The 243793-nt window shown below is 40.0% G+C and overlaps 5 protein-coding genes across 9 annotated transcripts; 2 read left to right on the top strand and 3 right to left on the bottom strand.

Moving 5' to 3' along the window:
- The first annotated feature begins 755 nt into the window (after positions 1 to 755).
- KLF13 (KLF transcription factor 13) lies at positions 756 to 34418 on the top strand. Its single transcript, XM_083871065.1, has 2 exons — positions 756 to 1857; positions 28911 to 34418. Exons 1-2 carry the CDS (start codon positions 1317 to 1319, stop codon positions 29201 to 29203), a joined length of 834 nt encoding a protein of 277 aa, XP_083727191.1. The 5' UTR covers positions 756 to 1316; the 3' UTR covers positions 29204 to 34418.
- Positions 34419 to 51023: 16605 nt separating this feature from the next.
- OTUD7A (OTU deubiquitinase 7A) lies at positions 51024 to 149857 on the bottom strand. 3 transcript variants are annotated; one of them, XM_083871188.1, is made up of 17 exons: positions 149809 to 149857; positions 114360 to 114435; positions 109189 to 109306; positions 108517 to 108621; positions 94419 to 94551; positions 87149 to 87305; positions 85927 to 86078; positions 76668 to 76850; positions 74582 to 74800; positions 69409 to 69510; positions 67866 to 67993; positions 67026 to 67138; positions 61076 to 61203; positions 59391 to 59540; positions 54753 to 54867; positions 54423 to 54507; positions 51024 to 52679 (listed from the first exon to the last, which is right to left on the bottom strand). In XM_083871188.1, the coding sequence occupies exons 7-17, from the start codon at positions 86009 to 86011 to the stop codon at positions 51246 to 51248; spliced, it is 2742 nt and encodes a 913-aa protein (XP_083727314.1). In that variant the 5' UTR covers positions 86012 to 86078; positions 87149 to 87305; positions 94419 to 94551; positions 108517 to 108621; positions 109189 to 109306; positions 114360 to 114435; positions 149809 to 149857; the 3' UTR covers positions 51024 to 51245. The 3 variants fall into 3 exon arrangements, with proteins under 3 accessions (XP_083727314.1, XP_083727313.1, XP_083727315.1); XM_083871187.1 differs by lacking the exon at positions 149809 to 149857 and adding an exon at positions 149607 to 149744; XM_083871189.1 differs by lacking the exon at positions 149809 to 149857 and adding an exon at positions 149607 to 149744 and having other exon boundaries at positions 51024 to 52676.
- A 38664-nt stretch (positions 149858 to 188521) lies between these two features.
- GCNT3 (glucosaminyl (N-acetyl) transferase 3, mucin type) lies at positions 188522 to 189501 on the top strand (the record flags this gene model as incomplete). Its single annotated transcript, XM_083871186.1, has 1 exon — positions 188522 to 189501. The coding sequence occupies exon 1, from the start codon at positions 188548 to 188550 to the stop codon at positions 189499 to 189501; it is 954 nt and encodes a 317-aa protein (XP_083727312.1). The 5' UTR covers positions 188522 to 188547.
- A 5803-nt stretch (positions 189502 to 195304) lies between these two features.
- On the bottom strand, positions 195305 to 199827 carry GTF2A2 (general transcription factor IIA subunit 2). Its single transcript, XM_083870857.1, has 5 exons — positions 199785 to 199827; positions 199305 to 199440; positions 198705 to 198809; positions 197279 to 197405; positions 195305 to 195617 (listed from the first exon to the last, which is right to left on the bottom strand). The coding sequence occupies exons 2-5, from the start codon at positions 199374 to 199376 to the stop codon at positions 195592 to 195594; spliced, it is 330 nt and encodes a 109-aa protein (XP_083726983.1). The 5' UTR covers positions 199377 to 199440; positions 199785 to 199827; the 3' UTR covers positions 195305 to 195591.
- Positions 199828 to 201498: 1671 nt separating this feature from the next.
- Positions 201499 to 214882, bottom strand: BNIP2 (BCL2 interacting protein 2). 3 transcript variants are annotated; one of them, XM_083871297.1, is made up of 11 exons: positions 214718 to 214882; positions 214060 to 214190; positions 213285 to 213352; positions 212296 to 212469; positions 210306 to 210482; positions 209544 to 209646; positions 209295 to 209426; positions 208596 to 208682; positions 208366 to 208464; positions 206905 to 206940; positions 201500 to 204980 (listed from the first exon to the last, which is right to left on the bottom strand). In XM_083871297.1, exons 2-11 carry the CDS (start codon positions 214107 to 214109, stop codon positions 204932 to 204934), a joined length of 975 nt encoding a protein of 324 aa, XP_083727423.1. In that variant the 5' UTR covers positions 214110 to 214190; positions 214718 to 214882; the 3' UTR covers positions 201500 to 204931. The 3 variants fall into 3 exon arrangements, with proteins under 3 accessions (XP_083727425.1, XP_083727423.1, XP_083727424.1); XM_083871298.1 differs by lacking the exon at positions 206905 to 206940 and having other exon boundaries at positions 214718 to 214881; XM_083871299.1 differs by lacking the exons at positions 206905 to 206940; positions 208366 to 208464 and having other exon boundaries at positions 201499 to 204980; positions 214718 to 214881.
- Positions 214883 to 243793: the final 28911 nt, after the last annotated feature.

Here is a 243793-nt window from a genome sequence, read left to right as displayed (position 1 = left end):
TCACGCCCCCTCAAGCTCCACAAAACTTTTCCTCCAGAAAGAAGCGCTTCCAAAGCAACCCTCCTCTGATCATCTCTGTCTCAGAGAAAAAAACTCTTTGCTCCTTAGCATGAATTTCATAGGAATTAATCTGGAGAAACGAGTTCCAGCAAAAGGTAATAGGTATCACAAGTGCTTTCAGACCTCCATTCAGATGCATTGCTTTACTCCTGCTCGGTAAGTTATGCCTACAACTCTCTCGTTGATTCAGGCATTAATCTCTATAAAACTGGCTGAGCTGTATCTTTTACAAGCCGAGAATATTAATGAAACCCAAGTTATTTGCATTTGTACTTTTCAATAATTCAGAGGCCGTGGAGTGCTATAGTTTTGACAGGAAGGTGATTTCAACTGTGTTCCCTGGCAGTCGGTTAAACCTGTCACAACCCATTAAAATCCACACCCCGAGCTCCATCTGCCCAGCTGCGGACCAAACCGTGCAGCCTCCTATCGCTTATATCAGTTCCAAATTCGCGACGCTTGAATCTCGTAAAGCTGAGCGCCTGTTAAATGGTTCCTCGCCGCGCAGCTCCGGCAGGGCCGCTCTGGCCCGGCTCCCGCCCGTCAGAGGGTGCGGGGGAGGGAGCCAAAGGCGCGGGAGCTCCGCGGCCGTGCCCGGGCCCGGCGGAGGGGTCCGCGCGCGCCGCCCTGCGCGCTGCGGCCGCGGCGGGGGCGGAGGGTGCCGGCCGCACGCGCGCCGCCAGCCAATCGCGCGCCTCCTCCGGGCCGGGCCGGGCCGGGCGGGCGCTGCCCCCCGCGCGCGCCGCCCACCTGCTGGCGCGGGCCGCGGCCCCGCGCTGACGTCACGCCCAGATGTTCCCCCAGGCCACGCCCCGCGGGGTCCGGGCGGCTCCGGGCAGCGATAACGGGGAGCGCCGGGTCCGCTGTCACTGCGCGATGGGAGGGCTGCGACACCGCATCGCCAGCCCGCTGCCTTCTTGAGAAAACGGCGTTAATCCCTACTGCGAGCAACAAGCTGCCGGTGCCAGGATCTATCTGCTGTTCTTTTTCTCTTCCATTGGACCGCCAACGCTTTTTCGATTTAGTGACAAGCTGGGTGTGATCGTCACGAACAAAGTGTGGGTTTGATGGCTGCTAAATCAGCCTTTACTCCTACAAACCGATCCTAAGAAATAAGGGAGGGAAAAGTCTGCTTGTGTAATCTTTTTAAAAAGGGAAAGAGCGCTGTCGTGTTGGGTTTGTTTTTTTCTTTTTTTTTTTTTCTTTTTTTTTTTTTTGTCTTCGTCTGTTTGGATTTCTTTTTAAACTTATGAAAAATGGCAACAGCAGCATATGTGGATCATTTTGCAGCAGAGTGCCTTGTTTCTATGTCAAGTCGTGCTGTTATCCATAGTCCCAAAGGGGAGCCTGATCCCCAACCTGATGCAGCAATACTTCCTTCATCCAATGGAGAAGATAGACGGGAAGTCAGAGAAACCGGGAAAGACAATGGATCATCATTACTTGTGGTAGCTAGCATTTTAGCAGATCTGAACCAGCATGTCCCAAACTCACCTGCTCTAAGGACGGAAAAAACAGAGACGCTTGATTTAACAGAACAAATACACATTTCTATTGCTCCTAAGGAGTTTGGGGAAGAAAGTCTGTCTTCAGCTGGTAAGCGTGGAGGAGAAAGAGCAGCCACACCTAGTAGCCTGGCTGCAGTAACTGAGCCAAGCCCCAGACAAAAGAACAAACGCATAAGAAGCTGGACTGACCCTGGATCACCCCAGAAAAAGCACAAATGCCACTATGTGGGGTGTGAAAAAGTTTATGGCAAATCTTCCCATCTTAAAGCTCATCTAAGGACCCATACAGGTTAGTTACAATCCAGCCAGAGATTTATTTGTTACAGCTTGGTAATTAAAATGAAAAACAAAACCAAACAAACTTCTATTTGGCCACTGTTATGGTTTCACCTCTCGGAACTCAAGCTCGGGAAAACCAAACAACAACAAAAAAACCCCCTCTGGGAATAAACCATTACTGGGCATAGATTCAAAGTAATGTTGCCCTTTTTTATTATTGTCACAGGGAATGGCATGCGGGTCATCTGTGTGGATTGTACCAAGCTGTAATTTTTAGCTGCTGGCCTTTTTGTTCTGTGTGTCTTCTACTTCCCTTTCCAGTACTTCTTACCTCCCCGTTTTTCCTACTCCGTGCTCCAGTCCCTCTCTTTATACCAGCTTATCACTTCCCATGCAAGTATCAATATTCTTGATAATTTAAAATTAAATGTTCTAGAGGCACCTACGTGGCTGTGTGTCTGTTTCTTTCTTTAGCAGACACTTTGTGAAAGCTAGAGTAAGCAGAAGGTAGATGAGAGGCTGAACACGAGTCACAAGGAGACACCATGAGTGAGGAGAGAGGGGGATATGGGCAGTGGCTAAAACGCTTTTGGCAGCTGGGTAAAACCGAATTCAAAAGAAAAAGATATTTGAATGCAACCAGTAACTTGTACTCATCAGTGTTGAGTGCTTATTTCTCGGTGAAGGCTGAGCACTTTCTTGTTGCTGCTGTAATTTATGAGACACACCCACAGAAAAAGTGGAAGTCTGCAAGCGTTGAGAAAGTTGCACTCAAAGTATAGGAGGGCCATCTTGAAATGGGCCCCATGACTTGCCACACCTCACGCCTCTGCCTGGTGCTGGGAAACAGGATGGCTTCCAGTCAGACGGGGGACACCAAAATTTGAGGAGACCGATCTCTGCCAAAGGCACCAGTCATAGCACATGTGTCGAAGCACCACACCGACTAGAGCAGGATATTCCATGGAGTAATTTCAGATGGCAAATTAGTTTACTAAGATGTATGGTCAGTCCTCTTAAAAAGCAGTAAGAAAGAAATCCTCAGAACTAAGCATGACATAACTCCTGAGCAGTTTTAGCTCTGAGGTGTCAGCCTCACCCATGCTGGCCCTACTTTCAGTGTGCCTTCAGCTTTTCCTGTTGCCTTCCTGAGATAAATAAGAGCCATTCTAATTTGACGGTATGCTTTGCTCTCTCTAAGAGAGAAGAAAGCCCCATCAAATTTGAACATATGGATGGACAATTCCCTGTGGCACAGAGCCAAAGGAACAGCGTGTTCCTGGCACCCCAGGCAGCCTGTCCTGCTTTGCACCGTGTAACTGCTTTTTGCCGCCTTGGGAGTTATACAGAAAAGGTGTTTCCACTTGGCTTGCGGGGAATTGTCTCCGTTAATTTTCAGTTCTTTTGCATTCTTATTGCTGGCATTTGCCATTGTCCTGAAAGCGAAAGATAAATTTAGCAACATTTCTAGGTTCCCAAACCAACCAGAGACCAAGAAGGGGAACTCCAGCCCCCGATAAAGAGAGGAGGGCTCGGCATGCCCGCCCTGCGGGGAGAGGAGGGCGGGCAGGGCCGGCGGGGAGTGTCGCTCCAGGCTGCCGGCGGAGCGGAGTCATTCGGGGACGCTGGCTCGCCTCCAAGTTCTCTTTTTTTCTCTTTTCCCTTTTCTATATTTTTTTTTAACTCTTCGTTTCCTGTATTTTTTCCAGGACTGTAGGGCTCAATTGGTAAGTGCTGTAGCTCATGGCACTGAGAGAGCACGTGTGTGTGTGTCTGAGAGCTAAAGGAAAAGCAGGGAAGGGACTGTTTTTGCCCAGGGAGTGGCAGGACCCTCGGGGACTACAGCTTCTTTGTTTTCTTTCGTCTCCAGTGTCTGTGTGGGAAGCTTTAAGCAAAGCTGCCAAGTTTCCCTCCTCACTGGCAACAGGTCTGTCTCTGTTTGGATTGAGTTTTGAACAGGCCTAAATGCCTCTTACTCTCCTTGCAGAATGTTTTCTAAGGTGTTTGATTTTTTTTTTTTTCTAGCTTCAAAAAAAATTGTGACAGCCTTGAAAAAAGTTTGTAAGGCAATAAGAGTTAAGCTAACAGAAAAAGTGGTCACTTCCAGGACTGGGTTTTTTTTGTTTGTTTGTTTTTGTTTTTGTTTTTTTTTTTTTTTTTTTTTTTTTTTTACAAAACACATAATGATGTTTTACTGCTTTGGAAAGAGAACTTTGGGTCTCCTCTGCTTTCTAGTCTTCCTAAACTAGTTAAGTAACACATCAGTCTGCCCAGCTGTCAGATAGGTAGGGTGATGGCTATCCACCTCACAGAGCAGTAGTGGAAGTACCCCAGGTACACATGGAAGCTGCTTTAAACAGCTGTCCAAATAAATCCCAAACCTATTTGCTAACAACAGTCAAAACTTCTGCTGTGGAGCAAAACTTCTTCCGTGTGCTGTATGACCAGATGAGCTGGTATTTAGGGGTGACCTGAAGGCTGAGAACAGCACTGCAGGCTACAAGATAACTGATGATCACGCAAGAGATACTTGAAAAGAACAGTTTATTGTCTGCTTTAGAAACTTGCTTGCCCTTGTCTGCTACTGTGCTGAGAAAGTAAAGGCATGGTTCGAGGAAGGATAGACCAGATCCTTGAGCTTATGTCCAAGAGATACAGAGCCTTCCAAGTTCTATTGCATCAATTCCAGCCCACATTGATAGGGACTGAGAGCTGGTACTATTTTCCAGCTGTTTGGTGCTCTGTGTGAAATCCTTCTGATAGTTATAGCCAGGTATCAGAGCTTAAATACATAAAGTAAAAACCATAGTGCAGAGGATGCTAATTCTCCTATTTAAAGCAGAAAAACCAGGATGGAAATGCCAAGAGCATCTGCTTTTTGTCCTTTACTTCAGTGTACAGTGGTTTTTAGTACTCCTATTAGGACAAAATGTGCTGGGACAATCCACAGTTTCTTGTGTGCTTTTTTGGTACACTACTGGTTAACCTGTCTCAGCCTTATGAATACCTCACCTTTATTACACTGAAAACCCTTGAACCCGGCAAAAGAAAATTTTTTTCACCAAAATCTACTCTGTTCTCTCCACCAGCTTTCAAAGTTCCCATCCCCCTATGTTTCTTTTCATGTTTATGTTTTCCACTCTAGTCTCTCACTGAATGTCCTGGAGTTCAACATGATCATCAGCCACAAAGCTCTTGAAGTTTTAATGTTTACCAGAAGGTTATATTTAGTAGTCAGTGGGTAGTTGTCAAGTCCAAATACTTTTCCACCAAGGCTCCTGTGGATCTCTAAAGCTCTGTTGTGGTCTACAGAGGCAGCACCCCCATTTGTTCTCAGCTATACTGACCCCACTGATACAAAAGTTTTCACTGATGCATGGATTTTAAAAATCCTCTCCATTGAGAAAATTCCTAAACACAAAGGACTTGCAAAAATTAATAAAGAATATAAATAAATTAATTAACATAAACAAATAATATAAAATATATAAACAATACATACATACACAATAAATATATAAATAAATAATTTGCATTACGGAGTTCCCCTTCATCTAAGCAGGTTTTCAGCACAAAGGTTTGGACATCTTCTGGAGTAACTGGAAACCAGTTAGTCTCTTGATGCACCAGTGATAGAAGGGAGACAGTACAGACCCTAACAGCAATCTGCAGGCTACAATCTTATAGAGCCTTGTCCAGGACCACTGTGTTCTGAGAGGCTGTAGAGAGTCCCAGCTCATTGCATTTTATTAAATAGTTATATGTAGAGAAAAACTGATGGGATTTTGGTCAGGGATCACAAGAATCCTGTGTATTGCAGCTCTCCACCAAATCATTGTGACCTCTCAAGATTTTAGCCATGTCCATTAGCACACCATCACCATCATGAATGCAGAAAAAGCACAAAATGAACCTTTATTTAACTCCATTGAACTGTCCTTCTAAACTTATTAGTTCTAAGCACTAAGCAGCACATGATAAATAGAAACAGCTTTTCAGTCAGTCATCAGAATTAAATGAGTCTGCACAAATTAGCAGCAGCTAAGGAGAAGTGGGCACCAGTCTCAGCCTGGAGTCTCAGTCTTGCAGCAAAACCAACTTAGGGGCCGTGTGGCTTAGCAGTAGCCCCTCTGCACTGTTGCTAAACCATTTCTATGGTGGCTGTTGAAGCACAGGAAGAAGAAAAGGCCTAATTATATAATCCTTGCTCATACATGTCAGGTTAGGAATCATCCAGGAGAAAGTGGTCAAGACCTTTGTCGATCTCTAGCTGGCAGAGTGAGCTTGGGCAGCTATCTGTTCTGCCTGCTTAGCCTTGCAGTTGTGGAAGATATATTTTGACATCTGTTGTTTTTTCAGTCTAACCTTTGTTCATTAGCTGAATTGAAATAGGTAGAAAAGACCAACTCATTTCCATTTCTTTACGTTAAATCTCTATAGTCATATATTTGAGGAAACACTAATGAACCTGTATGAAAAAAGGGTTTTTTTAGTTTATGTACCCTTTTTTTACCCATCAATTGTTATATATTGTTTCCCTAAGCAAAATTTCTCTGATGAACTTGTAGCTGGTATATGTAAAGATGGAGAATTTAATAATGTAATTGGTATTTGAAAACAATCTGATAATAAAGCAATCAAAACTCACTGTGACAGGTATGACAAGAGCATAACAATTAAGCTGGACAAATAAGAGTAGTATATGGCCTGTGTTCAGGCTGGTAAGGAGGCCTTATATCCGTTTTAAATAGGGATTTGGATTTCACTTTCAGTCCTAGTAAGTATGATTTGCTCACACTATGTTGATTCAAAACACAACAGTAAAGCACAGCTTCCCTTAAGTTCTAAATCAAGATATTATCCATGTGTGTAGAAATCAATTAACCAATGTAAGAAGCATGTTTTTCTATCGTAGAAATAAACTTTGTCTTCCATTTTAGCGCCTGGCAATTACCGGAAACATAGTTAGTTAAAGAAAACCCCATGGACTAGACCTGGCTGAGGTTCCTTTTAGCTTCCTAGCTGTCTCTAGGCACACAGTGACTCTTGAAGGCATGTATGTGTGTGGGTAGCAGGTGGGCAGGGTTGGTGAAGACCCTTGACTTTGCAGGAAAAGATTACAAGGAAAGAAACCCAGTGTTGGGCCTTCTGTGCCACTCAAGAGCAGTGCAAAGCAGGACTGCAGACAGCTGCAGAAATTGAAAAGGCCTTTCCCCAGCGTAGAATTCCCAAAGGTGAAAGGACAGACTAAATGAATTTGTCTCTCTGCATGTTGGGCCTCCGGGTTTGATTTCTTGTGTTAAAAGTTAAGAACAACTCTCAGGCCCTGGACGCTTCCTTCAGTCTCATTATCATACACCCAGATTATCCAAAAGCTGAAGGTGCCTCTAGGCTGCTGTGTCCCTTAAGTGCCTTCAATTTCCTTACTTTGCTGAGTGCATCAAAACATTTTCTCTAAGGTTTTTTTTCTGAGATGGGCCCAAATGGTGCCTTCTGGACAGATTCAAATACCAGCCTCACAAAAGAAGTCGTCTTTCGAGCTTTAATCCTTCTCTCTCAGTGTTGAGAACTTCAGAAGCCTTCTACTTCGGAAAACTGATAATCTTAACTCTTTTAATAAGCGTATATTTTTAAAGACAATACAGATTTTCAAAGCATTGTTTGTGTTTCCTCTGAAACAGCTCTTCAACTCCCTTCTTACTTCCACTAAGAAAATTTCAACACGTTAACAAAAGTCAGTAGAAAACATAGAACAACTTCCCTCAAAGCCCTGCCTGAGTCCTCACTCTACAATGCAATTCTCAAAGCTTAAGTTCTTATTTAAAAGTATTGATTTTAAATCTGGATCAAACAATCTGTGTTCATTGAAGATAACAAAAAATATATGTGCTCTAAGTTTGTTAATGTTAAAGTCTTTGAAATAAACACAGGACATAAACCTTAAAGAGTAAGCAAATTTTAAAGCATGTTTCAAAAGGAGCTGAAGTCAGGAAGAAAAATAGAACTACTCCTACTCACTCCTTTTACGTGACTGCTTCAAGACTGAATAATAAGATTCAGTTAATTCACCTGCAAAAGAGTTAGGGCTAAATTAGTTGCATGGAAAAATCTATGGATGACATCTGTATTTAGCACAGACTTGATTAATATTAGCTATTAGGGGGAACTACCTCTCCTCAGGGTTGTACAGGTTTCTCTGTGAAAGGCTTCCCTTTATTTCCTTTTCCCCTTCTTTTTCCCCAGTCTTTGTGGAGATATCAATCGTGCAGAAGACCAGAAATTAAATTTCTGGTAACAACAGAATTTAGGTATTGTAGCTAAAAAGCTCTTAATGTAAAACTGTACTTGTCATTGTTACAACTATTTGTCTATTTTCTGAAAAATCAGAAACATCACAGACTTCTCTTTCCACAAACCATTTTTCTTTTAGCATGGAAGTGGGACTTAGGTCCAGTGTAATAAAACCTATTACTATTGGAAGTAGTGAGGATGGATGACCCTCCAGTTGTTTTCCTCATCCTAGACACTGGTAGTAGCACTTTTCTTCTCAGTGACATGACCTAGGCTTACAAATAGTCGGGAGTTAACTGGCAAGCAATGTTTTTAATGAATGGACAGTTGCAATTGATTGCTGTGTTTGTCTTAGAAATTAATCACAGCCCTATGGACAAGAGTGCTCAGAATGATCTGCAGAAGACTTTTCTGCAGTAGCATTTCTCTGCAAGACACTGGGAAGTGTATATGACCGAAGTTTTGCATAAACAAACCTTTTGCTAAATTCCTAAATTCCTTATGAAACAAACTCACAATTGGATTCCATCTGAAAAGAAGGCACCTTTAACCATTTAAAACACAACTGTTCCATTGTGTTATTGTCTGGCTGAACATGGTTGTGGCACGTCCAAGAGCAGAAACCTGGAACTTGTTTATATTGGACATGTGGTTTCTAGTTCTGTTTTTTAAGTTAAGCACGTTCCAACTTCCCCCCACCCCCTTCCAATCTTGGATCAGCTGTCTGGAAGTCGGTGCTGACAGAGCCAAAAAAATACTCTGCTGTTCAAATGCAGGACAACTTTTGAAGGGTCCTTTCTCTAGAATTTCTATAGGTATACTTTTTTCCCTTTGTTACCCACTTGGCTTTTATGAGGTAGATTTGCATGGGCAGTGAGATCATTATCTTGCTGTGTTCAGTTTAACAATAGCTAGACAATGTGGGTTATTTAAGTGCAGGCACTGAAGTCAGACACACATATCCTGTATTTTTCAGGTCTTGCAGATTCAGCAGATCTTACAGGGCCTCCACTTAATATAAAAGAAAATTTTTTAAAAGTTCAGAGTGACACCGTTGTGGTTACTTGTAGAAAAACGACCTCAGAAGCTTTTTTGCAGCCTTAACATAAAAAGCATTTACTAACCAGGAACTTGGCACAAGTCAAATGGTATTAAAGTAAGCATATCCTGAAATGACCTCTAGTGCAAGGAAAAGATTTGCTGTAATCACTTACAGTCTTTTTGGAGTGCTTTCAGGAAATACAGGCAAAATACTGGTGACTGGGTAGCTGCTGATGTTGCAGTCAATGGATCAATAAGCTATCTTAGATTTATTGCACACTATATTTCTACCAGACCATTCTCTATTATTTTGTTATAAATTATATGAGTTTTTGGAATAGAGTACCTTGAAAAAACCATATGAAAGAACAGTGTTGCTGCTGCAGGTTTCACATCTTTCCATCTTCATCTGGCAGCCAGCTAGAATATCCCTTGACAACAAATCCCCAGGCAGAATGGGCATGCTGGTTACGTCCTCCCTGCCTTCAACAGCAGCTTTTAAAGCTGGTAAAGGGGAGCAACAGAAATGCTAACTGGTCCAGAGTAAGATCAGGTGAGGTACAGCAGCCAGAGGGGATGTATTGAGCTTTATAAAGTAAACAGCTGTCAGTATTTCCACTAGAGGAACTCAGAATGGAGCCAGCTGAGAAGGATTAGTACATTTTCAGATGTTTCCTGCAAATTTTTTTGTGAAAAGATGAGCTGTTTCTTAATAGATCAGGAAAATATTTATTTCGCAGTTTTGGGGTAAATAAATTAAATTACGTTGGTACAAATTTACATACTAGACTGGAGCTTTAGAGATTATTTTACATTCTTGCAATCATCCCAGTTAAATATAGTGCTTTCCTATGTTCTTAATCTAGTAGTTTAGGCCTTATTCTGCTATAACAAATAGAACAGAGATGCTGCTAACACCTCACAGAACCATGGACTAATTTTTGTTATTTATGTGTAGAGACTTACTGAATTTTAATTTGCAATCTCTTTTAAATGCCAGCAGAAGGACTGCAGACGAGCATTAATACATGAGGGCCGTGGCAGTTTTTGATTGCTCTGGTGATTGATGTATTTTCCAAGCCCTATGTGAATTGTATGCAGCTTTTTTATGCATGTGAAACTCTACATAGAGTGCTGAAAGCCCCTCAAAGTCAGTGGAAACTTCCATTTGCTGTATGTATGTCTATACAAGCAGTGCAGCAGTGCCAATAGAATGTTTAGTCTTACTGTGTAATAAATCCAGAATGTATTTGTAAATATGTCTTCTAAATTCTCCTAACATGGCCAAAACAAAACTGAGTTTCATAGATATCCCAAAGGATTACTTTCAGACAGGATTCTCATTGATACATTTTTCTCCTTTGTGCAAAGATGTACCGTATTTACACCTTCTATTTCCCCCAGCTTTCATCACTGAAAACTACTGAATTCTACTCATTAGCATTTAAGAATTTCTCAGACTGGCAAAATTTGGAACCAAATTCTAGCTTAAATAGAAATGTATTAGCAAATATATGAGCAACCAGAAAAGCAAATGCTTTGGAATTTATAGGTATTCCCACATAATATTACTAGCCTAAACAGACCTACAAGAAATATATGAAAAAGCGCCCCCCCCCCCTTTTTTTTTTTTTTTAATGACAGAGAAGATGTAGAATTTGGTCAAAGAAATTGTAATTACTGATTACTAATTTTAGTAGATGCTAGGTGTGAATTTAATAGAATCAGTTTTACTTCAGGTTGTATGATATGAGGTAAGACCATCTCTAGCTAATCACCTACCCCTTGTCTTAAAAAAACAACTCTCAGTGTCCCTAATAAACTAACATACATGGGGTTTTTTAAGCACAAAATCTTGTATTTCATTTGGAAAGAAGCCTCTTCCTAACTCACCACCTGCAAATATAATATGCATATCTATAGCATTTCATTGATAATACACATGAAAGTGAGTTTGCACAGTTAAATATAACTTTTAGTGAACCCCAACTCTGATTTTGCTGCTCCTCCATGCGCTGCTGAGGCTTTGAAAGGGGAATGGGGCTGTTGCAACTTGGTAGATTAACTCAGCATTGCTCAAAGAGTGGAACATGGAGGGAGAATTCTCTCTCTGCCCAAAACCTCCAGCTCTTACCTGGGCTGCAGAATCCCTTAGGCTGTCGCTAAGGTAAGTTTTCAAATGACTGCCAGAGTTTGTGGGGGGTCTGAAACAGTAACCTTATGAGGAGAGCAGCCCAGAGTTGTGGGAACACGGTGTTACTCATGCTTCATTCCGGTCCTCCACAGCTTTCTTAACATGTCATCAGCAAATGAGTTCAGGTATCACACGAGATCGAGGTAATTACCATGCTGAAAGATTTACACCATTTTTCCACATTTTCCTTCAGCTTGAGTGAGTTTTGTTGTGTTGGCATCTCCTTTCAGTCGGCAGGATATCATTAAGGGCACCACCTCGCTGACAAAATCACACTTGATTTAAGCCAGCATCTGTTGGAGCTTGGAGTGAGAATTTAGCCTTCTAGCTTCTGGGGAGCCATTTTAATTAATAAGTGTCATTGGTAGCTTTCAGAGGATGAAGTGGTCGGGCAGATTACAATGTTATCTTTGCTGTGCTCACTGATGTAAGCAAATATTGTACAACAGCTGGCACAAATGTTTTACCATGAACCTTGTCCCAGACTTCTATAACTGGGACATGTGCAGATGAAATGTGTTTAGAAACATGACTGTCAGATACCTTATACTAAAGTGATAATTTAAAAAGCTCCAACTATATACTGCAGAGACAAAACTGTAATGAGAAACAGCTTTTAAACACTGCTTGTCAAAGTACAGATGTTCAGCACCAGGATCTTCTAAGAAAAGTTTCTGTCAGTCCCCAAAGGGGTGTTCCTTTAAAAAAAAAATTAACAAAAACAAAAAGAACAGAACATTTTGTGATTCTGATTCTTACCCTACTGCAGTATTTGGAATTGGCTGATGTTTCCAGTAAGCAAATACAGCTTTCCTCTCCAACCATAAACTCTCACCCCACTCATACCGAAAGGGCCTACATGGTGAAGGGCTACATGTTTTAGATACTTTTTGCTAACACTGCTTACTGGTGAAAAGTCATGTAGAACTTGTCTGTTTTCTCTGCATTTTTGAGTGTGATTTTTATGAGCAGTATAGCCTTTGGAGAAAACAATATCACTGACCTTAGAAAAATAAAACCACCTCTGTGATAATATACTATTTTAAACCTATGTCTTTTGCTTTTCTCTTCCCTATAATTTCAAATGAGATTGTTTAATAGGCTGCTGTTAATTCTTTGAGGTTTTAGGACTCTGTAACATGAAAAAAATTCAAGTTCTTCCCTTTCACTATGTTTGTGTTCATAAGGATTTGAGTACTTCCCTCCTCTCAGTCTAACACCAAACCTCTCAGTGAAAAAAGGAATCCCGTTCTTACAGATTGTTTACAGGAACATAATTTAATTTCTACATGCAATAGACTACTCCCCCTTGATTGTACAAATCACTAGATTAATTTTTGTCTTTAGGGAAAAAACCCTAAAATTTATTTTTTATCATAAAGAATATAAGTTACAAAAACATTCTGAGAGAATGTTATCTGGCTGGTGCTTTGCTTTTGTAATGAATTCTTGAAAAAGGTTGAGGTTATGTCATCAGTTTGTGCTCCTAAGGTTAGCATTTGCAGGTGAATTACAGACTAATTCATTTGGAAAAACATTCCATACCTCTGTTGAACTTCTGTGCAAATGTTTGCTTAAAGCTTCTTTCCAAGAGCCAACTCTGGTTCAGTGTGTAGAGTATCCTTGGAAAACTTATACATATTCACTGTCAATTAGATATGGCCACTGTTGTTTGCAAGAGACTCAAACTCATTCGGTATAAGCTACACCTTTCTGGTGTTGGCATGCAAATTGCTTTCTTAGATATTTAGATGAGCTTCTTACAGAAAGATGAGGAGCTGATGTGATTGGTGTGCTTGATAGTTTTTCTTCTCTGAATGCTGCAGAGGAACTGAGTTCCAGTCTCATTTGCAAAGAAATCCAAATTATCACATAACTGTTTCCTCAATCAAATAGTTCTAAGGAGGCTGCACCATTCTCATCTGTGCAATATAAGGTCTGTGGTACCCCCTTCATGAACAAGTGACTGTGCTGGCACATTTTGCATTTGAATACATTTGTTGTGGTTTCACAGACAAACACAGTAAGAACAACAGTAACTTTCACTGCACAACTGTTTCTCACTTGGAAATCAGACCACCTTTTGATTTGATTTTTAAAAATCTAATTTTTTTAAAATATAAAGACAGTCCTTAGTTCCCAGGTCAGTCTTGTGCATGACTCTTCTGATTGTAAAACACACCTCAGTGAGCATGCAGACAGCATGGTGTACACAATTTTAGAGTGCTGAGGTATTTCTATTCTGAAAATAATGCTAAACACATACCTGGGTTTGTGCAGTGTAATGATGAATCATTTTTCTAAGACTTAAGTTTTTCTCTTATTTGTCTATTCACAAATTTTAAAACTGAGCTGTAAAAACTGATTTTAAAAAGAAAGTAGAACCAAGTTCCAACCAACTGGCTGAAAATCAAATTCAAAGTACTTTGTGGATCACGTCTTTTGGGAGGAATAATAAGCTGTCCCATTTGGCACTGTCAAGATGCAACAGCAATAATTGGATCATCTCAATCCCTCAAAGCTAAGTCAGGATACAACACCACAACTCATGAAGCTGCAATTCCTGTTTTCTTTGGGTTTATTCACAGTCTGTCTGTTGTAACAGAACCTCCCTATTACTCAAGTTTATGAACCTTGCAGTTCTGCATATTGCGATTCCTGAATCTCAGCCCAAGACCCATGGTTGCCAGAGCTGTGCTCAGGAGCTAGGAATATGGACAGGAAATCAGGTTCAAATCATTTTGTGGTTCTCAGATTAAGGACTGGATTGAGCAAGAGTCCAAATAGAAGTAAGAACAGCAGGGAACTTTTGTGATCTTTTTCAAAGTAAAAATTATATCTTGTGCATAGGGGTTTGGAGCTAGCCTGCAGACTTACGTGACACTGATATCTTTTAGAATTTCATAGTAATGGTGCAATTCCTATTATATTTCACAGAACTTCCCTATCCCAGGAATGTTCTGAAAAAATTTGGCCACAAGAAGATCCTGTACTCTGTAGAGTACTTTATTAGCCCCAGTGTGTCAGGCATATTAAGTGTGGTCAGCTAACTTCCTGCAAACACAGGGAACAAGTGCTCAACCTCAAAAATCCAGAAAGGCCAGCGGGTTTCCTCTCCTCACCCAGAAGAGCAGGTCTGTTAGAGAATAGACCTGCACACTTAATCATACAAGTGTAAAAGAGCAGAAATAAATGTGCTGGAGGCACTAGGAATTTATGTTTGGGGAAGTAATTTGGATCTTTCAACTACAACTTGTCTACATTTACAGCTACTGAATTTTTACCTGACATGTATGGAACCATAGAATTAAGAATATCTGCTAAAGAATCATTGATCTCTGACAAGGTGAAATGGTTTACATGTCAATAAGGTTTTTAAATACTTACAGAGGAAATGGTGGCTGCTGGGCAGCCCTTCTGGCATGATTTGTATGTATAAACCATACTCTGCAGTGAGGTTTAACTAGGTTTAACAGAGTTCTAACACTTTACAGAGTGATCTGTAAAGGCAAGCAGTGAGAACAGGGGTGCAGCAGGCAAGGGAAGACAGAGCTGCTAAAGGGGCCATGATGTATATATCTTTATTTCAGTAATTTAAAGTAGCATAGATATTCCTTTCAGTACTGCTTTGAGATAGAAAAGTAGTGAAAGTAGTATTTGTCATGAAAAAGGGAATCCACTTGATTTCTCTCTGTGAGTCCATAGAAAACACCTATTTTTGAGTTGTGTATGTTATATATCTCAAGATACCCTTGACAAAGCTATCTTTGAAATATATCTGTGCTCTACATAAGATCTCAGCTTTTCAGTTGTGTTTCACATCCAGAGTCATACTCAGATCATTGGCTCGTGACTGGGATCCTCCACCATCCAGCAAATGCCCCATTCATTCAATTCCAGCACTGGCCATGGCCTCTCTCCTACGCTGTGACCCCACGTCAGGCACAGCTGGTGGGGCCGACTCCCTCAGACCCTGCACCAGCTGCCCTCAAAACCAACAGCAAACAGGGGGGTTATGGCAGCTGAGCTGCACTCAGGCTCTGTCACACCCCGGGTGCTAATGAGAGAAGTGTTGCAAACTTCTCCTACTTATTTTCTGATTTGATATGAGAATGAGGCTTGGATGTGCTTAAAACACTTGTAGTTTAAAGTATTAACACATAGAAAAGACTGAAAAAAGCCGAAACTGGAAAGGAGCAGGTAACTGGTGATCTTTTTTCCTTTTTCATATCAGTAAGGAGAGGGTAAGGGGATGCAAAATAAACCGAGAAGATATTGACAAAATAGGACATATAATAGAGACTTGCAAGTGTTGAATGATGAATTAAAAATTGTCTTTTCTAAAATGTTGACCTCTTTTAAAAATTGGGCAGTTTAGAACATACAACTGTTACAATAGAATCTAATTCCCCTATTGTGTACAAAAAGCCTGAAGCCTGGTTTAAACAGAGAAGGTGGTTTAACAATCTGGGGAGAAGATTTTGGTGTGTATGCAATAGTTTTATGCATACCTTGAATGGTAGCTGCCTTGTGTCAAGCAACAGATTTAGTGTTTGATTATCAGCCCATAAAACTACTTTCCAGAGCTGCCTGTTCCCTGAAGCTGGATGCTCAATATGGCCATTGGCAGATGCTGCTCATAAACTACTTCAACACCACCTTGCTCTTTGGCAAACAATCTACCCAGAATGAGAATAAAATAACAGGAAATCCCACTCCCTCTCTCTTCTATACAGTTGCAATAAACTCTCAGTATCAGATTTTTCACTTAGCTTTACAGCTTTAGCCGTGCTTATAAATGCTGAAGCCCCATGTTCCAGGCATGCTGTGTTTCTCTGATGTTGTTGATTGAACAGTTCAAAAGTTCACAAGGAGACATTTCACAATTACAGCCAAAGACAACTTCACTAACTTCTGTTTGCTTGGCTTCTAGCAAAATGAAATCTCATCCTGTCCCCAAATCCTGGGAGCTGCTGTGCACACGAAATGTCAGAACTTACCCGCAAGGTCTGTTCATGCCAAAGTATGTGCACTTCAGTTGGAGGCAAATGACATTCAACGTCTTCCAGAACTCAGATAAATAAAGTGGAGGTCTCAGATTAGATGAATAATCCTTTAGTCTGTTATTTTGCATAGCAGGACAACCTTTTGTTAATTTGATAAGCTTTGCTTTTACAAGCATTATCCTGTTTTTAGTAGAATAGAATAATAAAAAAAGTCATTGATATGTCAACAGAGAAAAGACTGATTCATGAGGTCATATGATTCCTTCTTTGCAGCTATTCATGCAACTGCTGGGCAGAGCTCATGGAGCCAGAGTTTCCCAATTTCAGCATGAATTCACCCATAGTTCACACCAGATTAATATAATTGGTCATTGCCTATTTAATTGCTCTCCCACTTAAAACATTTCCATTGTCTAACCAGAAATCATGAACATTACCGTGCAAATTGTTTTGAAAGCCACCACAACTGAAAATTTGTGAGGTAGATTTTCATTGAAAGCAGTCTAAACCACTGCAGAGGTTGTTCCTGTGGTCATTGTACAGACAGGAATGGTTTATGAACTTTCAGTTTGATTTCAAGCATTCTTGCAATAACTGCATCTTCAGGCTCAAGTTTTATCCATGGAGACACATATGCAAAAGAATCTTGTGAAAAAAGTTGTGACATTAAGAAGTCACTGTGTGCCATTTTTGGTTCCTGCCATTGACCTATGAATACCTAGTGGTTAATTCTGCTACATATATAATTTCTCTATGCAATGACCAAACCACTGAGAATGAATGGCTTGAGAGCTTGTGAGCTCTGTTAGCACCTAATTCTGGGTTCACAAAGAGAAATTCCCAGATTGAAAGGAGAAGCACAAGTGTCCTGTAGCGAGAATGAAATATTTTTGTCCACTGTAAAGAGTGAGCTGAAGAAGGCTGGGATGCCAAGCAGTGTCCCTGGAGCTGCTAACAGTCAGATGTCTGATCTGGAGCTGTTCTGGGTTTGAAGAGTGGGCTGGATAACAGGCTGAGCAATTCTGAGGTAGCACAGGAAGATTCCAGAAAGAAGTCTGTAATAGAAACCTCGTGCTTCTGTTGGTACCTTAACTACACCTTCCCTGTAGACACATTTGGATCTGTTGTTTCTGCTATCAGAAGAACATTTTTCACTCCTGAAGGAGAAAGAACCAAGTCTGGGGAGTTTGTTTTCTTGGCTTCAGTTGCTGTCTGCATAACGCTGTCATTAATCACCTTGTTTGCTCTAACAGAGGGTGAGTGGTGCAGCTGAGATCAGCTCGTAGCAGACAACAAATCAGCACTGCTAGTGTGCTGCAACAGGAGTAACACGAGACCTCAGGTGACTGAACAAGGCCTCATCCAGCATATGGATTCATCAAGGGCCACATTAATACTTTCAACTTTTAACTGGACTCATTCAATAAAACCAGTGCTTATTGTTGCCTTCATTTGGAGAGCCCTCCTCTGGTCCCTTGTCACTTTAAAAGGTTTGAACTGGCTCATCAACAAGACAGAAAAATAACTAAACCCCACATACCTTCATCAATGTTAGTCTGTTTTAAGAGGCCAGACTTTTCTGACCGATGCTGAAGCCACAATCTTTGTATGAAAGGAATGAAGAAAGTTCTTTAAACAACAAATTTTTGGCTCAAGGCAAGAATACTAGGCTGAAATTCCTTTGCTGGGGTGATGCAATAGGTCAGATGTGCTAATTAGCACATAGATTTTTTGGATTTTCAACCCCAGGATTCTTTTCAAGCATATTTATTTAAAAGTGTAATTGACCAATGGAAAAGGAAAAAAAAATCACCATCATTTAGTTTTGTCATTCAGTAGTACCTAGATGTGTTCAGAGGCTCATTCAGTGGCTTTTTACTTTCTAATCACTATAGATGTCTAAATAATCATCCTTCTTTGTTACATTCATAGAGTTTAGTAGAAAAATTTAGAGAAATACAATAATTAAAGGGCTACTATACTAAACTTCAGAGTTCCCTTCTTTGCTGAGTGTCATACTTCAGTGTGGTTTGCAAATGACATATAGCTAAAATACATCTTCCTCTCCCCAGAATTCATCACTTCATCATTTCAGCATAACACAATTTAATTATCTGGCATTTAAGTGCAAAGTCAAAGGGTCAGCTATTGATCTCCATTCTTGGAACAAGTGACAGGAGAGAGAAAATCAAGTAGAAGTTTCTGCTCTTTTAAATTAGTGGATTTCAGCTGTTTTACTGAGCACTTGTCTAGGATTTAATGCCTCAGAGATAAGGACACCCAGTAAGAGTTTTAGGCTTAGTGAACAGAAATTATATGCAGTGATTGCTGGTACTTCACTTTGATAAAAGGCCCAACATTTAGTTTGCATTATTTTAGAAGATAAACTCAATGTCACTGTGGCTGTTGCCTTTCATTTTTTAAATTAGGCTTGTCATTGATATTCAGTATAAGAGCTTTATTTACCCATATATTCCAGCAAGAAGGCAAAAAAATGCTCCTTTTATAATTGGATGTGGCCAAAATCCATGTAAACAAACACATTGCACTTAATGGAAACCCAATCAATAGGAGTTATTCCTGTGGGGCAGACAGTGTCCATCCCAGTCTGCACTCACCTAGATATGGAAATTGTCTCTGCTAGTTGGGTACATTTCCAGCCTCATGGGTATCCTAATGGCTCAGATGTCTCCCTTTTCTTAGATGAGATGTCTCCATTTTGGTCATGTGTCAAAACTTTTGAGAAAGAGTGAAATAGTGAACTTCAGGCTTCAGAGTTAAAACAGCATCCACAAAAAGTATTAGGTGAGAATGATAAATCCATATAGGACTTTAAGGAGATTAATGCCTTGTTTTTGAAATTGTATGTGTTATAAACCCCATCTCATACAATTGTATAAATTACCATTTTTCTGGATGATGGATTCCTACCTTTGTATGAAATGGCTAGAGTTTTGATTGCTCACAGCTATACAGACTAACATGTATTTCTCTACTGGTAGTGCATTAAAATGCATTAAAGCCCATGCTATCAGTACCGTCACATAGCAAAACTACAGCAAACATGACAGAAAAGGGTCAAGAGAATAACTCCTTACATAGACTTTGACAAGGCCTCCTGGAAGATACAGCAGCAATGCAGTTGCTGCTGCAGTTTTTTCTAGCCATCAAAAGAAAACTACTTGCCCTGTGAGATGTGGGGAGCATCCTTTATACTCATTATACTTCTCTGAGGAGACAACATGTGTGCATCTCCTCCTTACCTAACATGTCTAACCTGAACACCCAGAGTATCAGTGGGCAAGTTTACATCCAAGAGGATCTGCTGTTACCATGTTTGTATGTAATCAACCCTAAGTCCCCCAGAAACACCCTACTAAGGATTTGGGGCTGTTTTGCTAAATTTCAGTGCTTTAGATACAAACAAGAACATTGATTCTTCCCTTCTTCGTTGTGGCTCTTAGAAATTTTGCGACAGGAAGCTGGGGAGAGGAGCAAAACCAAAGATGTCCACATCACCTTTTACTAAATGAACTCCCATCATTTTGCTAGTAATTGCAGATGATTTGTGACCCTTGCTTTGAAAGAGTGATGAGGAATCCCTAAGCCATAGGAGTGGTTTAGACATTACATGTCTCTGTTCCCTCAGCCCCCGCTTTCTCAGCCTTCGCTGTCAGAGTTGCCTTTTTGCTGGCTTTTCTATTCCACTGGATTCTTCTGATGCATCAAATCAAGTCATCGGATGCACACATTCATACTTAAGTGATGAGTGGATGGTTAATTGATTATTCAGAAAGTTATGGAAGTGTTGTTGGTTCAATGTGTTACTCAGCTAATTCAGCTTCTTTGCTGGAGTAGCTTTAAATACTCCAGTTACTTCTAGAGAGGATGATTTCAAAGATTTGTGTCCATATATCTAGGCCCCATAGTAACACGAAGGAATCTTGAATGCTAAACTCACCTTAGTGATTTTGTCTCTGGTTGTATTTCACGAAAAAACTCCTCAACATATTTAACACAACCCCACCCAGCCCAGCTGTGTTTTGATGTAGTCGTGTATAATTGACTTCAGAGCTTCACACAGCCCTGGCCTAGTGCAGCTGATTTTTTGTCGTTTCAAAAGAGAAAGGAACACACAAGACAGGGAGGAGTTGTGTAAGGAGGAGATAAAGCATGAACTCTTCTGAAACCAGGAAGTGACAAATGGCACAGGAGAAAGCTGAATATTGGCTTTGACAAGCATTATGTATCTTAGTACAAGGGTTCAGTAAAACAAGTAGCACCTCAGTGCTCAGGTCTACAGATGTGATTTCAAACTGGAAATCCTAAAGGGATTTTAATGATCTTCAGTTGATGGGAAAGAATTTAATTTCTCGATTGTCCTGCAGGATTACCTGTGTTTTGGAGTACTGTCTAGCACAACAGTGTGAACATAGCTAGAGAGAAGAAAACCAAACAAAATTAACTATATATCTATGGAATTATATTATATCAGTGCAGAGAAGATCATAAAAATACATGTTTGGAAAATATACTTGGTTTTTCTAGCATGAGCTTGGCTTGGTTGTTTCTTTGCCATGGCAGTGTGGGGCACGTTAGTGCATCTTTGTGCTCTTTGAAGGGACAACTCAAAACAGACACCTCAAAAAGGTTTTTAGGGCTACATCACTTTACCACCAGTTTGCAAAATGGCTCCAGAGGACAAAAGTACAAGGAAGTGAAAGCAGCTCAGCATAACCCTGGAAAATGTTTCTTGTACTTAACGTGCTGTAGGGAATCACCCAAGACTTTTTGGGTCATAGTGCAATGTCACAGGGCATATTCTCAGTCACATTTTCAGCATAGATCTAAAATCTATTCCAGGATTTCTCTGGGGAGGATAGACTTTCATGGTCCTTACCCTTGGCTGTCTTTAGAATTCCCTTGTGGTTATAAACACAGGGAGTTTAGTGGAAGTTGAAAGCAGAAATGAAATTGTTCCCTTCTAAGATCAGATCTCCAGTTAATTGCTTAATAAAAATGTCAAGCGTTTAATCTTCATGGATAGAAAGCTGCCAAGAAATGTTAATGAAGAATTTGAAAAAAATTGTATTTCTTTGCTAGAAAGAACTACAGGAACTACAATTTTTGGTGAACAGTTTTTCACTGACAAGTAATCAGCAAATTGTTTAGATTTTTTTATTTCAGAAATATTGTGCTAGTGTGTTTCATTAATTGATTTCAGATTAACGTCATCATTATCTTGAAAACTGTCACCCAAGATAAAGGAATTTAAGTAGTGGTACAAAATCCATACCAAAAGTAAAACATTTTGGTCAACTAAAAATGAAATTACTGTGGATTTTTTTGTTTACAAAATTCTTCCACGGTTCAATGGGTTTTTTAAATTTTTCAAAGGAGGAGGAAAAAAGTTATTCACATAGTTCTAGCTTTTATTTCCCTTTTCCATTCAAAACCTTAGCAAAGGATATAGCAATATTCCTTTTTATTAGATTTGTGGCCATTTCATTTTAAAGCCAATTTGCTATAAGATTTATTTTCCAGATCCTGAAACATAACTTCTAGCTACTTTCTGGTTGTTTGTGTGAAATGATCTGGAACTAGGTTTCAGCTGGAAGTGGAACACAGAGCCTAATTTACTGTACACACAGTGGTGTGCAACAGAGATGAAGCAAGAACTAAACATGAGTCAATCAGGAGTTAAAATGGCAGGCAGAAAATGACTTGGTAAAGCTAGCAGGTTCAAATTTCAGACTCTTAATTCACTGTGCAAAAATGCAGGATAAAAAACATGGATATTTTAAAATGCTAAGCTACAGATATTTGGAGCAGTTCAGCTTGGGCACCCTTGTTTGAAAACAGTTTGGTAAAGCCATGGAATACATATTTTAGACAATAGAAAGATTATGTGATGGAGGATCCTGGGGGAAAAAAGATGGAATGGGCTTGAATTATTCTGCTTTAATGAAAGAGAAGCAAATGTGGCTGATAAATATACAATTAAGTAGTTTAAATTATTATAAATGGTGTTTTTAAGACATTATTGAACAAGTCGGAAATAAAAGCCGAGAATAAAACTGATAGAATGCAATCTGCTTTAAAAAAAATGGTTTCCATTTCAGTGAAAGTGAGTGTTAATTTTTTTAAGAGGACCAGATATCTGCATGGGACATACCAAATGAGCTATTTTGGTTCTCAGACAGACCTATCTGTGGTTAAGGCTGGGGTAGGAATTTTTCACTACTTATATTTCTCTGGCATTGTAGCTGTTATCATTATAGTATCTGACCGTGTGTGCTCGTCATTTGCTATTTGAGTTGTTCTCGTTACTGTGGTTGTAACAGACAAATCACAGGGTGTAATCTGTGCTCCCAGATGGAGTAATACAAACACTTCCACAGCAAACAGTAACACACATTGACTTCAAATATAAACTTGGCACTTGGAAATTCCCCTTTCAAGAAACATTCATACATGTCTAAATAATTCAATGAAAATGTTGAGGTACAGAAAATAAACCAAGGATTTTAATCATGGATGTTATGGTAGCTGTTGCACTCCTGCTCAGTAGTAGTTTCCTATGCACACAGGAAACATAAGATGCAGTAATTTATAAATGTAGTGAGTGGATTTGTTAAGGTCATAATAAAGACGTGCACACTTTAAAGTGAATGAACTTTGTAGATGCCTGGGTTTGTGCCTGCTGGAATTCTGAGAACTCCAGTTCCTAAGAAAGGGTCACATGACAGATAATGGAATTAGCAGGACTTTGCAGGCTTCAGGCTGCGGGTCCTAATGCAACCTGGCTGCAGTTGCTGTGTGTCCTGGGGGCATGGGACTGTTAGTGCCAGTGTCCAGTAACATGGGAACTTCAGCTGGAGCTTTTCTTGGATTTGGACATTCACATTCCCACACTGGGTTTACGGTGTCTAGTGACAGTCTAATTCACTCTATAACTTTTCTTTTCACTGGGAACATTATTACTAAAATATCCTAATTTCCCTGGGACTGCTGAAGCTTAATATTGCTGAATTTGCTACCTCTGTTAGATGTGTGAAGGTGGCCGAGACACTCCAAAGCTGCTGGACAGACACAGATGCAAAAAACCCAGTTGCATTTGGCTTACTTAGTTATGAATATCACCCCCAAAATCATTAGTTTAAAATGGAATGGTTTCATTTTATAGGAATTTAACTTAGTGAGGCTTTGGAAATTTTTGATTCCTCTTTAAATACTTGATAAAGAAACCACCCTTTGCCTAACATCAATGCCTTTTTCTCTCTTGCACTGAGATTAGGGATTTTTTATTTGACCATGCAAAAGGGCTTTTTTATAAACAAGACAATATCAGAAATTAAAATAAGGCGTACATACATATCAGTACTATTGAAGGATGACCTTTCCTTTTTTTTTTTTTTTTTAAAGTAACAGCCCAGTCTCAAGGAACACAGTCTGCTTGGCTGAATGTTTTTCCCAGGATAGCATTTCCTCTCCTGGAGGAAGGCCTCTTCAGTCACATCTCTATTTAACTGTCTGCCCCTCATCCTCCCCACCCAGCCTGCTGATCTGTGTTTCCAAATATACTCTTAATTATGTATATGAAAATGTAGAAATATAAGAATAGTGCACAGCAGCATGTTCAGGCTTCTAGTCTGTTTTTGTAACAACATTCAACCCTGTTCTGGGAAGCAGCAGAACAGATTAAAGATCACAGAAAATTGGTTCTGGTTTACTGTCTCTGGTTTTGCAGACACTCGTGGAATTCCCAGGATACAAATTTCTTTGTTACTGCATGGCCTTGACATGTACTTGAAGATGCCAACATAATGTGCAGAGCTATTACATGAGTTAAATTGAAAAAAATACATATAAACCAGTATGTGGTTTGACTTGATACTACTCTAATCTGAAGGGCAGTGGATATGACACTTAAAATTCTTCACATAAAATTGCCTAATCTTGGCATTTTAAGTTGGAAAATGGTTAGGTTCACAATTGTCTCAAACTGTTTGGGCATTTCAGTCATTTTTTCAGTCAGTAGGTTATTTTTGAAGTATGCTTATGCCTATACAGTACTTGCTATCTTTTATTTAATTGCTATTCAGATGCTGGATATCAGACAGATGAATTGGTGAAGGAGGAAGCAGATTACTCCAGGGTCTGTACAGGAGGCTCACCATATATGAAAAGAGTCCTTAAAACTATATGTGCGCTAAAAGGATTGTACAAATCAAGCTCAGTAGACATCAGATCTGGTGCCACCATCTCTGTAGATTTTGTTTCCCATAACTACCTACAGTTCTCTCACTATATAATGATTGAAAAATACAGAATAATACAAAGGACCTTTATGTAATATCATAAGAACAGGCTGGCTCTAGTTGCCTCTGAATCCTTTCCAGCAAGAGAGGGTAGAGGTGCATTTTTTTAATGCTGTTTCTATAGCCCAGGCAACTCTGGGTTTCCTTTGGCAGGCTGCTCTGCCAGACAATGTGAGCAGCAAGGCCTGTGCCCCTGAGAGGAATTCAGAACTCAGTGCACCTGCAGAGCTCACGTACTTTCACTTGGTGAGCTGCAAGTTTCCTAATGCAGCTTTACACTACCTGGTTTTTTATGGACTGGATGGAGTCCAGGAAAAAGCCAAAAATGTTCTCGCTTGTGTAATTTTCAGTTGAGATCAGCTGAATCTAATTCTCAAATGTGATGTTTTTCCTTCAGTTTGTGTAACTTAAACACGCCTTAGATGTCACGTGCCCTGGCAAAGGATCTAGAAAGGTTACCATTTAGTAGGATTTAGAACATGGACAGCCAAACCTATTTAAAACTGTGAAAAAATTATTTACAGGATTCCTTGTCTTTTAAAGGCATCTCTTGCCTGCCTCTCCAAAGATAAAGAAGACAGAGTTGTATTTTGAGTAATTTATTTTCAAGCACCTTGATCTTTTGGAAACTTAGGACTGACTCTTAGGGACCTCTTAGTAAAGCTTATAATGCACAAAGATACTACTGCTGCCAAGACACAGCATTAAGGTTTTCAGTATGCATTTTCACATGTGTTTCCTGCCATATCTAATATACTTGAAAACACTTCTGCAATTATCTATAAGATCAAATTCTTCACTCAGTGTATAAAGGTAAAATTCTGACTTCAACATTGCCTGAAATGGAGCTGAAAGGATCCTTATTGTGCCATGTAACAGCCATGTCAATGGTGAAAGCTCTCTGTTGAGTACAGCATGTCCAGGGGTTACTGCTTATGCAGGAACTTTGTACTGTGGCTGCATGTTCCCTAATGAGATTAGGCAATCATTTCATATAATCTCTCATTTTGTTGATTGCTTTACTGCTGGTAAAAGGACATTTATATAACTTACCTGCACAGAAAACCACATCCCTTCTGTTTGAGAGATGAGAATCATGACAGACTGTGAATTTCCATGTGTGGTTTTGGAGCAGCAGCTGGGTCTTGCCTTAATTAATACCCCCCAGCAACTTTGTTCCAGACTGTGTACTAATTTTTTATGAACAATAATGACTCTTATATCTTCACACAAGGCATCCAGCATTTCCTCACAATACAGTTTTTCTTTGAAGAGGAATTGCTAAACCTCAACAAAGCTGAGAAGTACTCTAGGGAACTGAACCACTACTAGAGTGATGCCAGCTGCCAGTGGAAAATCACTTGGCCAAGAAACTTAAAGACAAGTACCAAGAAGCTATAAAATCAAGACTAGAGAGGACTGAGGGGGGAAATAGTCCCTAGGAAGGAGAAGGACAGAGATGGTAGAAATATAGTGGAAGAAATACTACATATTTTGGCTCAGCACCCAAATCCTCACCACCATCAACATCAAATCAGACAGATGAATGGGAACGTGAATGTTCTCATCCAGATCTGATGTGCAGTGGGGAGAAGGGGAGCTAAGCTGTGCAATACCTTCATCACCTGCTAGTGCTGGATAACATTGAGCTTACACAATCTTGCTTCAGAACCACCTCTCTCTTTAGGAAGTGGAATGTTATGCCTACTGCTGGTTCCCAAATGGTAGATTCACGGACAGGAGCAGCTGGTGCCATTAAACTGATCAGAACGGAAGGTACCATTTTGCCTGTGCTTCATGGTGGTGTCAACAGCAGATGCAAAACATTGCATGAAAACTTTTGCCTTCCTTGTCTGAAAGCATTCATTTCATGGGACAGTTCTTCAAGTGGAGAACATTTGCTGATACCACGTGAAATGGAAATAAACAGAGATGTTAACTCAGGCAGTAGTAACCTCCAAAGGCCATTGTCTTAGCAAAAACTGATGCCATAGCTCAGGGATGAGGAACTCAGATTCTGCAGGCCAGATCTACTCCTCAGACCATGCCTCACTGTCATTTTTTCCCGAGGGTTCCAAAGTCCCCTTAGATGTATATCTGTAGTATATAGACCAAAACATAGGGACAAGAGCAATGAATGTGGTCACACAACAGGGCTGTCACACCACAGGCATGTCCCACCACATGCGGGAACACATCTAAGAACACGACAGGATATATAACAAACATACAAAATACATTTGTTTCCTGTTTCTAGCAGCAGATGGGGAGTTCAGTCCCTGACAGTTTGCAGGCAGGATAAGGCTAAGGAGGACATTGAATGGATTTGCATGGGTTATTTTAAGCAACAAGACTATATCCTTTAAATCCAGTTGGTTGTGGTTTTATTCTGCAATTCATTTGTGGAACCCTGTATTTTTTAGGCTTTATGTCAGGGGAAGCCACAGTTCTGTTCATCTTTGCTGCCTTATGCCAGTCCCTGGGCGAGGTGGTCACGGTTCTCCATATGACAATATCTCTGTGTACTGCATAGATGCAATCACTGCATTATGCATTGTGGTTGTAGGTGTAATGAAATCCAGCAAATGTGCTTAAGAACAATTGGTTTTAATGAGCCTTGGTCTGTCTCATAAATAATCAAGGAAATATCAGGGACTCCTGGTTTCTCCAGACTCTTGAACAAAATTCTATTTTAAAAAGACTTAATTGTCTGTTCATTGAGACACTGTTTGAGATTTGGCTGAAGGATCTTGGAGACCTCATGAACAGAGAGAAAAGGAACCTATAAAATGATTTTTCTGAGCAGGAGCCTCCTAAGCAGATTCTGGAGATAAATGTCGTTGCCAAATCTGTGAATTTAAAGCAGATTATTGGCTGCTTAGATTGAAGATTTGCTGGGGTCAATTTTTATCTCAGACAGTTTTAATTAAGGTGTATTGAATTTCTCCAAGGGGCTAATTTCTTTCTTTATTTCCTATTTAGTGTACTATGGAGAGAACTTTTATTTCTTATTTTGGCCCAGAATTTATATAGCTCTCTGGGCCTCTTGAACAGGCCATTCAGAAGTAGAAACATTAGGATTAGTGCAAGTAGGACGCTTTTAAAATTACAAGTACAAAAATGCAAAGTCTATGTATTTATGTATTCACAAAATAATAAGATATTCTCAGTTAAAAATAATTAAAGAATGTGTGACATTCAGACTCAGTGACAGTAAGAATCAAACCAATAAGCAGAAGTAGCAGGCAGCAAATTTCATGATTTAATGTTTTCATTTTTATGAAATGGAGAAACTAAGGATGGAAACAGATAAAATGAGGTGACCAAGCTATGCAGCACATCAGTGACAAAGCTGGAAACAGATTCCAGATATCCAACAACAATGCTACTTGTGTCTGCAGGCTGTGCAGAGCTCCTAGGCTGCACATCTACCATAGTGCACAGCCCTAAAACATCAGCAGGTGTCCATCCCACATCTGAGATCTGTTCAGAACTGCACCAGCTCACTAGATCACTCTTTCTGTGAGCTCACTGCTCATTGCTCCAAGCTCAAGTGCCACAGCTCATGGGGTTTATGTTAGCTGGTCAAAATAGGCTGGTACCTTCAAGGTGACACCTGTCCCCCGCTGGAATACAGCGCTCCCTTGCCTCACTTCTGAGTGAGACCTAAGGCAGTGAACAAGGGAAACTGTGGTACTTTGTAGCAAATACAGAAAACACAGGCACAGCTGTGGAGAATACAAGGTGAGAGCCTCCCATCCAGTGCCTCAAAATTGCCATTCTGCACTTTTACCATAACTTTTAATACCTGAAGAAGATGACCTCATCATGGTTTCTGAACTTCAGCACTTAGTTAGACATATAGGGACAACTTGGAGGAATAACTGAATATACTACAAAGCTCAGTACAGATATTATTAAGTTCAACAGACCACAAGAGATATGAGATATCTATTAAAGGATCAGGAGTCCAGCATCCCTGAAGGCCCAGTTATCAAATAAGGTATATGACTAGTTTGGCTGACAGCATTTTTTAATGGGTTGGAATACCACAGCAGCCTCCTCTGGCAGAGGGTAACACCTCCATCCACTTAGTGCCAAGTGGCATCCACCCTGCTTCCAACCTTTTTATTTTATATTCTGCATACAAACAATAGCCCATGGGAGACACTGCTGTCCCTTCTAACCGCACCGTGTTTGCTCCCTGCAGGTGAGCGGCCGTTCGAATGCAACTGGCAGGGCTGTAACAAGAAGTTCGCCCGCTCGGATGAGCTGGCCCGGCACTACCGCACTCACACCGGAGAGAAGAAGTTCAGCTGCCCGCTGTGCGAGAAGCGCTTCATGCGCAGCGACCACCTGACCAAGCACGCCCGGCGCCACGCCAACTTCCACCCCAGCATGCTGAAGAGGAGGAGCGGCAGCGGCTCCAGGACAGGCTCTGTCAGTGACTACAGCCGCTCGGACGCCTCCAGCCCCACCATCAGCCCCGCCAGCTCCCCATAGACTACCTGCACTGGATGTCAGCACTTTGCCTCTAATGCCTAACGTGGAGTTTTGTTTGTGTTGCACACATTTAAAAAACTCTGTTGCTTCCCCTTCCTCAGTTCCCACCCTCTCTTTTTAAAAAATCAGTAAATAGCTGCCTCCCACTGCAATTTTTAGTCAGATTTTCTTTACCCAACCACACAGGTGGCTATTCTAACCTCATGGACAGACAAACTTACATGTTACACTTAGTGACTCCTGCTGTCTCAATATTTCATATATTTTGCAACCATTTATGGATCCTCTTCATTATTCTTTATAAGAAAATGAAAAAAATCTAAAAAAGAAAAGGAAAAAAATCTGCTTAATTCACCTCAGGTGTCGAAGTAGTTTGTAAAACCAGATTGCACAATATAAGCATACATACACTTAAAAATCAACTGTGTTGGATTTGTGTCCCCCTTCTCCTTTCTCAGGGATGGATATTTATGTTACACAATAATTACAATGAAGACACACCCTAACCACGGCCTTATTCTGTAAATATAATTGCACTCAGAAGCTTTTTGTTAGGTTCTTTCACACACTGGGGAAAAAATAAAAAACAAGCAAACAATACAGAAACCAACCCAATACTGGAATGTAGTACCGGACTCTTCCACTGCTTGCTTTCCTCATTATACACCTGTGTTGGGGAGTATCCAAACAGGAGTCTTGTCTCTCTTCAAGCTACCCTCTGCTTACCATGGGAAGCTGTCTTCTCACTTCATGATGAAGATGTTCCAAAACCAACTTCCAATTGCAAAAATCTCTGTGAGGTTGATAAACTGGTTTGTTGGTTTGTTCCATGCTAGATAAAATTCTGAGAAAAAAATTTCAACAAGATGCCTTAAATGAGTCACCTAAATCACAAAGAAACAAATTTACACTGGGTAACATTTTATGGCAAGGTGACCTGGAATCTTGGAGGCATTCTCTTGCCACTCTCTCCAAGTTGTTAAGCTGTCTGCACTGCCTGTTCAGTATGGGACCAATAGAATATTCAAATCAAACCACACTGACTTGAACAATTTCCTTTATTTCTTCTTCTTTTCTTTTGTTTGTTTTGTTGGTTTTTTAAATGAACTACAGAAATAGCATTACTGAACCAATACCCACCAAAACTGTTGTCAAGGTACTTACCTACTGTACAGCTGTATCTTAGTTAGAAAAATCAGCTAAGACAGTTTCTGTATTCTGTTGCATCAAAATCATGGTTGTTGATAAAAGGAAGTGAAAATCATAAGGTATCTTTTGACTGGAATAATAAAATATGCATTTTTAAGTTTAAAATAAGATGACATTATAGCTCAGCACTACTTCAAGTTTCTCAAAATACACATACCAGCATAAAACAAGGTGCTCTTATTTCTGAATAACTGCTTAATAACAGAAAGGGAATATTGGCTAGTTTTCAATAACTTTCAAATATTTAACACTAGATAGAGCACAAGGTGGTAGATTTTTATGTTTTGTATGGTAGAAAATATAGTAAAAGACCAGGAGCATAGTGATGTACTGAAAACCTCACTGGCAGCAAACACATTTTCCTTTGTTTGTCTAGGTCTGATGGTGCATATTATCAATTCAGGTCCTTTTGATTCTGGAATTTTGGGATGTTTGATGTTTGTAGGGTATAAATGCAGTTAAGTGTAGCACAGTGAAAAGAAACTCTCTGCGCCAAACCTGTCATTTGATATTAAGTGAATGCCTCCAGATTCCCCATGAACCTGTATCTTACTTGCTGCTTTGCATTGATCCAGTTTTTCAAGGTTTTATTGTACTGTATGTTAACTGTGAGAAGCTAATGTAGATTTCCAAGTAGTTTCATAGGTACTTCCATAATATACATTATTCCTAATACTACACGTTGTATTAGTTGTATAGATAAATACTCTAATTATTTATCGATACAACTATAAATCTAAACAAGAGCAGATGTTTCAGTATTTTTTATCATGTTCATTCGCTTGAGATTTCACCTCTGTTAATTTCCGTCTTTGAATGGAAGTTGTGAGAGGCACAATTCTACTGTTTCATTTCACAGAAGATGAAAGAACAGAGTAAGGGTTTTCTGCAAGATGACAAATAGAGTTAATGTGATGAGTTGCCCAACCTCTGGGGTTAGGGGAAAACCAGATCTGTTGGCCTCAACAGATTTCCTCTTTTTTTTTTTTTTTTTTTTTTTTTTTTTTAATCTCGTGTACTGAGATGCACAATTTTAACAACTTGATAGAATTCAGGTAACAGGAATTCACATTCCAGTAATTTCTGTGACTCCTAGAAGTGCTCTTGTGCTGTAGTTAGTAGAGAGGCATTTCAGATATCTAGCTCAAGGAATTCTACAGGTCAGCTGTGTCTTGTGCACATACTTCAGAACAAGTCAAACACATTTCTCATTAACATTATACCTTAAGAGGGGTATATGGAGGAGAGGAGTAACAACCAAAATCAAAAGGAGCACTAAGTATTGGCAAACATGACAGGCTTCATGTTCCAAATTAATTTTGTTGTAAAATTGCCTTTTCCAACAAGAGGATCATTTAATCTTAAGGAAAGGAGGAACCACTCCAGTTCATTTATTTAGGATCTAGTAAATCAGCATGAATCAGTTTATGTATTACAAACAAGTTGTTTTACTAGCCTGGAGAAGGAATATTTGCACCAGGTTTTATTAGTACTGAGATTATGGGATATAAAGGTTATGGGACAACCTATTCTGAGGGTTACAGAACTATGTAATCTTTAAACTCAAACAGAACTAACATTTTACTTGTGTTCTTCATAGACATTACTAATGATTCTTCAAGCTTAAGCAGGAAAAAATAAACTGGTTCAAAGTCAAATTTTCAGTTCAGTCAGTTCGTTTAATGAGAACACCATGGGACTGAATATGGCTGACACTTTCAGAAATACTCTGAAATTGGTTGTTAAAACTTTTTTTGTTTTTACATCTTAGCTGTAAATACCTCAGTATGTATCAGGCTGACAGTTAAGTTACTGTGTTTTAAAATCCCAGATAGATTTCAAATATCTCCATTAAAAGTTTAATACATTATAGTTTTAGGATAAAATGATAATTTCCAAACCACTAGTATTTTCCAAAATGTGAACAAAAATATTCTCTCAATATTTTCATATAAAAAAAGTGTTTGCAGTTTTCTAGCATCTGCTAGAAATGTCTGATGATCAGCAAGGTCATTAGACTCATTCTCATGATGATTCCTCCTGAGTTTTGCAGATATGAGAAGTCAGAACAGCTTAAATTATGTTTTGAAATCTGTGTGCTTGTCCAAACTAACCTCAGATTTTTTACCCTTCTGTTGTTTCACCCAGCAGTGTAATCTAAAACAGTCTCCTGGCACAGCAACAAACATGTCACACTCAGGAAATACTGCTCTGGCAAGGTGCAGGTTTCTCCATCTGGAGGAGTGTGCATCTCTCCTGCCTCCTCCTTTCCCCATGCAATCTGTTGAGGTGTTCTCACAAAATACAACATTGCCATGATTTTTTTTTTTTTCATTTCAGACGATAGCAACAGCTTTATTATTATTAAGAAGGCCCTGAAAGTTTGTTTTTCTCCAGCCATGATTCTAACTTCTCTAAGTGTTGAGCTGAACTGCCTTGCTATAGGAAATAGGTGCAAGTGAAAATCCTCACCCTGCTACCAGGTGAAACTAAAGATGCTCTTAGAAACCCATTCACCCCTTCCATTAACCTTTCCTTTTACAAAGGCCTAATGGTAACATGAATTCAGTTTTCATCCTGCTTCTTAGAAAGCAGTCCTGGTAAATTCCTGGCAGCTAGATTTTATGAGAATTTTTTGTATCTGCAAATTAATTGTTCCTTGCTTTTATAATCATGCCTAGTATCTGTTTACATAACTGCAAAGGTATATATTTATGGCAAGTCATCGGAAGTCTGTGTTCGATGGTAACGCCTAATTCCTGTCTATATCCCACTCTCTTTACTGCATTAATCCTTGCAAGAAATTGTAGCTAAGAGAGCCTCTGTACACCTTTAAACCTCATTACCCTCTACCCAGACCTTCATCAGTCTCCTTGGCTCACACAGCCAGGCATTAAAGACTGTGTGAGGAGCGTACCTGTTCACAACTGCTCATCTCCAGTGCTTTGTCATGAGTTACAGAATTTGTGCTTTGTGAAGTGCAGTGTTGTTTTGACCTTTTCATTGCTGTTAGATTTACTAATTTCATCAGGTCATGCCTACAAACTAACTTTCAGGTGCTCTTTTACTCCATTACACCATCTGTTTGTGCATTGGGTGCTAGCATCTAGTCTATGTCAGTGAATGGTATGATGAACATCTGTATTTGTAACTCTCGGGGATAAGAGCTATAGCCTTAGGCAGAAGAAAATATCCAAATTATACTTGTTTATCCCACAAGCCAAAATATAGAATGCAAAAGCCCATCCACTGGTATAGGTTTTTATAAATATATATATTTATATATATGGATTTATATAAGCATATGCACACATATATATAAAAATAGATATATATGTGTATATTGTATAGTGTATGTGTGTATACATAAATACACAGCAGTGTGTCCATACTACACACTGACTAATGAAGGGATGTCTACAGAGCAAAAATAGGTATCCATTTCATTATAACTAGTGATGGGCCTGAACCAAATTCCTAAATCCAAATGCCATTGCATTTGGAATTTTTGAACCTGTTGGAGATCTGCGGTTGAGTTTCATCTCTGGTTCCAGGTGCATTTACTTGTGTATTGTACATTTGGAGGACATGTGTGTGTGTGCACGTGTGCTTTTCCAGCAGCACATGCCTGAGTGGGGGACAGGGGACACGTGTGCCAGGGAGTGTGCACGTGTTCACAGCTAAACTTCCAGCTGCCAGTGTCATCCTCACTTGTACAGGTCTGTCAGCATCACATGAAAGCTTCCATGGCTCACTTTTCAACTGTTTAAATCACTACATTGAAGTATTACAGTTGTACAGTTATATGTTCATCTATTCTTGCTCTGCTGTAACTTTTTATGTATTTTGTATTGCATAGATTATATATTGTGATAATGTCCTATGCAACTATAAAAGGAAAAAAATGAAAAAAGGAAGAAAATTAAGAGCTGTAAAATATTGTCTTAACTTGTATGCATGGTTAGTGAGGTTTACATTTTCCAAAATAAAACTTATAACTATGAAATGCTGGTTTTCTCTTAATTTCATTCTCTATTTATCACCTAAAAAGCATCAATTGTTAATATTTCTGCTGTTCATTTGAGACGTGATATCTTGTTTGGTGTCTTTATTTAAATTTCCTCCAGTCCTATTGTTTAAAATGGGATTTCTTTTAACATTTGAGAGAAAGTTTTTGTGATGTTTGTTTTCTATTCTGTGCTTTGACTGGTGTTTTGTAGTTGCATAATGAAATTCCTTTCTCAAGGGTGGTGTATACTGCATTTTTTAAAAAAGATGGTTATGGGATTAATATGTGTGAGCTAAGCTCAGAGAGTCAGCTGTCCTTTCTTTCAAAGCCCAGTTCTTTGCAAATGTCTGATATCTCTGCAAGTGGCAATACCATGTCAAAACAGTAGCAATGTAATCTCACAGTATGAAATGTTCCTTCCTAATTTTAAAGATGAGAAAATTGAAGCACGAATTTGAGCCACTTTCTCAAAAACATAAGGTATTAGCAGATGTGAAGGAATGAATCTCAAGTTTTTTGAGAATACAGGTTACACAACACTTCTAGGCACTGTTTGTTACAAAAGGCATTCCCAAAGTCTTCCTATCATGAAAGATCCATCTTGCATTTGACAACAGAAGAGCAGTCAGAGATTGTTTCCTGAACTTGCTAGAAGGATGAAAAGGGAAACAATTCCCTCCAAAGGACTATGCCTTTTCAGTTGAAGTCTAGAGTTGCTCGAAACTCTAATGTAATGTGCCTCCCCACCCAGGCACCCACACTCTGAAATAGGTATGTTAACACATCCTGTCCTGCTTCTCCTGCTTCTCCTCTCCAGTTCCTAAATGCGAGGAGTGTGCATCTCTCCTGCCTGCTTTTTCTGTCTTGCAAGGGTTTCTGTCTTGCCAGTGACTCAGCATTTGCCATGAAATGTTCATAGACTTGGCAGTAGTCCAGCATTTCAGAAGAGAAGCAAGAATAATGCTAGAATTAGGGTGGGATTTTCTTATTTCCATTTACCTGTGTATAATTTCTGGCTTCAATGTAATCCACCTTAAGATTCATTGCGCTGGCCTTTCAAGGAACAACATTCATGGCGTGCTTTGCTAGTTGACTGCAAGAGATTAAAATGACATAAATATAAATATGCAGTCAATAGAAAGAGATAGAAAAGTGTGAGAAGACGAAGACTGAAATAAAAATGAGGTGAGGACAATGAGACAAGTGTTTGTAGCAGCTGACAAGAAAGGCTTGTGCAGCACCAGCATATGTGTGGGTCTTCTCACAGAATTTCAGAGCAAGCAAGCAAGGCAGCACCTCTCGAGATGAGCAGAAAGGGCAGAATGTTTTCCAAGAGCAGCAGAGAAGCTAAGTCAAGCAATAGTTGAGGCAGGCAAGCACTTGTATTTAGCCAGCTACACTGCATTGCTGGCACAGCCAAGAGGATAAAGAGAAAGGGAGGAAGTATCTGAATAGATTTCTCAATGCATGCAGCAGAAAAAGGATGGAGTCTGCATGCCCAGATACGTGAGCAGCGAGGGGGGAAGAGAGAAGCATGACTGACCACAGGCTTTGGGGCAGATTTGTGCTTTGGGGAACTCAGAGAACAAGATTGTGTTAAATAAGTCATAAAAAAAAAAAAAGAAAAAAAAACAAGATAAGAAAAGTGACACGAGAAAACCTGAGGAGTGTTATAGGCAAGAACAGGCCTCAAAGGTCTGCTAACAAAACCAAACCACTGAGCTTAGTCATAGCTCTACCTCACCAAGAGAAAACAGCCTGAGAGTATAATTGCTACCTCATCATAATTGTAAATAAAGGATCAACCTGTCCCACCTGGTTGGCACTGGCAGGAGTTAGATTTAATCTTTGGCTCCTGCTGGCTGAAACAAATATTCAATCAAAAAGGAGGGGTTGGCACCAGGGGCTGGACTAAGGGAGGCTCCAGGATGCTGTTGCTGCCAGGTTTCTGCTGAGCTGATGTTTCTTCTCTGCATCACTGGATGATCGTGCCTGGCTGAGCACAGCACAGCAGGTCTGGGCCTGCAGCACTAGGACCCACAGGGGATACTCCAAAGGATCCCAAAGGTTCCTAGAGCCCAGGCTGGCTTGTTCAGAGCCAGCCTCCACAAGGCATACCAGAGGAAAGGTGTGGTATTGCCAAGCTGGTGGATATGAGGACACCATTGAGAAAAAAAGGCCCAGCTGAAGGACACAAGAGATGGTGCTGGTTAGAGACTTTGATGTGTGTGGCAGCCCAGAAAGAGGGATGAGATGAGCCAGTGTGAGATACAGATGAGAGGTCCAATAAATAGGGAAGGTAAGTTAAAGAGGGGGAAGATAAGTATAGAAAAATGAGAAAGGAGTAGAGGCTAGGGAAGTTTGATGTAATTTTCTAGAGACAAAAGGTCTAAGGTGTGAAATCCTAAGAGGGTTCTAAAGAAAGAAGTAAAGTAGCTCATGTGGTAGCAATTCCAGCAGAGAGAAGGTGAGGCATGTCAGTGTGTGATAAACAGAGCTGTGTGTCTTTAAGAGGCTAATGTTTGTGTTTTCCCATGCTCTTCTATTGTGGAATTAACTTTCTGAGTCACTTCTCTGATCCTGGAGACAAACTGAACAGACACAAAACATAACAAAACACAATAGCAACGGGAAGAGAGAAATTCCTCCCTCCCCCTTCCACCACACACACATTTTATGTCAGTGATCTGAATGCACTCAAAGCCTCAGAGTGGAAGAGAAGGAAGGTAAAGACTGGCAGTGGTTTTTGGTACACAGTCTTTGAAACAAACTCACCTTCTCCACCACTGCATAAACAGTTAAAACACAAAAGCCACACTTCCCCAGTCTGTTACTTTTAAAAGTTATCCAGCCTCTTTGGTCAAAGTCTTAGCTTCCAGATTTTGCACAGACTGCAACAGGAATTTGCTAGCTTTTTTTAAACTTCAAAGCCTTGCACTTCAAAGACCCTGCATTTTTCTTCTCAAGCCTCATGCCCCACCCTTTGCAAAAAAGATGTCAGTTTGGGACTCTCAAAATGCCACACTTGGAAGCTCAGATACGTTTAAGAATCAACATCAGAACTACCATCTGCCCAGAGGGGAGTAATGAGATGGGCACACCCACAAGTGGCTGGCCCCAAACCCAGGCTGTATCACGACTTCCTACACCAAAACACAGAATCATCACTCCTCTGAGCCGAGTCTGGGAACCAACTCAAAGCCTTTGAAATTATCCGTGAAGTTGCAAGGCCTTGCAGGTTCGGTTTAACTTCCAAGCCTTTTGTTGACTTTGGAAGTCATAAAACAAATCCCAAGATTTCCCTCTCTGGGGTTGCTGTACAGACTGTGTTTGCAGCCTGCTGGGAGGAACAGGATGACTTGACAGGAAGAAGAAAGAAGAAAGTTGCGTTCAGGAATGCCGTCCCTCCTCTGCTGCCAGCTCCCAGGGCCAGCCAAGGGAGACACCCGTGCTCCAGGCACAGCAGCTTGGCAGATCCCTCAAAAGAAATGACCCACACACACCTTCCTCCCTGCATGAGAGGAGCCGCTCTCGGGGCGGAGAGTTTGAAGGCAGCCACACACTCCCCAGCTTTTGTAACCTCCCCAGAAGACTGGGTAGGGGATGGCTTCCCCTTAACCTGCCCTTGCAGGCAGCTGTACTGATTAACTGGGTGAGCAAATAAGAGGCAAGCCTGGAAACTGGAACCTGGTGCAGGGTGGGTCTGCACAAACAACAAGACTGGATGAATAAATCAGGTCTGGCTGTTGGCTTCCCTGCAAGAAACCTTTCATTAAGGCTCCACTGGATATTTTTGGACCCCAGCTGTCTATTTTTAGGAGGGATAATTAATGCTGAAGGAAATAAGGAAAAAAATAAAGTTTAAAGTCCAGGAATGGAAAATTTGTTATTCTCCACAAAATCACTATGATTAAGGAGATCTAAAACGGAAGGGTTGTATTTCAGGAGTAAAAATATGCTACAAGTTGCTGAAAAAATTGCATGTTATATGGTGTTTGCTAAGAGAGGGGAAGTTTTTCAAGGAGACAGCACTTCACCACTTAACTGCTATTAAATAGGAGTAAAGGCACAGCTGAATGGCCAGCTTCAAATCACAGCTGTGCTGTGGCTGTGTTTTTGGCTGGCTCTGTGCTGTGCTTAGGCTCCCTCTTCTCTGGGTGTTGTGATCTGGCTTTGGGAGGCCCAACTGGGACCTGTGAACATGCCCAGGCCTGTACATGAAGTAACACAGTGAAAGAAAAATCACAACCAAGCTATGCAGCACCCTCACCAGGTCCTTCAAATAATCTGCCTGAAGTACAGAGTGACTGCAAGGCCAGAAAAGTGGCTTTATGAACTGAGATAGGAGATTCTTGGGGAAAAAACCCCACCCTATTGGTTACAGGAGCTGAAATATGATGGACAATGTGTGCGATGCTTTCAAGATTCTGCTGTTTTACTGATGCCAATGATTTTTACAGCTGACATAGGCTTCTACCAGTGTTTGTGTACCATAGAAGAAAAAAGCTTTTTTCCTGGGTCATCTTCTGTATGCTCACATCCCACTGCACTCCAAGCAGCAGCTGCTTTCCAGCAGGGCCTCTGTCTGTCTGCTCAGCCTCTTCTGCACAGCACCTTGCAACCAACACACTCAGGGATGGCATCCTTGCTCTCTTCCAAGGGAAAAATCTGGCTCCCTACTATCCTATTGCAATCTACATGCACTGTTACATACACTAATCTTTATACTATAGGAGTCACCTCAATCTGGGCTGAGCCCAGCTTGTAAATTCCTGACAGCATGGGGAACATTTGTGTGAGACACAAGGGAACAGGTGAAGGGGCAGCAGTCAGGATCTAAAGCTGTGCCTTCCTTTGCGGTGCCTCTAAAAAGATTTGGGGAGTATCAGGCAAAAATGATCTGCCATTTCCTGTGAGCATGACTGTGATCTAGGAAGGGCTGTTGCTAGGAAAATCCCTGGGAATTATTCAGTATTATTCGTAATCATACCTTTCCTGCCTGATGAAAACTTGCCCTCATGTCTCCAGTTACACAAAATCTCTTTGCAAACATGCTGGATGAGGATCTGTTTATTTTTGAGCTCAGGGAGGTAAATGTCATTTCCCACAAATGAGACAGAACAATTGAAAGAATGAGGACATACTACAGTGTATCTTTTCTAATGAACAATATTTCAAATTTTAAAAAGGTTTGCACATGTGACAGGGTAATGAGCATTTCAGCTACTTGGGTGTTACCCACATTTTAATCAGAAGCACTATACATAAATGTGATGCTGCTGCATTTATATTTTGTATTTGGCTTCAATTATTTTTGATAATAAAGTATGACAGCCATATTGTCCACAAAGCTTAGAAGCCCAGATTTATGAGATGTTTATGCCATAGCTAATGAGCTCCTGGCTTCTCTGATAATTTCCTCAAAAAGCAAGAGTCACTGTGAAGAACAGAAGCCAAAGGCAAAGCAGACTGGCTGCAGTACAGGTTTTATCAGTTATGGAGATACACAGCCTGCCATGACTGTGCAGATCTAAGGCAGAGGCACTTCAAACACCTCACAGGCCATCAGACAGCCACAGACTGAACTGGGAAATGAGCTTGGTGTGTTCATCCAGCCCTCGGGTGACAATGACCAAACAGCAGCCACTACCATCCCACATCTGTGGATTCCACACAGGGACACTGACAGCTGACATGAACATGGGTGTTTTCCTCCATGGCTACATTCTGCTCCACAGAAAAGATCCAGATGCTGTAGCAGAAACAGTGCTGTCTATGAACACAGCCCTGCTTAAAAACCATCTTCCTTCTTGGATGTGTCCCGCTCTCTCAACCCCACAAATTCTTTAGTTCTAAAGGCAAATTTATAGCACGCTTGGTAACACATTAGCCAGCCTTCTGGAAACTGTTTGTTACTGTATTCAAACCCAGCTAGCACCTAGAAATTCTGGAAAATTATCAGAATAAGTAATGGGTCAGCTTGTTTTTTTACTTACTAATTAAAATGTATTAATTACTGGGTCCTTCACTAGACATTGCCACTTGCTCCACCACCTTCCTCCTCAAAAAAATCCAAGTTTTTTGTCATAATTGCAGATGAGGTCTAGGGTCTAATGTCACATTTCAAAGAAACTTGACTATACCATGACTTACAGGCTGTTGAATGTTGTGAAGAGGAGTGGATGCTTGCATCTGCCATCCTTCCATTCCAGTCTCTCCAACAGTTTTCAGCCTTTGCAGGCATCCTGAAGATGAGTTCCTGTAGAATGAAGAAAGTCAATTCAGTGTCATTCTGCACAGCACTGAGACATCTGGCTTTTCTGTTCAGATGGTTCTGTGACCTTCTTGAGTGAACACAGTGAATTAACACTTTTCTGTGCAGAAAGACAGTATCTTGCAAGCATGAGATGGGGCACAGCAGAGGGAGGGCAGAAATCCTTTAGGAATTTCTCCAGCTCAAGGAACTCAAGTAACTGCTTTGTGCCTTTACTCCATCGAACAGATTTCTCTTATGTTGCAAATAGCTAAACATTTGGGTCAATAGTATGGTTACAGGAATAATAATAATTTTTTTTTTTTTTCCCCTTGGTCTTATATTCACAGAGCTGTGTGAGTTTTGATTAGCTGTTTAGCAGTCCATTATGTGCCAGAGTAGCCCTCTAAGTCCTTCTCCTTGAAGAGGCCTTCATCATCGCTCCTAGGAGGCACGAGGCTGGCATGTCAGCCACAGCTCCTACTTCCATTTCAGGATCCTTTTGCTCCTTTAAGTTCTTTACTCAAGCTACCCTTGGCCTTTTTCCTTCCATGATTGCCCTCAAGGGGCAGCCCCTGCAATGCCCTCTCCATTTCCAGTGTGTCCCTGACCTGGGTAACTGTGACACAGACACTTTTCAATGGTGCAATTCCATTGTCACCATTTCTGATGTGCACTGGAATTAGGCAGGAGAGAACCAGCCCCTACAACAGGCAAGAGAAACAAAATCTTTCCCACAGGACTTGTACTTGCTCTTGATCTGAGGTTTATAGCAAGTATATTGCTTGAACTACTTGGGCTTTGTTTCCCCTGAAGTAACAGTATTAACAGCTTGATTTCAGCAAGGTATCCAAGCTAGGTGGAGTTTTGGGAAAAGGGCCTCAATTTGTTATTTAAATGCACTTTATGGCAGCAGCACACGAGGTTGTGCTGAGCCAACTCTCCCTCCAGGTTTGCAGCAGCCCCTTGTCCTTTTCCCTGCTTTGGGGTCTGCCCAGCATCACCCTGAGAGAGCACACAGAAAACACAAACAAGAATTCAAGCAAACAGGTACTTTAGAAATAAGTTAATTTTATTGAATAGGCATTGTAGCTTCTCTCAGATTCAAATAATGGAGAAGCCAATTCACACAGATTACAGAGCTATCAGTTACTTTGAGTAATCTTTCATAAAAGAAAGAAATTAAATACAGTTCTGCTATAAAAAGTGCGACAGTTATAACTGGAAGTTTTTCAAAACAAAAGCAAGTTTTACTACCTATTGCAAAAATTGGTTTAGTGCTTTAATACTTTACAAAGTAACAATCCAACTGCTAAAAACAGCTCTTACACATCATCTTTGTCAAAGTATGGATCAGATTAAAAATGACATTTAATTTGAATGAAAACTGCATGTAGAAAAGGTTCTCAAGAACTCACATTTTTCACAACAAGAAATATTCTTTATTCTTTAATGTTAATTAATGTTCCTGTTTCTTTTGAACAGTGGATTTAAACAATATGGCAGTAAGCTAAAAAATGATCAACTGTTTTCTTTTGCAGACAAAGGTGACTGCAACCAATTGTGTAAATTATAAATAGGGAGGGGAAATGGCAAAAGATAAATTCATTGCTTTTTGCATGAAAATGATCAAACAAGAAACCTGAAAAGTAATTTCAGCTTTAAATAAATTTCTGTAATTTCTATGACACAGTTTATTGAAAGCCTAAATCAATATTTGCTAAAAGAGTATGAACTTATAGAAGGCAACAAGAAACTCAGACTCTGAAAAATGAGAAGAGTGGTAAGACTATGAAGAAGTTGAATTCTCAGCCAACCAAAATCAATAAGACTTTATTCCTTATTAACATTTTTTAAGCCCCAGCTAGAGCCAACTTTCTTTGAAATAGACTTCAAGTACAAATACATTTATTGTACATTTCTATGGGTTACAAATGCTGAGTTTGCCAGTTTATTAGATAGAGTCACATTACCAGTCCTCACATTTTAAACTTTATATAATTAGCTTTGGTTAGAATTGAACAGAGATTCTCAGTTAATGAGTAAAAAAACTTCTCTAAGCCAAGGGTCTGACATCTGTTACTTTAATTCTTGTTTGGTAAACAAGCCACTCTATATGCAACCTGAACTGAGAAAGCCAAATCTTCTTTATTGGAAAATCTACCACAGCCTTTAAGGACATAGAGCTTTAGAATTTGTCTAAGAAAGTAGAAGATAAAAAAACCCAGTTAGCAATAAGAAAAAAAAGATGTACAAAAAATTGGGGGGTGTGGGGGGGAGCATATTATACAATAGCAACAGCAGAGTTATGATGAATTAACTACATACACCTTTTGTATCTAATTCTTCAGACTGTCCTTCAAGCTTTGCCCATGTCTGAGAGGCATTGGGGTTTAACACCACAAAGTGTACCAAATGGCAGAAGTGCATGTAAACAGCAGTGATACTTTCAATGGTTCATTCAACTTTTTCCATACAAAAACATTAGTCACAAGAATCAATTAGGAAGAACAAGGCCTCCCAAGGAGAACAAAATCTTTCAGCCCCACAAGAGACAACTTCAAGACATTATGAAAAGTTCAATAACAATAATAACATAACAACATTTTATGTCTTAAAATTGAATGCAAAGTAAAACCCGAGATGGATTCCAAAAACAAAACAAGAGCTTTATGGAGATTTTAAAAACTGCTCCCTAGCTGAATCATGCTAAACATTACAAATACAGGAGTTAGAGTCTAAGAGCAATGGGTTTGGAAAAGACACAGAAGTAATTGCTCCTCCCCAGGAAAGAGCACAAACCTAATCTCAGTCATTGGGATGAAGTTTTGTACAAAGCTGTCAAAGCTGGCCTAGAACATCGTGGTTGGGAACTCACAGCTGTGTAGGCCTATGTGGCTAATTTCATCCATTATTTAGTCTAGGCCTAAATCCTGTTTGTTCTCCTTGGTTATGGTGAGTGGGCAGAGTTGGGCACCATGTGCATGCAAAGCTCTCTGATGGCTCAGAGAGAAAAGCATTTCTGTACCGTACACACACTGGGCATTATACAAAGACTGTATTTACAGTACTTGGAATCTGGAGCAAATAAACAATAAAACCATTGCTTCATTTCTGTTAGTATTAAAAGTGCACACAATTTGCAAAGTTGAGAGATGAGAGCGCTTCTGTCACGCCCACATGGCTGTGTTTCAATTGATACCTGATAGCAAAGCCCATTGGAAGGAGATGAGGGGCATTCTCTGAGCCCGAAATGCCACATTATGCTGCTGCATCTCCTGCATATTTTAACCAAAAAAATGGGGAAGAGGCTTTTTGTTAGTCAAACCTGGAAGCAAATGGCAGCAAGGCAGTGCTCCACTTCATCTTTACTACAGAGACATTGTTCAGACACCACGGGCCACAGAATGAACTACATCTGTGTTAAAGGCAAGAACCATCCATGCTGTTTTGGCTCTCCTGACATGCTGTCAGGATTCATCAGCAAAGGTTCTGTCCCAAGGGGTTCTAATTTTCCTCTGTGGCAAAGCAATTACATGGAATTTACCTATAAAGGTGGCTTTTACCTCTCAGCAGGGGAAGTGTAACTCTCTACACATTTATATAGATTCCACACAGAAATGAAGGAAGAACTGGATCATTAACATACAAGTTTAGTCTGTAAACTTCTCCCTCCTTCTTTTACTAAAGAAATGATGCTTGAAAAGGGCAAAATGGAAATGAAATACACAATGCACATGGGAGTTAGGCTTATTTAGTTCCAACATTGAATCATATTTTTGCAATCTCAGACGATTCTGCCACTAGAATTTGCCTTAAGAAGGGAAGAGAACTTCCTTTCCTCGTTTCTCCCCCAATAGCAAACCTCTGCAACAAAGTAAGAGGCTCCATTAGATGCAGAGATGAATGGCAAAAACATTTCTCTGTTTTCCCAGAATACAGGAAGATCTATAAAACATACAGTCTTGACAGGAAATAGGTTTTGATACATCTTAACTATTTTCCCCTGTTTTAGTATTTTGGTGCCCTGGTTATTTCACTAGCTATGATAATTTCTCTGTTTTTACTCCATCTCCTCTTTTGACAAAGGTTTCCTGACACGAACACTCATCAACCAATCACAATCTTTTAAAGAAAATTTTCTGTTCAGATGACAGGGTATTCAGATGAATATGTCCAGAGACACACAGACTACAGCAGGCTTGAGTGTTTTACAGTCATGGTTAAATGAGGAAGTAGGACAGAGGCTGCATCCAGTTAAGTGACTCTCAGTCCCTGGAGAGTCGTAATTTTAAGGCTGTTTGGAACATGGTGGCTTTTACCCACATGGCCTGTTCCACAGTGCAAATGTGCATCAGCCATTTCAATTCTCTTGGTACAGTACAGGCATTCAGGTAATGGGAGATAAACCATCAGAAAACAGCAATCAGAACAGAGTATTCACTTGAGAAGAATAACCCAACCAGACAAATAACAGGATCACGATACCCAAGGAAAAAATAAGGTCTTATTTCCCCACCCCAACAAGAGCCCCATTAAGAATGCAACAGTTAAACCATTGTATGGTGTTTTGGTACAAGGCAAGTCTCTCCATAGTCAAACAATCACTTAATGAATAAGCCCAACTATTGCTCACACATGGAAGATCACTGAAGCTAAAATGTAAATTCCATTGACTGAAAATACGTGTAGAGTGTTAATAAGGAAAAGACCTGAATATGTGCTGGAGTAACACTCAATTGATTTTCTGGAACCAAGAGGGAGCTTTTCTTCCCACACAAACTGATGCTCAGTACACCTTAAAACCAGCCTATTGATCAGGAGAAACCCAGATGCATGATCATCAGGCATCCAGATTTGAAAATTTTGGTTGCAGTAAATAACTTAATAGCAATTCTTAAACAAACAAACTAAACCACAAAGTTAGGGAATTTTTTTAAACTACACAGACTTCTAATTTAACATATGCATTAGTTTGTGATTTTTGTTTTTGCACAGTTCATCAGTAATTGACATGTACAGTACAAAGAACTATAAAGAAATAAACTCTGAACACTTCAATCTGCAAGAAGCTAATGCATATTTGATACATATTAAGAGGATGTATCTGCCAATTGGGGATGACATTTCTATGATCTGGAGTGATTTTTTTCCTCCAGATGCTAAATGATTGCATGGGTCATTCAGTCTTGATTTTCATTCTGAAGGAATAATAAATAGCTGATTCTCTTAAAAAAATAAAATAAAAGCAAAGGAATCCTGCTCCAATGGGTTCAGGGTGTATTATGAAAGTCCCAAGTCAATCAATATCTGTGCAGAAATGTTTCATTTGGTAAGGAAATTTTCCAGATGCATGTTTATTCAGAAGCTGCTTATAAAAGTGGCTATTGGAAAGGACTGGAAGAGAAGAATTAAATAGAGAGGAACAGTGTTGTACCAAAATATATAAAGAAAAATTTAAAGCTTTTCAATTAAAAAAAATCTGTATAATCAACTCACATTAGATACAGATGTGCACAACAGACAGAGCAGTTAGAAACAAGTACATTTACAAGGCTTTCTTTTCATGGTTAATTTCTACCAGCATTTCTGAAAGTAACCTACTAAAATGATGACCCTGTTTATAATAAAGGCGCAAAATATTGCTCTGTAGCATATTTTGAAAATAATATAAAAATAATTTCTATATTACAATTTAAACTTGGCTTGTAAAATTCCAACATAATACAGCCTTAAGTCTACAAATAGAACATACTTACAAACACATTTGTGTTGCTTTCCTCTCATTTTTAACAATATAATATTTTAGTCATATACACTGGAAATCCATGTGCAAATTAAAATAGGTATTAGTGTCTGTTATTGAAATAATTTCATTTCTATGCTATAGTTTGGTGATCCTCTGCATAAGCTGCCATTCCCTAAAACAAATACTCTTCAAATACACTGACAGAGACTTAAGATACACTAAGCTGAAAAGCCATCTACAATCAGCATCAGTTATTTTGCTTCTCTGGACTTAGGTTTATCTGAGATCATTGTGGTTTCTATCAACATATGGGTTTTCACCTGTGCAGAACACTCACAGTGTTACAAAGACCTTACTCCCTCACTAGCTTGTACTTTACTTTCATGCCCAGTGTGCAATATTTTACATGTCAATGAAGCACTTGTTTTAAGGCCCCCACTACCAATGGAATTCTGTCCACACACTGCAGAAGAAGCAAATGTAGACCAAAGAGGCCTAAGGCTTCTCTTTACTCCTCAGGCAGAATTCTCATCCATTGTCTCCTTGGCAGAGTAACAGCAACAGCCTGTGGGGAGCAGACACTGCCAAAGGCTCAGGCCTCGATCAAAACCACTTGTTCTTTAACACTTGCTGAAGTTTCTGAAGATAAGCTGCCTCCTTGCTGTCAGGAGACCGTTCACATTGGTGAAGGTGAGCACCAATGCAGCTGTTTGAGAACCGGGGAGGTGGAGGGCAGTGTTGTGTCAGCTCTGTGCTGTGCAGGGTTTGAGATCCACACGTCCATCACCCCAGCCCCGTGTGAGGAGGGGCCGGGCAGGCACCGCAGGGGGGTGTGACAGACCCTGGGCAGTGTCCTCAGAGCCCCCTGGGCCACTGCTCACACCTCAGCTCCACAAACACCACTGGAGGCTCCACTCCGCCTCCTCACACTTCCCAGGATACAAGCAACACTAAACTTTTCAAGTACTACATCTTTCTTTTACTGATGCTCCTTATGTTACCTTTGATTTAGGAAGAAGCAACTAATTGCTAAAGAAAGCTGGGACAATATTGTCATTGCATTTATAGAACAAAAGGTTCACCAACTGTTTCAAAATCCAAAATCTGAAGTTACTTTTGATAATCTACAAAACCTTCTTCTGAATGAGCTGCTTGTTAGCCACATGCTACAACTGACACCCACCTCTGAAAATATATTTGTAAACTCTAACAGTGGTTTATTAACTCTGTATAAATCATTTTAAATAAAACTTTAATATAAAGCATGACTGAAACCCATTATGTATCACAGATATCCTCTGTTACAAAAAGACTTTTGCATCAGAGTTTAGAACAAAGTTTAAAAAAATTGCATAATAGGTTTAAGCCTTTTTTAAATTAGAAAAGTTGCACATTCACACTTTAAAAGAATTCCAGCTTCCCCCAACCTAAATATCTCCTGGTGGTTTTGGATCCACTCTGGGAAGGTGTAGCCTACCCAGTATTTACTCTGTACTTCTGAAATCTGGACTACAGTGACAAATGTTGAATCACTATCAAGAAGAGAGGGGGGAAAAAGCACATACAAATTCAAAAATAGGTGTGTGCATTGCACACTTGGGCTAACAGAAGGAATGAGCAGGGTCCCTCCAAAGCAAAGCTGATTTCTCCACATCTGGGACACTCTGGGGGAACTCTGCAGCTCAGGAGGGTGTAGAGAACGTATCAGGCACAGGGCTGGGTGGCCTCTGGGCTGCAAACACCTCCAATTGTCAAGAAAAAAAACCCAAAAGAGCACTCAGAGATTAGCACACAGTACAACAGAAAAATACATAGGAAGATAATCACCTCTAGCATGTAGCTAAGGAATGACACAATGTCTTTCAGAGCTGGTGAATGCAACTCATGAGCAGTTGGGAAGTCTCTCTAAAAAAATAGGTAAATTTTTTTCTTCTATAGCTACAGTCTTCTTTTAATGGAACAACAGTTCTTCAGGAGAGGGCACAGCTTCTGCATGTTTGGTCTGTTTAATGACAGCTATGGCACAGCTGCCACAAATAGCTCAGAAATAAAATGTTTGAAGATAATTCTAAAAGAAAACAGTAATTAGAAAATTATTGAAAGATCCCAACAAAACGATTCTAAGGAAATGGGCGCAACTAAAAAGGGTTCTGTCAGTATTTCATACAACAGATATTTTAAAGTGAGCAATCCTGTAGAGGTAAATATTTATGGAAATATCTCAGTGTCCTGAGGATGATAATGAGCACTTGGTTTGGTATCCTAGCCAGACAAAACCGAATAGTTCTACAAAATAATCTAATGCACAAGTACAATGTATTCAATAATTCAGGACAGGGTAATTTACCTAAAGGCTGACCAATTGTAAATCTCTTTTATAAGATCTTAAAACATACTATAGAAACAAATCCTGTGAAAATGGGAAACAGCAAGATCTCATGGTAATTGCTTATTTTAACATATGTACTGCTTTTTTCCTCATTCAGAAAGGCTGTAACTCTTAAATACATGGGCTGGTGTGGTTTGCTGCTAATGTAATAGTTCTGAAACACAACTTTACACAGAAACAGAGTATCACACACTACTGCTACCCTAATGCCCTAAGAATTCTTAATATTTCTGTTTTATCCTGCCAGTTTTCTCAGTCTCAGCAGCACATACAATCAAGTATAATATTTAATTTCTTGTAACGTGGTCTGGCTTGTTTTAGCACAATTTGCAATCCCAGTTTTCTTTGACAATTAGAACTTAAATGTAATAATCACAACAGCAAAGCAAAACAGGACACTGCTTTCCAGTGTATGCAACAGGAGACACGGGATTCGGAAGGTGCTTACCTGAAGGACAGAAGTCACACGGATCTTTAAAAAATACCAACATTTCCCTTTCATGAAGGAATTCAAATTCAGTAAGGTTCAGTGTATGCTCAGTATACAGCAAGGAATATGAAGTACAGGTCTGGATTCATGGAACAGCTAACATGGCAAAGACCCTAACTTTTTATAGAAGTGACCAAGGGACTTATTTTGAAACCTCTCATTCAGCAGAAAAACCTAAAAATATGGTCAATTTTAAGTATGTGCTCAGTTCTACCAATTTGGGACACTGGAAAAAGCTCACGTGCTTTTTCTGAAAGCCAGGACAGAGCAGCAGAAGTTTGTGCCTTTTGTTTCAAAGGGGACTTCAGGCTTGGTTTCAGGGTTAATTAGGATTCACTGTATGCAACAATGCCACCCATGGCAAAAACTGAAATTGGGCTGCAGCAGGAAAATAATCAGAGACAAAGACTCTTTGGCAAAGAATCCTTCCTGTGTGGGCCTGTTATTCCCTAATGAGGAAGGCAGAACTCCCTTTCTGCACCTTGAGGTGGCAGAGTCAGCAGCTCTGAAGGCAGTACTTCACCTGTTATGCAAAATTAGCTCTCAAAATGAGCCACTGCTGACAAGGGTAAAAACACCAAAGAGCTCCTGTTACTGCATCCCGCCAGCTGATGGTGGAGGGGAGTAAACCCAGTCCTGTATCCCAGAAAACTTCCTCCTGTCATCCATCTCCTTCAACAGTATCTGCAGTGTCTGCTTTGCAGAAGGGTTTCTGTGAGCAAAGTTTTATTTTCCAAAGTATTGCAAACACTTACGTAAATATTTGGATCTCAGACTTGTGCAAATCTGTGCTGGGAGCTGCCATTCCTGCTGGAGGCATTTTACAGCCATCTGGGAGCCTCCCGGGGAGGAGATGACTCACTCCAGAAGACTTGAAAAGAGGTGGAGCCAACAGCCTTCAAGAAAGGCTCAAGTAGTTACATTTGCAATAATTATCACTCAATAATGTTCAGAAGGAATAAGTAAATAATGATTATGTTTGTGCACTAGCTAAGGGAACACATTGATGCAGTACATTGGTTTTGGCAAGCAGTTTGAGTCTAAAATGATCCTTAATTTCCTAGCTGGTCATCAATTTTTCCATTATCTAGTATTTTTTATATATATATTAATTTTATTGTAATATTACTTTGCATTTTAACATCAACGAAAATACTTCTGAAATTCAGGTGTGTAAAACTATACTGTGTGGGGGGCTTGGGGACATGAAGTCATATTGAATTTTCTTATAAAACCTGTTTAAAAACTCAGTGCAAGTAAAGGTGGCTCAAATCTACATTTTCTTTTTAAATGAAAATTTAGAAATAATTGGTGAGAACTTAAAATTAGGACAAGCTACAGCCCTCATGAATTCAGACCTTTCACTCCCATTTTTCCAGAATCATTCTATTCCAGACTGAAATATACAAATGTTAGTAGCAATGCAATATGCTGCCATGTCAAAAATGTGCATTATGCAAAATCACTACTCTCCTGAAAAAAAAAAGCTATGAAAAATTTAGGTTTTACTGAGGAAAAAAATACTCTCAATAATAGCCATATCATTTCAAATGTCTGCAAGGCAGATACTACCCTACTACAACACCACATCTTCACTAGTATGACTTTCCCCTATCATCCTACTACCTGAGTGATGTCAGTGTAAATTCAGGCACCATTAGTAAATTTTTGACCAAACATATACACAGCACTGACAAAGGAGTAAACAACCCTTCAGCTTACCAGTATATGTAAAAAAGACACTGACAAAATGGAAAATAATACTTTTTTTTTTATGATAACTTATTCCTATTATTTCCTCATTGCCCTGGAAAAGCGAAGAGCTAGACACTATTTACTCATCAATCCTTTATTCTTTTTTTAGGGATTCCTTTTACCGCAATCCAACACTGTTTACTTTGTAAGTAAGAAAATGGTAAAACTAAGTAGTCATGGAAGAATCCTCAATGCCTGTGTCCCTTGCTGTCCCTCTCCCTGCGCTTTAACTCCTCTTTGTAGCAGTAGGAACAGTAATTTTCAGTCTCAGGACGACCATAAAAGGAACAGTTCTCCTTCTTACAGCGGTTCTGCTGGATGGAATATATTGGGCAAACTGTGCTTCTGCCTTGGTTTTTGTCATTGTTCAGCCAGCTCTGAGGGGCGTCCTCGTCGGCGTACTCCAAGCAGTCTCTGATGTCCCCCGTGTTGAAGCCATTTGTGTAGGTCTGGGACTTGTGTTCGGCCGGCCGGGCGAAGCTCAGCGACTCCACCGTGTTCACCGTGCGCATCCCGGGCAGGCGCGCGGGGCTGTAGCTCTGCGAGGACAGCGACCTGTTCTGCTGGGGGTACGTGGCACAGGTCTTGAGGGTGCCCACCACTGGCTTGTAGGTATCGTCCTGGAAGCTCGATGGCTTGGAGTTGACGTCATGCAAATGGATGACACTCTGCCTTTGGACGGGGGGGGTATGGCTATAGTGGGCGGACACCGGGATGGGGCCGCTTTTCTTGGCACCGTTGCTGGGCGAAGAAAAGGCCCCGGGAGTGGGACTAGTGCGGTCTTTAAACTTTAAAACCAGTTGAGTTGTATGGCTTTGAGGCAAGACGGGTGATGCCCTATCCTGAGGAGATGGTTCTAATTTTTCTTTCGAAAATGTTTCTGGCTCCAGTTTCCTACTAGAGGAGCCATTCAGCGCAGCCTTTTTCTCAGCTTCCTTCCTTTTCTGTTCCTGCTCTGCATTGAAGCGCTCCTGGGCGCTGGTCAGGTAATAGCCGATCATCTCCTCGTGGAACTGATGCCTGTGACTGGTCAAGAGAAGGCCAGCAAAAATAAACTTTCGTTCACCCTGCATGGCAGCTCTCAAAATATTTAGGCTGAGTTTCACGTCTGTGCTGTACTTCCATGGGTCAGACTGCTTGTCAGAGAAAGGTTTAGTGTTCACCTTTTCAGTGGGGGAGCTGCTGGCTCTGTCAGTCGGAGATGGAGTGGTCTTTTCAGAGGGAGACGTGCTCGCAGACTGTCCAGATTCCTCTTTGCTCCCTTTGCGAGACTTGGACTTCTTCTCTTTGACTTTCTCTACAGTATCACCGTTTTTTCCATTCCCTGAATTGGCTTTGCTCATCTTCCCGTGCACCAGACCTCCAAGACCACCCATGTTCTTTTTCAGTTTAATTCCCAGGGTTTTACTGAGGCTTCCTATTTTATTGGCAACTGAATCCGTCCTGGTTTTGTCTTTATCTTTCCTTTGTTTGTCCTTTTCTTTTTCTTTCCCGTTTTTGCCATTATTGCCATTGGAATTACTACAGATGGAATCTCGGTCTGAGTCCATTGAGTCAGCCAGAGACTGCACGTCTTCTCCAGCAGAAGCTGTAGGGGATTCTGGTTGAGCCAAAGGGGCCTGCTATGGAAAAGGAATTATAATTAGATACAGCAAAATCCATTTTATACAGGAACTGGTGCAAAAATACCCACCCCAAATTCAATACAGATTTTGACACCAATTTTAAATATATTTTTTAATTTATGCACTGACATTTTCGACTGGTTTCATCACTAAATAAAGCTTTTCTGGCTGCGCTTACTATATATTTTGCTTGTTCCTACAGTAGCTTCTGGCTCATTTCAGGCACATTTGTAGAATAGAGGTCAGTCACTCAGAGGCTCTGTGAAAGTCAGTGCCTGAATCATGGGGGGAAGCGAGTCCCCTCCTGCCCCAGTGAGCCTGGACAGGGAGGATCAGCAGTGCAGGCTGTCCCTCAGCCCAGGGGAAAGGAGCTGGGGAGGATGTGATGGAAAGGGGAATGAGCTGCTGCTGAAAGCTCTGAGAGGGATACAACACACAAACCTGTGTGCAGCAGCATTTCAAAATTGATTATGTTCAAAACCCAGCTTATTTAAATTGACTTTTTATTTATTTAGGTCTCTGGTGCATGAAAATCAAAGGTACAATGCACTAGAGATAAACATCTCATCTGAAATATCAGACATTAAACTCAAGCTAGTAGGCTGAGGAATACAACCAGTCACAAGTCTGAGGTCCACTTTATATTTTAGATAACATGATAAAACACCTTCCTTAAAAATGCAATAACATGGATCCTAGGGTACTTAAAACAGGACTCTGTTCATGTTCTCCTGCAGAACAGCCTTGCTTTCAGGCACCATGAAGCTAAAATCTGCTAGAGATAAATCTGAACCACTCCACTGACTAAAAGGACATGGGGAGGGGTAAGCTCTGTACACCTGTATACTTCTGATATAGAAATACCTGTCCCTGAGTACTTACCTGTCCTCTCTCCCAGGAAGCCCTGAGCACCCCAATGCCCAGCTGGGAGCAGAAATGTTATTCCCATGGAGCACAGGGGAAAGTGCCACAGTGACCTTACTGTGCTCATGCAGCAAATGTGAGCAGGGAGAGGTTAACCCAGGCTTCACAAGGGCTCACCACTAAAAACTGCAGAACCATTTTGACTCTCCTTTTTCTGATGTGGGAGCTACTATTTTAGAAACTGTAGAAAAACGGATTTTTCCCCTCTTCCAGCTTGTTAAAATACCTTCTCCTTTTGTGTTCTGTTTCTCTGTTCAGACCCCATCTGTGTAGGCTGTCTAAATCACCTCCATCCTCTCCTAGCAACCTTTTGCCTCCAGCCCAACCCCTCCATCTATTCAATGCAATTTGCAGAGAAATTTGTAGCTGACTCAGTGCCAGCTGGGCATGGCTCTAAAACAGCTCTCTGGAAGTGGCAGGCTACAGTTCAGTGCCAGTCTGTGGCCTTTTATCAGCCACTCTAAACTGGGAGCTGTTCACAGGTGCAAATGCATTCTCAGAAAGAAATTGGTGACATAACAGTGGCATTGGGAGAGCAAGACAAAGTTCTGAGAAAATAATGGTGAGAAAAGGTCTCTTTAAATTACACAAATTACTGAAATATATGACATAAAAATTAAGCTAAAAGACACGTTCCAGCCAAAAATATAAAAGCAACAGTGTTATTAAAACAAATAACCAGAGAAATCTGTAAGCCTGATTGGTGTCAGGGAGCCCTGAGTGCCTGTCCCTGCTGCCAGGACACTGAGGTGTCTGCAGGCAGCCCATCCTACTGTATCTCCCAGGCTGTGGGACCGAGGGGGAAGTTTACCTTACCCGTGTCTCAGATGGGATGCGGATCCAGGTTACATTCATGTAGCTGTGCAGAAGATTAAGTTTTGCCTCAAGAGACAGAATCAAACTAAAGATAAAAAAGAAGGGGAAAAAACAGTCAAAAAGCCTGAAAGAAAAAGCAATACTTCCTAACAGGGAGAGATGTAACAGCAGGCTGATTGTGACTGTCAGCTGAAGACCCCCCCATGTCTTCTGCTGTGTAAGCAGAGCACATAAACCAAGGCCTTGCTGTTAGCAGGTCTCCCAATAATCCAACCAGGTACAGCTCAAGACATTTTACTGCTTAACACCAAAGTTACAGAAAGGTCTTACTTGGCCAGTCTGGTGTTATCATTGTCATCTTTTCCCCACTCCCAGTCTTTCCCAGGATCGACCGCAAAGTGCAAAGGCAGTAACTTGTGTTCAGAGTCAGTCAGGGGGATCACCGCTGAAGCAGAGAAGAAACAAGGATTGGGGTGGGGGGAACAAAAATGACAAAAAGAAGAAAAGACTCAGCTGTGAAAAGCAGAATCACTGCTTCAAGAAGGGCAGAATTTGTGCTGCAGAATTGCCTCATCCAGAGCACCACAAATGATTTATACTGGGCTCCATTTGCCTGTTTTCATGTTTGTGCAATGAAAGAGAGGAGGGAGAGGTTAATACACTGATTGCTCTGGAGTGAACGATAGTCACCTGTGGAGGAGGGGAGACCTCTGGAGAGAACCACATGGCCATTTGTACTGTACAATCAACATTTCCTGGAGACAGAGCCATTAGAATAGCAGAAAGCAATAAAATGTTGCAATATTCCTGCTTATCTCTCAGATTCAGAGATTCACATGTTTGTTAATTATTTTGTCTTTTCAGTTTATTACCTTTGTACTGTCAAAGAAAAATATATTGATATTAGCATTAAGAAACAAAGCAAGAGGCAGCTACAGTGATTTTGGATTCAAACTGAATTAACATAATTGAAGAGCAGAGATCAACATACATATGGGTTAAGAGGTCAGTTTGAGGCCTCTGAGTGAGTGCAGGGCAAAGGCCATTAATGTTCTTACAGCCCAGCAGTGCTGCCCAGCAGTTTTGCTCTTCTGCTCTTTCCCCTCTCTGCTCAGGCTCTGCCCTAATGACTCTGCCTCTTAATGACTGCTTCACACTCAGCATGCAGGGACCACACTCAGATGTCACAGAGTGTCTATCATTCATCACCAGCAAGAGACTAAGAAATATAGCAATGTCAGTTTTAATTAAAGCCGCTGATTTGCTTCCATTTGATTAGGAAAATAGAAAAAACTGTTGAGGGGTTGGGTAGGATCCTCAGCATGGCGGTCACTGCTGCTCCTCGGACAGCCCATCAAGGCATTTACCTTTCTGCACCAGAACCCTTCAGGACTCGCCCTGGGTATTCATTCCAGACAATCCAAGGGCAAAGAAACCTGGAGCAGCCGCCCAAACATCGCGGCACTCAGTTACTGGAACACTAGGGATTCTATGCTGTTTGTAGCCTTTTCTGCGGTCCGGTCAGAGCGGAGGCGCAGCATTTCGGTCACACAGTGTCCGCTCACCCCGGCAGCCGCAGCGGCTCGGGGGCCCCGTGGCTGCGGCCGGGGCCGATCCCGGTTCAGCCGCTCCCACTCCCGGGGCCGATCCCCGTTCTGACGATCCCGGTTCAGCCGGGGCCGCTCCCGGGGCTGCCCAGAAAGGCCCCGAGACCCAAATCCCGCGGGGCGCCGCCCCCTGGCGGCCGCGCCGGGAACTGCCGCGCTGTGCGGGAGCCGCAGCCCCGGCCCTGCCCGCGCCTCTCCCCGAACACAGCGGGCACAGACCCCGGCCCTGCCCGCGCCGCTCCCCAAACACAGCGGGCACAGACCCCGGCCCTGCCCGCGCCTCTCCCCGAACACAGCGGGCACAGACACCCGCCCTGCCCGCGCCTCTCCCCGAACACAGCGGGCACAGACCCCGGCCCTGCCCGCGCCTCTCCCCGAACACAGCGGGCACAGACACCCGCCCTGCCCGCGCCTCTCCCCGAACACAGCGGGCACAGACACCCGCCCTGCCCGCGCCTCTCCCCGAACACAGCGGGCACAGACACCCGCCCTGCGCGGGACTGCAGCTCCTCGGGAAACTCGGGGGGCACGGAGCCCACGGCTGCAGTTCAGAATACGCTGCACCGCAACGTCCTGGGGCACCGGAACATCACAAATGTGCAGCAGATGTGACAAATGAATACACTTCCAACGCTCCCTGGTGTCGTATGAGGGCTTACCCTAATGCAGTCAATGAAATTATTGCAACAAAGAGGCTGGAATAACTGAGAAAACAACTGAACGTGTTTCACAAGGGAAACACGTATGCTGCCAATTAACTGAGTTACCAGCAGGCACTGACTGGGCTGACATCTGACCTGGCTGTGCAACACCACAACCATTTAAAGGAAGGAGACAACTTAGGAAAAGTAATGTAAGTTTACAACACAGCAGTTCCCTTCTGGCAGCACCTGGTTTTACAGGTACAGCCTGGTAAAGAACTGGGAATGTAATCCTGGGACAGGTGATGATGGAAAGCTGGGAGCAAAGAACTGCCAGAGAGTTGAAGCAGTCTCTTTTTGGGATAGAAACTTCGAAAAGTAAATGTGACTTTCTTCTCCATGGGCAGCTTTAAACTAACTAATTTTCACATAGTTAAATAAATATTAAAAAAAATTAAAATGATACTTTTAAAGCTTGCTATTTCTACTGATACTGAAAATACCTATTAAAATTGCTTAGTGATACTCCATTTTCCTAAAATACAAAGTTAAGTATAAAACAAAGTTTAGAGTTGATTGCCCATAGCATGTGACTGTTGTCTTAACTCCTGTACACATTCTGAGTGTCAGAAATGTGTTCACTGAGTTGAGTGCTGAGTATATCCCCATTTTAAGATATAGTCTGAGGCTGATGTGAAGCACTGCTATTTTCATGGAAAACAAATCTGCTAAAGTGAGGGGCTTCAAAAATTCTGTCTTCAGGGCAAGAGATTTCTTCTCTCAGGGAACTTTATTTGATAGCTGGGGTTTAATGTAAGATTTCCCCAAGTTTCTGACAAAAGTATTTTTATGTTACAACTGCAGCAGGGTCCATCCCATTTATTTCTAAACCAAACCCCACAGCCTGCAGCACCTCCCTGACACCCAGCAGGGTCTGCAGCTTTGGTCAGGCTGGTCCCACTGGGCTGTGGCTCTCTAGATGGAACTACACTACCCCAAGCACAGTCTACCAGCCCTAATTCCAGCAGATGGGATAAGTGACAAGCAACAGCTGTTGGTTGGTCCATGGTAGTCTGAGACACACAGTGAGGACATTCCCTAGCTGGGTGTGCTGCCTTCTGTGCTGTGAAGGAAGTCACAGCACTTCTCAGCTCTCATCCTCATGCCTCAAGTGCCGCTATTCATCTGAGAAGAACAACACTTTAACTCTTTCTGAACATGCCAGGACAATGAAATGCTGACACACAGACTGACATGGTGCTGTTCCAGACCACTGCCACACCTCTCACTGTGTTACTCGGACTGAGCATGGCAGGATGGAAAGCTCCAATGCCAAGGAAGCAACCTCAGGGACAGCTGAGACCTAAACTGTGTTTGCCATAAACAAAGGCACAAAACATCTGCATCAGCAGAGCCTGCATTAATGTAAATGTATTTACCCATTTTTAATCAGACAGTGGATTTCAAAACAAGGGGGCCCCTGGTGACCATCAGAATGCCAGGGGCTGTGTGCTGTGTGTAAAAACAAGTGTCAAAATGTGTTTTATATCCTCTCCAGACAAGGAGAGGATATATATTAGCATGTTTTCTCTTTATATCTATTTATAGTAGTGTTTTAAATGATCTGATACAGGACTCCATGCCAAAGCAGAACTTCAGGCATTCACATCAGTATTTATTTGACCACACATATTTCTCAAATAGAGACATACTGTCTCCTCCACTAGAGAGCTCAGCAGCTGCTTAAACGTGTGTGTATGTACCTGCAGTAGTTCAGACACCTTCAGATGGTGCTCCTGACACTTAGTTAGAGCATAAATACTACAAGTTATGAATGGCGCGGCTCTCCAGGATGCTGCTTCTAAGAAGGTGCAGCTCTAAGCTGCATTCTGATAGCTCAACATCTGCCCATGTGCTGAGGCCCCTGTGCCATTGTTGCTAACACCTGGCAACTGTGGCTCTCCCTTGCCATGTGCCAAAGCTGCTCTGCTGACAAGGTGCAGACCCCAGGCACTGCTGGAGCATCCCTGAGCCCATTCCCTCCTGTCACAGCATGGAGGACAACAGCAGTGCTGTGGTTGCTGCTGGATTGCTGCAGTCTCCAACAGCAGCTGGCTTGGCAGCTACAGCACTCCCTCCATCCCAGAATAAGTGCCAAATGCTCTCTGCTGCTCCACACAACTGAAGCCTCTGCATTCACAGCCCTGAAGTAAGCGAGGTGCAATCAGGTCACACAAAACAAACACCACTTTGATTCACCGACCCTTGTGATTAACCTGGATGAACTTGAACATGAAAGTCAGTATTTAAGGTTTCTGATGCTGTGCTGGATATCTGATTGGGGTTTCTCTCACAGCACCTTTCCTGTGGGAATACAGGTGGAGGAAGATCCTACAGAAAGGCAGTTGCTCACATCAAGGATATTTAACATGATTGTAACATGATTGCTCTTGTGAGACCTGGAGTACTGAAGGCAGATAGATGTGCCTGAGATAAATGAAGTTCCTGTCAGTCTGTTGCTATTATTCCAGTAGTTAGAAAGGAAGAAATGGACCGTGCCATTGTCTTGTGATTAGGCCACTCAAACTCCTAAACATGCAGCAATAAAATTTACTGAGTATTGTTTCCTTTCTGATAGATAAATACATCTAGAGGTAAAAGAAAGTACTTTGTCCACTATATTCAATATATATGTCAGCATTGCTGTGTTTAAAGCATACCTTGTTCTCTCTGTTGGTCTTTTTGTTCCATGGAGACAAGAGCAGAGAAATGGGCCTGATCATAGGCCAGCACAAGAGGTGAGCAATGGCATCTGTTTGGCAGAACTTCAAGTGGCAAATAAATTCCTCCAAATGGTATCGGTGCAAACGCTGGAGAGAAAAAGGAGATTTTTGCAACTATGTGAAAGAACAGACAGGAGTTGTATAAACAATTGTGCTGCAATATCTTCAGAGCTCCAGGAGAGCAGCTTAAAGTAATCAATGCAGAAAACAGTCACAACAACAGGTAAAATTTCATTATAAAAATGCCAGGAAGTAAATGAAGAACCATAAGGAAAACCTTCTGCTCTTACATAATTTTCCTTGCTCTAATTGTTTCTTAGTAAAACTATTATGGTCTTATAACAAAATCTAGATGACTCTCACAGGTGAGCAGAGTTGTACCTTCCTTCAGTGCTTCTAGGCAGAATTATTTTCTAACAATCATCAGTAAATACACTATCAGGCCTTTGGGTAACATGCTCTGTGCCTTCCATTAACAGATTTCTATAAGAAACATTACAAATATGTTTATAGCCCACACATTTCATCACACACATTGTATTTATCTGAATGTACATATACATGAATATATGATAAAATTAAGGAAAGACTCAAAAACCCCCTACAAGTAGGATTTGAATGGGATGCTCCATCTGGAGGGGCAAAATTTTCCTTTGCAAGATTCTACACTTGTTTATATACGTAATTATGGGAAACAGCAAATTTGGGCACAAAAACTCGCACAATGCTTTTGTTTCCAACCAATAATTTTTCCTTTTGCTACAAAAATGTGAGACTTTATTGCTGAAATACTTGCAAGATGAGTTCCCCTCATAAACCCCTCATTCTGGCTGTGACCAATGACTGCACTGTCTTTCAGGTGTGTTTTTCAATAACCTACAGAATAATCTACAACCATTACTTGTAGTTCATAATTTGCAATGGAAACTTAAATTATGCAGTATTTTCCTGTGGAAGTAAATTTCTGTTAATTCCATCACCTGCTTAACATCCTCCTTTAATCAGCCAAACATCCCCCTTCAATTAACACCCCATCATGAATTAGAATTCTGTTAGTTCATGGTAGAAAGTGAGATGAATTTAATGTTGAGTCATGCTCAGACATTGTCCATCTGGCACCGCATACAGATCTAACATTTGTGTGCTCACATGTGCAAACTGAATAAAACATTCGGGAAACTTTTGAATGAAAAGCTGCAAAGGAGTAATTAAAAACAAAATCCAAGATACACACATTTAAAATTTAATGTTTCAAAGTCAGATTAGATTGATTTCTGCAGAGTTTAAAGGGGCATCTAAATAATATGGCAAAATTAGAGCTTTGTACATTTAGACCAGTCAGAAATGTATTGTGTTCTGTAATGTGGTGGTTATTTAAGTTAATAGTGAATATCTAGGATAAAGAGGTTTTCAGCAAGGCTTATATAATTATCCTGTATTTTTTTTATCTAATACAAATAGATTGAGAATCGTTCTGTGTTTTCCTTTTATAAATTTTCTTTCAGAAAAAGGCAGCAGCTCTGCCATAAACACTGATATGTTACAGCTGGATCTTTTGCTGGTGTCAGTTTACAGCTGATTCAATTGACAGAGGAGCATGGATCTCTAATAAAAGCTCTTACCTTCTCCCCCTGAGTCTCGTAACATCGTGTCTGCTACTACAACAATTGGCCTTCTCAAGATATGGGCTAAGACAAAAACATGGAATTCTTCCAAACTCTCATACACTGGATCTTCTGCATTGTCCACTCTGGAAGACACAGCATTAAGACTATGAACCAGCTTGAACCAACCATGAGACTTTGGTGGATCAACACATCCCTGTAGCTGTTTCTTCTTCACTGTCCCTTATATCCCCACTCTTCTGAAACCCTTATTTCAATCACGGAAGTAGGTAAAAAGAAATTGAAAGGAAAATGCAGTTTTGTAAATAAAATAATAGCAGCATTTTAAAAAAAAAGTTGTCCAACTAGTATCACTATGCTTTAGATCAGCCTCACAACCTTCCAGGAGATGGAAATGCCCAGCATGTTTAGAAGCCAACCTAGAAAGTCAATTTTCTACCAAACAGGTAATTCTTTTATCTAGACTGCAAGAATAAACCTGTTCAAGTCCCCACTTATCTAGGTGACAACTTCCAAGCCATTCTGTGACTGCATAAACAATTTAAGGAACATTTGGTTTCAGTTATCCCCTTTCTGTTTTCCCAGCTTAATGTCAATAATGTCAGCACCACATCTCAAAGCTTTGCCTCTGCCTGGAAAACAAACTAGATGGAAGAAGACTGAAGAATGGTAGGACTGTGGGAAACAGACAAAAGTGAAGATGATAATTCACTGCTGAGTGCCACTTAAGAATATAATATACCCAGAACCAAATAAAGGTGACACAGGCACACTCTTAAATGGAGGCAGCACCTATCCCTCTTCCTGCCAGCTGTGCAGGAACCTCCAGAACTGACTGTGGTTCATTTTCTGAGTATGTGAAGAACAGTAACAGAGCAGAAGTGCCTGGACACTGCTCCAGAGTGTGTGGGACAAACACAGCAACCTCTCAGAGGTCTGACAGCATCCAGCCCATCCCTGGAACTTCTCTTTAGAATCTTTCATCCCAGCCTAGGAGCACAGCAGGGTGGGAATGATCACCAGCAGGCTGGCACAGGACATGCACTGGAATAGCAGAGGAACACCTCTCCTTCCCTGGATCCTCCTCCCACTACCCAAACTCACAGGAAATTTTTCCTGATGTTCAAACCAAATTCCTCATTTTGCAATTTCTTCCCCTGTTCCTTACTGAACTCTTCTCCACAGCTGGCTGTGACAGCTTTTCAGCATTTGCAGTCCATTCTGTCACCTCAGAGTAATCTGTCAGCCAAAAGCAACTCAGGGGAATCATGTTATTGGCAAGACAATATGTCAGAAAGATTTCCAGTTATCTTCTCACATTAATATTTCCAGCCTATCAGTCCTAATTTTTTCCTTCAAATCCTCTAATTATTCCTCATCTCCTAGTTAATGAGGTTTCTAGAACTGAAAGGCATATTCTAGACACAGCTGTATCAGAGGGATCTCTATCCCTTTCATCAGTTGATGCCATGCCTGACTGCACAAACTCCAAAATTCCACTGGGCTTTTTTCCTCTTCAATATCACATCCCCACGTTGCTTGATTCACTATCTCTGATCATATTCACACATTTCAAACCCTTCTCTGCTGTTACACGTTCCACTGCTCACTGCCACAGGATCAGAGTGGCTGAGGCCATAGGGGAGCTCTGGGGAACCCCTTGTTCAGCCCCTGCTCCATCAGGGCCACCCAAAGCCCTGGGTTGTGTCCAGAGAGCCCTTGGGTACCACCAAGGAGAGAGAGTTCACAGCCTCTCTGGGAAACCTTTTCAATGCTCAATTTTCTACCATCACTAGCAGTAATTCATGTGGCCTGTTATATATTATTCTAGTGCCACTTGCTGAGGATTCAGTATGAATTTTCCTAAAGATTAATGAGAATGAAAAATTATTATTAACAAGTATCCATAGCAACCTGCCACATCCTTTGATCCACTGATCGTTCCACTTTTTTTCAGGGGTCTTTTATGCATGCTGGCTACATGACCATGAAAATTGTGGACAAAATAATTTCGTCAATAAAACAGGGGAAGCAAAGAAAATGTAAGAAATTGCAATTAATTCTTCTGTTCATGTAAAGTTAACTTTAAATAATGAAATCCACTTATATAAGAGCATGTAAATCTGCATTGCAGAATCTTGCTCAACCACAGCACTCTGACTAAATAATCTCAATTCTAAGAGCAAATTACTAATAAAAAGAAAAACAAATAAAAATAAAAATCTCAGTCTGACCTACAGGACTACTGATACCTCCAGTCCAAACACAGCAGACACCGTCTCATCACTCCAAAGAGACTCCCTCTCTTATGGAAAATCCAATTTGTACTGCAGCCAGAAATGAAAGAAATACGCTTTCAAAAAGCTGGAAGGGGAAAGTCACCTACCCTGCTGTTCCACCTGGCTGGCTGCTGCTCTCTTGCCTGTAAACTGAGCAAGATCTGTTCTCATGTCTTTGGACTTCCTTCTAACAGCTCCCTATGGCAACCTGCCTTTCCTTTCCCACACACAGCTCCAGATTTTCTGTCCAACAGGCTCTAACAGCTATTCTGAGCTTAGGGCTGGTTTTGGGATTCACACAGAGCAAGAGACCAATGCCCTCAGAGAGCTGAGATGCACTGAAATGGCATCACAGGGATAAAGTTCTTCAACCTGGTGATTTGCCAGAAGCAGGAGATCAGAATGATTTCTGAGTTCAGGGCTCAGTGTGCCTCCATTCCATTTCTGACACCTTTCTTTTCCAGCTTAACAACCCCCAAATGAAAACCAGCACAAACCACAGCTGCAGCTGTAGGTGTAGGAACCTCTCCTTTGATTTCCTTACACTGTTTGTCAGCAATTCAAACACAGGAAATTGCACAGGAGTGGAACATTCTATTTCATTCTTCAAGGAAAGAAAGGTATATTGAATTGACTAAAGGAAAGGAAACACAGAATGTGAAAGCATTGGGTTCCATATTTGAATCACTACAGCAATTTGGCTGTGCTTGGCTTCAGTACTTTATGTGAACTGAAAACAGGCCAGATAAAAAGAGGTAGTAGCCTTTAGAAACTACAGCTAATAATCAATAAATATGTTATAATGAACCATTTCTATCTGCACCCTTTAATTGCTGCATACACTGAACAGTTTAAAAGAAATAGCACTCCTGTAACAGACACCAGATCAAATAAAAATAATTTTAGGGTAATGTCTTGTTAAATGGTCTAAACTAAATTCTGTACAAGGGGAGGGTCTGGCATGGCTGCAGGAGTTGTGTATGAAGAGCTGTTTGCTGAAGCACTCTGAATACCAAACCAAGCCCAAAGCCTCACAGGACACTTGCACTTGAGAGGCACTTCCTGTTTAAATGTTCTGGGTTTCTGCCTCAAACTCAATTCCAATGACACACAGGAAGATTACAGCAGTATTTTCTCCCTTCTTCCCCATTTAAAGTCCCTTGAATTTATTAATAAGATAATGCCAAGAGCACAGACACAGCTAGGAGGTGACAGTAAGTACAAATACCATCCACTGCCAGGGTCTGTATGAGCTCAAACCATGACAGCACCTGGGTGTTCAACGGTGAATAACAACAGTGATATTCACTCTCACATGAGAACAGGCTCTGACTGACAATTGCACAGTGAAGAAAGAGACTGGAATTTTCTTTTGAGCAGGATGGCAATAGTTAGGTTCTTAACAAAAAACAGGGTACAGATATCTTCCTTTTTTCAATGCAGTTCCTTCAATTCAGTGCCCCTGCTTTTGCTTGTAAATGGAGATAAATGAAGCAATTATGTTAATCTAGAATTCATTTTTTACATTTACAGGAGGATGTGCAAATCTGTTTCAAAACAAGAATCTGCTTCATAAGTTTGCTCTGCTTTACATGCTGGAAACAAGAACTTAAGAACCACATTTTTCTCTTCCTTTTTCTCTTTTTCCCCACTTCCCAGCCTCAGCATGAGAGTGCTCTCAAAGGAGAAATCTTGGGAAATTTAGTGTCAATTGCTGATCTCCTTTGCACGCAGATCACTCTGAAAAATAACTAAAAGAAGTTTGCAGGTGAATGAGGCAGCAGAATTCCAGCCTTAGGTTTGTCACTGAATTCTTTTGAAGCAGATACAACTTCTGATGCTTTAGCTAATTCTGACAGCAAAGGAATATATGTCATCTACAGTTCAAAGACTGATGTGCAAGCTTGCTTAATATAGCACCTAACCAGAGGACATAATATACCCCATCTCCAAAATACTATTTTGATATTCCTTTTCCTTGTCAAGGACCCTACTTTGAACATGGGCTCATTAAATGAAAAAATAATTCACTCTGCCACATTCATTCTGTCTTTGGAATGAATGTAAAGAGAAGTATACATTCACATCTCGAATAGGGTAAGTTTCTTGCCTGATTAATTTTTGACTATTTCAAAGGAAAAATCAACTGTTTGCTATCTGTATTTACTTTATTTTGACTGGAAAAAGAGATAAATGCAAACCATGATGAGAAGGTTATTTAGGTACTAGTACTACTCCCCCTGTAGGTACCTGGGAACTGAGGGTTGCCTGCCTGGCAAAGATAACATTTGAGGGCACCTCTGACTAGAAGCTACTGAAAATATGTGGTACATGGAACATACAGAATGAAATAGAACAAGTCAGAGAAAACTGGGGCTGAATGACCAAATTTAATAGAAATATGAACTGAACTGCATTAGAAAACTGAAACACATCAACAGAAAAATATCTACAAACATAGGAAACAAACTAGAGATTAAAGTGGAATTTTTTTTTAACTTCAAAATAGAAAAAATAGACACACTGTGGCAATTTTCTAAGCAAAGTCCTCTTGAACTCCTAGAATTATCTGTCCTTAAAATCACAAGGTTAAAGGCAAAATAAAATATTCTTTCAGAACCAAAGGAATATTTTCTACAAACTTTTTTATTCTCATTGTGCTGTATACTTTATTTTGTCAGTTTACACACATGATTGTCTTCAGGGGAAACTGTAGGTAGAGAAAATCATGCACTGAGCAAACACTAAATATTTTTAGTGATAAACACTAGACACAAAAACTAAAGCTTCCGCATTCTGAAGGCTGGTCAATAATCCTGTCCTTTGGGGATAACTGAAAGCAAGGGCTTTATCACACTGGCTATTTAAAGCAGATTCTATATGTGGGTCAGTGGTATTTAAATGTTGTAGATACTGTTTCATCCCAAACCTTTTCCCAAATATATTCCTGAAAAAGAAGCCAAGTGATACTGCCAACATGCTTGTTCCAGGAGCAAATCGATTAGGATTTATTAAACTGAAACTCTTTTGAACACAAAGTAAACTCAAGTTAGTGTGGTAACTGTACAAGAAAACATCACTAAAATGCTAAAATCATAATGGGATATTTAGATAATTCCGCCATGCCAAAAGAGTACAGCAGTTGCAAAGGCAGTTTTGTGATGCTATGAACACCTTCACTCAGTTGTGCTGTGTTGTTTTCCTGCTGAGAACAAAGCCTGAGAGATTGTGCCACACTCTGAACTGTAGCAATGTATCTGAATAACTTGGAATACAAAGTGCTCCAGCCAAACTACCACCTGTAGGTATTCGTTATTATTATCAGTTCTTTTGGAATTCATCAAGGTTACCGAGACAACAACAGGGCTAAAAATAAGAAGAGCCTGAAAAACAAGAATACCAAGACAACAAGAATGAGATAAAGGAGGCCATGAAAGCTCAGAACTGTAGCCAGTCAAATTCCCTAAGGGACACGTGCCGGCCTCGTGAACAAAGCGGCACAACCCAGCCAAAACTGTGTGAACGTGTGAACAGCAGTCCTAGAATCCATAACTGTAGTGTAATGTAACAATCAATGGCTTCTGCTGGAATGTAAACAATGAATGGCTTCTGCTGAAGTCATTCTGGCTGTGTGGTGCAGAAGCCCTGAGCTCCCACACTGAACTCACCCGCCGCCGGTGCCGCCGTTCTTGCTGAAGTGCGTGCGCGGCTCGCTGGACGCCAGCTTGAGCAGCTCGTTCCACTCGCGCTCCCACTCCTCCTCCGTGTACACCAAACCTGACTGTGGGGCACAGGAAATGCTGTCACTTCTCTGCTCGCACATGGTGTAAGCAGAGCTCTGTAGCAGGGTTTACAACTAACTTGAGTTTCACATGTGACTCAGTTCAATATCCTGAAACATTAACAGTTCAACATTTCTACTCAGGTTAAAGAATATTAGCTTATTAAAAAGACCTAAAATACCAACTGTAGAGTTAGTGCATTAACTTTTTTCCCTTCAGGATTACTCTTGAAAAAGGAATGGCTCTTCTAGCCACTGCTTAGGCACACACATCTTCAGGAAATAGTAACATGCTGAACGTAAAGCTTTTAATCAAAAGTCAACCCAAACTTACAGATGATTTTAGCTAGAACACTTCCACTCAATATTTGGTCACAGCTTTAAAAATCCTAATTTGCAATTCTGGGAAATCCTTCCTAAATGGGGTTCTCTCTCTTTCATGGATTTCATTCCCTCATTTTTAAATGCTTTTGATAGCTAAAATTACACATTTAATTTTCTACAGGTTCCAAATGCATCTTAGACCTTTTAGGCACAAAACCCTGCATAGTTATACCCACAAAGCAAAAAACACATTTGCATTCTGGTATGAAAATTTCAAATACAAGTACCTCTTTCCCCATACAAAATGGCAGCTCAAGGAATTTGACAGCTTTCACAGCAAATTTCAGAAGAATGCTTTTAACACTAAATGATATTAACAAGCCTATCTTTGGGCCATACAGACCTCCTTATTCTGCTGAGTCTGTTGCCATCTCCATCTTCTTTTCAGTGCTTCCCTTTCAGCTCCACTTCTCATCATAGTATAGAGGGCTTTCCGTAACACAAGGTCCCGGTCGTGAAATCCCCACATCCCTAAGGCAGCACAAGATGACACCCAGCTTTAGAGAAGCTACAGTGAAATAGAAATAGCTAATACATAATTGAACAGTCTCCCTGGCAAATAACTCACTCACTGTTTTTAAGGTTTCCAGAAGGAGGAGTCATTGCAAATAAGCTAATGAACAACAAGAGGGAGTTCCAACACATTTTAAACTTTGATTAAGGAACGACCAAGGATTTGAGCTGGTTCAGTGTTTGCTTGCAGGCAACTCCAGCTTTGCTGCAAGCCATGGAATATTCAGTGCACAGGTTGGTTTTAGCTGCAGTTGCCAGCAGGCACAAGGATGTTAATGAGCACTGCAGGCATCTCTCACAATCATGGATGGTGCTGGCCCTCAAAGGCTCCAGCTCTTACACAGCAGGAAATTTCCTTTGGTTTCAACACCAAATTAAGAGACAAGCATTCAAGATGATAGTAAGTCTAAAAATACAACCAGCCACAGACTTTCAAGTTCATTTTAAGATAATGAAACATTTTTATATGGTTGGAAATAGTAACCTACACCAAAAGAAAGCAGAGCTGTCCCAGTCCTGTGCCTACAGACAGCCATGTTTCAGTCACCACATTGTCAGCTGCTGGGTTCAGGGCACAATACTCCAAACATTTGCAGTAATTAACATACAAAATAAAGTAGAAAAAGATAAAAGGATCCTTGGGAACAGCAAAACCTCCTTTCTTACTACTTCTTTCAACAAGAGGGGTCTCTTCAAAATATTAAAAATCCCTGTGTTTTTAAAAAGCCACTCTTTGGAGTATTTTGGTGGAAGATTTTAGCAACTGCAAAAAATCTAACTTCCCTCATAATAGGATAGTAACACAAAAGCACATCAAAGACCTTCAGCTTCACAGGTTTCTACTGGTTTGCAGAAAGGCTTAAAAAATCTTGTATAAACAATTAATTTACCAATTGGAAATTAGTTTAATTCATTCCAAATGCTATATCATATATGCTTAAGCTCTACAAGGAACTAACAGAGATAGCTTGACACTGCATTCTTGAAACAGCAGAGAAGAAAATCAAGAGAATGAATGAAATTCCTTGCACATAATGAGGACAATCCTGCAGAAGCACCTGGAATTTGCCTGTTCCAGACCTCTTGGGTTGTGAACACAAAAAATATAAGGAAAATACAGATCACTGTGTCGTGGTACATGGGTTTGGATACTGTTTCAGTTATACTTTCGTATCCTGAGAAACCTTTTCCTTTCCTGCTTTAGGCATGCTTGAGGGAAACAACACTACAGTGAGATGTGAAGGACATGCTGCTCCAGAATCAGACTTTTAATGCTGATCTTTGTATCTCCTGTGTTTCTGAGCTTTGGCTGGGGCTAGAGCAGAGCAGTGAACAGTCCTGACAGAAGGTTTCCTGCCCAGGCTGTCCCTTACCCAGAGAGGCAGCATGCAGGAGGCAGTTCCCATCACCCGTGGTCGCCAGGGGCAGCAGGCGCTTGCAGCTTGTGCACACCGTGGACCACCAATTGAGGCGTCCTGCAAGGGAAACAAACACTTACTGCAGGGGAGAGGAACCTGCAGCAGAGCAGTGCTCTGTGCAGGTAAACACACAGCAGCAGGGGTAACCATGAGCACCCTCTTGAGCAAGTAAGCTTAAATGTAATGGCAGAAGTCAAAACTGAAAAGATTAGAAATGAGGCAGATAAACTATTCTCTACATGGATCTAGAAAAGAAAAGAGCACCTTTAATTGATTTGCATCTTCCAGTCTCATATGCTGCATCCAGGGATGGATTTCCAAGGAGATTATTGCCTTAATACTATTATGAGCCTTGCTGTCAGTTCCTAAACATAATCAACATTGGCCTCCCACACATGCATGACAGATTATATTAAGGTAATAAAGGATTTTTTCTTATGTCAAAAGACAAAAGTAATCTATACGTGGTAATCAAGATATGTTACTATAAAGGTAAGTTTATTAAGTGAATTATTTCAATCAGATGGATTGTTTCAACAGCTGATTCTCCTCTCATTTCCCATAGTGCAAATCATTATTAGATCTACTAAAACCAGCAGCTGCACTATCAAAGAATTAAAATGACACCAAAGCATAGCCCGGGGTGTTGTATAGAATGTGGCCTTTCTCTTTTGGGAATACTTAGAGAATCACTTATCCATCATTGCTATGTGAAGCATGTTTTACAGATTATAAATGAGAGATGGGTTCTGGAAAAGCCTGGCAAAAGGACAGATATTTAATGAAGAAACAAGTCATGAAGACTATCACTGCCCAAGCCCACACTACAGGTAGGTAATTGCTGGCACACAGGTTGCCATGTGGTAGCAAACTGGAGTGTTAAGTCCTGGTCAAAAGGTCATGTGAGCACCTCTAATAGAAAGAAGGCAAATGGGAGTAATTGTGTAATGTCTCTGGGGATGAGGAAGAGCAGATGATTAACAGGGATGAGTAGAGCTGGTACATTTCCCAAGATTTGGCAGGTCTGTGGGTAATGCACAAGTGAATAATTGAATGAATAATGCAATAGGCAGACTTTTTCTCCCTGTTTCTTGACTGGGAAACTGGGAGGAAATAGCATCTCTATATTTATATAGGGAGCCTTGCACTTAAGGTTAAACCCCAAAACAGAAGGAAGTTCAAACAACACATAAATGTCTCTCCATTAATAAGTTTTCATTACAAAATTATATTGAAGCTTATTTGTAACTACACATTGGGGGGAAATAGTGTAGCAATAGTTATTATGTACCCCAGTTATTTGTTCTGGGTACTTAGAACTATGAAATTAAATTGCAATTAGTCAGAATGGGTTAAGAGTTCCACATAGTAAAGATGCATAGCAGATCAATAAGCACATCTGGTAATCCTCAAATGATTTTAGCAGCTGGTTTGTAAATGCACAAAGGCTTACCGAGTTCTAAATTAAATATGCAATAAAGAAACTTAATTTAAAGCACTATTAGACAGCCTTTGGAAATACCAAGATAATTTTTAGAAACTCCTGCATCTGTGAAAATAACAACTTGCCACCTGTTTTTAGCGGAATGTTTTGGTGGAATCATATTTAGCAATAAGTTATACCAAGGTGCTGCATAAAGCACAGTTAGAAGATGTGAAACCAGACAGACCTTAGGTAGGACTTAATAATGAGTTCTTTGCAGATTAACTAACATCTCTTGGTAAGAAATGCCAAAGTCTGCTGCTTATGAATCTTTTGAGTAACAGGAGGTTTCTATAAAAGTGATCTTCCATCAAGTGCTTTCCACAAAAAGCATTTGGGGACTTGGTTAATATCACAAAGCTTATGGCTGATGGAAAAAATAGCAGATATGAGTTTATTATTGGATTATAACAAAAAAGTGGTGCATTTTCATTTTTCAAATCTAGTGGTTATAGTGGGTCCCTTTAGGGAAAAAACAGGAAAATGGAGCATAAGTGAAAACTGAGATCAAACATTTCCACAATTTTGGTGGATTGGTTTGGGGGACACGAAGCCCAGGCCTAACAGCATATTACTGTTCCCTTTGGCTGTAGCTGTATAAAATGCTCCTTAGGAAACACAAACACGAGCACAGAAAGAAAAGCATAGGAAACCAGTTCTTGGACTTTCATACAGTATACTTGTGCTATTTGTATTGAATTATATTTCAGCACTGCAATAGAATTGGCTTTCTTTCAGCTAAAAACACTGTGTTAGACCAGCCATTCCTCTGCCTGTACTGTTTTTTAAAACACAATACTTCAGTATAGCAGAAGTTTTCATTATGTCTCTCTTTGTGTCAACCCACACATTAACAACACACAGGGGAGCATGTGTCTATAATGAAAATCAACTTGCTGCAGCAAAATATTTAGAATTATAAAACTGTTTTCACACAAATTTCATTTAATATTATGAGTGCCTTGAGCCATCCTCTGTTGAAGAACCCCAGCGATTCCTACCAGAGCTCACAGAGATCAGTCTGCCCGTTACTCACGAGCTGACCTCATTCCAATTCTGGCAATAATCAACAGCTGAGTTTACAAAATGGACAAAACCTCAAAATGCTTTTATGGATGTGATGCATTCTATCCTTTCAGAGGAATATTTGGAAAGCACTCATATGAAGGAGTAAATAATACACTGCAGCAGTGGGGAGTAAATAAATCATACTGCCTTTCTCTGGGCCTTTCCTTTATCATCTCACACAGCACTTTGCAGTAAATTGGTAATTTTGTTCTGAGTTTCCATACATATGGGATGTAACCAGGATATGCTGTCACATATAGATGTCAAGGCAGCAAGAGTTTAAGCATATAAAAAGAGAACATAAAAACCTTACAGGCTTTTACAGACCCAGCTCATATGGCCAATTCAGAACACAGTGTGACACTGTTAGTGGCAATTTTGCTCTCCCAGTCCAGGCTTTGGGAGTAGTAAGCTGTTAGCTCCTAGCAAATTTCCTCCTCCTTTTGCCTAATCAGCCTCTTTCCTATTTCTTTTCTCTTGCAATTCATGGTATTATTCCCAAGCACACTTCCCTCTTCCTTTAACAACATCCCCAACCTCAGCCAGAAAAGCTACTGTCCTTCATAGGATTTGGTTTGAAATAGATTTTAGGCAGGGCATGCACCTCATCTCTTAGTTTTCTTTAAATCATTGACCAAACCATAGTCAAACTGTTGGTAGGAGACAATAAAATGTCTAATCCTCTGTGGCTTTCCTATTAATTCACTCTCTTCATTTTGTACAACAAATAAAATAAACAAAATAGGCAGGAAACAGCATATCTTTACATCTAAAACCATGACAAAAGGTTTGTTTCTATGATGCCTCACATAATTTTCTTAAGCAAACTGTTTGATTTGTTTAATGTACTTGAAATACAGAAGTGTTTCCCAGGAAGTTCCAGGTTATTTGAATGAAATGCTCACAATATAAACTAAGTCTATGTAGGCTACAAGGAAACCTGTGATCAAAACCCTGAGTACTTCAAATGATAAAACCTTCTTTCCAGGATGCAAGAGGCTCTGGGGATGAAGGCACTTTTCCAGTGTGTGTCAAGTTACTGCCCTAATTAATGTGCAGAAAGAATAAATGATTTATTCTAATTTTCAGAGAGATTTGAGAGAGGAATGCTAAGAGGCAGCAAATTCGGTAGTTTCTGCAGCCATTTCAAGTTCAAAGCCAGCCAGCTCTGTATGGATTAGAGGATGTCAGTTCTAAATTCACATATTCTCTGATTTTAAGGTCAGAAAGCCTCTGTGATCCTCTAGCTCATACTAGATTCTAAAGGCTGTAATTGCACTGAAGCAGGTAGGTCAACAATGGTACTGTACCAAGGCATCTTCTGATATCCCTATGGAATTTGGAGAGTTTGGCAGAGCTGCCAGAGGGAGTATCATCCTACTTTTTCCCTGTCCTCCTTGGGGTAGCTGGTTCTTAGAGAAACTGGATATATTTTCTTGATAGGTGACTTGCAGTTTTCATGCTTCATAGTTGCCTGGTAGCATTCCTACCTTATTTTATACTGCTATTTCTCCTCCCCAAAAAAAAGGCCTTCTGAACACTGCTTGGGGTTCTTTTAGTTGTTTTAGGTTTTGTTTCTTTTTCCTAAAGTATGTACTGTTTGAGGCTATCATCTAAGTGTGTCTGGCTTTTCAATTACCAAGGCCAAAAGAGAGCACATGACAACACCTCATAAGTACCCAGTGGGACAGCAGATCAGCAGAGCTCCTGCCTCAAACCCGACCTGCACTTGATCAATTTGGGCTCACACAGGGCACCAGGGTTGGAGAATGAATCTCAGATCAATCCAGACTGTCACACAAGCCAGTAGAGCAATCCACACACAAAAAAACAACTGGTCTATTCCATATCCCACAAGCAACCATGAAATCTGATTTTACAACTCTATTATATCACCAGGGTTGGGCATTTCACTATACAGATGTGTTCATTTCATGCTTCATTAGCACTCCTGCTGTTTCATAAGGCATCAATACTAATTTTAAATAGATTTCTCCATATCCTTCAGAATTGGCTTAAAACTTTAAACTACTAATAGATGTAATTTAACATCAATTTTAAATATCTACACTTTTTCCCCATGGCAATACTGAAGTATTACTTTAAAATTACCTAGTTTTGCATTTTTAAAAAACAATAAATACATAAAATACATATCTAAAAACTATTTTCTCAAGCTGCAACAGAACTTGAAGATGTTTCCTTTCACAGTCACTGCAATATAATTTCCTGATGAGAACTGGAAGTATCAGCCTCCTCTGACCATCCAGACTCATGTCCTTGTCTATTGCATCACTTCCCCCTCAGCCCTTTCCTTCCTTTCCCAATTTCTTTGTTTTATCAACTAAATTGGACCAATTTTCTATAATGTTTTAAAAGAAACAGAGGACTGGGATACGTGTCATTTGGCAATGAGCACAGTAGTTGCTTTTACTCTCTGGCTTTTATTTCCCAGGCAGGATATGCAAGCTCCAGACATGAAGCAGGATTAGAAATGCCAACTCAAACGTTGGATTGGCCACCACTGACACCTCTGGTGTCACCCAGCTGCTGGCAGTCACCCGAGGTGTCACCCACCTGCTTGCTCCAGTGCCACCATGGTGGCCTGCTCGATTAAGTCGCGCTCGATGAAGCTCCTGAAGTCCTCGCTGTACACGCTCAGGTCTGGCAGCTGGAATGTGTAGATGGGCATCTCCAAAGGGAACTGCTCATTGCTGCAGTCATTTGCTACATGTGAGCGAGCAAGGGAGACTATGGCTGAGCTGGCATGCGAAATGCCTCTGGAGAGACGCTTTTCTGTGGAGAAACCAAAGAGAAGTTACATCTCTACCACTGCACAAAAGGCTGGCAATGCCAAGACTAGTGAATGCACATTTATTTCACTAGGAATTTATTCCATGTCTTGTTTGCTGCCTTTTTCAGGTTATTTCCCTACTGTAAAAAATTGTTCCTATTACAGATCCCTTTGGCCAGCCAGAGGAACCTGACTCTCCTTCTAGCAAAACAGACCAGCAGTAAAAGTAACAAAATATGAAACACAAATATTCCTATAAAATTTTTTCTTGATGTATCTTAGGTTTTCAAAGACTCATTGAAAGAAACATTTATTGACAGACAGATGACAATCAGTTAATGTTTTGAACTCCTAATTAAAGCTTATTTTAACATAACTTATCACTAATAGTATTTTTAAGACATCTCAAACTGACTAATGGTTATTTAAAATTAATTTTCTTGCAATTTGTGAAACTTTTGTTTCTCTAATGGATCAAAGTTTTTCTAATTTCGAGAGTTAAACTGCACTCCCTAAATTATCCAAAATGGAGGGAGAGGGTAGATTTTGCATTTGTTTCTTCTCCCTGTACATCTCAGCTAAATCCCTTAAGGCGGGGCACTGAAGTGCAGGGCAGAAGCTCCAGGTGACATCCCCTCGCTGCCACTCCATCACCCCTCACAGCACAGCCCAGCCTCCCCTCCTTGGTGCAAACCAAGGTGCTCCTTTCCCTTCTCTGCTCCTCCCTGAACACCCTTAGGCTCACCTGGCAGTCAGAGGTGACTCTCTGACCAGGAGACCCTCAGCTACACTCTGAACTGGCAGCCAAATTCCTGTCAGTCCAGGTGGTCAAACCAGACGTACTCTACATACCCCACACTACCTACTGCAACCACTAAACATCAGATGGACATCTCAGTGCAAACTCTATCCCAAAGAGGCTGAAGGGACATGGTTTTATCAGCTGTGCTGCTCTTCCTCCCTTAATTTGTATTCAGTGCTTTAAGGCGTCATAAGAAGCACCACAGTTCCTTTTCTCCTGATGGAAGTCAGCAATTTTAAAAAAGCTTTACTGAAACTCTTAAGTACTGATGCTATTTCCTGTTTAATAGGAGGGAAGAGCCAGCAGGAGAGGGGAAGCCCTTGTGTTCCTTTCAATGGCTTCACAGAAAGCCATCACCAGGCTACTGCTATTACCTGCCTACATGACAAGCTGTCAGACCTGCAGATTTATTTTGGTGCAAACTACAGCTTCTTGAGAAAAAAACTGCAACCCAACAGTCAGAGAGAGACATCTGAAATAAAACCCCGTAAGAGGTCTGCAAACAAAAAAGCAAATTCTAATGCTTATCATCTTGTACTGGAAATTAACTGTTAGAGGTAGTTGACTAATTTTTCTTAAGTTTCAATTTCTATTCAGCAGGGGATAGGAGGCAGTTTCTGTGGAAGCAGAAAAGAATGAAATTTTAAAGCTGAAAGTTATTCATAGTCTTCATATACCCTATTCACATACTGTGAGTAAGAATGCAAAGAGTGAAATACTGATTTTTAAACCTTTTTGTTTGTTTGTTTCAATAAGCATAGAAAACTATATACAAGAGTGACACCTTCTAATTAACTCCTTTCACGAGTACCACAGGACTGCTTGGGGACAACATATTTAACTTCAATCACACATTGAAAAAAAAAAACAACTTGCAGAACTGAGGCAGAGCTCACAACCACTAAAACGTGAAAAATAGGGTCTAGCAGCAGCTCTGAGCCCTGTGACAATGGCACAGCTCACAGGCTGCTGGCACATGGCCTCCCACTCTCTGCAGCCAAGCACAGCTCCCAAGCAGACAGGTTAGACACCCACCTGTCCCTGAAACCCCACAGAGGAGCTCTTACCTTGGGCAATGTCATCCTGCCTTTGCAGGCAGGGCCTCTCAGCCTTGGTCACCTGGGGAGGCTGCTCTGGCTCCTGCTGCTTGTAAAACCTGCCCTCATTGAACACCTGGGGCAGGTTGGCCGTGTGCACCTGCCGCAGCTGCTCATAGTCATTCAAGGCTGCTGTCAGGTCCCAGTTCTTGCCTGCAAAACAGCAAAGGAACCACCTGCTCACCTCTGTCTGGGGAGCAGCTACCCCCACACCCAGCCTGTGGCATCCCAACACATCAGCACTGTTGGAAGAAGTGTCAAAGCCACCATTCACTGCTCTCCTCTCATCCACAAACCCAAAAATCTATGACATTGTATCACAGGAGATTATCAAGGGCAGGACTTCCCTTGCTCAGAAATCAGCAATTTAGGATGAACTCTAAATTCCACTGAGAGGAAGCAATAATTTGCAATTGTGTGGTTGTATTAATAATAAATAATAATTAGGAGCAATGATGGAAAGACAAGACTGATAGTGTCATAGCTCAAAAGAGTGAGAAACTTTCTTATCTTTCATTTGCAGAACAGAAGAATGCAAACACAAAATATTTTAGGTCCCTTTATCTCATACAGGAGAGAGAACTTGCTCTCTTAGAGATTTTAAAAGCCTTTTAGAAAGCAAGTAACATAGGACAGTGTTCTGTAACAAAACCTGCAGAGAGACTGAGCCAGTGTGGTTCCATGTCTGTGGAAGCTGCTTGTGCAACCTGTCAGCACAGAATCCTCTAAAGGGATTTGCTTCCACCCTCTACTTCAGCATATTGCTCTGCCCAGCAACCACAGAATGCAGGCCAATATCCAGAGATGCACAAGTCTGTTTAGTAAAGGTGGTGAAACAGGACTTGTCATTCTCAAAAAACCATGAAAAACATGTTGAGATGTCTGCCTGCTATTTTCAAAACAACCCTGCTAAGTTAAGATACAGAGATGTCTACCATTCTCCAACTACTTGTTTCTAAATGGAAAATTAAAAATATTTAATAACAAGAAAGAGAGACCCTACAAGTTATATGAGGCTTTCAGAGCATTCCACAAGCACTTTTCCTGGCAATTCAAAAGTAACCTGATTCTGACTAATACATGATTTATTACACCATAGAAGGTTGTCATTTTATGTACTTTGAGAAGCTGCATTACCTGAACGGCAGTTAAAGATAACTTACTTGCTTATACCAAGGAGATAAGCTAAATATAGTACAAAGCAGTTTTAAACAGATAAAAGAAAGCCTTTTACTGTTATAGTCATATCTGTGAAGAACAAAAACCTAACTGAAGAAGGAAAAAATAGCACAAACAGCTGGTACCTACAGGGTTGAGCTAAACTACTTCTGGTTTTCAAGTACTAACAAAATTTTGAAAGGAGAATTGGTATCATTGAGCAAGCATGTTATCTAGCTCCTGAGCAGACTATAATATAAACCACCATGTGAGCCATACAGAATTGTTCTGCAATGCTGTAATTACCTATTAGAAAGTCTGTAGGACAAAATGTAAATTCAGTGAAAATTGTCAGAGATACTGGAATAAGAACTTCAGCTATTACCAGCATTTGTTCACTAAAATCCCACGTAGAATGAATGGCTGTAATCCAGTCAGGGCTCTGCTCTAACTTTACACACATCCCAACCAAGTTGCACAACCCAAACAGGCAGAGCCATGAGCATGTTCCCAAAACCAATCAGTGTTTGGAGTAAGAACTGCTTTTCTTTGGTTCTGGTTTTAAAAAGCATTTCAAACACATTTTGAAATTCTTCTTCTCAACCACAAAAACAATAAAGTAATTTTTTTAAAAAAAGAAGGTGACAAAAAGTATAATTCCAGGAAATGCAGCTTTAAACAAAACATTATTATTCTAGTATTGGCAATGCTACAAACCCAGGGCTGTGTGACCCCCAGGAACAACGTGGCTTCATTGAGTACAGATCATTGAGTACCAGACCTGTAGCAGTGGAACACAGCATTTCTCAGGGCATCCCTGCAGTTCCCCTGCTCAAGATTTTTTCATGTTTAATTCTGAAGCTAACAAAAATCCCAGTGCATGTGCTGTAAGTGGCTGCTGTGTGACAGGGCTTTGATGTATGTAAGAGGAAAGCAGAAAATCAGCAGACTCACAGAAATCCCGCTGGTCTCAGTTTTAAGCCAAATGCAATCATCTTATATAAAAGCTCTGTCATAAAAATTACATTGAGCCTTCAGAAAGCAAGCTCACAGTGTGTTGCATTTAAAACTGGATTGCACTTGAGTTACGCTCCATGGTACATTGTAGCAACTGAACTTCTACTACAGACTTGAAACCTTACAAAAATTAAAATCTATACCTAATCCAGAAATATTTTATTTTCAACTCTCTCCAGATCCCTGCAGTTGTCCCCATCTCCTGAACAGAAGCACCAATTCAGCACCAAAGCCATAAACTTCAGAGAATCAACACAGGAAATTATGATTGGACTCACATTCCCTATATTTGCTGGAGCCTCCAAGCATTGAAATGCAAGAAAAACATTCAACCAAATTAAAGAACATATTCAGCACCTTTCCATCTCCATGAAATAGTGTTTTTGAAAATTAGCCACCCTCACTGACCAGCATCAATGTTCCCAGTTACCCTCTCCACTGCTGTTTTCGTTTCACTGTTACTTATCTGATGCACCCCATTCACTGACTGCTTCTTTGTTTATATGACATATGATTGTATTTAAAAAGGCATTTCAGAGGCATAACAATGTTAGTTCAGTGCACACAATCCCTGCAGCTCTATATCAGTAACAATTTGCTCCAAATACAGCACTGACACAGTAGTTTTTCAGGAAACACTTCCAGTTTTGAATGGCCAGAGAACATCAGTCAGCAAAAAAGCTGGAGCAGCACAAAGCTGGTTAGAAAACACAGGTAGTTAAATCAGGACTGAGGTGCTGGAACCAAATCAACTCACTGACTGAACAGAAAGAACACTCTTACTGAGCAATTGCTTCCTGAACAGCCACATGTGCTACATGAGTCAGCAGGTGTGCAATTTAACAACACTCAAAGGTCTCTGCTTTGAAACCAAGTCCTCCTTGTTTGGAGGAAAAACAACAAAACACACACACACACAACCCCGCAAAAAACCCAACAACAACAAAACAACAACAACAACAAAAACCCAAAAACCACAAGCCACAAAAAACAAGCAGAGTAAGGAATAGAAGATACACTGTGGCTGAAGGCTGGTACTGATGTTTTAATGTCAGAGATAGCAGACGCCTACATAAAAGGGAAATTCAGAAATAAACTCAGCTACACTGTGAAGTTTCTGCCCTAAATAATGGTTCCCTGAATAACAACAGGAGGCATCATGAGCCTGAAGAAAAAACAAAGATTTAGATAGAACAATATATGGTCTAAGAAGCCACTTACCAATTTTTGCCTTACCACCTCAAACTAGATTGGCAGAGGGTTAATAAACAAAGTGCTAAATAACAGCACAACTAGGATTCACATTAGAAGCATTGATAAAATTACAGACTCAAAGAATCGTTTGGTTGGAAGGAACCTAAGATCACTTCATTCCAACCCTCTGCCATGGGCAGGGAGACCTTCCACAGGACCAGACTACTCCAAGCACTGTCCAACCTGGCCTTGGACACTTCCAGGGATCCAAGGGCATCCACAGCTTGTCTGGGCAACCTGTGTCAGGGCCTCAGGACCCTCACAGGGAAGAGTTTCTTCCCAATATTTAATCTAATCCTGTTCTCTTTCAGTTTGAAGCCATTCTCCCTTGTGTTATCACTCGTGCTCTTGTCAAAAGCCCCTGTCCAGCTCTCTTGGAGCCCTTTAAGGCGTTGGAAGGTGCTCTAAGGTCTTCCCAGAGCCTTCTGTTCCCCAACAGCCCAAGAGTGTCATAGCAAAGGTGCTCTAGCCCTCTGAGCATCTTCATGGCCTCCTCTGGACATGCCCTGAGAGGTCCATTGGGGGAGCAAAGCTGGATGCAGCACTCCAGCTGGGGTGTCACAAGGGCTTTCTCCAGTGCTGTTACCCCAGAGCAACATGATAGTATTTAAATCTTTGGGGTTTTTGCTTTGTACTGTTTTGGCTAAAACATGATAGCATAGTGGGGTTGTAATGGTTAATAAATCTGTTGTCTTCCACTTCTTAAATCAGGTATAATGAAAACCAAGAGGATTTTATCATTAATTAGTAGGAAAAGCAAACTTGTAACTATTACACAGTTCCCCCTGTCTCCCAAGCTTTCAAATATCCACCTACTCCAATATGTTAAAAAGAACATTTGAAAGGTCACCAGAAAATCCTGATTTAATGATAAATAAAAGGCTGGAAAGGATGCAATTTGAGATGGGGAGCTAGCAAAGATCTAAATCGTAAGAACCACAATAAAAGGTAATTTGCAGCAACAACATGTATAGACAGGACTTCAGCAGAGGAAATGTTCAAAGGGATAGGAAAAGCTGCCTGAAGTGAAATAGGACCAATGGACCCAGTAGGATACAACCACTATGGGACAACATCAACTGAGTGGGCAACGAGTTAACTTTCAGTTAGAGAAGAATAATCTGAGGAAGGCACTGAGCATCAAGACATTATCTATGATATGCACCTGTGAGTGCAACCTGAAGGCAACACAGAAACAGCCTGGGCTAATGGGCTTCCTGATTGGCATGAAGTAGATTAACAAATATTTACAGGAAAAAGGTAAGGAGAACTTCAGACCAGCTTTTTTCCTTCTGAAAAACTAATACACAAAATTAGGATAAAATTAGGCCATATGCTTTCAAACAAGATTTAATTTTGGTCCATGTTCTGAAAGGGAAATAATGCAGCAAGGCCATTTTGTTAACACATGCCTCGTTTTCTGCTGGAATGCAAAGTCACTCCAAACTGAACAGGCAGCTGGAAATGACAGTTTTGCTCTCTGCTTAACGAGACATTGGTAGCTCAGCTTCCTCTTCCCATTGCCAAGCCTTCCACAAGAGAACTAAAAAAGGAACCATCCGAGGGAGAAGAGAATGAGAGACTATTTTTGGGGAGTTAGTTTTGTACACTCAATCACATGACAGCACTGTAAATGTCTCTCTCTCTCTCTATAAATTACATGCTTTTCTTTGAATTCTGCTCGTATATGTTGTTCTTTGAGGAGATGTCTCTGTACTGCAGCTCTGTCTTGTTCCATGGGGTCAGTCACCTTTCCTGCTCACATTTCATGACTGGAAAGCCAACCTCCAAGTTCCTGAGTTCATGTTCAGCTATGTACCCCTCAATTAAAGTGCTGTGTGAAGCTGGAAATAGACAGCAGTTATTTTTACGGAATGGTGAAATACCACATCATTTATATAAATAAATGAAACCATTTATACAAGTCAAAGGGCAACTTTTCAGTTAAATGTATTATTTTTGAATCAGTTTGTATTATTAATATTTCACAAATCCTCCAGTACCTGACGATTGCCTACGCTGTTGGGATATTAAAGTATTTTATCCTATGCCTTCCCTCTCTATTCCAGGGGTCACTGCCTGCACACCTGCTGCTCCCTGAAAACTGAGCTGCTTTCTCCTGCTTTATCAGTGATCTCTGAGTTCATCCACACCTACAGCCCTGACCCTGTGAACCACATACAGTACAACTTGTTTTAAAGATTAAACTATTTTCTTTAATGTTTTTTCTGCCTTAGGGTACATTTTAAGCAGATTATACATAAACACACCAGCATTACATTCTATGTGTGAGAGAACTGAGGTGCCAGCCCAGACTATCCAGGAGGAAAAGGGATCTGCCCTCCTCACTCCTAGACATTGGGGAAGTTGGAGCTCACACAGCTGGAGAGAAATCAATTCTCCACCATGCAGAGCTCTCAGTTTATGCTTAAGAACGTTCCCCAAGCTGAGTGAGCCAAAGGAGTCTTCCCAGTGGCTAGAAAATGCCTTGAACACACAGAGGTGACATCTGGAGAGTCTCGCAGCTGATTTCCTGTTTCCCTGTGACACGAGGCTGATCCATTTCTGAATTCACTCCTGCCCAAAGCAGTGATACACGTCTGCCAGCACAGGCTGCTTTTCAAACTGTTTTGCTAAGGTTGTTTCTGTCACCTGGGTCACATTTATTGTCAAATTGCTCTGTCAATATTAACCACTCAAGTGAAGGCTTTTTTTTAGGCTAGTTTTAAATAAATCAGCAAAGGCTGAGAATGAAAGGGTGAAAAGGCAGACACAGTGAAGGTTCATAAAATGTAATTTCTACTCTCCCTCATGTCACATACACAAGAATGCTTTCAGTTCTTGAGAGCACATAAACAAGGTAAAAACCTCAGGAAGTGGCAAACAACATCTCAGATAGGAAATGAAACATGAAAGACTTGGTAAGTAATCATCCAAAAATGAAAGCTAAGATGGAAAATAACATTTCTAAGGAGCATTTCTAATGGTTTAGCATGTGTGTAAAATCCACTAACACAGAATAGGTACAGCTAATAATATCTAATTGAAATTTATGAATATTAATTTGTAATTAGTTTGAAACAGCTGTAAGCATCTTAGCAAATATGGAAATCCAATATTAGACTTTTATACCAGCCATGAAAATGTTATATAACTTATTTTTTTATATCTCTTTGCCTCTTCATTTCGAAAGTAGAATGGACACTTTCTGAAAGATACATGTCAAACACAACCAGCAGAATGCTTTCTGAGCTAGAGAGACAAGCAGCTGCACTCAATAAAAAGCTCAGCAGAAGAAAACTGCAGGGGTTTTACCAGCAGGAGAGGCAGAGATAGAAACATCAAGTGAGCCAACATTTAGGACAGCTTCTGGCAATGTAGAAAATCTATATGTAATGTATAGATTTTTTAGCTATTTGCACAACAGTCAGTGTGTGTTTAACTCACCCACTTGCTGCCAGGATGAACAACACATATTGTGCACAACTGTGCTGTACATGTAGCAGGACAAAGCAAAACAATCAATATGTTAAAATAATTGGATAAGAAAGCAGAAATTGGTATCCTTGCTTATTTACAGGACAGTGAAATTGAAGAAACTTCCCCCAAGGATGAACAAAAGAAAGAGCATTGGCTCTAAAGAGGTATTATTCCATAGGAGCACACTGAAAATTCAGTCTGAGCAAGTTATTCTAAAAAATAGAATTTTTGAGTGGGTCAGAAAGAGCAAAGGGCTATAGGATCATAGAAGATCTGACCAAAACCTGTGATTACATGGAAATGAGGGTCTACACAAGCTTTTTTTGGCTCCAAGTTCACTATGACTGTCATTTTTAGGGCAACAAACAACCAAACCTTGAAAATTCTGGAAAATATTGTGACACCTGTTTTAAAATTTGATTGTAACTATGGACATCATCATTCCAAGGCCAGGTACAGGGCATTGGCACCGTGGGGTGGGGGGTTGCTCGTCTGAATATTGTTTATATTATTGTTCAGAAGCTACTCCATGGATTTCAGTGCTGCTCACAGAGAGCTGACACACTGGGATAGTCAAAAGGCTGTGAGGGTGGCAGTCCCTGTTGTGTGTTTTTTAAACAAATGCAAGACCACTCCATCAAGGACTGTCTCCCAGCACAAGATGACCAGTGTTCGAAACTGTTACCCCAAATGTAGCTACAGCCACAAGTTCTGAAATGGTTGCCTGAGCACATCTTGTTCAGAGCTTGCAACCATCCCTTTTACTTTGATAAATTCCTGTGTAGGAGGATGTGATTTGGGGCAGATGCATATGTCTATTAGCCTGTCAGAATAATTAGATGGTTTATTGCTTATTTCTTTGTTAGCATGTTTGATATGAATCTACTCATCTACAGAAATGAGAAGTACAGCACAGAAAAACTCTATTGGATGTTTATTTGAAAGCATTGCTCTTTATAGAAAGGAAAACAAGGTAAGTAACTCTTCTGAAAGACCTCTGATATGTAGGAACCCTTTGAAATTTTGGCAATGCTCTATCAGCACAATAACTGACAATCTGTACTGATACAGCTGAGAAAAATCTCAAGTTCTTTTTCTAAAAGACCATCAGACTAAGACAGACTCTAGGCAAGAATGACAGGTTGATCAAATCAGTCAGACAAAACAGAGGGCTCTTAAATATAGCAAGTCTATGCTAATATTCCTTGCTAGGCATTCCAAGATTTCATGTCATGTATCAGATGACTTGGGAAATGCTGCAGAATTGTGTGCATCTCTGTGTTAATAATTATCATGCCTTATTACTGAAAAGTCCAGAGTAAAGGAAGAACTTACCACAAAATGAAAAACTTTCAGCATACATAAAGTCAAACAGCTCTTGCAAAAAGGAGATATTTAACATGAGGTATACTTCTATGTCTGCTGTAGCCATTCAGTAGTTACTTTGATTTAACACAATTGCTTACAGCACATTAAGGTTAAAAAAACAAAACAAAACAAAACAAAACCACAAACAAACAAACAAACAAACAAACCAAAAAAAAAAAAAAAAAAAAAAAAAAAAAAAAAAAAAAAAAAAAAAAACAACACCAACAACCCCAAACCTCTCAGGCAGCAAGTCTAGTATGGAAGTTTCAAGCCCATAGAACCAACTTGCAATTTATAGATATCATCTACTCTTTTCCAACCTCCCATCTTCACAGTTATTGTTAGCCCACATAAGAAGAAACGAACAAATTCAACTATTATGAAATGCTCTCAAATATCAATGGTGTCTTTCCACTTTTAAGCCTAAAACCCTAAAACAACTACAACAAAATTTAAAAATAGACAGTTATTTTTCTGATACAGCTTCTTAATTGTTTTTCAACCTAGCCACTTGGCTCTCATGCTGTAAAGTTCAGGTATGCATAGTAACCACTGGGACCCAAAAATACCTCTGGTGTCTATCACTGTGCAGTAAATCCTTTTCAGGCTAAACTTCAGACTAAACACAGTGACCTGAGAAACTTTTACAATTACTTTCAGGCAGCTGAATATGAAAATTCAGCTAAAGTCTCCTCCCTTCTCTCACTGGCACATAAACATTTAGGGCTTGACTCTTAGTAACTTAACACAGCAATCGAGAACTAAGAATTTTTGAAGTTTTTTCTTAAAAACACCTGCCTTAGTATAATCTATGGCCAGCTTATTACAACAGTAGACTTGGTGAGAATACTGAGAAATATCTGCTTCTGTAGCCCTGAGCTCTCTTGTTATGACTGGTTGTTGGTTGAAGCAAACAGCAAACACAGGAAATGGCTGTACCCCAAAAGTTTACCTTCTAGTAAGTCTCTTGCCAGACCAGGTTCTGCCCCTGTGGACCGAACAAAGTCTGACAGGACTGCATCCATATCAAGAGTCATGTGATCATTCAGAGGTGCTGCCAGACATGCAGCAGCAGCATTCACTGCCTGGCTAAAAGGTCTCCATCTGCCAAGGAGAAAAAGAAATACAGTTTAGAATACACTCCCAGGTGATGTAAACAACATTTTTCCTCTATTCCCTAAACAAGACTACTTAAAAAAGCTAAAACATACAAATTGCAGCATATTAAAATAAACAGCATTTGTCATCCATCTCTGCCTTAGCCTAGAGCTGCTGATCACTCACACTGGAAGGTTTTCTCTATCTTAATATTTCATATTTTTATTGATTTTTCTTACGTGCAGCTCATAAATAGCTTTGCAAATTGACTCCAATTTAGCTAAACACAAGATCAGTTTATTAAAAGCACAATCACCAGATCATTGTCACTGTTCATGAACTGAGGTTTAGCAAGGATTTAAATGTCTAGAGCTCTTTTGCCTTACTAATACTAACACACACACAGAGCAGGGCTTAGGATTTGTTCTTTTATTTGCCTTGCCAATACAGCTTCTGTAATTTATAGATTCTCTACTGTCCTGGATCTGGCTGGGATGGAGTTTTCTTCTTTCCTTTTCTAGAACTGTGGCTAAACCAGTGTTCATAATAGCTGATATTACAGTAATTTATGAGGTTTATTTGTTTTATTTCCTTTTATTGGTGACCAATGCTGCTGAACAATTTTTACTGTGTTTATGAGCAGTCTGTGGGGGACAATCGTCCAGGGACCTGTTAGGAAGCAGAGCATGTTTTGTCCCAAGTGAAATGTGACAATGTCTGGCATGGGAATTTTTCTTGCCAAATTCATGGCCAACAAAAATACATCTGCTCTACTGCATTTTGCATTTTTCTTTCATTTCTGAAAACAGGAACCTCCTCCTTCTAGGCAATGCTCTTTACAAACATAAAACAGAAATTAAAGCAAGCACCACAAAAGGAGTTCATGCTAGGCAAGCTATTAAAACAGCTGGAATTTAAAACACAGCCATCCTAAGCATATTCCCATACTTAACCCTGCCTGCACTGCTGCTGAAATAGTGCAAAGCAAAGAAAACAGGATGAAATTAAACAATACACAAGGTAAGGAAAAGCATATGTTTTAGTTTCACGCTTGTTGTTCACTGGTCAAAGTTTACCTTTGAGCATGAATTGGATTTTTCCTGTTGATTCCTCCTCACAGGCTCAGTTGCAACTTTACCTCGTGCCAAGGGTAAGGACTGGCATGGAGATTTTCTATTGGCAGCAGATGATGTTGGTTGGCTCTTGCTTGCACCACAGCTACAGGGAAATAAACTGTGAAAGAAATTGGAATCCAATTAATTTCACTGTCCCCTACATGAAACAGTCCTTTCCTCCTTCATGTGTAGTTACCTGGTTATACCTAGTCTGAAAAATGGAATGCCTTGCAAGTACATATCCCTGCTACAATGCAAACATCATTTACCTTCTCTGCCTCAGGAGTGCGGGGTCCTTCTCAGCCTCACCCACGGGGACTTGGTCACTAAACCCAACTTAGTCCAACAAACTAAAGCTTTGTGGGATATAAAAATCACAGAATCATAGAACTGTTACAGTTGGAAGATACTTTTAAGATCACAGAATCAGTGAGGCTGGAAAAGACCTCTGAGATGGTTAAATCCAATCCATGACCTGACACCACCTCATCAACTAGACCATGGCAGCATGCACCATGTCCAGTCTTTCCTTAAACGCCTCCAGGGACAGTGACTCCACCACCTCCCTGAGCTGTCCATTCTAATTTTCATCAAGAAACTCCTGCTGATGTCCAACCAGAGCCTCCACTGGAGTACCTCAAAGCCAGGTGCTCTTATCCTGTCACTGTTGCCTGGGAGAAGAGAGTGACACCTGTCCCACCACAATCACTTTCAGGCCAGAGCAGTAAGGTGCCCCTCAGCCCCTTTTTCTCCAGACTAAGAGCTCCCTCACAGCTCCTCATCAGACCTGTGCTCTGTGGATACCAATTCCATGTTTTTCAGGACAAAGGTAGATTACACTGTTGATAATTCCACCCATTTCACACTCTTCTGGCCTCTACACTGTACCACCATACATTTCACATCTTTTATACTATTTATACAAATGTATCATTACGTTAGGCCACATGAGGATAGCAGGGGAGGTGATCTTTTCCTCTCTATTCAGTCCTGGTGAGATTTGTCTGGAATATTATGTCCATTTCTAGATCCTCAACACAAGAACAACATGGACATACTGGAGTGAGTCCAGTGAAGGACCACAAACTGCAGTGGATCACCTCTGTGCAAAGGAAACACTTCCAAAAGGTAATCCTAATGAAGATGTAGTAACACAAGGAAAGCTGGAAATACTGAGGAGACTAGTTAAAAAGGAATGCAGTTTTTTTGGAAAGAGAACTACCTTAATGGATTATGGCCAGATTTGACATCTAAGTTCTGTCTCAACTGAATCTGTTCCAATGCAAACACAGGACAAAAATGCTACTTTTATTTTTAACAAACACTCTTACATGGATACACAGTGCTCAACAGCACTAATCTGTACAAAAAGATCACCAGAAACTGAATACAACTAATTTCCTTGGTGACTACAAGAAAGAACAAAATTAATCTTAGCCAGCAGGACGGAAACATATGGATCAAACTAAAGGAACCTGCCAGAGATGATACAAAGCACTGGTGCATTTCAGATCACCACCAGAAGTGACTCAGTAGTATAATGAGTGTTAATTTAAAATGCACCAGCTGGGCACTCAAGTACAGTCACTGTGTGGGGGCTGGAGTGCTCATAAGTTTGGGGAGCTGAAGTGGGTATCAGCTTGGAGAAGCCAATTCATGAGCTGTCTCAGAATCAGCATTACTTCAGTATTTTCAACAGTAAAAACCCACATCCTTCTCAGAGCAAAAGACAAGCACAATCTCTGCATTTATGATGTCACCATCACCTCAAAGTTACCATATAGAATCTACACTCCGGAAGCAAAGAGCAGAGTTGACAGAATCCTCTCTGCATATATTTGAATTAAGAATGTTCTTTTCCCCATGGAAGTGGTTTGTTCATCCCTCTAGAATTTAGATTTTAAAAACCAAACAAAACAACAAGAACAAAACCCAACAGAGAAAGTCTTAAAATATTATCTTTGGCAGAAAATCACTATCACCTGTGAAAACCCACTGATATGGAATTGCAAAGAGTAAGCAAAAAAGAAAATAAATTATATATTCTAAAGGAGGCAGTGACTCAGAAGGCAGGTGGCTCTCAGACCCACTTCTCCCCAGACCGACTTGGTCTCTCCTCACCTAAAGGAACCATCAGCACCACCTTTGCTCTCCATGGCTTGTCAAAGCATTAACACAACTTCCACTTTAAATACACACATGGAGCAGATCTAACACCTCATTCACCTCATGGCACCTGTCCACAAGCACCACTCGCCCCATGGGTAACACTGCAGACACACACAGAAAACCTGCAGTTTTCATTTCAAATGGGTCACACATGACACTTTGAATGGAAATTGAAACATCTTGGCCATCAACACACAGCAAGACCTTGCTTTTCACTCACTTTCTGGCCAAACTTCATCCCTAAAAAACTTCTTATTTATACAGCGCAAATACAAGAGGCAGTGGAATTGGATAATTTGTTGTATATTATAAGAAAAAGCATTTTTAAAGTATTTAAAAAAGAGATACTGATTACTTTGAAATGTTAAGATGGGCTAATAGGACTTGAAATCAATTTAGTACAATCTCAGTTACATTTGATCTTTTCTCCTTTAAGTACCTCTCTCTCAAAGCTGAGACATACTTTGAAGTAAACAGTCTTCACCTGAATCTAAATTTAGCTTCTTCAAAATCAAATAGCTTCATCCAGTTAAATGATACGAAGATTTATTTTTTTTTTCTAAAGAACTTAGAGATGTTCATGGCGACCTAATGAAGCAAAAGCAACCATGTTAAAACCAATCCCATCCCATGCATCCAGAACAGACACAGCTGACAAAACCAAAGTGAGGAACAACAAGAAAACAGCAGACACTGGATGAATCCTCAGGAAGACAGAATGACTAAGCTGCAACTAAGATCTTCCACTTTCCTAATTTTCAAAGAAAGGATGAAATAAGCACCATCAATAAGATGCACAGTCTTGGTGCTCTGGGAAACCAATGGAGAGACACCCAGTGACTGCATTAAACCAGTTCCCCCGGGCTGTTTTTATGTCCCTACAGTGTGACGAGGCTCAGGGCCCGTTTAACATCACTGCTTGTCCGAGTCCAGGGCATCCCTCTGGATGCCCTGGAAGGTCACAGACCTCAGTAGAGAGGCCTGGGACCTGAGAAAGAGGGTCTGGGGCCTGTGCAGGGGGGGTTGAGACCCTGGCACAGAGCCAGGAAGACACAGGCTTTGATTTCAGTCCATGAGAAAAACTTCCAACACAGAGAGGAATTACAAGTCACAAAGGTGGAACAGACAGTAGTGTAGTTTATCACCGGGTGGAAAGTTTTGTAGTTTTGGGTTCTTAGAACTGGAGAACAAGATGGATGGTTTAGGGTGGGACCCTGGGTTCTTCTTGTTCTCCCTTGGTGTCCGTTTTCTGCAGTGACATGGGCACAATGTAGTGTGAGTGGATTGGGTCAAAGTAGAAATGACCCTTCTGGTATAGGCACTAGGCATTGGTATGAAATTGTAAATAACAGACACATAGTTATCTGTAGAAGAGCAAAGCAACGCCCCATCACGGGGGGAGTCACATCGTGTCCGAGCTGCTGTGAACACCTTGGCTGGGCATAGAGAAAAACTTGTAAGATAAGAAATAAAAAACATGTGAGAAACCAAGAAAAAACAAGACCTTGAGACTCTGCTTCATTCTCACACCAGGCTCAAAACCTTCAGAGGGCAAAAAAGATTCTCTCAAACCACCAGCCTGAAATCTCAGGCAAAGAAAACCAAAGCTGAGAACTGCTGGCTCTCAGCTGCTCCGGCAATGCATAAAGGTGCAGTCAGCTCCTGGGGGCAACGCTCCTGTGCTTGGGCTGCCTGTGAAGGCAGAAACACCCTCTTGCTGCACAGTTTGGGACTTCAAATGCAATTCTTTCTGACAGGTCACAATTGATGGGAAATGCCATAGTTCCACAATATTGACACTATTATGAAATTAAACCACTCTTTATTAGTTTAAACTATTAAGGAAAAAACCTATAATTAAACAATTGAGTTCAGTAGAGAAGATTTGTTTAGGGGGAGAACAGCAGCTTTGAGGGAAGTGGTAGTTAATACAGGCCACTTAAAGTGGAGATGGTATTTTTTCTGCTAACTGGATTAAAAGGCATTAGTTCAAGAGGCCAAATCAATGGTAATTACCTAACAAAAGGTTACTGTGAACTAAACCTGATGGCAAAGTGGGGCATGAAAAACACAGTAAAATTCCAGGACAGCATTTGGTAAGGGCCATCTACCTTCTGGAGTCTAAAATATCAGAGTTTTGAAACAAAAAAGACAAAAAGTAAAAGCTCAAATTAGATATTATTACTAAGGTTTTATCTACACAATGGAACTCAAGAAAATCAACCCAACTAATTTAACTGGATTTGTCTATATCCAATAAATTCCTTTGGAAACACTTTCATCTGTGAATAAAACTCTGGCCTTAATTTGGTTTGGCTCATCTTGCCTTTGAAGTGAGTTAAACTGAATTCACTGGAGGCCACTTTAATTATGAATGGGATAGTGCACACAGGGACTTGGTGGGATTTAAGCTGCCCTCTTTAAATTCCTACATTTAGTTGATTTGCATCAATTTTCCCTGGTATCTTGTCCTGAACAGATATATTAGACACAGAAGTGGAAAAAACACAGAAAGAAAGAAGCTGTGCTTAAGAATCCTTGGCTCTGTAGGAACCATCAAAGAAGAGCTGTCCAAAGGACTGTTCAAGTTCTTCAGGTCCAGTCCTAGGATAAATACCATCCAGGTTCAGGCACCAACTGGGAAGTATTTTTAAAATGCAGCTATATTTCAATTTTCAGAAATGCTATTTAAAGTGTCTACTATTTGCTTACACATTTGAATTATTTCAAGCTAGAACTATAACGAAGGACACAACTAAATTATCTTTAGATGAGATTTTTACAACTGTATTTTCATGGACTTTCAGAGGGGTTTCATAACACCATTTTTCCTACTTAAGAGTGATTACATTCTCAGAAGGAAAAAATGTTATGAATAAACAAGAAGTCCATAGAAATAGGGGTCCTAAACTGGAATAAACCAAGCAAGAGACATAGCCTTTTCAGGTAAGGATCTTCTACACCCCTGTATCAGTATGTTTTCAGGATAAAACACCACCATTGCTACAGCATTGCTTTTCCAAACAAGAAGACATGATATAGATAACAAGATAAAACCTTTTATGGAGAACGAATGCAAATCAATTACAAGGTTTCCCTTATTTTATTCACAAGGACCCTCATAGTGTGTTAATTGTATTCTAACAGAAAGCAGCTGTGCAAAGGATAAATGTAATGCCAATGATAAAGTCAGAATTTTTGTGAAACAAATACCTTAATATTAAAACAAATTCAAGTATTAATTATTCTTTTATCTATGAGAGTGATAAAGAAGTAGGCAGCATTATATTGCACTGGAAAAATGACAATTAGGCTTTCAGATGTTAATCTGAGGCCTCTTATTAAATGCAGCTTCACTAAGTAACAAGCATCTCCTTTACTAGGATATATCTCCAAAGAAGCAACATGAACAAACTAGATTTCTTCCTTGTTTAGATTTTTCCCCCTATTTTCCCCCTCATTTTCCTCATTTGTCCCAATACAGCAAGATGATCTTATACTGAAATATTTAATATATTTCCCCAAATGCCATCCTTCTTTCTAATACAGATGGTATGCTGGCCAAGCCTCTAATCTTAACACAGCTTTCTCTCCCAAAACATCTATCATGTTCTCAGCCTGCATAAAATTAACTCCAGCGCATGAACAGCCTGCATTCTGAGCAGCCATTTCTGGAAATCTATAACGTGGAGTCTCATTACTTCTTTCCAAGTCAGCCTTGCATGAGGAGTGACCCAGCCGGGCCTGTGGCACCCCATCGGCCCCGCAGCCAACCCGGCCGGCTGCACTCCTGGCGGTCCCCCACACTTGGAGCTCTTTACCCCCCGACTGCTCCTCTGCGACGTCTGAAATCAATTGTCATAGCAACAGGGGGCTGAGCCTTCATTTGCACTGCAGATCGGCCTCCTGATCAGCGCTGTCACCGGGGCCTGACCCCGCTGCGCACAGCCCGCTCCTGAGGGGACACCGGTGACACCGGGGCCGTGGGGTCAGCCCTGGCCCTGCCCCGCTCCTGAGGGGACACCTGGTGACACTGGAGCCGCGGGCTCAGCCCGAGCCCTGTCCTGGAGCCCGCTCCTGAGGGGACACCCGGTGACACCGGAGCCGCGGGCTCACCCCAAGCCCTGCCCCGCTCCTGAGGGGACACCCGGTGACATCCCAGTGACGCCGGAGCCGTGGGCTCAGCCCAAGCCCTGCAGCCGCTCCTGAGGGGACATTCAGTGACACCGGTGACACGGGCCCAGCCCAAGCCCTGTCCTGCAGCCCGCTCATGAGGGGACACCCGGGTGACACCAGAGCCGTGGGCGCAGCCCAAACCCTGCCCCGCCTCCTGAGGGGACACCCGGGTGACATCCCAGTGACACCGGAGCCGTGGGCAGGCGACGGCTCAGCCCAAGCTCTGTCGCGCAGCCCGCTCCTGAGGGGACACCTGGGTGACACCAGAATCATGGGCTCAGACCAAGCCCTGCAGCCGCTCCCGAGGGGACACCCAGGTGACACTAGAGCCATGAGCTCAGCCCGAGCCCTGGCCCGCTCCTGAGGGGACACCGGGTGACAGCGGAGCCGCGGGCTCAGCCCAAGCCCTGCCCCGCACCCCGGTTCTGAGGGGACACCCGGGTGATGCTGGAGCCGTGGGCCCAGCCCAAGCCCTGTCCCACTCCTGAGGGGACAACCCAGGTGACATCCCAGTGACACCGGAGCCGTGGGCTCAGCCCAAGCCTTGTCCCGTTCCTGAGGCAACACCCAAGTGACATCGGCGGCGCGGCCCACCCTAAGCCCTGCCGCAGTCCCGAGGGAACACCCGGTGACACCGGAGCCGCGGGCCCAGCCCAATCCCTGCCCCGCTCCCGAGGGGACACCCGGGTGACACAGGTGACGCCGGTGACACGGCCCCAGCCCGGCCCCGCAGCCGCCCCTCCCCTGCCGGCGCTCCGGGCCAGCAGCAGCCGCAGCAAGGCCGCCCTGCCCTGCCCGGCTGGGCTCAGCGGGGCTGGCTCCGGGGCTGTAAACACACACACCGCTGATTAAAGCTGCCTTTAAGCAAGTGGTTAATTTGACTTACAATAGACTTTAAATCGGAGTTCCTTGAGGCAGGTGTTGGATGGGTGTTATGCTGCTGGTTTTTGGTGAGGAAAACAATCCATTTTTGCCACAGTAGAAGGTATGAATAAGCAAAATTTTGTCCCCTGAGAAATCTGGAAGAAAAAAGAAAAAGCAGTAGAATATTAATCATTGCAGTTCTGCAATTTGAATAATAATAACTGCCAAAATAGACTTTACCTTTGACCTTAGAAGCCTAATAGATACTACTTCTTAATACAGATAAATTACCAGATACAGTAATCTGCATTAAGAATATTACTTAGGCACAACACAGACAATTAATAAAAAAATAAATGAGTGTACAAAAATATCCTTATGACTCTCCTATGTGAAAATGGCACCTTGCACTCGGAATTTAGCAGTTCTTTGTCCTAAAATTAATCAAATACAGTTTTGAAAGTTTGCTTCTCAAAAGCTTCCAAAAACCTGAAGTAATGAACTAATGAAGAGATATCCAGGAGAAGACTCAATCAGGATAGCCACTCTTTTTGATGAAAATAGATGAGCACATGAAGAAAGAAGGAACCCCATTCCATGGGGTTTATATATTTTTCAAAGATACAGCAGTTCCCTTTCCATATAATCTATTCCTATCTCCTAAGAATAAATCCTGTTGCTTGCAAATACGTAATCCAATTACTATAAGCTTCACCTTATTATTCTAAAAGACACTTACAATCAGTTTTACTGTTTCTGGTTTTTTAATCCTTTCACAAAACTCATACAGTTGTAACTGGGCCCAAGCCCATCAAAATCAGGATTTAACCACCCAAATCTTTTTGTCATGGAAAACATTCCTTCTGATAATGCTTTTAAAACAGGCAAAACTATAACAAGGTTCACAATTTTTATGAATTTGTAAGAATTAGGATATGAAAAGAGAACATAACATTATTTTTTGTTATTTCCTAAAATACATACACGAGTAACCAAATCCCAGTAGATAATGATTCATGTGCAAAAACTCCCAGTTTTCTGTGTGACAACTCAACTGTAACATGAGTGAAGTACCTAAATTAACAAGTGTTAACTTCCCCAGCTCTAACTCAGGTGTATGTGAACTAACATATAGGAGTTAGTAAGATTCCTACTTTTTTTTTTTTCTTCACTGTGACATATTTTCCTGCAAGAACCATAAATCTGACCAAAGTATCATCTTCAATTCTTTGTTAGAACTCACTTATGGATGTAGCACACCACAGATACTCTCACACTGAAGCAGATTATTTCAAAGTCCGTACGAGCATAAAAAGCATCATTTCATATATTGCAAAGGAAATGCAGTCAAACCACATTTGCCTGTGACCCTCTCTTTATCACCCTCAGGGAACTCAGAAAAAAAAAAAAAACCCAACTGTAAAACCCTCAACTTACAGAAGCAATTTTTAATAACTCTTAACACTATCAAGGGTGCTTGGACTGCAGGGGATAGAAATAATCATCAGTGTGAATATGCCTCCACATCTCCAGCTATACGATATTAACAAACTGAAATATCTGCACTATGAAACTGCTGTTTGCCAGCAGGAAATAACTAACAACTCTGATATCCTGCCCCCAAACCAAATGATGATGCTTCTGCCAAGAAGATGTAACTCTTATAGTTGCCCTGGAAACAAACAAGCAAAGTATTTTTTTTTTCAACACATATTAATAAAAAACGATTGAAACATTTTTATAGTTTTGTTCAACACATCTGCTGAACAGAGTAATAAACACTTTCCAATGCTCAGCCTACTTCTTCTGTTGAAAGAGGACTCAACTTATGTGCTTGCAGTAAAATTTTTTATTATATCACAATTTACCATTTAAAGTAAAATAAAAATTATTCCGTTTAGCTCGTGGTTGTAAATAAGTTACCTAAAATATTACCATAGATACTGTAATGGTCAGGGCACAAGGACATGCACATAGCTCAGCCCTTTTCAGCCTTTCTCACACATGTATTGGAGCTTCAGCAGTTTATGATCAACCCTAAATACTGCTTACTCTGCTGTATTCCCCTGTATAGTGGGCCAAGAAACTGAAGAATGCTCCCTATATGACCCCAACTTGGTCTGTGACAAACTACACAAAGATATAAAAGCTCAGAATCTCAGAATAAAATCATCATGAGATTCAAAAAGGTTCAGGATGGAATTTCAGTTGCAGTTCTTTCATCATTTGGAGCACAAATTTTGAATTTATCTTTTTTACCTTTACATGGTTCCTGCAACAGCTTCTGTGTGAAGTCAGCAGAGAAAATGAAATGCAGACTGAAGATGCTACATACATATTGCAAACCAAAGAACTCAATCTCCAACAGGTCTTTTGAAGGTAAAGAGTCTGAGACAAATCAGCTGAGGCCAGAGATCAGAGATGTTCTTTGTTAAGAATGAATATCCACAGTAACTCTCTTTTTTCCCTATTTTTATCTGACATTTCAAAGTAGTCACTAACAAAGAGCTGAAGAAGCTTCCTCCACTCAGTTTCTAGAAATACCTCAGTTCTCTCCCAAGATGCTCATGCACTGCTTGTTCTGAACTCAAAAGGGGTTCCATTTTCCACTTCTACTTCTGACACAGGACTCAAATACTCCCTACAATTTTCTCAGCAGCTTAGGATCAGCTGCACAGTGCTGAAAACCTCTGCCAATTCACACTCAGTTGAATGTGAATCAGCATCTCCCCAAGTGTGAGCACACCTCAAGTCTGTGCTTGCTTCCATTATTTTTGTTACATACATGCACATTGAAGTAGCTGTAAATCCAGACATAAATCATCACCTGCTGTAACATCAGCTTTTTGTGCTTGGATTCTGTCAAGACTTGGCTTCTTCAGTGCAAGTTCTACATTCAGTACAAGGCCTTGCCCACCGCACATTGGTTCTTCACAATTTTTTAATTTAGCTCAAGCAACATATGAGGGAAAAGATATCTCTAATAATAGGGAAGCAATAATCTTCAAGAAATAATAACAAGACCACCAGCAGGAAGGGGTATTCATGATAAAGATGGCCACCATCAGTACTGGTCCTCTTAAAGACAAAGGACACGTACCAAAGAAATGATAATTCTATTCTAGCTATGGAACTGCATCTGTGTCCTGCAGATGTCTGTGTTGAAAACTGTGGGGGGAAGGATGCAAAATTTGACACATAGCATCTGTCTACAGCTCAGCTACAAAAAAAATCCATGACTAGCTAATGTTTCATGTTCTTGCAGATCCCTGTGACAGTTGTCATTCCCCAGAGTAAGGCAGCACCTCAATGATCTAACTTTTAAAGACAAGTTCTTGAACACAGTCTGAAGTGCTGGCACAAACTCAGTTTCTTTTTTTTTTCTGAACCTTTATCACTTGAAATCTCTTTACTGCATGAGAAACACCTATTGCTTTATTTATGTCCTAAGTCTGTAGAGTCTGTCACAAGTTACTGATGAAGGAAAGGATTTCTCCTCCTGCTAGAAAAAGGTCTTACTGTGACCAGTGTTCTTGCATGTGAACACATTTCTCCCCTTCCTGGCTTATGCCAGTTTGACTCAGAAAATGTGTGCAGTGGATTGAGCTGACAGGGATATGAAGGCAAAAGCTTAAAGGACATCAAAAGTGTTAGCAGTATGAGCTCTGTATAAATAGTCTTACTGATACAAGTCTCCAAGCATCCTTTATCTTCTTGTACACAGAGATTAGAGGAAAGCTCAAATGCTTAATTGTATGTCAAGTGCACAGTCAGCGATTAAGGGTTCAGTATAGTCTTTAAAAATGGAGTCTGCAGCACATCCATGCCTTGATGGAGACAATTCAGCTGCTATTTTAAACACAAGGCTTGACTGTTACTCTGCATGTTACATTGTTCCTCTCATCAAGGCAAAACACGTAATGGTGACTTTTCCACATTCCTCTTAAAAATACTGATCCACTCAATTGGTTCATCCCACAGCTCCAGTGACAGACTGATGAGAAAGTTCTCCCTCTTACAACTATCCTAAAAATAGCAGCAGGATTGAACTTCTGAAAATCAGATTATGTAGAAAAAGCAAGCACTTGCAAGTAAGTCCTCAGGTGCACATAAGATAGAAAGAATAGCAAGCTATGAGCAGGCATTTGTTTAACGTGCTGGAATTCAGCAGTAGCTGGAATATCAGCTCGGTATGTGCTGAGCTAAATGAGCTCCAGCAGGGAAGAACACACACACACAATGCAGCAAAACAGAACTGGGTGATTTCTCCCCAACTCTAAGACTCCCACTCTTATTTCTGTGAAACATGATGTTTCTCAGTTACTGCATTTAGTTTAGAAAATGAAACTAAGTAGAATAGAAGACTTAATTCCTTTTCATCCTAAAAAAGCCCTATTATTAAATATCTCCAATATTTTAAAACAGCTAGAGATACAAATGAGGAAATAAAAATTTGAGACATGGCATCTAGAATGATTCATTTCACAACATTTTGAAGATACATAATATAAGTATAGCAACTGTGTGTTTCACTTAGAATACATAAGTAGCTGAAAGTCGTGCAGTAGGAAAGTCATTCAGTGAAATGAATGTGAAATTATCTAGTATTAAGAATGGTTGTTCATCAAAAAATTTTAAATGCCTTAAACAGTAAAAAAATTCCCTCTTTCGTTTAGTCAAATGAATTTGGTAACACAGAATTAGTTTTCTCTAGCCATAAATAAGCTGTTAGTACCTCTACAGTTATGATTTTTCCTGTAATTCAGGCAATATGAAAAATAATAATTAATAGGAAATACTCAGGCTAAACAAGGAGAACTAAAAGCTGATGAATCAAGGAAAGTGTTATAAGGAAACATGCAGCAGAATTGCACACACAAAAAAAAGCAACAGCAACTAACAGATATTCCAAGTTTGATGTTAAAATAGCCTAATTTCTGACCAAGTTCAACAGGATTAATGGATATTCAGCATCTCTAAGAAGTAGCCCATTAGTTCTAATTGCCACTGTCGTCATCATCTATTATTGCATTCTATGGAAAAGCAGGACATGGAATTAAATAGGACTGTACAAACTAGGAAATTCATAAGGCCAGGAAAAAACATATGGAAAAGGCTATTGATTGCAAAATAGAGCCTGAGGGTGGGGGTATAAAACCCTTCACTACACTGAATATTAATGTCTACAGGCAACAGCTAAAAAAAAATAACAGTGCCTGCATTTTTTAAACTTATGTACCAAATTCACACATGAAAAGAGCACCTGTAACTAAATGAGGAACAATCTCTTCTGAAACAAACAGCCCATCATGGACTCCCAGACAGGAAAAAGAGAGGAAAATACAAAAGAATTTGCAGTCTCCTTGAGTCTTAGCTGACAAACGTGATGACAACATCACTCTGAGGAATTAGGACATATTTGTAGACCTTACTGCAAGCTTCAGCATATAAATATCTTTCAATTTAATCTGCTGCCGAGAAAAATATTTAAATATTTTTTAAACATCTGAAATTGGATTCTAAAAGGATTTCAGAAGTACCTGTATTTTTCCCTGCATTTTGTCATAAAAGCCTTGGAAAGTTGACAGATAAATTTTAAAAAAATCCCTTAATCCAAAAAAACTATTCTCTTTCATACATTCAATATTTTTTCTTTATTTTAAAGGCATTGATCAAGCTCCTCTGCTTTGCTGCTGATCAGAAGGAAGATGCATAGCAGAGCTGATTGGGAGTTGTTGCTGATTATTTTTAGAAACAAATGTTTCAGCATTTTGGACAATGCCCACTGTCAATTTATTAGAAATTATTCAAAAACTCATGGCAGAAAATGGTTCTGCCTGACTAGCAGGGCTGTTTATTAGCCAGAAATGCAAGGAGGAGAGAAAGAATTCTGTTACTGTTGGTTCAGAATAAAAAGTTGGGGATGTGGAGCAGGAATGATTTCAATGAAGATCTTTAAGTTCATTTAGGTTTTATATGAAGCACAAATGTCTGTGTGGGAGGGAGGGAGAGAAAATTATGATTTGATGCAGGGAGTTGGTCCCACAACAACAGAACAGTAGTGTTTGGGGAGACAGATGCTCAACAGACAGACAAGACTATAAGCCACACAAAAGGAATTTTAAAGAACCCAACAGACTCCACCAAAAACAAACAAACAAAACAAACCCTTCAAGCTCCCAAAACAAAAAACCCAACCAAGAAAAAAATAAACCAATAAAAAAAAGTTTGCTTGAACCATGGTCTTCCATCACCTGCAAAAACCCAACTATATGACTGGGGTGGTTTAAGGAGTGACCAACCACGGTGCAAGAAGCAGAACTCTCATTTCCCCTGCTTAGCTTTGCAGAAGCCTATTTGAAAAAACAATGGCTCTATTTTTTATGTCAGTCACTTTGCACTGAATCAGTCAGTCTGCCAGACAGGCACTGTGTGCTGTTGTGGTTTAACCTCAGCCAGCCCAGGCCCATGCAGCTCCTCAGCTGCTCCCCCTCCAGCAGGACCAGGGTGAGAATTGGTAAAGGCAAAAGCTGGAAAACTCCTGAGTTGAGATGAATATAGTTTTACAGGGAGAGCAAAGCAAAACAATGAATCAGTTCAGTGCTTCCCATGGTTGGGCAGGTGTTCAGCCATCCCCAGGAGGGCAGGGCCCAATCACACAGAATGGTGGCTGGGGGAGACAAACACCATCACTCCAAATGTCCCCCCCTTCCTTTTTTCCCCTCACTTTATATACTGGGCATGATGTCCCAGGGTCTGGAACATTCCTGTGCTCAGTGGGGGTCACCTGTCCTGGCTGTGTCTCCTCACAGCCACCCCTGCACCCCCAGTGTATCCCTCCCCAGCCTGGAAGTAGAAAAAGCAGGAAAGGCCTTGGCTCTGTGTGAGCCCCACTCAGCAATGACAAAAACATCCCTGATCATCAACCCCGTGCTCAGCATGAATCCAAAACACAGCCCCATACAGATAGTGGGAAGAAAATTAACTCTAGCCCAGCCAAAACCAGCAGATGTGCAATATTCACTCACTTGAGTCAGCTTTTCTCTTCTGTACAAATGTTTGGGAAAAACCTCTTGCTTTTCTGTTTGCTGAACCAGTTGATTAACCAGCAGTGTTCTTCATTTCATGACAGACAGAATGAGCTCATTTCTTGGAGCTGCAGTCAGTACACACTGAAAGGCAAACTATCTGTGGGGAGTTCATGATACTTGAAAATGGAAAAAGGTACAGGCTGAACTTTACTTGGTTGATAATAATTTGGTTTTTCAAGCACTAGCTTCAAAGTAAAAGTGGTATGTCAAGAAAAGAAGGTCACCACCATCAAATAGTCAAATATTTAAACGTGGATCAGAACTAAACTCATGCCACAAGCATTTGTGTTTTAGTTAATGTAAAAATGGGTCTGTTTATGTGCATTGTAATATATGCAACTCAGAAACTACACAGCAACTACTATTTTCTTATGTATAACAATAATTCTGTGATGATGATCTCTATAGATTGGAGATTTTAAATAAAAAGAAGAAAAAAAAATTACCACTTGCATAAATAGATTTTATCCAAAAGAGATTTAGTTGCAAAGAATTTCTTGGGCAACTTCAGACAGTCCTGAATCTGACCTATGAATTTTCACACAGCTTATGTGACTGAATATCTACTCCACATATACAAATCCACATCTGCCTGATTAAATTAGACTGTCAGTCTCCTGAAGTAAAGCCACAGCTAAATGACCCAAAGTTATACAAACAATCTCCAGCAGGTTGAAAATCTGGCTCTGTACCTTCTCTGTAATTCAAATGATAGAATTTAAGCTCTCAAACAGAAAGACATTCAGAGAATTCATATTATAATTGCAATTGCTACTTAGAGATAAGCAGTAAACGTTCCCATAATACTTTACCTCTGGAAAGTCAGATACTTAATAGAATGTCACTCCAGCCTGTGCCATCCCTGAAAGCTGACCTTGGAAATCTTCCTGTCCTATCAGGCCTTGCACAAATCACTACAATAATTTAGTAAAGCATAGATTTGCTCAGATTGTTCTCAGTTCTTTCCATGAACTAACCCATCTGTTAAACACTGAGATGAAGGCACACACATCTATGGGAGCAAAGACTTCAGCAAGGGCCTTTTTTTTTTCTTGCATGGAGACAAAAAGGTAAAGACTGAAGCTGTAGTCTATCAGGTTTCTTACTGGAGAAACCTGGCTGAAAAGAAACCTGAACTGCTGGAACTGTATCACTTTGCCTTGCTCATACAGAACAGCAGCAATGAAGTAATGTTTGTAATGGAAAGACTGTAGGGAGGTGGATAGACTCACCATGCCTTGGCTGAGCAGGAAAAATGGCCAGCACGTATTGCTCTAAAGAGTGCTAATGTGCTAAGGAAGAGCAGGGAGGAACTGCAGTCTCTTTCCTTCTCCTGCATCTGTATTTTAAACAGCCTGAAAAAAACACTGAAAACTTTTTGGCTCTCTGCTCATTGTAGGTAGAGGCATAAAGATGAAATTCGGAGTTTAGCTTCTATTTTTTGCTCTCCCTTCTGGGCTTTGTAAAGTTTCTCCTGGGCACTACTAAGCTGGCTGTGATGTCAAACAGCACATTGTGTATACTATGTACTCTGAAGAGAAATAAAGAGAAACACTTAGGCCTTATACATCACTTGCAATGTGCCACAGCGCTTCAGTGAAGATAAAATACCCACTATTCTTGCAGAAGGCCTTAAAAATAGAAAAACAGCCTTGTGATTGTGAAAGCTAGGAATAAAGTTAATTACAATAGTACATCAGAAGCTGAACCAACAAGCATAAGCATGATAAACCACATACAGTCCTGTGATCTTCCAAATTTATAAATAGCTCCAACATTTTTCAGAAATAGAAGGCAGATCTCAATGCTGAAGGTGCCAATCTCTTCAGTTTTATCTGGACCCATCTATCTACTTTTGGTTAATAACAACACACAAGGATCAGCATGCTTCAAGGCACACATAATATCTGTGAATTCACAGAATGAATAAAGCAGTTCCATGTGTAGAAAACTTATTTAGGAAATCCTATCAATTTTGCAGGAAATTGTTCTGCAAGCAGCAGAGAGAAGGATGCATCATTTTCTTTGGATTTCTCTCCTTTAATATACCCTGAACTTGTGCACCAGCACATCCCAGAGTTAGCCCAGACACTTCTGTCAAACAGTGTAACAAAGAAGTACTGTGCTAATTTCAGGGATCTTTTCTCCACCAGCCAAACTTTCACAAAAGAGACAATTGGCTTCCTCTTGGGCACCTCCTCTCAGTGACGCTTTAATTGTCACAAGAATCAAAATTGTATCTAATTGTTTCATCATAGTATTGAGCAATCCAGCAGATGCTTTCAGAATCAATGAAAAAAATATTGAAATGATTTCTTGTATGTAGCAAAATCTCTGTTAACAACAATTGCAGAAAAGTGTAAATCTCTCTTAATTTCTGCATAAAGGGAAAGATCATTCCCTCACAAAATAAAATACCTCCCCATAAAAATTTATCCAATTACTCACATAACTTTTCAACCAAGACACTTAACAAGACATCCTTTTAATCTCTGCCTGTTTAATAAGACAAATAAGACATTTGGTAGTTTATTATACCACCAGTGCACAATTCATTTTTGCAGCACAGCAACAATAAATAACACAAATGAAACAGTCAAATCTCATAGCTTCCAGTGAAACAATATTTGGAATATAATTACATGCAGTACACATTTTGCAAAGGATGTAGACTCAGTTCCAAATTTAGCAAAATGTGACCAGGAAATAAGTGTCTGGGACTTCACCACAGTGTTTGTTTGACCTTTTTCAGTCTTGAAATTTACTATTTGCCAAACGTGGTTTCAGCTTGTAAGAGTGTTAAGGCTCCTCTAGCCCTGTGTAAAGAATTAACTGCTCCATGAAGAGATGCTTTTAGAACCTTGCTGGTCCAATTTACCCTGTAACTTATTTTAGTTACTCAAAGCTTTATTCTCTCTGGGTAAAGTTTCCAAAGATTTTAAGCATCCATGTGAAACAAATGATGTTCAGTTTTTCATGCTTTAACTATACAGAGGTAACTCAAAAGAAATGTGAGAAGAGATGATTTACTTGGAAACAAGGTATTTCCTGTCTTCTCTATGAAGTGGCTTTCTTCTTTTAGCAATACAAACAGTGCCAGCTCCTCCTGCCATATGCTCTCTGCCCTTACAGACATTAAAAACACTGAGAGATGAGGTATGGATAGCTTTTGTCTGATTTACTGAAATCCTTTCTGGCTTTGCAGGGGAGGTAATTCAAAACCGCATGAATTAACTCATAAATATGACTCTGAATGAACTTAGGCTGGGCCATAATTTAGTCGTGCAATGCTAAAACTCTACTACAGAACCCATGCAGTATCTAGAACAGACAGACATTTATTTTGAACAAATCTGATTTTAAAGGTTTAACACATTAGAAATTAAAGAGTTTCTAACTGCCTTATCTGAAAGACTAATACCTCAAGAGACACAAAGATCATGCTTTCATCATGCAGCCACTGTCTCTATTTTTGTCTGCAGACACCATGCTAATATGCACATCATATTCTTAACAGCAAAACCAATGGAATAGAAATCCTCATGGACTTCATGCTAAATAACTATCAAAGGAGTGTATAAATATTACCAAAGTATTTTGCATCAAATACCTAAACTGTATCATTCTACTGCTCTATATTGGTAATTTTCATGGATTAACATTCTTAGATTAAGATTTATTTCTACAGAATGACAGGATCTTGCTCTAAACTGAACCAGTCCATATTTCTAAATTAAATTTATATCCTGATGATTAGATTGTCCAGTGAGAACATTTTTTAAAACTAAACATTTAATTCTTTTCATCCAAGTCTAGAACTACCTATCTCAGAAAAATAAGTTTACTGTGAAAAAGAAATTTTCAAGACAAACAAAAATTTCCCAAAATTCCATGAGAAACTACCTTGGACAGTATTGGATAAGAGAAGAAATATACTGGCCTGAAAAGCTCTGTGAAGTTTGTGCTTTAGAGACAGGGATTCAGTGGTAAAAAACAGGATTTAAACAGGGGAAAGAGAATGAATCTCATTTCTCACTGTGGAATAGCACTTAGAAGTATTTTACTCTACTTCTAATACATAGCAAAAGTAATTTGATTTCATGAGAACTGAGTAAATTAGTTTCATTCACACTGACAAAATAAGTGATGAAAGCTGTAAAGGCATGTAGCAGAGGTAAAGAGCACTAACTAGAATGTTTATGTTTTCAGCATCTCCATGTTTGCACTCAGTCACAGTATGTACCTCATGCCATAACAATATTGTTGCTATTATGTAATACAGTTGTCTGATAATAGACAGTTATTAAATAACCAATCCAACTAGAAATTAAATGACAGAGCATTGCCGTAATTACAACACAGTTCTATTTCCACCCACATCAGGCAGAGCTGCCCAAGTATCCTAATGCAGCAGTTAGTCTTTATTAATTGTACCTTAATGAGGATTCCTAGGACAAATTCAATATCGAAATTCAGACCATAATCAAATGGTACATCATCTTAAATCAGGCTAAAATGAACAAACTGCCAAATGATGAATTCAAGAGTAAGCTGCCTGTAGTGGCAGGTAATGTGTCCCAGTTACTTGCAAAACCAAATGCCACTGCTCTATAATAAGCCAACTTCTGTAAAAATACTACCACAGCAACAACCAAGATGGCACTTAAATAAAATGGAATAACATTTGTGTCTTATCACTCTGTCTACAAGTTATAGTAACTGCATCAGAAAATTAAAAGTGATAACCACCTCCTCACTACAGGAAAGTTCTGGGACATGGCCTACATCCCAAAGAAGGCACCTTCCTACCAGCTCGTAGGCAGGAGTTTGTTGTGCTTTGGTGATACTGTCACCAGCCCTGCTGGGAAAAGCAGCTGCCTGACGCAGATGTGTAAAACAAACTGGAACCTGGAAATTCCTTTGCAAAGGAGGAGCATCCAGGAGGCACAGGGAGGAAAGGGGAGAGATACTTGGGCTTATTTACGAGCCAACTTTGCTCAAGTAGACACTGAGCTTAGTAGGACCTGAAGGGTCCCACAGGTTAAGAAAGCAACACAACAGCACCTGTGACTTGAAGGTTCAGCCATCTAAACCAGGCCATTGAGGGGCACACAGAGAAATTCAGTTCTGTGAAATTGGTAAAAGGAATATCCAAGAAGGATCTGTATTTACAAAAACAATTAATAGCTTAAAAGAGACTTATATAATTTTAAAAATTTATGGAAGGTGGGATAATAGATAATTGAATTTCCTCCTTTCTCTTCAAGTCTGCAGGTTCCTTGGTCTACTCTAATTTTTCCCTCTTCTGGACATTAAAAACCAAAATCTAACAGAAGTATACAGCATAATCAGGCAATTCAGATGCACAAACAAGATACATTGGATAAATTTGGTTTAGATTAGATACATAGAGTTAATAGTATATACCGGGTTAATCAGTATTACCTGAAATCAAGGTTGGAGAAGGTAAAACACATGAGCCATGCAATGTTATGACTTCTAAGAACCAAGTTTAGATTTTTTTTTTTCAGTTCAATTAGGTAGAAAATGAGGCAAGGTTAGAGTCTGACTTGTCTTATGCAGGCCCTGCTTATCTCTATTTAACTACTATCCCTAGCAAGAGAATGGAATTGGCTGGAGCCACTGCCCCAAATAAAATAATCACTTTTAAAAGATTAAAGAAGCCATTAACATGGATTGACTTTGTCCCAGCAGAACAGAGCAATGCAATCTGCTCAGTGCTGGTGATCTGGCAAGGACAAATCAAAGGAGTCTGACACCCAAGTAGAGAGACAGGGACTTATAGATGCTGAGTGCAGTGCTCAAACTCACAAGGACTTCTGAAGTGACAATGGTTCCAATGGAAAAATTCTCTATTCAACACATGGATACAGCTGCCTCTCCATGATCAAAATGGATACTTATACAATTCTCAGCAAGAATCCCAAAGGTTTTACTAATACCATACTTAATCCTCAAAAGCTTAAATAAAATCCAGTATGCACAGAGGAAGGGGGAGCTTGGAAAAAAATTGTGCATCAGCTACAGAGAGAACTGATGAGCTCAGCAATAGTTCAAGAGCCTTAAGACAGTTTGGAACATCAAGTCCCACTTCTGAAAGGAAGAGACAAAGAATCTGTGTTGAAGCAGAGACAGACATAGAATCTACGTTCAAGCAGAGAAGTGCTTAGGCCTATCTGAGTCCAGTGTGGGGGAACCCTCTGCCCAGAAGCTGGACCTGACTCATCCATACAAGGTACAGAGATGATGTGAAAACTGAGATAACACAGAACTGGGAGGCTTGGGAAACCTGGAGAAATGAAGGCAATAAAGAGGGCAAGACATGGGACAGAATTATCATCATGAGGAGGAGGGAGAAGGGCAGTGCTTCTACAGCAAACTATGTTTCATTATTCCCTATTGCCGCTGAGAAAGTTCTTTGCAGTGAATTTCAAACCCAAGGTTAAGCTTCAAAATTAGAAACAAATCCATTAAATGAAGATACCAGGGTAGATACAGTGTCCATGCTGCAGTGCTATGAACTGTCAGGAGTTCTGCTGGAGCTCCTTCACAATCACAGAGAATAATGACAGAAAACTTCATCTGTAGTAATGGAGAATGAATCTCTATGAAGTATTTTAAAGGGTATTTGGCAACCCAAATTAAAAACACAGTTCCCATGTACTTAATTTTAGTATAATGTTCAAGACAGATGCTGTGGTTCCAAATCAAAGCTACAGACCACAGTTTCTCATACTTTTCATGTGTACATGGTAAAGCGTAATTATTTTCAGCTCCATTCAATTTGCTGTTTTAATTTGCTGAAGGTCCCTCCAGGCACTTTTGTGGACCTCATATGGCAAGGGAGTCAAAGGCAGTAGGGAAGAACCTCTCAATCCAGCCCTGCTGCCAAGGAAGGGTTATGGGAAACATACTTCCAGGGAAGAGAGAGTTGTGTGTGAACAGTTTGGTTTAAGCAATGTACACTGAGAAGCTTCACAGCAAAAGCAGGGACAAAATCTGACTCACCATGATAGGTTCTGCTTGCAAAAGTCTCCCTTCTCTCCTGCATGCCCTAACTCATTTTGGTGAAGCAAATGAGGCAGCATCCACACCAGCAAACCCACCTTCTCCCTGGAGAAAGAAAAGACAGAGAGGTCAGCAAGGAAAAGGCAGTTCAGAGCAGGTGAATATCAGCTACACAGCAGCTGTTCAGCAAACATTGCTCTGGTCACTGCCCTGACCAAGGGGGTCACCCTGGGGATCTTCTGTTCAAGCCTCTCAGTGGGTTACCCCACGTTACTGCAGAATGAGCTGCAAAGAGATACAAAAGCAAAGAACTAAACCCCAAACAGCTTCTGCAGTGACACATCAACTGCAGCATTCACTTAAACATGGCAATGATAAGGATGGTTTTAGGGACTTATGCAGCATCCAAGCTTTAGGATGCACAGATAAAGGTTCATTTAATGAGTAACAATGCATCATCCATCAGCTCTGTGTAGCCACAGGCAATAGGCATGCTGGTAGCCTGTTAATAATTTTAGTTGGTTTCTTTGGTTGGCTACACTTAATTGTTATCAATAAGAAAACAAATTAAATTTTTTGTTTTCTTCGCCACATCCTTATGCTCAGCATTCCTAAACAACAACCCGGCAGATGCTGATTTGAGGGATGGAGAGGATGTTTATAGCAACTCACAGGAATGAGGTAGGTAGGCCCCTTTTTCTGTTTCTAATAAGTTTGCCTATTTAGGAAGGCAGGAGGCAACTGTCCAGCTGATTTACTTCTGATTTTACTTCTCTGCAGTATCATGTGCCTGGGAGGATGGAGAGAAGAAGAGAACAAGTTTTACTGTTTTATTCCAAAAGTGACACTAATTTACTGTTCTGCATCCATTTGTCATACCCATTACACACTCTGACCCTGGAATAATTTCTGTAACTGCACTATTATGGAAAAAATAATTCTACGCTATTTACATCAGATGGCAGCTTCTTAGGAATCCAGCCCCCTTCCTGTCTGGTTTAGATAAACAGAGGAAATACACCTCAAAATCCAGTTTAGAGGGCTGGTTTTCTGCCAGTTTGACCAGTTCTGTCAGTGGCAGCACTCAGTAAAATATTCTAGTAGGTTCAACATGTTTAGTTCCTTACTACTTATGAAAAATTCCCCTGCACATTGATAACTACTCATTTTGTTCACAAAAAGTGATATGATTTTAAAAAAATATAAGATAACCACCAAACCAACAAGCACTGCAGACTGATCTAAAAGAATCCTCAATATTAATTAAATTAACCATGAAGCACAGACCAGAGTGATTTAATGAGCTTTATCTCAAGTGTTTAGCATCCTGACTGGATACGTGAGCATGTTATCATCTATACAACTTTAATCTGCTTTACCTGCTAAGAGAGCAAAAATGACCTGCACATAGAATTCACACTGAATGTGTGAACACATAGTCTTCTTCTACAGCCTGTTTAGCAATACTGTGACCAAATATGATTTTTTCTTTGACATTGACTAAATATTGCTTCTCTATTAGTCTATGCATCATTAATCAAAGTCTTAAAACATAATCTAAAGTTTTTGGGGCTTTCATTCTAATAATTTTTAAATGCTAAGAATGTGAATTGTGAATTCCCACAATTCTTTCAAGTTACATTCCTTCTAGCTACACTTTCTCGCTCATTAAAAAGAAAAAGCAAATTACGTATTTATGTAAGAAAATCCACATATTTGTCAAATGTATTTCTTCTACCAAAAAAGACAGACTAACAAACTTTTTTCTATTTTCCTTTTCCACTCTCTTAGCTGTATTTTTTCCAAGTATATGCTGTTGCACGAATTTATTTCAACATACCACCTCTTTGCTGGACATTTTTAAAGCCCTTAGACATCACCTGCTCCACAGGCTGAGTTGAGCTCACCTGGTGAACTCATGTCAGCCACCTAGAATAATAAGGTCACTGTTCTGTGGAACTGCACTGAAAAGGGAAAACAGACATGGTAGCCTGACCAGAATGAACTAAATAGTCTCCATATTCATACACAGAGTATTTCCAAGTGGTGGTGGTGGTCACAAAGGCAACATATTGAAGATTTAGAAAATAAAGATAAAACTTCATGCTGTTGGGAACTTACATGCACATTTTAAGAATTTCTACTGAATTTCACTTGCAAAATTTTACTGACATTTTTGACTAAAGATAACACACCTTTAATTCTCAGCATTATAGGAAACAATCTAAAATGCCAAATTTAGACATTTTAAAGAGATTGTCCAGATACTTTTTTCACTCTTGCCAAAGTCTTTATTTCAAACTTCTAGGCTGAAACATTACTCAAACTTCACCTCAGTTTCACTGTAGTGTTTTTATTGTTATATGCAGATTGTATAATTACACATAATTATGCCAAAATTCTCATAGGTGAGAAATAGTGCTCAAGATCTGTGAGTTCATCTGATTCTTTTGCAACAGCAGCATTTCCTTCACACACACAAATGACTGAGAGCAATTGGTGCATCAGTAATGCTGCTGTGCTGTCCTGGTGCCCTCTCATCCTGCTCAACTGCTGCACACTCCCAACACTCAGTCAGAAACAGCACACATGGAAGGACTGCTCAGAGTGTCACTGTCCATCAAAGTGCCCCTTGGTCTCTCTGCAGGCCCAGTAAAAACATCTGTTCCAATTGCAGAAGTTAAAAGAGAGCAAGAACAAACCTCTCTCTAGATAGCAAAAACCCAAAGGGAAAAATTTAATCCATAAGGGGCTGCAAAGAAAAGCCTCTTGTGGTTTCTCTGCCTCCTGTTAACACCATCCCTGGATGTTTGCATGCACCCACTGGGTAATAAAACAGAAGTCAAAAAAATGAGAGAAAGAGCATTGGTGTCATCCTAATTGGGTTTAACTCATATGACAGCACAAACAATGGGCATGGAGATACAAAATGTGTCTTTCAAGGAAGAGGCAAGAGCAAAAGCCACAGCTTCTTACAAGTGTGAACTACAGAGTTAAATGAAGTTGTAATTGCCAATACAAGCAATGAATTTGACCTCAGTATTCAATTCTACATTCAGCTATTTGATGATTCATCCACAATGCAAGAAAAACAACTGGCACTAGAGTCAAACTGAAACAATCACAAGAAAATATTTCTGGAAAGAACGTGAAACATTTACAGTAAGTTCCTATAAAGGTCATTAACAGTTTCAAAATTCAACCTGGGTCTTGTTTATGGCAGAACCAAAGTGTGACAATCTCTGATGACTCATGAAGGTTTTGGTGACAGAAGCAGTATCACCAAGATATTGGGAAGCTTTCTGTACATTCCCTTTAGCTCTCAGAGCATGTGTCACTTGGAGGCAGCTGTCTGGTTATGTGTCAGCATCTGCAGTTACAGCCTGAAGTCACAGAAAACACAGCAAATGCTTGGTCAAAAGCTAGACACATCTTTTTACAAGGGAAAACTCTTTTTAATTAAGACCTTGCACCCTACACATAGTTCTTTATCACAAAAAACAAAGACACTTTTCCAGGCCCATGCTAGAAAGATACCAAATCTCAACTCTCAAGTTTATCAATTATCTACATTCATCTTCTGAAATAAAATGGTACAATCTGAACTGAATCAATTGAATCAGTGGATGTTATCCCCAGTCTCCACCTCTCTGCCTTATAGAGCTTTCCCAGCAGAAGTGGTCTGCACTGACTCAAAGGCGACGCTAAAACCCAGAAGGCCTGAACAGGTGGATTCCTCTTCCTTCTCTGTACCACTGGTTTGGGCCATTGGTGACAGCTGCTCTGGTGATTGTCTGAGTGGTCTGTAAACATGACTGAGAAATAAATACAAGATCATAAAGCATGGTTTTGCCTCCCCAATACTGTGAACACCTCCACTTTATTGAACATATTTGTCTTTTAAAAATCCTATTAAGTAAATAGTTCTTTTTTTCCCCTAGCCACTGAAAGCTCCAAATTCTCAAATGAGAATGTATGTCCTTCATTCAATCATTCCTAGGTGGCAGAAGATGAATGACTTTTGATACGTATATTCCTAATTTCTGATAATTTCTAGTTAACTTATCTGCCCTAAATTTCTGAGAAAAAGCTATTTCTGAATCTTATACACATGCAACCCCTCCAACAGGAACTGGAAGCCATCAGCAAAGCAATTTACAGGCATATGGACACTTCAGTGGTGGGCTGCAGTAGGAAAACCTATTGCTGGAGAGCTGCTCAAACTTGAGCAATTCAGTGGAGTGAACTGCTGCAAACAGAGCTACTCCTTCTGAAAGAACACAAAAGCAAACAATTGAAGTTATTCTCTTACACTCTGCATCAACCACCCAGTTTGCTGACTTCACAGGAAAACACAGCCATGACTTCACACTTCGAGACATTTTTACAACACTTCATCAACTTCACAGGGACAGCTTCATCTTTACAAATAATAAATGCAATTTCACTTTTTAAAGAATATTTCATTAACTGCAAAACACACCTCTCTGGATACAAAACCTGACAAGCTCCCAACCCAAAACTAGACCACACAGTACATTTGGATTCCTAAAGACTCACAGCACAAAGTGCAATCTCCTATTGATTTTAGCTTCATCTCATGAGACCCATTTTCCTTTAAATCCTATTTCACCTAATAAAGCCATTTTCCGGTTGCCACTCTCCCGATAATGCTAAAAGAAAGTCTGAGTTAGAGGTTAGTGAGAGCTGCCTGTAAAAACTGGGAACCTGCTACTGCTTTATACAATCACAGAACCATTGTTTCTCCTCAATCAGCTTCTGGGCACTGAGGATTGAGGGAGAAGAAGAGGGAACAGTGGCCTGGCTCCCCACCACGGTACAGCTGAGCCATGGCAAGGGCGGGGGGGGGGGGCAATCCTGCCCTCAAAGAGCCACTCAGGGGCTCCATCTGTGCCCATTTAGGATTCTTCATCATCTAGGATTCTCAGGGGTGAGAAGTGGGCAGGAGGAAGAATGGAGCATCAAAGACACCAAAACAAGCACAAATCTGTGCTTTCCTCAGTGATTGCTTCTACACCGTGAAATGCCAGCAGGGCCAGCCTGACCTCTGTGCAAGAGAAGGCAATTAAGGAAAAAGAAAAATTACTAAGGAAAATTCTCCCTATGATTTAATGAGGGGACTGTGTGAGAATATATTTTGAACCACAGGCAATAGCTCTTCTATCACTCAAAATAGGTACTTATGGCCCAGATGTCAATGAAGGTTTTCTAAAAAGCAATTACACAAAATCTGTTTTTAGAGGAAAAACCAAAAAGAATCAAACCATCTTTCTTGTTTTTCAGAGATGCTCTAAGTGGAAAACATGATGATTATATGATGAGCTGTCACTTGGCTACAACCCACTCAGTTCTATTACTGCTTGCTCCAGCTACTTTAACATTCAGTCATCTCAGTTACCTTTTATACTCATGGCATGCAGGAATCATCAAATGCCCCTTACAACACAGGGCAATCCTTGCCCTCAGAGTCCAAGCTGATTTGATCTCTTTGTGCTTTACTGGAATTTAGGACTACATTGTGAAAGAGAGGGGAACCTCTCTCCATATCATTTGAATTCCTGCACCACACACATTTTTCTCTGCCCTTCCTTTTGCTCTCTAGAAGACTGAGGTTACAGAGTACAGTGCACCGTTTGCATATCAAAAGCAGTAGCACTTTACATAAAAACTAAAAGCACACACTTTTCTGGTTTCAGTGACTAGGAGATCAAGATTTCCTTCCTCTGAACCTGTAACTTCAAATTCAGGTGTAACTCAATTCATCAAGACTGGTTTAGATAAATATTTTACAAATTAAGAAGCTTCCCCACTACCAGTGTTACCTGATACTTTTTTGCCAGAGACATTTTCTTTCCAGACCTTCTTCTTCTGGAGCAGTTAAAGACTTCACTGTCTTACCTGAAAGAACAAATGAGAAACATGCAAACAAGTTCAAAAATCATAAAGAAACAATTATTATTTATCTCAAGTTATACATAAGTTGTTTGAATGCTGCATGGTGCTACCTCACAGGGGGTTTCAATATCTTCTTCCAGCTGCCTCCCTGGGCTCAGGTGTGTCAGATTTTATTATTAAAAGAAGTAGAATGACTCTGCTCTACCTTACACCATCTAACAAAAGAACACATACACCAAATACTATTCCAGGTCACTGTAGCCTCATGGTGAGGTAGTAACCTTGCCCTAAGTTTCTACATGGAGTTAGAAAGCAGTTAACACTGTTTTTCTGAAGCAGAATGTCCAACCCTGGTGTTAACAGACAAGTTGTTGGTGCAGGACAGTGAGCACACCATGAACTCTGACTTGTGACCTTCATCAAGTTCCAAAACACCCAGCCTTGATACTTTATTATTGCACCAGTTTTTCTCAGCAGGAAGCAGAATTGATTCAAGTACAAGCCATACTACCTGGTGAAGTTAACGCGTCTCTAATTGTACCACCCTTGACCTTTATACCCCGATGAGATCAACTGCTATGGACCTAAAACCCCCCTCCACCCCCCAGAAAGCAGGTGGGCAAATGAAGACAATACTACAAAGATATTCACAGTTCTGATTCTGTAAAAGAAAACTTCCTGCACCTCAATAGGGATGTGCACCCTGGTGTCTGGCATGCCACAGACAGGTGAGGCTACAGATACAGGCTCTGGAGTCCTCCTGAGGGATCATAATTGGCTATCTCTAAGTTGCTCCCCTGCCCTTTTTACTGATGTTCACAAACAACATGCAGGCGAGTGCAAAAAGGCTCCAAAACAGCTAAGAAAAAGATACAGTCATGTCCCCTCTCCCCCCTAATGTGACTGTGAGATGTGACATCAATTTTAATGACTTCCTTGCCTAGGAACGTACCTGGCCACCCACACACATAGACAGAGCAGTGAGGTGGGGACAGGGAATGAATGACTCAGAGAAATCCCAGCTGTTTACCACAGTGTCTCACTACTCCCCACACCAACTGCCGTGGGTGTTGTTCAAGCTGTCCTTGACCCTGCCAAATCCCTCTTCCACTGCTTCCCACCATTAGGAATGTTGATGTGTTTCCATGCCCTACCATGAATGCATTGCCGATTTCATGAAGATCTTCAGGTGGTTTAAAAGAGAAACAGGCAATTCTCATGCTCAGGAGAAACATGTTATAGTATGAGTGTACTGGAATATACATTCCTTTGACCTGTTTATCATTCACTATTTACCTATTTGTTTTACCTATTCACTATTACCAGTATTTGTTAATCCTCAGAGATATCTGATCTGCTTCCCTATATGTGTTCAATTAGAGTCAGATCATTTAAAGAAACTGCACTGGATCAGAAACAAGATCACTATTTAAAATCAGCCCCAGCAAATGTCCTTCCATTTTCCTTCTATTTTTTACCTAAATCATAGAGCATAATGGCAAGCTCATTAAACACAACACAAAAGTGTTTACGAATACATTGGGTTTTGCATGGGAATCTTAATCTCTTTCCTTTAAAAAAAATGTTTCCAAATCCTCACACACATTTCTGTACTAATGCTCTGTGCCTCACACAAAGCCAGTCCTGTCAGGACCACATTTGAAGAGAGAAGGATCAGAATAGTGGATGCATAAAGACATCATTGCCATCACTCCTTAACCTTTACAGGACTACCACTGAAATGCCATGTCCTGTTATTGCCCTTTCAGCAATAAAAGGGGAACCTCCTTGAAGTGCAAGTTTGCCTTGGTTGCTGAAGTGAATAGTTCTCTTAAATAAGTTGCCAAAGCAGAGACTGAATTTGCTCATTATTCGGAGAAAACTACACCCATCTTTCTACAAGGACTCCCTTTTAGGGGGTTCTAGATCTGTGCTGACTCTTCCAAGACCCTGGAAAGGCAACATGCTGCATATGAGGTGCTCAGGAGCCCAGGTTCCCCAGCCTGACTGCCCCTGTCTGGCTGGAGACAGGTGTGAGAAAAGCAGCCACATTTCAGTACATCAGCCCTGCTCTCTGGCAGTCTACACCTGACACTAATGAAAGAAAAGGATTTTCCCATAAAACTGCATAAACTGGTAAGAGATAAAGGCACACAGAACGTAAATAAGTACAGACACCTGGCAAAGACCAATGTGATCTAAGGTAGGTTGGAAAACTGCTGGCAGGTTCACAGGAATAACCACATTCAAACCAAAACTGACTGGATGCACGTGTTAGGAGTGAGCATTTCTCACAGCTCTGTTTCTCAAGAAGCATGAAGAAACTTAAAATTCTCAATTCCAACAACATATACAAATCTCTTTTAAAAAAATCCTAAATTCAGCTGTCAAAACTGTCTTTTATGTCCAGTACCATCTTCAGTGCAATCCTGCCTTTCTGCCTGCCTGATGTATTCAGAGGTTGTTGCTGGAGTCACTTCCTCTTGTCTGTCCTATTTAACTAATGCAATTCAAAAGAATAAAATAAACTATTTCTGCAATAGCAGGAAGGCACATAGTGAACTGTGGAATACCAAATCTACGAATTCACTTTATTCAGTGGATACAAATTTTACCCATAATACTTCTCTGTAACTGACTGACACTAAAACAGAACAAATAATTCAGTAATCACACCTGCACCCAGAACAGCCTGTCTTGTTCAGAACTGAGGTCATCCAGAGAGGGGAATTTGCAGTGCAGCTGCTGTACTTTACATAAACACAGAGCTTCCATGGAAATTTGAATGCTTGCTTCTCACCCCTCCTCCCCCCCTTTTTTTTAAAAATATAATTTTCTTATATTCGTTGGAAAACTGTAAATTTTGTGGGAAGATGTGGGTTTTTTCCTAATATGAGAATGAAATACGTTAAAAATTATTTTTTCCTGTAAACAAGAGAAGTGTCTAATGATTTTAGTACGGTATTAACAGAAAGTCCTTAAATATTTTTATAGCTTAAGAAAAAAATTTAAACTGCCTAAATCTACTTTTTCAAAAGCAGGCAAGACAGAGTTTTAAAGGAGAAATGCCCAATATTTTAGATTAAGTGTTCCAAGCTGAAGTTTTATGTGTACGTGGTTAGAGAGTTTCATCGGTAAAATGCCCTCACTTCTTCACAATGCTAAGTTCTGCTCCAAAAATTACCCTCCTCCACATTTTTTATTATGCTAAATAGAATAGTTACTCTTATTTCTCATGTGCTAAATCAATATTATTTTCACAACACCCTTAACAGTTCCCTTTTATTAAGGGCATTTCCCAGTACACATCTTCTCGGTCCCTGTGAAAACCACATTTGAAACATTTCTCAAACCATGCTGGTCAAGTATGAAATTCAGATGTGATGTACAGGATAACCAATTTTACTCTGACAGCTACCATTTAACAAAGACAGCAAAGAGTTCTGCAACACAACCACATGTTTACTAAACCCCAAGGTAAGTTCATTACAATATCTATATGTTTGTGTATCATTAAGCTGCATCAAAACACATTGAAGCTCTCATTTTGCAAATATCTCGGTAAGGGTGCAGAGCCTTATTTACCATGTTTCTGAAACAAGTTGCAAAGGCAGATGTTTCAATGTTGGCCAGTTTAGGTGTTCTAACAGCCCAAGCCACCACTGCAGCAAGCTGGGAACCTGCTTCAATAAGCATTCTTAGTAGGACCCATTCAAATTCTCATATATATATTGGCAGAATAAGCAGAAACTTCAATAACAAAAAAAGGAAGTATATTTACATATTTCAATGCATTAAAATAATACAGACTTCCATTCTTCTCTATTCAAGTTTCTCTCTGTGTGTAAAAGAAGATGAACAAGCAAAATTTTCCATTTCAGCTACAGATTGTGTTAGAAACAGCATCAAAGGATGAAAATGTGTCTCTGCCAGTCCAGCTGAATGTCATCTAGTCAACTGTTATAAGAGGTACTTACTGAAAAGAGCGGCACAATCACCATTCCTTCAACAACAAAGAATCCTCTCTGAAGCTCAAAAAATTACAACATGGTTGTTTTGAACTTTTACTAAGTTCTCACATTACATCAGTGTTTGCATCAAAGCTGGTAGTGCAAAGAGGAAAGCAAAGCCCATTTTATGAACTGATGTAATCAAGCCCAGCATCTCTCTGGGGTTTTTTTGTTCCTATGGTCACAATGACATCAGCCTACTCTGCCTATTCAGTAGTGGAGAGCAATGACAGTTCTTCACCTCTGCTCACACATTTCTCTATTCTTTTCCTCCTGCTTGTACATCCTGACACATTAAGAGCCACTTGCATTTCAATGGGACACAAAACAACATTTGCCTCAAATCCCTCTCCTCACTCTTTTCCTCAACGTTTCCAGCTGTCGAGGACAATATCAAAACTCGGATTGAGAAAGTGGAAAGAGGGGAAAGAGGAATCTCAGGCACATCTAAACATTGTAGAGGGGCCATGAATTTCCAGTATGGATCCCACACTGTTCAGGCAATAACCTTATGTCAAGTGCAGCAGACACTTTGCCACACTCAGAGCTGACCTGCAAAGGTTCTGCAGCTTGTCTGTCTGCCCCATGGCAAGGAAGATGTTTCATTGGCACCCACAGACACCCAGGCTGCAGCTCCAGCAACAGCTTGGTGCTCACAGCATCCTCCTTTGCATGGCCCCAGACCTGCTCCAAAGGCTCCTACAAACCCATGCAAGTCACTCCGCTTTTCTGAATCCATTTCTATGCCTGTAAAATGACACTAATTATACTAATCTTAAAAAGAACTTAACATCGACTTGAAGAGAAGTCGAATCACTTGCCATCAACATAATCCATCCCTGGAATTCCTCATCTAATTAATTCTCTCATCTGAGACACAACATCTAGGCCAGAATACATTAAAGAAAATATATTTACACATGGAAAGTACTGTAAAGCTTAGTGACAAATGTGATCTGTTACTGAAGCCTACCAGCAAACACACAGTACATTTTATAAATTCTCCTACTAAGAATTTTCTTGGATCTGCTCTGCTGTATAGCACACAAACATGTATCTGCACAGTACTTGGTATCAAAACTCATCTAAAAAGATGAAAAAATATCCACCATCAAACCAACCAACCTATTAACCAAACAATCCCCAATCTCCACTTCTTCCATGTTTTAAACTACTAGGAAAAACTAATCAAGAGAAAATAATTTTTTTATTTTTTTTTTTTACTTTTTCATTGAATTAGGTCTTTTGCAAAGTTTAAGGAAGACAACACTCTGGAGCACCTAGTACAAACTGCAAGAAATGTAACCTTGCCATTGACTGAAAAAATTAAATGTCATGTTAGAGCGTTGTGTACATAAGATTATCACAGACTTGTATGTTATCCCCTTCATATATTCTTCAGCTGAAGTCAGAGAAATTATTTCCATATTTTCCAATATGAAATGTAGACAATAAGAAAAATGTGATTCTCTGTAGATGAATGCCTGCCTACTTCAATCCCTAGAACTGTTTTCCATTTGCCAACTGTCCTACCCATTGTTAAAAAGGAGCACAATCCCCCCACATCTGCTATAATTATTGAGCAGCTTACCAAGTAACATGCAAAGAAATAAGCAAATATTTTAATAAGATGAAGTCAAATACATTAGAATGAAGGCATTAGAAATATAAAAAATACAAGTCATTTTTTATAGACAGAAAGAAAATGTTATGCACACATTAAAATGCATAGAGATATCACATGCTTATATAATCTATATGGAACATAAAGGTAGATTACATCTATACTGCATCTATGTTGTCTATATGCCTGAGTAAATATACATACTTTTTTCTCTAGATAATATAGATCTCTTCACTAACATCACTACCATTTTTTTTTTTTTTTTTTCCCCATTTGGGAGAAGCTGTCAGTTTAAAACAGAGAACTTGATACACATTTATCCCTAACCCTATGGTAAGCCATGCAGTTAGAGCCTAAAGGATTTATTTAATATTCTTCTTACTAGCAGCTGACAGACATCTGACAACACAGAAATGTTACATTTCATTTAATTTCTCCACAGGCTGATTTCATGGAGCCCCAGATGTTTTACCAGAAGAAAGAGAAAGACATTCCACATTTTTATGGTGGGGGATGGGAAATTTGTTTATAATAAATGGCCCTTGCTTTAATAATTTCTATTAAAAATAAGGAGGCATTATTAAATATATATATATATATATCTTAAATAGTACTCCATTCTTGGTTTATTAGCTTGCTTGTCTCTTTTTTCCTTTATTATTATTATTGTGTGTGTTCAGGCCCATGTGTGGCAGAAGCCAGCATGAAATTTTCTAGAGGATATTCCATATTATCCCCCTAAACTTCTCCATCTATGTAAGATAAATAACAACAGAAGACAAGTAGCTCTTTCTAGTGTCATATCCCATGTATTAAGCAGTACACAACAAAATGCAATTTGAAAAAAAATACAATAATCCTTAAAATGACTGTAAGGTGATTATGTTCCATTTCACTTCCCAAGCCTTCCAGAAGGATTGCTTTTGTGCCTTTATTTAACCTGCAATATCTTGAGAAACTCTTTGGAGGGATTTCCCCAGACAGGACAGGCAGGCAGTGACAGAGTGGGACTGACAAAAGGCAGAGTTAGTGACAGCTCCCCCCGCTCCTTGCTGCGGGGCAGGTGGACGTGTCACATTGTCACATGTCCCGTTGGCACTGGGACAAACCCAACACTGCCAGGTGGCTTGAACTCCATCCCACTCGGGTTTGTTCCTTTGCCAGTCGCATCCAAAATGTGTGTGATTACTATCAGGGGAACCAGCCATTTACAGAAGCACTTTTGAAGCACCTGAGACTGTACACGTGAAGTCTGTCAAATAATCAAAGACAACATTTCAAAATACACTCACTTGCTGCAGTGTTAGACAAAGTAAAGAGCTCTGAACTGCTGCACAAAGGTCAAAGCCGAGAACAAAATCCTTGGTAGAACTACAGGTCAAAGTAAATCAAACACAGTGACAAGATGTAAGTAACATGTAATTTAAGGAAGCCCAACTTTTCAACATAACAGCTTGGCCAGTAGCAGAAATCTATCAGAAACTAAACTGAGTATGATGGTTACTATCACCTTTAAAGGTAACTACTTAAGCTCTTTTTGCACTTGTTTGTTAGATTGTATTTTGTCTGAAATCCATATTGTGAGCAAGACAGTTGGAGAATGATGAATTATGGGCTGTTCAGAAGGAACAGAAAGTGCAATATAAAACCATTATTGCCTCATAATGGAGATATTACCATAGTCTATAGGTAAAAAAAGTTTCTTTACCCTGACTACAAGTGACTGAATACTGCTCAAGGACAAAACATTTCCAAGATTGACCTGGCAAAGTTTCAACACTACCTTTCATTAAAAGAAAAAAATCCTTTTATTAGTTAAAAGATGCACACTTCGTGTTGTTAGCTGGCTAATGAAGAATCATGTATACAGCAACTTAAATATAATTTTTAAACCTCAGCAAAATACACCATTCTTCCAGAAAAAATCCAGATGTTCCATAGTGGTACTGGCAGAGCATCTTTACATATGAATAGGACAGAAATGCATCCAGTGTGGAACAGGCCAACGTTCAATAGGAAGTTTGTCATCCTGCAGAAGTAAAAACCTGTTCAGGTCATGAACAGAACTGTGCCTGCCTGTCTAAAACTCCAACTGAGCAACTGTGTCACTGACTGGAAGGACACTGGGCAGCACAGGAGAAAACCAGCCTCAGTTTTAGCAGTCAGAAAATACAATGGGAATTACAGCTGGAAGGGAATTGAGCAATAGGCTGGAGAGGAAACAGTGCACTTGACCATAACCAGAGTTTCAAGTACTACAGAGTTACAGCATTATTATACTAAATTGCAAAAAGGAAGGGCATTACTGTTTTAAACAAACTTCCACGTAACAAAACTGTAGCAGAGCCTGGCAAAATGAGCCCTGCTCTTCTACAAGGTACATCTGTGACGTAAGTTAATTGGAATATATCCTGCTGAGACACAAATTGAAACAGGAAAACCCACCATAAGAGGAAAGTGAGATGTCTAATACAGAAGATGAGAAAACAAAATCTCTTTGTTGTCTTTCACTCTTTTTTCAGACACTCATCTACCAAAGATGTCAAACAGATAATATGACAAGGCAGCAACACAGCAGGAAAGGGATACCACATCCTAACCTCCCGCTCCGTAACTCTGCCTTACATGTGGGGCATCCTAAGGATTGAATTACAGTTCAAACTCTAAATGGAACAGAAAAGCTTTTAATACACTACATAAAACAATAAACTAATTAATGCTCGAGCAGACATGAGGACACACTGTAGATCATCATTGCAATTACATTTACAAAAGTCATAAATAGCTTCAGCAAAAACCCAGCCGAGATACACTTTGAATTAGGGTAGCCAGATTTTCCTGATGTCTGGTGCTGCCCAGGGCATACCAAGTATTTCAGAAGAAAAAATCTAGAACAGGGATGCCAAATTGTCCTCATGATTTGCACTGTGCCTCTCAAGAATCTGTGGAGGCTTTTCCAGATAAAAGAGGTTTCTAGATGAAGACACATTTTTCCATCTCTAAACCATAGCTCTGCAATTACTCATGTAACAGGGTGAAGACTGGCTTGGTCCATCTGCTGCCTATGCAGTGTGGTCTCTTCCCCACCCCCATCATATCTACTTTGGTTCTCCAGAAGCTGATGCACTGGAAATTGAATATGGGAAGAAAGCTTTAATTGTGTCTTCCACTGACATTTATGATTTCCCTGTCAGAAAACAAACTGAGTTTTCAGGTCAGATGGGACACCAAGCTCTCTGTCTTGGGCAAGCTGGATTTCTTTGCCATGTGCAAAACTCTCCTCCTGCACATCTGTGGTACATCTGAGCTGTCCACACATCTGGGATTTCTCTGCATCTCTAGAGGAACTGCGACTCCAACTGAATGTCCCATGGCTTGATGGGAGTCACAGGAATTCCAGGCAATACTCCAAAGGCCTCACACAAGTTCCAGACACAGAAACCCACAGAAGCCCAGCGAACAAATCACTGGAGCAGGACAGAACATTCTTCTTTGGCACAGGCTGAGCTTCCTAACTGGTCATTCTGACACAGGCTTCAGGAGGGAAGAATTATCATTACAGAGATATCAAAATCTTCAGAATACAGATGGAAAAATTCACTATATTACAATGCTAATTTATTGGTTTTAATTTCCTTAAAATTTAGAAGCTTCGTGTGTGTTTACCAACAGAAGAAAATAAAACCACTTCTTCTCTATAGCTTCATCCTCAAAAATAAATAATGCAAGGCTGTCAATATTCTCCAGATCCTTTGGAAATTCTCACTCTAGCTAAATGTTATTTTACTGCTGAAGCAGATATTGACCAATATCCCAAGACAGAGTGAGCTCCCTATTCAGATTATCCCAATCTCCCTTATAAAAACATTTCCCAACCACAGCAAGGTAATTCTTGCAGGTGAAGGGAAAAAACTCTACCTTCTTTCATAAGGGATTTGTTATCTAGATCAGCTTAAGGGTGTATCACAAACTTTTATGAATACTGTCAATACCACAGTAAAAACAAAATTCTGCTTCTATAACTGCATGTTCCATCTGAGACATCAAGAAGAAATAATAATTTCAGTTCTATGACCTGCTTATGGGGACAAAACAAACATAAATAATATCAGCCAAAGACACCGAACCACTGACTCCCTTTGTTGTGACCTGAACAGAGGGATGTTACCTAAGGAATAAACATGGAAGAGATGTCTGGGGAGAAACTGAACTAAACTGCAACCAGTTCTTCCCTAAAATAATTTAACACCTCCAGAGGACCATAAAAAAAACTTTTAACCTATAACCTGAAACAACATTTTTTTGAATTTATGTGAATTCTTATGGATTTCCACCAGAGCAGCTGTCCAAGCAGGGCTTTAATAACCCACCCTGGTACATGCACCCTCATGGTTTTATCTACATTTCCTGCCTCAGTTTGCTTTCCTAATAAAGCTTTGCAAATTATTTCCATAGGAATTAGCAGAGAACTGTCTGTAAGCCCAGTGAAGACATTTGTCCCTGAATGAATGCAGATAGCTAAGAGTAATAACACAGAAATTTATACTTGGAGAGGGCCAGGATTTACTCCATTGGTAATCCTGTCCTCCTTGGACTGTTCCAAATGCACAGACAGTTGGAGCCAAATGGAACAGCTTGCAGACTCAAAATCTACCTGAGCAATGCTTCTCTTGACCTTGCAGGCACTTGTCAGACCCAGCTGAGGGCTGTAAGCACTGCCATCCAAAAGTGCTGCAGTGCTCCCTGACTTGGACAGGTCACGTAGAGCAGGTTACTGAAAATTGCAGATAATGTGCAATTCAGCTGGCTGATTGTAAGCACACAAGGTTTCCTAAGGAAGAGTCCTGCTGGAGTGTGGTTTTCAGCAATGATCACTGCTGATCCCTCGAACTAGTGTAGAAAACCAGCTAATTAGCATAATGTAGATACTCTCTTTCTCTCTCTGTATATATATAAAGTAACACATTCTTCACATATTCACATATATTATTTTCTCAAAATTTCAGTCTAGATTTCTTAAATTCAGTTTAAAACAATGTTTAGTTATTGCACCATATTTTAGAAAGGATACAATATCATATGAAGCAAAGGTCAAAAGATTTTTAGGAAGTTTTTAAGAAGTCAAGGAGCACTTGATGCTGTTCCATGGATCAGAAAACCACCAATATCTGCTGTATGCTGCTCACAGTTAGCTGGAATTTTCCCCTATTATTCTATCCATGTAGTGTGCCAGTGGACAGATGGCAGAAAGGTACAAAATACGTAATGGACACAGATCAGCTGCATGATAGGGAACTTGTATATTTTTCCAGTGTATGCAGAATGTCAAGAATGAGCTCTTAGAAAAAGCAAGTATATTTACAAGTGTGTATAAATAAAGGAAGCATGTATTAGTATATTCCCATATGCTTTCATCAACTTTCTTTTCATACACAGAAGGGAAAGAAATTTTTCTTCTTTCTTGGGTTTTCTTCAATTGTAGCCATAATTGGCCACACTGAAAAAAAAAAAAAAAAAAAAAAAAAAGATGAAACATGAAAGTTGAGAAACGTTCATATAGTGCTGTACAAAAATGGAGAAGGAAAAAAAAGAGGTCAACAATTACAGAGCTGCACACACCAGAACTGCACACTGTCCTGCAAGAGGCTTCCAGTGGTCACTCTAAGCACTGCCATTGTCCTGAGAGAGGCTTTTATGCCCATGGGCTGCCTTGATGGGCAGCAGCTTGTGATTTACACCATGAACAAACTCATGCCATAAGACACCTCCTCTGGAAAGAACATCCACAAGTTTCCTTCCTCATCCATTAGGCACACAGAATGATGTATACACTGAGAAAACTTTTGTCTTCATTTTCCCATTAAGTGCAATGACCACAGGAATACCAAGTTTCCAGAAAACAACAGAACTGTTCTTTCAGTTGTCAAGATCTGTAATACAAAAAATCATAAGCAGGGAACTGAAGTCAACCCACTCTGAAAACTTGGCTGAACATTGCTTTTTTAACCTGAACTAAGAATGAAATGTTATTTTGAAATTTCACTGAACATGAATCAGAACAATTAAAGTTAGAGCTGGATTCATATCAAAAGTAAACTGAAACACTAATTGTTTAGATGTCCAACACCTTGGACATCTAAAAAGACATAGCAGAAAGGTGTTTACTGGTGTTTTTTCCTCCCCTTTCACTGCATTTTTCTCAAAACTGAGTAGATTCTGTCATTTACTAGAGATATAAAGATATAACTTTTTAAGGAAAATTATTAATAAAGGTTTATCAGAGTTTTGTAATGAACAAAGGGGAAAAAAATTGAGCAAGAAATTTTTAAAACTAGAGTTTTGACCAATTAAATTTGTTCCAAAAACATCAGTTAAAAAAATGGCATTTTATGCTATAAAATTGAGAATGAAATTGAAGTCAAAGTAGTAATTCAGAGGACAGTAGTGAATTCAGGGTCTCTGGCTGCCTAGCTCTTACATAAGACAAGCCAAAGAAATAAATTCTGTCATCTTTGTATGAAGCCCATGACTTCCATTTGAATAGTTAAATCTGGTTGGTCAGCCACAAGAGGTGTCCCCCAGGCTCAGGTATGGGGTCAGTCCAGTTGCAAATGACACCAAGTTGGGTGGGAGTGTCACCAGAAAGACACGGAGGTGCTGGAGCAAGGCAGCCTCTTCTCTCAACAGGACAGGGGGAAATGGCTCAAAGCTGTGCCAGTGGAGGTGCAGGTTGGATATGAGGAAGAATTTCTCCACTGAAAGAGTGGTTAAGCATTGGAAGAGGCTCCCCAGAGAAGTGGTGGAGTCACTATCCCTGCAGGAGTTCAGAAAATGAGTAGATGTGGCACTTCACAATGCAATTAGTGAGTGTGGTGGTGCTTGGTCAAAGGTTGGACTTGATTGACTTGGAGGTCTTTTTCAACACTAACGTCTATGGTCCTATTCATTTAAGCTACAACATTGATTTTAGGAAGACAACCAGCACTGATTAAAAGACTTCAGCTGGTGGAAAACCCCTCAGATTCCAGATGGTTAATTAAACTTGCCACTGAAAACTTGGTCATCTGCTTCCATCCTGCTTTATCCAGCCCCATTTTCTAGGTCGTGGAGCTCATTATACCATGTCTTATGCTTAAAAAGATATTCCTACTATCATTAGTCTTTTTATTTGCTCAAGTAATTTTAGGCAACAATTAAATCTCCTCTTACCCCTTTTCTTCCCCCATAAAGTAAATAGTTAATTTTTTATTTTTGCAAAGCCTGTATTGTAAGAAGAAATCGTAGAAATTTCAGTTCTCATCTCACATATAGGCAGATCAGTAATCCTACAGTACTGGAAACTCACTTTCAATAAATACATGAGATGAGATTTACCCTTAGGCTTTAAAAAGACACTTTTACAGCTCAGTAAAGTCCCACACTGGTGCTGCAAGCAGCCAGCAGGATTCTACATGACAGTACAGGAGGTTTGGGCAGTCAGGACAGGGACCTTGGCAGTCACACCTGACAGTCACTGCCACTCCTTTGCCATTCCCAAGTGTTCACTGGCACTTTGCACACTGACAGCTGAGGACACCATTAAATGGAGTTACATGTTCACCTTGCCTGTTGTAGCCTGTGGACTGTCAGGCATGGCAAAAGGTTTTTTGCTTAAGACATTTTCTTTGTCTGGAAGTAGTCATTGCATCTCATAAGAAGAGAAAATTCCTTTTCATTCATAAAGAAGGGCTGACTAGAAAACATCCCAGTTATAAATCCAGAGCTCTCTAAACTGCAGAGTGCTGCCCCTCACACTGGTGTGGGTGGGCTGTGAGCCTTCACAGAACTCTGACCTCACAGAAACCTACACTAAAAATACCTCCACAAGTTTGTGAAGGGCCTTCCTATTTAAGCCAGGACCAGGAAAAACTTTCAAAGAAAATCTGTAATACCACAGAAAAAAACCCCACATATGCTGAAATGGAAGAGGAAGCGATGAACAAAGTCAGTTAATCTTTAAAAACGTTGTTCTATTTTAAAAAATCTTCCGGGGTCACTCTTTTCAGATATGTCAGAAATGCTCAAGTTATAACCTTGAAATAAGTTACTTTATTACAAGGCTGCATTGTAATAAGTAAACATAAGACACTGAGCTACAAATCTAGATAAATTTTCTTTTATCACTTCCTAACTTCTTAGTCTTTGGATTTTCAAGCATAGTCTTCTGCTAAGGTAGCTCTTGCACTATGGATTTCTGTATTGTTTGCTTATTGTCCAAAAAATGCAAACTTTCAGAACAGTTTTTACTGTGCTGTGTGGATAACAGGCGATGCAGTTTTCAGTCAAACTGCTGGAAATATAAGGTGAATTTTCATTATCAAGTATGTTCTGAAAACATGCAATTTATTTGTGTTATTGAAATAAAATCCAACAAAACTGCATGAAAAAATCCATATCTCAAAAAGGATTCTACCAAGCCCCTAGAAAGTTTGTCTTATGCAATGCAATGCAATGATATATATATATATATATATATATATAGGAACTGTTGATAAGAGCAGGTAACCCAACACTGGGGTACAATTAGGGGGTCTTAATCCCAGAAAGGATCAATATGTTCAGTGGCATGGCATCCAGCAAGCAGAAATGGATCCTGGGATGGCTTTCTCTCTCTGAAGTCAAAATGGCAACAAAACCCCCTGCTAAGTTCTATCTGCTGACAGAGCTGTCCCTCAGCAGACACATCTTCCCATCTCACAAAATCAGCCTACATATTTTGTCTACCATCTACTGCAGAGAGTAAGAGAAATGCTTACTCTTTTTCCAAAATCTATTTATTTCCTGGCCACTCCTCTGAAGAATTGAAGGACTCATCTAATGAGATACTTCAATGTCATTGAGCTATCAGAACAGAAGGAGGATTTTGGTCACTGAAGATGCTGACAATGTAGATACACCTAACAGGGAGTCCCTATCACAGCCAGTCTTGGCTATTCTTTAAAGCATCAGCCAATCTGGGGAAAAAAAAAAACAACCAAACAACAAAAAACCAAACCACCAAAAAACCCCCCACAAAACCCACAAAAACCCACCCAAAACAACAACAACACCACCACTCAAAACCCCCCAGATACCCACAGATATTGACAAAATGAAAGGCACAGCAGCTTGGCTCCTTTGGCAAAGGCCTTTTTACTCTTCTGCCCCATGACTGATGGGAGAAAATAACTGCAACTTTAAGTGATACCACAGATACTGCTGAGATGTTTAGCAAGCAGGCATCCTTCTAGGAAACTGAAGAAAGTTTAACAGGAGTATTCCAGTGTCTAAATAACAAAATATTTAGTGTACTGTACTGTATCTGGCAGGTTCAATTGTCTCTCTAACAGTGGACAAGACTGACTGGGAAAGCTGTGAAGTCAATTGTTCCTAAGCCTGGAGGGAAACTTATATTTTAGTGTAAAATTAATTTAATGATCATAGCTCATAGGAGGGGTTATTTAAATTCTTTTCCTTTAAATGGTAATAGAACCATGTAACAAATATTCCACAAATAGGAATATAATGATGCAAGGAAAACCAGCTTTGTTAAAAATTGCACCAAATAAAGTCCCTCTCCCCAGGGAGACACTGGATGGTGGGAAATGGATTAACAAGGAGTCTTCTGGCCACTCACATACTTAATGTGCTCCTCTGCTGAAAACCTTGGAAATACACAGCATTCATTTCTTTAGGCCTTTACCAGAAGCCTTTTCCCCCTCAGCTTCAGGAAGCAAACATGACAAAAGCTGCTTGGACTTCTGATATTCCAAAAATTAACAAACATGCTGCACTAGAGCTGTGTTCTTTGCCATGTTGCCATTTTTCCTGCTTTCTCACTTAGAGTGAGATTTGCTGCCAAAATATGTTTCAAGCTCAAAGACAAGAAAACACCTTCTAAAATTAACAGTAAAACAGCCAGAGAAATAAAACTGCTGCCCTTGTGAACCAGTAGCATGTGCAAAGTCAGGGAATATATTGCCAGAGGTGAAAATATTACTTGAAGAAAAGTTGGCAAACCAAGTTACCAATGCATAGTCCCAAAAGCTTGTTTGCCTTTGTTCCATCAACCAAATTATTTAAAAAATCCTTCTGAGACACAGAAGACAAAAGAACAGGAAAGAAGTGATTACATCAAATTATGAAAGTTAACAGAAATATCATTATTATTTATAGGAAATCCTCCATCCAGTTCCTAGAGAGAAAAACAAATCAGAAAAACTTCCTGAAATACAACAGCTACCAAATCAAAGGTACTGCAGCAATGTGAGTATTTTATTAGGCAGTAAGTTGCTAAATTCCTTTTCCTACAAAAAGATCCCATTTTAGAGTCCCCAAAGCTCATTACTTTTATTGCTTTTGTATTACATCCATCTTTCACTGACCACAGCCGTGGCTCAGCTTTTGGAGAGAGACAATTGTAAGTGCAGCAGTGGAAAGCTGCAGATATTTTTCCAATTCCAGCTCCCAAAGCAAAGCAAAGCAAAGCAAAGCAAAGGCTGTGTCAGGAGCACTGTGGGAGCAGCATCTCTCTCCGCCTCTCTCTTTGGGAGCAGCACTTTCTGGAGTGCTGCATCCAAAGTTATTTGCTTCAGTACCTGAAGAAACAGCTTAGCTCATCAATCAAAAGCACGTTCTCAGACACCCACAGCACAACCACCCCCACACACTGTAGGCCAAATGCATATGTGTAGCAAGAAAAAGAAAATGAGGCTTTCTGACAGATGAGCAAGCGTTTTAGAAAAATAAGTCTGTTATCATTTAATTATTGAATTTGTACAGCATCCTTAACTACCTAGTTGCACAGATTGCTGTAGTACACTAGATTGAAAATACAGTAACTTCCATCTCAAACTCTCAGCCTAAGCTGTTGCATTACAAAATTATTCCTGTTTGAATATTAAAATTAATTTTTAAATTAACTGGATGACAGACCAAACCAGAATTTATTTTCAAAAATCTATGGAAGGCTTTGAAACCCATAGAAAAGGGGATGGTAAAGTATTCAGTAATAAATTTATACTTGTTTATTTGAAATATTTGTTTCCCACTGCTAGAAATACATTTTACAACTATTTTTGTACAGCATCCCTTCAGAAAACTACAGTACTAGGGCTGGTATTCTGTAGCTGCTTTGATTTTCAGATTTTTTCCCCTGGATATCTGTTGAATTCAATTATCACTTAAGCTTAACTATCACATTTCATTCTCCAATACATGGAATCTCCTACACCAAAGTTGATTGCCTTTCAGAAAGGAATCTCATCAAATTCAACATCTCTTTCTAAAGGAAAAACACACCAAGCCAATTAGAAAACCTTTTGTTCTCAGTATTTGAAATTCTTTTGGATTGTATAATCTGGCCTATTGAAAAAGATAAACTATTCAAACTGAGTCTTAATGTATCCACCCAAAACATGGAACATCTATGAAATATATGCATGAATCTTGTCCTAAACTATTTTCTACATAAACTATTTATTCTGTTATCTAGAACCCAACCCAGATTGGATGTTACATCTGCCATCTAATAGTTACAGACAATTAATAGCATTTCTGATTAGACAGAAGCACATATTCCTCAGATAAAGCTGTATCCAATCAACCAAGTCAAGCTACTTTGGACTTTCTAAAACGTAGAAAAGTGAAATATTGCTGCCAAAAAAGATATTCATCAGAACTATGATGAAAAAATGGTGTGAAAGGCAGCATGCTGGAACTTTAACAACCCTACTACTTCTCATAATTTGGAAGAAATGAAAATTATACCAGTGATTTAAGGGAAAAAGCAAGCTTTTGCCCCGGATGAACTGTGAGTATATTTTTTTTACTGTCTTACTTCTCTTGATCTGGGAAATGTGTAGTGACTGTATTCATCAGCACATGCCTGCAGGCCTCAAGTGATACCCTGGCTCTGCCTCCTTTCCCTTTCACTCTTCTGACACGAGACTGCTGCTTTCCTCTGGGGCCTTGCCCAGGACAGGGCTTGTGAAAGTCACACACTTTGATCTCTGTATCTTGTGCCTTAACGACTACACAGAATTATTGTACAGCTGTTGATATGGATAATTAAACAAGAAAAAGAAGACTGTATTTGTAACAAATCTCAGAGAACTGACACTGCTGAAGTTGTTTATGGCTTTGGAGAGGTGGGGGATGAGAGATTTTGCTGACATTTGCACTTGGATAGCATTGAAACATGAAACAAAAATGGTTCATGAAATGTATATTAGTTTCTCCACAGCACTGGAAAATAACACTACTCTCTTCCCAAATTACACATAAAAATAAAGAACCCTTCATGATGGCTGCTTTCTGCAGAGCTCACATAAATGGCTTCTGGCTCTCACTGTCTGGCCCAAAGCTTAATTCCACTGAGCTGCTGAGAATAAAAGGGAGTGATTAAAGGAATACAGTGTCACTTCCAATACTGGTTTTGTGGTATACTGGAACAATATCACAGATTAGCATCCCTAACGTATTTTGGAACTGCAATATGTGTCTGCTGTATACCCCAACCCAGAAATCTGGCTGATAGACTTTAGTCTGTGTTTGTCTATATAGTTGGAGACTACTGGTTTCATGTAAAGCTGCACTGATCTGATTTTAATACCTCCCATCACAGAATGTGCTGGATCTGACTTCCAGTGCTGAACTGCAGTAACAGGCTGAATATGCAATTGTGCTGAGGATATCAAAGGCTATTTTCCCTTCCAAAACACAAACATCTCTGTCAGTCTCTCCTCTATATAGATGTAGTAACTTTTTTCTTATCTGAAGATGTTTTCTTGATTATGAAATCCTAAAGATTCACTATATATTGTAACTTTTACTTTACAATCCGGGAAATTGGTTAACATTAGTTAACTTTAAAAAACCATAATAAGCAACCTTTCTTTGGATAATCTATTAATTCATTTCATGATAAAATACGTAGCACAGCTATTGGAAGAGTCCACAGTAAGCTTCACCTAAAGCAGACAGTTGTAAATTTCTAATTTTAAGTGAAAAAAACTCCTTGCATTCCATACCTGATCCACATTTTGCTTTTAATAAAAGGAACTGCAAATATATACCTTCTGAAGCAAAATGAGTGAAAAATGAATAAAGCAATTTGAGAAGATCCCAAGAGAAAAAGAAGTTCTATTAATTTTAGTATTAGAGAGAGGTTCAGAGAGATGACACTAAAGTAAGTAGGGACAGGGTGAAGCTCTTGGGTTCCAGTCCAAATCTCTCAAACCCAATGCTCTAAATGAGAGACCAAAATTTAGAGAAACTAAATTTAGGTGTCTAAACTTAAAATGGCCTAAGGGGTCAACAGTCTGTATCTTCCAGTTTATTTAAGAAACTGTACAGTTACTCAATTGTGTGAAGGAAAAAACCCAACCCAAATCACAAATCTCATGCCCTAAGTTCAAAGGCCCAGGTTTAACATATAATGATTTGCTGTATTCTGTGCACTGATTTTCCCTAAAGTTAAAACTTTTGCCTCAGACACAGAGGTCTCTTGTGCTCACAGTATTCTGAATATCAAAAACCCTCTTCACTTGCCATGGGCAGTAATACAGCTGATTAACACATGTATTAAGCAGCTGTTCCCTTCAGTTTTTACAAATTTGGCAATTGCCTTCTTACACTTCTATACACAATTTGGCAATTTTCTTCTATACACTTCCCCCCACCCCTTCCCTCTTTAGAGATCTATCAAGGGAAGAAGAAAGTACAATTCAGAATCTGAGTGTTAATCCTCCAACCATTTAGTAAACTACATTTGAGAATGATTGGAAGTTGCAGAATTGAACTGCCAGAAGATGCAATGACAGGTTAATAGGAGTTGAGAAGCATTTGATTTTAAAGGGTCATTTTTTAAAAAGTTTTTTACTCTCCTTTATTCTCCATCTTTGAGAAGTTTTTAAGAGAACCACAAAACACACATACCTTTGAGTGGACTATGACATCTCCTGGCTACAGCACCTGACTCTAACTCAGACTGAGAGAGAGATGTGCTGTTAATATTCCATGTCTGCACCTCAGCTCCTGATGTATCCATCAAGATGGTGATTATCATAACATCATTTTGCAAATGCAGGAAATATTTTAATAACAAGAGATCTTAGTCGATGAGCCAATAACCACACAGCCACTCAGCAGAAACCCGAGTGCCCTTTCAGTGCCAGGTTTGCAGCAACAAACCTCACACAGTTTGTACATAACATCCCCTGTCCTGTAGAAACAGAGACTGTGACACTTCAATCATGTCTTGCACCTGGGAGGTCATTTTCATCCCAGATCCTATGTGAACTAAATAATGAGGTGGTGTCTTTGCCAATTACATTGCAAATCCTTGCTGTTAATGATCTTTATATTTAACCACATATGTGAGAGAATAATCAAAACCAAATCAAAAATACCCATCCTCAGTACAAGATTAGAACAAACTCAAATTCCAAGAAAACCCGTACTGAAAGATCATTTAAAAAACCCTGCATCATTCACTCCCTAAAAATCTCATTGCCTCACAAATCATTTCCCTTGGGAAACCAGCATGGCCAGAGCTCTACTACACACTACACTCCTCTGCATTCTCTGCTGCAAGCCTAGGACAGACAGGAAAGAAAAAGGAAGGGCCTATGGAAAAAGCTTTCCCTGACCAGCAGGAACAGAAACTATCCTGTTCTAGAGCTACATGCACACATAAGTACATGCATATACACACATATGTATAAATATTTATTCTGTCCTAACAGTGTATAAACCCCTGCCTGGCAAACATCTTTCTCCACCACAAGTACAGGGAAGGCTTACCATCTAGAATGTGTTTTATCTTTGCATAAAGGTTGATATTTTACATCCTCAAGTGTTCCTGACCCCTTTTCTCTAATTGATTGAATTAAAAATTAATTTAAAAAATATTAAGACATCTCTTTCAATTCTGCCACAAAAGTAGAGCAAACTGCCCAAGAAGTACTTTGTAATTTCCTTCCACGTTAAACAGCAGAAGTGCTTTTGATCAGAACTGTGGCAAACACACCTTGTGCTACAATTCCTTTGGCTTCAGTCAGCAGCACAGCTCTTGGAGCTGTCTGAAACCTTCCATTATACTTGACACTCAGCAGCAGAAAGGATGCTAAACCAACAGCAGAAACAATCAGGCTCCTCATGGTTTTCTCTTGGGAACACTGGACATGCCAATATCCTTCTGATTGAAACAGATCAGCAGAACCAAAAGCTACAGAAACACTACAAGGAATGAACTGGAGATGAGTATCTGCTCCTTGAAAGGCCTATGGCATGAGAAAAAAAAGACGTTTCCTCATCTCTGAAGCTGTTCTTCATATTCCAAAGGCTTTCTCCCCAACATATCCTGAAGCATAAAAATAACTGCCAGAGAAAGTGCTCTGCTGCTTCTACAATGCAATTTAAGGAAGCCCATTAACATTTCTTTCAAATTTATTAGCACCTTAGTAACTGAAACAAAATTTGGACAGCCAACAGTGAGATGCTTTTAGACCTTGACTGCTCCCAGACACTTTCTGTTTCTGGTCAACTGCCTCCAGGCATGAGACAGCATCCAGCTGGACTCCTGATTCTGAAAAGTGAGGGGAAATGTGACCCTTCCCCAGTCCACAAAGGGACACCCTCACATTAACCATGCATCAGAGAAAATGGCCAGCAACACAAAGCCAGATGAAAAAATATGAAGAAATAACCAAAATTTGCAGTAAGAACAAAGACATTTTCTTGCTACTATTAAGTCACATTAATTTTTTAAAATTTTACCTGTATGCTTCTACACTCACAGTCAACAGTGGAGTCTTTTGCATTATTAAAGGACTACAGCACTACCTGAAATTTATCATATCAAGTACTGCAGCATGTGAAAGTTCTCACATTATGTAAAGTCTTCACATAGAATAAACCTTGAAATTGTCATGTGAGATGCAAAGTGACAGTCATATGCTGGCCCTCCTGTTCTAGCACCAAGCCACATTTGGATTCCTTTTGAACCAAGTAAACTTAGAAATTCTGTGTGGAAGTGTGCTGCAAAGGCAAGACACTCACATTAGTGAGGATCAGAGACCATCACAAGGTGAATGAAGGCTTTCCTAATGGCAGCAAACAGCTTTTGGCATAAACCCATCAGTGAAAAGAGCAGTTCAAGTGCAAATGCTAACACAGGCAGCAGCAGAGGGGGGATGTGTGTGGGTCAAGCTGGATTATGAACTCCCAGGCACAAAACTGGTATGTGCTCCCTGCAGTCTGTACAGTGGTTTGTAGACTTTGGTGACACCAGGACCAAACAGAAGGGTCACATTCTGAGTCCTCCAGCCAGCACAGAGGCAGGACATGGAATTAAAAAGGCTGCTCACATATTGTGTTTCTGCACACTGACTATTTCAGCTGGGGAAAAATAGGAGTGGGAGTGTTGAAAATAAGGGTTCTCTGAGAGCACCAGCAGTCTCAGAAAGAAGAAGAGGCCAAGGAAAGAATGCAGCAAAGATCATGACTGGCAACAAGAGAAAATACTAGAGATGAGAGACAAGAGATTCATGGAGATGAATCCCAGGAACCATGGCCAGTGTTTTCCAACACTGGTAACTTCAAGGAGAGGCACAGCACAAATCAGTGTAACTTCCAACCTTCTCAACCTAGCAGTGCTCAACCTGCTGGGAAGGGAAGACCCACTGAACGTGGTGCTGGCAGCAGAGCAGGTGAAGGATATCCCAAATGGGACCAATTTGATAAAAGCCTCACTCTTGTTGGTTCTGCAATAAACCAACTTCATGCTGGTTTTAGCGCTGCCTCAGCTTTGATGGCAGCAATACTCAGTTTCCTCTTAGTTCTCCTCAGCAAGCTGTGGCCTACCTTAGGAATAATACTGTTTATAGATGTTTAAGCACATCTGATTAACCATTTACAAAATAAAAATATAAAGAGTAAAAAAATAAAAAATGTATATACCTCTAACTCCCCCAAATCAAAGAAAAATTAATTTTATACTGATAGTTGCCACTATCAGTAGCAACTGATAGTTTTCCTCATGGAAAACACAGCCTAAAAGATTAAAAAAAAACCCCACTAATCTAAAACTGAAGTTCACAATTAATAATAATAAGTTAGAAATCCATTGAAGGTTTTGTCAAAGAATTAATTTTCATTTCAAGATTTCTATTTCATGTATCATGGAAAGAAGCAGGCAGGAGTGTAAAAGCTTGAGCAGAGAAAGAGCATCTTATTCTCCTGGGAGTTCATTTTATGCTGTAACTGGTGAAAAACCTCTTTAAAAAGGTTATAAGTACCATATTAATTTCATTAGGAAAGGTCCCATGGCATATTAATTTCATTTCTGGCACTGTTATTGCATCTTTTTAGATGCATAAAATCTTAGAGGTAATTTCATTAACAGTAAAGATCTGAGAAAGGCAACTAAAATATTTTAAACAGATTGGTGACAATTCAGCTAGAAAGCATGCAAGTTTACTCTAATTCTCTTCCAATTAACACCAGGCTGACACACAAGAGCCAGCAGGCTCTGCTACTGAAGTTATGTTATCCCCAAGGCCTGCATTTGCAAAGACTGCATGAACAGCTCTCAAAAGATTAATGACCTGCTCCTTTATTTAAGGCAGGTACTCATCTTCAGTGATCACATATGAGCTCTGCAGGTAAGCATGAAATTTAACAGCTGTCTTTGCTTATTCTGCAAAGAAAGAAGACTTTTCTCCCCAAACACTTGCTACCCTGGGCACTGGACTATTCTGGACATACAAAACACTCCAAGTGCCAACATGTGCAATGGCAGGAGCAGCTTCTCCATCCTGACCTTGATTCTGCAGCCTGGCTTTGCATAGAGGCCTCTGAAGTTACCCACGGTCCAGCAAAGCCAATAGGAGCTTTTCATCACAGGATAAATTTATAAAACACAATTAGATAGAAAGCAAGTCCTAGCAAAGAACATTTCACACCCTGTGATCCCTTTTACAAATACAGGATGTTTATTTTGTGGTTTAAGTCATGACAATTCTAAAACCCACATACAGTTGCTGTTTAATTGAAACACCATCTTAGCTACCAGGAAAAAGGAAATTCCTTTTAGTTGTTTTTTAAACCCACACTCTTCATTCAACTTCACTCTTAGTCACAAGGAAGGTAATATGAAAGGGCTTCTTTCAACAACAAAGGTACAACCTGTGTGTCCAAGGCTGCTCCTTTTCACAGATTCACAATATTCATCTAATGAATAAAGAGTCTATCAGAAGTGGGAGTCTTTTCTGAAAAGGATACTATAGTTCAACAAGACCTGTAGAATTTTAAGAAGAAATTCCATTGCTGAGTTCTACAGCTAGAGTGATATCAGGAGATCAGACCGTAACACCTCATAAATGTCCCACCAGCCTCAGAAAACTAATGAGGGTTAAAACTAATGAGTCAATCTTAGACATCTCTCCATCAAAATACTGAATCCCCACAACAGATGCAAAGAATTTACCCATTGATACATAGAAAATACATTCTGAAATAAAAAAGATAACTCTTAAGCCCTAGTCCTTTCAACACCAAGGCAAATTTTGGTAGTAGTAGTACATTTGCCCATTCTTTGGGCATTTCATTTGAAGGGCTTAAGAGATACTGAAATTAATATTTTAGAAACTTTGCTTCATGACTGATCATTATTCACAAAGCAGTATAAGCCCTATGATTGACAAGCATGGGATTCATAGGACAACATGGATTTAGAGCAGTTCTAGAGGAAAGGGAAAGGTTGGAAGAGAATGCTGGAGTACCTGCCATAGCTTCCCAAAGACTACACACACCTGCAGGTTCAGCTTTAAACGGGCTAAGAGCTAGGAAAGGTGGTTTTTTGCACAGTACTGAAGAACAGACAACACACAGGGGTTTGGGACTTAGGTGCAACTCTATTTTTGCAGATATAAAATCAGTGTTTCAAATTGGGTTTTTACAGCTTGGCTGTTAATGAAGTTACAACTTTTTCTGGAAGTTTAATCAGCAGGACAATAATAAATTTTTTTGAGTACTTCATATGACCTAGAAGCTTAAATCCCATTAAAAGATGATGTGATCTCTTAAGGACCTGTAGTCAGCTTTTCAACTGAGCAAGGAGCAGTGGAAACTTTTAAAACAATTTTCTCTGTATGGCTACTGATATAAAATAAATCATTTGAATCCATCTCTGAAGAAAAAACCAAACAGATTTATCTCAACTGTTCACACACAAAACTTAAATGTGCTATTGCAAAACACTAACAAAAGAGCTATCGAGCCACTGGATCTTAGAGCTATAGTCGGCTTTTTGCTACATTTGGTCTATTTGATTGAATCCTGAGCCATTTGCATACAGGAGAAGAATCCAGAAGAATACATTTTGTGAATGGCTAGTAATGTATTTAAAGGAAATGTGCTTATTCTTAACCAAAATATGTTTCCTGTAAATAGTGTGAGATCCTGCTGCTAACTTTTTCCGTAAATACAACAAACCCTCTTGTCTTATTTAACATGCATTATTATTCAGTGACCCAATTTTACAGTGCAAGGCTTGAAGAAGAGCTGTTAGATCTACAAATATGTAACACCACTACATTCCAGCCAAGCAAAGAGTGGGAACGTGAAAAAGCAACACAGAAGGAGAACTGCATATTATTAGCAGTTCTCTCCACCCAGATATTTTATTAAACAGGCCTTAAGCTTTTTCTTGCCTGGCTGCTTAGGAATTTCTAAAAATTAAAATTAAAAAACCCCAACCAACCAACTAACCAAAAAATCCCCACACAACTTCCCTGGCAATTACTGTAGGATTAGCTAATTCTCTACTTCAAAATAATTTTACAAGGTTTAAAGATTTCTACAGGTTTTCAGGAAACATTTTTGCAATTCGACAATAACTTGTGCTTCTAGAACACATCTCTAAATCTTCAACTACCTTTTCCACAGCCTTTTCTTTCAAAAGCAGTGAACATACAGTTTTCTATCTACAGCTCCTGCATTTCGTTTGCTCTGTAACTTCAGCAAGAAGATCAAACAAAGGTCACGTTTTGCATGAGCAGCTGTGCAGGCAGGAAAGTTCCGCTTTGGTGTTTCCACCTTCGTGACACTGGTGAGCCCTCGCCTGCAGGGCTCATTATCTCAAATTACAAAACTACAATTAACACCGGGTTAAATTTATCACCGTGTAGCAGTAAAAACAAATAAGATAACCACAAGATACTATAATTAGAGTTTGACTTAGTAGACGTTTTTACATCTAGATCTTAGGATTTTTACTCTACTGCATTGAATCACTTCTAAAATTGGCTGCACTTAAGACCACAAAATACACAACAGTGATGAAGTTACAGGTTTCATGAAAATCTATTCTTTTTTCTTCCTCTCTCTAAACATAATGTATTTTCCATAGCCATATCCAAGAAAGACATGGCTTGGAGATAAAATACCACCAGAAATCACACCTATGTGGCAAACTATTTTATACAGTTACATTTCACCCCACTTTAAAAGTGAATATACTAACATGGCATCATTTCAAACAGCTCAAAATAGTCTTTTTTTTTTTCATAGATATTAGTCATGAGATGTTTTAAAATATCTGGGCCTTAATCTGCAGGTCTCTGACAGTAAAAGACAGTTTTATGGGTTTGAACAAACTAATGGTAATAGGGAACTAAATCCACTTGTTGTCCATCCACTCTTTTAGTATTTCAGCTCAAAATGTATTTTGCTGCCAAAATGATTCCCTCTGCCAGACATACTCAGAACTCCACAACTCAAAGGCTATTTTCTGGCCTTATTCTACTAGGAGAGAAGGCCTGTTTCAGTGGCCTGGAGGAGGTGGATGGATTTTGTATTTTGAAAGCCCCAGACCTTTTTTTCTCTCCATGTTCCTAAGGACCATGGCAGCTTGACTCTCAAGGAATTTGTTACAGAATCATTTTCTCCTCCATTGATAAGTCTCAGACCCAGAAAAGAAAAATGGTGCACAGAAAACATACATACACGTTACTATAACCTCTATAAGAAAAAAATTGGGGTAAAGCCAGTCATAGGACTATTTCTACCCAAAATGTACAGTAAAATTATGTGCTCTCCCAATCTTTACCTCACAAAAATAAAGCAACTATTTATGGAAGTCAACTTCATTATGAAATCCAAATAAGGATATTTCACAAGTTTCTTTCTGTAAAGATACATTTAATGACAACCAAAAGGTTTCAGAGATATCTTCTCTCATGAGTACACATCTCTCTATTTATACTGGATAGGAAAATATTTTATCTTAAATATGAGAGGCATGTGGAATGAAACCCAACAACTGAATAGCTCTTGAAGGGGCCATTTCTTATGTAAAGCATATTTTAGGAGACAAAACTGGAGGAAGGAAAATGATAACAGCTCTGTTTCTCAAATTCTATATCAAAGAAAGTCAAGAGATTATCAGCTAGATGCAAACCTGTCATCAACTCCAGACACTGAGCACTCAGCTGCTCAGGCTCAGTGAGTATCCATCTCCGGTGGTAGCAAAAGATAATGATTTATATTTCCGTGCTACTTGAGGTCTACACTTTGCAGCCTTGTGTGCTCATAATCTGCACCTGATCTGCATTAGCACCGAGGGGGAGTAGCCAGCAACACCTCAACTGGAAGCACATGCATCAGGTTTTCCAGGGTGAGTACATAAAGCTTATCTGCAGACACCAGAATATGGTCCTTTTGCAGTCAGAGTGTACCAAGCCTCATGAGCGATACATCACAGCAATGAGGGGTGAGTGCCACTGAGTGCCACAGGCCTGCTTTAAAGACTCCCTCATGGGTAGTAAGCAATTAATAGTTTGTAGCATGTGTTTTTAACCACAAAACCAGTCCAAATAGATTTGGACCTTACCACAAAATTCTTATTCATTCTCCCAGTCAAAGTACTGAGATTCAATTTCCAACTATTAGCCAGTGTTTGACATCCTCCTCTGCCAATCACAGGGATCTTCCCTCTGACAGGTAAAGGAACTGAGAACAGTATTTGGGATGGATCAAGCGACAGGAAACAAGTATCTCCTGTTACAAAGATGATGTAGCCCAGAGAGAGACAACGTAGCGATTATTGTTACAATCAACACTGCTCTAGATTGATGATGCTGCTCTTCCTTCTGCACGAGCTTTTATCTGTTAATGTCAGAAGAAATTTTGAACAATGCAGAATCATAAAAATGTAAACTGTGTTGCCCAGGAGACAATACAGATCTCTACATTGAGTTCCTGCAAGAGAACTTTCATATAATATTTTTTCACAACCTTTTGTTTCCTCTTATTCTTGCCACGAAAAGGCATCCTTTTAATAATCCTGATTAAATTCTGCTTTTAGCATTTACAGCCTGACTATACAACAATGAATATCTATCTTTGTATTTCCTGCCCAAAACTGTTCTACAGTCCTTACCTACTAGGCATGCTCAGGTTGGAATACCAGAGCAGAGAGACAAGTGTGACTATGCACAGTGAGAGAAATATGAGAGAAGGAGCAAACCAGCAAAGCACTTCTGGGTGCCTCTTAGAAAAGGAGATTACTCATACGAGTGCAAGGAGCTTTTCCTACTTTATTTGAAACTGTCTCGAAGTATTGAGCAGTGAACTGAACCACAACACGAACATCTAAGACAACTTCAATTATAAGCATAAATGTGAGTTCTGTGTATCTGAGGCTTATATGCATTCATATAGAGGAGCCTGAAAGAATAAACTGTCTATTGCTAACAAACACTTGGCTTCTACAGTTCTCACCAGCCACTAAGACATTCCCAACTACAAGGCTCAAAAACTCATTCCTTCACACAGGTCTTCTTTCAATACAGAAGAGACACTGCAGAAAGTCCAGTACTAGAATATCTGATTCTTTTTCACCTGCCTCCTGAGGCATCAAAACTATACAGGATAAGAAACTGTGAGAGTAGCTCATAGGGCCTCAGATCTCTGTGGAAAACTGTCACTAAAACCTGGAAATGCCACCCTACATGACCTAACATTGGCATCCCTTCCCATAGTTTTAATTTGAACCTTGCTTTTTATGATTGTTGAGAAACCAAACATGAAATACCAACATTGATATAAATTTCAGCTGTCGTGATTTTTCATTTAAATTCTGAATTTTCAGGTTAACTTCACAATCTCCAATTTTAACCCCCTTCTTGTAAATGTGTGGTACTCAAGGATAATGAAAAAGCATACCGGCAATTTTTTACCAGCAAACAGCCTCAATCTAGCAAAGTGCAAACAGTGTATCAACCTGATTTTATTTAATCTTATCCTTGTGGCTTTCTCCATTATATGTTGCTTCTGTTAATTTATTCTGAAGGGAAGCTTGTCTCGAGCTACACTTGGCAGAACAGATGAACACACCAAACTATCTCCATCTTTCCCATACCTGAACTTTATCTACAGGTTGAATATTCTGTCATTCTTTCTGCTGAAATTACATAAATCTGCCTTTCCTTTAAACCACTTGTACTCTTCCAGAGACAAAGATGTAAAGAGTTATTTAGAGGAACATGGAGGTGATTTCATTGCTTCACACTTAATTATAGTTTGCTAAATCAATACTTTATTTACACTAAAACAATCGTGTCTCATTACCATAATGTTATTTAATACACCTGTATGTCCTCCTCTTCATGAGAATTGACAATGTAACAGATCTAAAATAGAAGCTACTGGGATAGTAAATATTCTCAGGTAAGAGATGGGCAGATGCTAAGAGATGGCAGATCTGAAACTGTACCTGACACACCCATCTGCAATGCTTTGGTCTGGGTTCTGTTCTCAGGCAAGTAAGTTATTCTGATTAGAGAAAGTGTGTTATCATCTCTGTATCTAAGTGTACAGCTTGATAGTCAGTGTTTACTGCTACTGTCTGCTGCTTAGCACAGGGTGGATCTAGGTAATAAACTCAAGCTCACCACCATCAAGCAATTGTCCTTTACATTGATCTCAGCGCTAAGAGGGAAAACTATTTAACACAGGATAAAAGCTCCTTTGCACTGCCTCAGAAACTTTGCAGGCCATGTAAGTGTTTGCACAGAAAATTAATCTGCATATAGCTGGACAGATACATCTGAGTTCATCCCACCATGTCCTTGCTTAGCAATATCCTACAGTGTGTAAGGACCCTACAGAGTCACTAATCAGTAAGAGTGAAATGGCTCATTCCAACCAGAGACAGAGCAATGTAAGCCAGGCAAGTGTTTCTCACACTTTGTTTCTTGTTGCAATAGATCTCAGAAGAGATGAGAAAAGCTAAGCCAGTAAAGATATTAGTGTTATATGATGTTATTTGGCATTCTTGTACTCAAGATTTGCATAGCTTGAGGCAGACAAAACCCTTTACAAAGTCAGGCTCCCAAATTAAAGTTTTTTCACTACTGTACTGTGTCTGTGCAAACACTGGCTATGGGACACAGTCACAGCCTTTCTTTGCTTGAAGAGTGCTTTTGAAGGAAATGATACTTATTGTACTATTTAGCAAGTAAATACAATGGAGAAAAGTAAAGTGACTTAACAACAAATATCAGCTCTGTAAGAAAGGTGTCCTACCCCAGTGCCCTTGTTCTAGGGACTATAAGTCATCTGTGGGATGACTGAATTGTCAGTCACTCATGCATTTAATGTTTCAGCAGTACCAATACAACAACCTGAGCCCAGTCTGCTGTGTAATACAAAGGAATTCATTCAGTATGTTTTTCAATCAGGAATATAACATCAGCAGTTTCACTCCTGTTTAGGTGCTGAAACATGAAAGACAGAAAACTAGAGAAGAATTTTTCATTCAGATTTCCTAATAGGCACTGATTATTTTACCAGTTTCTATGGCACTATCACCATGGCAGCTAGCCATTTTAATCAAAGGCATTTGAACACATTTCTGATAACATCACAGTATTACATCTCCTGGTCACACACAGCAGCAACCACTTTGTACATTTCCACAGGACAGAGGCCACTAATGTCAGCAGACATCAGGATTAGAAATGTGATATTTCAAGCATCTAATTAAAGAACAAGCTCCCAGTGTTCCTTACTCTAATTCTGAAAACAATAGTGGAAATATAACCATTATGACCAAAATGAGAATCAATATTCTTCCATAGCTTGCTCAGTTTCTACATGGGTTTTGCCCCTTCTTTGATTAACTACTCAATGCAAATGATTACTCAGCAGTTCCTAAGAGAACGTGCAAGTGAAAAAAAAAAATCACTGTAGAGAACTGAGCATCTGCAAAACACTGACAGATAAAAATAGCTACTTTACCCTTTGTACAAAACCCCCTTACTTTGTTCTGCGTACAGGCTAAATTGATGCATTGCATACAAGACTGAAATCATGAGCAGGGAGCAGCAAAACTCAGGGTTCTGACCAAAGGAATTTTCAATGTACAACAGGAAGCATTCTAATTTTACTAAATATATCATGAAGCCTTTGTAAATATTCTCACTCTGAAAAATGCCCTGCAATTATTGAAAAATACTTCCAGCAACAGCAATCCTTCATGTCCTCAATAAAATACATAAGAAAATACATTTTCAAACTAACTTAGAGAAAATTCATACTTTGTCTTGAGATTTCTAGGGTTTTTTTTACTAAAAGTGCATTTCAAAAGGCTGAGATACTCTAAATAAATGAATTTATAAACCCTTCTAATAAAAGCTAATAAGCAAGCTGAACAAAGTCTCTATTTCAAGCCTAAAGCTTTTCAAAGGGTTTGTCCAAGAGATATTAAATGCAGATAGTGTCAATAACCCACAGTAAAACACTACAGCAAAGCATTATGACTAAAAATCACTGGTGTAACAGCATCCTAAAATAGAAAACACCAACCTCAAATAGAAGAACAAGAGACTTAAGTAAACTGAGAATGAGACTTGAAATACATCACAATTAGCTTTGCCTTTTTAAACTACTTAAACTCAGAAATAATCACAGAAATAGTGATGTTAGGAGAACAATATGAAAACAGAACAGCAAGTTAAGACTTTCATATCTCCAGTACCTGCATGCTTGTCAAATTTACAATTTTTCCTTCCTTAGGGAAGGACAACAACAAAAAAAGTCTAGAAAATATTTGACAGTGAAAGTGTTGTACTGCTACATTTACATGTATATACTAATTAATCTGCCCTTAAAATAAAACCAATCAATTACCACCTAGGATTTGAGACCAGTTCTGCCATCTTATTCAACTTCTCTGTTTTTTGTCATGCTTTGCCTTAGGAAAACAATGATAAAGAAATACAGGAAAATGCAATAGAATATCTGTGCAATATTTGTTCCACACCTCAAATGGTAAACTACTTTTGTTTAAGTCTATACAGCTGAATTTTCAGACCAGCTAAGTTAATCTCCCAGATTTTTGATTAGGGCAACCTGATTCATTTGTTTAGAAGGTCCACATACCATTTAGCTCCATGCTTTAGTCTAAATATCTATGAATGCTTATATAGTCATATTGATGATAAATTAACCAGTAGAATACAAAATCAACAACAACAACAACAACACCTTTTCTATTTTCAGTTCTCAATTTAATAACAATATCACCTGGTATTTTAAGCTTACAGTTTGCTTAATTAAATGTTTATGTGTAATTTTTGCTTAATATGAATTCCAAGATATACCATGAAATCTGAGTCAAAAGGAACTTCAGATTTCATTATGTTTTTGAAATGCAGAAAATATTAAACAGAAGGAGACTTCATTAAAAACTCCAAGAAATGAGGTGTAGACTATCTGGAAACAAACATTCTGCTAGTTCCCTTAGTCCTTTCCTTCTCTCAGGTCCAACTTTCTCTCCTGTATAACTCAATATATGATGATGCCTTGCCAGTATTCTTCTCCTCCCATGAAGACTACAGAGGGTTACTGTGTCTAAAGGCACAAACAGGAAAATAACAGTATGTGACAGCACAATGACATTCACATTTTTTTAAATTCTTGAGTTTATACGGTATGTAACAAATTTAATAAAATTACTGTTTTCCCCCAGAAAACAGAGATAAAATACCAATGAACTCATACAAGACTCTAAATGATCTGAAAACACAACAGGGATTATATTTAAAACATACAGTTTTAATTTAAATTAGATGTTCTATGTATAGTACTGGTTAAAACATAGATTCCCCAATTTTTAACTAAGTAACATGAAGGACAACTATGGCAACAGTTAGCACAATGGCTGCCCTGGGAACATCAGGCAGTGCTCATAGCCTGCATGTGTGCAGCTCTGTGCAATTCCTTACCTGGAGTCCCATTCACTGAATGCCCTTTTTGCTGAGTCTGCCACCATGACAATAAGAGAGATGTGCCAGGGCAGTGAAATATGCAGAGTTAGGCTTGCTAGGGCAGGACTAAGTACCTTTCTACCTGCTCATTACATGCTTCTTTGGTCTGAAACATCCAGCCACCATCACTGTTACATGAATTTGTATTGATTAAGCCAAGACTAAAATCTTCTCAAATCCATTGGCTAAAAGAAAACCCCAAACCAGCCTCCTCCAAAACCAGGTACATTATGATTAAGCAATCAGTTACTTCTGCACTATACGTGCACAAAAATACGACTCTATAAGAGCTGATCCCTAGCCAGCCTCATTCCCTTAACAGTTGCTATATTATACCTGAATTAAGCTGAAGATGACTGAGTTTCTTGTAAAAACTACAGACATGAAAACGTAGTATCGCAAAAGAAGCAGAGTGACAAAGGTGTCATTGCTAGCCCGTGTCACACCACGATTGCTGCTGTGTGGGCACACACAGCCCACAGAGGTTCTGTACCCCACACCAATGCTACAGCTTCAGCAAAAGCATACAGCCTTGTAATAGAAAGTGTTCCAGAGGCTGGGAGGCACTGACATTCATCTATATTCCAGATTCAAATGGGAAAAGCCTAGTTTGCCCCTGTGTGAGCAGCACAGTCATACCAGGGAAAAATCTGGCCTCCATCCATAGAAAGGAGACCATTTAGTCAATTCACACCAACAGCAGAAAACAGAGCCAGATCCAGCCTCAACAGCTAACACACTCATATTTTAATAACAGATTGTAAATAACAAAACAACATTTTCCTATCAACAGCAGTTTCAATTCCAGAAGCTTAATACAATTTGCTTTAAATCTGTGCCATAGCAACCTTTATTAAAGTCAATGTCATCTGTAAGGACTGAGTTAAAATAAAATGTGGGCCAAATTTATCAGACATTAGTTTCCTTTCACACAGAGCTCAGAACAGTGACTGTGTGTCATCCTAGATATGGTATAGGTTGCATACATTGCCTCCAGCAATACATTTTAAACCAGGCCTTTCCAAAATACTTCCCCTGATCATCAGTTTTGAGTATTTGTCTGAGATGGTGAAGGTCAAATGAAAAGTGTGAACGGTTTCTTTCTGTTTACATTAAATTCATATCCATATGCTAGAAAATGCAGCACTATTCAGGCCTAGGAGGAGAAGCCTCAAGAGTTTATTAAAATATGACAGTGGTTTAGCTGGTCAATTTAAAGGCACATGCAAGGGACAACAGAAGGGACCATCCCCTCTGGCTGTGGGAGCTGTGCATGCCCATGTAGGCACGAATATCACTGTGTGTGCAAGACACTGAGCAGCAACGAGGAACTTACTGGGACAGAACTACAGCAAAAGTAGTCAACAATTTATTATTTTATTTTCAGCACTGGCTCACAGGGCACGCCGCATCTTTATCTCAGGTACCAAACGGGTCTCCAGAAAGCGCTTAGAACAGACATATCCCTACAACCTCCAGGGTAAGCGTAGGGGTAGGGAGCTTTTAAATTTAGATTATGTAAGGTCGTGTGCCTCCCTGCATTATGTTTTATATGCACATTATATCTCACTGCACTGTATTGCACCCTCTGAACTCCTAATGAGCGTTTTTCACACAAATCCGGACAGATGCCCTTCCGCAGCTGTTTTAGAAGGAGAATGAACATCATATGCACATCTAATAGTTATGGAATGAGGTCAATCCCCCCAAATGTCCTGACACGGTCCAAGAAACACAGAAGGATATACCACCTGCCCGAATCGGCCTCTTGCCCGAGCAGCACCGAAGCACCCGGCCAGGGAACAGGCTCCTTGCACAGGCTGGAGCCGCGAATGCAGGAGCGAAGCGAGTCTGCAATGCAGAAGCCCTTCCCGGAGCTCATCAATGAGCCAGGGGAGACGGGGCGGGGGCAGAGCCCTTCCCGCATCCCCGGCACGACACCCCGAGCGCGGGGCGGGGGGCGCTCCGAACGCGGCTTTGCCCTCAGGGGCTGCGGCCGAGGGCGCTCCCCCCGGCTGTCCGCCCTCAGCTCCGCACGGCGGGACCGGCCGCGGCCCCGGCAAGGGCACGGCGGCCCCGGGCCCACCTGTGTCACCTGTGCCACCTGCGCCGGGGACACCGGCCCGACCCGCCCGCCGCTGGCAGCCCGGCCGCGGGAGGAGGAGGAGGAGGAGTAGCAGCTCTTACCTGCTCCCGCCGCTCCTCCCGCAAGCCCTCACTAACCGAGCTCCATCTTCCTCCGGCCGGGAGGGGGAAGGGGGGAGGGAGTCAACCCAGCGCTGCCGTCCCCCCCAGCTGCCGCTTTCCGTCACCGCTGTCCCCCCGCCCGCCCTGCCCGGCCTCTCGCCCGCCCTGCAGACGGCACCGGCAGACGGAAAGCGAGACCCACCTCCCGCCGCCTCCTTCCCATGAAGTCACCGGCCGCAGGGCCCTCCCCCCCTCCCCCGGCTGCCCGCAGCGGCCCGGGAGCCGCGCTCCGCCCCGCTCCGCCCCCGCCGCAGCCGCGCCGAGCCCCGCACAGAGCCCTGCCCGGGCCGCGCCTTCCTCCTGCCCTCCCTCCCTCCCTGGACGGCCCTGGGCAGCCTGGCCCGGCGCTCCTGGACGGTGCCGGCGGCAAAGCACGGCCGGGAACGGACCCGGCCGCCCCTGCCCCACCAGCGCTCCTCCGGCCCGCCGTGTCCCGCGGCACGGAGAGGTGGGAACCGCTGCCTCCTGCCCGTTTCCATCCTCCTTCTGGAAATCACCCTGCCCCGTTCTGCCCACTGAAAAGTGCGGTACGTTACAATAAGTTACCGCTTTCCGTGTGCCTTCTATTTCGACACGAAAGTCTAGTTCAGGCTGCAGTAACTTCTCAACTAACCTGGTTCCAGCTATTGCAGTGTGCACACAGGTGCGCTCCGTCTCACTCGGTTAAATCCACTCCCCCACACCAAAGCAAGCTTTACTCTTCCAATAACAGAGTTGAAAAGGAAGTGGATTAAGGAATATGCCTCTAGAACTATGCAGTCCATTTTTTCACTTACTATGACAAAATCAGAAACATGCAAGACTAAGAACAAAGCAAAATATGTGGGATAGAAGGGGGGAAAAGTCACAGGTGTACCTGTTTAAGAAAGGCCTCCTTATCTAGAAACACCAATAATTCTCACCTGAAATCAGTCTCCTACAGATGATGTGCAATCAGTGACAGATACAGCAACCCTAAATCATTAAGAGACCTCAGCTGTAAACAATGTAATACATTTTGACCAACACACCTGAAGAAGTACCTTTGGTGAGACATGAAGACAGTTTGCACATATGCATTTTCATATCATAAGCAAGTGAGGGTTGATGGTTAGGGAAGAAAACCAGATCTTTGATAGAACCCCAGCATTAGTTTGGAATATTGTTGAAACTCCCAAAAGAATCTCATCTTACCTTTGAAAAATATTTCCTTCTTTAGCTAATGTGAAGGACAGGAACAAAACATTTGGAGAAGTTCCCAACAGTTCTATATATAACTTTTTGCTGTAAATACACTGAGCTATTAGCCTTTGGCAAACCATGGCAGGCAAAAACCATAACAGTTTTGTCTAATATTGTTTTGGGCCTGCATAAAATGAACTCTCACATTCTCTATTCTCCTTAGATAAATTCTTTATGCTTGTGATTGAAGATTACTTCAAAAACCAAAAAACCCATGAGCAGAACAGTTCCTTGGTTTCTTCACCAGTGCAAAGTCCAGCATTCTTTAAATGTGGCAAAGAAAAGTAAATTGTGAAATGGATGGATAACACACTCAAAAAAGAACCATAATTACAGAAATACTTTTTTTTTTTTCTTGATGTCTGCACCGATTGTCTGACAGGTGATTCCCAGCCAGTGAGAGTTCTGTAAAAAAAGAACAGTTTAGCAGAGTTTTGCTGAAAGGTCTAGTCCATTTGCCTTGCAAAGGAAATTGATTAGTGAGTATGTGACCCTCAGCTGGCTGCTCTAGAGCTCTCAAGACTTAAGATACTCTAAAAGTAGTCAGAGAGGCTGTATAGTGCCAGATATTCAAACACAGTGTGATCTGAAGGCTCCAGTTATGCAAGTGGTGACACAGAGCTGGGGACTCATTCAGATGGTCACTGCAAAGGACGTGGCCAGTTGTCTGTCAGGCAAAGCCAGAGATGCCAGCAAAAGTCTGAAGGGCTTAGCAAAGGAAAGCATGGCCAGGTTCATGCAAGAAGAGGTTATCCTTTGAGGCCTTAAAATTCCTCCATCATACTTTTTTCTTTAGCTTGTCCACATTTCTACACCTCACTGAATGCAGGAAGTTCTTTAGAGGACCACAGATGTACTGAAGCTACCAAAAAAGATGTAAATACAAATATATGACAAAAAAAAAAAAAAAAAAAAAAAAAAAAAAAAAAAAAAAAAAAAAAAAAAGCAAGCAAGTGGAATAAGGTATCTAATCAGGCTTCATTGGTCTGTTAGGTATTTCACCTTTATAAAACAACTTTGTTTCCATTCCATTGTCTGGAAGTCTTTAATATAATAAAGTACCCACTTTAATCTCCCCCTTCAGAAAACATGGAAACAGGGGCAAAGCCATTAAAGACAAGTTATATACCACAATTTAAACTATATCCAACAGAAATGCGAATTGGATCCCTTTCCATTGTGACTGATGCTGAATATAAATGGTAAGCACAACATACAGTGCTCTTTTTTCCTCTAGTACCCTTCTGCAAGATCATTAGAGACTACATGCAAATGGACAGATAACAGTTACATCTTGCATATTAAGATAAAGAGATATTTATGCTTAGAGTCCAACAGAAAGTTTTTCAGAAACTCTAGCTTTGTCTAATTAAGTGAAGCCATGGTCAACTGTCCCCAAGAAGAGGAACTCCCCATGTCATTTTTCATGGTTGCTACAGGATAAATAGCCCTTAGTGGTACTTTGATGGTAGGTCTGTAGCATCTGGAAGAGTTCCTAATGAAATACCTCTTATTAAGAAGTATTGCTCTATTTTAACATACAATATCAGCAGAAAAATATTTCCTTAAAGGCTTAGGAAAAATCTTCTTTAACTCTAGATATAAATTAAAGCTTTAAATAAATAAAACCACAGAAAAAGGAGGCCAGTTGAAAAGGCAAGAAGGACACACTCATGTTATGAATATTTCCAAATTTCATATTGAACTAGAAAGGAAAGGTATAACTATTTTTAACTGGTTTTGAGTAGTTGTAGCTAGTAGTACAAAAAATTAGGGTTACTATGAGTTGCTGCTTCCCCTCCTTAGGTTTATAGACATCATATCATCAGAGTTTTTGCTGCTCAATCCTGCACTGTTTAAAGCACATACACTGCAGGCCAGGACAGAATAGGGCAGGGCAAGAAATCAAACTGGTTACCTCTTCTTCCTCCTGACCTGTGAGACTGGGACTGAAAAGACGTTATTTCCTAATTAATTTGATTTTTAAAGATCTTATTATTATTAAGTGTCACTGAAATCAGCAGCATTTCTTGCCAGCCAATTGCTTTTATGACTTGTTGACTCCGTAAATATCTACTCAACAAGAACACATTTTTCTGTCAGGTCAGCTGGGAAGTTTATTTCTCCCGTCATTACATCAGATTACTAGTTTACAGTTAAAGACAGATTGTTATCAGCCTTCAGAGACTTTAAAAATAATACAATATGGTTTCTGACACTCACAAGCAGACTGACAGATGCCACCCACACAATTAGCAACACTTTTTTTATGCAGCATGCAAGAAGATTTGTTCTACAGATGTTTTGGAGTTAATTATGCAGTGAAACCTGGTATAGAACAGGATCACCACAGCATGACACTTCTCCACTGAAACTTGCAGCAAATCTGCAATGCCTTTGCAGTTTACTGTAGAGAAAAGTAGATCTGGAAATTGTTTGTTGCAGACAAAGGTGATGTGACATTCCAATTTAAATTTTTTTTATTTCTTATCTCTAAATCAAGTTGAATGGCTAAAATGCCAGCACATGCATAAGGAACACAGTAAGCATTCCTGATTTATAAATAATATGGAAAAGTTTTGCTTTATGAGAGCGACCACACTTTTGGCTGATACTTCAGGAGTGGAGTAAACTTCCTAATCCACTGGATCTCCATGAACAGAGAGGTCTTTCAGTACAAAATTTAGAACTTGTAGAAGAAGATAACTGCCTATGTGCTATGACAGAGCACTCGGAACAGTCAGTTCTGGATATGGACAATAATCCATAATGAGGATCATCTCACCTTTCTTTAATAGATCATTATTACCCTTGCATTACTATTTTACTATGAAACAGGAAACTTGTTCATTTACCAGATAAATCAACATCCCTGTGCATCCCTGACTCCTGCTGAATTGTAAGCTCCTAATATATTTTTCACATCTATGCAAAGTGATACTGTTCCAAAAATCATAGAACCAATTAGAAGACTTGTGACAATTGGTTTGAAAAGAAACAAACTAAATTTTAATAACTAAAAGCTTCTACAAAGTCCTAAGAATTAAAAGTGGGAAATACATTCTGCTCAGTTTGCTTGGGAAGAGCAAAGAAAACACTGTCTTTCAAAGGTAGCAGCAATGTCAAATATTTTACTACTGAAAGGTAAATTTTCTTCTGGATTATTGTGCTCAGTCTGAAAATGCTATCTATGAGCAGAAGCTGAAGAGACTCAGAAAGATGTAAAGAAAGAAGAGACTTTTAAGTGAAGAGACACCACAAGCTGTATAGTTAATAGGACAACAGTGGTGGGCTACTATTATCCTCAGTGGGGAAATCCAAAGCAGCATGTTATTAAAATGAACCCTAGTGACTGACATTATAATACTTCCCCTTTAACACATTAACTGCCCTGGAGCTCAAATTCTCAACACATCTGAGACCCAGAGATTAAAACAAAGCCTGGAACAACTCAGGAATTCACAATATTACCTAATGACATTAGGTACCCAATTCTCTCCAAAATGTACATAGGAAGAACATTACTAAGAAATATTTTCATCTATTGGCTCATGAAAGAAGTTATTTTACTGCCCCATGAAAGAAAAACACTATGAACTGTTAAAATACTATTTATGGTTATTCCTGCCATTGCACCAGCACACTGAAGTGCCTAATGGAACATGTTACCTTCTCTATGATACAGCTTGGAAAGGCAAGTTTTCTATACTAAGAAATCTTCAAAGGTCTCCATCAGCATCTAGTCTTGAAAACTAGAAATTTTGATCAATATTTAGTTGCTTTAGTTAATCTACTCAGTTTACACATTCAATTCTAGCAAATGGAGTATAAATCTGAACATTTTATTACTACCTTAGGTTTTTTTAAAAATTCTTAACCAACCAAATGCAGTCATGCTAAAATTTCTACATCATTATTTGAATTTTCAAAAAGGCCATTCTAAGCATGGCTGTAAGACTAATTTAATGGTCCAAAGATTCCTTCAGACTTGAAGCAGAAATTATGCATTGGTCACACTGAATTAGCAGTTGTCATAGGGATTTTGGAGACCATTATTCCCTGTATGCACATGTAGCTCCTACTACATTAATGGAGTTACCAAACACATTGAGAGGAAAGCTGGTCCATTGTGAACACTGTTGCAAAAAGATTATCTGATTTCTCATCCTAGATAGACAGAAGTTTTCAACACTGATTCATTGAAGAATATGAGAGAACACACTGCTATTAAACAAAGGCATGGCACATAAGAGAATTGAAAGTCTGCCTTTGGCAAAAAGGGGCTACAGGGAGCAATCCCATTCCCTAGGAATCCTCTGCTTCAGACCATGGACAGGTCTGGGAATGAGGTTATATGGACCTCATTCAGGTTTCTGCCATGGATGGATACAGGGTTAGTTACACACACAACTTAATCTCTTCAGAGACCATTAGTGCTATCTAATACAGGAGCCATCTCATACAGGTGTCCAAATTAGAAGCCTGCACTCATTATACAGTCACAGAACCCTTGGAGGACTCCCAAACCTAACCCCACCACTCTCCACTGAGTATTAAAGAAGGCCAGACTGCTGCTGCAAACACTTAAGTATAAATTACTACATTCCCACTAGCAGCAAAATACAGGGTTTTTTAACTCTGCAGGAGGAAAAAAGCACTGGCTGAGGAAGTACCAAATGAAAAACCAGAGAACACCTCACATTTGAGTAATGGCACAATGGCATAGTACATATCTGTGACAAGGCTTCCCAGGCTCACCCTTCCTGATGAAAACAACTGAAAATGAAAGAACAGCTCCCTGGAAACATTACCTGCAGGGATGTCTCATCACCAGATTCTGCAGCAAAGACTTAAAGCATTAAGAAGTGTGAAGGACAGAAAGGCATGGAAATGCTTTATCCCTTCCTGGAGCAACTGCTGTGTATCTCATCCACATCCATGTGTACACGAGGAGGAGAATGTGACTGTGGGGAAATACTGCAGCACCATGGCAGAGCAGAAGAACCCAAGCACACTCTGTGTGATGCAGGTAGGTCAGTGGAGCATGGGAGAGAATGGGATTTCTGGAAGAACCTTCCAAGGAACAGCTGAGGATCAGCACAGAAACCTGTCCTATGCAGGTTTGTGACAACAGTAGTGACTGACAATTACTAATGTATGTGCACTGAGCAGCAATGAAATATCTCAGTCCCATGTCACATGAACAGTAGTGGTTTTTACAGGAACTATAAAAAGAAGAGGATGGAAAAAAACCCCAATATTTTAAATACAGTGGAAAATTTGGCCACAAAGAAACAAACAACTTAATTACCAACCATCCAAATCAGAAATTCATCTACTGCAGCAGCAGGTTTGCTCTTCTTCCCATCAGTTAGCGAAGGAAGGCAACCTAAGAAGTACAAAATTAGATGGACATAGAGCTAGTTTTGCAACGGTTAGCTCAAGGTGCAAAACCATGGCAGAATGCTACACATTTCAAGACCAGCTCGTAAAGGAACATTTCTTGCTTTACCCTGCAAAGCTCAAAACCACAGAAAAGAGTATTATTCAGGTAAGAGATGTTGTAAAACCACTCTTCAGTGGTAACCAGTCCCTAAATCAGCCTTTATGTTCCTGCTCAGTTCTTTCCCCAATATAGAACAGAAAATAAATCATCATTCCCCTGCTCCTCTCTGACATTTAAAAAAAGAAAATTAAAAAATTGCAAACTAATGATTTAGTACTTGCAGGCAGTTAATAGACCAGTACTTAGCTGCTAACACCTCCTTGATTACAAGCCCATGTTTACCCTTGGACTCAGCACAGGGCTATTACTCGCCCCTGGGGAGGAAAGGAAGGTTTTATGGACAGAAAAAGCAAGCAGGAAGTTCTTTATATCACAGGAGACAAACCTGTTTTAAACAACCCCTGATGTGCATCTCAAAACACAGAAGGGCAGGATGCTTTCTAAGGCCAGTCATTACTGTGGGGTTTCCTCCAGGCTGAAAATGACTCATTTATCAAGTTCTCTGGTGAAGTTCAGTAACTGGACACATTGAGTCTTTATTGCTGCTCCTGCATTTCTCAGTTCTTATTTCCTTCTCCTCAAGCAGGAACAGGCCATATGCTGACTAAAAGCAACCAGAGAATACATCTGAGCAAAAGATTCTGCAGGGTTGGCCCCATCCCCTATGTGAGGCCAGTTCTCCACACTGTCCAATGCTACTAAATCCAGTAGAACTCAGCCCACATGTATAGACTATGAAAAGTGGGCAGCTTCTACCAACAGAATTTACTGAAAGTGTTACCTAGAAAGAAAAAAAAACCTAAACCCTCAGGAAAAACAATTCTGCTTTGGCTGAGAGTACAGAAGACCTAATTAAATAGTTGGGGCTTTTTCCATCTCTCCAGGAAAAGAGCTGAGTTAGGTCCCATCAGAGGTTTGCTGATAGAAAGGATGTTTAATATAACACCATAGAACTCATCCAGTTTGCTTTTACACATAATGCAGACATTCTTAACTAAGAGAGGGTCTGTGAATCTGAGATAAGATTTTATCCTCTGAAGAAGTGAGTTTTCAACAGTTACCCCATTTGTGCTGATGCTGAGTTGTGGGTTTTTCAATTTGAAGGGAGCACAGAGCACACTGCCTGGCTGGAGTTTACCTCAGGACACTTAGCTATGACTCACCACAGTAATTTTGTGTCACTGCTGGGTGAACAAGCACTCCCTGGGCAGATGGGTGGATGCCACACGTCACTCCAGGGTTTAATGACAGGAGGAATCCCTGGGCAGATGGGTGGACACCACACGTCACTGCAGGGTTTAATGGCAGGAGAAACTCCCATGCAGCAGTTTCAGGGTTTGCAATGTGCAGAACTTCGCCAAGCACATGTTCAGGAGGCTGGATGATTCCTGGAGACACTGCTCTCAAAGCCAGAGGCTTTACCTGCACGTGCACATTGGGTATGTGAAATACTCCCAAATGAACCACAGCCCAGGCTCCAGCTGCAATCAGGGTGCTCAAACAGAATGAAAATCTGGTCAAGAGTATCAAGTCTTCACATTTCACTGTTCAAATTTCTGGGAGAAGCTCAGGATGTATTCAGGGTGTTTGAGAATCAGAAAGGTAGGAAAAGGCAGAAGTACAGTTACATATCCAAGTTCCTCTCCTGCTGCAGATCAGTTTAAGCTGAAAGACTACATGTGATCTTCCCACAGCAGCCACTAAAACATTCCTGTGCCAAAACCAAAACTCATCTCTCTGCTGATGGGAGAGAAGAAAAGCAAGTAACACACAGAGGGAAAACAAATAAAAAGAAACATAATGAAAAAATTAATTTTCTAAAAGATGAATTGCCCTCAGACACATGGTGGGTCCTTTGAGACATGAGTGGCAATTGCACAAGTGACCAAGTGCAAGAGACACATGGATAGGGCTGATACTGACTGTGGGGAGGTCAACAGCATAAGCCTCGTACAGCACAAGATTAAGTTCCCAAATGAAAAGGATTCTCGTGCATGTAAAATTCAGGGATCTTTATTTCTTACAGAAAAGCATACTTTGCCCCTCTATGGATTTTCATGAAAACGGTGCTTGTGTAACTCAAGAAGGTTTTCTCTGAGAGACCTCCTGATTTACACTGCTCTAACAGATAACACTTCATGGAAAGTAATTGGACATGCATTCATTTTGGTGATTTCGGTCTGTCAACATCTGTTAAGACTGACTTCATTTAAAATAAAACTTTCTTTGGGCAAATATATTTTTGCCATCAACTAGAATTCATTCACATTACTGCAGCCAGAACTTGCACTGGCAAGCCTCAAAATTTTATAATTAAACCAAAATATGTATACACACAGGTAGAACAGAGATAGCAGGGTGACAGCAATGTCTATTGTGTGGTTTTGTTTGGGGTTGGTTTTTTCCTCTCCTCTGTCATGCAAGGATGTTACTTTCTGACACCTCTATACAGCAATGCACAGCTGTTCTTCATCAGCCTGGATTTGACAGTTGAATATCCTCAAAATGATCTTGGGTAGCATAAGCCTTTCTTTTTTTTCCTCCATACTAAATTCTATAAGCCAAAATAAAACAAGACTTAACCAGTTTGCTCTGTCAACATCTGTGGTGGACACAGTCCACAGTACTCTATTTCATGCAGAGTGATGGTTTGCATCACCTCCACACTATCCTGGAACTGAGCCAAAAGTAATTTTTGTTGCTCACTCCATTACTTTCCGTAGTCTGCAAGAAAATATGATAAAACTAAATTTCCCCAATTTTAAATAGAGAGGAGTTATCAACAAACATTAAACATTTCACATTGCAGATATGCTGGTTTGCCCCTGCACATATGGTGCAAGTGCAACACTGTGGTGCACACAGGTCTGGAGACGTAGGTTGGAGCTGTCCACAGGGACACAATTTATTTCCAGAGATCATTATTCTGCTACAGTTAACATACTACAGAATAGAATTAAATCAGCTTCCTGTAGAGTTTGTCTTTCCTAATTTTGCCTTTTCTGTTTCTGGGACTGCTACTGTTACTCCTGTGAGATTTACCAGCACATTGCTCACAGCCTGAAGAGCAGAAAGCACAGGGCACAGGACAAACAGCCAAACACACTTCACACATTATTCTAGTAGATAGGTCAGAGGCACTCTCACCTTGCTTTTAAACAAAGAAACATAATATATTGGGGCTTATAACTAGTTTTTAACCACAATGTATCTTACATACCAAGTGGGAACCCTGCAGGAAGACTGAAATCAGCCCATGAGACACATCACTACCTTCAACAAGAGTTTTATTTCTGAACCAGCATTCTTTCTTTCTCTGCACTCAGCAAAAAAAAATTAATGCTTTCTTTTAAGGAAAAAAATAGCCTTTAAAATTATAATATGCTCTAATTCCCACAGTTGTCTACAGAAAGTGTTCCACTGGCCTTTGGGACTGAGAAATTTGACCTGCAGTTACAGGTTCTTCTCTTACTTTGATCCTCAAATGGCCTAATTAAACCTATCCAGTAAGTGTCATAAAGTCTGTCTAGCTCTGCTGGACCTCAGCGGGAAAAAGAAAGCATGAACATCATCTTCTACAGAAGGCATCCGAGCAATCTGTTCCATACAGCTGATGCACTGGATAGGAATTCTGTATTCCATTGTTTTGATGGTGACAATTAAGTGCAAACTACTTATCATCATAAAAGAAATCTCTTAAGGTTACTAAGGTTAAGAACACCAGAACATAAAAAAAAAAAATTCATCCATTTTGTCCATATTTTGATGTTTATAGAAGTAGCAATGAAAATACCATTAATGTACATTTAACAGATTTAGAATACCCATTCCCCTATATAAGAGAAAGTTATTTGACTTAGGTGAACCATTTCTGTTGAAATTATCATCCATCATTACCCTTCCTACTCAAACACTCCCTAGAGTTGGCTTGTATTGGTTCTCCATTCTCCTGCGTCTAAAACAAATTCAAAAAAAATCACACTAAAATTAGAACCTAACTGGACATAAATATAAATAATTGCTTCAGTCATCCTTAGTCCCTTTTACTCATGTCAGCTCACAGATAATGTCTAGAAGTGACAGAAAAATCTAGGTTGGAAGAAAGGTAGCTAAGTCCAGCTTGTTGATCAAAGTCTAATGTTAAAATTACCATAACACATAATTTTATAGTAAAATTACCAGGCAACTAAAGCCTGTGCTTACACCCAGGCTTTTTATTTCTTATACAAAATCATGAAATTAGAAATTTTAATCGGTAGTAATTCCTATGAAGTTTATAAGGTAACCTCAGGTGTGGGGAAAGGACTGAAATACTACTCCTTTCCTTCCCAATCCAAAATATTCCCCAATGACAGCTGTGTGTTCTGACTTGTGTGGCCTCACCTTGAGTCCTGTGAGCAGTTGTGGGTACGAGTATAAGAAAGACATTAAGCTGTTAGAGAGTGTCCAGAGGAGGCTACAGAGATGGTGAGAGGTCTGAAGGGGCCCTGAGAGGAGCAGGCTGAGTGCAGCCCTAGTGCAGGTACAGCTCCTCCTTAGGGGAAAGGAGGGCAGGCACTGACCTCAGCTCCGTGGTGACCACGGCAGGGCCTGAGGAAAAGCCCTCAAGTGGTGTCAGGGAGGTTTATTGTCGCTGTAGGACATGAAAGAAAGACTCCAAATATTTCAGAAGGCAAAGAGCATAGAAAAAGAAGGTTTTATTGTCTAATTCTTACTACCTTTTATAAGGTGTTCCCATACAGACTTAACACGATTGGTGAATAGGAACGACACCTCTCTAATCCCTTTGGTTAAACCAGAGAAACAGCAAAACACCACCTGGAGAAAGATTATTTTGAGAAAGGAGAGTTGTTGGCCAAGGTTGTTTTGAGAAGAAGCTTTCTTGAGAAATCTTTCCTTGGGAAAAAGTTAGCAGCTGCCAGCAGGCTAAAATCTCTCAGGCAGTTTAGACTGGAGGTTAGGGAGAGGTTTTCCCCCAGAGGGTGTCTGGGCACGGGGAGAGGCTCCCCAGGGCACTGGTGACAGTGTCAGACCAGCAGAGCCCAGAGCTCTCAGCACAGGGTGGGATTGCCAGGGTGCCCCAGCAGTGCCAGGAGCTGTCAGTGATTCCTGTGGGTCCTTCCAGCTCTGGATATTCTGACACTCCCAGGAATGCTGTCATCAAGATAGACTCAAACCCAGATATTATTTACAAAAGGAGGAGTAGTTTAAGGCAGGCATCCAAGAGAATGTACTCTTAAGAAAGAGAGGCTTAAAGAATATATTCTTTGGGATGTGAAATAGAGCTGGGAGCTTTCTCTGTTCTGAAAATACATTCAGTATTAAAACATCAAAAGCTTTTTCAAAATCACATTTTGAACTTAGTTAAAGTAGTGGGTAAATCTTAATTGACTAGACTTAGTTCTCTAGAATTTAATGATACTAAGAGGACAAAATTGAAATGGCTGTAAAACACTTATCAGATGGTTGTGAAGGTCAAAATAGTACGTTTCACTCTCAGTTTTCACGGACATTATGTAACTAATCTGAAACTCTACTCTTAAAACAAAAAGCATTTTATAAAATTTTCCTCCTCCTCTCTAACAGTTAGAAAAGGAGCAAGGGAGAAATCAGATTTGCATGGAATTAATTCTGACTCATTAAATGAAACTTTTTAAGAGTCAGTGAAACAGTATTCACCTATTACAGCTCATCATCTCAAAAAAAATCAGCCCCCCAGGTATGCATTGTTTCACAAAACCCCCCCCTCTGACTCACAGGGGTCACCACTTCTAACTCCAACTCACACATTTTATTAAGCATTAGGAAAAACCAGTATTTCTTAGTAATCTGTTTCCCGCCATCCACGTGACATTTCTCAATGTAACGTGAATTTACCTGTCTGAATGAGGAAGATTGAACTTTTCATTAATCAAATAACCTTCCTCACAATTATCAAGCAAAACGGAACCATCAGCTAGTTTAGTACCACAGATGAATTTGGGAAAACAGATGCACTAATTATCTCTAGCAGATCCCCTGTGAGCTTCCTATGGGCCACTTCCATTTGCTGAGTATTTTATGCCCATAAACCAGAAGCAGTGCAATATCCCTGCAGGGAGTTTGTTCTCTGCAGCAAATCATGAAGGAGTAAAATTCAGACAATAGTTCCTTTCATCACTATTCCAATCTGAAATAGATTCTATTAATGAATTAATTCCAGCAATTTATGGTATTTTTATATTTTTAGACACAACTTGCTAGTGAGATATTCCAATTGTGGGAAGACAAACAGTTACTTCAGCAGACCTACATTTGCACTGTGTGCAAAAAGCCCCTACAGATCATGCTGAGGTGAGCATTAGGCTTTAAAAACCTGCAATTTCCTTCTTTTTAGTGTGGTAAAGGTAGAAATAGAAAAAAACCCCTCATTCATCTATAGATGTATATGCAGCACACAATAAACCTACTGTTAAACCAAAGGCACTCATTTTGCAAGAACTGTATGGAAGCCAAAGTCCAGGTACAAAAAGAACAATTTCAACATATATCCATGTGACTCAGTGATCTTAAAAATTCAATATAACACATTTATCCTATTCCTTGTTATCAGCAAGGGTGGCCACCTCTTAGTGTTTGAACTAAAGAAAAATAGGAGAAACCATAAAGCTACCTCACCAAAATGCTTTAAAAGCAGATAATTAGACCCATGTATATAACCATTAGAGAGACAAAACTCTGCCAATACCAGGCAATTCAGATCAGATTTCAAAACAACTGCTTCAAGGTAAATTTCGTTTTAAGTATCACCAAGAGGAAAGATATACAATAACACAAAACCCCTTGTAACCATTCTAGAAAAAAAGACATATTCAGCAGAAGCCAAAGGAATTGAACTGCCTGGAAGTAATTTTAAATGCATCAGACTTCCCCCCATCCCTTTTCGTTTTCTATTTCTTAGCTTCAATTTTAAGTAATAATAAAAAGAAAATACAGCCTTCAGTTGTATCCTGGCAGCTCTGCTTTGGACAAGTAGCACTTCATGGTCTCTTCAGCCTCTTTACTGAGATATTGATACAAACAAATGGCAAATTTCCAGACAGTAAATAGCTTTTATTTCCACTTACCTCATCAGCAATACCAGACTCTCTATTCTTTCTAGAAGAGAGTGTTTTCTGCTGTTTAAGTTGCTTTTTTTGCTCCTGGAGTGGAGGCCACCCAGGTCTCTTGACCTGAGAACCCTTTGTTGGTTAGGTATTTGCAATGACTTGAATTTGGCACTGTCAAGTTCTTTCCCTGGCTCTTCACCACTCCAAGTCCAACTCAACTTTACCAGACCTGCAGTCTGATCACAGCCTCTGATTCAGAGATTTACTGTCACCTCTGGAACAATTACAAAATTTGTTAAATCTTCAATTCTGTGATTGAGTAATCCTGACTTTACAGGCCACCTTTAAGGTCTCTAGTCAATACTTTCAAAGCAGCAATCTTCTAACTCCTTTTTCCTAAAATGTTCTAGGGGTGCACTGTGAGGCACCTCACAGAAACGCAGTATTTCAGCCCAAAGTGTGTCAGAGGTATTTCCCAGTGGAAATCCCAACAGGCAAATGCCTCCACTCCCAAAGGCTGCAGTGCTGGGTTTGGGCTGACTGCTACTAGCCCTGTCAGTGTTTAGTGAAGAGAAAGGTAATTCAGAAGGACTTCAGTGAAGTGACCTCAGGTAAAGCTCTAAGGGGGGAGGGTCTCACTGTAACAACTGCCTTGACCAGGAGCACAATCATAACCAGGAGCACAAACATGCACTTCTGAAGGGAACAGAGGCTATTTTGTAGGGCTGTGCAAAGGGAAGAAACTATACTGGGCCATAAGAGGAAGACTTCTACCTGCTTCTGCAAAAGAAAACATCAAAAAGGAACAGACTCTTCCACTTGTGTGTGCTTTCTCTCAGTATTATATGGGGTAAGATTCAGCCCTCTGAACCAACATCATCCATTTTGTGTTCACCAAGGACAATTATTACTAGGGCTTTGAGAATGGCTTATCAGAATTACAGCTCTCTGCCAGGATTAAGGACTGCCATGAAGCAGAAGAAGAAAAGGAAGAAGGAAGAAGGGAGGGAGAGAGGGAAGGGAAGGGAAGGGAAGGGAAGGGAAGGGAAGGGAAGGGAAGGGAAGGGAAGGGAAGGGAAGGGAAGGGAAGGGAAGGGAAGGGAAGGGAAGGGAAGGGAAGGGAAGGGAAGGGAAGGGAAGGAAGGAAGGAAGGAAGGAAGGAAGGAAGGAAGGAAGGAAGGAAGGAAGGAAGGAAGGAAGGAAGGAAGGAAGGAAGGAAGGAAGGAAGGAAGGAAGGAAGGAGGGAAGGGAGTTCTGTCAGTTTGGATTGCTTCAGGCACATGCTGCTCTGTAGTAAGCCAGGAAAAGTCCTGTGTCATCTCTAAGCATGGCTCAGCTGGAAACACTGTGAGGGAATCTATCAGCAGCAAATGCAAAGTAAACAAGCCACTGGTGTTGAAGAAAAATATTTTAAAAGGCAAGTGGCTTGAGACCATTATATAGATCTTTCTGGGATACTGTGCTGGCTGCTTAAGCACATTTTGCAAGAGAATAACAACTGGCAAGAGAAACTGTATTTGAAGAAAAGAAGATGGAAGAGAGAACTTTATCCAAACCACATTATTAAAATGGTATTTTCCTTACTTCATGTGAAAAGCCTATGTTACTGCTAAGTCAGGCTAAAGTGTAACGTGAACTTTAACTCGATCTGAGGCAATCCATGATAGAATTTTTACATTTTAAAATCAATTTTCCTTATTTTAAAGTAGCTTGAAGTAGGAAAAAAAAAATAAAGCACAACATTTAGTCAGCTGTTTCAACATTGGGGATTGGGGAGAGGAATAAATACATTTCTCAGCTTAAAAGTTTACAGGTTTGCCAGTCTTATTTCACATACACACACAATTTAGTTCTAATAAGGTTGCTAATAAATAGATAGATGCTTATTTAAAAGCACTCTCAGATTATGACTGCATAAATCTCAACAATAGCACAGTCTTCTTGTATAAATACCAGTGCTGTTTCTCCCTTAAGAACTTTTTCCCAAAATTGTACCTTCTTATTTAAATGAGAGGTATAAAAATGTGACACAAAATGTAAAACAGTATTGGGAAGTGGCTGGAGAACAGTTGCTTTGCTCTGTAGCTTCAAACTTCAGAATGGAAATCTGAAGCAAAGAAAGATTGACTCATAATAGCAGTTAATGAATATATAAGTAGGCTGCAATTAATTAAGCAGATACGTTGCTTTTTAAAATTTCCCTTCTGTATTACAGTCTTCCTTTTTATCTCAGTTTGCTCAGTCCAACTCTTCTGACAGCTATTGACAGCAATAGCCAAAAATACCACAGGTTTTCCTACAGAAGCCCTACCAATACTGACTGCTAAATCCAGCAGTGCATGTCAATTTGATGACTCATGCCTCTTATTTCATTTTAATCTCCTTTCCTTTCATGTTGATGAGCTGAAATTTTACAGTTTCATTACAGCCTTCTCCCCTGCCTCTTCCCATACACCTAAGTAGGACAAGTAGAAAAGCCCCCACTGGCTGTCAGTGGCAGCGTTTGTGCTGTTGTGATAGCAGGCTTTAACAATTTATAGTATCTCTAAAGCTCCAACAAAAGGAACAGAGACAGGAACAACTCTCAGTAATGCCACTCTGCTTGCCACAGAGTAGTTGGATTTAAGAAGGAATTATCCTGTTTTCTCTTTCCTCTTGCTTCCTTCCCTACAATGCTGAAGCCTGTAGAAGTGAGAAGAATGGCCAAATTCCCATTTTAAGTTGTGCACTAAACAGAACCAAAATAGACATTCAAATCTAAGACTGAAGTGCTCGATATTTGTGGTATTATTGCTTTCCTGCTCAAACAGAGTAACTGCACTAGTGGCTATGATTAAGGCTGTTGTGTCATTTATTCAAGGTGACCATACCAGATTGTTTTTTCATTAATCACTTAAAGGTTATACCAGTTTATTTTGCCATGTGTTTGGCAGAGACTGGAACTCTGCTTGGACAGATATTTCTATTACACATTTCTATAAAGCATCTGCAGCTGCCTTTGACTTAGATTGGGTTTGGATATTTAAACACAGGGATATGAACTCTTGTGTGCAAGGCCTCTGAAATACACAGTATTCTTAAAGAGGAAAAAAAAAAAAACCCAACAAAAAAGTAAACCCCAAAGTTCCTAGAAATTATGGTAGGTCTTTCAGGACCAGTAGTGCTAAACCAACTCCTACACACAGCTATAATTTAAGAGGTGGTGGGATCTAAAAATTTACTCTCATGCTGATTGATATTCTTTGACATTTGTGAACTTACACCTACAAATGGGCAAAGCTACAGCTGTAACATGAACACATTTCTCATTCATCCATATAAACGTGAGAGGGTAAAACTGAGTCCATGACATACTAGAGTATGGTATGTGTTTTCCAAAACTAACCAAAGCTGGTCTAGGCACTTTGACATTTATGAATTTATTCTTCCCACTCTCAGTCCTTACTCAATTATCTAGATCATACAGCCACCCACAGTAAGCAAGTCATGGGTGAATGGGTGAATGTGAGAGATAAGAGCATTTCTTAACAAAAAATTGTGGTATTTGGTTTTGTAAAATATTATTTACAATACAGTTAGTGCCTGACAATCAAATTAATTCCAGTTTTGCTTTTTTACTATGCTGCAATGAAAAACAACTAAACTCTGAAAATGTCAGGTAATTGTCAAGCTATATTTAACTACCACGTTTCACTTGTAAGGAAACATCAATTTGAATAAACAGATGGTGTTGCTATGGGGTTGCCATCACAAGTAGAAGCACACATTTAACTCTGAAAATGGCAGATACAAAGGACAAGAAAATAATATACAATGTTGGGCATTTCTGAAAGCAAAACCATGGTTATATTAAATCCTTTTTTGCTTCATATTGTGCACTCAACAAGTCTTACTATTAGGATCACTTGATTCCTAAGAACTTAATAAGAATTCATAATATTAATAAAATTAATCCTCAAATAATATCAGGAGTATTTACATCTCTAGCTCCATTACTCCCTCCCCTGAAATCCCTGGGAAAGCAAATGTACAATTTTGGTTACTTCCTCAAATCATTTATGTAGTTGGGAGTCTATTGAAAATAGATTGTCGTGCTGTTTCAGGAACCAGGATGCCACTGGCCAGCCAATGGATTTAGTCAATGTTACTTATATGTTGGAATAGAGATTTTTAAGAAGCTCTCAAAATAAAGAAATGGGCAAAGTATTCCAGTTCATCCAAATACAAATAGAAGGCCTGTTTAGATATTTATGATACATGACATTACTTGTATAAGGAGTTGAACTTTATTAAAACTGGGCATCATGTTAAGAGAGAGGCACTGTTTTATTTCCAAGAATTGCTTTAAAACTACAACAGCTAGAAATTTTTCCAGACTACAACAAGATTTTCAGCTGTTTAAACACTCAAATAACATGAAATTAAATAATTTAGACATTCAATTAATTTAAACCTTCAAATTCCAAATCAGTATGAAGAGGAATGAAAAGAGAAGCACGGACAATTTCATCAGCTGCTTATGTAAGTTAATCATTGCTCAAGAAAACAGAAGATAATGTTGAAACTATACTTGTGGATCACTTTGAGATTTAGAAAGTTGTTGGTTGTTAGATTTCATTTTGACCTTGTTTATATTTCACTCAAATGCACATAATAAAACAACAGGTATAATCAATAAGTTCAGCAATATATAAAAGGGCATTTCCACAAACTACTTCTGATACGTGGAAAGGACTGTGATTATTATTTACTCCAGCATTTCTCAGTGTACTAACACAAGCATGGACCTGCAGGAGAAGTCTTAAGCTGCCTTGAAAACGTTGCCACCAACAAACACTGCACTACTGTCTAGGAAAGAATAAAACATGGCAAACAGGAAAATTCCATTACTGACACAATGGCCACTTCATATTTCAATGTCAGAATCTTAGTAAAATTTAAGGCAATTTATAGCATTTTATGTACAACCACAAACAAGTCAACACGAGTATGGATTTACTGAGCAAAATGAGAGCACAAAAGTAAACTGTAACAAATTAAACTGAATTTTAAAAAAGACCATCAAAATATTGATGGGGACCACCTTTAAAGCGTGATACAGTAAAATCAGAATGTGAAATGTCAAGTATTACACTGGACAGAGGTAAATATGCTTTCCTTGTTAACAACAAATATATATACTGAGAAAACTTGCCTACCTTCCTACGGATACCACACAAATCACTATTCAAAAGCTTAAATTCTGGGTTTGTTCAGGAGCAGAACTTTCTATTCATTAAAACCAGAAAATTTTCTTTCTGCACTTACTAAACATCCGGTGGCAATGCTAAGGATGGGACATTTTTTCTTTCAGTATCAAGTATCAAGCCTGGCAACAGCCATTCCCACTTTCAAGGGTATTTCCTTTCTGAGGTACAGTTGTTGGATTCATACTACCTGAGAGAGAAGGTATCATAACAAACATTCCAATTCACAGGTAGAAAGGACCTGGCTCAGTCCTCAGTCTGTCTAAGGACCCTGGGTAGAACAAATCCCCAAACCAAGCTGCCCATCACATTTTTCATACTTTTTTTCATGCTGTTTTGTAGAATTATGAGCTGCCCTGTGGCCTCCTTCCTTCAAAGTGAGATGTATTGCACTTTATTTGCATTACACCTGGCAGCAATTACAAAGCTTTTATATTTAAATGATAATTAAAAATGTGTGAGCATAAATAGCTGCATGTAAGTAGCACCTTCTTGCCAGATAGAGATTTATCTCTATGCAGAAGTACTAATACAGCATCTTTTGAAGCCGTAGGTGTTACAATGGAGATGAAGCAGCACAATCACCAGTTTCAGAGAGATCATTGTGCCCAGCATGCAGATATCTCTCCAACGTTCTCCAGATCATTACCACTAACCAGAGATTAGTACCCATGACATTTTATCCAAAAAATGAAGCATGCACACAGCTTCAGTCTACCTGCAAAAAACAAAGCCATCCAGGAAATTAGAAATAATCTGATTTACATGCCAGATCTGTGATAATGTATTGGAAATAGCATCTCATTGTAATGGGTATAAACTACCTTAGAGTATTCAGCCAGGAGTTGGTTTGTGTAGTTTTTATAATTCTTACAGGAAAGAAAGAAGCAGCACCCTAGAAAAAGCAGCTTAACTTCAGACGCCAAGTTAATGAATGCATGCAAATTGAGATTCCTCCCCACTCCTCTCAGAGGCAACACTTCCTGCTCTTGCAATTTTATCATGACTCTCACTATTTTTAGTGCTTTGCTTAGTCTCTGCTACTGGAATCACGTCTGAGACTCAGCATTAATTTTAAAAGAAAATATTTCCACTCCCCTGCATCCTGAGAAAAGCTTGGAAATGTGAAACGAGTGCAGCCTACAGGCTAAAAAACTAGAAAGAATACAAGAAATTCAGGGTGGGTTTTGTTTAGTTCTTAAAAAAAGCTCACAATATCTAAGCTGATTCCCTGAGTGGCAGGAGCTGGATCATGCATTGATTCCTCATGGCTGACTGTTCCTCAGAATGTCTCCAGAGCAGATGTAAGGCACATCAGCAGTTTTACATGGAAAAAAATAGGCAGTGCCACCGTCACTGCTCTTTCTATGCAGTGGATGTTCTTACTCTTCAGAATACCAATACAGAGTCTCTTAAAAGTCATACTTCTAAAGCAAACATTTGACCTTTTGAACTAAGAAGAAATATTATTTTGTGCGCAAGCTATTCTTGGTTTCTTTTCTCTGAAAGCTAACTCCTCTGCATCTAAGAGCATTTTGCTTAAGAAGATACACCCAAGAGTTATGTTATCTGCAAGAAATATGTAAACACATGTTAAGGAGGAATACAACATCAGCCTTCTTAGGAGAAAGATGATGCTTTATATTCGCTTTTACACAGCTTTCTTTTAATTATACATGCAGTTGGAATTTAAAATAGAAAGTTAAATAGATTATCTGCTTTTATCTTAGATGATTGAGAGGCTTTTTTAAAAAGGCACCACTAGATGGTGCAAGAGTTTAAATAATTCATAAATCCACAGCTAGTCCCCTGCCCCAGCAACAGCAGGAGACAACTCAGTACTGCCAAACAGAGTTTCTGTGATTTGTATTTGGCAAAATTGCTGACTTTGGCCCTAGAGGCAATAACTCACTCCCTTCTTTGGTATTTCTTTCAAAGAGGAGGAACTATTTGGTCATCTGAGGGAGAACTGGTAATAAAATGGCTGTGACCTTCCTAAAGCTCTGGGACTTGGGAGCTCCGGGAGGAGGAAAGTGACCGAGCAGTGCAGATCAGGGTGGACAGAATGCTGTTCCTGATCCTGAGAAAAGGCAAATTCAGCTGCCTCCTCTGCTGGACAGACTAACTCAGCAAACCCAAAAAACCAGTCTCATCCTCGTTGCACCTCAGTTCTCGTCGGAAATAAGTTCATGGAGTGTTTGCTAGCAATTCCAACCTCAGAGGGATACTGAGAGAAAAAATACATTTAAACATCATGCCATGTTCCAAAACGGTGAAGTATGTTAATATATCTATGATGCCTATATTGATGGTGAAGTATGACTGGATTTTTATTTTAGTAATTTCGTTTAAACATTTAACAAGAGTACCAGGAAACATTAATTACAAATTAAGTTAAAGTGATACATAAAGCAAAATGTCTTCTCCAGTTCTAGATGCAGAGTATAGGAAGACCTGAGCTTACTTTGTTCATGACCAGCAGAACTAGAAATCTAAAGTGTATGTTATTCCAACAAACATTTTTTAATGAACATCAGTAATTAAATGATAACCAAAGTCTTGCATAATATGCATTGAAGCCTATGAGAATAAGGTAAGTGTTGGGTAGGTAACCTTAGGAGTAAATCATGTAGACAAGGTAAACTTTCTATCAGCCAGTAGACGTCAAAGAGACGATTTAATTATTCAGGTATGTGAGATAACATGTGGAAAGCACACACCTTCATTGCACAGGAAAGAAATCTCCACCCAGCCGTAGCTACCCACCACGTGAACCTAAAAACCCCCTAAAAGCAAACAAAGAAAAACCTGCTGAGTAACACACACACCTACAGGGAGATTGTGACTAATACATTAATAACTAAGACCTGAAAACCATGATAACTGAGAAGATTCTTCTCAATCTGAATACATTAATGGGATAGAATTTCCCCACAAGATGGCAGGACTGGTGGCTTTCATTATAGGAAAGAACATTTCTTGGATATATATTATACATGTAGCTGTCAAGCCTTTTACTGCTCTAAACAAAACCCACAAAATCAGTCATTGTCTGTAGCTCTCTGCCAGATTTGCAAATAGAAATGGAACTGACAGTCTCAGAAAGGTTTTATCAGGATTTATCAGAAATCAACTGCCCAAAAGGGATACCAAGTGTGCCCTTTTCCCCTGGCACTGAACGGAACAGAGTTGGGTAGTAAATATGTCAACAGTATAAAACCAAACGTGAACACAGCTGTTAAGAGATAGAGTGGAAGTCCTACAATAATCCAGTAATGGCTTGACTATTCATGGAAGAAAATGAAGATCAATAATCCAGTTACAGTCAAATTTTCCTCACACACCATATAAATTCTTTATACAAGGGAATAAGGCAGCTACATGGTTACTAAATAGCTTCAACAGTGATGTAGCCTCTTTTGCTTGATACGATTCCCATGGGAAGTCGAAGAAAATCTTTTTACTTGAGGAAGAGCAGAAACCACAAATCAATACTGAGGGCACATCTGCACTGCAAGGCCTTTCCCAGCACAGCATGTGGTCTGTGGCACTGTGAAAGGTCTGTCTCACCACACCAGCTGAGCTGCTGGCCTCTACTGAGGGCAGTTCATCCTGACATGAACTATTGTGTTACCTCCTCAAGTGCCACAGGGAGAGCTGACCTAACCACATACTTCCATGCTGGCAAAATTATGTTTTGCCACTGGAGGGTTTGCTAAAACAGGTATTTTGCCAGGCCAAGTCTAAACTTAAATCCCCATAAATGCAACTACCCACTACAGTCACTGAAGTGCCACCTTCAGTATCTTTGTCTCAGGGTATGCTTGGGGCACCTCCCTAGCTCAGCACACTTCCCTTGCTGCGAGGTGGAGGATGAAGCCATTTCAGCAAGATCTGTCCTTTGTAAGGTGGTAGATACTCCTCACACCTACACTGGATGAGAATCCTGTTCTCTTCACCCCCTTATCCATTCCTAACAAAGCTCTTCCACTTGGTTGCAAATTTGGCCTCCATCCTCTTTGCTCTAATGCTACTGCAGACTGGGCCACTACATAGAGTAGGGGACAGGTTGAAGAGAAGCAGGGAACAGGGGCCTCCAGCCCACTCTGAATCCCAGCATCAGCTAGCCCCAGATTCTGCTGTGGGAAAGTCATCTTGGTTGCCCTGTGAGCATGACTGCTGACAGCTCTTTTTTGAGGCCAGGTTATTAATTTCATTATCAGCCTCCAAGTGACAGAATTTTAACTTAGTTTCTCCATCACAGGATGATGCTAGTGGCCATTCTAGACAGCAGCAGGGGTACAGGGTGACCCAGCCCTGCAGCCTAAGAGAAGCTGTTTCAGAAACATTCCATGACACACTCACTCCAGGTCAACCCACAAGGAATTACATATAACCTGTTGAAGCAAATAGAGGGCCAGGCAGTGGCATTTGTGCTTTTCCCGGATCCTCCCATGCTCAGAACAAACACAAGACAGCAGGAAAAATAAATCTGTCAGATAAGATGTTCTTGAGAAATCTGCTGGCTCCCACAAAAGCATACAAGGAAACGCCAGACAAGAGACAATTTCTATGGCAGTATGTACTTTGCAAAAGGTGAAAAGAACAGTGAAAAGCCATGCAAGAAGAGGAAATGGCCCCAAGCTACATCAGGGGAGGTTTAGACTGTGACAAACAAAAGTGTTGCCAAGCACAAGAACAGGGTCCGTGGGAAGATGGTTGAGTGACCAGCCCTGGTCACTAATGTAACTAAATGTAAATGTGACTAAAAAGACCAAATGTGTATAGTAAAAGTATAGCTGTGGCACTTTAGGGCATGGTTTGGTGGTGGACTGAGCAGTGCTGGGCTGACAGTTGGACCTAGTGGTCTCAGAGGTCTTTTCCAAGCTAAACAATTCTGTGATTCTGCAGAAGAGACTGCACTGAGTTCTGTAGGAGGCAGAGATTTTCAATGCATGTTCTGTATATCCAGTGCTCTGATTAAGTTCATAGGTCCCAGTCAGGGAAAATACTAACTACACATTTTTCAGCAGATCTTATATATTTGCAGACTTGATCCCACTGGGTGCCCAAGAATATTCATGAGCCAAAATGTCAATCTAAATGAGGAAAATTATTTTTATGATTAAGTCTTAGGTACACATATTGCACCTCAGACTGTAAAAGAGATTACACAAAGAAAATATTTAACTTAGGAAAGGCCCTGTGAGACACGGAAGATCAGTTTCAGAAAAGGAGTACGAAAATGAAGATCAAAAAATTACATTACATTTCTGTCACAGCTGGTAGATGAGCCCACCAGGAGAGAGACTATGTTGGATCTGTTGTTCACAAATAGAGCTGGGCTGGTGGGAGATGTGGTGGTTGGAGGATGACTGGGGCAGAGCAATCATGAAATTATAGAGTTCTCGATAATTGGTGAAATCAGGAGGTACACCAATAGGACTTTTACATTGGACTTCCAGAGGGCAAACTTTGGCCTATTTGAAGGACTTATTCCTTGGGAAGCAGTCCTTAAAAACGAAGGTGTTCAGGAAAGCTGGGTGTTCTTCAAAACAGAGTTTTTGAGGGCACAGGAACAGACTGTCCCTGTGTGCCAGAAGACCAGTCGACGAGGCAAACGCCCAGCCTGGATAAGCAAGGAGGTTTGGGATGAACTCAGGAATAAAATAGGATGTATCATCTTTGGAAGGAGGACTGGGTCCATCAGGAAGTATTTAAGGGGGCTGCTAGAGAATGTAGGAAAAAAATTAGGGAGGCCAAAGCTCAGTTTGAACTCAAAATGGCAACTTCCGTAAAGGACAATAATAAATGTTTCTATAAATACATTAATGGTAAAAGGAAAGGTGAGGCTAACCTTTGCTCTCTATTGGATAAGGGAGGGAACTTAGTAACTGCTGATGAGAAGAAGGCAGAAGTGCTTAATGCCTTTGCCTCAGTTTTCAGTGGGAAGACAACTTGCCTACAGGACAACTGTCCTCCTGGGTTCGTTGATGGTGTCAGGGAACAGAATGGTCTCTCCATTATCCAAGAGGAAGCAGTCAGAGAACAGCTGAGATGCTTGGACACTCATAAATCTCTGGGCCCAGATGGGATCCACCCCAGGGTGATGAGGGAGCTGGCAGATGAGCTTGCAAAGCCACTCTCCATCATTTACCAACAGTCCTGGCTCACTGGTGAGATTCCAGAAGATTGGAAACTGGCCAATGTGACACCCATTCACAAAAAGGGTGGGAAGGAGGATCCCAGTGATTACAGACCAGTCAGTCTGACCTCAGTACCTGGCAAGATAATGGAACAGTTTATACTGAGTGTCATCATGCAGCACCTACAGCGTGGCCAGGGTGTCAGGCCCAGCCAGCACGGGTTTAGGAGAGGGAGGTCATGTTTGACCAACCTGATCTCCTTTTATGCACAGATTCTATCCAAAGTGCACTTTTTCTCAAAGTGTTAAATTCTGTGAAAAGTGTAGCCTAATTGAAAGATGGCATGACCAAAATTAATGTTGTTAACTAGGATGAAGCAAGGTCAGACAACATGGCTAAAAAAAGTAATCTGAAAAACATTTTCTCTTTTAACTGAAAAATATACAACTTTTAAATTGTCTAAAAGTTCAGATTTCAGCTACATACACACACTTGTGTTTTACTGGTCACTAATGTGGAGTTGTAACTGTTATCTAAATAGACATCAGAAAAGGCAACTGAAAATCTTCCCTTATCTCTCTCTCACACAAACACACTTTTTGCTTTTTAATCCAAAAGTTTTCTATTTTCTAATAAAAAGCAACCCAAAGTATAAAAAAAAAAGGCATGGAAAGAACTGAAAGAATGCATAATTCATCCAGAAAATGATTTAATTTTAGTTATTCTAGTTACTTTAAAAGAATTCTTTTCCAAGTATAGGCATAAACTGATGAGCTCCCATTAAAAGAATTTCTAGTGTATTCTTTTCTGGAGTTTAGTTAAACTCTTGTGAAAGAAAGTATGAGGACTACAGAGAAAAGAACAGCCTGTTGTCCCTGTCTCATGCTATTAAAAAAAGCTTATGTGACTCTGACTCCTAGGTCACTGAAATGATCTGATAGAGAGAAGCTGAAACCTTGCCCCGTTTCTGATGTGGCTGCTCTCATTACATCATCCTGCTGGCAGTGACAAGGGAGCAAGCAGAGCCATCCCTCCTTTAGCCACCAGGTGAGTGGGTTTATTGCATCCAGAGAGGTGCTAAGCTAAAAGCCTTGGTGGTCTTTAGGAAGGAGACATTGAGTTATCCTTGCATTACTAAGCAGGCACTTGCCCAAGAACATTGTATTCACGTATTTTAAAAATATAAAATTCATTCTGTAGTAATTTATGGTTCTGCGAGGTGACAAATACTAATTAACTTTGCTCATTTCATAAAATGAATTAGAAATCTGCAGGAGAAAAGACAGCTGGTGTTGCTTGATCAACACGTATACGGCAAACAATAATTTTTAACTTAAAAGGATAAAGTCAGATTGCTTTGTGATTTAACTCAAAAACAGTGCTGCACAAACCAAATAAAACCACACAGAGCCTGTAATGTTTGAGGAGAGTTTTGACACAAAGTTTTTCTTCTTTTCTAACCAGCAGTTCTGGTCTTGGTGATTATTTTAGTCACGTTTTATTCCTTTTTCTCCTTGAAAAAAACAAGTTCCTTTTGCTTTTGCTTCCAACAGCACTGGCCTATGAATTCCCATTAAAACTCAGATTCTGCATCTCAGTAGAGTAGTGATTTGGACAGATGTGTGTATGGGAAACAGCCATTTCTAGCTGAGGGAGGCTCTTCAAGGATATACAAAAGGTAACACACAATGTACTATACATACCTTCAGTATCAGGGGCAGTGTCTAGTTCAAACCTTCATTGGGAAACAGAACAGGATTTGTTACTATGGATGAAAGCTCTCCCTCACAATGCCTTTGTGCTGATACTGCTCCATTCCTCACTGGAAATCACCAAAAAGCTACAAAGAAACATAGGGAGTAACTAGATCACATTTAACTAATAAGACACATACAGCTTTTTCACCATAAAAGAGTGTAATTCTATCAACTATCATATGTGACACTGCTCAGAAGAGGCATATTATCTTTATATGTACACAATATAAAAATAATTTACTTGAAGTTCAGAGTTAGTGACTGGCAGAATGTCTCATACTCATTATTTGAATCATCTGCTGGAAACAATGGAAGAATTTGAACTACAGTTGAACTCTTCACCCATAGTTGAACAACAGGGCTAGTCAATGGAAGGTAGCCAGTTCCCTGACCAGTAAATTAACTTCAGTTTAGTTAGAAACACAAGTTGACAGAGGAACAGTATCAGAGGCAGATCCTGCCATATGCTGGGTTTGCCAGATCCTCTCAGTCAGCTTGCAGACAGAAGGGGTTGCTGAGACAGCCAGTAAGCTGGCAAGGCTATATCTACTTCACGTGCTTGTCTAATTTATTCCCACTGTTAACCCATTCAGTTGGTGTTGAGTGTTGCAGAGTCCAGCACTAGAGTGCTGAGGTTGAAAAGAAAAACAAACAAAGCTGAGATGACTCTGAAATACAGAGAAATTGGTTTTTACAAGTATGACATGCTTCAAGTGTCCTTTTGAGGTGATTTGAAAACAAAGAGTTGCTTGGGTTTGGTTGTTTTTCAGTTTTTTCTTCTTTTCCTGAAGACTTGTATCCTCCCTTCAGCTTTACTCACCTTGCACTAAAAATGCTGGAGTGCACTTTGCAGGTATTATTTACACCTACAGTTGTAACTTGGCACTCCATCTCGAAGACCTTTGACCACATCATCAGTTTTAAGCCTACACAAAGTATTAGTAACAAACTAGAAAAATTGCAAAATTGGTGGCCGGCAGATAATCCCAAATTAATCCTTAATGGAAGCTCCAAAATGTTGAACAATTTACACCAATCCTCTTATGGAGGAAGGAAAGAAAAATGGACTTCTATTGTCATCCTAGGAAAGATAATCTTTTGTTCAGTCTTACTTAGAAAACTCTATAGACTACCAAGTATTTAGCTTTTTTTTTCTGGGTTTTTAAGACCTTGTTTCAAACAAGGATTTTTCTAACTCAGTTTTCAGCTCACCACACCTGTTATGGAGGTAACAGAACCATGGGATGGTTTGAGTTCAAAGGGACCTTAAAGATCATCCAGTTCTAACCCCCCTGCCATGGGGAGTTGGAATTAGACAACCAATACCTGCCCAGCTCTCCACATGCAGCACTACTGCCTTCCTCTCATGTCTTTTCTCTAATTATTGCCTCTCCTTATCTTAATTTAGGTCTAATCCCTGAACTCCAATGCTGCATTCTTGATATATTTTTTCCTGTTCCTTCCAAAGAAAAGAATCACTAACCTCCAATAAAAGCCTCATGCCTCAGGCTATTAATTGATAGAATAAAGTCTAAAAAGATAATACGGAGCCTTTCTGATATTTTTTCTTACAGTGCTCATTGAGCTGTTTGCTCATGAAAACTCTGTTATCAATTCCAGTGATAAAAGCTCTTTTCAGTATATGCCCTTCTCAGAAACACAGGGGTTTTTTGTTGCATATTGCCCAGACACTTTTGGGTTTTTCTGCAGTCACAGCTGCAAGTTTTCCTGATTGCTGCTCACCTAAAGATCAACCACTATCTTCTCTATGAAAGTACACAAGGTATTTTTTATTCAAATAAACACAACCACAAACATCCATTTCTTGGTCCATGTTAAATGTTCACACTAGTGAGTATATATGTGCTTGTCAAGTCTCAGCAGTAAAAAGACACAGCCATATTGCTAATCAGATTTATGGTTCCAATTACACTAACACTCTTATGAGAAAAAATAGAAATATATATTTAAAAAAAAAAAAAAGGAAGCAACAAACCACCAAGCTATTGATTACCAATACTCTGCATTTCCTCCTGTCCATTAGCTTCAGCAATGGTGGGTGGCTAACACCTTGTGTCAGCAGCAGGTGGACGTTGCCATCTGTATCCCAGGAACTCTGTCCCACACTGGCACAGCACAGGGCATCCTGCCACAGTATCAGTCAGGAGTTACACACCAGTGCTGGGATCTCACCATTTAAAATGCGGAACAGTCTAGCCCTTTCTGCTGTGTTATTTCCAAGTGGTTTCCAGGAGATCATGAACCATAACCTTCCTGAAATAAAAGAACATTAGTGCTCTTAAAGAACACCTTGTTTGTGTATGTAATATGAAACACCTGGTTTCAGTATGTAATCTATTGTTTGCTGAAATATACCCTTGCAAAGCCTTTATTGTGCAAGAACAGTTCCACAATTAGTCAAATACACATTTTGCAAACATTCTAATTTTTTATGCACTAGCACGTGGCAAAATCTTTCTGGCACCACCTTTTTACATATACACCTCAGGAGTCTGGTATGGTTTTAGTGACAATTCCAGTGGCTTTTCTCTGAAACAACTTGAAAAATTTCATGTCAGTTGTGACTAAGGAAAATGGCCTGAACCATTTTTTAACTGAAAATATATTTTATAGCACCATGTCACTCTTCTGCAAGCTGCCTAACAACTAGAGATGCAAATATTCAAATAGTTATTTTTATTTCATAACTATGAAGACATTGGCTCTATGACTTTGAATTGCCAACAGAGTCCAGAGATGAAGTGATTAATAGCTACTCCTGACAACAGCAAGATTGCTTTAAAAAGGTGGGTGAAATATCCTGGAAACAGCTATTCATTGCTGCATTAGACAATACTGAAGTAATCTAATGACCAGCAAGTCACTGAAACTCTCATTCAGGTACATGGACTATTCAACAAGGGAAGTTAAGACACTGCACATTTTTAGCTAGTGTGAGAGCAAACTTGAGCTCAGAGGTTCAGGTAAAAACTATGATATTATCCATGTTTGAAGTAAAACACAAACTCACTTCTCTTTTTCCTCTTCATCTGATTTCAGGGAGAAAGAATGCATTAATGCACACACCTCCACTCAGATTTATTGCCACTATATACTGTGGTATAAACTGGACTTCTAATCTCCTCACTGCTGAAAATAGAAGTAGAAAAAAAGACTTAATCCAAATCTAGAATTGAAAATAATATTAAGAGAGGGACATACCAGTCTTATGTCTTTTTAAGAATGAACTGCTGCTTCCCACTGTTGAATTTGTAATTAAGGTGTTTTACCATAGGCCTACATTTTTGTACTCCTGCAAAGTGCACTATTTGCCTAAAACAAGTGCCAAAAACATGGAAAATGGCATTATTTTATAGGCAGAAAATGCATGTCAGAAGATTAGAAGCTATTGGGTTTTTTTGTTTGTTTTGGGGGGTTTTGTATTGTACTTTTTTTTTTTTAGAAAGAATAGTAAGTAGAAATACACGTGCCAGTATTTAATTTACTGATATCTGGCACTACCATAACCATCTTTGTTCACAAAGATAAGCTCAGGCCTGCTCATTTGCACACACTGAGGAGCACGACCTTCAGTCAGCTAAATCAATATTTCAGTAAACACTCCTCAAAAACCAGTTCCTTCTTTGCCCCCCTCTGCACGGGCAGGAAACACCAGCACATAACAACACGTGCCAGAAGAAAGGTGCAATTGCTGTCTGCTGCATCAGTACTGCTTGCACAGAACTGTTCCAGAATACAGGTCCACATACTGAGGCACTTATTACTTCTAGGTGGGATACTTAAATATCTCAGTGGTTCTAGACCTCAGTTGTTTACCTGCTGTACAGAAAGCTTCCCTTTTGCTATTGATAACTTTTTCCCTGGAGGTAGTTCACAGCAGTGTGGAAACATCCAAAGAGAAGCTGTGGAGACGTGTTATAAACATGGAAAGAATGAAACAATAAGCAGTAAAAACCTTAAGGATTTTTTCTGACATAAGTGCAGCTATATTTTTTCTAGCTTTGTATAAGGAAGCAGAAATGCCAAGTGTATGGGAGAATTTTAAAGGGTGAAAAATATGAAGCAAATAGAGCACCTGAAATAAGGAAAAAATGGTACTACACTCACCATAACTGCATTTTCCCATACAAAATACTTTCATATTGACTTTTGCTGTGAACATATGGCAGAAAAAGCAGGGCACTCAAGCTATTATGAAATACTTAGGCTTCTTTGCAGAATTGCACCCAGAACAAGGGCAGCACCCTAACCTCAGATAGAACTCAATAGCCCACAACAACAGGTCTAGAGTGACAATTGCCTTTCCCCCATTGATTCCTTGTGTGATTTCTCTTATAATGCACTCTATGACAGTGAAGGGAAGGAGTGCTCTGTGTGAATCCTCCAAGTACTGAAGGAAAATTTACTGAACTCAGCAGCACCTATTCAGCAACTGGATCAAGTTCCAGTCCAAAGTATTCTTAGCCAGCTGTGGGACATTCAAGGGCAACCAGACCAGCTGCAGGTCTAAACATATTCAGATGTTTCTGGCAGCCACAGACAGGAAAGCAACAATCTCCATCACACAGAGGCTTTGGACATGATCTGTGTGTCAGCCCTCACTCTGTGCATGTATCTGTGTATTGTGGCAGATATTCTACTTGTGACCAAACAGAACTTCACAGAACACTGATAAATTGATAAAAGTTCTACCACAGAACAGGAACAGTTCAGAATACTATTTAGACAGCTGAAAATGAGGCAAGAAATAAAACTAATATGCTTTTAAGGATAAAAGACAAAAACCTTTCTCAGTAACATTTATGTCTCTTTCAGCAAGTCCCTTATCTCTTAAGAAACAATTCCTTAAATAGGATAGCTATAATGGGGTTTTCATTGTGGGAAAGGTACAAAATTAAATCCATTCTTTTTGGTTCTTTATTCCTGTAGTCTTGAACTCCTCTATCATCTGTCTAAAAGAGTTTTGTTTTCTGTTTTGTTTATATTTCCCATAATGTATGAAGCAGTCCTTTTCTAGGAACAATGAAGCATGAGCTAATGTATTTATGATACTCATTATCACTGTTTTCTTTGTGTTACATCCTTCAAGAAAAAAAACCCCAGATTTTCTTCCCCCAGGACAAAGTCTAGTTTACAGTGTTGGGCACCACAGTCAGAAACAGTGCCAATTTTAAGAGTGGTTTAAATTAAATTCTTTCAAACATCCTTACCAGCATCATCCTGTTTATTTGTCTGTCTCTTCAGCAACCTGTGTAAGGTGAGTAATACCTTATCCCCCTATTTTGCTTTATTATACAAAATGCAATTGAGGGAACTCGTTATACCCTATGAACAGTGTTCAGCTGTTGTGTAAAATTTCAAGTAACCAATACTATCCTATAGACTATATGTAAGTTATGGTTGTCTGCTTTGCCTTTCTTCTAAGCCACACTCACTTGAGCTCTTCAGCAATTTTGCCTTGGATAAAAGCAGAAATCCTCTGACTTCAATAAAAGTGCACCAGAGGTCCAGAAAGAGCAGAGCAGAGTCTGCAACTGTAAGGTGAATAGCATCAGGCAGTGCTCAGTGAAATAACAGGAACTGGTACACATGCTACAAAAATTATTCTGGTTTGATATTTTTCTTACTGCTTTTTACTGCTGCCTTTTCATGTCCTTTCTGAGTCAGGTTCAGAGGTACTGCATGTATTTCTTTCAAACCATTTGTCACAAACCAGCAATGAAGTAGAACTCTGAACTTGACCTCTAACTTGTCATCAGACTGACCAAGACTCTGCTAGTGGGGAGGCAGACCCAGCAGCCTGTAAAGATACAGACTGAACTGTTAGATAGTACAAGACTGTGATACATAATGCAGCTGAAATTAAATGGAAGCAAACAGAAGGCAAAATCTATAATCAGAAAGTTTTCAATTTCAAAAAGCAGAATATGCACAAGACCATGTTCATCATGTTGAAGTTTTACAGACAGAGTGTACATACACAAAATAATTTTATTTGCATAGGGTTTATATATTTTGAAACCTCAATACTTCCTTGTTCAGTTCCCACCTTTGCTTTGTTCACTTTCCTACTCTGGACTATGTGCCAAATACTCCATATAAAAAGAACACTGAACTTATGGTCTCTGAAGATACATTATGAGAAAGCTATCATGAAGTTTTCCAAATGTTTGTCAGTAATTTTAAAACTATAAATCTCAAAAGTATAAGCCAAATACAATCCCATGATTTTTAGATAAGTATTACAGTACCAGCAGAGACAGTAAAAAAAAAAAAAAAATCTAAACCAGCCAAGAAGATGGAAATTAATTTCTTCTCATTTTCTGTCTTAGTTCAAAGAAAATATTGATTTATAAAAGAACAGTTATTTTGAAAAGAGTCATTACTATTTGACACAAAATAGAACATTCCTTATGTGAACACAAATGGGAAAAGTGCAATACAGTGGATCACAACAGGATACTGTATCTTACTACAAGATGTGTCCTTGACAGCAAATTATGTACAAAGTACATCCAGGAAAAATTTTGCGTAAGTAGGAGTCAGTAAGAGCCTCACTAATTTTGCTTAATAATACTTTATTACATAAACAAAAAAATTAAAGGAAGATCAGAGCCAGCCCTAAGTATTTTTAGGTGTGGGCCTACAAAATAATTTCGCAAGCCTCATGCAGGGTTGGTATTTCTTACATGACTAATCCAAATATCTCTGGAGAGAGGCAGCAAGCTGATTCACCATGGGTTTAGGTAACCTGTTACCTATAAACCTGGATATTCATCTACATGTCTCTGACACATCACCTATACCACAAATATGTCAGTGACAAGGAGGTACTCAAGTGGCAATCCAGATTCCTCACTTTCAGCAGTAGTCATTCAATCAGGATGAAGCAAAACCCCATGTTTTTCACACAGAGGGTGTTTTGGCACTGGAACAGCCTTCCCTGGGCAGTGGTTACAGCACCAGCCTGACAGAGTTCAAGAAATGTTTGGACAATGTTCTCATGGTGGGACTCTTGCGGGGTCCTGTGTAGGGCCAGGAGTTGGACTCGATGATCCTGATGGGTCCCTTCCAACCCAGTGTATTCTGATTCTACACACTTTCCTTGGCAAAATAAGTCAGTTCTAAGTAAGTTTCAAATCCTGTCTGTAAAAAATTCCATGTAGTGTCTATAAACATTGCACAACTTGCAGTACCACTGCATGCCTTCAACTATGGGAGGAATCACTGGACCATTTCAAGGTGTAATTGGACAAGGTGTTTATAATTTTATTTGTGCTCCCTTTCCCCTGAGCCTTTGGGCCAGATGATTGTGTGAAATCCCTTCTAACCTGGGCTGTTCTATGATTCCATGTTCTTACAGATGTAAAACACACTAGTGGACAATGGGAAGACTGGAGCCATTAGCCTTTCTATGCAAATAGGTAACCAGATGAGGGTGGGAGAGTGTGAATAAGGGGAAGATAAAAGCAAGAAAGAAATTCTACTCCACCATTTCCTTACTGATGTCACTTACCTCACTCTCTCCCTGCCATTAGTCCGAGAGGCTCTTATACTGGGCTAACATGGAAATAATTTTGTAAGGAGACAGAGGGGTCTCTGTGGTGAGAGACGTGAAGCCATCCTGTGTTAGACATAAAAAAGCTGAGCCAACCTTGCAGACACCAAGGTCAGTGCAGGAGGGTGGAAGGGTGGGGTAGCTGGTGTGCCTAAAGGGAATCTGCCAACAGGAGCCACTGTGGAACAGTTATCCTGGAGGCTATCCTGTATATCCTGTAGCCTAGGACAGAACCCACACTGGAACAGTTCACCAAGGAAAATGCACGGCTTTCTGATTAGAATTATGCCTCATGCACATAATTCTGTCAAGTTAAGGCTTCACTATCTAGATGACATGTGAAAATCAAACAGCTATGTGACACAATGGTCAAATAACACTCATGGTGCTGTTAATACAAAATTCCTCCCATAGACACAAACACTCTGGACAACACAGAACTCAGCTGTGAGCTAGTAATGCCTGCAAAGCAGTTAAGCCAACATATCACATGAATGAGCAGGAAATAAGGCTCTCTTCTGAAAACTGAGAAATACAGAAAAGCAGAGAATGATACAGGCAACAATGGCCTGATAGCTTAAAATTGGTATTATAGCTTCCAGGTGGATTCTTTCAAAATCCCTGCAAGATGGCCTGTAATAGGGAGGGGGGGGGGGGAAGGAAGGAACTCAGAAACTCCCCAAAAATTCAGAAACAAACCAACCAAAACCAAACCAAACCAAACCAAAACAAAAAAACAAAAAAACAAAAAAAACAAAAAAAAAAAAAACCCAAAAAACAAACAAACAAACAAACAAAAAAAACCACCAAAAAAACCACACCAACCTAAACACTTAAAACTCAAACTGATTTATTAAAAAAACTATGGACATTGATCTAATACCAATATCCAACTATGACGGACAAAGACTCTCTAACAGTTTAAAGTTAGAAAGTGTATGTTTATTACGACGCCGGGCAGGGGCAGCGTGCGGGATAGTTCCCAGAAACACACGCGCCATTTACAGATCATCACAGGGTCTTTTACCTACAGGAGTATTGAATACACAAACTATAAATGCATATTCATAGCTCCGATACCTCCCATTCCCCCTCCCCCCTCCCCCCCCCCCCCCCCCCCCCCCGCTTCTATGGTAATTAGCCCAAAAAGCCATCAAGCATGCGTAGTTTGTTCTTTGAAATGGGTCAGTGGTCTTTTTATAGGGTGGGGTCCCAAAATGATGAAGTAAGATTGTCTTCCTCAGCTCTGACTTTTTAACCTTTAGTGTTTGTGACAGCTAAATCCTGTTTTTCCTAGGACTGTTTGATTTATGATTGTATTGTGTTCATGGGGGTCTATTGATTATTCAGGATGCAGAAGCCTAGTTTGACAGCTCCTCTGGTTTATCAGTTCCTTCCAAGGATTATCAGTTCCTTCAATCTGACTTCTGTTAGCAAAAGGGAAGTCCTAGCTACATTATCTCAGCACTATCTATTTTGACTACAGTCTTTAATTCTTCTAAATCAATGCCTCAAAACCATTTTTGACCAAGAAGCTAAAACTGAAATCTTAGCCCTGCCAGTCAATGGAGTGTAACACACTAGAATTTTTTGTAGCATATACAAGCCTGGTCTCAGATGTCTCTTTGACTGAGTTCACAAAACTTACTGCTTCCAAATATTTTTTAAAAGTCATACTAAAAAAGCTGGCAGTGCATCTATGTATACAAAAATCCATTCCTTACAGATTTAAGCAATCACTACAGGCTGATCCCTTCTCTTTGAGTTCTCTTTAATAAAGTTTCTTTCACTGGGAAAACTCTATTCCTTTTAGAAGCAACTGTGTACAGGTGAAGCTGGTGAGTTTATAACCCTTGCCATCAGTGTAAATTTCTGCCAGGTACTTCACCAGGTCTGACATCATCAGCAAACAATCACAATTTGTTTATTTTTTCCCTTGGAGAAGCAAGCAGTATAGATGTTTCTTCTCCACTCTCCAAAGCACTTATCTGAACCACAACCTAGAAACTGCAATTGGGCAAGTCGACAGCAGGTTAGCCTGTAAAGATCCTTTATCCCTTAACAGGAAAGCTAAAACAGCAGGAACTTCTGACTTGATATGGTTTACTGGAATGAAAGCAGGTATAAAAAGGCACTAGAGACACGGCACCTAGACTTACCAAAACTATTTTTTTTACTTCAGGTAAGAGCCTATCAATTAAGAGCTGTGTACCGCAAAGCAAATGATGAAGCTACTAACATAGAAACCTTCTTAGAAACCAAGTTTCTTGCACTGAACAAGTTCAAGATGTTAATGCTAAGCAACAAACTTCTTCCAAAGAAGTTCCATATTAGTGAATCTGCAACTATATTTACAGAACGTTGACAAATTAATCCAAAATAATCTAAGTACTTTTAACTACATTCCTCAAGCCTTTTCTCTCAAGTATACCTACTTTGGTATTCAGCACAGACAAACTGATATTGTGCATATAGGAAATACTATGTGTATCACATAATTTCTTTTCACAATGCCCATTAAAATTTCTGGGCCACTGATGTCTAAGACAACTATTTTCTGAGTTAGTTCAAGTTACTAATATAACAAATAATTTCAGTTTTGAAACTGGAGAAGTAACTGCTGCTTTTTTTCTAGAACTATGCAGAACTGCATTTACAACTGTCCTCAGTCCAGCTGCAGATTCTGTGAGTTTGGTTTCTTTATACATCTGGAGAAGTAAAATATAAAAAAAATAAATATGCCTTCCAACCAAAAAAACCCATCTTAGAAATGGTCCTTTTTTATAAACATGATACCACATACTAGTTTGGTTCAAACCACGAAGGATGATCTCAAAGTTTAGGGAGTATTATTTTGCTCATCACAGCACAAGGAGTGTTTGTTTTATCACTTGCAGTTACCCTTCTCTTTCTTACATGTGATACCCCCTTGGCTAGCAGGCTGGTGCAAATATTCTCTCACTTCCTCCTTTAGGCAGGCACTTTGTGCCAGTTCATACACCTGGGCCTCTACCTTTACCCTCTGTTTCCCCTGTAGAAGCAGAGATTTGGCTTTGCCCAGTTATCTTTTGCAGTAATCCTTCACTAGGGCTCAAAGCACTCGGGGACAGCAAGAAGCCTGTTGAAATGAGCCTTCTAGACTACAGCCCTACTGCTGCCACTTCATTGCCCTATAAATCGAAATGATCGTGTATGGAAAATCACACTGTGTAGAGCCAGTGTCCACAAAGGGGACAGAGGAGTCCTACAACTTTGTCTGAATAAAGAGAGAGAGCCCACTGGAGCGAACACCGGCGGGGGTTTCTCTCCCGAGGTTTTAGAGGAAGCAGCCTCCTTTTATCCTGACTCCCGGTTACATGTTGCCCTCTTCCTCCCGCCGTTGCCTGAGGCACCAGGAAGGTACAGCCTTCTCGAACCGCCCACCACATATCCCCCCCCTTGAACCTGGCATTTTTCCAAAGCTCGGAAGTTCAGGCTTGCGTAAACCCTTGTCTGTTTCAGGAGTCAAACTGTCTGGGCTCTGTAACAAACCTGCTGCTTGAAGTTAGTAGAGACACTAAGGTTAACACCCACACCTTCACCCATCGAAATTTTCGTGAAGACATTAGCACACATCTTCCCTACCATTCAGAGCACTGGAAAAGCAGGTTAGACGCCAAAGGCATCTAGTAAAGTCTTTCAAAAAAGTGCATTATACTTTGAGTATATTAAGAGTTGAATTCCAGAGAACTTTTCCTTGCATGACATGCCGGACAGGGGTAAGATGAAATATTATCTTTTAAACAGACACAGAAGATATAGAACCACGCCTAGCATCGATAAAACCAAACAGAGCCGAGCCACGCCACGGGGAGGGAGGGAGGGGACTGTTCACCCGCGGTCACACCTGGATCGCCCGGGCACTGCGCCTCCCCAGCTCGCAGAGGCAGCAGGTGTCCCGCTGCGGGGCTGCTCCGTGCGGCGGCGGCTCGGGCTCGCTCGGGGCAGCGGGGGCAGCCCCCGGCGGGGATGCAGTGCTGCGGCTGGGAGCGGGCGCGGGCGGCGCGGCGGCGCTGGGCGCTGCTGCTGGGGCCGCTGGCGCTGCTGGCCGCCGTCCTGGCGCTGCGCGGCACTGCCCGTCCCGACCCCGCCGACGGCTCCCGCCCCTACTGGGGGCTGGAGCTCTCCCCCAGCCGCGACATCAACTGCTCGGGGGTGGTCCGCGGGGATCAGGAGGCCATCCAGCAGGCGCAGCTCAGCAACCTGGAAGTGGCGAACAGAAAGCCTTCACCGACGCCCGGCGAGTACTTGAACATTACGAGGGACTGCAGAGCCTTCAAGAAGTCGCGGCGCTACATCATGTTCCCGCTCAGCCTGGAGGAGGAGGAGTTCCCCATCGCCTACTCCATTGTCATCCACCACAAAATCGACATGTTTGAGCGGCTCCTACGGTCCGTCTACGCCCCCCAGAATGTCTACTGTGTCCATATGGACAGCAAGTCCCCGGCCGCCTTCCAGAAGGCCGTGCGGGCCATCGCTGCCTGCTTCCCCAACGTGTTCGTGGCCAGCCGCCTGGAGAGCGTGGTGTACGCCGCCTGGCCCCGGGTGCAGGCCGACCTCAACTGCATGCAGGACCTGCTGCAGAGCCCCGTGCCGTGGCGCTACTTCATCAACACCTGCGGCACCGACTTCCCCATCAAGACCAACGCCGAGATAGTCCGGGCGCTGCAGGTGCTGCAGGGCCAGAACAGCGTGGAGTCGGAGAAGCCCTCAGCCTACAAGGAGCAGCGCTGGCAGTACCACTACGAGGTGGGGCAGACCATCTCTCGCACTGCCCAGAAGAAGCTGCCGCCGCCCCACGGCTCCCCCATGTTCACGGGCAGCGCGTACAACGCGGTCACACGGGAATTCGTGCAGTACATCTTCGAGAACCCCACAGCACAAAAGTTCCTCGAGTGGTCCAAGGACAGCTACAGCCCTGACGAGCACGTCTGGGCCACGCTGAACCGCATGCCGGGCGTGCCGGGGGGAACGCTTCCCAGCGACAAGTTCCAGCTCTCGGACATGAACGCCCTTCCCCGCCTGGTCAAGTGGCAGTACCTGGAGGGGGACACCAGCAAGGGCGCGCCCTACCCGCCCTGCACCGGCCGCCACCAGCGCAGCATCTGCGTCTACGGGGTGGGCGACGTGCCCTGGATGCTGCAGCAGCACCATCTCTTGGCCAACAAGTTCGACCCCGAGGTGGACGACGCGGCCGTCCAGTGTCTCGAGGAGTACCTGCGGCACAAGGCCCTGTACGGCCGGGGGCTCTGAGGGGCAGCCGCGGAGACTCTGGCCAGCACTTGCTGCCTTCCCTGGGCGAGTCCAGCCGACGGCGCCCCGGAGACGGCGGGAGAGGATCCCCTGGGCCCCGAGGAGATGCCCTAAGCGCGGGGCTGCGGGCCCGCCGAGGGCCGGGCGGACGGACAGACGGACGGAGGGGCGGCCCGGCGGAGGGAAGGGCCGGTGTGGAAGGGCGGCGGGGTCCCCTCACGGGGCGCGGGAGCCCCAGGCTGGCTGGAAGAAGCCGGGGGGCGCTTCACAGGCCCCACCTGAGCCTGCCGGCAACACGGGTGACCCCAGGGCTGCTCCCTGCAGACGGGCAGGGCAGGGCCGGGTCACGGTGCCTTCAGGTCCGGCTAGGGGCAGAGCGGAAACCGTGATTAATTTGTTTTTCCACACAGCACCTGGCAGCCGCCCGCCCGTTCCTGGCACCCACGGCGCTGCTCAGCTGAACATCTGGCTGCTGCTCTTGCCTCACTTTAAACTTTGACTCTATCAAAAGCTGTTAGTCATCAAAAGCCAATCTTCAATAAAATCCAAGAAACTAAAATACATAGCACTTCGGTGTTTTATGTTCTCTGAGGGGAATGGTTTGTGCTCCTGGGCAAAGCATTAAACCAGTTAATCCTTTGTGCATCCAATTCTCTGTCTGAAACACAGGCAGAGGGATGCACACAATGGTGTGCAAACTTACATTTTCTAAGATCTGCATCTCTTTCCCACCAACCACCCCCCCCCCAAAAAAAAAAAAAAAAAAAAAAAAAAAAAAAAAATTGGTGATATTTTGATACTGTAATTACCATATCCAGTAATGGACAATGAACAAACCAATCACCTGACACAATGGTTTAAGTTTCTAGAAGCTGAAAGGAAGATTTGCGAACTTCTGTATTTCACCCACACATGTTTTTCTCACCTCATATTAAAGCTAGCCACTTTCCATGGATCCAACAGCTTTTCACTACCTGTAATGCTGATGGATTAATGCCATTGTCTTTGAAAAAAAATCTACTAAAGTAACTTTCTTCTAAGTAAACACTCACTCACTCTTAAGGTCTACAGTGGAGAATTAGCGTTATACAAAGAACATCTAAAGCAATTCCATAACACCAGGCTATATTTAGATGAAGTTATGATTGCATTGATTTAAATAGGATGAGAAGATGAAGCAACTGACTTGAAAAGGTGTCCCATTACAATTTTGTTAGACATTTTAAAGTGAACTTGGTTGTAAAATAGTGCCATGGTGATTTCAGACAACAACTCCAAATACTGGCAAGAAAAGCTCTCAAACATAAATACCCAATATAACATTGGGCATTTGTTTATGCAAAAAGAGCAAATAAATAGGATTACTGGTCCTGGAGAGAGCTGTTTCCAACTTGGGTAAGCAAACATTTGCTAAAGAGATTAAAGCTTTATGCTAACCTGATGGTAACACAACTTTTAAAAATCGTTTCAGCAGCAAATTCAACATTGAATAGAAATTATTTCCATGCCTAGTACATTCTTTTATAACAAACTTCTCTGATGATTTAAGGTAAGAACTCAAGTCTCCCACCATAGAAAACTGCATCAAACCACTGCTGCCTAACCTGATTTTGCTTGTTAGAACTCTTTTCCTTACTTTAAATTAATACATACTAGTTCAAAATGGCAAACTAGTGCCAAGGGGATCACTGAGGGGCTGGGATACATTCAAGTCTCTGGACTGAAACAGGCAGAGAAGGGTCACAGTGTTTCTAACTACGGCAAAGTGTTGTCCTTTTCCCTTGGAAAATGGAGGAAAAATAAGCGTATTCATGGAGACAAAAAAAATCCCCATATTAACAAGAAATTGCATCAAAACCAAATCCATCCATGAAACGGATGTCTGTAAAAACTAAATAATTTATTTCTCAAAGAACAAAGGTGTTTGGAGGGGCTGAAAGGAATCCCAGATAGAAACAGTGAAAGATTATTGAATGAGGGGCCTCTCTATAATTTCACAAATAGACCTGTAGAGAAAGATATATACTTACAAGTTACTTACAGACTTGTCAACAGTAATTTTTATCCCCTTTACTTTGTAAATTTGTTTAACTTCTTCAGCTGTTTCTTCTCGCAGAAACATGAAGTATAGCTTGTACATACTGTATTAACAGTGTTTCAGCTGTTACTGTCAGATACAAAAATGTTAGAGACAGAGACAAGGATTTAGACTGGGGGTGCAAAGTGCCACTTCAAATCTGTTCCATGGTAAACCTTTGACCAAAGTCAAAATATTTTTTCTTTTAACGTTACTCACTGCAATCTGTGCCCTTCCTGGTTAGACCTGAGGACAGAGAATCTAAGCATTTATCCAGATTTGAAAGGGCTTGCCCACAGAATATGAAGGCATCAAGTGAAGCCAGCATACCAGAAAACCAGCTTGGCGACTCAGGAGGAGGGACAGCAGTTATCTAACAACACAGCCTAGGCAGCCCTCCTGTTCAGAGATCATTGCTTTGGACAATTGTTCAGGTGTTGTTGCCTGTAGAGGTAAACAACTTGCAAACCTTGACATCCAATTTTCTTGATCCAAAGGAAATTTCCTGTCTCTGATGGTGTTACTACCCAGAATTCCTCTCAGATGATCTGGTTGTAAAAACAAAGGCTATCTTGTGCAAATTTATTTTCAAATCACTTCTTTTAGTAGTGACCTAATTTCTTGTGAAAGAATGAGCCTACTTCCAAATGCTTAAGGTGAACTAAGACAAAAAGATTCTTACAAAGGAATGTTCTCAGCATATCCTCTTTCAAAGACATCAGAAACGCCGTATTTATGAGTGCAATCATACATCTAAGCAGTGATATGTCTCTGCCATTAGACATGGCAGTAAAAACCACCACTCAACTCTTAACACAGAACTTTGCCTCCCAGAAATCTCAAAGGATCTTAGAAATCAGATACCTGGCATCCCTGAACATTGGCAATAGAGTACAGAGAAATCATGTCACTTGCCAGTTAGCTGCAGAACTGAAAAAAGAATGAACCTGGAACAGAGTAGGACCAGCTCTAGCCCAAAGTAGCAGAATCACATCAGATTATAGGACCACGTCCAAAAACAGTTTAACCCCATATGAAATTAATCGGTAAAATAATGGGCTGTCCAACTGGAAGTCATATGAGAAATATTAACTTTGTACAGTGAAAAATCTACTTCTGACACTTCTGTCTACAATTCTTAACTAACAACTTGAACTCTAAGCCACCAGTTGTTTAAAGAGGAAATATGCTGCAAATTTACCTTTCAAGAAGTGCATGGGAGGAAGATGAAACTGTAATTCTGAAATTTAATAACAGATTTATTTTTCTGGTTTAAACCTGGCTTTAAATTATATTTTATTTCCAAGTGGTTTTCACGTTATTTTTACAAGAACAATGTGGCTTATTACATACTTACACAACAGGTCCATAACTGCTCTTTTTAGCTTTAGTTATGAGGGTCTACTTCCTTCTTCCTTTGCATTTGATACTTTATATGATCATCTCTGAGATGCCCTATAATAAAGAGATGGGTCAATGAAAATTAATTTGGAGGAAAACAGGTAATAAATGCTAAAGAAACAAAAGGTAAACATGAACAATATGAACATAGTACCAATAAAGTATTTGCAGTCATGAGTAAAATTGATTCAGGGAGCAGGGTTAGGGTGTTTTTTCTCTTCTGACTGCAACAGCAGTGAGCATAAAATGTTAACTAGACTATCAGTGAACAATTTTCCACTTCCTTGAAGGATGCAGGTTCTTTTAGCACAAGGTCCAAACCAAAATATTAAAATATCTGTAAATTACTACCTCCTAGTCCATAATGGCTAATCCTAATAAAGATCACCCTTTAAGTTACAGTGTAGAAAAAGTTCATGTCTCCCAGTAGTCTTACTAAAGTACTTTATAACATGATCCTATTTTCCTTCCAACCCTGAAATTTTAGACTACAGAAAAGCAAATCCAGGTCAGTAGGACGTTGACTGAAATCCTACCCCATAAGCTGCCAAGATCCCTAAATGCAAGTATCTGTGCTTTGAGTAACTCTCCTCTACCTCATTGTGCCTAGTCATCGTACAAAGATACATAATGATCCTGATTAAATTTGTCTTCTGGAAATGCATCATGAATTCTTCCCGCTCAGCACTTTAATTAGTGCCTCTCTGATAACGTTTGAAGTCTGGTATTGACATCCCTGACTAAGCAAACAGCTTACATCAGATAATATCCTGGTTTGCACACCTATGGAATTGACACAATCCTTTTTCTTGGAAACCGTGTTTAAACAGGCAGTCATCCACAGCCAGTTCTGCACTGGTGTTTATTCTTTCCTTTACTTTCTTTGAGTTAATTTACTTTCTAAATAGAAACATCCATTCCAGTTCAATGGCAAGGCGCAATGGTATATTTTACTTCATCTCTACTGCTGAGAAGTAGAAGCAATTGTGATCTTCCTAAAGAAAATCAACTATGAAATTCATGAATAAATGAAAAGGTCTGGAACACTACAGGGAAAGAAAAACCAAACAGACAACAGCAAATGTGCTGATGCTCTAGCAAGTGAAATGATGTGTCTTCCACTGGATATTACTATAGCTTAGTATAGCAGAAGTGCAGTTAATGCTTTTTGTTGTAAATTCAATCTTCCAAGACCACAAGTACATTAATCACATGAACTTGGCAGGATTACCTGAAATTCAAACACAAAAAACAGCAAGTGGCAAGAAAGTTATGGAGAGCAAAGCAACAAAAAGCAAAAAGAACATTGGCACCACACTGCCTTAACTTCCCTTTGCTCCCTGCTCCTCCAGTGAACTGTAAACAACCTCCACAGAAGGAGCTGATCCAGGACCTGGACAAACACCATCCCAGAAATATGGCTAAAGCCTGGAGCAACAGAACAAGGGGGAACAACTTCACACTGAGAGAGGGGCTTGGATAATAGGAAGAAATTCTTCCCTGTGAGGGTAATGAGACACTAGCACAGGTTGCCCAGAAAAACTGTGGCTGCCCCACCCCTGGTAGTGCTCAAGGCAAAGTTGGATGGGGCTTGGACCAACCTGAGATAGTGGGAAGTGTCTCTGCCCATGGCAGGGGGCTGGAATGAGACCATCCTTAAGGTCCCTTCCAACCCTGGCCATTCTATAAATCTAATACCCACTTAATTGGAACAAAATAAAAGATTCAGCTATTTGCATTAGGAGAGTATAAAGGGTACAGAGAACTTGAAATGGAGAAGTCTGTCAAGAGACAGGAGAGATTACAAGTAGCTGGAGGTAGGAAGAGTGAATTTTTATACTTGTATGAGTTGAAATTCAGTTTACCACATAATTATTAGAAAAAAAATTTAAACCTAGAAGATTGAGTCTGATGTAGAACAAGAGAAAACCATGGTATACACATTTGCATCCCTTAAGATAAAAAAAGACACTTATTGTGCTATTGAAACAAAAGCCGCTTGTCTCTTCGATTTCAAAAATGGTTACTTACCAATCTGCAGCGTGCAGCCAAGGGCACGTAGCAGAGCTATTTATAGACAGAAAGATGCAGTCACAAACACACAAACATGCTGTCCAGCATGAGCTGCTAGGCTTTTGCTGATGCCCTCCTCCATCATTCTGTAACAGCCATTTCTTGCAATGCTTAACAGTGCAACCACACTTGGAACCCTGTAACTGAAAGACTTTTTTCATTTGCAACATTTCTCTAAACACACTTAGAAAATTTTGGGAAAATATGATATGTTAATGCTAGTTTCTAAACAAAGTTTTCCAATGATCACTCTTTCAAAAGTTTTTAAATAAAAGTTTATTACAGAAATTATTTTGAACAAAAAAAGACAACAGTATCTCTCGTAATTAAAAAAAAAGGTAACATTGTATTCATGCCCTATAAGGTGAAACGAAGAAATGCTACAGGTATTTCTTCCGCTGTCATTCTGTGGTGCTTTCTAGTATGGATTAACTCACATCTGCATCACAAGAATTCAGTATGATCAGTCCCTTTCCATGCTTCTCTCCAGAAAGTGCTGCATATTAACAGAAAATATTGCAGACAAACCACAGGTCTATTCATTCTGCAGTATTGGAACCAGTGTCTAGGAAGAAAAGAGAAAGTGAGACAAATACACATCCCCACTGAAAACAGAACCAAGAGCATTCTCTAATACCTTCCCCAAGCATTTCAGAACATGTTCTGTACCCACCCAATTCCCTCTACTGCTCTCAGTGCCATGCATGAACTGCTTGTGCTGCTTCACTCCACTTAGCAACACTGAGAACAGCCAGCACAAAATTCCAGGGTTGTGCACACAGATGCATTAAAAATACTAAAACTCTAACTTGTAAAGCTCTGCCCTAACTTGTAATGATACACAAACCCTTTACTGCAGTCAGCCACAAGCAGATCTGGCTATCATCTGCTACGGAGAAAGGTTTTTGTACATCCAGCAGCATAAGCTTTGATGGAGTGTGGGATATAGCTTATCATGCATTTTGAAACAGATTCAAGAATGAGCACAATTTTCATGAAGCAACTGAGACCAATTCCCTGTTCTGATCTTTAGTCAGAATCACCAATTTATCAGTGCAGTTTTTGTTTTTATATACACTACCATTACTGCTTTCTTGTTTTTACAGCTGCAGAAAAAGTTTGTAATGCAAATATGGAGAACGACAAGCCAGTGTTTAGTACTGTTCCTTCAACAAGTCAGCATCTCGTGGGAAAAAAAAAAGGTTGTAATGTTAATAGTAACTTCAAATCAGCCACCTGTTTAAATCTTATCTGCACAATTTATCAAGAATGAAAACCATTAGTACTTGGAAAGTAAGGCTTCCTCCACTAGCTATAATAAGCACACAAAAACCAAGCAGTAAGATTATATGCTTGGCTAATACCAGAAGTTGAGAAAACAATAAATTCTGTCAACTCTTTAGAACTACAACTTGAAGTGACTATTGTAAGCATGCCAGGGTCAGGAAGCCATGAAGAACCTGTTTCAGAGGTCTGTGGTGCATTTAAATAAAGCCTTTTCCATGCTCAATTCCTGCTTTTAGCACCACTCTCCGAGGATGAAACAAGTGGCACCATTTCACACAGCTTTAGCAACACTCTGCCACATTGATGGTTTTAAAAGTTATAAAGCAGCTTGCCACAAAAGTCACTGAATTACTTTTTCCAACAAAGAATCTCAAGGGATCTGGACAAAAGTAATCCAGTCAAGCAGATATGGATTGCAAACTCCCACGAGCAGTGTACATACAGAGGGTCTGTCAGGCAACAAGTAAGTCTTATGACTTGCAAATGCACACATGCTTTTCATGGGTTTGTGTCCCCAACTATCAAATCCAGAGAATGACTGCTTAGACACTTTTCTCAGACAATTCCTTGCTCAGACAGTTGAAGCACTCCTCAGATTCAGCAAAACATGATGCTATCCTAACAAATAGGTTAGTACGAGAAAACCCACCACACAAACAATAAGGATTACTTCTGACTTTCTAATTGCTCTAGTATTGTGTACTTCCCAACAACAGGGGCACAGCAGTCCCTGACACAGTTCTGCCTCAGCGCTTATGAGTCAGGGAAGCACTTAGCTGGCTTTTGTTTCATCTCTCATCAGACGTAAAAGGGAATGCAGAGCCCTACTTCTGTCTAAGTCATACAGTCAATCTGGCTTTAGTAAGACATTTGGCCAAGGCTTTCTAAAAACAATCAAGTCTCATGTCTCAGCCTACTCGTATCATGTTTCATACTTACTTTTTCCATCACATGCTACAATTTTCACTTTATCCACTTTCACAAGTTCGGTGACCTCCCTAAACTCCACATCATTCAGTACAAACGTCCATACATTGTCACAGAACCTGTATGTGTTCAGAGACCCCTACGGAAAGACAAGAGACATTTTCTATAGGACACAGCTCAAAATCAACAGGAAATATGATGAGTATCTACTGAACTATGTCCCTTCTAAAAGAGATTTGCTACAAAGCCAACAGTGGACCTGAATGCATACAAACTGGCAAGCAAACAATTCTGAGGAAAACTGGAGTTTAAATGCCCTCCAGTGGCTGAAATTCTCAAGAACATGGAGTGACATTACAGGATATCCAAGGAGAGGCTCCTCAGGTAGGTGAAGAAGTTTTACAATTTTTTTAATGTGTACAAAGGACCATCAGCAGAAAACATTTCTTAAAATATTGTGCCATAAGAAAAATCATATACAGCAATGATCGTAACAATCATAACAAGATGTGAATTCTGCAATTGCTTTAACAAAGTAGTAGCTTAAATAAAAAATCATGACAAAACTGACATATGTAACATAAAGGGGTATCCCTCCTATTTGATGTATTACTGAGGATGTCAACACGGAAAACTTCTGACCTTATGTATTTTAAATGGCCATTCTTGAACTTAGAACTTAAGCTCCAAGTAATATTTTTAAAATTTATCCACTAAACACATTCTAAACTGTTTTCTATACCATGGTACATATACAAAATAATTCAATTGTGCTAGAGAAACCATGCTATTTTTAACATCTCTATATTGTTTAAAAACCTAGTCTCTTAGGAACCCACATCATGACTGTTGTTCTACATAGGCCATAGAGAAGCATTATGACAAAAGTTAACAGGAAGCTGGGGTTTGTGGTTTTTTTCTTAATATTACATTACATTTGACATTTAAAACTTGCTGGCTATCTAACATCAATTAGGGTGGATGACAGGGAACACCCCCCCCCAACTTATTTTTCTATGATACCTACAGAAAATGCTACAAAATGATCCAGTGAAAGGGTAGATCTAAAACTCTCTAGTCTCTCTTCACTTTACTCATGTGGCTGAAAATCTGGCCTCATCTCACTAGGGACAGCTGCAAGAAGCAAAAGTCTCCCTCCTCATCTGCAAGACACTGAGGATGGCAATGTTATCCATCAAAAAAGCATTTCCCTCTTCCCTGTTTTCATAATCTGATTTTTGCATTCATTCTAAAGATTCCTGGTAGAACAAGGTAACCAGCCTTACAGCTGCATATAGAATATACACGTAAACAGTCATTATTAGAGCCAAAATGAACCCTCTTAGCTCTTGCTTAAAGCACACAGCTTTTAATGACATTCTGCATCAACGCCCAGTTGCTGTACCTCATGTAAAACTTTAAGATATCATTTCCTTACCCTGAAATTGACTCTGTTCCTGACTCGCTGTGCCAGTGCTGAGTTTATAGCTTTATCAAACTGAAGTAGCACCTGAAGGGCCAACTGAGGTGTGATTTGCTGGGACTAAAGTATTGGAAAAAGAAAAAGAAGTTTTGAGTTGTTTCAAAGGAAGCTCAAACATGCAGTATAAGTTAAAATCAACAAAACAAAGTTCACTTCAATGAAGCAGATCTCTAGAACAATCTACAAAAAAATTGTGTTCCTGTATTCATTTCCATTTTTGTATTTCAATTTTGTACTACACAAAGATCTCTTATAATATATATATTTACTGGAAATAACCAAAAGAACAGCAAACTGGCTGCAATGTTCAAACTTAATCTGGGTATTTATTTACTGGGCCTCATGAGATTATGCCACTTACATAGAACACTTCTCTTCACCCAGAACGTAAAGAAAAAAAAACCACAAGTGAATGGAGTGCCAAACCCTTATGATTTCAGTCAGTAAGTTTCCCAAACCGTGGCCATAAGCACCCTGATACAGGAACGACAAAGCCGTTTGGATAAAAAACTTCCGTCTTTATTAAGCTACTCGCCCAGACCGCAAGCCTCCAACCTGTATGAGCTCGTCCAGACTCTCCTGGAGGCTGTTCCCCAGCGTGGTGTTCCTATACAGCTGATACGCCATGGTTCCCCGGGAGGGCTGGACTCGGCCTGGTCATCCGCGGCTGCGCGCCGGTGCCGTCCTCGCTCTCATTGAAAACAAACAAAGGTAACAATAAACCCTCCCCGCCCCGCGGCCGAGCCCGCCGGGCACAGCACAGCACAGCCGGCCACGCACGGTCTGAAAGCCCACCCCGCAGCACCGCCCCGCACTCGGGCCCGCTCCCGGCGCCGGGGCCGCCCCGCACAACCGACAGCCCGGCCCGGCCCCGGGAGCCGTCCCGGCCGGAACCATCCCGGGCAGGACCCGGGCACTACGCGGCCCCGCCAAGCCCCGCCCGGTCCCGGTCCCGGCCCCGGCCCCACCGCCGCCCCCAGGGAAGCCGCCCCGGCCCCGGCGCTGCCCCGGCCCCGCGCCGCCATCGCCCCTCACCGCGCGCGGCCGGAAGCGCGGCCCCGCCCGGGCGGCCGCGGCCCGGAAGCGGAACGGAGCGGGGCCGGGCCCCGGTACAGCCCCGCCCTCGGGCACGGCCCCGCCCCGGTCACGGCCCTGCCCCGCCCTCAGGTACAGCCCCGCCCTCAGGCACGGCATCCCCCTCAGGCCCCGCCCCGCCCCCGGCACGGCTCCGCCCCGGGCACGGCACCGCCCTGCCCCGCCCTCAGGTACCGCCTCGCCCTCAGGCACAGCATCGCCCCCGGGCACCGCCCCGGGCACGGCTCCGCCCCGCCCTCAAGCAAAGCTCCGCCTCCAGGCTACGCCCTGCCCCTTCCTCAGGCCCCGCCCCTCCCCCGGCACAGACACGCCCCCGTGCACAGGCATTCACCGCACACAGCAGCGGCTTCTCCTCATTAAAATCCCCCCTAAGTAATGACCGCTGGCACATTCACACACGTGCTGAGCACACCACCCCCTGACGCCCTGCAATGCAGAAAACAAGCTCTTTTAAAAAGAAAGGATCAATATATTCTTAAGAGGTAGGTGAACAGTCTTCTGCTTACATTTTTTTCTGTTAAAGGGGCAAAGGAAAACAGTCACGACTGTGAAGTGTTACTAGCCCAGTTAAGCCAGTTCGGTTATCCATGACTCACAACCTTGCTTTTGCATGATTACTGCAGCTTCGTTTTGTTAAACACTGCACGTTTCCCATTATCACACACAATAAAGTTTACAGACACTAATTGACAGCGTCATCATTCTATCTTAACCCTCCAATCTACCATTCAACCATTAGAGCACCTTACTGCTCAGGTCTTTCTTGTTAATAAAAAGGTTTTGTTAGATTACTAACAAGCATTGCAGAACTGCAGAGCTGCTGGTAAACCAAGCATCTGTCCTCTATGAATATTTCTTTGTAACTACTAACCTGGAATTCCACATTAGCTAACATTAACTAGCAGTTGAGCAAGCTAAAGTAAGGAATATGGTAAGATAAAGATTTTTGGAAAACACTTTGATAGCTTCTCTTCACATTATTTTCACTACTAAAAAAACCCCGTGTAAATCACAGTAATATGGGCAGTTCCATTGCAAAACTGAAAAAAAAAATCTAGTTGAGCAAAAAATGGCTTTAATTTCACTTATCTCAGTCATGCTTGAAGGGAATCATGAAAAACTAACATGACTGCACTCTCTTCACAAATGCCCTTTTTTCCTGTTAGTTTAATATGGGTAATGAGATGTGATAAAAAACTGTGGAGTTCAACACAGAATTTTTGAGCTAGGAAAGCTGCAAGATATGTCTTTCAGAATATGAATATTAAAATATTCCTTACATTTTCAGTGTGACTCTGACTAAAACCAGGAGTCCTTAGAAAGTATAATTAAAGCACTTGCTTCAAGTGTCCCTGACAAGCAGTCAGTGAAACAAATCTTCTAGAGAATGACCTGCATCCACAAGGACTGAGGAAGAATTTTGACTGCAAGATCTGTAAGGCTCCTGTGGTTACAGAACACATGCAAGCTGTTATCCCTCTGCTCTCTGTTCCTCATATGAGGTCTTTGAGGGAGACTGCAATGACTTGAGAATTCAAGTCATTTCCAAAGACAACAGTTTTTGAGAAGATATGAATTTAAACCATCTTTCTAGATACTAAATACTGTATAAATCTGTAGGACATGCTGACAAAAATTTGACACATAAATAAACAGACTTTTAACCAAGACACTTTCTACCTTGTGACAGATTTAGTTAATAAAATGCCCATTCACAATGTAGTTCAATATTTTTCAGTCAACTACAGACATTTCAGCAGACAGCATCAGTGAAGCTGACATGACCAGGCACGACCTTCTCCTCCCCCTGACACACTTCGAGGTCATTTCATACAAGATTCCATTAGTGCCACACGTAATCTAACCTGGAAGTATGACACAGTTAACTGCTGACAGTTTCAAACTGTCATTAGAGCATTTGGGGAATGATGCAACAAAGTTGCTGTAACAGATCCAGGCTCTAATATCCTAGTGGACTGCAATTTGGAGTGTAGCTACTGTCTCTCAGCAGAATGATCCTCACAGCAACTAGGACTGTTCACTTGTTTACTGAGAGTAAAGGAAAAAAATACGCCAAACTGCATTCTTATGAACAAGGTTACATATTATTCTAACCAGTCCTACGCCTTTTTGGAATAAAAGTTTTTCGTTTCAACATCCCAGAACCTCAAAGACTTCAATCTGATTCAGCACTAAATCCTTATACATCCCTTCCCATTACCCTCCAACAAAATAAGGCTCTGCCATATTACACAGATCAGCAGGTAAATCCAGAGTCTTCTCACATAAGTTTTTAATGACACTTTCTCCAGAATCTCTTTGCCACTTCTGAATTTACCCTGTTGCAGAAATCATTAGGAAATGTCACAGAGAGGCCACTGGCCCAAACATCTCTATTTCAGTTGTGCACAGCAATAATAAGATACGTAATGACTTATTACCACATATGCAAATATATATATAAACTAATGAGACCTCCAAATCAGAGATAAATCAGTGACATATGAATTTTTTTCTTGACAGGGCTCACCAAAGTGTAGCAAAATTACTCTTACTTTTAGAAGGAAGTGCCATTGAAAGGTGAATTCCCTACTATACTGTATCTTATCACAAAGTGATGCAAGTTTTGAAATAAGTTTTATTTAAGTATGACATTCCACCTTTTCATGTTTTTAAATATTAAAATATATTACATTATATTATAAATTTCAAAAAAAGTTAAGTTTGACAAAACATTATCCATAGCTTTGGGACCACTTTGCTTTTTGTAAACATCCATCTCACCAGTAAATGATGAGCTGCAGGAAGTCAGAGGGGAATAATTCTTTAGTACACTTCTTTCTCAAGCTGCGTATCTTTAGAGACAGAACAACTGTTGTGCTGTATACTCCTTCCAAACAACTTCTACTAGAGAAATAAACCATTTATAAGCACATACACATTTCCAAAAGAAATCATACTACTGCAGCATGAAATTGTAGAATCCTTGGCCACCAGGAAGCACAATAACAATCCCATCATTTGGTAAATGTGGCATATACAGAGGAACAGCTGCTCTGTACTGCTTTATACACACAGGAAGCCACAGGACATAGAGAACTACAATCCCTCCACTAAGAATACAATTTTGCTGAGGCTAATCCTTTTATCAATTAGGAAAAAATGGAAAGGAGATAATCAGAATGCTTCCTGTTTAGCTTAGGACATATGCAAACCCAGTAAAAATCAGATTTGCATAGTCGTACAGACCACACCGTCAAAGTATCAGAAGTAAACAGGCTGCAAGTGCTCCATGTACTGACTTGAACTTTATGTTCATCTGAGTCAATGTCAAAAGTGAAGCAGGAGATAAGACAGCCCCAAAGAAAGTGCATTTGTGTTCTGCTTTCAGAGCAAGATCCAGACCTGATGGAATGGACACAAGGCAACTTGGTATTGCCTGTTGTGTGAATACATCCTGCCTATCAATCTTCTTGAAACTCTGATACGGAAACCACTGCAACAAAAGGACTTAGATCTTGAGATGAAAGTATCTGAACTGCACTTACATAAACTCCCAGAGACATGAGCTGTTTTTCCTCACCTGACATCCATATGCTCTCAAGAGTCTATGCAGGGATCACTGGAGACAGTGGACTAATTGTCACTTGGTAAGTCTTGACCATGGAACATCTCACAACTGCTGTTTATCAGTGTCAGCTAGTAATCTGGTTGAACATAACTTTTTTTTTTTTAATAAGGTAACTGAGTAACATTAAATATAGTTAAAAAGTGATATTTTTTGGCATTAAGACAAAATTGTGAGCACAATAAACACTAAAAGCAAAGATTTAACATACTTGCTACAACATTATATTGCTCAACTCCTGAATGAATTTATTTGCATACACCTGCCCTTACATGGAAAATGCAATGTTTATCAAAAGATGTTACAAACTTTTACAATGTATCAACCAGTGCATTATTGTTGTCCCAGTAAACTTATACTTGGACAATAGTTATATATCGAAGAAAGCCTCTTACAGACACAGATCTACCACCACTGTAGGGAGTGAAAACACCTCAACCTTTAAAACACTTCTTAAAAGTTAGATTAGTGCTGGTATCATGTGCCTAACAGCTTTAGAAATGGATGTCTCATCTACAAGAATGACACAGGTAGCGTAAGACCAAAAAATGGTAAGACTTCTGATATTTCTGTCCAAAAAATAGTATTGTGGCTAGAATACCTGTGTAACTCCCAAGTTCTACTGAGCACAACCAGAGTTCCTACCAGTAACAACCAAGATTCATCCATGAAGAACTGCAATGAACTCATTTCCTACTGCTAGCTGAGACAGTCTTGACATACTGAAGCAGAATCTAAATTCACAACTTCAACTGAAAAAGGTCTGGTATCTTACCAGTCAGACAGTTCAGCTTTTGTGGCTTAGGTTTAAACCTTGCGGCCAACAAACTGCCACCCACAGAGCTGCAGTTCCGCATCCTGAACAATGAACTGAAAGACACCAAAGCTGAAGCTCACTCTAGTGAGGTAAAGGAGTGAGCTTGTATAAGGTAAGTGAACCAAAATATGGATCTCTGTATTTGTGAAAGCCAAGTTAATGTGATTGTTAATATCCAAACACGTTTTCATGACAACAAAGAAATGCACTTGACCATTTACAGCGAAACAGATTTATACAGTAACAACAAGTAACTTACGGCCTTGTGTACCTGCAAATGAATTCCTTCAGCAGGTACACACTATATATTGCTCAGTCATAAAAATATATATATTATCTCTTTCCTTTAACATTTAGGTATATAAATATTTTACTGAAGAACATGCATCATTTAGATAAACAGTTGCAAGAACATCCTCTGAAAACATAGGGTTCTTTGCCATTTAGCAGTATAAAACGATTACATGAACAGCAATTAAAGTCAAGACAAACCAATACAGCAGTAAGCAGTTCATGGTGTGCTAGTCCAAAGCACCTTTTGCAACAGATTATATAATACATACACACAGAGAATGCACTGCAATGGAGCACAAATGGCATCCTTCCATCTGCCTATTCTTCAGTCTTGTTTGGACTCCAAACTTACTGGTCACTTTTCTGCTCTTGTTTTCCATTCAGCTCTTGGTCAACTCTGCTTAGCAAAGAAAGGAGCAAAATTAAACTATGTTAACATAGTTTGATAGCCCACATTATTAAGAAAAAGCTATTGAGCTTAACAGGAAAATGCAAAGCTTTTTACATGGGAAAAGTTTTAGTAAATAAATATTAAATTAAGGTTTTTTATTTAATGTAGTCATGATGCTTGGGTTCTTTTCAATATCTATTTTCTTACCACCCCCTAGAAATTAATTAAAATTGTTAGGAAACCATTTAAGTAACTACAGCACTTGAGAGGAAGCATTTCAACATTGCAAGTGAAGTTTGAATACAGAAGAAAAAAGCATGGCCTGTGCTCACAGTAACAAATGCAAGCAGGAATACAATACAGGTAACATGACAATACTGGCAAGCACTACCACGGATGAATTTATAAGCACTGAATTACCTCTAATGTTATAATAATTAAGCCAAGAAGGTAACAGCACTGGCTGAATCAACAAAAGTGAAGAGGCTCCTTAACTGCAATACTTTTTCTATTATGTTCTAAGACTCTTGCAATTACCCTGGAAAAATTCACCATCATTCTTATAAAAATGGGTTTGATTTTGTACCTTATTTTTTAATATCTGCCTTGGAACCAGCAAACAAAATGGTGCATTGCTGAAACCAGGGGACAATTGAAAGCCCTGCACAAAATGTACTTTTCCTCTTTACAGTAAGAACAAGCTACAATAACACCTTGATAACACCTTCTGGCAAATTAAGTTGTGCATGGAGGTCAATTACTTTTAAAACCAATAGCAGTTCTAAAGTGAGAGACCAAGACCAAGTTTGTCCTCTAACAATCTAACATACCTGTCCCAGTCTCTCAAAACATAACCAGCCAGTTTTTCAAAATTATAGAAACAGTGACAGCCCCTTTGGGCCATGAACCCATAAAATGAGCTGCTTTCTACCTGATTAAAGGCTTAGGATCCAATTCTGCCTGTGATCTCTAGATCTAATTTTTACTGAAGAACATACTACTTTTTACAAAAGTGATGGTAGTATAGGCGAAGTTATCAGCAGGAACACTAAAAAGTGCTTGTTCTACTGGAGATGTTGTAAATTACTGCTGAATTGGAGTAATTCCTAAAGACTGTTCAACACATCACTAGATCTACATGTGAGCTTCCAGAAATAATTTTAATTTCTTTTACTTCAATCTCAGTGTCTACCCAATTTAGACATTAAATTTTCCTTAACAGTTAGGCACACAAAGGAAAAGTAATTTTAAAAAAAGTTAGCAGCAAAATCTTTCAGTATATTTGTTAGTGAATGAGAAAATAACATATCCATTCAAAAAAATTCATCAGCTGTGGAACAGCTTGAGTAGTTAGCAGAAAACTGGGAATTAACAAAGTGGAAATCCAGTATTTATTAGGAAGGAACATAGGCACTGCAAATACAAACAGCACTAAAATACTAATTTAGATTGCATCTATGCAAGTTAATAACTAAAAAGGTAGTGAATACCAAAAATACAAGATTTAATATTAGAACTTCTTATGGAGTTGCATCTATGCTAATGCATAGCTACAGCTTAGCACCTAAATACAGCTCACCTCCAGAGATAATTCCTGTTAGAAACAATGACATTTGATTTAATGGGTTCATACAGAAGCACTACTGTTGCCTGTTAAAGACTTCAAGCTGAGAACCCATGTATCTCCTCAAAAGTGAGCATCTCACATAAAACTGTTCACAAATAGCTGTCTGAACACCCAGGGCGAGTACTTATAGACTCCATACTGCCTGCAAGTACAGTATAGTTGCTCTCATACATAAAAACTTGGGCACCAGTGCATGTTTATATTTACAAATGCTTATTCCTTTATGCAAGCCAATCAACTGGGAGTTAGTTGCAGTGCAAATTGTCTTATCTAGATGCAACCCTAATCAAAATATGAATATACCTTTTCTGTTTCTTTCTAAACTTTTCTTCTTCATACCTTGGTGAGGAAAAGTTTTATTTCAGTAAATATAATACATGAAGGCCAAAATCAACAGAAGCTGCAAACCAGTATTAGTGTCAATTCAATTTGCAGAAACTTACCAAATTTTGAAATTGATATAATTAAGAAAAAAATACACTGTACCTCCAACATTTATTAGCATTAAACAAAAACCATTCAAATTTAGTTACTATGACATTACAAATGAATTCAATATGACTTCTTGTACACTGTTATTCATCACTAAAATTTAAAGTCTGTGGCTGTAACAGTTTGAAGCCAGATATGATCCTCCATAGAAATCTGAGAATTAACTTCTCAAGTAAACCAAGTCCAGACTTTGCAGAACAGTTAAAGGTCCATCAATATGGAAAGGAGTATTTTAAAACTTGGAATAACAGTCTGAATATTCATAACATACCCCTAAAACCCCAGTCAAGAAAATTCTAAAGACAGCACTAGGCTGCCTCAGCTTTGTCATGTGTTTCACTCCCACCCCATGAAAACTTTTTCTGTCTTACAGAATTAAACTGTGGAACTGACAGCAGCTGGATGTCTGCTGAAATAACCAGCCCTGTGCAGGGGGCACGAGGCTTTGTCCAGCATGGATGTGCCCCTGTGTGTGCTCAGTGACACTGGGCCACCTTCCCCCAGTTTGTGCTCACCTGTAACCATGGGGACAACACAGGGTTTGTGTGTTATACCCTCTAATAGGCTGCCATCAGCTCTGTTAGTGTTTTCACCTGGTTTTCATCTGGTTTTCTTATCACTCAAGTTTATGGTTTCTACTCTATTACTGCATTCAAAAAATGCTTTTGACAAAAGGATCATCATCTTATTTGAGAGCAGAATTGTGCTGATGTTAAAATGGGTATTTGTATGTGGACAGGAAGGAAAAGAAACTACATTGATGTTGTCTTTATTTCTTTACTGAAGTAGTTTAGAACTGTGGTGGGTAGGGATTCAGCATTTTCCCACTGCTGCTTTTCTTTTAAATGAAAACCCAATCCAAATGGTATTTCAGCACTTAACTTGTTCCACATTTTAATTAAAACGCTTTAGAAGACATTATAAATAACTTCAGTATCAACAGGCCCACAGCTTCTCACTCACAAACCAGTTTAATACTTACACTAAGGAGCACAACAACTGGAATGAGACCTTCTCTAGAAGGCTTAATTCACACACCACAACTTAGTAATTGCACAAAGCTCCAGGGTGAAAATGACTATACATTAATATTTTGCCTACTCCTGCTACTCCATACCAAAGTGCCTTTAGCAACGAGCTCAAACATGGACACTCGCCCTAGAGACAGCAATGATCTCAGTTCAGTCATCATGTGCCAATGTTACATTCAATTACAACAACCACCAGTCCTAAACCACGATCAATGTAGAAGATGTTGGAATAAAAACGTACTGTTTTATGCATTCTGGGATGCCAACGTATTCCATGGGGACGAGTTCAGCTAGTTCTGCCAGGGTAAAGACATACCTAATTTTTTGGCTGAATTTTGAGCTGTGGAAGAACAAATGCAGGGTACAGTTACAACTCTAAACATTTTTCACTAGGTCAATATTAAAACAGTCTTTTAAGTTCAAAGCACACAGCTGCCAGAATTATTTATGAAAAAGCTTCTCGAGTATTACCTAATAAAAGGTTTTGTGATGGCCAGGAGTGTTCTGATGAACCAGGAAGGATGAACTATGATCAACGATTTCAGATTTTTCCTTAACCTGAAGGATTGAAACAATGGATAATTACTAGAACAAAAAGGCAGCATGACCAGGGGTTTTGGAATATGTAAGAAGTATGTTTTTAGAAGCACAACTGTCACATAAACATAGTACTCTGATATCCCATTATCAGAAGTCAACCTCCATCAGAAGAAAAAATACTACACAACTGTAAAACAGAAACTAAAGATTCAGTATCAATTTGACAAGGAAGTAACATTCTAATGAGAAGTTTCTTTGAATCTTTTTACACAGCTAATGGTGAAGTGGTTCATAACTTGTGTTAATACATTAAGTTGTAAGGATATTCTACAAGATAACAGTATTCAGTATTCTAAGAACACTATTTTCACTAAAAAACACCCTGAGAACAAAAGCAACAAAAAGTATACACAAAACCCCAACCAACCAAAACACCACCCAACACTCCCCATGCACGTTTGTAGCATCATCCCACACTGCCTAGCATAGGAAGAGGTTTTCAATACACCAATTTCCTTCATCAAATCTTGAACAGAAGGCATCAGACACCACATTAGACAGCAGTTTTCTCTAAATATGTCTGTCTCTGAGCATGTGAATATTGTAAGAAAACAGTGCAGAGCTTCTTACCTTCTATCAATTTGCTGGTAACATTTCCTAAGCCAGCCTAAACTTGGCATTTTTCTCCGTGTTGTTGCACCATTCAGGTAAACTATCATATAGTTCTCTGCTACTAACAGCTCTAAAGTGCCAATTACATACCTGGAGAGGCAAGCAAAGAGAACTTTTATATCTACAGTCTTCATCTGAAAGTAATTCCTAGTAGTGCTCAAATATATTAAAAATAACAAAAACCCAGAAAGGCAGATGATGACTTACTTAAATAGATTGTCCATTAGGTATCTGTAGTTAGGCTGGCTGCTCTCAGGCATGAAACAAACAGCAAACACAACAATGGCATTTAACCCATCACCATAATAACCTAAAAAACAAAGAAACAAGCAGCAGTAGTGACAAAGGTGTCAATACACTGACTACATTTACACTAAGAAAAGCACATTCAATAAACTATTCCATTATTTACCTTAAAGAGATGTACAAACATCCATATGGACACATTCGTACAGTTACAGAAAACATCATGGTTTCTTTTTCAAGTTTGTCTACTTCTAAAGGAACAGCTGAAGCTGATGTCAATCAAACACTGTATCTATTACCAATGTTTCAGTATAGAAACTCAGTATATTTAATAATATGTTATTAAAATTTAGTCAACTTTTCTTCCAACCTAAACTTCACAGACTGTTGGAAAGAGTCATGAATTGATCAACAGTCAATGTTTTCAATAGTCTAGAAGCCAAAAAATTAGGTAGCAGTAGGATAGAGTAAATATCCTACAGGACACTGTAGGATAGAGTAAATATGTCTTATTACATAGGTGCATTTTAGTACATGTGACCACGTGTACTTTTTGGAACTTTAGTTTAATAGAGAATGAATTATTATATCAATCATGTCTTAACACTACAACAAAATGAACTGGCACAAGTCTTTATTCCCAAAGCTCTTCCTCTGCCTCCCCGGCTCAGCTTAAAGAAGTAGCTGTTCAACAGCTCCCCTGAGCAGGTGCCCAGTCCTTACCACCATGACTGATAACTTTTTTGTAGGGTTCAATTGCCTTCATGTCCACCCTGTGGTCCTGTTCTCCAATCCGAAACATCCGCCAGCGCCGACCGTCATCCTTCTCCTCTGCCACAGCATACTCAGCCAGTGACCCCTTCCGAATGACATCAGTAGTTTTTGGTTTTGGAAGATCATCTGCCAAAATGAGAGCATGTTGAAGACCCATTATGAGCACCGTGCATAGTGACAATCAGCTACAACACGAGTTAACCACTTTGCTATCCAATCTATTTTGGTATTCTTCAGCCAGTCAGACACACCAGCTGATGTCATGGGTATTCAATAACATACTCATGTTGGCACTTATCTGTTGACTGTAATTTTCTCTATTATAAGTATGTGGAAAATTTCCATTCATGGAGGAAGCCTAATTAATTGTAGGCTTTCAGAACACAGAGCTCAACGCATTTCACCAAAATAGACAAAGTGGTTAACTCCAATGAGAATTACAGAGGCTGATCACAGATTTACATGAAGCATGATTTGAAACATTGAGGTACCTTGCAAGCAGGCATGCAGGCAAATCTACTGAAAATTAAATGTAATTCACATGTGCAATCAAAATATATGAAATTTGTGCTGACAGCAATCTGTAAGACAATTTGCTCCAATGAAATTATGATTGTTGACTTTGTTGCATGGACCTTACCCAAAGCGAGAAAAACCTACTGCAAGTTAGTTGTCTGTTCCCAAGACAAAGCTGTTAATTGAAACTATCCTTCCAGGAAAATGAAGGCAGCAGCATTAAAGAAAGAAAAGACAGAAACCCTTTTCAGCCACTTTTAAAAACAAGACAAAAACATCCGGAACATTTCCTTTGCATCACTGCAAAACCAACCCAATCTTTCTTCATTAAAACAATGAAAATTTTTTCACAAAGTTAAACACACATTCTCTGTTGAGAAAACTTCCCCTGCAATATGCCTTTAGCTATTTAAAAACCAAAACCACCCTTGTATTCTAAAGAGTGTTTCTTTCTCCACAGGTAGTGTTTCAAACAGTGAAAAGAGAACTTCCTGTTTATTCAGAAATTAAAATTATTTTATTTTCAGGATGAAAAAATAATAATTGAGTTTACATGTTTAGTTATTAGAGACATTCCTAAACCATGAAGTGAACAGATACTGAAAACGCCAACAATCTGCCCAACAGAACTGTCCTTGGTTTCTATAACAGGGCCTTAAAACATCATTAAACTCCAAGTTTAAAACTTGTGCTTTAACTCCTAAAGAAACATTTATCTCAAATAAAATTTGTTAGGATCTCCAGCTTTTTCCTATAAGATATAACACCTATTAATGTCTTAAAACTGAGATCATTACTAGTGTGGCTACAGGTACTTTAACTTCCTGTGAAGTAATTTCAAAATTCCTTGACATAAAACAGCAGCTCTTCTACTGCCTCTAGTCAAATACGGAAATATGCACACTCCATGGCTACTGAGCTTTTGCCATTCTCACCACAGGAAGATTTGAGATCAGGTGTTACTTAGTATTTTTAAAAATACTATTCAGTCCTTCTTAAATTGCAATTCATCAGTTTCTGAGTAGCTAATCTATATTCCTTTGTTTGGCTCCCTCCATTTAAAACTCATTTCTAACACATGTAAAACACCTTGGGTATTTTTTTCTGTTGGGTGGTTCTTAAAAACTTACTGCAACAGAAGATTTTCCATAACTTCAAGTCTTAGAGATGCCCATATAGATCTTCACCTAAGTTTATCTGCAGCTACAGCTATTAACTGTTTGCCTGTTTGCTAATCAGATGAGGTCTGATTTACTCTTAAAAAGTTATTGCAAGCCTATTTCTAATTCCTAATCCAATCACTCCTTTTGTATTTCTCCTCTTGCACTATTGAGTCATAGCTATTTCTTACTAGAGAAACAGTCTAAAAAAAGATACTAAGAAAATATTTTAGAGCATCAGACAAAAGGACCAAAATACTCACCTTCCCATTCAAATTCATTGCTATTTTCTGAAGGAGTATCTAAATCATCCAAATCAATCTCTCCACTCTCATCCAAGTCATCAGACAAAACAGATTCCCCACTGGGATCCAATGTTAAGCTAATATCTGGAGCCATTAGTTTCCTCCTCAATTTGGTTCCATTACCCTCTGCATCTAAAGAAAGCAAAATATTTATTTTCAAAACTAAAGCAAGTTTAGATAAGCATATTACCAAGAGAGAAGTGCACAGTCCTTTCTCATAATGCACTATAAATTAATGCCCATGATTTAAAGAAGGTATCTTTGGAGTAAGACTTTAACAGGGGATGGAAAGAACAGCAGGTAAAAGTTCTCAGGTTACTCATTGCACACACACAGTCTGAGCAGGGAGGCAGATGCCAACTCCCTACAGAAGAAACACCTGATGAATTGCCACCCCCTCAGACACTACTGCCCCTGCCTGCTGCATCCAATGTCCCAGGAGCTGCTCCAGGTATTACACTGAATAAATCTTGCAAATAATACAATTCATGTCTCTAGCACTTGCTTTTGTTAGGCTTCAGTGACACCATAACCACCTTTGATAAAATGGAAATAATATTAAAGCTGAAAAAGAAAAAGACTGACAGACAACAGTGAGGACAGAAAATTAAAGAATCCATTCTGTGAATATATAGAATGCTTTGAGGTACAAGGCAAATACTGCCATGATTTAGACAGGAGTTGAAAGCAAGGAATAAAGTCAGATTACCAATCCAGCACTGGAAATGCCCCAAGTAAAGCAGACAGACAAAACAAACAAAAAATTAAATGTAAAAACCTCCAAAACCCCAATCAATTAAACAGAACAAACACACACACACAAAAAGGAAAAAAAAATAAAAAATCCCCAAACCAAAACAAGCAAAAAAATCCCCCCACACCAAGGAGCTCTAAAGCAGCCTTTTAAGTAGGAAGCAGTCAGCTGGACTGGAGTGGAATGTTCTTACTGGCTTCATTTTCTGTTCCAGCTGCAGCCAATGCATCAGACTCAACAGGATCATCCTCTGGCAGGGGCCTGGGGCACAAAGTAGAAATTATTGTTACAAACCTGCTTTTACATTTAATGCCATATATTTAGACCTACACACTACTACAAAAACCCACTGTAGGACAGTACTGAACTAACTTTACTTATAGCCTAAGTTCAAGCTTTCAGTTAACAAATACCAAGGCAGCAGAAAATTCCTTTACATCATTCAAATGACCATCCCTTCCTGTGACACATACCAAAACACTGACTGCTACCAGTGTGTCATCCTTAACAAAACCTGTTGTATTCTTGCTTGACAAAATTTGACTTGAAATAAATTACAGAAGTCAAGTTTAGTCATGTTACCATAAAATGTGTCTAAAGCTGATTTAGTTTTTTTGTAGCCCAACCATCAGTAGCTGCATTAACTTTTAAATACTTCCCTCAGAAATTTTGCTTAATGAAATATTTGGGCCACAAGGCACTGGGAGGAATATGCAAACAATGTAGTTGCAAAATATTATCACAGGAAATAAACAAAGCCAAGCTTACAAATCTTTATTTCAGAAACACTGGAAACTTCAACAATGGCAGTCCTGAAGAAATATGCCAAAAACCTTTTCAAAACTGCTATATTAATGGAAATCACTTTGAGATTATTACTGAGTATTAGTTCACCACAGAGACCAAGAGGTAGCTTATTGCTGATGTTATGTGTTTGATCTGAATTACTTTAAAAAAGAATTCAAAACCTTGGAAAATCTTCATCTTGCCACTCTTCTTTAAACTCAACCCCTTCCATTCTCCAGCCAACTTGAATTGTTAACAGAGACTCCTGATCAGGCAGAACCTCTGGTCTTCAGCACAATGGGCTAAAGAGGAGCTGCAGGAATATAACAGAAGGTGTTACTTCAATACTGTGGTAATTCCCATACTTGCAACATGTCCTTTAACTTATCATCAAATTGAGGTACTATGCAGAACAAAAACCAAACAACACAGGGGAAAGTTTTTGGTTTGTTTACATTTTACTTTTTTTTTTTTCCCCAGACAAAACTGCTTGTGGAATGGTTTATGATACAATAATTTTAGGTTGGAAGGGATTTCATGCAGTTAAGGAGGATCAACCCCTCAGTTAAAATGAAGGCCTTGAGCAACTTGTTCTGTCATTTATGATTATATCAGTTCACTCCAAAATATAAGAAACGTGATGTCTCTAGATTCTACAGTAAGCAATTAATAAGCATACATTTTGAGAAAAAGTCTAAATGTTCAGCTCTAAACTACAAGGTATGTAAAAAACAAAAACAAAAACAAAAAAAACAACAACAACAAAAAAACCAGACAAAACAAAACAAAACAAAACCCACTTTAAAGATAACTATTTAAGCCTGCTTTTGGAGAACTCACCCTATGATGTGGAAGTAAAGCTGTATTTTTTCAGGCTCACCCATCACCAACAAGGAATCCCCAATAATGGAACATAGTAAACCATTCTGCTGACATAAAAGTCCAAACCAGTTGAAGCTCCTGGCTGTGTTGGCTCTAAAGATTGGCAGAAACAGGTAAACTTATCAGTGAAGGTATTAAAAAAACCCAACATTCATCAAAGCAAGACACAAGAAACTATTTTGCAAAGAAGCAATCAACACAGAACACCAGTAAGTACAAAGTTTGAATACAACTAATACTGCTTATTAACTGAAAAATGTAATTTTTTTCCATGGCTGAAAACCAAATTACACTTACTCTTCTGTAGGATCAGCTTTCCTTTCATGACAAATCCAAATTTTTCTTCTCCTGACCTGACTTTAAAATGTCCTGCAACGCTTAAAGCTACACGAGGCAAGTTGATTAATAAAGAAAAATTAAGTGATCTTTTTGTTAAACTGCAGTACTACAAACTAAACACTAATGACTTCAGTTTAAGTCTATTTTACTGACATTTCCCTGCTTCCCTCACCCAGAAAATTTAAATAAATTTTCTAGAAGGTAGCAACCTAGTTCCTTTTTAGGGCCAGACTCTCCTTGAGACACTCAGCACCCGCAGCTCTCAACTGTTCTTCAGCAGTGTGAAGTTGTCCCAGCGAGTGTCTCCTTTTACTCCCTTCTCTCAGGATCAAAGCACAGAGAAATCAGACAACCAAGAGAAAACGTCTGAAAACTCTTGCTTTCCTCCCGAGGATATGACTTCAAACTCCACATCCAGAGCAACACAAGGCACCGTATTTCTACGCCACTTAAATTTATTTAAAGCTAAACACTAACTTCTCAAAACAATCCCAAAGAACTTACAGCCTGCCCAGATATTCCTTTGTAAGGCTCAGATATGCATACAGGTCAATCCGAAATAATCAACTATTATTTAGTGTATTGAATCAGCAGCAGGAAATCAGGAGGAACTAAGACAAAAGGCACTAGAAAGCAACTTCCGCGACACGGCTCCGTCCTGCGCGTTCGTGCGCCCGCAGCGGAACCGCCGCTCTCCGCCAACTCCTGCGGGGCCGGGCAGGGGATATTCCCCCCGGACATTTACAGCTCTTCCCTGCGCGGCGGCAGCGCCGCGGGGGAGCCGCGGGGCCGAGGAGCTGCCCGGCCTCGGGGTCCCTGCTCGCCGCCACCGCCGCCCCGGCCGGGCCCAAGCGCTGAATCCGCCGCCCCCTGCGCACCTGCGGCCGGGCCGCGCCACCGCCTCCCCCCGCGCCCGCCCCGGCCGCGGCTCAGGCCTGGCGGCTCACGGCCCGGCGCCCCCGCCCCTCCGCGGCCATACCTGACGGGAGCGGGGCCGGGGCGCGCTGGGGGCCGCGCTGCGCTGCGCGCCCGCGCTCACCCGGAACCGCATCCGCCGCCCGAGTCACGTGACAGCCCGCGCCGCGCGGGGCTCGGCCGCTCGCGCGCATGCGGGAACGGCGCGGGGCGGGGCCTCAGAGCCGCCGCCGTGAGGGCGGGACCAGAGGGGGCTCCTAGAGCAGAGCCCGGCCGCGCGCGGGCACCGTGAGGATCGCACTGTGTTCCCCACAGCGGTGTCCGAACGCTCCTGGAACTCTGTCAGCCGTGGTGCTGCGACCTGGGGGGCCTGTTCAGTGCACGACCGCCGGCGGGTGAAAAGCCTTTTCCCGATACCCAGCCCTGCTGTGCCCTGCCCCAGCTCCGGCCGTTCTCGGGCCCTGCCCTGGCCGCAGAGCAGAGATCAGTGCCTGCCCCTGCGCTACCCCTCGGGAGGAAGCTGCAGCCGCAGTCAGTTCGCCCGTCAGTCTCCTCCGGGCTGAACTGGCCGAGAGCCCCCGGCCGCCCCTGCTGTGGCTGAGGGACAGCGCCGGGCCGAGGGAGTCAGAAATAACCGCCCGGGAGCGCGGCGGGGATAGGCCATGCACCGGCAGCCCTCGGCGCTAATTAACTGCTGTCCCTGCACTCCGTACTGCCCTTCCCCGCTGCCCGTGCCGCTTGTGGTAGGACTCACTCAGCAGTCGAGTCCTGGGTCGCCCCCCGCAGGACACGGGATGGAAAACCTCAAATCCAGTCGCTGAGTTGTGTGCGCGGGGCTGGAGCGCCGTGCCCGGGCTTCAGGGGCACAGGAAGGTGTAAGATGAGTGTCAAAAGCACGAGGGGAACCTCCTTCATAAGAGAAAAGAGCACAGATAATGTCAGCACTAGCACAGCGGAAGCAGAGGTACCGAGGAGAAGCTCAGCATCGCCACATCATTTCCAGCTACAATTTCACCTGTATAAATACAGTAAAAACATGGCAAGGTAGATAAATCTAATTTTTTTTTTTTGTCTCTTTCCCATGCCAAATGGTAATGGTACTAGGTTTAGAATTTGCCACTAGCACACATAATATACAGACAGCTACTGACTTGATCACCGGTGATCTTTTGCCTGACAGATACAACAATAGCAGCAAAGTCAGTTTTATTGTAGCGTACTAAATGAACTTGGAATGAATATGGCTGATATGCAGAAGTGTGGAAGGAATTAAAAAGCAATATATGCAAAAAATGCACGGAGGAAAACATGAGAAAGAAAAATACCACTAAAGAAAAAGCAAGTGCCACCAAGCAGCAAAGAAAAAAAATATAAATAACAGGTAAAAACCCACAATTATGAAGGTATATTAATTAGAATATTGAAAATATATTAATAAAGAACTAGTATCATGCACAGCAGATGTCCTGAGGGCTGTATACATTATCAGATAAATGTTACAAATTTAAAGGAAGACCTAGCTTAAGTATAAATTCTCATATTAAATTCTTTTAGTAATTTTAAAAATGTGCCTCAGTTGCTGATAAACTGAAAAGTGTATTCAAATTTCACAAATATCATCTGCGGGACACCAATGCCAGACTCAGGTCACAGTGGTCAGAAAGTTGTGTAGTTTCCCATCTCTTACACGGGGTGGCACAAGATAGCTGGAAATCCATCAAGTGTTCAAACTGAACCGAGAAAACAAGCAAACAAGAGGTCAGAGCCAGCTACTAGGGAATGTTGAATAATTCTATTTTTAAACATCAGATAATTGCAAATATAAGCAGTTTCTGACACAAAAGCGTTTCCAAAGAGAACAGGCTTGAAGGAATAATGCTGTGTTGTAGGCATTTTGTCCTGTGTGTGGGGAAAATCAACTGTTACACAATTTTGAGGTCTGACATAATTGACAATTAACATTTAAATAGAAATTAGTCACCAAAAGCAGCAGAATACAAAACATTCCCTCTTTTTATAGTCCTTCACATTTTACATATTAAAAAAAATATTTTCTAGTAATCTAAAAAGCCCTCATCAACTAGATGGGAACTGCCTCCCTTTCAAGTGGTTCAAGCAGCAGCTCAGAAATGTTGGAACATGATAACATTAATTTGAAAATCTGTCGCAGTGGGGGTGGATGTGGAGACTGCATTTGTACAGAATTCCTCCTTTCCATTTTCCCTATACAGGTAATCCAGATGCTTTTGTGTGGGTTTTTTTACAACTTCGTTTTGCCCTTTTTTGAAGGCAAGGCTTTTGGGTTGTAGCTTACCTTGCTTTTGTAGTTCATAAAAATGATCTGGCTCCTGCCGTAGACAACAGTGATATAAAATGACAAGATCAACATGATACAGAGAACAGCTTTCAGGTATGTGCGTGAGAGGTAGGTAGTTATAAAATTCTGCTTCACTTCTGATATTTCTATCACTCTTTAAAGCCATTCTGTTGCACTCAGTTGTCCCACTGCAATAGTAGCTGAGTTTCACAGTCTTTGCATATCATGAGGTAAGTTATTGATCCAAAAGTGACCCTCACACAGTCTGTGTCCCTGTGTTCTCTCCTCCCAAGCTTCCTGAGCTACTTCAGATACAGCTCACGATGCTGTAGTGGATTAGTTCTTAAGCAGACTTTGCCTTCCCTAACACACCCCTCTGGTGTTTTGTCTTTTTCCTTCTCTGAACAAATGCACAGTTGTTGAAAAGAAGCCAAATTCTAAGTCAAGTGAAGATCTTGTGTTTGGAATTCATCTGCAGAGATACAAAAATTGAGAGAGAATGTGCATCCTTCTAAGAGTCAAACAAAATCTCACATGTTTGCCATTTGAAGGACATAGCTATTACCTACATACAATCTATTGATCCTCTCTGGGCATGATTTTCAGGGGGTTTTATATCTTTTTCTCTATCAGAGAGCATCACAGTGTGTTGGCTACAAACAGCCATGCTGGTATGAGAGAAAGCAAGAGCCAGCTTGCTACCCATGAGAAACTTCCTGTCTGTGTTTGGAAGGGAGGGGATAAAAAATAACTATTTTGTTTACAGAATTTGTCAATATTTTTCATTAGTCTTTAAATAAGATTTCTGTATTGCAAGTGAAAGGTACTAAATACATGACTATTCATACCATATTTGCTAACATCTATGCCCTCATGAAAAGTGAATATTAATCCTGAATTTCATTTTGGCTGAAAACTTGGGGACCTATTAATTGTGGGAAATAATGCATAGGAATAAAAACAATGGATCTCTTGCATCTCCTTCTGGTTAGGTACCACTAGATAATTCCAGTACAGCAGTAGAATTGCAGACAAATGTCTGGTTTTATACCATTAATACAATATTCCTAAGTTTGTACTGGGAAGTGTGCCTGTCTCAGAAAAGGGAAATAGATACAGATAAGTTTCATTTTCTGCGGTTATTTTCTGCATATTTATTTTTTACATGGGAAACATTCTTACCTTCCTGTGCCTTATAAAAAATGTCTGATCTTTGCCATTTGCTGTGTTAACGTCTACAATAATCCTGTGTTAATATTATAATTTTTATCATATTGTGGTCTAAATCCAGTATCAATTGTGGATGAATCATACCAGGAAAATATTTATGCATAATCAAAAAATCTGCAGCTTCCTTGATATGAAACAGTTGAGTTTTCAATTTGCGTGTCTGTGTGCTCCGATGGTCAGGCTGTGATTCCTACCTGCATGCAGGATGCCTTCAGTTCAGCTCACTTCCAACAGCTCCTGGAAAAAACCACAAAACACACGAAGTACCCTGTTACATGGACAGAAGATATCTTTGCTGGTTGAGCTTGAGGGGAAAACTGGGTACAATTATATATTCTTTTAATTATTCATGACTTGAGTCTGAAGTGAATGTGTATACATTTTTCACTTATTCACTTTATAAAATTCAAAACTAAGCCCAGGAGCAGTTTTATTCTTGGCAGCATGACAAGTTTCCTTTCCTCAACGAACCAGTCAAAGGAATTGTTCCTCAGAGAGTTTGTCATCCTCACATATCCCAGAGAGGCGGGAGGGAAGCTGGCATTCATTACGCCCCTCGTCACACATGTGTGTGTGCTCCCTCTCCTTCTCCTCTCTGACTGTGACAACAAGCCCATCTCAGAGGACTGTGTTTATCTCTAGCATGTGGTTTCATTTGTGTAGCTGATTTGCAGCTCATTAATCTAGAAAGCATTGCTCAGTTCTGGGAAGGATGATGCATCCATCCAGATTCTGCTTACTCCCCCTCTATCCCTGATGCAGCTCAGTTCAGGGAGGGAATTTGTGCTGTTTTGCCGAGCAACTACAGCTAAAGCAGCTCAGAAGCCAAAAGCTGATGTAAACACACACCAGGAAATTGTTTTGATCTGGCCTATCAGGCTGCTGGCAATGCACTGTGCTTCCTTGGGAGACATGCAAATTTATGGGACACAACTTGACATGATTAAGGCAATGCATACAGAATAGGTAATTGCCCTTTGGCAAGAGAATGATGTCAAGAGCCAATGATTCTTTACATTCTTGGCAGTGCAGGTAGGATCATGAAATTAGGGGCCTCTTGGAGATTCATTATAATTTAGGTGTTGGATTAGGTATTTTTTAAACTATATTTTCCCAACTTTTATGTGGTATTAATTGTTTGTCTTGCTGGGAAACGTAAGAACAATAGTCAATTTGTAACCTTCAAAACCTAAATCTGTATCTGCTGTTATTATGACAGCTTATGATAGTTGTTGAGTTTGGAGACAACAACAACAAAGAGGAGTTAAAATAATGCTGCAGGGAAACATCAACTTCTCCTGCTCACTCATGGCAGTGGGGTTCTTCACTTTGAAATTTATTATCAGAGATACTGACTCTCCTTGTTGACAGACATGTGCTCAGAACTTATCCACATGCCTGAGTGGAGTTGGATTCAGCTTGTGTCAGGGTTAATGAGAAATTACTGATCACTACCTGGGAATTTGGGGATAAGAATGGCTGAACTTAAGGTGAAAGACTCTGTATCCTATTACTACTCCCCTGAGCCTGCCTAGCAAATAGCTAACTGTAATGTCTTAATTAACCATGTGCTAGAATCAACCTTATTCTCCCTTGCAAGCTGTACACATTGCTAATTACATTAAGTAGGCACACAGGAGCACAAGGGAAGCAGGCTGGGGCAGTTGGGTTTCCAGTGTACTGTAGAGCAAGGCAAGTCTGGTGGCAGTGGGAAGATGTTGGAATGGCACCCTTTTGTTTAATGCAAGCAGAAGGAAGGAAATCACACTCTATGCTGGAGACCTTTCCCTCCCCACCTGGACAAGGCAGGCCCAACAGTCACAAGAGACTGTCTTGGCCAAACTTAACAGGGGAAAGCAATGCAGGGGAACAAACTTGTAGTAGAAGCACAAATGATGGAGCTGTCACCTGTCTGTGCTACACAGAGAGCCTGTGACACACAGGTTCTGCTGCTCTGAATGCTCAGCAGCCCCAGTGCCAGCACAGCCTTGCTGTGCTGGGTGCACAGTGAGAGGAAAGAGCAAGTGTGCTTGGAGTGTGTTGTGTTGTGCCTGTGAACAGCTGGCACATGATCCTTCAGGGACTTGTGCCATCTGGTAGCGATGAGAGTCTGTCATGTTACACACTGCCTTTATCAGAAATAGGAATTTGGAAGAACATCACAAAGCTGTGATTAGTTTGCTGGTACAAATTTGACTTTTGAACTACAAAACTGCTTCTAAAAATCACATTGTCTGGTTTGTCCAGTACATAGTTGATAAGTACCTGATTGAGTAGGTTCCTCTATTTGGATAACTAAAAGTGTGTAATTAAAAAATACATAATTTCTTGAGTTTTTTTAGAACTAAAAAAATATTTTAAAATATAGTACCGAAGTTCTTTTTAGAGTTAAAATGCTCCAAATTTGTTTTTTGCCATCCTTCTCTGTTAGTACACAAATGACTTTTCCTCCACTGATACCGGTCATGTTCTTCTTTAAATTAATTTTTAATTCTCTGTTGCTTCATGTATTAAATGCAATTTTTTGAGGTAACTTCTGTCTAAGCTTTCTGCATCAAGCCTTTCGTGTCCAAGCTTTTATTCAGGTAGAATACTTGGATTTTATCCTGGCCATTAATTTTAATTTTCAAACAGTATTTTTTGAAGATTAGCTAAATTAAATCATTTTTGCAATTAGTGTCAAATTAATCCATAATGGAAGGTAGATAACGGCAGAGATGAAGTCTCTTAGATTTTGACAGATACCCTCATTGGGTTTAATGTTTTGTATAATATCTCCTTAAGTGAGAAAAGAGCTTGCCTTGATGACTTCCTTCCTCATGCCCAGGCTGCTGGCCACAGAGAATAACTTTCTCCATTTCTGCATTCTAAGAGGGAGTGCTGTTAACCCTGATTGTACTAAAAACCATTTTTGCCTTATCAGGCCTTATCTCTGGTACTTGATAGCTGATGGTTGCTGAAGCTGCATGGATTGTAACATACAAGAGTCTACCACAAAATATAACAAAACCAAAAACCAAAACAAAACCCACTCAAAAATCCCCCTCAAGCTTGTTTTCATAGAGATAGGGGGAAAAGAACTCAGATGAATTATCTAACCAGAGGAAACCAAGGAATAGTAATCTCCAGTAGGCAAACCAGTGGAGAAAAGGAGGCTGGAAATGGATTAACAAGACCAGTCATCTAAGGATCAATTCCTGGACCAACAAGAGTTGGATCTGAAAGTACCTGAAAATCCTAGGAGTTTGTCATTTAGACTGACCCAAATAAAAGAAAGTAAATACACTTGTACTTACATTAGGGTCACTGGAGTGGGGCTGTAGATATATCTGTGCCCAAAGTGCTATAATTCGAGGTACCTGGCTCTGAGCAGCCCCTCTGCTCTGCCCTGCCCTGGGATTGAACTCAGCTTCAATTTCTCCAATGATTAAATGCTTACTCCTGACTGCTCAGGGTCCTCAGACACTTTCATTTTCTAAGACAATTTTTTGGGTTTTTTTAATGGGCAGGGACGTTGATGTAATGGTTCATTTATCTGGCATCATATGGCATCACTTAAATGATTGGTTAAAGTCAAAACTTCTTTTTGTGCCTGATCTGGCCTCCCTGAATTCAGTTGCAGTTTTGTTTAAAGTAATAGCATGTTTAAAATTACTGAGATTCAGGAATAGATGAATAATTTTTAGAAATGATCTGTTAAACTTGAGAAGACAAGTAAGCCATTCTGCTGGGGTAAAATTAATTATAATTTTTTACTGCTTTTGGATGAACATTCCTTGTGTACTCTGTAACCCTACTTTGGGCTTGGTCATACCATACTAGTCTAGCAGAATTCTCAGAGAGTATTAGTAGAGCCGCTGACCAAAAACCAAACAAACATAAAACCTCAGGAAAGCAGTCCACTCCCCTAAACCCCAGACATTACTTACTGAGATCACAGGAAAACACCCCAGCTTTGAGGTGCCAGGGCTAAACATACCAGATATATGTGAGTAATTAAAGAACTGAAGTACTTATGCTGGGGGTTGTAAGACCTTCAGCAAGCAAACAAGATTTTACCTTTCTGCAGCTATAAAGGCCCAGTTTGTGCTGCATCTTGGCTGCTGCAGCTCTGGCTGTCAAAGTGCCCCAGCCCAACTGCACCTTTCCAGCAGAGGTTGCCCTCCTGTGACAAGGGGGGCAGAGCAGAAAGTTGGCTACTTCCCCTCTACCACAGTTTACAGCCTGAAATGCCAGAACCAGCTCAAAGCTGTGCCAGTTTAAATTAAATGACTACATTATTAGGTTAATGAGTAAAAGCTGTCTTTGCTGGTTCTAGTAAGGAAGCAGTAACAGAACAAGGGCTCCTCATAACACTCCTGAATTGGAGATAATGAATCAAAACCTTTTGGATGCCTTTGAAATTAAGAGTGACATGTAGAAAATCTATGTGTAGTTTTGAGTTCTGCTTTTTTTGTGACCTTGGCCAAGGAAGATCACCATCTACTCTGTGATTCCTTATTACCTCAATTCACAAACAATGTCAACTATCAATTCTTCCATGTAGGATGATGTTAAGCTGTTAGTGTTGCACAGTGAAGCCTTGGCTTTCTCTGGAGCTATTTAATGTTACTGTAGCATCAACCAACAATGCCAAACTATTGATTTAAGGATCATAGGGATCATTTAAATTCAATGTTAATAATATTTGTTCAGCTTTACTCTGCCTATGAACCCCACAAATAAGGAATATTCCCAAGTCTTTGAAACTCCTTCTGTGAATATTTCTGGAATATTTAAGCCTTTCAGCTTACTTTGTATTGAGCTGAATGTGTGAGCTCTGCATTTAATGAAATCTCTGAGAATGGAGATGTCTCCCTCAAATACTGTTTCTTGTAAAGTTTACATCTAAGTGCTTGCAGAGGCCTCGTTGTTTGTGGGTACTCATCAGTTCTCTCTCAGACATAGAGGGGATCTCAAATTCTATAGAAATAGGATAGACAGGGAATGCTGTTAAAAGTGCTGCATTTTCTAGCCAAGTTTTCACATGGAAAATTCAATCACTTCTACTTACTGTCTAAAACACTTGGAAGGAGGAGATTTTTCTTGAAAACAGAACTGAAAATCCTTTGCTATTCTCTCTAGGTAAGCAAAAATCAATACAGATTTGGCCAGAGGTGATTTTTGTTAGATTCATGGCCAAGTGAAATGTGAAAAGCACTGTCACACAGGACAATGTTGGGGTATGATAAGCGCCAGAAGAAAATAAAAAGACAGTAAGAGATGCATCTGTTGTGTCCCACAATCTTCAGTTTATCCCTCAGGCATGCAAAAGAATTGACCAAACCAAAAAGAACCTCATATAATGGAGCAATCTAGAATATTGGGCTCAATTTCCAGTGCATTTACAATCTGCTATTACTAACTATGACTCATCAAGATTAAAAAAGGAAAATAATTTAGTCAGGGCTGTTGTCAAGTCAGTATTTAATGTTACTTTTTGTATTTGCTGTGATAAGCAGTAAAATTTGCACACTCCTTGATAAATCATTGTTTAGCAATGTCTAGAGGGTCCAGTAAATGGTTTGAAATTGCCACAATGTAATAAATGGTTATTTGATAATGAATGAAATTGTTTGAAAATACTGTTAAAATGTCAAGTTTTAACATATAGAACATTAGTCAAAAGGAGTGCAAACATGGAAACCATAGTGACACTATAAATATACTGCAACAAATGCATTTATTTGTACAGGGCAAATAGTAGGTGCTGTATACAAACCAGTATAAATTGATACATGAAGTTAATTTCCATCTGTAAAAGTAATTGCATTGGTTTAACTTATTTAACTCTCCTTACAATAATATTTATAGCAGAGCAAGAAAGTAAAGAAATAAATGATGATAAATAGATAAAATACATAGGAAATGGGAATTGTTTTCCAGTTTAATTATGCTGTCACATAAAATTATCACAGAAATACACTATGCCAACAAGAAAAATACATTAAAATCCCATTATGCTGTGTAGAATTGGCTTCTTTGTATTGCTGTTTATTCCAGAAACAGCTTTTCATCTTTTCAATTACCATGAAAAGTTACACTTTATAAAAAAAAATTAAGTGGTGCAAAAAGGACAAAAAAGGCTGTGCCAGCTGATGATTGACCTGTAGAAGAAAGGTGAGAAGCAAGAATGTCACATCTTTTTCTTCAAGAATAAATGTGACCACAAGCAAAATTTGAAGGAAGAAAAATTACCTGCTCAGAACAAATAACTTTCATTCTTTTTTTTTTTCCTTGAATACAAAACAAAACACATGGCTGTAGTCTCCATATAACATGCCCACATACTGTGGTGATGGGGCATTGTTATAACTGTAGTAAGAGCAGGGCCAACAAGCAGTCAAAATATTATAGTAAAAAACCATTTGTGCTCTTCTTCCACACCAGATATTTGTGGTTTCAAACTGAAGCTTATACTATCACTTCTTTTTGTGGTGCATTAATATGTGTGGTATTTTTTATCTTTTTGCTTTCAAACAACAAAATCACAGCCTCACCAGAGGCAGAAAAATACATGGATTTCTTTGAAGGGGACTCGGTTTTTCCACTCTATTTTTTTCACAACACTTGAAGTTTAGTTCACTTGAAAATAACTATCTGCTGCTATGTAGGTAAAGAATACTATAATACTGTAGTTAATGCTAATAATATGCTGCATTATTTTGACCTCTTAATGATATAATAAATCCTGCTGTGTATTTGAATTTGCAACTTCCAAATCTGAGTGATTAAGTAAGAATTGGTGCTTTACTTAATTAAAAACAACATTAAGTATTTCTCTTTAGGATTCCAGTTAATATCTGGAAAATACATTTTTCAGAGATTGCAAATTCAGAGGAAAAAAATTAATAGATACTTCCTTAATTTTTTTAATCTTATTTTTTAAACATACCAAATCAGAGGCACACTAAATCTTTAGCCTCTGACTGATGAGATTGATCAATGAGGATAAGCAATGCCCAAAGTAGAAAGGAAATCTCAAGAATATAAAATACCTGGGAAGAAAATACTATGTGCAAAACCCAGAAGATAAGTCAGCTTTCTGTGTAAAATCAGATTTAGGTAATCAAAGGTACTCCTAGTACTTGCCATACCTGTGTAAATTAAATGAATGGAGTACCTCCAAAACTTTATGCCAGCTCCTTAAAATTATGTGTGTGCAGCAAGAATGATTTTTTAAAGCTGTCTATTGCTATAAAAGAATGGCTATAACTAAAGTAAGCCATCATTAGACTTTGGAAAGGATCATTTATTATACTTCAAAATGGCCTGTTATTTACAGTTCTTATTAAAAAAAATTGAATGTGGAATGCATTAAAATTTCAACAAAGTTGTAATACTGTTAACTTGCCTTCTGACAGTAGCAAATGATATTTTGGCTCACAGGAATGATTTATAGCCTTTACACTACCACATGAGCTTTTCAAAAGGACAACATCGATGCACTTTTATACACCTTTTTAGGATGAAGTGCTGCTCGAGCTAATAATTATTAGTAATTAACATTAGAAGTATCACAGTAATGAACAAGTAACTGTTAGAAAGACACACAGAGTAAAAAAAGAACTAATTATGTCTATCAGATTGAGTTATCAACTATTTTCCTTTATGCAGGACAATATTTATCATCAAAACCATGCAGAAATACTCGACAATAATGTCCTAAATTCAGACTGTTCTTGTCAGGTCCTTTTGCCCTTCCTCCTTAATTAACGGCCTCTTGGACTCCAGTGTGTCCTCAGTGGAGTCAGTAGAAACACAACACAAGCAGAATTCAGGACCTTAGGCTGCACATGAGACTGAAAATCAGTAGCTTCCAGGAGTAAATTGAGGTTTCACTTGAAATTCCAGTAGTGGCATTCTGTGCCTCTTCAGTGGCATAACAGAAGTAATGATTGAGTTTAAAAGCATTTTCTAAGGTTTGTATTCGTCACCTTCTTATGGCAGGGTATAAATGCTGCTTTCTATCATGTATTATATGCTCATACCTCCAGTAAGAGTACCATACTCCTCAAAACACAAAGAATTAAACAGAGGTAAAAACCCTATTTCTCTTGCTAGTTTTTTTTTTTAATTTTCTAGAAAATCAAACTACCTATGTAGAGAATCGAGAATTCCATAAAAGAAAGGAAAGGCACTGTGAGGGTTGTGGTATTTTAGTTTTGAAAAATCAAGACATTTTTTAATGGCAAGTGTTGTTATAACAAACAACCCCCCCCTCCCCCCCCCCAAATATTATCTTTAGAAGTCAGGTATAGAAATGAATCTCCAAAACTGAAGAACCTGTTTTACCCAAAGCAGTCCCTCCACACTATCATTAAAGCAGGATATGGAATTCTTGTAGGTTTTTTCAGCGTGAACCAGAAGTTGCACTCAGATCTCCAAAGTTTGCGTGTCCTGGACTTGAAGCTTTTTTACCAAACCTAGGAGAGAGTAGAAGAGCCAAGTGCTTCAGAAATTCTGTCAGTCTGCTGGAAAGCTGAGGGGTTTTTACCACTGTTGCTTATGAGTAACTGGGGACATCTCCTGGGCAAATATGGCCCAAAGTCATCTCATCTGAAGGGCTGAGCTCAGTGTACCATTTACTGGAGTCACTCAGTCAGAAGCCTGGCTGTGTTTCCACTCCCTGGCTGGGAAGGCCAAGGCAGTGCTGTGGATTTGCCATGGTGCTGTTAGGACAGGTTACGCTGCTTGTTCTATGGGTCAGCATTTTCAGCAAGGTCCCTCTGCCAGCCTCTTGTCATCTGGTTTGTCAGCTGTGCATTGGTTCAGGTACAGATGAGCCACTGACCTAAGCTGGTAAATGGATTCTGGAGGAAGTTCAGCTGTGAGGAATTTTACACCTGCCAGGTCAGATTTTCCTTTGAGATGATGGAGCCATAAATATGAATTCTTCCTGTAGGTTCTGTCTGTGGAAAATTCAATCCACTTTTAAGGTTCAGCCAGATAAATGAGACTCGGGTAGAGACATTTTGATCATGTGATTTAGCCAAAGTGCAGCAAAAAAAAATTCCCTGTCTATTTGAGACTTACATAACTATACACATACATTTACATAATATATATTTACAAAATATTGCAAATTTTGACAGCTTCACGAGGTCATTTTGTTTGAATAGCAAAGCAGCAGACAGGATCCTAAACAAAAGGATAATCCAATTTCATTTGCTAAAACTGAAAGTGAATTTAATGTTTCTTACTACTTGTGAATAACTGCTGTCTGAAAATATGAATCTCTATTAGTGAGCAGGTGATCACTCAGTGCTTAATAGGATCTAGCAATTAGTGTATGTAAATCAACCAAGACAGCAGCATCTCAATGGCTGTTCTGCATAGAGGAATAGTTAATTTGTAGGAGTACATGTTTCCAGTCCAGATTTTTAAAAGTCACGTTTTCTACTGCTGAAAACCTCAACACCTATAACATTTGTTGTGCATTTTATGATTATTCCTAATGCCCTTGCAAACACATGTAATAAAATGCTAACAAACCATCATCCACTACTTAATTATGTTTATCTAGATGGATAAAGTTGAGGTGGGGGAAGCCTGTGGTAAAAATATTGTTTCCCACTTGGCAAACAGAGGCTACATTTACAGCTTAATTATTCCTTGTAATGCTGTAAGAGAAATCTTCCTGTTAATCATACTCAGGAGCAGAGTTGATTAAAAATGGTTGTGGGTGGGTTTTTTCTGTTTGGTTTTTTTGGTGTTCTTTTTTTGTAGTGAGGTTTAAAAAGTATGTTGACTCACAGTTAAATCCACCTCCCCTCCAGTAGGGGATTTAAATGTTTGTGCAGCTTCATTGGGAACTACACAGGAAGCTTCTCTGAGAATGATGAAACGCCTTCTATAAGACAAGACAAATATCTCAAAAAACTAATGCTATATTGCATTCAGAAACTGTGCCTATGGAAAATATCAGAATAATTTGTCTTAATTAAGAGAAATACTTCTGTGTTTCCACAACCAAGTACAAGAAAAATAGAGGTCAGTTCTAGAAAACCACTAAATTCCTACAGATTATTTGTGTGCACAATGATGGCCATGTGATTAAAGACTGCAGTTTACATCTACTCACATTTTTCAGTGCTCCATTTGGAATGTTTTAATAGTGTTTTTTCAAAGCCAAATCTACACCAATGGCCACAGACCACTAGACTTTAAAAACAAAAATCAGAAATTGTGTCTTGTAGTGGAGTTGACTCTCATGGCAAAGATAGCCTAGGAAGTGATTGCTGAGAATCAACCAACCTTCAGAATTTATTCTTCAGCAGTGACTGCAGAAGCATTCAGTGCAATGAATGTATTAAAAGCAGCCACATTGAATTTGTGGAGTAACCCATGGAAATGCCTCCTTTTAATGCTACAGCTGACAATCCCCATAGGTGTGAGATAAATCCATACATCAATCACTGCATTTGCAATGGACAGCTTGGCAAAAGAGCATTGGCATACCTGTCTTGGCTCTAGCCAGCTGTCATTTGATTAACTTCTGTGTTAACTAGCTAACAAATTGCTATCTGCTGCGTGTTTGGAAGTAGAAACTATGAAAAGTTACTCCCAGAGTACCTTCCACTCTTGGCACAAAGTCCACTTTAGTTGCATGACCACAAAATAAAAAATCACATCAATATTTTAAAGGGTGTCTGAACACTGGGTATGCAGTGCAGTAATAAAATACTTATCCTTTTCCTACATGGGACTAAGCTGTAGCTTGTTAAGGCCTGGTAAGAAAAATAAGAAAAAGATACTTTACGTACAAGGGTTGAAAATCTGTTCAGTGAAGATATAATTAGAAAAAGCTTAATCCAGAATCCCCCACACAGATATTGCTGAAGTCTCATTTATCAGCCTAACTAAAATGCTGCATTAATCATGTTTGCATGGATTTGAATTTTTACTGCCAGATCATTTATGTAAACTTTGTAATTTACTACATGACCATTCACTTTGAATTTTCTGGGCATCAGTGTAGTTCTTGGGTAGCCTATTATGAAATGTTAAACAATTACATTAGGAGTTTTAACAATTAGATTAGTAGTTAAAGAATTATGTCAGTAGTTCTTTAGGCTATCTTTGTGTTGGAAAAGACTATACATTGAAAAATATCAGCTGGAAAAGTTTTTGTTTTCTTCTTGAAAAATAATTTGTGAGAAACAAAGCAAATATTTATTTCCATGGTTCTCTATGGATCACTGGGCTGCAATGAAGAATCTGTACCAGAAGAGAAGTAATAATCAATACTGACCAGTCACACCAAGGCAGTTACACAAAAGGCTGTGACTTGTTTTCTGATATCAGCCAGCAAAAATTTTGGCATACATGAAAGTACAGTGATTTAAAAGATGCTTTTAAGGATTTTGAAGGACTTCTGCTTCCTACATGTGAATTTGTTTTATTGGTGTAAAAAAATTCATACTGATCCCTATCCACATCAAGGAAACTTTTTACTTTTCCTTAAATCATTGTAGAGATGCAGGAGCTTTAAAAGTTTTTTTGAAGCTAGAGACATCCTAAATAAGACCTGCTTTTAATATCTGAATTATTTTAATGTGCTTTAAAAAAAAATGACAGAAAAACAAGGAAAAAAGAAATCTGAAAAAGGAGCTTTTAGGAGAACTGGTTATGGTAGTGGGTAATAGTATACATGTAAAAAAGGTAAATAAACTAATAAAACATTGATGTTAACCATGGCACATATGGACATAAAACTTTTGAAACTCAATATAAGGGGCAATACTACAAAACACAGAATCAATTTCATAGCCTTTCAAGCATTGCTACAAGAGAGCCAACTCTCAGCAAGACAGAAAGTATCAAACTCATTACTGACCATGTTCCCTTCAGGTCAGTGCCTTGCCAGACACAGATCAAATATTAAGGAGAAGAACAGTCAGAATTGGCCAGTAAAATCTATAACAGAATATTCAGAGACCTGGAACTTAATGTTTTTTAAACTTGACTAAGAGAGGAAGAGTTAAAAAATAGTTTAAAATGGTTTTCTTTCTCTGAAGGAACTTTATATGTTAAATGAGGAAAATACAAAGCTTTAATATGTTAATTGGAAAAGCTGAGCCTGTGTTCCTCAAATTAAGTCGGTCTACAGACATAGCCTACCTTATTTAAGACAGGAAAATGATAATTAGGGTCACTCTCGAGGAAAGCTCTTAATCACAGCTTACAGTGGTTGATAGCTTGAAATACTTGCCTGAGCACTTCCCTGAAAGGGCCTTCCCAGGTGAAAGTTAACATGTGATGATCACATGGAAAGTCTCTGAATAATTTCATGCCTCGTTACAGTTCAGACTACATGAACTCTCATTTCTTACTCAGTTTTCACATGTAAAAGATTTCATTGAACTATGGGATTCCTGGTAATAGTGGGAATTTTTCAGCTGATTACATTTTTATCAAGGAACTTATGAAGCATCATTCAGTGATGTCTGCAGTACCTGCCTCAAAAGGGCTGCACAAGCCCAGAATATTAGAGCATCTTGTTTAAAAGAAAATCAGATATAGGAAAAAAAAAATCAAAAATTTGTGAATACAGACAATACCATCTAAGAGGAGAAAAAAAAATATTTCAGAGTCTCATAAAAATTCTCCTGGCAGATTTAAAAGGTAAAATCTAGTACATTTATATTGACGTTATAATAATTTTCTCTTAGGCCCTGGATCAACATTTCAAATACAAACAGCAAATACAAACAGTTATAGTATGAATATTACAGTTTCTGAGTTTAACTTATTCATTGATTGTAACAACTTCGAAAAAAACTGGTGAAACAACATCAATGAAGGTTAACATTGAAAGCTTGATATACAATCAACTTATCAACAATATCTGCCTTCTGTTATAGACATTATTGTTATTTTTCCACTTTTGGCTTTACCCAGACCAATATTCCATTAATTTAATGGATATTTGACAATTTAAACACAAAATAAAACTTTAGGATTAACCCACTGCTCTTATAAATCCCACTAAATTAAAGTAAAACAGTTTTGTTATTCTAGATCTGGATTAAAGGCTCTGACAGCAAAGGGCAGCTTGATGCTTCAGTTTAACCTTAGGCCTCCAGCCATAATTTTGTTGTATTTAAAAATGGACACTACATTATAGTCTAAAACCCAATGCACCTTTTACTTAGGGTCCAAGTACTAGCCATGGCTTTATTAAATTCTGGTCTAATTGCACTGGTGTTACATGAAATGCATGCAGGTTGTATTTTTACATTTTCTTACTCTGTGCTCTGTGCAATGGCAATGTTGCATAATAGTAAGAGAGCAGAAGCTGGTACAATGGGAACCTTCTGCTTTTTATAACATGGATTGTTATAACATTTATGTTATAAAAATGCTGTGGAGAAACTTAGTGAATTTAATGTCTAATGTCAAGCTACAGTAATGAAAGGTGTGATCCAATATTTGCAAATGATATGAACTCCTTAGCAGGAAACTTTAGTGAAAACTTAAATATCATTATCAGAAAGAATAAGTTAAAAAATATTTTTCTAAGTCTGTAGTGAAGTTTTAGTTCACAGAGCTGTAAATCTAGAATGTCTCTCTTGGCAAGGTCTCATCTCAGTCCTTTGCTCCTGAACAAAAGTTTCAGTTATCACCCACACATGACTGAAATTTCATTGGCAGAACTTAGAACTCTGAGATTCCCTTACTTTTGAAAGTGATTTATACGTGAGCAGGGTGAACAGAATACAGTGAACAGGGTGAACACAATGTTGTTTATAAACTGGAATTTTTGATCTTGCCACAGCTCGACACTAAAGACCACACAGAAATGGTCACTTCAGGTAGCAGCAAATTTAGAATCAAGACAGGGAAAAAAAAAATCGGCATTTGAGTGATCTGCACAAAACCTAACAGAGAAAAAATGCCCCATCACTGTCAAATGAATATTGTATCAAAAGTGCAGTCACATTCTGTTCTATTGAGATTAACTTTATCTGCTGAATGCTGTGAAATTTATTTCAGTGGCCTATGACCACCATATATCAGCATCCGACCCCTATCTATATAAAACAATAAGCATGATCTTAAGGCTGTCTTAAAGGCTGTCTGAGAGATACATATTTACTGACATATAACCTGAGTAAAGCCAAACATCATTACCCCTGTGACTGATTGGAGGGCAGTCATAACTTAACAGTTTTATTTCCCTTCTACAGCTGAGCTCCTTGACCACGCTGGCTGAGCTGACACGGCATTTCAAGTCTTGTTACCAGCTCAATGGCTCTCTTATTTACAAAAAAAAGGGGCGAGGAGGGGGGAGATGCAGGGAAGGCTGGAAAAGAAAAAGAAAAGGCACCTCTTCATTTAGGTTCTCCATCTTGATCATTGCTGATGGGCTATCAATAATTTCAACTTGGTTAAGCAGCTGGCTGAAGGTTAAATAAATTCTGCCTGTTGTTTGCATGATCATACCTGAATTCAGAAATTTTAATTTGAAGCAAATTTCTTTTTGGTTGCTCCTTGGGAAGTCCTTATAGAGTCCAAAATAGGCTAGAAAAGTTATTTTTGTGGAGAAGCACAAGAACAATATTGAAATCAGTGGGGCAAAGCAACTATACTTTGAAATCCCTAAAAGGAAATGTAAAGGCATGACAAATATGTGTATATATACACACTCCCCAATTCAGATGACAGGAACAGTGGTCATCAGTAATCTTCCAGTGAAAAGGATTTTGCACAACTGCTTTAACAGATTGTTAAAATCTAGGAGCTGTCCACTGATTCATGAATGAGTCATGATTTTTAAAGAAAATTAAGTGGCTCATGCCATTTTATCTGCACTGGGTTCAATGATCTTGTGCACTACTATTTTGACAGCCATAGAATTATTTACAGCATGCACAACTATCTACACATCTCAGCCAATGTGAGTACTAATACTCTGTTAGTAATGCATTCTATGGACTCAGCATTCCTCTTATTTGCATCAGCATTATTGTTTATTTAAGTATTTACTTCTTGAGAGTATTCCTGTTTTATTTCAGTAACAAAACTCCAAGCCCAATATGAATCAAGTACACATGCTCTCACATTTAGCTGTAGTAGGGTGATTTTGGAGCAAACACATTCCTTGTTACTGAGACACAAGAAAATGCACACTGAAATTTGTCTAAAATAATCAGAATAGTTAGTGACTTAAATAGCAGTTGGTGTCCTGTTAAAGGAGGAAGAGAATTATGATTATGTTTTGACTCATACAGCTGCTTTGCCTCATACAGGTTTCAGTAGACAGTCTACTTTTACACAAGGGTTGATTTTTTCCTTATCAAATTATCTGCATTTTCAGTAGTTTGCTACTGAAAGGCAGAGAAGTGATTTAGAAAGAGGAGTCAGATTCTGGTTGCAAAAGGGCTGCCAGAGAAGTGAGAACTTTAGACGAGGACATGGAGAGAGAGGAAGAAGGGAAATGAACAGTTTTCCAACTGAAAGTGGGCAGGATTAGAGTAGAGATTAGGAAGAAATTGTCCCTGTGAAGGTGGTGAGGCACAGGTTGCTGCCCCATTCCTGGAAGCTGTGGCTGCCCCATTCCTGGAGGTGCTCAAGGCCACATTGGATGGGACTCTGAGCATCTGAGGTCTGCTTTCCCTCCTCTGAATGACCTTTTCTTGCTGTACAATTGAATCTTTTCCAGCCTACATGTGCTCACTCACTGAAGTTCAAAATAACATGATTTCTGCAATTTGATTTGTCTTACAGCGAGAGAACAGAGATGGGATTCAGCCTTCTCTGTGATCTTTCTCTAGGGCTTCTCACACCACCATCTAGAATGTTAACCTCCTGTTTCTTCTCTGAAGGGCACCATCCCCACGTCACACCAGAGGAGCTTGGAGTCACCAGCTCCTACAAGAAAATCTTTTGACCTTCAAGTGAGGGACTTGTAGACATAACAGTCATCCTAACTCAGATGCAGATTGCCTCCAGAACAGCATTTTATAGCACAGCTTGCCCTCTAACTTAACAATTTTTAGCTCCTGCTTCCCACACCTAGTTAATGAAACATTTTAGGGATTACTCACTACATAGCCGGCGTGTTTCATTGGTTTTGAGACAAGGACACTTCTTTGGCTGTGCTTTGTCCTCACACTTCTGGGAACTTTAAGAAAGAGAAGGAAGAGGATGCCCCTCCTCAAAGAGCTGCATGAGTTAAATGGATAGAAATCCCAAATATTTATCTTACTCCTCCCTCTTTCACAAAAATCTTAATATGGATATCTTCATTCAAATTACTTATGGTGAGTTAGAGTCATGGAAGAGTTTGGGTTGGAAAGGACATTCCAGATCTGCCCCAACACCTTTTCAAGCGAACTGGATCATCTTTTACCAGATCAGGTTTCTCAGAGCCCCATCCAACTTGACCTTGAATGTTTCCAGGGATGGGGCATCTACCACCTCTCTGGTGAATGTGCTCTAGTTCTTCCTCACCTCATCTAAAAGAATTTCTTCCATATATCAGGTCTGAATCAACCCTCTTTTAATTTAAAACCATTATGCTTACTAAACTTTAAACTGGGAAAAAAAATATTTCCACTACAAAAACAATTCCCAAATTCAATCTAAATCTGCTAGTTTCTTCATTACTGTCATTAATATGTCTGTCAATAGCTAAGAAAATACTGCCCTAATAAAACAGTAGGCTGCAATCAGCTATTAATATAATTCAGCAACTTGGCAAAAGCCATGAAAGTTGCTCATTAACTCACATATTTTTACAAGTTACAGACCCATGGCAGCAATCTCACAACAAGGATATTAATTGGAATAAAATTATAAAACATTTTATGGAAGCAAAAAGTACACACAATTATGTTTTATTAACGAACTCTTAACCTTAGAAATTTCAGTGTCCATATTCAAATGCTACTGTTGAACTGACCCCAGCACTGGCCTCGTTCCTTCTCAAAGTCCAGTGGACTTGTGCCAGAAATGATTAAAGCAGAAGGATAGTCAAAACAATTGAAAATTTGGAATATGAAATAGGTCTATTACCAATTGCGTCTGTTGGTTGCCATGAAGAGAGGGGAAAAAAAAAAGAAAAATGTTGTCACAGTCTTCAAAGTTTCATAAAGACACAGCTCAGTTCTTTGCATAGCTTCTGCAAAAGCATCAGGTTTGTAAAAATAAAAAACTTGTAAAGGCTATTAACAGGAAAAAAAAAAAGTACATTAAATACTTTTTAAATTTTCCCTGCCCAGAGGTTCTTTGCCAGGGAAGATGCTCTAGTTCTCACCTACCTCAAAATTATCAATGCATCCAACAAAATCTCTATGTATAAAGAAAACTGTTAACCCAGGAGTCATAAATCAGATTTATTGCAAGAAAGAAGAAACCCTGTTTCTTCATCAAATTCTGTTTTTCTTTAACAGTCTCTCAGCTATCAGTTTGATAATGGCTGCTTGATTCTGCAGTTACTTAACTGGAGAACTTGCTATTCCAAGCCACATTATGTTCATCTGATGATAGAATTTATCTCCTCAGGCAACAAATTTGGGGACCAGAATTTATCCACCAAGAGATCTGAAGGGTAAATTAAGGTGGATTTGTAATGTCTTTGTTTATCCTAAAAATTAAATATATTGAAAGAAGTTGAAAGCAGATTTAATTTAAAAGAAAAGTAAGGCCATTATATAAACAGCAGCAGATCTCATCCAGAATATGTCACATAAATATCATACTATCAAACAAGAAATGTAAATTATCATACATAATCTATAATTGAAAAGTGTATTATACATTAGTGAAGTCACCCATTTATCTAATCATAATCAGTTCCAATAAAATCTCATTTAGGAAAGTTGAATGTAGTTCAGGGTGGATGGTTATGAGGATATCAGTCATGTGAGTAAGCACCGAAACAGTTTTGAAAGATAGTTCGTATACATAGAAATCCAATTATTGCCTACCTCATCTGAAAGGAACTTTCTCTGATAAGGGCTAAAACTGCGGCATTCAGAACTACTGTAAAAGTAAAGCAAGTATACTGACTAATGGCTTTAAATGTTTTTAAAAAATCTTTAGTCCAACAAGACAATTGCAAGAAGTCATCACAAAATGACATGGTGGTTTAAGGTAAGAGAGGCTTTAAAAACAGAGGAAAACTCCTGATAAATCATTTGAAAGTTCTGATGATGTACCATAGCTTGGATCCAAACCTCCTGTGACTGGTTATAAATCCAACCTTTCAGCAGTAGAAGTTCTAATTTACCAGATATATGCAAGTCTGTTGCAAAAGGTGCTAAAGTGCAATGATTTTCTATCACTGCTGCCCTTCTGCTGTAGCATTTTAGATAAAAAGGTCTCCAGATAGGAGAAATAAGGGGTTTTATTGAGCTTGTTGACAGAAAAACCCACAAAACAGACTAATTTTGCTATTCATAAATTGCAAATGAATTACGGGAACATTTTCTATCTTGATTTCAATAACAATGCTGGTGACTTGATCCATCAGTAAGGTAATCTGAATAGAATGTGTCAGGACTACAGCAGAAGAAGCAGTTAATGGTAAACATGTTATTTGGTATTATGAGCCTCTTCTGAAGTTAGCATTAATGTTTTTTCTTCTGTTTCTCCATTTGTTGTGCAAAGCTACTCATGTAATCACTTGCATTAATTTATCTTAACCTATGGATTATTTATTATCCACCTATCACTCTTCCAACATTGCTACCTCAGCTATATTGATTTTATCTCTTCTACATGCTCCAAAACTCAAACTTTCTAAAGAGCTGGTCCCCACTCTGTTGTGAATACTCACATGTGTATATATGGATGGCAGTATTTACATGCAGATATATTCAAATCACTTGTGAATGGGTTAATAGCATAGAGAGTTACAACCCAAATATCTACATGGTCTTTGTTAAAATGGGTTACAAGAAGATAGAAAACAAACTTGGAAAAAAGAATATCCAGTTATCCTCTTGAATTTTTTTGGTACTTACTATGGTCCAGGCATCAGTACCCACCAATATCCATCAAATACTATGATTCCACCATATTCCTTATAGTGTGATTTGTTTGTTTCTTCACAAAATCCAGTGGATTCTGAACAAAGGGGCTTCTTCAGAAACCCATGGGGGAAAAAAAAGCTTTTTTTAATGACCCTGTTTTTGCAGTGTAGTAGCCCTGATTTGCTCTGCTTTGCCTGGCTAGATGTGCGACCATACATACATGCAATTTATCCAGTTTTAATAATTTAAAACAGACTAGGACACTTAGAACATAACCATGATGATCCACGGGAGTGAATAGGATACCTTATTCCCATTTCTATGTTCTGTTGCAATATTTAAAAGTAGGAGAGAGCTAATTTACAAGTGTATAGTCTGTTTTTATAAGGGAATTACCAAGGTGATTTCAACCACATGTAGGTGGAGACCAGACTGAACATTATACCTGTGAACATTTCCTGTTTAAATTGACTCTTACTAGATATTGTCCATCTCCCCAACTCTCTGTACCTCTTCAATTCAATGAGATGTAGACAGCTCCAAAGCTCCGTCTGCAGCTCTGTTAGAAGCCACTGTGGTATCACTCATTTCCATTTCTAAGTAGACTTGTCTGTGGCTCGATTGACCTGATCCAAATTATCTGCTGTGCTCACTCTCCAGCCTTGAGACCATCTGTGTTGTGTGACACTGCTGGGAGATGTCCTTTGCAGTCACTCTGTGATCAGCCCCCAGTGAAGCTGAGAAACACTGTGTGCCTTCCTATGTCTCACTTTAGAGATCTATCATCCACTTCTGTCCCTGTAAACTGGTTGTTCTACCTATTGTTTTCTTCTCAAACTGTGGGAACACAGACCACAGGTAGAGGAATGACATGTCCAGCATTTACAAATACTGCTCACAAACCTTCTGAATTAACAAGAGCTCTGGACTGAGCATATGGAACTCCTGGAGTGAACCCAGGGAAGTGAGGTGCACTCAGATATCTGACACATACACCGGGGAAGATGAGCCTTTCTCAGCTCCACTGCATTTAAACATCTCAACCACAATCACATAATTCTAATCACAAAACACAGCACAAAAATGAGATCTAGCTTATCTCTCCTGAATAAGATACATTACTGTTCCAGAAAGGCCAAATAGCACAAAAAACTAGATGGGTTCACAACAAGAATTTAAAGAGAAGGTCAGATACTGCAAGCACAAAGGCTTTTACTGCTGAAGAACTATGTCTAGTGAGATTCAGGAGGTGACAAGGTGAAGGAGGAATGCTACACCCGGTATTCCATACCTAGAACTTAATTCTGCTCTCCGACTGTCCCAGCTGCTTTAAGAGATCATCTTCACCTCAGCCTGTAAAAAATAGTGTTAGTAATATACTGGTATGAGGACCAGCTCTTGTAACAATATTTTAAAAATCCACTGCTTAATATTTTAGTATTGATCCTGGAAGATTCAGCTTGAGAAAGGGTATGAAAGACTTCACTTGAAAATCTTGTTCACTTTGAGAACTCTTAACACCCTCACACTCCCTAGAGAACTTTTTTTTGCACTCCCAACAGAATGTGTGAACTTTGAAGTGTTTCATTTAAGAAAAATAAATTTACAGTAGAAAAAAATTCAGTAGAGTTACGCAGAAAACTAAAACCTGCTTACTCTTCTCCTTCTCAGTTCATACCATCTAGCTTAAACCAGCAGTGAACTATTTTGAAATTTGCTGGGCTTTAGCCAGCAATTTAAATGAATATATGTGATTTAGTTCATATTTTCAGGCCCCTTTATTAAATACCTCCCAGTTCCATCTTGCCTAATATTTGATCCAGCAAGTTTAATGACCATTCCTTCATTAAACATTACAAGCTTTTTAAGACCTTGACAGTGCTGCATTTCATCCAATAACCTAGTGCTGCTACAAAGTCAACATTGTGTGCCAAGTTAATCCCTCGTGTCCACTAATTATGTCCAGTGCTGCAGCTTCTTGGGTGAGCCTGAATCAGTGGGGAAGTGCAGGATTTCCAGGCCAATGGGTTCGGCACTCCAGCTATATCTCATGTCTTGACACTAGATGTCAGCGAAGGGTAATTGTTGTCTCAATTTAGAGGCCAGCCTAGGTAGCTGCTAGCAACCTCTGTTAATGTTTTATAGCAAAGGTGAAGTATAGCTTAATACAAGCATCTGACATATATTACAATAAAAAAGGATATAGTTGTCTAGTGTTTTTAAAGTCAGTCATAAAAGATGAATAATGATGCAGTTTAAAGCTAAAAGACAGCTGCCAAGCTGAATGGCCGTGATGGATGTCTAAACACCCAGTGTAGAGAAAACCTGTTCCCTAGAGACCACCATCCAAAAAATTAATTACTACGATTCAGCATCTTTAAATGTGCCACTTAATATACTGCCACCATAATTAAATTTCCAGCCCTGTGACCTTGAGACCATTTCCTGAGATAATAAATGAGATCAAGGTTTAATCGATGCAGATGCAAGTAGAAACTGTCCGAGGAAGCACAAAACCATCACAATGTAGTCAAGGTCAGGAAAGAAAAACCAAGTGAAGCTGCGAATCAACACTAATTGCTTTGTTATGATAAAAGATGTTTATTTTAATTTGCTTTATTTGCAAACAGTTCCATTGTGTACTCTCTGACAGCAGCTTTTAAACTCCAGCCATAGATGAAGTCAGTAGAGGGCATATTCGTCTCCTTGTAGATAAGCACTTTTTGTAGCAAGTGAAGCCATATTTGGTTGCACACTGAGATCTGATAAGCAAGCTCATCACACATCAAACAATACAGAGACAAGAAACAACTGACTGCCTCGGGTACACTCCTTTCTGTCTGGTGCAAGGAACCAAACAAAAAAGAAGAGCTTGGGTAGTGATATGGAGATGTGAGGGCTACTTTATGTCCTTTTGAAGTCGGAGTGACACAAAAGGTATGAGCTGACTTCTACTGTTGGACTTTACTAAAATGCAAAATCAGATGCTCTATATACATGTACACAGTGTCTGATAAATGCAGAAATATCTGTGTATATATATCCAAAACCACCAGAAATGTATAACACCACCTAGCAGAGGAACTATTATTTTGACAGAGGTAAATATTATTTGGGCTGTTATCCACTTAACAAGTTGAAGTGAAAGTCTCTGCAGCTGAGCTAAGTCTCCTTAATTGTGTGCTCTTAGAGAAATTAGAACCAGCTGATGATGGGGGGGCATACACTAAACAAAAATACTATAAATTTTTGAGACAGCCTCATTTAGAGGTAGGCTTCCTTTTATTACAACAAGTCTAGAGTGGAAAAAAAGTTTGTGTTCTAACACCTAAACCTCAGAACTTGAAAAAGTATAGAAACCATCAGTAAGAGGACAGAGAGGAGAATGTGAAACAATGCAGACAATACATCTTTAAATAATGTATTTAGACATACTTAGACATACTCTTTTGTAAAATAGGTATTAAACAACAATATCAATTTTGTCAATGTTAAATAGATTCAATTATGACCACTGTAAGTTCCAAGGTGGAACTGTATCTGATATAATCAAAATAACCTCTGTAAATACCTCAAGCATATCAGGGGGCCTGGTGTGATATACACAACTCTGCTAGTGACAAGGAGCTCTAAATTTACTCCATACCAGTAAGGCCAATGTACAAAAATTTGTACCCAAACCCAGAGAGGCAAAACAAGACAGTCCAGTATCCAAGAGGGATTAGAGAGTTCCAGTCCCAGAGGAGCTCTGCAGACATGGGGACTGGGGACATACCAGGCTGCTCCAATGCAGCACTGACTTCCCCGAACAGTTCCAGGGGTAACTCATCAGGCTCTGTTCCCTGAGCACACCAGTCACAGGAGTGTGCCGTGCACATGTCCAGCTGTCTGGGACTCCTGTGAGTGTGGCTGTGCAAGGGGACATCCTGAAGGTGCACCGAGGACGATTAAGATAATTTTCTTCTGGTAAAACCTACCAACTACCCTTGAGAAAGGGAAAGTATTGGTAAAATGGCTGTCATGTCTACAAAGTGATACAAGTAAATCACCTTGAGAACTCAATCCAGCCACAGCTCTAAAAGATAAGTAGTAGTAGCCTAGAAAAACAAACGAATTAACCAAACACCCAAGGTCTAACTGTCTCAGAACAAAGTTTTCTGGGGGATGGAGATAGACAGTAGAATTTGACTTGACTGAGGCTGAGACAATACTGTAACTGAAAAATAAATCCAACATTTGTTGAAACTTGCGCTTGTTTCATCTTCAGTCAATTGCTGTTAAATTTGGATTCAAAATATCTGCTAAAGTTAACACTTCCAGCATTTCCATGGGCTTTTGTCTACATTCCTGTGTTGGTTGGTCAGCTAGGAAATTCCCTCTCCCTGACTTGAAACTTCCTCCTGTCATTCTGTATGTACCACTAAGACCTCTAGAGAATGAAAGTAAGGGAAAACAAAGTCTTCACTCTTATCTGACAGGCTGGTGCTGTAAATACTGCACTGTTCTAACACTGTTCCCAGGAAGTCTCATTGCATGACAAACGCCACAGTCTGCCAACACTGGCAGTTCCCATCTTTTCTTATTGAAACATCTATTTAGATGCATCAAGACAACCTGAAGGCTACTTCTGATAAGAACAATGGGCAGTTTTAAAGGAGAACAGGCAACATTTCAATTACAAATTTCTATTTTATTTTTAGCCTAATTTGGTCTCTTTGTAATAAACAAGATGTTTTACATATGCCTAGTAGTAATAATTGATAGTTCATGCTTCTGTGTGTTATACTTGTTAAAATATTTGCATTTAAAAGCAAAGTTGGACTTCTAGCTCTAGGCTATGTATGTGTCTTTCCTAAGGAGTCTCAACTAGAAGAAACATTTTGAATTATAATTGTCTTCCAAATCTCAAATTAAGAGAGACAGAACACTGTTAACCCTTCACTTAGATCACTTATCTATGTGAAAACAAAAAGTGATTTAGGAAAGCTGAGTAGAGACCTAGCAGATATTCCAGAATCACTTGATTCTCCCTATATTCAATCACAAAGATTAGACAGATGAGTACAGATTGCATAGGCTGTCAAGTGTTGGAAGATCAGGCCTCAGGTAATTACAGCATTAGAAGATATGTAGTTTATGAGGAGATCAATTTTACAGTTAAAAGTTTTATAGCCTGATTCAGAGAAGCAAATTACTTGAAACTTTGCAGAA

This window comes from Zosterops lateralis (genome assembly GCF_965231275.1).
Source record: "Zosterops lateralis genome assembly, chromosome: 13".
In the NCBI taxonomy this organism is placed as follows: domain Eukaryota; kingdom Metazoa; phylum Chordata; class Aves; order Passeriformes; family Zosteropidae; genus Zosterops; species Zosterops lateralis.
This window is presented reverse-complemented; position numbering and strand designations above follow the sequence as displayed.

Excerpts from the sequence above, each read along its gene's own strand:
- KLF13 (XM_083871065.1), top strand. The coding sequence starts at position 1,317 with ATGGCAACAGCAGCATATGTGGATCATTTTGCAGCAGAGTGCCTTGTT. Across the intron at positions 1,858-28,910 it reads TCATCTAAGGACCCATACAG|GTGAGCGGCCGTTCGAATGC; the intron begins GTTAGTTACAAT and ends TGCTCCCTGCAG.
- OTUD7A (XM_083871188.1), bottom strand. The coding sequence starts at position 86,011 with ATGACTCTTGATATGGATGCAGTCCTGTCAGACTTTGTTCGGTCCACA. Across the intron at positions 76,851-85,926 it reads GGCAAGAGACTTACTAGAAG|GCAAGAACTGGGACCTGACA; the intron begins GTAAACTTTTGG and ends GCTGTTTTGCAG. Across the intron at positions 69,511-74,581 it reads GGTGGCACTGGAGCAAGCAG|GACGCCTCAATTGGTGGTCC; the intron begins GTGGGTGACACC and ends TTTCCCTTGCAG.
- GTF2A2 (XM_083870857.1), bottom strand. The coding sequence starts at position 199,376 with ATGGCGTATCAGCTGTATAGGAACACCACGCTGGGGAACAGCCTCCAG. Across the intron at positions 198,810-199,304 it reads GTCTGGACGAGCTCATACAG|TCCCAGCAAATCACACCTCA; the intron begins GTTGGAGGCTTG and ends CCAATACTTTAG. Across the intron at positions 197,406-198,704 it reads GGAACAGAGTCAATTTCAGG|GGGTCTCTGAACACATACAG; the intron begins GTAAGGAAATGA and ends GTCTTTCCGTAG.
- BNIP2 (XM_083871297.1), bottom strand. The coding sequence starts at position 214,109 with ATGGAAGGGGTTGAGTTTAAAGAAGAGTGGCAAGATGAAGATTTTCCA. Across the intron at positions 212,470-213,284 it reads TGGAACAGAAAATGAAGCCA|ATGCAGAGGGTAATGGAACC; the intron begins GTAAGAACATTC and ends TGCTTTCTTTAG. Across the intron at positions 208,465-208,595 it reads ATCACAAAACCTTTTATTAG|CTCAAAATTCAGCCAAAAAA; the intron begins GTAATACTCGAG and ends GTTCTTCCACAG.